The sequence below is a fragment of the Molossus molossus genome, unplaced genomic scaffold (assembly GCF_014108415.1).
Source record: "Molossus molossus isolate mMolMol1 unplaced genomic scaffold, mMolMol1.p scaffold_m16_p_5, whole genome shotgun sequence".
Classification (NCBI taxonomy): domain Eukaryota; kingdom Metazoa; phylum Chordata; class Mammalia; order Chiroptera; family Molossidae; genus Molossus; species Molossus molossus.
In genome coordinates this window covers 26,860,443-27,148,800 of record NW_023425388.1, presented here as the reverse complement: position 1 = coordinate 27,148,800, position 288,358 = coordinate 26,860,443, and the positions used below count along the sequence as shown (strand labels likewise).

Below are 288,358 nucleotides of genomic sequence, written 5' to 3'. Positions count from 1 at the left end.
TGACTGGTCTGACAAAGGCTAACTCTTACCCAGATGTCCAATAAAAACACTTAGCGAGTATCATTTCCATAAGGCTTTGTCTACTCGAAACACAAGCCAATTGTTTGGGTCCAATTTATGAAACAAGGTCTTACGAAGGTTATAGGGTGAGGAGGCTTGATGACAACTAAATTGCCTTAAATGGAGCTCAAAATACCACCTTAAACATTCTCCTCTCCCAAGAAATGCTTAATCATAAATCAAGGGGCTCAAAATGTATTAAAAATGACGAATAGAGCAAGCACTTACATCTCATTTTTTCCTTTTAATTCACCAATGCATCAAAGATTTCTGAGGGATATTATTCCACACAAAAAAGATAAAGTGCACCAGGAATGCAAGATTCCAGGGATAAAAGAGGAGATTAAAAATCAAATGGTGGACCAGACTTAATGCTGAAACTTATTTTGAAAATAGACATACTCATTTTAAGACAAGGAGATGAGGACTGTCTGTTCTGAACTTGTAAGGAATGGTGAATCTCACAATAATTGGACACATGGTTTTCATCTTAGAAAAACTTATGAATCCATTTTAATGTATTAAAGTTCATGGGTACTATTTGTCCACAAGTAAGCTTTCATCCCCTTTTCCCAGCCATGCATACTTAATGGGGATTTAATTCAATGGGGAAAAAGACCTTCCAAACTTACTAATGTTTCCTGAATTGCCATTAGACTAGCTTTAGACGGAGTTTTAAAGCATGTGCTAAATGAAACTGTGTGTGCAAGAATTTTTAATGTTCTAGTACTTTTGAATAACAAGTTATTTTTATGTGTTCCTTCTATATGAAGAAATTAATTCTCAGCCATAAGGATTATTAAGTGGCTAACACAAGGTGCCTGTTTGTCTTGACCTGAAGTAGATCAAAAAGGGAACCAGGTAGAAAAGCCCAGCCCGGCAAATCGTAACCCACCTCCTCAGAAGGCACGGGTTGGAGCACTTGGGGGGCTCAGCGTAGAAGGAAGAAACATCAAACTGGGAACAACTCTTACTTCTCCTGCCTTCTGTTGATTACAAATACCTAGAAAATTCAACCGGTTCTGAAGGCAGTGAACCTGATTTTTCCTTCACAACCTTTTCCAGTCTACGTGGAAACATCTGTTTTTAATTGCATTTGGATTTGAAAACTAATTTTGAGTGAGACTGGGTTCAGGCCCCAATCAAGTTGGAACTGAGAGATTATTGCTTATCCACACACACCCAGATTCAGGGAGGCTGGAGGCCAAGGATACTACGCTTTCGGTATGTATGCACGAGGCACATGCATTTCGATGTAAAGAAGGGAATGGCCTAATTCTCTCAGGGAAACTTCCTTAAGGCCACGATTTGGGTTTTAGGTTACAGCTTTTCGACTCAGGATTCCATTCTAGGGAAGGTCAGCTGGAGGACAAGAGCCTCCTGTGCATTCTAATATGTGGAACAGGAGATGAGGCATTCATATGATCAAATCAAAATAAAAACAGTTTTTGGGGGTTGTTCATTGAAGAGATCATAAATCCACCTGATTCCCTACATTTGAAAGAAATTGAAACAAATATGCTGTCACTCAACCACAATTTCCCTGCTATGGTCTCGCAGTGGCAGGGGCTCCAGAATGACTCATGAGTCCCCGTCCGATGGGCTCTGGGGCTGCCTTTTCCTCTGGGACTAACCTTGTCTTTCACTCACAACGTATTCCTAGGCTTCCTTCCGCCTTGAAGTAGCCAACGTTAAAGGAGGCTCTTATTTTTCTACTTCACAAAAACATTTGGGAGGACTCATTAGTGAGAAAAGTACTAAAAATCATGAAGAGCTGCTAAAGTGCAAGAGGCTATTTTGACTTTAATAGCTGAGTCCAAAAAAAATAAAAGTAAAATTCAGGCTAAGAACTTCTAAGTGATTATTCGATGTTCTGTTTGACAATCCAGAACAGGAGGCTTGGGTCCCCCACTCTGCAATTCCAAATGACAACCAGTGCCCGTTTCATCTAGCTGATCTACAATAAACACACCTGTGTTTCGTGAAACTCAAAGGAACAGTGAATAAAGAAACACAGAAATACAATATTTGAATTTGGCTGCATAACTATTACACATTTTAGTAAGCTAAGATAGTTAGACAAAGACTACCCTCATATTTGTTCCCTACACTCAAAAGATGTCGGTTTAAACACTATTGCTAATTTCCATTAAATTCATTAGCTAATTATTCCAGATGTTTTATTCACCATAAACTATTAATTTATAAGGTTCACTTTATTGACGGAAGGCAGAGCACCAGTTAACATTTATTAACTCTAAGTGTTCTCTGTTGCGATTTTCAGAGGTGGCATGGCTCACTTCTTACTACCTGCCATTATAATCTAACTAGAATTTAATATCTAAAATACCTAAAGGAACCTTCATTTATATGAAATTTATCACCTGCTAAAATTCTAATAACCTAGGGGATCTTGGAAAGGAGAAAGCGCTCCTTAAAAATGAAGATCTCCAATATAATAAGCACCCCTGTGAATATTAGGGGCATATAATATTTTATCCTGCCCATTTCTCCACTATTATATACATTGTAAAAGTTTTTTCATGTCATAAAAATTTTTTTCATCAGAATTTAAACATTGTTTCAGAATATTTCACTGTATTGGATTTAAGTTGCCCCCAAACGTATGTTATGTTGGCTGCAGAGTGCAAGGGAATAGCGACATCTCCACAAGTTGAGACAACCACCCTCTCCTGGCAAAATGCTCTGTATAATTTACTGTGACTTCATTATATTGGTGTTAATATGCAAGCCCAGCAAGACAGATTTAGACAACAATTCTGTCTAATCTGAAAAAAGCTTAATAAACAGCAACCAAAAAAAAAAAAAATCTGACAAGAATCAACAGAACACTGTGACTTCCATGCTGGGGATCCTGAAAGCACCCCTCAGAATTCCAAGGCACAGCTTCCAAAGGTAGACAGAAAGACGTCAGAAGCACTCTTGTCCGATCAGAGCACACAGAGCAAATATGTAGTTACATTACTACATAGCTGGGGGACATGAGATCCCAAGTAGAATATACAAGATATAAAGCCACAAACAAAGCTTGACATTTGAATTCTGCCAAGAGTATCCTAAAATCAGGAACACAGAAAGAATTAATAGCATTAAAGGGCAATCTAAACATACATTAGGATCTAAATATTTTAAGGGAGTCATTAGAGAAAACTGGGATGGAGCCCCCCCCCCCCCCCCGTGTCCTTGTTATGTTGGAGACCAATGAATATTAAGCTTCTCTTTCTGGGATGAGTAGTATTCCCTCATCAGGTAGCAAAATCACTGATTTACCTACTTGGATATGCTACACTGTTTTGATAATGGCGATATAATTTTTCTCTAGACAACTTCAGTATAGGTTTAGTTACCTGGTTTCCTCCTGGGATTCTGGTTCAGTCCCACAGAACCTCTTCTCTGACCAGTATAAAGTTATCTGCTTGTGGGAGGGGCCAACGGGTAGGTTCACAAGCAGTGGGTCAGCTTACTTTGGGTCAGGCCTTCCTTCCCTCCGGCCTCTGTCCCAGAGGTGTTCTCCAGATTTTCATATATCTGGTTCCAACCAAGCCCTGATCAATTCTGGGACACCAAAGTTCACTACCTGTGAAATCCCGAAGACTTGAAGTTTCTTAGATGTATTTCAAAAAGTTAATAAATTTCTTCCTGATTTTTTTTTGGGGGGGGGGGGATCATGGAGGGAGTGGAGATTGCTTCCCAGCACACTCTCATTTCTTTTTGAAATAAAATATTTCCTAGATGAACTTCAGTACAGCCACAACATTTTTGTAAAGGTTATAAGATTAACAACAGTGAAAAATTGCAAAAATATTTCTAAAGTGACCCCAAAAATAGATCTAAACGAAAGAGTTTATTGCTCTCAAATGAAGATTACCATTTTTGCTTCTGTGGAAATCCTCCGTCAACTCCTCATCAGTAATAATAGACTTGGTGCCATCACTGACAGCGCAATGAACACCAGTCCTGCAGGCTTCTGCTCCCTGGTGCTTAGAAACAGGCCGGGCAGCGGTGAGCAAGGCCACCCGCTGCAGCCGCACCTGCAAGAGCTCACTGCCGCCAAGAGCACGTGCCTGCTATGCAACCTCCACAATACTTGAGTATACGGAATGGCTCCACAAGAAAAGCTATCTAAGTAAGGATATCTTTACTTAGAACTCAGTACCACTAAGTGCATCTGAGAAGAGGATAGTCACAGGCAGTGCCTGATGGGCTGTGATTGGCTGGGTCCATTACAGGAAAGGGAAGTACTGTTTTAATTGCTATGCACATTGATAAGCTCCGTGCTTCCATCCTGGGGGTGGGGGCAGCCTTGGGAGGGGACATCAGACAAGAAAGGAGAATACTACAGAGGCGAAGTTGTATAATAGCATAGGCAAGGGTAGAGGGGATTAAAGGGGTGTTCGTGGCAGCAGTAGCGGATAAAAATGAAAAGCAGTAACAAGGAGCGTGATCCAGGCCTCACAGAAGGAGAGAGGCAACAAAAAGGCCTGCACTCGAGGTAGATAAAAAGCAAAGTGACCAAGAGAAACCCAGAAGCATGTCAAGAAGGCTCCCATGATGCAGGAAAGAGGAATCATTTAATCAACAAATTCCTAGTAAACACCTACATTTCCCAGGACCAGGAACGCAAAAGTGAATAATTCATCTTGGTGCTCCAAGATGCTATAAATCATTGCATCCTAAGGACCACGTCGCCTAGATCTGCATCTAGATCATTCACAGTTAAATCAGTAGCGCCAATGAAGACTCTCTGAGAGGAAAACAAAAAGCAGCTGGTCCATTAACTGTTAACTATACGGAACAGAAGGGCTCCTTCTCCATGGGCACTGGCTGGCTGTGTGCTTACTCCATCAGATAACAGTAAAAGCATGAGAACTTCTAGGAGTGATGATCAAATTGAATACCCTTATTTAGGGAGCTAGGAACTACTGGGATGTAGAACTTAACTAATGTGGAAGGCAAAGCCAAGAAACAAACAAAAATTACTCAAAAAAACCCTTATGTTTAAGTAAAAACTTGGTCTGTTATAAATCACACCAGCATCCACCGTGAGGCGATAGAGGCAGAGTAAGTTCATACAGTTTTTTAACCTCTGTATTCTATTTTCAATTTTTTAAGTTATGTTGCATCTGTATTAGGGAGACATCAGGAGACACCAGACACACAGACATCTGAATGCAAGATTCAGGATAAATCATTTCCACTTGTTCAACATCAAACTGATGAAGCATTTATTTAAAAACATTCATGGAGTTATAACAGCAGAGGGGGAACCCACAGTTTCTTTCCTATTACACCCACATGTTAAGACAATAGACTTCAATAAAGAAAAATTACTTTCAAACACACTTTGTATGTGGGAGATTTGCTTTATCCCTTAACACTCCAGGTTGGAGAGACCATTGAGCACACATTCCTTTGCAAAACTTAATTTTCTTTTGAACCCTGCACTGACCCTACGTTTAACATTGTTCCAAATGCAGTCTGCTTTGCCCACACAAGATATTGCAGCTAAGCAAAACTGTTCTGGAAACCTCATAAATTGTATGAGCTGCTCAATTTAGGCCTGAGGGAATATATTGAAGAGAGCCAGCCTGTCATACCGTTTTAGACTGTTTGCCAGAGAAATTGAGGATTAGTTCTAGATTGATTGAACCAGTTATGGTGGTGACTATACATACACACACACACACACACCCTGCTATTTTAGTGACCTTTTACCAAGTAGTCCTTTTTTCCTTGGTTCTTAATGCCGTGCTTTATTTAATGTACTTGAAGTGGCTTTGGTGTTGGGGGTGAAGATGGGTACAAGAGAGGAAACTGGCTGGTGCCCTCTGAGAACCCAGAGCTTCACTAAAGACTTCCATGTATGTTATAATTCATTCCATTTTTTTTTTTTTTTTATCCTCACCAGAGGACATTTTTCCATTTTTTGTTCAGGTAGAGTGGGAGGAAGAGAGAGGAACAGACAGAGAGAGAGAGAAACATCGATGTGAAAGGAACACATCGAGTGGCTGCCACCCACACAACTGACCAGGGCCGGGGACAAACTGCAACCGAGGTACACGCCCCTAGCGGGAACCGAACCCAGGTCTCTCAGGACCGCAGGCCGATGCTCTAACCGCTGAACCAAACCAGCCAGGGCATAATTCATTCCATTTTTACACCTCTCTTCACTAAATGCCTGCTGTGTGCTAGCTGCTGGGTACCACAGACAGAGGCAGACCCTCTTCTTATGAAGGTTATGGCTCACGTGACATCATTTAAACTGTGAATCAGGCAGATAAATTTCTGACATTACCTTATGTTGATTTAGGAATCAAATGCCTTGACTTACGGGCTGTGTGACTTTGGTCCAGTTTATCGATGCCTCAATTTCCATATCTATGAAATGGAGCTGCTGTGAGGAATGAATGAGAACAAAGAGCACATGTGAAAGGTCTAGCACAGTGCTTGGTACACAACCTGAGAGGTGTCCCCCTGCCTTCCTCAAAATAGTACCCAGTAGGAGGTGGAATCAATTTTGCAGATTTGAGTAGTTGTTCTTATCTTTATTATAGTTACAGCCACCAGGGGGCAGTAGGAAACGTGCCCTGTCAGTCCCAAGGAGAGAAATGGAGCCGCTTTCATGATACAAAGCTACAAACACATTGCGTAAATAAACAAATGAAGGGACAAACAAAAAAAATTGAAGTCATTTTAAAAAACCGTAATCAAAGCATAAGTAAAAACAATGTTGAGTTATTCAACAAATCTATGTTGAATGCCTAATCTGTGCCAGCTTCTAAAGATAAAAACAGTCCCTGCCTCCGGAGTGGCATAAGGGGTGAGAGAGTTACAGCATCACTGACAGACCCTAAACAGGAACTATGTGCAGTTATTATTTGGGGGAGGACGTGTTTTCAGAGTGGCCAGGAGAGAAAAAGTGACAGTTTATCACCGACAGAAATCTCTGAGTATTTGACTTTTCCCACCAATCTTTCTTCTTCTTTTTCTTTCTTTAACTCTTTTTTATTGATTTTTTGTTGTTGTTGTCATTGTTTTTTTGAGAGCGAATGGGAAAAACATGGATGCGAAAGCAAAACCTTGATTGGCAGCCTCCCACATGGGTCCTGACCTGGAATCGAACTGACAACCCTTCAGTGCACGGGACCACGCCCAACCAACTGAGCCACACTGGCCAGAGCTTGAAATTTTTTTCTTACTAGAGAGACCACAGTTTTTCTGATTTATCATTTGTTAATTTTTCAGTCACACAGACCAATTGAAATAAAAGGTAATAAAAGTGAATCTAAATGTACCACATCCAAAAATTCTCAAGACCCATTGGGGTGATAAAGAGAAATGTTATGTCTGATCAAAGTATGCTTTATCTCATTGGAAATAACTCCAACCTGTTCTACTGTTATTTTTTAAATTTTTTTTTTCCTTTACTGATTTTAGAGAGAGAGAAGGGAGAGGGAGAGAGAGATGGAATCATCGATAAGAGAGAACATCAATTGGCCGCCTCCTGCATGCCCCCCGCTGGGGATTGGGCCTACAACCTGGGCATGTGCCCTGACCAGGGATCAAACCGGCAACCTCTTAGTGCATGAGTTGATGCTCAACCACTGAGCCACACCAGCCAGGCTGTTCTACTGGTTTTTAAGTGATGAAATGTCAATTACAAATAGAAGTGTTAGAATAAACTGTTACTGATCCTACATTTTTTCCTTCCAATTCTTTAACTTCTAGTAAGTGAATTATGAAAGCATGGTTGCATCCCTCTTTGTGCAGAAGACAGCTGTAAAAATCTGGAGTGGTAAATACGCATGGACATTTGTGAATGTAAAATCCAAAGTCACCCTTATCCAACATCTATAATTTGGTATATGAAGGTGACAAAGTCATTTACATGATTAAATACATTAACAAGGTATTTTGAAAGCTTAGGAATCTTCCACTTTAATTTTTTCCCCATTTGAATACTGTCACAGAGATGTTTGCCTATAGCCACTGACTGTGTTTTTAATGATTACTCTCATTGTGGAGTACCTGTCAGCATCGGTGGATCATTGCTCAGCCTTAGCATAGAAGAGTAAGATATTCCCTAACGGCAACATATCACGTTCAGCCACCTTGAGGCAAGAAAATATTAAAACTGGATGAAGGCAAGAAATTAAAACTGGATATAGTTTTATGGTTTTTATTTTTTTTTAAAGTACATCTGAAAACAGACTGGCTTCTATTCTACTCTAAATACATTGTAACATTAAGAGGGTTATCAGATAAAATACAGGATTTTTGTAAAATATTTAAGGCATACTTATACTAAGAAGGTTATTCTTGTTTATCTGAAAGTCACATTTAACTGGGTGTCCTGTATTTTTATTTGCTAAATTGGGCAAGCCTATATGTAAGACACACACTTAACACAGAATCCTCACTCTTCGAAGATGAATACTGAGGAAATGTTACCGAATAGGCAGCTGGTTAGGCAGACAGCAGCTTATGAAATGTGTCAGGTCCGCAGCATAGCAGGAAGCCACAGAAAGTGCCTCACCTACTTCTCCATCTCTGTGGGCCACATGGAGCTGGCTGAAAAGTAACAAGTGATAAACACTCGAAGCACAGAACTTAATGAGGCAGCTCAGTACCAATTACAAATAAAACTAATGATGTACAGCAATGAAACATCCCATCCACTCCCAGTCAAAGCTCTGGACTGTTCTCTAACCTGTCCTCATTTACAGCAAGCAGCAGACATATTTATGATCTAAAAGAAACACAGCGGCAATCCTCAAAAGTTAATCTGCCTCTTCTCTCTGCTTTTCTTTGCCGTCTGTATGGACATTCATATTCATGTCCCAAGCACGCGCTTTGCTTTCTTGGCCCCGTAATGGACAAAGGTACTAATTAAGTCAGGTAGTTAGAGAGACTAGACATATCACTAAAACAGAAATAAGACCACAGTTTCAAAATTTCTATTAGTGGTTAGGTTTTAAACCAGTATCTTTTTAAAACAAAATCACTCATGCCCAGCTGGTGTGACTCAGCTGGTTGAGCATCGTCCCACGGACTGAGAGGTCCAGGTTTGATTCCTGATCAGGGCAAATGCCTGGGTTTGAGGCTCCATCCCCAGTAGGGGGCATGCAGGTGGCAGCTGATTGATGTTTCTCTCTCACATTAATGTTTCTATCTTTCTCTCCCTTCAATATTTCTAAAAAAAAAAAAAAAAATCAATATTTTAAAAAAATTACTTCTAATCAAATTGTTTATGTACAGTATACTAATGAAATGAATGTGAAAATCTATCTGGCTCTTGTGTGGAATAGTAAAAAAAAAAGCTTGAACTTTGAGGTCCAAAAGACCAGAAGCCTTGACTTGTGACCTGTGAGAAATCATATGATTATAAACCTCTCAGAACCTCAGTTCCTGTATCTATAAAGTGAGAGCATATGATGATAATCACAAGGTAGTGGTAGAAGATGATCAACCTGAGTCTCCTGACTCCAAGTGCATCTTTCAGTACCACATACACTACTGGAGAGTTAATATTCCCAGTACTCAGATCTGAGACCTCAGCAACCTCAGTGCTAGGTCATTCTTCCAGCAAGTGGTGGTGAATGGTATGCCCATGTGATTTTCAAATGCATTTCCTTATGTTTCAGATTTCCAATGTGTCTGAGGAATGACTGTATTCTGTACCTTTCTACAATATTTTAAGATGGATGACATATTTAGGCATATAACATTTTACAGTTTCCCATGAAGTAGCTCTTTCTTACTTAAAATTATTTCCATAGTAGATATGGTTGGTGTCTGACTTCTAATTATAAACAAACTCAGCAAAGGTGGACAATTTGTTCAGCAAAATTAAGTTTCTTAGACTCTTTTGAAAACCATTCCCTGTCTACTGGAAAATAATAGCATAATGCAATATGTGACCAAAGATTTATATATCTTAATGAAAAAAAAGCAGTAAGTGCAATATATCAACATTGTAATACTGATATTCCAAATAATGTAATATTCCAAAATGTTTTAGAATGATGCCTCTATATATATTCAAACTGTGCAACACAAATAGAACATCTGTTAAATAGCCCAATTAGCTTTAAAATATTTAACATATTTAAAATAAGAATATTTAAAACTAAAATAGTATTGACAAGAGCATTAAATCATGGATTTGAAATCCAAGTTTCTTTACTTACAGTAGAGTAGCACATAGAAAACAGACAATGGCAACCAGTCCTATAAACATGCTCCTGTATCCCCATGAGTTGGACACACAATCTTGTAGGAGATGCCAAGTCCATGATGTCTCATTCATACAAGCCTTCCTGTCTTCTACTGCAGAGATGCGGGCAGCAAGTAAACACACCTGCAATCCCATTATTAAGCTTGGATAATCAATGGTGCTGATTCCCAAGAAAATACAATTTAATATCAGAATGAGGTTTTCCTCTTTAAAGATTGTCTTGACTCAGACTAATGTTTGGCTACAAATTGTTTCCAAATCTGTAAAGATTAAATATAAAAATTGAATAGTGTGTAGAAATATTTTTCTTACAAACACTATTAAAAGAAATTAAAGATTGAAATAAATGAAAAGTCATCCTATGATCATAGATTGGAAGACTTAACACTGTTAACATAGCAATTCTACTCAAAGAAATCAGTAGATTCAATAAAATCCTCATCGAAATGCCAACTGCTTTTCTTTCAGAAATGGAAAAGTTGATCCTAACATTCATATGGAATCACAAAGGGAAATAAACCAGTGTTAAAAGACTTACATTCCTTGATTTCAAAACTTATGACAAAGCTACAGTAATCAAAACAGTATGATACTTGCAAAGAGTAAACATGCAGATTAATGGAAAAGAATTAAGAATCTATAAATAGCCCAGCCAGTTTCTGGTTGGGGTGCAGGCCCCGGTAGTGGGCTCGATCCCCAGAGAGGGGCATGCAGGAGGCAGCCAGTCAATGTTTCTCTCACATTAATGTTTCTACCTTTCTCTCCCTAAAAAAATAAAATAAAATACACACACACACACACACATATAAAAAAATCTATAAATAAACCCATAACTTTATGGGTAATTGATATTTGACAAATGTGCCAACACCATTCAATGGGGACAAATAGTCTTTTCAACAAATGGTACTGAGACAACTGTACATCCACATACAAAAGATGAAGTTGAACCCTTACGTCACACCATTTACAAAATTTAATTCAAAAAAGATCAATGGCTTATATATAGGAGCTAAAACTGTAAAATTCTTCAAAGAAAACAGGAATAATTTTACATGGCCATAGATTTCACAATGGATTTTTAAATATGACACCAAAACCTCAAATAATGATAAAACATACAAATAGATCAAACTTCATCAAAATTAAAAATGTTGTGCATGAAAGGACATTATAATGGAAGTGAAAAGACAGTCTACAGTAAAGAAGAAAATATTAATAGCAGCAATTTATATACCTAATAAAGGTCTAGTATCAGAATATATATTCTTTCAACTCAATAACAAAAAGACAAGCAACTCAATTAAAAAGGCAAATGATTTAAATAGATATTTCTCCAAAGAAGATCTACTAATAGCCAATAAGTACATAAATAGATTCTTTTTTTCTTTTGTTTTTTTTGTGTGGTACGTGCCCCTAGTGGGAACAGAACCCGGGACTCTCTGGTCCGCAGGCCGACGCTCAACCGCTGAGCCAAACTGGCCAGGGCCATAAATAGATTCTTGACATCATTAGTTTTGCAAATCAAAGCCACAGTGAAATACTTCATACCTATTAAGATGGCTATAAAAAGTGGAAAACAGCAAGTGTTGGCAAAAATGTGGATAAATGGGAACCCTTGTACATTGCTGGTGGGAATGTAAGATGGTCCAGTTGCTTTAAAAAACAGTTTAGCAATTCCTCAAAAGTTACCATATGGAATTACCATATGACTCAGAAATTCCATTCCTAGGTATATACCCAAGAGAATTGAAAACAAGTGTTCAATAAAAGTTTGTACACAAATATGCATAGCAGCATTATTTATAATAGCTAAAGGTGGAAACAACCCAAAGGTCTGTTAATGATGAATGGATAAACAAAACATGATATATCCAGGGGACTCTAGAACACTGCTGGTGGGAATGCAGACTGGTGCAGCCACTATAGAAAACATTATGGTGTTACCTCAAAAAATTAAAAATTGAACTGCCATTTGACCCAGTGATCCTACTTCTAGGAATATACCCTAAGAAGCCCGAAAGACCAATCAGAAAGAATGTATGTACCCCTATGTTCATAGCAGCACTATTTACAACAGCTAAGATCTGGAAACACCCCAAGTGTCCATCAGTAGATAAGTGGATAAAAAAGCTGTAGTACATATACACAATGGAGTACTATGCAGCTGTAAGAAAGAAAGAGCTCTTACTTTTGAAACAACATGGAGGGACCTGGAGAGTATTATCCTAAGCGAAACAAGCCAAGCAGAGAAAGACAAATATCACATGATCTCACTTATTTGTGGTATATAATGAACTAAACAAACTGATGAACAAAACAGACCCAGAGACATAGAAGTAGGGTATAGACTGATAAACCTCAGAAGAGGGGGTGGGGGGAAGGAGAGAGAAAATACAGAACTTATATGCATGTATGGATAACCAATGAACATAGACAACAAAGCTGGGGACGGAGTGGGGGTGGGTGGGGAGGAAGGTGTCAATGGGGGAAAAAGGAGAAACATCTGTAACAAAAATTAATAAAAATAATTTTTAAAAATGATATATCCATACAATAGAATATTATTCAGCCATAAAAATAAAGAGAATACTATATTTATCTTCCTGCTGGATGATGTGCAGAAACAAAGGCAGCACCATCTTTGATCACAAGATGAATGTATGTGTTGAAGGTGTCAGCAAAATTGAAATAGAGATGCCAGGGTCCTCTTATGGGTCTAACACATCTAACTGTCTATGTTCACATTGTGACAGAAGAGAAAAATAAACTTTCATTTTGTTGTACCAATTGTTAGGTCTTTGATATAGCAACTGAGCTTTTATTCTAAATAATACAGCAATCTCTAGTTTGCTTATGTGGATGCTTTTAGCAATATGTCATCCATGAATGTTTATATTACAGAATGATTCAGGATGACTTGGAGAAGCCAATCATTATTTTGTGTTAATTAACTACAAATAGTGGAGTAAGTGTAAATTAAACAGCCAATCTTTGCTAATATCCAGTAACAAAGGAGAATGAAGCAAGTGCAAACGAAAAATTCAATGTAAAATCGACAAGTGCTGGATGTCTGTGGTCTTCTAGGCATGCAGGTCTTCATGACAGGAATGGAGTGGTGGGCTAGAGTGACAGAGTCCGGCCTCCACAGCACGTGTAGTCTGGCTGGGAAAGTGGACAAGGGCTATGACGGGGTGCTATAGGAGCACTCAGTATGAGAACTTGACCTATTCTGGGCCCAAGGAGTGAGACAGAGGGAGAGAGATGTGTGTGTAGGATGATACAGTGCTTAGAAAAGTCTCCTCAATTTTTGCCTTCAAACTATACAACTTTAACAAGTTGAGTGTAACTACAGAAACTTTACCTAAGTTTCTACTATGCGCAAAACTCTGTGCTAAGTACAATGAGGGATACAAAGATACATTGTATGGCCCTGGCTGATTTTGTTCAGTGGTTAGTGCATCAGCTTACAGACCGAAGGGTTTGGGGTTCAGTTCCCGCTAAGGGCACGCACCTCAGATGCAGTTTGTCCAGGCCCTGGTTGGGGTTGTGTGGGTGGCGACCACTTGATGTGTCTCTCTCACATTGATGCTTTCTTCCCTATCTCCCTCCTGCTCTATCTGAAGATAAATATAAAAATGTCCTCTGGTGAAGATAAAAACAAAAAACAAAGATATACCATATGCATAAATAGGTTTTTTCTTTTTATTCATTTTTTAGAGAGGAAGGGAGAGGGAGAGAGAGATAGAAACCTCTATGAGAGAGAACATCAATTGGCTGCCTCCTGCATGCCCCCCACTAGGGATCAGGCCCGCAACCTGGACATGTGTCCTGACCAGGGATCGAACCAGCAACCTCTTGGTGCATGGGTTGATGCTCAACCACTGAACCACATGGCTGGGCATAAATTGCAATTTAAATGCAATAAAGGATAGACTATGGTTAAGCCTCTTAATGGGACACATAAAATATTATGGGAATGAGGAAATTGATCATAGTTTAGAGTTCCAAAGAGGAAAAAGCGATGAGAGAAAGAGCTCCAGAAATCTGTACATGGGTCACCTTGAGACTTTGGTTGAATATTAATCCAAAGTAGGATAAGACTCCATGAGGCCAGGCAAAGAATAACTACCAGGGAAAGAAAAACTACCTGGGAACTAGTAACTGAGAATCGATTGGAGCTCACATAGTACTATTAGACATGTGAATTCTGACCAGGCAGGGCAGAAAGACCTTGCTGCACACCAGGATTATTCAGTAGATTCCAAAAAGGCCACGCTTTGGGAGTAGGAATAAAGTAGCCTCAAGGGATGTCTAAAATTAAAACGACTAACTATACCAAGTCTTAGTGAAGATGTGGAGCAACATACATTGCTGATGGGAGTGTAAGGTGTTTCAAATACTCAGGAAGAGGTTTGGCTTTTTTTTTTTTAAAGGTAATAAAGTTAAACGCACATTTACTGGTTAAGTATTTATCCAAGAGAAATGAAAACTTGCCCACACAAAGAACTGTACACAAATGTTTAGAGGAGCCTTATTAATAATTGCCAAAATTGGAAACAAATGTTTATCAGTGGATGACTGGATAAAAATGTGCGGTTTAGATACAATGAAATCTACCCAGAATTAAATAAGAATGAGTCACTTATACACTAACAAAATAGGAAAATCTCAAAAATATACTGAGCAAAAGAAGCTAGCCCCAAAAGAGTAGACATACTGTATTTGTAAATTCAAAAATGGTAATACTAATCCATGGTATGAGAAAACAGATTAGTGGTTGCCTGGGCTGGGCATACAAGGTAGTGTTATGATTGGAAAGGGGCAAAGGAGAACTTTTTGGATGATGGAAATAATGGATATCTTGATTGAGGTGGTACTTATATAGTTCTGTATATATCTCAAAATTCATGAAATATCTAATTGGGTTCATTTTATTGCATGGATATCATATCTCAATATAGCAGTTTTATTGAGATGAAATCCATATATAATGAAATTAATCATCTTAAAGTATAAAACCCAGTAGATTCACAATGTTTGGAAATCACCACCACCATCTAGTTCCAAAACATTTTCATTATCTCCAAAAGAATCATTATACCCCATTTCTGCCTCATCCTGGCCCCTAGCGACCACTAATCTGTTTTCTGTCTCTATGGATTTACTTATTCTGGATTTCATACAAATGAAATCATACAATATGTGACTTTTTGTCTGGCTTCTTCACTTAGCAAAATGTTTTTGAGGACTGTTCATACTGTAGCATGTATCAATACTTCTTTCCTTTTATGACTTAATAATATTCCATTGCATGTATATACCACAATTCATTGATCCATTTATCTGTTGATGGACATTTGGGTTGTTTCCAACGTTTAGCTATTATGAACAGTGCTGCTGTGAACATGAATGTGTATGTATTTGTTTGAATACATTCTGTGTTTAACTTTTTGAGGAAATGCCAAGCTATTTTCCAAAGCAACTGAACAATTTTACATTCTCCTCTGCAATATGCAAGTCCTCTCATTGTTTCATTTCCTCACTAACACTTGTTATTATTATATATTATTTTTAATCATAGTCATACTAATGGGTGTAAAGTGGTATCTCATTGTGGTTTTAATTTGCAGTCCCCTAATGACTAAATGATGTTGAGTGTCTCTTTATGTGCTTGTAGGCTATATTTGTAGCTTCTTTTGATAAATGTTTATTTAAGTCATACACACATTTTGAAATCAGGTTGTTTGTCTTCTTGTCGTGTTGTGAGAGTTCTTAATATTCTCTGGATTCTAGATCCTTATGAGGTAGTATATGATTTGCAAATATTTTCTCCCATTCTGTGGGTTGTCTTTTTACTTTATGGTGTCCTTTGATTCTCATTTCTATTCCCTATGTCTGTCCTTATGCCAGTATCACATGGTTTTGATTATTGTACTTTGTCATAAGTTTTGAAATCAGGACGTGTGAGTCTTTAAACTTTTTTCTTCTTTTTCAATATTGTCTTGGCTACCCTTGAGTGTTCTTATACATTTGGTAATTATCTTTCCCATTTCTGTAAATCAGACTGTAGGAATTTTGAAAGGGATTTAATTGACTCTGTAGAACACTTTGGGTGGTATTGCCATCTTAATATTAGATCTTCCAATCCATGAACATGGATGTTTTAACATTTATTTAGGTCTACTTCAATTTCTCATAGCAATGTTTTATAGTGTTCAGTGTACAAGTCTTTCATGTTCTTGGTTAAATTTATTTCCGGGTATTTTATTCTTTGGATGCTATTGTAAATGGAATTGTTTTCTTAATTTCCTTTCTGAGTAGTACATTGCTGGTGTATAAGAAACACAACTGATTTTGTATGTTAATTTAGTATGCTGCAACTTTGCTGAATTCATTTATTAGCTCTAGTAGTTATTTTGTGTGCGCAGATTCTTTGAGATTTTTCCATATACAGACCCACGTCATCTGTGAATACAGATAGTTTACTTCTTCCTTTCCAATTCAAATGTCTTTTATTTCTTTTTCTTACCTAATTGCACGAGCTGAAGTTTCCGGTACAATATTGAATAGCAGTGGTGAAAACGGGCACTACAGTGTTATTCCTCATCTAAGGGAGAAAGCTTACAGTCTTCCACAACGAGTGTGTTAGCTGTGGGTTTGTAATGAATGTTGAGAAAGTTCCCTTCAATTTCTAGTTTTCTGAGTGTTTTTATTATGAAAGGGTGCTGGATTTTGTCAAATACATTTTCTGTGTCAATTGAGAGGAAGGTGTTTTTATTTCCCCTTCGTTGTATTAATGTGGTGTATTAAATTACATTGATTGATTTTCTTATTTTTACCCTCTCTTGAATTCCTGTGTTAAATCCCAACTGGCCATGGTATATAATCTTTAATATGCTGTTAAATTCAGTTTGCTAGTGTTTTGTTGTTGATTTTTACATCTACATTCACAAGGGCTATTGTCTACAGTTTTCTTTTCTTATGGAGTCTTTATATGATCTTGGTTTCAGGGTAGAATTTGCAAGTGTTTCCTCCTCTTTGATTTTTTTGGAAGAGTTTGAGTAAGATCGATATTAATTCTTCCTTACATGTTTGGTAGAATTGACCAATGAAGCCACCTGGTTCTAGGTGTTTCTTTGTTGGGAGCTTTGATTACTAATTCAATCTCTTGTTATAGATCTGTTCAGATTTTTATTTTTTCTGGGTCTCTTTTCGTTATTTATGTGTTTTTAGGAATTTGTCTATTTCATCTAGGCTATTTAATTTTCTGGCTTCCAATTGATCATTCTGTTCTCTTTTAATTCATTTTATTTTCTGTAAGTTTGATTAACAATTTACTTTCATTTCTGATTTTAGTTTTTTTGTGTCTTCTTTTTTTTCTTCGTCAATCTAGCTAAAGGTTTGTCAATTTTGTTGATCTTTTCAAAGAATCAGCATTTGGTTTGTTAATTATCTCTATTTGTTTTTCCATTCTCTAATAGAATGATTTTTTAAAATGGTATAAAGAGCATAGAAGACAGATAAACCAGTCCTTATTAAGAACTCTTGGGAAGGTATCTTTGAAGGAGTAGATAGAATTTGGCTTTTAAGTTCCTAAAAAGCAAAGTTTGATTTCACAACTCCTAAATTGGTGAAAAGGCCTGGACAAGTTTGCCACTTTTGAAGAGCTGCTAGTTTAGAGACAGAGATGCATTTGGAGAACCTTGTGTGTTTATTTGACCTCTTATATGGGGCTTTTGGGGTGATGGTTAGCTCCTAAAGTGCTAATACTGAGGGAAAAACTCATGCAAGCAAATCAGCTTACTTTTCTGTTTCCTGCTTCTCCCAACTTCCTCGACAGTGCAGAGTATGATTGTGGGTTTGGAATCTGAAATAGTACAGAGGCCTATCTTATTTATCAAAGTGCTACCTGCTTAGGTCCTGAAGGATGGGTTTGGAAAATGAGTGTGATCAAAAGAAATGGTATTAAAAATAGAGCCTAAAGGTAGAGCCATTCAGGCTCTTTCCGACCGAAGGAGGGAAACACTCCTACATGAGTATCTTGGAAGCTTGTTTTAGAATTTGAAGATTGAAACCTCTTATTTTTTTTTTTTAACCTTTCCCAAACATGACAGTTCTTTTAACATATATATTAAAGAAAAGAACAGAGCAGATCAAGGTGGGAAAACAAATTTTCTAAAAGTTTTAGACCCTGTTTCATCACTGTATTTCTCATGAAATTCACTCTCCCACACATGAAATGCAGCAATAAGCTATTAATCACCTTAAGAGATGCTATCAACGTTATTGGCATGAAAATTCAGGTCCTATCTATAAAATCCTTTAAGGTTTTGTTTGCAGCTAGTAATCAAAAGGTGTATTGTTCTTTTTGAAATTACATTTAGCTTTCACACACACACACACACACACACACACACACACACACATTTTACTCTCCATTTTCAACTTCTCAGTAAGATTTTATTTGTGAAAACAAAACTATTAGAAAATAGAAATTTTTAGCTTAATCGTTTGTAAACTCCTGGCTTGTCGTCTTAGTAGAAAAGGAGAAAGCTCACCCATCTCACGCAACTCAGACATCAGTATCAGTCCATCACAGTCAGTAATGTAGTCAAACGAGGCAAATAACGCCATCGGTAGGCTCTTACTAATGGTTCAAATGTGTGGTTCTAGCGTGATTCTGTTGTGCTCAGAAATAAATTCAAGATGTATATTATGCATCAAAGAATATACTTGCATTTATGTCAGTCCAGCTTTCTGACTGACCAGCTTTCTGACTGACCACTTATAAGTTAAATAGCTGCCATGTAGGGTGGCCCAATAGATTTTGCTATTGTTGTTAGTGCTTTATATAATTTTAAAAACCTGCTAGGGGTAGAAGTGTACACATATCTCCGTAGCACTCTCCGCACAGCGATGTGGCCCTGTGACATTAGTATTTTCCCAGAGATTTATTTTTTTTTCTAAATAAAACCCAATCTCAGCAGATTGTAATCAAGATATGAATGATCAAAGCTATCCAAACATCAAAAAGAGTAAATATATACTCACTAGAAATTCTGTACTGATCCTCTTACTTGCTTGAAGAACACACTTTCACAATTTCCTCAGCCTACACAAGAACAATGAACTAAAGTCAGTTGAATGGAAGACACCAATTAGGACAAAGTTAAAAATATCAAATAAAAAGTTTCCATAGCAAATATTTCATATCTTGTTCTTCATCTGAGTGATGCTGATCAAATACCTTATAATACACTCTGTCTGCCTTCTCTCACAGAGTCTGAAATTCATAACAGGTACAGGAATGAGACCTGGCGGTGTCTGAGTGCCATGTACAAATTGCCAAGCGCACACTTACCAATGAGGGACAGTGCGGGACGGGCGTCGTAAACATTTCTACTCCAGCAGTTAGCCATGCCAAGTCTAGGGCCACAGTCTGGCATAAAGGACTTATCCAGACAGCTTTCCCCTTTCCCTCATTCCAAGGTGCACAGGTACATGTCTCACGACCACCACACAGGTTCTGAGCTAGCGATTCCAGTTCTCGAAGAAGACATACACACACAACACAGAGAACTGTCCGCTGGCTTGTTGCTCTAGGTCTTTATCTGAAGCCATACAAGTTGGGCAGCTTCCCTGGGGCTCCCCTGGGGTAGGAGAGGTGCTAGGGACCAGGATCTGGGGTAAAGGTGCCCCTGGCAATCCAGAAACAGGCACTGATGGGGCCAAGAATCTCAGGCCACATCACCAAGGCAGTGAGTCCAGCTCATACCTCCACCTTCTTCAGCTTTCTCTGCTGCCAGCTTCAATGTCTATCCTTCTCTCCTGAGATCTATTTCCAGTCACAATACCAGAGAGCTGTGGTCAAATGTACCCTGGGAGATGGGTCATTTTTTGCCTCTGGTTGTAAAAAATTTTTAAGTTGTTGCCAGCATTGAAAAACAAAGAAATTTTACATAAAAATAGACAATTTGGGCTTCTTTTGGAAACGGGAACCTTTGGCAATTAGAGCAGCTTTCTCCAGGACAATGGCTGAGGAGCAGCTGGGAATTTCTAAGACAGGAAGGCACCCTGTGGGGATGTTGGCGTTTGAGTCTGCAACTCTGGATTTAAGAAAAGTGGTCACAGACTGCAGTGAGTGCAGAGGAATCCGGAGGGAAGGCACTGCTCTCTGAAAGGGAGGTGTCGGTTCATCCTGTCTTAGTAGAACTAGCCCATTATGACTCCCGTCTCCTATTCATTTGTTTACTCAAACTTAGCAAAAATTTTATATCTGCTACTTGTTTGAGGAGCACTTAACTTGCTTGAACTTTTTGTTCCTCACCTCATAAAAGCCATTTGCTAAACGACTGCAAACAGTTTTTCTGCTTTTCTTTTTAAAATCCTCACCTGAGGATCTGTTTTTATTGATTTGAGAGAAAGAGAAAGGGAGAGAGAGAAAGGGAGAGAGAGAGAAACATTGATGTGAGAGAGAAACATCAGTCGGTTGCCTCCCGTACATGTCCCGACCAGAGATTGAACCCACAACCTAGGTATGTGCCCTGACTGGGAATCAAACCCACAACCTTTTTGGTGTAGGAGACGATGCTCTAACCAACTGAGCCACCTGGCCAAGGCCCTTTTCTGCTTTGCTAATTTCTCCCTTTTCCCTAGAAGCTTTTATACTACTCACCCCTGAGGGAGGCCTGCTTGCTTTCGCCCGCCTTTAGGTTCTCAGTTCCTTGTCCAGTGTGAGGATGAGGGAAGCAGCGGGTTCAGAGTCTTCAAAGTCGGACACCACCCCTTACCCGACCCCACTCGGCCCCACCTCTATGATCTGCTGTGCAGTCTGCGTGGCTCAGCAGAATAAGAAGGGGTGGGAGCGTGATGCTACTTTGAATAAGTCACCTGACCATACTTAGCTGCTTAAATGTCATAAGAAAAATATTTCTCCAAAAGGGCAAATGATATAACAATAAGGTATAGAAGGCAGAGCACGGATGTGGGAATAGGATATAGATCTGGTTTAAATCCTGGCTCTGCCATTTTGTAGCCATATGATTTTAATAAGTTTAACTCCCGATTCTCAGTTCACATATTTATAAAGTGAGGTGTAATTATGAATATACATGTAAAGCAACATGCACCGTGCTGTGCCTGACACACCGCAGGGGCTCAATGAGGCTGGTCCCTTCTGCAGTGTCGTGTCCTAGAGCCAGCAGGAGACAAGGCTCAGAAGTTCCACCAGTCTCAGTGACATGGAGAGAGCACCTGGGAACTCTGTAAAGGGAATGCTGAGAACAACTCTAACTACAACATGAACCCAAGTCAACTGAAGGGAAAGAAAACCATCAGCTTGAAATGGAGAACTCGAGTGAAATTCCATTTAAAAGATAGAAATAAAAAATTCTACACATGAAAAAATTGTCCTATTCCTTGATCTCCCCATAACAGAAACTCAATCCTCTCCAAAGGGGCTTCTTGGCCAAACCTCTCAGCACCCATCACCTGTGCCTTGGTATTTACCAGAGTCTAGTTCCTTGGTACTGAATTGTGCAGATGAGTAGCATCAACCTCATCTGGGAGCTTGTTAGAAATGCAGAATGTCAGTCTCCAACCAGACCTACAGAATCAAAAACTGCAATTCAGCAAGATTTCCAGATAATTCCTATCATGCTTACATGCGAGAAGCACTGCTGTAGTTCGTACACGATGCCAATTGGGCACTTTCTTGCTTATCTCCATTTAGACTATTCATTGAGCAACTATTATATGCCGGACACTGTTGGATACTTTGTATCTATATTCTTTAACCTTCACAAAGTACAAATTATTATTGCTAATTTATATATGATCCAATTGAGGCTCTGAGATTTTGACTTTCTCTCTTAAGCAGTCAAGAGGGATCTCAGAGCCTCTTAAACAGGCCTTTACTAGAGTTAGGCTCTCAAACAGGTTTGGGAAGCAGAGCCCCTACGTCATGGTAGTCTCTCTGAAGAACATCATGAAATATAAGATGTATCATTTTATCACATGAATGAGGAGTATGTTAACTAGCAGGATATAGGACTAAATCATGTATTTACAATATAAAAAGTGCATGCTAGACATGTAAAAAACTCAAGCCGTCACAGCTTACAGTTAGCTGCTTCTGAATTTTGCCATTAACATTTGTTGTTCCTTGATCAATCACTTGGCCTTCTGCTCACACACACAAACCAACAAGTTATAACAGGCACCAAAGCTTTAGGAAACGTGAGTGAGGAAATACCTAAAGGTAGGACAATTGTGTTCATTTAATCCCCCCTCCTGTGGATGAGAACACACCTGGCCCATTCTGGCGGTGAGATATCACTGGGTGCAGCTCCCAGTATTTTGACAGAGGGAAGTTTGAGACGTTTGCTACTTTATTTGGGCAGTTTCTAATGCGGAGAAGCAGCCACGCAGCCTCTTGGTGCTGGAAAGCCTTCCTGCCTAAATAGCTCAATACAAAAATCACATACTTCCTATATGTCTCCATTCCCTGAAAGTACCCACAGCCATCCATAGACCATTAATGGCAACCAGGTGAGACACTCCACTCTCTCAGCTGCTATAGCTGTTAAGTACCTACAGGCCAGGAATGAGGTCTAAAGTATGGCATCTCCGCCTCTTTCTCCATCTCCCACCTTTCAATGAGGATGTTATAAATAAGATAACTTGATAATACTATTACCATTCATGAAGTGTCTCCTACCATGTGCTAGACACTGCTCCAGGGGCTGGGTTAAATGAGACACCTGTATGTAGGTACAGAGCATAACAGAAACTCTTAGAACCATGCCTGTCTGGTACACAGATGTTGCAATCATCATCATCAGAGTCCAGACACCAAGTCTCACTTTATTGGGAGTTCACAACAGCACTTTATGAAGAGAGAATCTAAAAGGAATGGCAATAAAAAAAAAATTTAAAAAGTGAGAGAGACTTCTTACTCTCAGAACACAATAACTCTTCTCCCCACCCTCCTAAATCCCTTTCACTTTCCACTTTTCCCTCCGGCTATGCGGCACATGCTTCCATTCAAGACTGAAACATCCAGAGAGCAGTGTCTGTGACTGACTCCCTTGCCTCGCATTGCTGAATGAGGTTCCCTTTCATCCCTTACCACCACCGCAGGTCCTGTACCCACATAGAGCTAATCCCTCCCGAGTGGACGATCTTTTCTCTTCTTCCTGTTCGACTCCAAATGGTCATCCCATCTCTTACTTGAGCTACTTTCATAACCCAAATCCCTCTAAACTACCTTGTCAATGGCAGGATAGCTCAGGCAGAAAGAAACCTTCCGTCCCCAGAATCTCTGCTCCATCTAAAACACTCTAGTAGCTCATTCCCAGCACACATCTTTCCTCCACACTGACATGTCCCCCCACAGAAGGAACAGCCTCAGTTTACTGTCACACAGGAGCACTACTGGCTTTTTGAATGAGACAGTTCTTCATAGTGTCAAGCAACCTTGGCCTTGACCATTAAATTTGAGTAGCACTCCAGTGCTTGTGACAATCAAAACCGACTACTGCCCTGGCCGGTTTGGCTCAGCGGTTAGAGCGTCGGCCTGCGGTCCTGAGAGACCCGGGTTCGGTTCCCGCTAAGGGCGCGTACCTCGGTTGCAGTTTGTCCCCGGCCCTGGTCGGTTGGGCGGGTGGCAGCCACTCGATGTGTCCCTTTCACGTCGATGTTTCTCTCTCTCTCTCTGTTCCTCTCTCTCCCTCCCACTCTACCTGAACAAAAAATGGAAAAATGTCCTCGGGTGAGGATAAAAAAAAAAAAAAACCAAAAAAAAAAAACCGACTACTTATTTCCAGAGAGAGTTGGGGGATGTGAGGCTACATGAGTGGGCAGTTCTCATTAAGTTTTATTTTTCAGTTGAATTTGACTGCCATATTTCCCTCTCACTACACTACACTTCATAGTGCCTAATTTAGCAATAGGTATCAATAATTATAAATAAAGCTAATACCCAAGAATATGCAGTAATTTTTAAGACACAATGTTTCTAAGGAGTACAATGCACTCCAGCACTGTGATCTCAGGCAGATTGCCCCGCCTCTCTCTGCATCAGTTTCCTCAGAAGCAAAATGGAGACAAAAGGGTACTCAAGGGCAGACACTTCTTGTTCCCTTTCCTTAGTGTAGAATTGTTCTGGGAAGTGCCTCTCTGGCCAGGAAATATATTTTCTTCACCCCCTTTACATGTAGGTGGGTCTAGGTGGTTAGTTCAATAAAAGGTAAGCAGAAGTGATATGCGTTGCTTTCTGTTAATGTGGTTTGGAAACAGGTGCATCTTCTGTACCTGTTTTCTCACTTGCCAGCTAGGTGTCAGTGTCCAGAACATTCTAGGAAGCCACACATTGGAAATGAAGGAGCAACAATGTGGAAAGAACCTGGGACCTCTGGATCTCTATTTGGAAGAGAAATGCCTGCTAACCAGAAATACTCATACTGAATTTAAACAGATAAGAAATCTTCTATTGTGTTTGAGCCATTGTATATTTTGGAGTTTGTTAGAGCAGGTAGCATTGCCTTAACTAATATAATTATTTACCTCTTGTGATAAATTAAATGATGAAAAGCACCAAAGAATGATCTTAGTACATAATAAACATTCAACAAATGCTAGTAATTATTATTATCATTATCATTATTATTATTACTATTATTATTATTATCTCAATATATTTTTATAGGGATCAAAGTCTCTTCCATTGTTTGGTGAAAATTAAGTGTGTAGGATGATTTTAGATGCCCTGTTTTACCTGGGAATCGGGGGTTTCCTGAGATGTAGAACTTCTAATGTAAAAACTGGGGATGAGTTGACCACCCTATCTAGGCCCTCTGTAATTGTTTCCACCTCACCTTTCCCTCATGGGTTTATGGGTGGGAAAGATATGTTTTCTGTGCAGAATATAAGGTTTTGTATCCTGGTTTGGTAAAGGCCCCTGATTTCACTTGAATAAAAATATTCATGTTTCTGCTATTATGGCCATTGTGCCATTTGTGGAAGGGTCACGGATAGACAGTCGAAAGAGCCACTCTCTTGGCCAGGACCAGAATACATGGACATCTCTGAATGGCTGGCAGAGATGTGGAGGCTGTTCTGATACATACGGCTGGGGCTCTGGCTGGGTCTCAGGGGACTGCATATGCTTGCCCTCTGGGTCTGCAGTGTTAGTAACTTGTGATTTGTGTAAACCCTGAGAGTACACTTAATAGAATAAAACCAAAAACTAATACTTTATATGGGCCCAACTGTATGTGCCTCTCCTATTGCATTTGCTTTTATTTTTGTTTGAATTTCATACTTTGCCAATTTCTTTTGTGAATTTCATCTGATCTTGGTGTACTGAAACAGACAAGGGGTTTTGCTTATACTTGGACTAGCATTTTAAATCCTTGGGGCATTTTATGGCCAAAAGACAATAATAATCTACATAAAGGAATTCTGATGGGAAGGTAAAACACCTTGGGAGAGGTCAGAACTTCTTGGCCACCCACCTCCTCACATCTTCCAGGTCTAAATCTTGATGAGGTTTGAATTTTGTTTTAATAACTTACTGCTTAAGAGCATGGACTGTGGAACCAGATTGCATAAATTCTGACTTAGTCAGCTTGGGCTGCCATGAAATACTGAAGATTGGATGGCTTAATCAACACAAGTTTATTTCTCACAGTTCTGGAGGTTGGGAAGTCCAGACCAGGTTTCTAACAGTGTTTGGTTTCTGGTGGGCGCTCACTTCTTTGCTTGCATATGGCTACCTTCTCACTATGGCTTCACATAGTCTTCCTCTGTGGTGAGTGCAGAGAGAGAGAGACAAAGAGGGAGGGAGGGAGGGACAGGGAGACAGAGAGAACAGGATCTCTTTTGTCTCTTCTTTTAAGGGCACTAATCCCACCATGAGGGCCCTACCCTCATGACCTTATCTAAACCTAATTATCTCCCAAAGGCCCCATCTCCAACTATCACAACATTGGGGGTTAGGGCTCTACCACAGGATTCTGGAGAGACACAAGCATTCAACTCATAACAAAATCAGCTCTGGTTCTGCCACTTACAAGCTAAGTGATCTTGGATGAGTTACTTAAGTTCTCTCTACCTCATTTTCCTCATGTATAAAATAGGAATAATTTAAAAAACAACCTCATAAAGTTATTGCAAGGGTTAAATGATTTAATAGATGTAAAGTGCTTAGAAAAGTGTTAGTTATTGTTAACATTATTTCCCAAAAGAATGCTTTATACTTTCAATATGAGAATATTTTATTCATCTTGCAATATTCTTTATTCACGTCTACTTCAATGTCTTTGTTCAAGTCGGTTGTGTTCCCTGGAATGCCCTCTGTTCTTGTAATCATTATTCAAGTGTCTGCTGAAGTTTTATTTCTTCTATGTAGCATTCTCTGAGCCGGACCTTCCTTTTCTTGGAGCTCCTGTAGTTCTTATGGTCAGTATCCCGTTTTGGTAGTTATTATATATAGTACATCACTCATTTCTTAATTGTTTGATGTATGCAGACTAACTTTATTAAAAAATGAGCACCCACTATATACCAGGCACTAGGAAAACATTAGTGAGCATAGCATGGTCCGTTCCCCTAAGTTCCTTACAACAATAGAAAATTCTATTCCTCAAAACTCTCCAGGGTCTTCCATGCTGATCAGCCCAGAGCCAAGCATAAGGTGAACATTTAAAAATGTACCTGTAACAGTACACCCAGGGATATATTTGCAAAACAAGGAATCACCACCCCACAAAACCAATTTGTACAGTGTTCACCCATTATTGTACCTGAGAATTGTACAATAACCGAAATAACCCCAAGTGGAAACCTCATCATTACAACTGCACCAGGGATTTAAAAAGGGCAGTTTCTCAGCAGGTCGAGGGACTCTCAATCAATGTGAATATCATAGTTAATCATGTGTTTCCTTCCCCAGAAGAATGTGTCACCATTTGTCTCTTCTCTGCAAAGATATCCAGGGCATTAAATCACAAAGGAGAGAAAAGACAAGAGAAGGATGGATTTAGGATTGCTTAGTAATTGCCTTAGGACTTGCACATAGAATATACAAGATGAAAGAAAGTGAAGACACAATCACTTTTAATAGTCCCTTGGAAAAACTCCATCCCCAAATGTCCTTCATTCTTATTGCTATTTGTTGAAGGTTTGCAAAGCTGACTAAGAGTGTTTTATGCTAATTGGCTTTATCTGACATCCCTTTATCATTTGAAATTAATAGACAGCCTAGTAGATACAAGGTTAATGGAATATCTTCTCCACCTCAGATTTGCAACTTGGCGTTTTCCCCAAAACACTACTTTCATCTTTATATAAGCGGTAGTGTCTATAAAGTCTTCTAAGAAAGGCATGCTGTCTAATCCCATCAACCCACTTGTGAGCCATTCCAGAGGGAAATTGTAGAAGCTGTTCTGCTCTTGGCATGCTCCTAAATGCCCAACAGATTTGACGTCCTTTTAGCATGGTGGGGAGAGAGGAGCCTGAGGTGCCAAGCACCAAGCAACAGCTGGCCCCACAGCAAAGCCTCTTCTTCTTTAACTCTTTGGAGTGATGCCACCCGAGAGAAGAAAAACTTAGTGTGAAGTAAAACCAAACTCCACCCGAGGTGCAGAGATGGTAGAGGTTGTTTCCCCTTCTAGGAACACAAGCTGAGCGAACACTTGCAAAGGAAGGATGGAAATGTTGTAAGACTGGAAAGAGTCTTGGCCAGAGGAAGGCTTCTCTGAGTATGTGAGGGGCGAGAGGAGAGGAGAGGAGAGGAGAGGAGAGGAGAGGAGAGGAGAGGAGAGGAGAGGAGAGGAGAGGAGAGGAGAGGAGAGGAGAGGAGAGGAGAGGAGAGGAGAGGAGAGGAGAGGAGAGGAGAGGAAGTAGATAGGGTAGACTGTTTTGACCTTTAAGGGAAAGAGTCAAGAGAACCAGCAGGTTGATTTCTGTTTGTCCAGCTCAGGTCACGGAAAAGACAGGAGAATTGAGGGAGGCAGATTGAATGAGAGCCATCATGGTAATTCCATATACTCTAGGCTCCAAGAGCTCCAAAGTCTTAAATGGTATTATTCCAGAACTTAAGACATACGCCAGGTATAAAGAATCAAACAGAGCAAAACAAAACTCAATACACGGTGTATATACCCACCTTCCATTTCCTCCCCCTGCATCCCACCCCAAAACTAGTCACTCTCCTGCATTCGTTTACCACTGCATGCTTTTCTATGCTTTTGTTACATGCCAATTGCTTTGCATGTTTTTGAACCTTATTTACATCTGTATCAGATATAAATAGATGTAACAGGAAAAAAATAAATAAAAGCAGCTTAAACAAAATAAAATGTATTCCTCTATCACATAAAAGAAATGGAAGTAGGCCAATCTAGGGGCTGATATAGTGGTTCCCGAGAATGTTTCATCCTAGCTCATGGCCTCCATTTCCAGTGTCACCTAAAGTTTGTTGCCTGAGTGTCATCCATTATGTGCACACTGCTGGCTGGAAGAAAGGGAAAGGCAGAAGGGGACAAAGGATTGATTAGTAGCTGCGCAGAACGCTTTTAAGAGGTTTCTGGAGTCCTACTCATCACTTCCACTTACAACTCATTGGGCAGAACTAAATCGCATGACCACACAAAGGTGCAAGGTTCCCTTTGTTCTGGGAAGCAATTTGCTGAGTAATATAGGTGTTCTATTACAAAGAAGAAAGTAAACGGCTTGAGCCACTGTAGTCTCTGCAAAGATTCATGATTTATATATGTTTCATTTTGCTTAATTTCAGTTCTGAGATTCATCCAGGTTAACAGTTATACCTCTGGTTCATTAACTTCACTACTATTTCCTTGCTCGCTCCTCCTGAATCTTCAGTTCAGTGATCAGTCCTGAACACAAGTGGTAACAGTAAGTCTTCTACTCTCATTTCTGATTTCAAAGACAACTTTTGGAGCATTTCAGAGCATTTGAAGTTTGCTATTAGTTTTCATAAGTTTCTGTATTCAGCCGCTTTATTTCCTCTCAGCACAAATATGTATTTAATATTTGCAACAGGAAAGGCGCTGGGTGCTATGGAGTAGATAAAGGTGCACCAGACGTGATTCCTGCCTCAGAAACTGCCTCAAGATCTTAGAGATATGAAATACATACAAATAACTGTAATACACAACAGATTGGACGGTGACAAATGAAAGACACAAATCCAGAGTTTAGATGTTGCATCATTTCTTTGAAGGATTCAACTCAGTAGATATTAAGTACCTACTCTGTGCAAGGATTAGGGAAGGCAGGATAAGAGGTTGTTTGAATCTCAGAAATGTTTCTAAAAATTAAATGAATAAACTCTTAGGTTAGTAGTAGTATGTTTGTGTTTAGTACTTTGATTATTAATCATTTAGCTCTAAAACCCCCACGGTTTTAAGAAGAGGGAAAGGCCAATTTTATCCCCATGATAGAGCTAAACTCTAAAATGTACAGTACAAAAAAAGGGATATTTTATATGTCAGTATTATGGAAAATAATGTTTCAGCTACAAAGAGCCACTGTAGACATAAATTTAAGATGTAAGAATTGTAATGCTATCTTTACAGACATGGGGACCCAAAAAGTACTGCCCATAAATAATTGCTTTTAGTGCCTTTAGAACTTGATTTTTTTTTTTCCATAATTTTGTAGTTAAATCAATTTAGTAAGCTGCAAGGAAAAAATAATCATCCTCTAGGGCTTGGATAAAACCATTTTTGGTATGTTTTTCTCATTATGAGTAATTACAGGTAAAACTTGATTGTGCTCTCTTCTCTCATTAAAACAAGTAAACATACACTTTCCTAAATCATTGTGCTTGGCCACGTTACATATATATTACCCCACAGGAAAAATAAAAAGACTTCCAACATTTTCCTATACAAAACATCTATCAATCTTATTATTGTTAATATTTTGGAGCTAAAATCTTGTCTGGTTCAGTTGTGTGGGAAAAGTGAGAGAAAGCAGAACCTGTTTCTCTGGGCTAAAGTGTAATAATACTAGAGAAAAAAACAAAACAAAACAAAACAAAAGAGCGATGGAATGATCAACAGTTTCCCATGGCTCTGAGATGAACAGAGATGTCTGAGAAGTGTCCATTCCACTGGGTCAGCAGGAAGTCACTGGTCACCTTACTGAGACCACTTCTGGTGAAGTGATGGGAAAAAGAAGGAGCCCTTCCTGTGAAAGATGGAGACGGTGAATACAGACAACTCTTTCCAGCTGCGAGTCAGCTGCTGTATCCCAGAAATCAGTGGTTCCCTAGTACCAGTTGTTGATCCCATACAGATGCATAAAAGAATTTTCACTGCTCCAAATCAAAATGAGAAAGGTATGGATTTGTAGGAAGTTGTTCATGAAACTACATTCGTTCAGTTTAAAGAACTGGCTCTTACTCTGAAATAATGATCCTCCATCTCTTGGAGGAGGTGGGGTGGGAGTGGAGGGAGAGGGAGGAGAGGGGAGGGGGGAGAGGAGAGAAAACACCCTTTCCTTATGAATGATGAGGAAAGTAAAAATATTTCAGTTATGCCTTTTTTTTGGTAAAAATGTTCAAATTTAGTAAAATTTTAATAGTTGGAGTTGTATTTTGGTTTTCTTTCATTTCTCTTGTTGCTTTGGTTTTCTACTTGCCTAGGATTCCAAAAGTCTTAGAATCGGATTTCTTTACCCAGAAGAGAAACTGCCTTGGACAGACCATTGGCACAGCACACCCACCTGGGATACCGCACTTCCTCTCGGGCCTGTCTTCTTCTCCCCAGATCTGCGTCCTCCGCTGCCCTGCCCTGGGGAACATGCAGAGCCCCACAGGAGGGCCACCCCCTTTCCTTCGCCCAGCAGCACAGCATTACCTCTTTAGCTGTAGGCTTCTAACCACCAGCTCCGGGCTGCTCAGAACCCTGCACAGCCCCGTTGGGCATCTGTCCTATAGCAGCTCTGCCAGGTTTTGGGGGGTTGTGGTGGAAAAACAATTGTTCTATTTGGACTTGTTCAGTTTGACATGGCAAGAAGCCGCCCACATGGCATGGCTGGGGAGACACGTAGATATGAGTCAGGGCTTCCGAGGAGGGGTCTGGAGAGAGAAGTTTGAGAGTCATCTCCCTCCAAATGGTCATCAAAGTGACGGAGATGGATGGGATAGCTTAAGGAAGAGTGTGATGGAGAAGAGAAGAGGGTCTGGGACTGAACTGGATCCCAGCACTTCGAGGTCTGGTGGGTAGGGAGGACACGGTCAGCTTGACTTTAGAGTGAGAAGTGTGTTTCCACTTCTTTACTCTGGTGATCGCTCTGCTTGTGGAGTGGCTGGCAGGGACCAGCAGGAGCCGGCCCGTTCCCCGTTCTGCTGCCTCCTAAGGCGCGAGTGAGTCTCCTCTGGTCACAGTGTCCTCCGCTACACAGAATGGCCCTGGGGTAGCAGCCACTACCTTCCTTACAAGCTTTGGTGAGAAGTGTCAAGATGAAATTAAACTCAGGTATAAAGATTTACATTCAAATGCCGGCCTTTTCCTCAGTCTTTAAGAATAGTCCAGACGTTGTACTTTAGGCCTTTAGAAATACTAATAATGCAAACGGAATCAAAATCATCATTCATATTATTAACAAGCCATTTTTGAGTAATGTTTTGAGTAAGTGCCTAATAAAGTTTAAGAAATAAAAGTAACTCATGTTTATTAAAGAGGAATTACTAGGTCTCCATTCATAAGCTTCAATATCCTGCTTAATGGATTCCATACAACATAACACAGAAATCCAGTGAATGAATTATGGAGAAACAGTCCACAAAAATTATATGGTTTCCTCTTTTACTGTTGGTCCCCCTTCATGAAACAACAATGAGGAGTGTAGCTTGAATAAAGCCATTTCTTGTAACAGAATGAACGCATTAGGGTGACACTGGTTGTATTTTAGCGGATTGGCAAGAACATCAAAAGCTTTATGGTTAGAATGTGCCCCCTTGTGGAAGATGTGAGTAAGACAGGGTGCAGAGGAACCAATATTGAGCTGGATCCTGTGGGAGAACCAAGGGCGAGGCAATGAATAAAAAGCTTGTTGACCACATTTTGCAAAGAGCTGTGTAAGGAAGCAGGCACTTCATCAAAGAAGGAAATGAGTGTAGCAGGGTGGAAAGGAGAGCCTGGGGCAATTAAGCTTGCAGTCTTAGGTTCTAGAAAACTTGAATCATTTATGATGAATTATATATGAAAAAGCCACCGAATAAATTGTAAAGTGGTAAAGAAGCGTGTTGTCTCTGAACTCAGACTGCCTGGGTGCAGATCTCGGCTCTGTTAGTAGCTGTGGGACGTTAGAGAGTCATTTTGTTGTTCTCTAAGCTTCTGTCACCGCATCTGTGAAACAGAATAAAAACAGTGCTCTATGAGATGTTGGCTGTATTTGCAGAGAAGGGTTGTTGTGAGAAGCAAATGCAATAATGTATAGACAGTATTTTCAGGACAGTGACTGCGATGCTAAAATAGCTATCACTGTTGCCTGCCAGTGTGTGCATGCAAAACCAGGGAGAGACATTTGCATGTCTATTTTTAAAAGTGGCTTCCAGGTGCAGACAATCACTGACTGCAGACTTTGGAGGCACTATGGCTCAGTGAGACTTGTGAGGTTGAAGATTGTTTAACTTTTCTGCCAGAGATGCCAGAGATGGTCGATCAGCTCCTACTTGCTCATCTGCCATGTGTGCCACCAAAGGTGTCCAGATACAAATGAGCAGTGTGGCCAGCTTGTTTCCACTGCAGTTGAGGCGAGGTCGGTCGGGGCTGGCTGGGTGGGTGATGTTAGGAAGGGATCAATGTGCTATGAATGACAGGTGACGGCAGAAACGGGAAATCCAGCGCGGCCTCAGGAAGAGCACGGTTGACTGGAGCCCAGAGAGCTACACTCTAGGACACAGGAGAACATTCTCGGGGCAGGAACCATTTCCACTCGAGCAGTGATGTGGTGCCAGTGGACAAACAGAAGAACAGCAGTGTAATTATAGGAAGTTTCCTGAAAGTTGTTTTAAACAAACCAGAAAAAATTGTCTTTTAATTCCCTCAAATGTGCTGCCAAAAATTCAAGTATTTGAAAATGTCAAGAAGCACTAAGAATCTCAAGCTGGAACGAGGGAGGGTGGGCGGTGTGGGCTGCAGGCTGTCCTTTAGAAGGGGCCTCAGGGACACCTGCTGAGCGACACCCATCCATCTCTCACCTTCAGTGAGGGAGCCCACAATCTGGATTATTAAATGCAACTTTTGTGAAATAGTTATCAGAAGGGAATTCCATTTTAATTAACTAACATTTGGAAGTTACCTGCCTTTTTCCTCTCTTTAATCACTGGAAGGGGTAAGTGTCTCTTGTTTTTTCATATCACAAAATGATAGTTCAATATGCTTTGGAAATTAATGAATTCTAATGAATGTTATAAAAGGCGAAAGATTTATGCGATCTGAAGAGAAACCAGAGTATTCTAATGAATGTTATAAAATGGAACAAAACCAGCTTGATGATTCTAATCACTGATACTGGGCGTCCACGACTTTCTCTGCAGCCATGCCATCCTTTTGGCTTCGCACGGCTGGCTCCAGGGCCTGGGCCATCCTCGTACTACCCCACAGCTCTCTCGAGTACCTACCATCCCTCTCCTCACTGGCTTCCTGCGATTCCCCTCTAGCCTGCTCACCTCTGAGTGACTCACACTTTCTCTTTTGTCTTTTCTTGATCTGGGCTGACAAGTGTTACTTGGGAGGAAAGTCCTCAAATAGTACTATTAGAACCCATCATGTATTTGTACTCTCAAAATCTGATCTGAGACCTCAGGGCCTCTTGCAAATCTTTCATCCATTTCTTCTTGTTCCCTCACATTCCCCTGGTACCTGGGGCAGACCTTTTCCTCTGCCCTCAGCTCTCTACCGCCTCACTGGCAGGGCTCCCTGAGCACCCACTCTGCCCAGAAGAGTCATTTGGAAGTAAGTGGCTTGGAGTCAGAGACATCAAGGTTGGAATATTTATTTTCAAAAAGCATAGAGCCAAGTCTAAGCCCTGAACATTGACAGGATCCAGTAAATATAGCTAAGAACTATTGTTTTCCTTCTGTTCGAACCTGTCTAGAATTACCCCCTGACTTCTTTGTTTATCTCCTTTGTGCCGTGTGACCAAAACCTGAAAATGAGAAAGTGCTTTAAGATCTAACAAATGCTACTGTAGTAAACATTGGTTTTGATACCACCTGAGCCCTGAGGTACAAAATACGAAAATTCCAAATGGTTATTATTCAGATCAATCAGTAAAGAGCACATCAGGGCCTCCGTGGAGCTTCGCAGTTCAATTAGCACACACAGCATCCACTCCCCGCGTTCCTGATGCAGCTCACATCACCCAAGACCCTGCGCGAGCAGCGCTCTGGTTAAGGATATGTCACGGTGAATCAACAAAATATGCGGTTTGATCAGCACGTTCTGAGAGCAGATCATTAAAATATGCAACCAGATCCCTCAAGTGCATGAAAAATTAACTAACAAGTTTTGTATCTTGATCAGTTTAATGAGTGAGAAGTCGCTGAACAAGAGTGTCAAATTGTACAGTCTGGCAAGGGGGCAGACTGCCTGAGAGGAGCTGGGAGGGCCAGAGCTAATAGTGTTGGTTTTCAAAATACCAGTCCTTAGAATTCGATGTCGGAGAGAGCTGATTAGTATTAAGATGTTGTCCAGCCTCTTTCCAGCAGGATGTGATGAGATGTCGAGCCTTCTGATGTAAATGAAACATTGATTCTCCCTTTCAGGCTTCACTAAGTCTTAATGGACTCAGCCATGCGCCTGGAAGCCCCTGCCAATGGCATCTTACACACATGTGTGCAACTAAGAGGCAGTGGCAGCCTTCTGGAAATATCTAAACCATCTGACCTTGAAGAGCAGCTAAAAGAAAAAGGGAAAAAAAGTTTTTTAATCAAATTGTATCAGAGATGCCCCATGCCACCGAGGAAAAAAGCAAGGCTTAATAAACCAAGAATGCCCAGCTAGAGAGTTGGTGGGGAATTTGAGCAAATTAAATCCGAGTGGTTGATGATCACCGAGGAGATATTTGAATTGGATTGTCACCGGAGACTACAGGGTGTGCTGTCACCCGGCCATTGGCAGGATGCTGATGGGGAGGTTGACAACCCACTTTTACCAGCCACACATGCCCCCGGAGACTTGGCCCATGCATAGACGAGGACTTGAGCACCAGTCTGTTAATTCTGCTTCTCTACATTATGGTGGCCGACTGGCTGGCACTGCAGCTGCGGGAGTGTCAGTTTCCCAGGGCATAAATTTACCCCCTCCTATAATGAGGTGGGCAACAGAAATAGGGCAAATAAAAGGCTGAACGCAAATCCAAATGGGGAACGTTCTGCAGACAAAGGAGGAGATCCGCCGTCTGGCAAATGCTGAGGCCGGAGCTGCCGGGAGCTGCCAGCAGCTGCCCTTCTGCTGAACGTCTCCTGCGGGGGCAAAGGACGTGGGAGAGGGGGGGACTTTTTTTTTTTTTTTTTTATCTTCACCTTAGGACATTTTTGCATTTAACTTCAGATAGAATGAGAGGGAGGAAGAGAGGAAAAGAGAGAGAGAAACATTGACATGAGAGAGAGAGACACACCGGGGCCAGGGATGAACTGCAATCGAGGTACGTGCCCTTAGCGGGAACCGGACCGGGACTCCCCAGTCCACGGGCCAGCGCTCCAACTCCTGAGCCTAACCAGCCAGGGCGAGAGGGGGACTTTTACTTTGTCTTTCTCAGTCTGATTAGACTTTTCCAAAATGTAGCAGGTGGACATATCCAGAATGATTTTTGGTCAAATGTGGCATATGGACAAACTTTTCAAAATGGTTATATTTCCATGGATATTAGATAAAATAGAAATAGCACATCAAATTCATGATTCAACTAACATTATTTCTTAGAGTGAGGTAAAGATAGCAAAAGTGAGTTTAAAGTAAATTTAAAGACAAATTCTACATATATAATAAGGTATGCCAAAAATCATAAAGGGATTTTTCAAATGGCTGAAGCTTCCGAAAATCTTAGAATATTTTCCTTGAGTAAGAAAGTTTCATGCAATTCAGCCTATAGAACAGCCTTGTGTATCTGTTGAAAAATGTAGGAAGAATGGAGAATAGGAGTAAACCACAGAAATAATAGAAGAACCTCAAAATTTGTCACGTATCCCATTTTCATTTGTTGGATGGACTAAGGAAAGTTCTTCAGCTATAAGCGTGGGAAGAGAAAAAAGTGAAGGGTCGACAAGTAATTTTTCCACACTTACTTTCAGTGATACACATCGTATAGTGTCCAACCTGCATGGGGGCCGGAGCCAGGTCTGCATGAGGACTCTCTTTCTTAGATCAATCAGAAAATGTGAATTTCAAAATTTTATAATATGCAGGTGAAGGCATCTCAAAGCACATTACTGGAATTAGCTTCTTACCGCACTATATACACAGATGCAAAGTAAGAAGCTCAGACCCAGAACACACTGTTGGTCATTAACACCTTAATCAACTGTCATAAAATCATAAAAGTTATTAAAAGTTTAAATTACATTTTAATATTTTATTATAAAGTATAGCATGCATCAAAAGCATTTATACTATTGATGTATGATGACATGTATACACAGATATGTATATTTTTAAAAGAAGAAGACACACCTGTACCCCCTCCAGCTACCTTAAGAAACAGAAAATGACTAGTATTTTGAAGCTGCCATTATGCTCCCCCAATAGCAACCTCATTCCCTTCCTTTCCCAGGTACCTATTTTACTGAGTTTAAGGTCGATCATTTCCTTGTCTTTCTTTATAATCTTACTATGTGTGCATGTACCTCTAAGCAATATATTATCTAATATTTCCTATCCTTCAATTTTATACTAAAAGACACACTATAGGGATTATTCTTAACTTCCTTTTTTATTCAATATTATAATTTTAATATTGACATGTTAATATGTATAAATTTAGTTTGTTCATTTTCATTTTAGTGACTATTCTACTGACTATATCACAATAATTTATCCACTATACTGTTTATTTTTTTATCATTGTGAACAATGCCATTGTTACAGGTCTCCAGGTGTTCCTGGGAAAGAGATTCCCTTGGGTATATATTTAGAAATGGAGTTGCTAGGTCCAAGGTATGTGTTTCTTCCACTTTATAAGGTAGTGCTGTATTGTTTTCCAAAATAATTTTACTGATTTACACTCTCACTATTGACAAAAGCAACAAAAAATTACTAGATCTTTATCTTACACTATATACACAAATCAACTCAAAATATATTAAAGACTTAAATGTAAGACCTGGAGCTGTAAAACTTCTAGAAGAACACGTAGGGAAAGTTGCTCAACATTGGTCTTAGCAAGGATTTTTAAGGAATGACATCAATAACACAGGCAGTAAAAGCAAAAATTAGTAAGGGAGACTACATCAAATTTAAAAGCTTCAGCACAGCAAAGAAAGCAATAGAATAGAATAAAAAGGCAACATATGGAATGGGAGAAAGTATTTGCAAACCATATATCCAATATGTAGTTAATATCCAAAATATGTAAGAAACTCCAACAACTCAATATAAAGAAACAACCTGAGTAACCCAATTTTAAAAAGGACAAAGAACTTGAATTATTTCTCAAAAATAAAAAGACATACAAATGGCCACCAGGTATATGGAAAGATGTTTAACATCATTAATCATCAGATAAATTTAAATCAAAACCACAGTAAGATGTCACCACACACCTGTTAGGATTGCTATTCTCAAGAAAAAAAAAAAGGAAGAAGAAGACAACTAATGTTGGCAAACATGTGGGTCAATGGGTCAACTGAAACCCTTGTACATTGTTGGTGGGAATGTAAACTAGTGCAGCCACTATGAAAAATAGTATGGAGTGTCCTCAAAATTAAAAATAGAACTACCATGAGATCCAGCAATTCCACTTCTGGGCATATATATATCCAAGAGTTGAAATCAGGATGGCAAAAGATATCTATACTCCCACATTTACTGCAGCATTATTCACAATAACCACTGATGGATGAATGAATGAAGGAAATGTGGTATATACATATAATGAAATATTATTCAGTCTTAAAAAAGAAAGAAGTTCTGCCATATGTGACAAATGGATGAACCTGAAGGATACTGAACTAAATGAAATAAACCCGTTACAGAACGAAAAATATGCATGATTCCATTTATATAAAATACCTAAAATAGTCAAGCTCATAGAATCAGAGAATAGAATGGTGGTGCAGGGACTGGAGTAGAGACAGTGGGGAGTTGTTTAATGGGTACAAAGTTTCAGTAGTGCAAGGTAAATAATTCTAGAGATATGTGGTACAATGTAGTTCTTATAGCCAATAATACTATATTGTGCACTTAAATATTTTGTTAGGAGGGGAGATCTCACGTTAAGTATTCTTCCATAAAAACAAGACCTAAAGCAAAGGGACACAAGGAAACTTTTGGAGGTGATGGATATATCTATTACTTTGTGGTGACAGTTTCATGAAAAGGTGTATGCATATGTCCAAACTCATCAAAATGGGTAAATTAAATATGAGCAGTTTTCTGTATATCAATTATAGCCCAATGCTATTTTTAAAGTGTTTAACGTGTTTAAAAAGTGCACAACTTATTTATTTATTGAATTAATTTATTGAAAAAACATCCAAGAAGATCTAAATAATTTTGAAATTAAAGCATGCACTGAATAGGAAAATGTACTGTTATATAAATATTAACTCTACTCAAATTAATTGCAAGTTTTATATTCCAATCAAAATTTAGATAAAGTTTTACATGAAAGTTATGATTCTGAAATCAGATGGAAATTCAAAGGGCTAAAAATAGCCAGAATAATTTTGAAAAAGATGAGGCATTTTGCTCTACCAAACATGGTAATCAAGACAGACTGTATTCTAAAGCAAAACATAGAACCCAGAAACAGAACATCCCCAGAAGGGAATGGTACAGATGGAGATGGCAGTGTAGGACACTAGAGAGGGGTAGGTAAATGGTCTTAAGTGACTAGTCCTCTTGACTATTAGTTGACTATACCAGGAAAAGTAAAACAGAGCCCTACGTACCACCACACACAACAGTTAATTACTTGTGAATTAAGATTTAAGTGTGGCCTTGGCCAATTTGGCTCAGTGGTAGAGTGTCAGCCTGCGGACCAATGAGTCACGGTTCGATTCCGGCCAAGGGCACGTACTTCGGTTGTGGTTGTCCCCGGCCCTGGTGGGGTTGTGGGGGAGACAACCAGTCGATGTGTCTCTCTCTCGTCGATGTTTCTCTCTCCCTCTCTCTTCCTCCCACTCTATCTGAAAATAAATAGAAAAAAAATATATCCTTGGCTGAGGATTAAAATAATAATAATAATATTTAAGTATGAAATGCAAAACTAAAAAAAACTTTTAGAAGACAGTAAAGAAGAATAGATTTATAATCTCTGTGTAGGAAAGGATTTCTTTCTTTTTTTTTTTTTTTTATTCTCACCCGAGGACATTTTCCCATTTTTTTGTTCAGGTAGAGTGGGAGGGAGAGAGAGGAACAGAGAGAGAGAGAGAAACATCGACATGAAAGGAACACATCGAGTGGCTGCCACCCGCACGACCGACCAGGGCCGGGGACAAACTGCAACCGAGGTACGTGCCCTTAGCGGGAACCGAACCCGGGTCTCTCAGGACCGCAGGCTGACGCTCTAACCTCTGAGCCAAACCGGCCAGGGCGGAAAGGATTTCTTAAACAAGACACAGTAAGTATAAGGTATAAAGAAAAGAATTGTAATTTTGACTACACTAAAATCAAGATATCAAAAAGCATTTAAAAATATCATAAAGAGAGTGAAATGCAAACCATAGACTGGAGATCATACTTGAAATATATATATGTGGAAAACAACCCTTATCAAAAATACATACAAAGAACTTTTATGAATCATTAAGAAAAAGATAAATAACCAAATAGAAAAATAGGTAAACTACTGAATAGGCATTTCACAAAAGAAAATATGAATGGCAAACAAAAAATAAAAGATGCTCAAACTCATTGGTTAACAATAAATTACTATTTTAAACCAGGGTAAGATACAATTTACAAGTGAAACAATATTATCTATTGATGATAAGGTACAACTAAGAACTCTCCCCATTGCAGATGAGAATGTAAATCAGGACACCTACTTTGGCAAATAAACATTTTCCAGTAAGGTGGAGGATTCACATGGTCTATGACTTAAAAGTTCTATTTCTAAGTATATACCCAAGAGAAACACTTGCATATTTGTGCCAGGAGACATGTATAAGAATGTCCAGAGCAGACTCTCCATAACAGTAAAAAACAGAAAAAGCCAGATGCTCATTAACAAAGAAAGGATAAAGTGACACAAAGGCATAGAGTGGAATACTATGCAACTATAAAAAGTAAATTAACCACACCTCTATGAGTGAATCACAAAAACAAACAAACAAAAAAACAGAATGTTGAGTAAAATACACTGAGGCACAGAAGAATATACACTATACTATCCAATCATATATTTCTAAAATAAAATGCTTAGATAAATACATAGCTTATAAAACTATAAAGAAAAGCAACATAATGATGGTATACAATTCAAATAGGGCCTTATTTCTGGATTGGGAATGGGAGAAAAAATTGGGGAGGTGCACATATTTTAACTCCAGTTAATGTTTATTTCTGGAGCTGGGTGGTGAGTATGAGTACTGATTTCTTCAGCCCTTAAATTGTATATATAAAAATTTACAGTATATACACTCATTTTTATATATTGTAGAACTTAACATTTAAAAAAGACAAAATCAATTATACAGTCACCAAATATGGCAGAAATTAGGAAGGTGTCACTTGATTGGCCAAGGGTCATTCTATTGCAGAGAGAAAAAGGACCTGTGATGGCAGCATACACGCTGTCAATGGTCCTATTAATTCATTTGGGACAACAGTGAACATGTGAGTATTTGGTACCTGGTTCATGATAGATACTTGATACAACTGGTGAAAGAAAGGAGAAAAGGAAGGAAAGGAAAGAGAAAGAAAGGGCGAGAGAGATGGAGTTAGGGAGAGAGGGAAGGCAAAAGGTAAAGAAGGGTTTGGGGAGGGAAGAAGACTGGCTGCCCTAGATTTGTGAATAATTTTATTATACACAATAAAAAGATTCCCTGCTGTCTGGAAAGAGTTCAGTCTTATCTTGACTGAGGGAGAGCTCTATTCTCTTGCAGAATTTAGCCCATTGTGTCTTGTGTTACTAATGGTTACACTGACAGCTATAATACACCACTGAGACTTGCTTGTCAAACATTAACTTCTATGCCATGTTATAGATTTTTTTTCTGATAGAGTAATCACTGCTACTTATGCGGAATGACAGAAGCTGCCTGATAGTATTTAATCTAATCCGAAAACACAAGAAATAACCCAGCTATGTAAGACAGAGAAAAACCCGAAGGGAATTTTCTTTCTGAAGTCAGGACAGGAAGGAAGCATTAAGCCTATAACTAAACTCTGACTGAATGTACCTTTTGCCTTAGTTTCATATGTGACTTCATGCTTAAATCTGTATTTTAAAATTAAAAGTTTAAGGTTAACTGAATACAAAATAATATTCATAACACATTTTCAAAGTATAAAATAATAAAGAAAACAAAACTTGTGTATACAACACACAGCTTTCAAAAATAAAAATATTAATGCCATCTTAGAAGTGATTCCCATATCCCCTCCCTCCTGTTTTCCCACTCAAAATAATGCCTCTCCTGAATTGTATTTATATCATCTCATTGTTTTTGTTTATAGTGTGCATATTTGTATAAATTCCTGAACACTAAATTCTTTGTTTTTACAGATTTTTAAGCTTCATCAAAATACAATAATATTGCATTTTTTCCTGCTATGACTTGTTTTATTTTCCATTTGGCACTCATTTTTTGAGACTTGCCCCTGATATAATGTACACGCCTATAATGTATTCACTTCCATTGCTCTTTACAATCACATTGTATGAATATCACAAGGGGCTTATCAATTTCTCCTATTGACTGATATTTAAGTTGTTTTCAGTTTTTTTGGTTACTACATAATGATGGACATTCTTGTACGTGTCTCCTGGTTCAAGTGAGCAAGTTTCTCTGGGTGAGATTACTGGGTTAGAAGGCATGCACATTGAAACTGCTAGATCATAATTGTTTTCTACAGCAGTTTACTAATTTGCACTCCAGCAGCATTGATTGAAAATTTCTGTTGCCCACATCTTCACCTGTCATCTTTGCCACTCTTATGAGTTAGTATTCATCAAGACTCTGGTGTGCTGACTTGTGTCATACTCTTAAGTAACCGCAGATGTGATTCAGTCAGTATACAATCTACACTTAGATCTATGCCCCTGATTTGAAGTTAGTGGCCCATGTTGAATTGGGCCATAGCCTCATTTGTGCATTTATCAAAAAGCAGTGCTTAAAAAAGGAGAATAAGTCTGCTGTTTTCTCAGTAAAGTGCTGATTGACAAATGTGAGGAAAAAAATCATGATGTTAGTAGTAGAAATGAAATATTGTATTTGGCACTGTTGGGAAATCACCCAAGTTTTGTGGGTTTCTGACTTCATAACTACAAGATATTTGGATCAAAGTATACTTACTTTAGGTGACATATGAATTCATAATCCAAGGAAAAAAGCCTCATAAAAATAACTTAACATTAAATATATCTTGCAAAAGGACCATTTAACTTGGCAAAATATTAATGAAATAAAACACATGGGTTAGATTTCCCTTATAATACACACAGGAATAAAACGTGCTCAACAAAATATGCTTTGGCTTTTGCTAAACTAGAAACATCTGAAAATAACCTAAGAGATTTCCTTAAACTATAGCATGTTTCTGGCTTTGTCCACCACTTAATTAAGTGTTGTTTTAATAATGAAGCACATTAAGGATGGGGGTTGTGTCCAGCCTACAAACCATTCTTTATGAGGTAGTAAAGATAAAGACAATAGTACTGACATAAAAAATATATATATTTAATTTCACGCTCTTACCTTCTTAACATATGTTTTATATCAGCCTTACTAGTTATTTTCTGAAATCCCTTTTAGTTAAGAAAGTTAGCCATTGTTTTGTCCTTGAAAATTTAGGTGGAAATCTGTCCTGAGGCTCAAGGATAAAGGAGATAGGTAAGATGTTTCCTGGCAACTGTAATGCCATTACTTATGAAGAACCAAGTTGTGTGCGCTGGGAAAGCGGAATTAGAGAGGCAAGTTATTGCTTTATTCCTTGTCTTCACAAAGTGAACTCTTGAACCTTTAAAACTAAGGCGGTAGAAATGATACAAGCATAACCATAATGACAGTCCAGTGCAATCTCTGTGCATCTGTAGACTCATTTTTTAATACTATGAAAAAATGCTTTTTAGACTAAATACCTAACTGTTTTAGACTTCGACCACCAATAAAGATGGTATAGATACATCTAACCAATCCACTGGCTGAGGACAATACAACCTGGACAAGACAATTTTTTAAGTGTTTGAGAGGGAAGATGTGTTTCAAGGCACTGAAAAGACAGAAAGAGTAAAGTACTGGTCAGCCGAGATGTGGAGGAGGATGGAAGCTGAAGGATATAAACCTGACTTCGGGGGCATTTCTTCCCCAGTGGGCTTTTGCTGATTTAAAAAGGATCCTGAACATTTAAGGGGGTGAGAAGCTGGGCATTACTTTTCACAGCTTCACAGAGAAAAGGGAATAGACATTGGAGTCTAGGAGCTATCAAGAAGGGAAGGGGATTTGTAGAAACCACTGCAGAAATCCTGAAGGGCTGGACCCTAGGAACAGAACAGGGTAAACTGGAAATAGAGAAAATGAAGCTCTGTTTCGATTTACCTCAATATCTAAAAATGGATTGAAGTGATGTCAATGCCAATGCATGAACAAATGTGAATGTTCTTCCTAAAACCAAGACATGCTGAGCCTCAAATCATTTCTACAATCAACTTTCCAAATACAGTGCCTCTTCTTTCTCTCTCTCACACATACACATACATACTCATATACACACAAATAAACAAGCATCCAAGGAGCCAACAGAATATATATATAAACAAGATAAAAAATATTAAATGATATATCATTTCCAGGCTTATTGGGAAAAAAGAGAAATTTTAAATGCTCAATCAAAACCAAAGCAAAAAAGGAGAGAAATGAATCATAAAACAAACAGAACAAATAGAAAACAAATACTAAGATGATAGATTAAACTCCAATATATAAGTATTTAGATTTAATGAAAGTGGTCTAAATGTTCTAATTTGAAGACAAAGGTGATCAGATTGAGGGGGGGAAAAGATATAAAAAAGAGACAGGTACAAAATAGAGGATAAAGAGAGGTTGAAATTAAGAGGCAAAGCATGCAAATATTAACCAAAAGAAAAATTGAGTAGTTACATTATTATTAGACAAAGGTAACTTTAGAAGAAAAAGCATTAACATAGGTAAGAAATGCTTCATAATAATAAAACTTTCTATCCACCAAAAATATTATGACAATTCTAAATTTTCATCCAAGTAAACAGAGCCTCACAATAGTTATAATTATAAAATAGAACTTTAAAATAGACAAGAGGGGAAATGCATAATTCTGAAATATATTGGAAAAGTGTAACATACCTAGAAATATCTAATTTAAAATGCCATATAAAAATAATATGATAACATTTAGAAAACTAATTTGCAAAGTTGATTTAATGTATATAAACAGAACAATGAATCCAACACATAGGTATTATTTAAAAACATGGAATGCTTCACGTATTTACGTTTTATCCTGGTGCAGGGGCCATGCTAATATTCTCTGTATCATTCCATCATTCCAATCTTAGTATATGTACTGCAGAGAGAGCACTACACACAGACACTTTTTTTGTTGTTGCAATTTTTATTAATTTATTTTTGTTACAGATGTTTCTCCTTTTTCCCTCCCAGCCACCCTTCTTCCATTTCCACCCCTCCTCCCCCTGCAGCATTGTTGTCTATGTCCATTGCTTATGTATACATGCATGTAAGTTCTTTGATTTATCAAATTTCTCTCCCCCAACCCCCTCCTCTGAGGTTTCTTAGTCTGACTGCACTGTTTTCTATGTCTCTGGGTCTATTTTGTTCATTATATTCCACACATAAGTGAGATCATATGGTATTTATCTTTCTCTGACTGGCTTATTTCACTTAGCATAATACTCTCCAGATCTCTCCATGTTGTCTCAAAAGATAAGAGATCTCTCTTTCTTACAGCTGCATAGTATTCCATTGTGTATATGTACCAAAGCTTTTTTATCCACTTATCTACTGATGGACACTTGGGTTGTTTCCAGATCTTAGCAATTGTAAATAGTGCTGCTATGAAGATAGGGGTACATATATTCTTTCTGCTTGGTGTTTCAGGCTTCTTAGGATATATTGTTAGAAGTGGGGTCACTGGGTCAAATGGCAGATCAATTTTAAACTTTTGAGGAAACACCATACTGTTTTCCATAGTGGCTGCACCAGTCTGCATTCCCACCAGTAGTGTACTAGAGTCTCCTTTTCTCCACACCCTCACCAGCACTTGTTGTTGGATGATTTGTTGATGGTAGACATTCTGGCAGGTGTAAGGTGATACCTCATAGTTGTTTTAATTTGCATCTCTCTGATGATTAGTGACATTGAGCATTTTTTCATATGTCTCTTGGCCATTTGTATGTCCTTTTTGGAGAGGTGTCTACTTAGGTCCTCTGTCCATTTTTAATTGGGTTCTTTGTCTTCATTTTGTTGAGTTGTATGAGCACTTGATGTATTTTGGAAATTAACCCCTTATCTAATGGACAGTTGGCAATTATGCTCTCCCATATAGTGGGCTCCCTTTCCATTTTGATGGCTGTTTCTTTTGCTGTGCAGAAGCTTTTTAGTTTGATATAGTCCCATGTGTTCATTTTTTTCCTTTGTTTCTGTTGCCTTAGGTGATGTATCACTGAAAATTCTGCTTCGTATGATGTCTGAAATTTTGTTGCCTACATTTTTTTCTAGGATTTTTATGGATTCACAAGTCACATTTGTCTTTTATCTATTTTGAGTTTATTCTTGTGTATGGTGTAAGTTGGTGGTCTAGTTTAATTTTTTTCCCATATAGCTGTCCAATTTTCCCAACAATATTTATTAAAGAGGCTGTCTTTTCTCCATTGTATGCTCTTGCCCCCTTTGTCAAATATTAGTTGAGCATAATGTTTTGGGTCAATTTTTGTGTTCTCTGTTCTGTTCCATTGATTTATATGCCTCTTCTTGTGCTAGTTCCAGGCTGTTTTGATTACAATAGCTTTGTAGTATAACCTGATATCTGGTATTGTGATCCCTCTTTGTCCTTCTTTTCAAGATTGCTGTGGCTATTTGGAGTCTTTTTAGTTTTGTACAAATTTTTGAAGTATTTGTTCTAGTTCTGTGAAATATGTCATTGGTATTTTAATAGGGATTGCATTGAATATACAGATTGCTTTGGGTATATGGACATTGTAATGATGTTAATTCTTTCAATCCATGAACAAGGTATATGCTTCCACTTTTTTATATTTTCTTCTATTTTTTTTTTCAATGTTCAGTAGTGTTCTACAAATAGGTCCTTTATTTCTTTGATTAAGTTTATTTCTAGGTATCTTAATTTTTTTTTTTTCTGCAATGGTAAATGGATTGTTTTTTCAGTTTCTCTGTCTGTGAGTTCATTATTGGTGTATAATAATGCCATCAGTTTCTTGATGTTAATTTGTATCCTGCTACTTTGCCAAATTCATTTATTAAGTCTCATAGATTTTTGATGGATTCTTTAGGGTTTTCTATGTACAATATCATGTCATCTGCGAATAACAACAGTTTCACTTCCTCCTTTCCAATTTGGATCCCTTCTATTTTTTCTTCATGGCTAATTGCTGTGGGTAAGACTTTCAGTACTATGTTAAATAAGAGTGGCAAAGTGGGCATCCCTGTCTTGTTCTTGTTCTTAAGGGAATGTTTTAAGTTTTAGCCCATTGAGTATGATGTTGGCTGTGGGTTTTCACATATGGCCTTTATTATGTTGAGATATGATTCCTATATTCCCACATTCCTGAGCATTTTTAACAGAAATGGGTGCTGAATTTTGTTAAATGCTTTTTTTTCAGTGTCTATTGATATGATCATATAGATTTTATCTTTTGTTTTATTTATGTAGTGTATCACATTTATTCATTTGTTACTATTGTACCAACCTTGCATTCCTGGGATGAATCCCACTTGGTAATGGTGAATAATTTTTTAATGTATTGCTGGATTTTATTTATTAATATTTTGTTAAGGATTTGAGCATCTATGTTCATCAGGAATATTGGCTTGTAGTTTTCTTTCTTTGTACTGTCTTTATCTGGTTTTGAAATTAGAATTATACTGGCCTCATAAAATGAGTTTGGAAGTCTTCCTTGTTCTTGAATTTTTTGGAATATTTTGAGGAAAATGGGTGTTAATTCTTTGAATGTTTGGTAAAATTCCCCCATGAAGCCGTCCAGGCCTGGGCTTTTGTTTGCTTGGAGATTCTTGATTACATCTTCAATTTCCTTAGTTGTTATTGGTCTGTTCAAGATTTCTACCTCTTTCTGGTTCAGTTTTGGGAGACTATGAGTTTCTAGAAATTTTTCCATTTCACCCAGATTGTCCAATTTGTTGGCATATAATTGTTCATAGTATGTTTTAATGATCCTTTGTATCTCTGTGGTGGTGTCAGTTGTTAGTTCTCTTTATTTTAGTTGTAATTCCAGTTTGGTTTGGTCCTGGGAGATTGTCTGTGTAGCTTTCATTCACTCTGCCACCATTTTGGAATCTCCACACAGGCACTTTTGATTTTATTTTTAGGTTTTATTTTAAGAGTACATTTATTAAACCTGGGGACAGTGAAACAAGGGAGTGCTTCGAATAAAAGAAGGAACAGGACAGAGCCTAGGCAGGGCTGCTCTGGCTCTCTAGAAATGCCGCAGGAGAGACGTGAGCCTGGGCGGGGCTGCTCTGGCTCTAGAAATGCGGTAGGAGAGACGTGAGCCTGGGCGGGGCTGCTCTGGCTCTCTAGAAATGCCGCAGGAGAGACGTGAGCCTGGGCGGGCTGCTCTGGCTCTCTAGAAATGCCGCAGGAGAGACGTGAGCCTGGGCGGGGGGTGCTATGCATATATGGCTGCTCCTAGAAAATGCCGCAGGAGAGACTTGAGTCTATGGGGGCTGCTCTGGCTCTCTAGAAATATGCCGGCAGGAGAGACTGAAGTTCTAGGGGGGGCTGCCTACTGGCTCTCTAGAAATGCCGCAGGAGAGACGTGAGCCTGGGCGGGGCGGCTCTGGCTCTAGAAATGCCGTAGGAGAGAGACGTGAGCCTGGGCGGGGCTGCTGTGGCTCTCTAGAAATGCCGCAGGAGAGACGTGAGCCTGGGCGGGGCTGCTGTGGCACTCTAGAAATGCAGCAGGAGAGACGTGAGCCTGGGCAGGGCGGCTCTGGCTCTCTAGAAATGCCTAGGAGAGACATGAGCCTAGGCGGGGCTGCTTTGGCTCACTGAGAAGCCAGAGGAAATGAGGCCTTGGAGATAGGTTCAGAGAGTCAGCCCAGGATGAGCTGTCACTGCCCATTGCTCCCCTGGTTGCAAGTCTTGTGAGGACCCTTGTAGTTTAAGAGAAACACTCCTGAGAGGGAAGAAAGATGTGCACCAGGGAGGGATAGTACCCATAGGCATTTTTTAAATGACCATGTGCTAAGTCATAAAACAAGTTTCAAAATTAATATATTAAAGTATTGAACAGAGTGGATTATCAGCCCACAGTGGGGGAATAAAAGGGCAACCAGAAAATCTCTAGATGTTTGAAAATTAAACAATAGACTTCTAAATAATTCATAAGTCAAAGAAGTCCTGATAACAATTAAAAATATTTTAACTCAATGATAGCAATAATACAATGTATCAAAACTTATGAATGATAGCCAAAACCATGCTTAAAAGAATATTTACAATTTTAAAAGTAAATATGAAGAAAGAAGGCTGAAAATCAATAACCTCAAGTATAAACTCAGGAAAATAGAAAAAGAACAGCAAAATAAACCTATGGAAAGTATAAGAAAGAAAGTAGTAAAATAATAGTATAAACAATTTAAAATATATTTTAAAGAAAACGGAACATAATATGAATAAGCTAAATAGTCATCCAAGAGGCTAAGGGGAAAAGGTAAACCCATTATAATTTATAGAAAAGAAACAATGGAAATGAAAGCAGAAGTTAATGTAACAGAAATTTCCAAATAACTAATGGCAAGACAGGTTTTAAAAAATAAACCAGAAGACACTGCCCTGTCTGGTTTGGCTTTGTGGTGAGAGCCTCAGCCCAAGGACCAATGAGTCGTAGGTTCGATTCCAGTCAAGGGCACGTACCTCAGTTGCGGTTTGGTCCCTGGCTCTGGTCTGGGTCATGTGGGAGGCAACAAATCGATGTGTCTCTCTCACATCGATGTTTCTCTCTCTCTCTCTCCCTCCTCCCCCCAGCCCTCCCACTCTATCTGAAGATAAATGGAAAAATATTCTCGGGTGAGGATAAAAAAAAATCAGGAGATACCAATGAAGAAAAATGTCAGTTAGAATGGATAAAACTATTCTTATTTAGAGATGATAAGATTGTCTACAGACAAACCTTTAAAATTAATAATAGGATTCAACAAGGCTATGGATGCAAGATCAATATACAAAAATCATTAAGGTTCCCCCTCACTAGGAATAATAAAATAGAAAATGTAATAGAAAAAAGAATCACAAAGAAAGATACAATAGCAACTAAACTATAAAGCACCTTGGGAAAAAAACCCTACAAGTATGTGCATGAACTTCATGAAAAAATATGTAATCGTTTATTGAAGAACATAAAAGAGGACTAGAATAAGTAGAAATTTTACCTTGTTCACAAATTAAATATATCAACATGAAAAAAATATTAGTATTTCCCAAATAATCTATATACAGTATAATTCATTACAATCCATACAAATCTAATTATAATCCTACTCAAGATCTCAAGTTGATTTCTATGAAATGATTAATTGAATCCAAAATGTATGTGGTCAAAGGGTTGTAAAAGTCAAAGAATTGCTAAGACAATTTTTAAAAGAAAGAACAAAGAAAGGTGGCTTTTTTCATACAATAAAAAGCTAAGAGAATCAAAACAGTGTAATATTGACACAGAAGAAAACAGACCAATGGGACATAATAGGGACTCTTGAAATAGACCCAAACATACATATAAGCTTGGAATATAATAGGCCATATTGGTATGATAACTCTTAAATTGCTGGTATTATAAATTGATGGGTTAAAAGCAGACTAAAAAATTATGTTAGAAATTTGCTATATATATATGTATATATTTGGTACATACATATAAAACCAGATTTTTATCTCATATTATAAACAATATCATTTTTGCATTAAAACTTATTATGAAAAAAATCTACCTATTTTAGAAAAAATATAGAATTATCTATCTTTATGCACTCAGGGTAGAGAAGGCTTTCTGAAATAAGAAATAAAAAGTATAAACCATAAAAGAAAAAGTGAATATTTTAAAAGCTAAAAACTTCAGTTTTAACTTACTGCTTTATTTTTAAAGATGAAGAAAGGTTGAATTACCCAATACCAATTACTAAATAAATTATGGTGTATCCATACAGTAGAATAATACGCAGCTTTAAAAAAATGAGTAAGCTCTCTACATGCCGACATGGAAAAAACAACAAGATATTAAGTGATTAAAGCAATATACAAAATTGAGTATATATAGCCAATTTCCATTTGTGTAAAATTGGGGAAATAAAATATATATTTATATTTGAATTAAGGAATTTTGAAAGGATATATGTCATCTTTTGTAACAGAAGCTCAAGCGGAACTAAGTAGACTGGGGTCAGGGATTTGAGGGTATCTTTTCTCTGTACACCTTTTAATCTATATATATATTTAAAATTTTGAACTATGTGAGTGTAGCAGGTTTTTGAATTTTAAATGAAAACAAAAGTTTTCTATAGCAAATACCCTCCCCAAAACAAAGGTGAAACATAAGTTAAACTCAATTGCAATATACATAATCAACAAAGCTTTAGTATCTACAATACATAAAACACTTATTCAAATCAGTAAGAAAAAGATACTCCATACAAATCCACGGAAAGAATATGAGTCTAAACAGACATTTAAAAGAAGAGGAATTATGAATATATTCAGAACTTAAAATGTGTTTAATTTTATCACTTACCTGCAAAAGCAACTTTATAAAGCAAAAAAGATAGCATTTTCATTTAAAAAGGTCAAATTAAAGTCTTTGTTGAGTGGTGTCAGGCATGACAAAAATGTGCCCTTCTTATGGGCGTATTGGTTGGTACTGACAGTTTGGAATGTAAATTGGCAGTGTTTAGTAAAATAAAAAACACGCATACCCTACAACCCAGTAATTTCGCTTTTGGTGTGTATCCTAGACAAATTTCTGCACCTGTGCACCAGGAAACACTTACAAGGATGTTCCTTTTAGTGTGTATTCAACAAATACTCATGTAGCACTTAATACATTCCAGGCTGGTTCTAAGTACTTTACAAATATTAACCCAGATAATCCTCATAACAATTCTAGAATGAAGGTGCAATTAATATTCTTGCCTTATAAAAAAGAAAAAAAAAAAGAATCCTGACATAAAAAAAAAAAAGGTTAGGATTATGGCACAAAGTCATGGCTGATGTGAAGCCAGGCAGCCAGCCTAGCTCAGATGTGGTCTTTCAATCCCAGCAACATAGTGTCTCTTCGTAAAACCCTGCGCACTACTGACAAGTTCTCAGTAGAGAAATGGATCAACAAAATGTGCTATATTCATAGGCTGAAATGCTGTCAACCACTGTATACATCTATAGATATTTATTTATAATTCATAGATGAACAGTTCTCAAAGCATCTTATTGTGAAGTAAAATAAAAATTCTAAAAGAATTTGTATATAGTGTGTATTATTTATCTCTTAAGTGTTGTGTAGAATGTACCAGTGAAGCTATCTGGGCCTCAAGTTTTCCAGGAAGGGGAGTTCCTGGACACGCCCGGGTTTTTCTGTGCCCTGTAAGGGATCTTGCAAAGCTGGGGGGCTGAACACAGAAATGGTGTACCTGAAGGCTGTCGCAGGTTTCAGATAAGAAAAGTTACTTATAGGAATTCTCAGTGTTCACATGTAATTTACCCAGTTAAAGTTGCTTTAGAATTTATATAATTGCCATAAAGGAAGCATCTTAGTTTGAGTTTATGGTTAAAAAATAACTGTTCTTTATTCCAAATTTACCAATGATGGGGAGGAGGCAGGAGCAGAGAGGGGAAAAAATAAAAATAGAGCAATAGTCTGTGAAACTACCCAGAGGAGTTTGTGAAAATTGTGCATGCATGACTGGCTTCCATGATCAGGTTTATTGAGGTCAAAAGGCATGTGGCTAGGAGCCGCCACACAAGTCCAGGTGGTTAAAGGAAGGAGTTGAGGAGCTGGATGTGTAGTTAAGAAGAATTAATTTGGAGAGTTCCATGTTCAGGTACACGGAATGACTACATTCTTTCCAGGACTTTCTGGCCTCTACTGGTTATCTGTGGAAGCCTGTGGTTGTCATTAAAGGGACTTGTTTGTCACAGTTGGTTCCTAATGAGGCTCCTGGCTCATTTCCTTTGCAAGCAGCTGCCCTGTGGGGACCCAGAAGAGCCCTCCCAGAAACCTGGGTTTCCCTGATTCTGTCAGGTAGAACATTTTTAATGGCAAATGGCAGAAAGCTCAACTGAAAATAACTTGAACTAGTAAAGAACTGGCTTACAGTAAAGGGTAGATCTTGTCCACTTCAGAGGTAGCTGGTTTAAGGGGCCCAGATGAAGTCACTAAGATTTGGTTTCTTGGTGTCATCAAGTCCAGCAGAAATGACTCTGTCCCACCAAAGCCCAACATTGGTATTTGTCATGATTCTCATTGGGCTGGGTCACACATTCACCCTAGACCAGCGGTTCTTAACCTGTGGGTCACGATCCCTTTGAGGGTCGAATGACCCTTTCACAGGGGTCACCTAAGACCATCGGAAGACACATATTTCCGATGGTCTTAGGAACCGAGACACCGCTCCTCTATCCGTCTCCAGGTGGGTCTGCCCACATGCAGATACGCCCACACGCAACGTGAGGAACTGTATTAAAGGGTCAGGGCATTAGGAAGGTTGAGAACCACTGCAGACTGATCACTATGGTCAGGGGAATGTACTGCCTCTGACTGGCTAAGACCCAACTTGTCTATGCGAGTCAAATCTGCCTAAACATTGTTTCCCAAGAGAAATTTGGTACTGTTTTTTTACCAGAAGTAGGACAAGTGGATGTTGGGTGTTAAACACAAAAGAAAGCCCTCTTTACCCATGAATACTTCTTTTAATGGAGCCAGTAATCTATTTACATGTCTGTGCCGCCAATGGCACAGAAATATTGATATTTCCAGTTGTACACCTTACTCTCCCCACCTCGAGCACACACTTAGTTTGGCTGAAAGCTGGTTAGAAGTGGCTCCGAAATACTCGATCCCTCTATGTATAGGCAAAGCATCCGATCAATAAGGGGACAAAGCCCTTGTCATACACTTAAAAGGGGGAGAGAAAGCCTCCAGATATAACAGTCCACAGGGTACCACCAATTAATTTATGCATTAGAGATATGAAGAGCATTCTTCTTAACGGAGAGAGAGAGATGTAAGGAGATGTAGGACCCCTTGTAAGGGGTCCCTCGTGTGTTAAGCCAGGAAGAAGGAGTTCTATATTTGGATGGTAAAAGGAAGCGAATTAGCAATTTGGATGGGTGTGAGAAGAGACAGTGCTGGCGTGGAAAAATCCCTAGTGCTTCATTTAGTTGTTCAGTGTTTCATCAGCAATATCAATAGCATACTTAGACTTTTTTCTTCCTTTGGCCATTTTACTTCTTTTGTGGTGTTTTATTTCTGTCATGTTTCGATTAAACACTATCTCACTTCCCTACTTCCCTCTCTCCATCCCTCCCCAAACCTTTTTCCTGATGCCTGCCTGATAAAAGGCCCCACATCTGATATTAACCTAAAACTTCCTTGATTACTTAAAGTGGGTTATTCATTAACAGAAGTTAAATTACTGGTTGTTAGGCAAATCCTCTAATTCTTTCAAACTACCGATTTGCTCGGAGAAGCGTCTGTAAAGCCCCTGTAGAAATAAGCAGAGCTTTGTGCCAATCGTTAGCTCTAAGCAGAGGTTTGAGAGAGGGAGGAGAAGTTACTCATTTGCCCGATTCCACCCGGTGAGTCCAGGGGAGGGAGTCAAGTGCACCGCAGTTGACAAGCAGTGGAGGGGAGCTCGGCGGCTGCTGCCAACAGGGCAGGACAGGAAAGGACTGGACAGGACAGGGGCCACCCGGCTGCCTCTGAGCATGGTCCTGGGTTCCAGACGAATTGCTCTGCAGATCCAGCATTTTGCCTTCTCTTTCCTATGATGGCCAGAGTTTCCTGTGCTGAGAGGTATGGCTATCCTCTTTCCTGTCCTTTTGTTCAGCAAAAACAAGAGCTAATTAAAGTCAATGTCAGAAACTGCAGTGGGACAAGGAGGGAGCTGCGGGAGCTGGGTAGAGAAACTTCCAGGGGCTGGCTGATCACGCAGATAAAGCGCCTTTGGGAGCTGTGTGCCTAGCCATGTTTGCATGCTTCCCAGTTATTAGAGGGAAAAAGCCACTTCTCTGTGGGTGACTAAAACATGTCTCTAGGCCTCAGGAGCTGAAAACTATGCTTCTATGTGCATTTTTGGTTTTACTCTGTAATAGTCTAGGCTCATTTTTATTTCATACTTTTGTTTAGCTCAAGAAACATTTGCAACCAATGAAGAAACTGACCCTGCTCATGGTTTTCAAAGAAAATGCAACAGTATCTTTATAGTCACTGAGCAGGACAGTCATCATTACTATTTGTTGTTGCTATCATTCTTTCCATTGGTATTTTGGATATTTTAGAAATCATAATTGAATCTAACCACTATTTTGTTCTTTCAAATATGTTTTTTATTCTTTCAAATTGCTATAGTAATCGATCATTGAGTTTCATAACATTTATATATGTTTCCAATTTAAAGAATACAATATATACTTAAGGTATTATTGGAATTGGTCGTGCAGTTTTCTGATTTATGGAATTTAAGTGTAAATAAAGATACATTTAACACAGATTTTTTTTTCCTTGTAATTTGAGAGTTTGGGTATGCTTTCTGGAAAAAAAAACAAACCTACAAAATTTGAATTAGAATTTTTAGCAAGATCTACATCCTGAGCAAATATAACCTGCAAAGTCCAACTTCACAGGGGAAAGTAGATGTACTTTGAAATTATTGTGACAGGTCACAAATTCTCAGTTTAGAAAATTGGTTAACCTTGAAGATGTTTCCCTCATTCCCCAGGAAGAAAAATGTTTCCTATCTATTTTTGTTTCAATAAGATACAATACACATTCGAATTTAAATATGGTTTTTGAGCCCTTGCCTAAATAGGGCACCAAACCTATTTTTTGTGAGCTTATGGTGACAAGCCTGCTACAAGCTTAGACTATGAGTCCTAGCAAAGAGCCCAGAGGCTGAGTTCTTTAGCATCATTTGGAATCCCCGGCCACGGAGGCTTAGTGGAAGCGAAGTGTAGCAACATGTGGCAGAGGAAACCAAGAGCCGCCCAGGGAACAATAGACATCTTGTGGAAAGGGCTGAAATGAATGCGGCCAATTCCCATGGGAACGCCTGTAGTTCTTTCACACTGTGTGAAAAAGATGCTCCTTGAAAAGAATCTGTAATCCTTTCTTTCAAGGGAAAAATCTATCTGAGAACTTTATCAAAAGTTTCTAGAACCCAAGTGGGTCTATGTTAGTCAGTGGGCTTCTTTTTTTTATTTTTTATCCTCACCCGAGGATATTTTTCCATTTTTTGTACAGATAGAGTGGGAGGGAGAGAGAGGAAGGGAGAGAGAGAAAGAAACATCGACGTGAAGGGACACATCGAGTAGCTGCCACCCGCACGACCAACCAGGGCCGGGGACAAACTGCAACTGAAGTACATGCCCTTAGCAGGAACTGAACCCGGGTCTCTCCAGACCGCAGGCCGATGCTCTAACCGCTGAGCCAAACCGGCCAGGGCAGTGGACATTTTTAATATAGGTGATAAGATGAGAATGTTTATTGCACTGTGGAAGTGAAGTGTAGTGTTGTCCAAAGCACAATGGGAATGAATATTGTTATTCTAGAAGTGAAGAAACCAGAGAACATCTGAACCTGGAGATGGGAGCGAGAGGATAATTTCCTCAGAATAAATCGGCTTCCTGAGTTTTCCTGTATTTTCATGTAGCAGAATATACTGATGCATAATAGTGTAACCCAATAATGTTCTATTGGCATCCACTGAAGTCACCTTGAAGTCGTAAAGACATTCTTTCAAGTGTCCTGAAGGGAATTATATACTCCCTCCTCACTGTTACTGTTTGGCCATGGTGTGGGTAGCATCAAGTAAGGCTTTCTCTCCAGGGAACAAGATAAATTTGCCACAAAAAAAAAAACAAAAAACAGGGACACATTTAAGATAGTTCATGAAGTACCCCGACTAAAGATTGAGGGAAAGTACAAGTAAGATATAAATATGACCCCAATGGAGGACAACCTAGGCATCTTTAATGCTGTGCGCTCAATGTTAGGTCACGGTACAGTAGTGCATTTGTTTTTAAAAGGGATGGCGTGGGGACATGTTGACAGGTGAATGGCCTGTAAGAATGATATTATTAAACATGTGATTGCTGTCACTTCTTGTATGGTTGCTATCTGCCAAGGTCTGTGTTAAATGCTTTACATAACCTCATCAAACCTCCCAACAACCCATGTTACAATCCCCAGGTCAAAGAAGAAACCTGAGGCTCAGGGAGATTAATTAATCTGCCCAGGTTTACACTACAGGCAATGGCATAGCTGAACCCAACTGTGTCTAGGTTCCCACTTCTTACTGAAGTCCCATAGTGGACAAGTCTGAACCCTACACTCCTTTTTTTTTTTTTGGTTAATGCTCACCCAAGGATATTTTTGTATTGATTTTCAGAGAGAGTGGAAGGGAGGGAGGGAGAGAGAGAAACATCGATGTGAGAGAGACACATTGCTTGGTTGTCTCCCACACAACCCTGACGGGAGCCAGGGATAAAAGCTACAACCCAGGTGAGTGCTCTTGACTAGAATCAAACCCAAGACCCATCAGTCCACAGGCTGACACTATCACCACTGAGCCAAATCGGCCAGGGCATTAACCCTACGCTCTTTTAAAAATGTAAGAAAATTGTATATAATCGAGTGATAAGAACCATTAAGAATAAATAGAGGATGAAAAAGAAGGAATGCTAAAGAAATATAAACTACTGTATCTATTAAAAGAAGAGTTGTTATCACTATCTGTAAGCCAGAAAAATTACTAATAAAAGAATACACATACTCACAGATGAACAGATTCTCTATTTTTGTAAAAGAAACTCTTCAAGGGGACATTTCTCCATGTGTTGATGGCATAAAAATATGATTGATCACCAAATGTCTAGAAAGATTTATGAGGTCATTCTCCTGGAGCCTATGATCTGGTTCAATGGCAGGTGTGTAGCTACCTGACCACACACTTTTGTGGGGCAGCGTTCTGGGAAGACAGGCCCACTGTCCACATCTCAGTGATCACACAGATAGATTTATCTTCAGCACAGCTTCCCGTGCACTTTGCCGACAGATCGGTGGTTTGATGGGTAATAAACCTACTACAGGAACAGGCAAAATAGGGATAATTATACAATTTAAAAACATGTTTGTTTGTTTTTTTTAAAAAATTACTGTGTTAACTGTTGAAACAATAAAAAAGTGTTTCAGTATCTTTTTCTCCTCTGGAGTGTCAATAGATCAAGCAGGATAAACATTTCTCTGCAATATTTAAAGTACAAATTTACATATCAAGTGGATTTTTATGAAAAAACTTCCAGCAAATAAAGTGGGAAAAAAAAGAGGGTACAGTAAATCCTCACTTAACATCACTGATAGGTTCTTGGAAACAGCAATTTTAAGCAAGACAAGGTATAACAAAACCCATCTCCCCTTCGGCTAATTGTTATAAACAAGAGTTAAGTTCCTATGTCATATTTCTGGTCACAAAAACAGACCAAGCTTTTAAATAAAGACCCAAAGAATCCAATAATAAACACTGAGATAGATGTGAGCTACATTTATTACTACATTTTAGAAAGATTAATAAAAACGAGTGGGATCATTCTTTTCCAACCCGTTTCCTCCGGTTCCAGGTCTCCAGGGGCAGGAGCCTCTCCTTGCAGATGAGGACGCCAGGTGGGACCCGCCCTGGGCAGGGTGCCCTTCCACTGGGGGGCGCACTCGCACACTCAGTCTGGGACAATTTAGAGAAGCCCATTCACCTTAGGTACACGTCTTTGGGATGTGAGAGAAAAGGGAAGCACCAGAGAAAACCCTCCCAGATGTGGGGAGAACTTGCATACTCCACACAGACAGGGGCTGCTGGCTGGGACTCCTTTTTCTTCTAATCAATGTTAGAACCAAAACGATGTTCAATTAAAGGACATTATTCGAGAACCTGCTGTATGCATTTTTTAAGTAAGTTTGTTCCATGTATTAGCAACTTCCTGCATTCTTAATAAATACTATCAGTAGTATTTATCTAGAGCCGCGATTTTCAACCAGAATGCTGCAAGAATTGTTGAAACATGCAAATACCTGACTATTAAGTCAGGGGCACTGACCTCTTTTCTCTTAGGTTGTCAAATTAAAAAATGACAACAGCCAACACACCAATAGCCATCCTGTGAGAATGAATCAAAATTATACCTATTTTTTTTTTTTTTGTTATGTTAGATTGGCAAAAAAATATAAGCTGCTGCCTGGCGTGCCTCAGAATTTCAGGGATTAGCCTATGTGCCATGAGGTGAGAAGGGCTGAAAAGTGCTGAGAACAAGAGGACCACTTCTTCGGGCTGTGGGCCCGGCAGGACAAACGCAGTGTTTTGAGCTGTGCGTGTGGAGCGGGGGAGGGAAGTGTTAATTAAGTTACAGTTCTCTCTTCCCCAGGCTTTGTGAAATGGCTCCCAGTGGCCATTCCAGTCACCTGCTTGAGTTCCTGTTGAAACTGTGTTTCCTGCGTGGCTCCCCCACCCCCATTCTTCCCGGGGAAAGTATAGATTTTCACGAACACAGGGAGTTTTGTTTTCTCTGTTAAAAACAACTCTACTTTACTGGAGCAGGCTTTATGTTTCGCCCCAGGAAACAGAGCATTTCACTCAGAGGTAGCTCTCTGTCCACCGGGTGAGGTGCAGCCTGTCACCTGACCAGCTCTGAGCTGCCGGTGGCATCGGGCTGCATTCCTGGAATTCCTTCCCGGGCACTGCACTGCGGTGACCGACTTCGGGTTCACAGTGCTCGCTGTCCCCTGGAGTCCGCTGCCGCGTCCCTGCCCAGCTAAGTGACAGCAAGTGAGCCTTTGAGGAGTAGCACGCAGGTAAACTGAGTTTGCCCGGAGAGTTGTGACTCCCTGAAATGTGTCACGCTGGGTGCAGAATTCTTTATCTTTTTGTGGTGTCCATTTCTCCTTACTTGTCAACCCAAACTGGCTCTAAAAATATATACGAAGTCATGAGAATGTGGACTTCAGATGAGGCTCCTTTAAACATGAGGAAAGGACATTATGAGCGTGAAAGTTGGGAGTAAGAAGGAATTTTATACACCAGATTGTTTTGTAATTCAAAAAGTCCGAGATTGGGAGGCTGACCTACTTGGATGCGAACCTTGCCTCTGTGTGTAACCTTGGACAGGATGTTTTCATCTCACCAGCCCTGTTTCCTCTTTGGTGATAATATCTGCCTGCAGGGTTGATGAGAGAACTAAGAGAAGAAAGAGTCTAGCAAAGAGCTTGGTGTATAGGAAATCTCTGGGTGTGTGCACATAATTGCAGATGTGTGCATATGTGTGTGCTTGTGTGTGTACAGTGGGTGCATCTGTGTACATGCATGTAGGCCACAGGTCGATGCCATTCAGAAGGATAGCAGCTTTCCCAGGAGATGAGATTGAATTTGATCTGGCTCTGATCTTCTCTGCTGTTGCAAAGAGATCAGACACTTGAGCAAAACATTGGCCTGAGCTGCTGAAAAATAAATAACGTGTCTTGCTGATCCTTATCCGGGAAAGGATGGTATAGTGTAGCACGTGGGGTGCTCTTTAAATGAGGACTCGTGGGAAGGGAGGAAGCTCAATAAGTATCACACACAGTCATGTATACAACTGTACACAGCCCTGAGAGGGCTTTGTCGTGAGAGGCCAAGTGCCTTGGATCCTGACTCTGCAGCTTACTCTCCATGTGCCTCTGGGGTGGTTATTTTCCTCTCTGAAGGTCAGTTTCTCATCACATGGAATTATAAGAATTAAGTTACTCAATACTTGGGAAGTGCTTGGAGTGGTACCTGACACACGGTTAACATCACCTGTTGGTGTCATTATTTTACAAAGAGCTCGATAACGTGTTAGCAGCTTTGATCTTCAAAATAATCTAATGAGATAGACTAGCAGGTATTAGCCCCATTTTGCAGATCAAGAAACTGAGGCTTAGGGAAGGGAAAGGCATGAACCAAAAGTCCGATAACCACTAAGGGGCCAGTCTGGGACTTGAGCCTCAGTCCCAACTAGAAGCTCAGGATATGTGCATTGAATGAAAAATATTCTAAAAGTTTGGCTCAAACATCCTTTCCTCCACAAAGCGATGCCTTATCATCTTTTCCTAGGAAAGCTCTGTCTCTCCCTTGTACTTCCCCAAACTTTCTTTTACAATAAACAGAAAACTTCTTCTGGGTCAGCCCTGTATTGTAGAATGTTTGGTATAAGTCTCACCCCTCCCTCTCCCACCCTTAGATGTGTGAGAGTTTTCATGTATAGTTGTGCATTGAAGAATAACGTTTTGCACATGATGAACATTCAAGAGTAACAGATGCAGGTGGGAGCGTGGATGTGGGAGCGTGGATGTGGGAGCATGGATGTGGGGCTCCACACCAGCTGTCACTATGTGTAGAAAGAAGCCGCCCAGGAAAAGCCTGTGGGTGCTCCTCTCCCCCTGCCTGCATTCCTGCTCCTTCCCAGAGCTCTGGCTTTGATATGTATGGGGCAGCTGAATCTGATTCAGGAAATGCCAGATACTGACCAACAAGCTGACTGGTCAAAGTAAAGACATTTCCACCCAATGTCTTATTTTCCTGAATAGTATTTCACTGAGACTCTGTCACTGTAAATGTCTGGGACGAGGTGGGGAGGATGTGTTAAGGAGAAAATTCAGGGGGGAAAATGTCCTAATTTTTCTTGTAGATATTATAATTCACTCTTCCACATTTGCCATGGTGCAAGCAGTTTCCCTACCCACTGAAACCTTCCCTACCACTCTCCTTCATTTCTCTTCCTCTGCGCTTCTCTTCCTTGCGACTCCTGCTCTTGGTTGGCCAAATCCCAGGGCACAGGTGGGCAGGGATGCAGGGGCAGTGTAGGAGGGAAGAAGAGTTCATTTTCTTAAGACTCGACCCATCTCTTCATCCTCAAATGTTACTTAATGCTCTGAGGGCCTTTATTGCTAATAGTAGCCTCACGTGGAATCAATATACCACAATGGCTGTGAACTTGGAGCTTAGCACTCTGGATCCAAACTCTAGTTCTCCAGTTTACTAGCTGTGTGGACTGGACAAGTTATTTAATGCCTTGGGTTACTCACCTGTCAAATGGGGACGAAATGTCCTCATATAGGTATTATTGGGGTTAAATGAATTAATGTTTTCAAAGCATCTAGAACAGTACCTGGCACATAGACAAGCGTATATACATATTGGCTGTCATTTTTCTGAAGCTGGTAGGCAATGTGAAAGTGACCCGCAGGCAATATTGCCCTTGAAGTCTCTTCATTGGCCTATGAATTGCATCTTTTGGACTATTACCGAGAGCTGATTTCATTGAGTGTCTGGTGAAAGATTTGGCTTGTATTTAGAGACCATGTCTCATAGAGAGTATGTATCTTTAAACTTTAAAATTGCATTCCGCACAGATAGGTGCTCCCACAGTGATAGCTCAGAATGGATGTCTGAGACGGCCCAGAAGCAGCAGACTCCCCTAACCCTTTCGCACTCGTTCTGTGGAACACAGACAGTGGAATGCTGGGCGGGATTGCCTACTGCTTGTATTAAATAAATCATCTCGGCTCTCACTCTGTGCACACGTGGCTGCATTTGTAAGTTACTTGCATGTAAGAGATGACTCCACTGTAAATTGTGGGGAAAGCCCACTAGCCTGAAATTCAAAGAACAGCACTGCCACTGTTACCATGGGGCCTTGATGATGTCATTAAACCTCCCTGGCCATTAAACCTCCCTGCAGTACAAATGGTCTGTGATTTTATTAGGTCCAGAAGGGAGCTGATGAGAATAATCAGATATTTAATTTGAGCCATTTCCCGACTCTATTTGGACTGTTAATTGAGTGAGAAGTACAGTGGGACTTTATTATTTCAGCTGTGGGAATAGAGGGAGGATTGCCCGATCCCAAAGCCCTTCTCCTTTAGCCTGCACTGAAATGTTATCTTCAAGTTCAATGTTCAAGTTCATGTTCACATTCTGTCACGATTATCCGCACGCTCCTAGACAGAGTCTTCTATTTCATGGCTACTTGTTTGGAGAGTGTGAAAGAATAGGGCAAGTACGGAGGTCGTCTTCTGGACGTGGCTTGGGCAGCTTCTTTGGTGAATATAGCAAAGAAGCCCGACCAAGAGGGTAGCGTTGGTTTCCATGTCCAGGGAGAGATGAAACCAGGCGGTGGGTCTAAAGGATGCTTCCTGTGTCCTCTTTTTCCTTCTGTTGCCCTTTTCTGTTTGGTTTCCATAGGAATCTGTTGGGAAAATCTGGCAACTGTTGGGCTTATTTGTTGCTTGTCCTGGTGGCATGGGGAAAAGGAGAAGAATATAGAAAAGGGAAAAAGTGAGATTTACACTCCTTTTTAAGGCTCAAACTAGGTTTCTAGAGAAACCTAATAATTTCTTACAGGACTTTTTGAGACAAAAATAAGGAAGGATCTCATATGCAGATATCAAGCCAGAGTCTGTTCTCCGTGCCAGCGATTTTCAACTGGCATGCCATAAGAATTTTCAAAACAAGCAATATATGAGTATTTAGTGAGGGGTGCTAACCTCTTTTCCCGTAGATTGTCAAAAAAAAAAAAAAAATGACAACAGCTGACACAACAATAACCGCCCAGTGTGAATGAATCAAAATTATACCTATTTTTTTTGTCAGATCAGAAAAAAAAATATTGTGTTGGTGTGCCACAGAATTTTAGTAATTAGTTTATGTGTGCTGTGCAATGGAAAAGGTTGAAAATCACTGCTCTATAAACATCTCCAAAGGTATTTTTTTTCTCTCTGCTGGGCACCAAGTTCACATTCTGAGGTCATGTTTTTCTACTAATGGCTACATTGTGTCATTTGTTTCTCTTGCAGAGAGTGTCAAAGAAGACCTCCAAGTCTGGGGGGCAATGACCTTCCAAGGAATACGGAGCATACCTCCTGCTACATGTTTCTGTCTTACTAACCTCTCATAACTGGGACACATGGCCCTGGGCCTTCAAAAGGTCAATTGACTCTCGGACTCCTCGCCATGCATCACCTGTTCAGACTGGTCTTGGGACAGAAAGACCTTTCTCGGGCCGGGGACCTCTTCTCCTTAGATGACTCTGAGATTGAAGACAGTCTGACAGAAGCTTTGGAGCAAATTAAAATAATAAGTTCATCTTCAGTAAGTAAACTAATTTTCAGACTACACCCCTGAGATGATCTATTCTAAAGCCAAATAACTGTACCTATCCTGGGGGAAAGGATCTTTGCAGGGAAAAGAGGAAGGATCACTAATATCGGTCTCTCTTGACTCTGCCCTGTGGTTTAGTTGGCATCTAAGGAACAACATCACCGACGTAGGGGGCAGCCAGGCCACCTTTTGCCCACTCACAGCGACCAGAAGTCTGGAAATTGCAGAGCAGAGTGGAATTCTCACAAAAGGCTTTTCTAAGGGTTATTTCTAAATCCTTGGAATGACATGGAGAGGAGAGGGGAGCAAATCCGGGAGAAAGCAGACCCGCCAAGCTGCACACCAGATCAGTAAACAAAGCAGGGTGTGCGGTGGAGGCTGAATAATGAAAGAAGGCAGGATGACACCTCCTGCCATGCACGTAACACGAGACAAGGACAACCATCACGCTGCTGCCAGAAGTGACAGTTGCCCAGGGCTTGATAACACCGATTCTCTTTGCTTCTATATCGTCTCTGTTTTTGTTTTTTTCCCTCTTTCCTTTGCTCTTTTTTCTATATCCCCCTCCCCCACCACTTAATTAACCTCCCTAATTGTTAGCCCGCAGTGTGATCAGACAAATTCAAAATTTCCATCAACTCTCCCATTTCTTTGCGTCTCCTCAATGTCAAGATTATATATTCTGAAAGCACTTCCCGAAGGGTGGATGTGGAGTGCCTGGTATGCTTTGATGGTGACCTTCCTGATCATGCTTGGACCCTTCAGGAGACTGGTCCCATTTCAAGGCCACCAAGTGTCGTCTTGCATCCTCCCAGCTCAACAGCATTTGCCAGCACATGGCATGAACACCCTCGGGGCAGAGGAAAAAGACAGGACTCGAGCCATAAAATAACGAATTAGCAAATGTGTACACACTTCAGAAATAACAGCTTTCCCCCACGTTAGAAAGAAGAAATGCTTAAAAGACATGCTAGCAACCAGTGCCGTTTCCTCCTCAAGCCTGTCAGCATGTTCTCTTGCTGGTGGCCATTAACATGCCACATCCCCCCAGTGACCAGTGAAGTCACTGCCCAAACACTCTTCTTTTCTCAGGTAATGCCTTTGACAGCAATTATGTGTCCACATTTTTTCCCAGAACATTAATCAACTTAGTCTGGCTCAAAACACAAAATATTCCTGGTACATTTTCACATTCTGGGTAAGATTTATGAGCTATTTCCAGCAGCCCCATTCATCACACTCCTCTGGAAATAAATTGGGTGAATATGCCACTGATTTTCATCTAATCCAATAGTATATATATATTCACACCTATGTATGATTTTAATAAATATTATCTTATTGACAATATTTATTAGATATAATAAATACATTGTATTTATGCTAATAATATATTAGTGTATAGATCGACATTCCCTGAAACCTATTTCCACTAGAGGTCACTAGTGTCAGAGATTTTGTTGTTTCCTTCATCAATTGCTTTGTTTCGTAGATGTTAGATTCGGAATTTTAGGACCGGTGAGTTCGTTCTGTTGTGGGCCCCACTGTTGACCATCAGGGCTGGCAGGTCCCTTGTCATCAGAGCATTGTCCATCCTGTAGGCCCTGCAGTCAGCTTTCCGCAAGACCAGCAGGTCCACAACTCAGGACTCTCCTGTGCTCTTCATCTGCTAACTGCTCTCACATCTCGCTTCTTCCACTCCTCGATCTGCAGCCACGGCATAGAGCAGATGGGTGGCAGAATAATCATCATTGTTTTGTTCTTTTAGAGGAATCATGGAGATCAATCCCATTTTCAAACGAAGTGATCATTCAGATCAACCCAATATTTAAATTTCTTAATCCTAGCTATAAATATATCCATTTGTGGAATTCCTTCTCCCTTTCTATTCCTTTGAAAGCCAGTTTTAGTTCCATTTTTCCTTTAATGATTTCTAGTGATTCTAGTTCTTAGCGATTACTTCTTTCTAAAAAGACATAATTGCCTTTCACATTATATTTTGTCCTTACAGAAAATCATCTATTCATATAACCACCAATGCAATCTCTGCATAAAGTAATCCCAAATCTATGGTTTTAGGCTCAACATCTCTCCCTAAGCTTCAAGCTCATAGTAGTTTGAGGTGTTCCCAGCTAAACACCTCAAAACTAATATGTATTAAATAGAGATTACCATCTTTCTTTCAGTTATACTATCATTTTCCTAGATCTCCAAGCCTGGAGTCACCAGTGAGCTCTTTCTCCCACTCTCCCCCTGCCCTGTGAGTTCTATAAACAGTGCCAGAGAAATACCTTCTCATCTGCTCCTTCTTTTCCCACCCTGGCTCGGGCCCTCAAAGCAATTCATCCTCCTGCCTTTGGTCCTGCATTTCTCTAGTTCATTTTACCAACAGTTTCCAGATTAAAGCACCTAAGCCATACTTTATTACATTTCTCTCTGTTGTTCAAAACCTATTCATGAGGCCTCAGTGCCCATGACATTCAGTGACCAAAGCTAGTGATCAGTCCACTGAACCACCCTACCTGCTCTGTGGCTTACTTCACTGTTAGCTGCGTCCCATCATTCCCTTGTGATCAATTCTTTCCTAATGACCCCAGATCTCAGAAATAAATAAATTTCATGTCTAGAAACACAGAACTAGAAGGAATCTTCTAAACCATCTTTTCCAACTTTTTTTCCAGTGCAGAAATGTCTTCTTTAAGATTCCTAACAAATAGGTGACCTTCCCATCTGCACTACATCAATTGCTTTGTTTCATAGATGTTAGATTCAGAATTTTAGGACTGGTGAGTTCGTTCTGTTGTGTGCCCCACTGTTGACCACTAGGGCTGACGATGATGAGGGCATAGTAATAAGTTTCTGATGATTTTCTGCTTCTCAATTTTCCTTCTGTAAATTTCCTCTTTCCATTGCATGAAGCCTTGATCTGGCCTTTGGTCAACATCCCTACCTTGCCTTTGCCTGGGGACATCTGACTCCAGCTATAGCAATCAGAATTTCTTTCCCAGTAATTCTAGAGAAACAATCAGCACAGAGGATTGATCATGATGATGGTGCCCCAAGGAACAGTCCTTTGGTTCCTGCCTCTTTATCGCCGTATCTGCTTTGGTCACCGCCCTTCTAAGGCCTGGTAGTGCAGCTTTTTCTTCAAATCTGTGAGCCACCTTATACCTTTATTATTAATTTATTGCAGTTATCTAGACTTTTTCTGTTGCTTATGACCAGTGAATCCTAACTGACAAAAAGATAGCTGTTCCACTGTTCAAATTGTTAGTATGTTCCTCCTTTCAGCCAAATGAAATCTTACTCTGTGTTTTCAATTCATTGTGCTTTGTGGGTCCCCCTCCCCCGCCCCACCAACAATCTGCTCCTACAAGAAAAACTTCAAATATATGAGTATGGGTATCAGTCACACCTCTGGCTTCTCTCTTCCCAGCTAAACATCCTTAGCGCCCTCATGTTCACCTCACATTTCCAGTCTCAGGTCTGGAAACTCAATTTTGTCAGTACACGAGAAATGCTATCTAAATCATGCTATCCGCATGCAAGTCTCAGAAGTATACATTAGAATGCTGGCTTTTGGATTTACAATGTAAAATAAAACTCATATCAGTTAGAATTCTTGTGTGCTTCGTGCTGTTCTCTCCAAGTCTATTTACCCAATCTTTCACTGGACAAAGAATATTATTGATTAGATTTTTCCTCCTCTGTTATAATCACATTTCAGTTCTACATCCCTGATATTATATTTCACTCACCTGTGAAGTCACCCATGCACATATAGCATCTTGGGTTAGCCCCCGTCACTGGCTAATTCCACTGAAACACATGGATTTTCCTATTGTTGTTGTTGAATCCTCAAAAGATAATCTTGTTTTCAAGTTCTTGGGGCATGTCTCATGGTAGCTCCCAAGCAGTGCCTGCATTCTCAACGTTCTGGTCACCTTCCCCTGGAATCTTCCCGGTTTATTATTGTAATGCATCATTGCCAGTGCTTAGAACAGCTGCTAATACTAGTCAGATTGTCTGTTTCTAAAATTTATTTTCAATAATATCATCACACAGTTGGCCACATTTATACTATGAAGTGCCAAGATCTTCAGGTTGAATCAAAACTTATAACTGAATAACTTGAAAAAAATTTAAGTAAATTATGTTACATTTTAAACCATTGCAATAATATTCTTGTTTTTAGGCCCTTCTTCCAGGGTATCCACACCTTTTAAGAAATTATGATTCTATCCAATATATTAGTTATCATTCCTAGCTTTGTAGATTTGAAAATTCAGTAAAAAAGTCTCCAATCTTCCTTCTAACGTCACTCCAAAGATAATTGAAACTTACTAGATTCCACTCTGCAGTTCACACCCTCTTTTTCTACCAGTTAGAACAAAACACTGCTGGAAAATATTTTGTCATTATTCTTGCTTTGAGAGTGTGACTTTGCACTAAAAATTCTCTCCAAGTTCTCCAGTGTGACTTTAAGTGTTGTCTTTTCATTCCACGACTTTTCTGCAATACCTTTACCTAATAATCACTTCTTCTACGACCTTGGCTTTCCTCCCCGACTATGACAGGTGAGATCGTCTCCTTGTGTACCCACCCTCTCCTCCCACTCCCAACCCACCTTTCCTGTGATGTTTGCCCCTGCCCAATTGTTCCACCATCTTCCAGTTCTCTTAAACTTTTTTATAACGATAATCAGGCTTTCAAAAATCAGCTGGTGTAAGCAGTTAGATAAAATTAAAATCACTTGCTTGTCAATCTGTAATCCATTTCTCCTCCCTTTTCTCCCAAAGGTAACCAATATCCTGATTGTGGTATTTATGCATGTTTTTATTTCTTTGCTACATGATCATAATTCAAAATTACTTATAGTTATATTTCATGTTTTTGAACTTTATATAAATGCAATTATAAGCTCAATATTATGTTTTTGAGGTTTAGCTATCTTGGTACATGCAGTTCTAATTCATTTCTTTTCAGTGGGATAGAGTGTCCCATTGCATCACTGTGCCACAGTTTGTTTATCCATTCTTTGCCTGATGGACATTGACTATTCAAAAAGAGCGTCAGTGAACATTCTTATAAATTAGCAGTTTTGGCAAATACGCTAGTATTCCTAGTGTACACAACTCGGAATGAAACAACCAGTTTAGGGGTTTTGTATGTTTTCGACGTTCTGAAATGCTACCAAATTGCTCTCCAATGTAGTTGTACCAATTTACGCATCAACCATGAACAAGAAGTGGCCTTACCTCATCAATGCTTGCTTTGATTAGATTTTGAAAGTTTTTGTCATATTAAGTGAAATAGTATCTGATTGTAATTAAAAGTTGCGATCCCCTCATTTACTAAGGGGCTGACTATTTTGAAAAGAAGTTCATTTGCTATTGGCCATTTGGCTTTCCTTCTCATTAAAGGAGTTGTTTATGGTTGGGTTTGGTTTTTCTTTTCACTTTTCTATTGATATTTTAAAATATATATATTTTCTTATTAATTTGAAGGAGTTTTTTTGTATATTCTTATACAAATCCTTTGTCATTTATGCATCTCTTACTCCAAGTGTAGGTTGCATTTCACCTTTATCATGATAAGTATTGATATCTAGTGGAACAAGTACTCCTAATTCCTTCTTTAAAATTGCTTTGATTTGTTTTGTTCTTTAACAATTTTGTATTAAGCTTCTCAAGTTTTATGAATAATTCTGTCAGTATCTTGATTGGAATTTCATTATGTCTATAGATTAATTTGAAAAAGATGAACATCTTTATGATACAGCCCTCTTATCGGTAGATCTTGTATATCTATTCATTTATTTAGCTTTTATTAAATATATTTCAATAAAGTTTTATAATTTTTTTCTTAGGGATCTTAAGAGTCTTACACATCTTTTTTCAATTTATAAGTAGTTTGTATTTTTAACTGAGGTTATAAATGGCATCCTTTTAAAAAACTGTATTTCACAACTATTTTTTAAGGTTATTATAACAAAAGTGACATTTGTGTAATGGCCCTTTATCCAATAGACTCATTCAACTCTCTTATTTACCCTAATAATTTGACTATAATTTTTCCGTTTATCCAACAATACATTAGGTACCGACAATGTTGCAGACCCTGGCCTGGATGCTAAGGATACAGGGCAAACTAGACCGAAAAATTATAATAATGTTTGCCATCATCCACTTAATTAGATGAAACAAAATAAACAAAAATAAGGAAAACATCTAGTGTATTAGAAGAGAATAAGTAAGTGCTATGTAGGAAAATAAAGCAGAGAAGGACAAGGGATTAGAAGTTTGAATTTTTAAGTGAGGCAGAGATGGTAGGACGTACTGAGAAGTTGACATTTAAGCAAAACTTGAAGGAGATGAGGGAGCAATACCTGTGGATACCTGGAGGAAATCATTTCAAGTAAAAGAAACATCTAGTGCAGAGTCTGAAGTTGAGGCAGCCCCGTGTGTTTGGGAGGCCAATGTGCCTGTAGCACAGGGAGCACACTGGGAGGTCCCAGGACAACGGGACAGAAGGGAAGCGGAGGCTGGATCACATAGGCCTTGGGCAGCCACCGGAGACCTCTGGCCAGAGAAGTAAGACACCTGACTTCCTTTTTCTTTTTTTGAGAAGAGTCCGTGGAAAGGCAAATGTGGAATTATGGATGCCAGTTATAATCTGCAATAATCCAGATTAAAATTGTAGAGATTGACCATCATGGAGCAATGGAGGTGGTGAGAAGGGTTCAGATTCTGGATATATTTATAAAGGTGGAACCAACAGAAGTTATTGTTGTGGATGAGAGAGAGAGAGCGAGCATGAATTTCTAAGATTTTTGACCTGAAAAACTAGAATGATGAAGTTGTCATTAAGATGGGGTAGACTGAGGGAGGAACAGATTAAAGGAGGAAGGTATGAAGGAATCAAGAGTTATGTTGTAGCCCTGGCTGGTTTGGCTCAGCTGTTAGAGTGTTGGTCTGCCAACTAAAGAGTCTTGGGTTCAATTCCAGTCAAGAGGATGTACCTCAGTTGCAGTTTGATCCCTGGCCTGGTTGAGGTCATGTAGGAGGCAACCAATCGATGTATCTCTCTCACATCGGTGTTTTTCTCTCTCCTTCCCTCCCTCCTAACCACTCTATCCGAAAATCAATGGGAAAATATCAAGTGAGGATTTTTAAAAAAGGGTTATGTTGTAGGCATGTAAAGTATGGCTATCAGATGTCTGAGTGGAGATGCCATGTAGATAATTGGATATAGGAGTCTGGAGGTGATGACAGGAGTCTGGGCTGGACATTATCATTTTGGAACTGATCAGCCTTGAGACTGAATAAGATCATCAAGGAAATGAGTATAGAAAGAAAATAAGAAAACCCAAATACTGAACCCAGTTCTTAGAATTCACAGAGATGATGAAGGAGCAGTAAAGAGCTGAGAGAAAGCCTAGAGAAAGAGGAAGAAAGTTTGAAGAGCATGATGTCCTGAAAGCCAAGCAAAGAAACTATATCAAGGCTAGAGTGATAGGTCTAGTGAGATGAGGATTGAGAATGACCTTTGAGCCCTGCCAATGTGGCTCAGTGGTTGAGCATCCACCCCTGCACCAAGAGGTCACCGGTTCAATTCCCAGTCAGGGTACATGCCCAGGTTGTGGGCCAGATCCCCAGTGGGGGGCATGCAAGAGGCAGCCAATCCATGTTCTCTTGTATCAATTTTTTTTTCTCTCTCTCTCTCTCCTTCTTCCTTCTTCTCTCTTTAAAATTAATAAAGAAAAGAAATTTTTTTAAAAAGATGTTTGGCTCAGCAGTTAGAGCATTGGCCTGCAGTCCAGAGAGACCTGAAATTGGTTCCCGCTAAGGGCATGTACCTCAGTTGCAGTTTGTCCACCTGGGTGGTCATGCAGGTGGCAGCCACTCAATGTGTCCCTTTCACATCGATGTTTCTCTCTCTCTCTCTCTCTCTTCCTCACTCTCCCTCCCACTCTATCTGAACAGAAAAATGGAAAAAAATGTCCTCGGGTGAGGATTAAAAAAAAAAGAGAATGACTTTTAATTCAGGCACATGGAGGTCATGTGACTTGACAAAAGCAGTATCCTTGTGCAGGTAGGGGGGAAAGTTGGATTGAAGTTAAAGATAGAAGGAGAGAAAAAGATTTGAAAAGAATGAGTAGTGACAACTTATTTCCTTAAAAAGAGGAGCAGAGAAATGGGGTGGTAATTAGACAGCATTAGGGAGTCAAGAAAGAATTTTTTTTTAAGATGAGGGAAACACATTCTTTGGAATTATTTATGTATTATATATAATCACTATCTTAAAATAATGATGGGTTCATTTCTCTCTTTCTAACTTTTCTGCCTTTTATTTGCTATCTCTGTCTCATTGTCCTGTCACTCCAGAACAATGTTGAATAGGCCGGGGATAGCAGAAATCATTTTCTCATTTTTTAAAGAAAGTTTTTTTTAACTTTTCAATGTAACTATGATGTTTGCCCCAGCCTTTTAGTTAATACCTTTTATCAGACTAAGGAGATTCTCTTCTATTCCTGTTTTTTGTTGTCTTAAAGAATTATTTAATTTTATCAACTACTTTTTCTGCTCTTTAGAGATAATATTTTTTCCCTTTAAATTGGCTAATGCGGTGAATAGCAGTAATAGATTTTTAAAATATAAAAACATTATTGCATTCCTGAAATAAAATAAAATTTGACATTTATTTTAATACATTTCCTGATTTGGCTTGCTATTTTTTTTCTCTTTTATTAATTAACTTTTGTTACAGATGTTTCTCTTTTTTCCCCCACTGATTCCCCCTCCTGCTCCCTCCCCACCCTGTCCCCAGTTTGTTGTCCATGTCCACTGTTCATGCATACATGCATATAAGGTCTGTGGTTTATCTGTCCCCACTCTTCTGGGGATTGTCAGTCTGTACCCCACCTCCACGTCCCTGGGACTACCCCATTCCTCAGATTGTTATGTTCATTATGTTCCACAAATAAGTGAGCATATGATACTTGTCCTTCTCTGTTTGGCTTGCCTTACTCAGGATGATACTCTCCAGGTCCCTCCATGTAGTCTCAAAGGATAAGAGATCTTTCTTTCTTACAGGTGCACAGTACTCCATTGTGTATATGTACCACTGCTTTTTTATCCATTCGTCTACTGATGGACACTTGGGCTGTTTCCAGATCTCAGCTATTGTAAATAGTGCTGCTACAAACATGGGGGTACATATATTCTTTCTGATTGGTGTTTCAGGCTTCTTAGGGTATATTCCTAGAAGTGGGATCACTGGGTCAAATGGGAGTTCAATTTTTAATTTTTTGAGGTGACACCATATTGTTTTCTACAGTGGCTACACCAGTCTGCATTCCCCACAGCAGTGTACTAGAGTCCCCTTTTCTCCACACCCTCGCCAACACTTGTTGTGTGATGATTTGTTGATGGCGGCCATTCTGACAGGTGTGAGGTGATACCTCATTGTTGTTTTAATTTGCATCTCTCTGATGATTAGTGATGATGAGCATTTCTTCATACGTCTCTTAGCCATTTGTATGTCCTGTTTGGAGAGGTGTGTATTTAGTTCCTCTGCCCATTTTTTAATTGGGTTCTTTGTCTTCTTTTTGTTGAGTTGTATGAGCACTCTATATATATTGGAAATTAACCCCTTATCTGATATATCATTGGCAATTATGCTCTCCCATACAGTGGGTAGCCTTTTCGTTTTGATGATTGTATCTTTCGCTGTGCAGAAGCTTTTGAGTTTGATGTAGTCCCATGTGTTCATTTTCTCCTTTGTTTCTCTTGCCTTAGGTGATGTATCAGTGAAAATTCTGCTGCGTATGATATCTGAAATTTTGTTGCCTACAGTTTCTTCTAGGATTTTTATGGATTCATGAGTCACATTTAAGTCTTTTATCCATTTAGAGTTTATTCTTGTGTAGGGTGTAAGTTGATGGTCTAGTTTTATTTTTCTGCATGTAGCTGTCCAATTTTCCCAGCACCATTTATTAAAGAGGCTGTCCTTACTCCACTGTATGCTCTTGCCACCCTAGATAGTCTATTAGAGATTTTTCTTGTTTTTTGAGGTAGTCCTGTAGTGCTATGAGCTTCCCTCTCAGAACAGCTTTTGCTGCATCCCATAGATTTTGTGTTGTTGTGTCTTTATTTTCATTGGTTTCCAGGAAGTTTTTGATTTCTTCCTTGATATCCTTGGTGACCCATTCATTATTTAATAACATGCTATTTAGCTTCCATGTGTTCAAATGACTTTGTATGTTCCTCTTCCAATTGATTTCTAGTTTCATGCCTTTGTGATCTGAGAAGATGCTTGATATGATTTCAGTCTTCTTGAACTTGTAGAGACTTAGTTTGTGCCCTAACATGTGGTCTATCTTTGAGAATGTCCCATGTGCACTTGAGAAGAATGTGAATTCTGTAGTTTTGGGGTGTAATTCTCTGTAGATGTCTATTAAATCCATTTGATCTAGTGCATCATTTAGAGTCTCTGTTTCCTTGCTAATTTTTTGTCTAGAGGATCTATCCAGTGATGTCAGCAGGGTGTTGAAGTTCCCTGCTATGATTGTATTGCTATTAATTTCTCCTTTGAAATCCTCCAGAAGATTTTTAATATATGTTGGTGCTCCTATATTGGGTGCATATATGTTTATCAAGGTTATATCTTCCTGTTGGATAGATCCTTTCAATATTATGTAGTGGCCTCTTTGTCTGTAGTTATGGCCTTCATTTTGAAGTCTATTTTAACAGATATGAGTATTGCTACCCCAGCTTTTTTTTTTTTCCGTTTGCTTGGAAGAGTTTTTTCCATGCCTTCACTTTCAATCTACGTGAGTCTTTTGTTGTGAGGTGGGTCTCTTGTAAACAACATATAGATGAGTCATGCTTTCTTATCCAGTCAGCTACTCTGTGTCTTTTTATAGGAGTATTCCATCTATTTACATTTAAGGTGATTATTGATATGTCCTTATTTATTGCCATTTTTGTTTAGTGTGGTTCTATTTTTCTTCCCATTTCTCCTGCTAATTACAGCAGTTCTTTTAACATTTCTTGCAGTGCTGGTTTGGTGCTAATGTATTCCCTTAGCCTTTGTTTTTTTTTTTTTTTGTCTGGAAAGCTCTTTATTTGACCTTCCATTTTGAATGATAGCCTTGCTGGGTAGAGTAGTCTTGGATTCAGATCCTTGTTTTTCATGACTTTGATTACTTCATGCCATTCTCTTCTGGCCTGTAGTGTTTCTTGTGAGAAGCCAGCTGAGAGCCTTATGGGGTTTCCTTTGTAGGTAACCTGTTGCTTATCTCTTGCTGCCTTTAGGATTCTCTCTTTGTCTTTAATTTTTGGCAGTTTGATTACTATGTGTCTTGGTGTGTGTCTGTTTGGGTTCTTCTTACTTGAGGTTCTCTGTGCTTCTTGAACTTGAATGCCTTCTTCCTTCACCAAATTAGGAAAGTTTTCTGTCACTATTTCTTTGAATATATTCTCTAACCCTTGCTCATTTTCTTCTTCTTCGGGGACTCCTATGATGTGAATATTATTACGTTTCCAGTTGTCCCACAGTTCTCTTAAGCTGTCTTCCTGTTTTTTCATCGTTTTTTCCTTTTGGTTTTCTGATTGGTTGATTTTTTCTTTTTTTTTTTTTATTGATTAATTTTTTTACAAATGATTCTCCTTTTTTCCCCCAGTGATTCCCCCCTCCCCCTTCTCTCCCTGCCCCTTTCCCCGATTGTTGTCCATGTCCACTGCTCATGCCTACATGCATATAAAGTCTGTTGTTCATCCCTCTCTCAGCTCCCCACTCCTTAGGGGATTGTCCTCAAACTGTTATGTTCATTATATTCCAGAAATCAGTGAGATCATATGAAATTTGTCTTTCTCTGCTTGGCTTGTTTCACTTAGGATGATACTTTCCAGGTCCCTCCATGTAGTCTCAGAGGATAAGAGATCTTTCTTTCTTACCGCTGCGTAGTACTCCATTGTGTATATGTACCACAGCTTTTTAATCCATTCGTCTACTGATGGGCACTTGGGCTGTTTCCAGATCTTAGCGATTGTAAATAGTGCTGCTACAAACATGGGGGTACATATATTCTTTCTGATTGGTGTTTCAGGCTTCTTAGGGTATATTCCTAGAAGTGGGATCACTGGGTCAAATGGGAGTTCAATTTTTAATTTTTTGAGGTGACACCATATTGTTTTCCATAGTGGCTGCACCAGTCTGCATTCCCACCAACAGTGTACTAGAGTCCCCTTTTCTCCACACCCTCGCCAACACTTGTTGTGTGATGATTTGTTGATGGCAGCCATTCTGACAGGTGTGAGGTGATACCTCATTGTTGTTTTGATTTGCATCTCTCTGATGATTAGTGATGATGAACATTTCTTCATATGTCTCTTAGCCATTTGTATGTCCTGTTTGGAGAGGTGTCTATTTAGTTCCTCTGCCCATTTTTTAATTGGATTCTTTGTCTTCCTTTTGTGGAGTTGTATGAGCACTCTATATGTATTGGAAATTAACCCCTTATCTGATATATCATTGGCAATTATGCTCTCCCATACAGTGGGTAGCCTTTCCGTTTTGATGATTGTATCTTTCGCTGTGCAGAAGCTTTTGAGTTTGATGTAGTCCCATGTGTTCATTTTCTCCTTTGTTTCTATTGCCTTAGGTGATGTGTCAGTAAAAATTCTGCTGCGTATGATGTCTGAGATTTTGTTGCCCACAGTCTCCTCTAGGATTTTTATGGATTCATGAGTTACATTTAAGTCTTTTATCCATTTTGAGTTTATTTTGGTGTAGGGTGTAAGTTGATGGTCTAGTTTCATTTTTCGGCAAGTAGCTGTCCAATTTTCCCAGCACCATTTATTAAAGAGGCTGTCCTTACTCCACTGTATGCTCTTGCCACCTTTGTCAAATATTAATTGTGCATATTGCCTAGGGTCCATTTCTGGGTTCTCTATTCTGTTCCACTGGTCTATATACCTGTTTTTGTGCCAGTACCAGGCTGTTTTGATTATGGTGGCTTTGTAGTATAACCTGAAATCTGGTATTGTGATCCCTCCAACTTTGTTCTTCTTTTTCAAGATTGCTGTGGCTATTCGAGGCCTTTTTTGGTTCCATATGAACTTTTGAAGTAATTGTTCTAATTCTTTGAAGTATGCCGTTGGTATTTTGATGGGGATTGCGTTGAATCTATAGATTGCTTTGGGTAATATGGACATTTTAATGATGTTAATTCTCCCTATCCATGAACAGGGTATGTTCTTCCACTTTTTTACATCTTGCTCTATTTCTTTTTTCAAAGACCTGTAGTTTTCTGCGAATAGGTCCTTTATCTCTTTGGTTAAGTTTATTCCTAGGTGTCTTAATTTTTTTGCCGCAATGGTAAATGGGATTGTTTGTCTAGTTTCTCTTTCTGTGAGTTCATCATTGGTGTATAAGAATGCCATCGATTTCTTGACGTTAATTTTGTATCCTGCTACTTTGCCAAATTCATTTATTAAGTCTAGTAAGCTTTTGGTGGAGTCTTTGGGATTTTCTGTGTACAGTATCATGTCATCTGCAAATAATGACAATTTCACTTCCTCCTTTCCATTTTGGATCCCTTTTATTTTTTCTTCCTGTCTGATTGCTGTGGCTAAGACTTCCAGTACTATGTTAAATAGGAGTGGCGAAAGTGGGCATCCTTGCCTTGTTCCTGTTCTTAAGGGAAATGCTTTTAGTTTTTGCCCATTGAGTATGATGTTGGCTGTAGGTCTTTCATATATGGCCTTTATTATGTCTAGGTATGATCCCTCAATTCCCACACTGCTGAGCGTTTTTATCAGAAATGGATGCTGGATTTTGTCAAAGGCTTTTTCAGCATCTATTGATATGATCATGTGGTTTTTATTCTTCAATTTATTTATGTGGTGTATCACATTTATGGATTTGCGAATATTGTACCAGCCTTGCATCCCTGTTGCATCCCTGGGATGAATCCCACCTGGTCATGGTGGATAATTTTTCTGGTGTATTGCTGGATTCGATTTGCTAGTATTTTGTTCAGGATTTTGGCATCTATGTTCATCAGGGATATTGGCCTGTAGTTTTCTTTCTTTGTTGTGTCTTTTTCTGGTTTTGGAATTAGAGTTATGCTGGATTCATAAAACGAGTTTGGAAGTCTTCCTTCTTCTTGAATTTTTTTAAATAGTTTGAGGAGAATGGGTATTAGTTCTTCTTTGAATGTTCGGTAAAACTCCCCTGTGAAGCCATCTGGGCCTGGGCTTTTGTTTGCTGGAAGAGTCTTGATTACATCTTCATTTTCTTCTGTTGTTATTGGTCTGTTCAAGTTTTCAATCTCTATCTGATCCAATTTTGGGAGACTATGTGTTTCTAAAAATTTGTCCATTTCGCTTAGATTTTCGAATTTGTTGCCGTATAATTTTTCATAGTAGTTGTTAACGATCTTTTGTATTTCTGTGGGGTCAGTTGTTATCTCTCCTGTTTCATTTCTGATTTTATGTATTTGGGTTCTCTCTCTTTGTTTCTTGGTGAGTCTAGCTAAGGGTCCATCAATCTTGTTTATCTTTTCGAAAAACCAGCTCTTTGTTTTATTGATCCTCTGGATTGTTTTTTTGGTCTCTATGTCGTTTATTTCTGCTCTGATCCTTACTATTTCTTTTCTTCTACTTGCTCTGGGGTTTTCTTTTTGTTTACTCTCTAGTTCTTTAAGTTGTGAGGTTAGGTAGTCTATTAGAGATTTTTCTTCTTTTTTGAGGTAGGCCTGTAGTGCTATAAACTTCCCTCTCAGAACTGCTTTTGCTGCATCCCATAGATTTTGTATTGTTGTGTCCTCATTTTCATTGGTTTCCAGGAAGTTTTTTATTTCTTCCTTGATTTCCTCGGTGACCCATTCATTGTTTAATAACATTCTATTTAGCTTCCATGTGTTAAAATGTCTTTGTATGTTCTTCTTGCAATTGATTTCTAGTTTCATACCATTGTGGTCTGAGAAGATGCTTGTTATAATTTCAATCTTCTTGAACTTGTAGAGACTTAGTTTGTGCCCTAACATGTGGTCTATCTTTGAGAATGTTCCATGTGCACTTGAGAAGAATGTAAATTCTGTAGTTTTGGGGTGTAGTTCTCTGTAGATGTCTATTAAATCCATTTGGTCTAGTGCTTCATTTAGAGTCTCTGTTTCCTTGCTAATTTTTTGTCTAGAGGATCTATCCAGTGATGTGAGCGGGGTGTTGAAGTCCCCTGTTATGATTGTATTGCTATCGATTTCTCCTTTGAAGTCCTCCAGAAGATTTTTAATATATGTTGGTGCTCCTATATTGGGTGCATATATGTTTATCAAGGTTATATCTTCCTGTTGGATAGATCATTTCAATATTATGTAGTGGGCTTCTTTGTCTCTAGTTATGGCCTTTAATCTGAAGTCTATTTTATCAGATATCAGTATTGCTACCCCAGCTTTTTTTTCTTTTCCATTTGCTTGAAAGATTTTTTTCCATCCCTTCACTTTCAATCTATGTGAGTCTTTTGTTGTGAGGTGGGTTTCTTGTAAACAGCATATAGATGAGTCTTGCTTTCTTATCCAGTCAGCTACTCTGTGTCTTTTTATGGGAGCATTCAGTCCATTTACATTTAAGGTGGTTATTGATATGTACTTATTTATTGCCATTTTTGTTTAGTGCAGTTCTATTTTTCTTCCCATTTCTCCTGGTAATTACAGCAGTCCTTTTAACATTTCTTGCAGTGCTGGTTTGGTGCTAATGTACTCCCTTAGCCTTATTTTGTCTGGGAAGCTCTTTATTTGACCTTCTATTTTGAACGATAGCCTTGCTGGGTAGAGTAGTCTTGGATTCAGATCCTTGTTTTTCATGACCTTGATTACTTCATGCCATTCCCTCGAGCCTGTAATGTTTCTTGTGAGAAGTCAGCTGAGAGCCTTATGGGGGTTCCTTTGTAGGTAACCTGTTGCTTATCTCTTGCTGCTTTTAGGATTCTCTCTTTGTCTTGAATTTTTGGCAGTTTGATTACTATGTGTCTTGGTGTGGGCCTGTTTGGGTTCTTCTTACTTGGGGCTCTCTGAGCTTCTTGAACTTGAATGCCTTCTTCCTTCACCAAATTAGGGAAGTTTTCTGTCACTATTTCTTTGAATATATTCTCTAGCCCTCGCTTACTTTCTTCTTCTTCAGGGACTCCTATGATACGAGTATTATTACGTTTCCAGTTGTCCCACAATTCTCTTAAGCTCTCTTCTTGTTTTTTAATCTTTTTTTCTTTTGGTTTTCTGATTGGTTGATTTCTTCTAGCCTGTCTTCTAATTCACTGATCCGGTCCTCAGCTTCCCCTACTCTGCTTTTTAGACCTTCCAGTGTGTTTTTCATTTCTGATATGTCATTCTTCATTTCTTCCTGTTGGTTTTTCATTTCCAGATGGTTTATTTTCAACATTTCTATGTTTTTACTAATGTTGCTCATGTCCTTACACATGCTGTTGAGCTTCCGCAACATCATAGCTCTAAATTCTAGTTCTGTTAACTTGCTTAACTGCACCTCATTTATTTCATCTTCTGTAGAGGTCTCTTGATCTTTCATTTGGCTTTTGTTTCTGTTTCTCACCATTTTCGTTATCACAGTGGGCTTTGGAGTCTGCCAAGTTTTCCCAGTGGGTGTTGGTGTTTTGCTGTTTGTGGCTCCCTCTCCTGGGTTTGGATGCACCAGGGAGGACCCACTTTAATCCCGCCAAGTCCCCTGTTCTCCGGGAGTCTGTGTGGCTCCAGCGGAGAGTTTAGCAGGCTATAGCGTTAGGAGGACCCATGCAGGGTGGCAAGGGAGGCGGTGGGAATAATTTCCCGCCGAGTTCCCTGGTTCCGCCCAGTTCCCTGGGGGCCGTGAGTCTGTGGGGCTTCAGTGGCTACAGAGGTTCCAGGGCCCTGCAAGGCGGGGAGGGAGGCGGTAGAATGAACTTTCCGCCACGTTCCCCGGTCCCGCCGAGTTCCCTGGGGTCTGCGAGTCTGTGGCTTCAGCGGCTACAGAGTTTCCAGGACCGTGCACGGCGGGGAGGGAGGCGGTAGAATGAACTTTCCGCCGCGTTCCCCGGTCCCACCGAGTTGCCTGGGGTCTGGGAGTCTGTGCGGCTTCAGCGGCTACAGAGTTTCCAGGGCCGTGCACGGCGGGGAGGGAGGCGGTAGAATTAACTTTCCACCGCGTTCCCCGGTCCCACCGAGTTGCCTGGGGTCTGCGAGTCTGTGCGGCTTCAGTGGCTACAGGGTTTCCAGGGCCCTGCACGGCGGGGAGGGAGGCGGTAGAATTAATTTTCCGCCGCGTTCCCCGGTCCCACCGAGTTCCCTGGGGTCTGCGAGTCTGTGCGGCTTCAGCGGCTACAGGGTTTCCAGGGCCGTGCACGGCGGGGAGGGAGGCGGTAGAATTAACTTTCCGCCGCGTTCCCCGGTCCCACCGAGTTGCCTGGGGTCTGCGAGTCTGTGCGGCTTCAGCGGCTACAGGGTTTCCAGGGCCGTGCACGGCGGGGAGGGAGGCGGTAGAATTAATTTTCCTCCGCGTTTCCCGGTCCCGCCGGGTTCCCTGGGGGCCAGGAGTCTGTGCGGCTTCAGCGGCTACAGGGCCTTGCACGGCGGGAGGGGAGGCAGTAGAATTAACTTTCCGCCTAGTTCCCCGGTCCCTCCGAGTTCCCTGGTCCCGCCCAGTTCCCTGGGGGCCAGGAGTCTGTGGCTTCAGCAGAGAGCCTAGCCCAGCCGGCTACAGAGTTCCCAGGGCCGTGCACGGTGGGAAGAAAGACGGTAGCGTTAACTTGCCCTCTAGTTCCCTGGCCCCTGCCCAGGCCGCTGCGGACCCTGGGCTCTCGGTCCCCTCTCCCGTCCTCGCAAGCCTACCAGGACTGAGTGGGTGTTTCTGGTTAAGTGGTCCTCCAAGGTGTCCTTCGGCTGCCCTTTCCTGACGGTTTGCCTTTGTTTTCATTGTAAATCCAGTTTGGTCTTGGGAGACGGTCTGGGTCCCTCCATTCACTTCGCCGCCATTTTTCTCCCTTGATTGGTTGATTTTTTCTACCCTGTCTTCTAATTCACCGATCTGGTCCTCAACTTCCTCTACTCTGCTTTTTAGACCTTCCAATGTGTTTTTCATTTCTGATATGTCATTCTTCATTTCTTCTTGGTGGTTTTTAATTTCCACCTGGTTGATTTTCAACATTTCTATGCCTTTACTCATGGTGCTCATGTTCTTACACATGCTGTTGAGCTTCCTCAAGATCATGGCTCTGAATTCTAGTTCTGTTAACTTGCTTAACTGTACCTCATTTATCTCATCTTTGGTAGAGGTCTCTTGTTCTTTTATTTGGCTTTTGTTTCTGTTTTTCACCATTTTGGCTATCACAGTGGGCTTTGGAGTCTGCCAAATTTTACCTGTGGGTGTTGGTGTTCTGCTGTTTGTGGCTTCCTCTCCTGGGTTTGGATGAGGCAGGAAGGACCCACTTTAAACACCACTGTCAAGTCTTAACTTTCCTCTAGCTTTTTTTTGCCTGGGGGCTATTAGTAGAGGTCACCTGAAGAACCTTGGTTTCCGAGTTGCCTGAAAAACTCCCTCAGGTGCTCAGTGTAAGAGGATTTCCTGTGGGTAGGGCAGATGCTGGTTGTAAATGGGCCTCAATTAGCATTTCAATGGCCGCCAGGTGGGGCTGAATCTCCGAGGGAGGGGCTGTTGCCTCTCCCCAGGGCCCTGGGAAGGAGTAAAATGACCACAGTCCTGAGTGGCTGCTCTCAGCAAAAGCTCTGAGCACCCTCCAAATCTTGCTTGTCCCCACACAGTTCCAGTCCAGTCTGCCTTCCCTCTGCCGAAGCCCAAGGTGAGTGGCTGCTGTAAATATAGCCTCTGTCCAGACTCTTCATCGTGGAGCTGCCTGGGACTTTTAACCCAATGGCTGCTCCCAGCTAAGGGCGGCTGAGTCTGCGGCACCAGCCGAGGGCGTAGCCCTCAGTGGAGTTCGCAGGACTTAGCCGCAGTCGCAGCTGAGGCGGCAGCAGCTTCCCGCCAAGTCCTCTGGTCCCAGCCGAGTCTGTGCAGCACCAGCCGAGGGCTTAGCACGCAGCCGAGTTGGCAGCAGCTTCCCACCGAGCCCCCTGGTCCCAGCCGAGTTCGCTGGTCGCAGCCCAGGCCGCTGCAGACGGTGGGCTCCCGGCCCCCTCTCGCGTCCTCGCAAGCCTACCGGGATTGAGTCAGTGTCCCTGGTTATGTGGTCCTCCAGGCTGCCTTTCGGTTGCTCCTTCCTGACGATTTGTCTTTATTTCCTTTGTAAATCCAGTTTGGTCCTGGAAGATGGTCTGTGTAGCTCCATTCACTCCGCTGCCATTTTTTTCTCCTTGGTTTGCTATTTTTAAAGGAGTTTTGGAACTATGAGTTTAGCCTATGATTGTCCTTCCTTCCACTGTCTTTACCTGGCTTGGTATCAGATTATACATACTAGTTTTATAAAATGAATTGGGAAATGTTTCCATATTTTTATTATCTACAAGAGTTTTACATGATTTTGATGATCTATTCCTTGATTTCATAGAAAGTTGTAAAACCCTCTGAGTACCATGAGATTTGCCTTGTTTGGGGTTTGTTTAAGTAGATTTTTAAACTACTGATTCAATTTATTTAAATAAAATTGAACTGATTAATTTTTGAAGAAAATTGGGAGGAGGTTGCTTTAGTCACTTTTGTTAAAAAGTATTTTCTAGGATTTGTATGTTTTATCTGAGTTTTCAAATTTATTGGCATATAATTATTTGTATTATTCTTATTTCTCGTGCTCTGCTGCATCTGTATTTAAATCTTTTTTACTAACATTTTCTTTCTTCAATATATTAGAACTTTGCCTTTTTAAAAAAGCTTTTAGTTTATTGATCATCTTCATGGGACTTTTTTAATCTCATTAATTTCTTTATTTAATATTTACTATTAATATTTGCTATTTTCCTCTTTGTTCTTTCTCCAGTTATATTTTGTATTCTTTTTCTAATTCCTTCAGTTGCATGATTAGCATATTGATTTTTTTTTTTACTTTCTTATTTTCTAATAAAACCATTTAATACCATAAGTATAAGCATAAGACCATTTAGCTTAACTCCACAAGTTTTAAACATATAGTATTTTCATACACATAACCAATGGATATGGATAACAAAGCCGGGGACAGGGTGGGGGGTATGGGGAGGAAGGTATCAATGGGGTAAAAAAGGAGAAACATGTGTAACAAAAATAAAATAAAATAAAATAAATAATAATAAAAATAAATAAACAAAAATAAAATAAAATAAAATATAGTATTTTCATTATGAATTCTAAATATTTTCTTATTTTGATTGTGATTTCCTCTTTGACCCATAAGTGATTTAAAAGTTTGTGTTTTATTTTCTCAAAGAATTTTTATAATCTTTTTTTGGTTAAGTTAAAATTTTACTGTGTTGTAGTCAGAGAATGATACTGGTTATTTGGAAGTGGTCGAGACTTGCTTTGTAACATAGTTTAAGGCTCATCTAAGTAAGTAATACTAGCTAATACTTATGTAGCTTCACGATGTGCCAGGAGCTATTCTAAGAGCTTATCACATGTTAATATATTTATTTTTTTTAATAAGCTGTTACAGTAAAGATACTAATATTATCCCTATTTTATAGATGAGAAAACTGAGGCACAATTTAACTTGTCCAAGATTTTATAGCTAGTAAGTAAAGAGCCAAGAATCAAGCCCAGAGAGTTTGGCTTCAGAAATTGTTCCTAGTCACCATAAGCTACTACCTCTTTAGATGTTTCATATATGCTCAAGAGGAATATATATTCCCTAATTATTGGGTAGAGGACATTAAGAATCTTGATTTCTTTTTAATTTTTGTTAATTTTATTGGTCAAATTTACTATATCCTCAATAGATTTATGTTTGCTTGAAATGTCAATTACTAAGAGATGTTTTAGAATTTCCCACTGTAATATTAGATTTGTCAATTTCTCCTTGTAATTTTGACAAGATTGCTTTATGAATTTTGGAGCTTTTTTGTTGTTAATCCTCACCTGAGGATATTTTTTCCATTGATTTTTAGTTAGAGTGGAAAGGAGGGAGGGAGAGAGAGAGAAACACTGATGTAAAAGACATATCAATTGGTCACCTCCTGCATGACCCCAGCCAGGTCCAGGGATCAAATCTGCAACCGAGGTACGTGCCTTTGACCAGAATTGACCCCAAGACTCACTGGTTCGTGGGCTGATGCTCCAACTGCTGAACCAAACTGGCCAGGGCAAGAGGGCATTTAAAAAAATTAAAACAACTATATAAAATCTGAAAATAGAAAGCGATTCACCTATATAATATAAAACATTTATAGTATTTTCTTGCTTTCGACCATAAAATTTTACATCAAATATAAGGAACTAAGTCCAGAAACTAAACCAGTATCTTTGCTCTTATCACTTTTACGTGAAATAGTTTAGGAAATTGTACTGACACAATAAGTCATGAGGAATATATAATGCATAGATATAATACAGAAACATTTCCAGAAAACCCATGAAAATGATCTGAAAAATTATCAAAATTAGGAAGAATGGAGCAAAATATGTGGGTACAAAAAAAATAAATAAATAACCTAATTGTAGGTTGTCTTAATCAGCAATAACTATAAGTTCTAATGAGGAAAAAACAAAGATATTGCAAACAGCAACAACAATACATAATATACACCAGTAAATACTTAAAAATTTGTGAAGCTTAGATGAAGAAAATGGCTAAATTAATATTGTAAAAGAATTGAGAAATGGAACAAGTAAAAAGAAATGACAGCCTTTCTATACCTGATGTATAGAAAACAATGACTAAGAAGTGAATTATTCAGTAAATAGTGGTGGGAGAATTGGATTAGCTGTTCAGGATACAATGCACATATTTACTTAGATCCATAAATATCAGATAGATTTAAAAGTTAAGTGAATAGTTAAGAGATTAATTTCTAAAATACCAAATGTGAAATGTTTTGACATATTTTTTAATCTAGAAAGAATGGTGGTGAAATTTTATTGAATCTTTGATAAGGAAAACTTGAAGTGAAAAGAAAAGCTGCTATAGGAGTTACTGAGAAAGAAAGGCATTTAGAAATAAACATTTGCATATGTCTGGAGGGTTTCCCTTGTGCAAGGGAACTGGGATGAGAGGGAGACTAACCTTTCACTGTGAACTTCTTCCTTGTATCTTTTGAATTTTTGTACCATGTGCATGAATTTCATTTTCAAAACAATAATAATTTAAACAATGTAAATTTCCAATTTAGAAAAGGAAAATCAGTAAAATCCCAAAAGATGGACAGATTTGATGACCTAAAAACTTAGCATGTCAATAAATAGCAAAATAAAAATAAATCTAAAAATACTGAACCATGGAGACACATGCATAAACAATATGCCAAAGGTTGACTTAATGTCCTTAATAGGAAAAGATACTGCAGCAAGGGACGACCACAAAAAACGAAGTCATCTAAGGAAAAATAGACATAGGATACAGTGGGCAATTCCCAAAAGAGGAAATACAAATGGCCAACAAACATGACAAAATACTGAATCTCCCTTCTGATCAAGGAAATTCTAAGTAAAACAGCAATGACGTACTGTTTTTCACTGATCACATTAGCAAAACTTAAAAAGACTTTGCTTTTGCAAAGACACAATAGGCTGAGCGTGTTCTCACCCAGCTGATGGGCGTATAAACCAGTAAGACATTTCTGAAAAATAATTCGGCAGAATGTAATGCGAGCCCTAAAAATATTCCTGTCCTTTGCCTCAGAAATGTCCACTTCTGGAGAATCTAGGCTCGAAGTAATCTACAGTGTGGAGAGGACTTCATTCTGGCTGGGTCGCTCACTTGGTTAGAGCATCGTCCCAATGTGCCAAGGTTGTGGGTTCAATCCCCAGTCAGGGCACATATAAGAATCAACCAATAAATGCATAAAATAAGTGGAACAACAAATCAATGTTTCTCTCTCTTTTCCTCCTTTCCCTCTCTCTCTCTAAAACCTACAACTATGTACATATAGTCTTTATATTAAAAAAGAGAGAGAGCTTTGTGCGTGAGATGGTTACAGCAGCATTAGTTACAACAGCATAAAGAGGTTGTTAGAGCTGGGACTTGCAGAGGGACAGAAGCCCCATCATGTCCTTTCTGAGGGCAATGCTGGTGTAGGGCCACCACGTGGAGTTCACAGGCGGACCGATTTCCAAGTTAAGGCAGTGGGCCTATTTTTCACGTTTAGATGTTTTGAAGGGTCATACCATGTCTCAATAAAGATGATTAAGTGTTTGAGGGAGAATTAAAATAGAGCAACAGAGGGAAATTGGGTTGGGAAACATTGAAATGGATTTACAGCTATTTGAATTGAAAAAGAAAGATGGAATGATGTGTTCTAGTGCGTAGAGAGAGAAAGCTCATGAGGAGAAGTTGGAAGGTAACTTGAAACATTTCACAAAAGTTACTGAAATGTCAGAGCACAACAGAATGGACTTAGAAGCAGCCTGAAATAGCCTGAAAATTAAAACCATTTGTAACCGAATCAGTAAGCTCCCCTGACTCTCACTGCTCCCCGCCTGAGTCTGTGAGACATGGACCTGCTCCATCAGAGCCCGTGTCCAACTCTGCCTCTTTCTCAAGATTCCCGTCTGGAAAGAAGAAGGCCCTGTGCGTGTTGGGCTTTACAACCTCACCCCGGAGCACACAGTGTGGCTCCCATGTGCTAAATGACTCAGTTTGTATTTTGTCGGGCCTTTGAAGGATGACTTTCCAGAGTATTATTTAACTTAAAGGTCTTCTTCCAAATAGGATTACCACACCAATAACAATGACCAGGCAGTGGTCGAAATCTGCATCACAAGAATCACAACAGCCATCAGGGAGACGGAGTCCATCGAGAAGCACGCGGAGGCCCTCGTGGGGCTCTGGGACTCCTGCTTGGAGCGCAACCTGAGACCCTCGGGGAAAGACGAAGACACTCCCCATGCAAAAATCGCCTCCGACATCATGAGCTGCATTTTACAGGTATGTCGGTGTTCTACATCACGTTATCTGATACTGGCTTGGCAGTGTAGGTGAACATGTGATGTCTCTGAACCAACAGCCAATGTTCTGTAGTGTTTGGATACTGTAAAAAGGTACCACAAACCATCTATAGCTAAGCCAGACAGGCTGGTCATTAATAAACCAACAAGGTTCTATCAACCCCTGCTATATGCAAGGTGTACTGTGAGGCGTTCAAAGGAAAACCACAGCAAGCGCTAATTTGTTTGGACAGATAAGATACATACATATAAAAAGCTATTAATACAGCAATGTGTGCCAAGACTTAAATGAGGAATATTGGAAAAATGCAGAAAAGAAGACCTTTTCATCCAAGAAGACCAAAGAGGGAGTGGAGTCTGAACTGGGGGGCAATGAGCTTGGAATATGTGGAAAGAATGAACTCAGTCACGTTGAAGTGTATTTCTACATGTATTGTGAATTCTCCATAATAATGTTTGCCTGTTTTGATCATGTCTAAATTCTTTCCTCTGGCATAAACCTCAATTTGGAATTTTGGCTCCACCACAGAACAACTATATAAGATTGCAATGTTGGGCAAGACACTTAACTTCCTAAGCCACAGTTTCCTCCCTGTAAAACGCAGATGAAGCAACATTGTCTGTGACAAATCTTACCAACCAGTGATGTTGATAGGAATTTCTCAAAAAAGGATTCTGTGATCAAATAAGTTGGTAAACACTGAATTTGTTATTTCCCTTTTGACTACCACATGCTTCATACTATATTAAAGTCTCTGGAAAGTCCTACAATGAAGAAACCTGGTTAACTGTTTAGTGTGGCATTTTCCACTCTAATTTGACCATGAACCTTTCTCCCCATTATTGATGGAAGTGGTGTTCTTGGTATGCCAAAGGAAATTAATTTCAGGCCCCCATGGCGTTTCATGGAAAGCTTTGTTGATGATGTAAAATTAAGGGGTTGCCCCTCCAAAGTCCCATCTCTGTCCATGTCATCATGGAAGAAGTCCAATTTTGTCTTCAGCAGGGCCAGAATAAAGGCCACTGTCCGTAGTTTCTGCTCCTTGTTAAAGTCCAGTCCAGTCCAACATCCTGCCTGTGGGCTTTGCGTGACCATAGACTATGTGGCTGCTAAGGCCACAGGCTATGGAGAGTGAACAGGTGAGTGCAAGGTCAAGTGTGGGTCACGAGCAAGAGAAAACAAGAGAGGGAACTCTTTGGGGATTTTTAACCAGGAGCTGCTTCAAACCAACCAATTAACTTTCCAAGAGTTTTTAGGCTTCTGATGGGGTCCACGCCCTAGCCAGTCCACCGTTCCCCAGGCTAGACTGACGGGCAAGCCCCTCCCCTGCACCACCTCAGTTCTGTTACATCATCTGGTTTCTACTGCACATGTGCCTGTTTCCCCTCTTTTTTTTTTTCTATTTCCCTCTTATCCCCCCAAAATCCAGTACTGGGTGGGGGAAGGGAGGGGTGTTAATCCCCTTGGAGGAACAATGCTGTGTGAAGCTATAGCTTCCCGGTGAAGCTTCCCAGGTGACCACGCTTACAATGTCTGACTTCCCTTTGCTTTTTTTCCTTTATTAATATTAACTAGTTAATCATGATGACAACGCCCCCACCCCACCCCCAACATATCACATATAAATAGTCCTCAGAACTATGGTTTCACTAAACACAGTTCAGGAAATTCTTGTTATGTTAAAGCATCTAGCACTGTGTGCGGCAGCTAATACTAGTTTTATTTCTTCTTCTTTAACTTTTTCTTCCAGTTGTCTATGCTTAACTGGAGCCTATTTCATATTCAGTCCAGGGGCTGGTCAACTGGACACACTATCACTCTGGTTTTTCTGCTTTGTTTTGGTTTTCACCCTTAGGGTTAGGGGTGGGAGGGGAGAAAATGGAGATGTCAACAAAATTAATGAGAGAATAATGCTACTTGGATATAACAACAAAGACCGAATATATCTGTTCTTCATTGGTTATCTTGACTATATTGTTGGCATACATCAGAAACAGGTTAATTTACTCCAAAGTGCCACTCACAGACTTTTGGGCAGAAACTCACAAATCAGCTGCACTCTTCAGCTCCCACTGTCATTTCAAAACCATGGGTCTAGATGCTAGAACAGCGTCACCCAACAGAAACAACACAGGCCGCAAATACGAGCCACGGATATCACTGGAAATTTTCTAGTGGCCACATTAAAAAGAAGTACAAAGAAACACATGAAATTGATTTGATGTTTTCCTTAACTCAATACGTCCAAAATATTATTATTCTAGCATGTAATCAATATGAAAATTAATGAGATATTTTACTTTTTTTATACTAAGTTTTATAAATCTGGTGTGTGTGTGTTAGTATGTTTTACTTTACTCACCTTTCAGGTGCTCAGCAGTGTCACATGGGTAATGGCTCCTGCGGTAGCCAGTTCCAGAGAGTCAGGAAGATTTTCTGCATGGAGATCACTTTGGGAAAGGGTTATGGACAATAAGCAGGAATTTCACCAAATAAGAAAGGTGGAGCGAGCGGACATTCCAAGCAGGAAAAAAAGCTTGTGCAGAAGCCCAGATTTGTGAAATACGACCAAGGTCCGAAGAGCAGGCTGCCCTTCCAAATGCCCTAAATTCTAAAACCAAGGGGTGTTTCCTGCTGGGTAAGGGGTCATGTCTCCTACTTGCAAGTTGGGGGTGGGGTGGGAAAGAAGGAAGCAAATGCTTTTGAGAAAGAGAAATGCTAAACTTACAGCTGGTCAATGACTCAGTGACTCAGTGCAAATTAGTTTGGAAGATTGTTGAGAGTAGGGCCCCAAGGAAAGCACTGATATTTTTTCGGGGGAGAGAAAGAAGGCCAAAGGGATAGGCCTCTCGGCTGAGAGGGACAGGGACACCAGCCTAGAGAGCCGGCGTGGGTACAGGGTGTCCGTAGTGTGCTCTCCAAGGAGGCAGACAGCTTTCTAATGGAGGGCGGAAGCCCTAACCGCAAACTTGCCTTTCAGCAAAGCTCAGTGATTGGTCCAGGCCACTCCTGGGGTTGTGATCCCAGAAAGGCAGCCCCAGGAACCAAGGCTGAGGTTGCAGCACGGGCATTTCGTGTTCATCAGATTTTAAGGAGAACTATTTGGCCTGCAGTAAATACCGAAAAGATCATTTTTGTCCTACTTGTAATTTGGGTTCCTGTGGGAACCATGTTTAAATCCAAATGACTCATACTCTGTTCTGGTGTTTCAGTAAAATATAAGAGTAGATCTTTCAAAAGAAGCTTTAGCATTTTTAGCTTGCACAACAACAAAAGAAGAGTAATTTCCTCTCCATTCAGCCATCTCCCCAGATAACCAATCCCGGCGTCAGGCAAGGGCTCACCAGTTCTTTCCATGCCCTTGGCCACTACACTCGATGCCTTTTTTTCTGGCCATTTTACTGTTATTGCAAACTTAAATGTGTTCACTTACACAAAAACAAAGTCTTATTTTCCTCAAAATTCCCTTTTGCAACCTATACTCTAACCTACCCCAAGGGACTATTTTTATTCCTCTTTTAATGAGTAATTCTATGGGGTGGGCAAAAGTAGGTTTACAGTTGTACAAATAAATAATACAATAATTAATAAATAATAATACAAGAATAAACTCTGTGTCATGTGTTCACAACTGTAACCTTACTGTTGCCCACCCCTGTATTGAATCCTTTCTTTTCTTGGTCATTACATTTATGAATTTGCCACATTAACATTAAAATGATATACAATTTCAGAATTCACCTCAACATTCCCCAATATAAAATCAGTACTGTTGTGCAACCTGTACTTCTGGTTCTGCTATCTCTTGCCTTGGATGATATGCTTTTACCATCTCATGCTGAGTCCTTAGACAAGTCTCTCAAACTGTCATCTAAAAAACAAATAATGAAGCAGATCACCTTTCAGTTTCAAATTCTGATTCCCAGGAGATGCTGAGAGGTAGAATAGCAAAGAACTTTAGACCTTGAAGGCCTTAGAGTCAGATGAACTTGGTCTTACATAAATGAGAGGTAATTTATTCTATCTCTCTAAGGCTCTGTTCTGCCAACAGTAAAATGGGTATAACAAACTTGTGGCTCATGAAGAATATCTTTTATTATAAAAGCAATCTCCCTGAGTGGTCTAACCACTATCCAGAAGTACCTATTTCAAACCACAGTTTCCTAGGACCAGGTTTTTATATGGAGTTGGCCAATGTCTATTTCTTTGTCCCTGGAAAATTCATGAAGGGGAAGATACCGTCTACATGGCACATTAGATTTGAGGATAAATCCAAACCTGGAGAGGGTTGAAAAAAATTAAAATGCTCCTCAATGTGGTTGTAATCAGGGACATATCTGATGTGCTAGAATGAAATTCTAGAGCAGTTACCGACTCTTCTACAGCCAAATCACTTCTCAGAGCTCTTCTCAGACTAGCTCTGCATCTCATCTCTCTCTCGTCTTTGCTTATACTGTTGATGACTCCTATGAAGAGAAAGATTGCCCAAGGGGGTTATCTGGATGGGGGTATAAATATAATCCCAAAATCTACTGTTGGAAAATCAGAAAGTATCTGTTTTTCCTCTTTTAGAAGGACCCCACTGTCCATTCCCTTTGACTCCACACTTCAATTTTCTTATTTCTTCTTCCTCAGTTGATGTATGAAGATTCAAAATCTGTCCCTGATTGGCATTGCATACACAGTGCTTTAGACAGTTTGAGAGCATTTTTAATGCAACTCTTAGAGGCAGAACTGGTTATGTTGGTTTAGAAATTTACTCAATGGGCAACCCAGCTCTCTCATTATTTGCAGTGCAATCTTGAGCACATTAATCTTCTTGTACCTTCATTTTTGTCATGTGTAAAATGCAAGTGACAAGAGCAGGTGCCTCATAAGTTAGTTGTGCAAATTAAGTGAATAAACATTTTAAAAACAGACATAAAATCTTTAGGACACAGAAAGTGCTGCATGAGTATTGACTCTGGTACCATCATTAGCATCATCCACAGAAGACTCTAAAATAGCACTCAACACTTTCTAAGAGGCGGTTAACTTAATTATTTGTTATAGCCATTATTCATTGCCTATCTCCCCCTCCCCAAAATATAAGCTCTGTTTCATCCATTAACATAATCTCAGCACCTAAAACAAGTGAATGGCACACAACCAGTGCTCAAAATAAGATTTATTGAATGAATGAATGTGTGAGTGAACAAACAAATAGTTTAAGGGATGTGACTGTTTTCTGGCTTCCACACTAACGACCCTTCTTCCAGAGTGGGCTAAAGTACTTATTTCTCAGTTAATGCCACACGAGACAGTGGCATAAAATGAAAGGAGACCGGGACACCTTCCCAGGTTCCTGAGACCCAGTCTCTTATTACATGTCAGAAAATATACTGGGAAAACTTAGGAGTATGTACCATATAGATTATACATACAGCCATGCTACTAAGAGCCAAGCATTCATATGTAAATCCAAATTTGGCTTGATTATCTAATCAATGAAGCCGGATGAATAACCATAAAATAACTATTGCAACAAATGATGTTTACTATTTCTTGAGACTACTCTTTTACGGCTCTTACTTGAATTCAAGGCCAAAGAGCTCTTTAGTTGCTATCACCTCAGATAAATATCTCTTCTACTTAGCTTTATTCTTTTCAATTTTAAAACACTGGGAAATGTTCCCAAAGTACATTTTCAAAAGGAAAATCTCCACCAAAAGCTCAAATTGGTGCTAATCTAGTTAAGAAATATAATTCTTGGCATCTGTAGAACAAAGTCCCCTTGTTTTACTTCTCCAACTAGATATAACTGTCTCCATGAACACGTCTTTATTTCTACCCTGTGCTTCACTGAATTTGTTCCCTGAGTACTGGGCACTGAGTTGCATGTAAGATGATACACATACCAACATGCTCACGTCTGCACTGAGGGGCAAGATCTATCACAGGCTCTGGCATTAACAGCTGCTGCTAAAGTGGTTTATTTGTACGAGCCTTTCTTGGCATGGGTGCCATTAGCATTCCTGTGATCCAAAGAATCCTAGTGACAAAACAATTTCATGGGCCCGAGATCTGTTGCATTAGCAACTCCTTTTACTTCACTTGAGAGCAAAGCTCAGCCATCAGAAGGAGGTTGTATAGTACCTGTCAGATGCTAGGGCGTGTGTCTGTCCAGCCTTATCTTGACCTCCCAGCTCCTCACTAATATCTGTTTGCTGTCAGCACTGCCCCTGGCTTCTTGATACACTAGGAACTGTCTGGACACTGTTCGGAGACTGTGAGCCTTTGGTTCCAATTCCTCAGTGTTTATACAAACTACTTGCTCTTTGCCTAATGTTTCACTTCTCCTGCTATTTGAGAGATTTCTAGATGACCTATGTGGGAGAAAAACAGACAAATTTAGTGTGCTAAAATGTGTGTGTGTGTGTGTGTGTGTGTGTATTTTTAAATAATGACATTATATATTTTTAGGGGGGGGTTATGCATTTCCCATGGAACCACACTTTAAAGACTTTAATAGCTGCCCACTATTTCTCTCAAAAACATCTAGAATTGTGATAAAAGGAATATGATCAAATTGGCTAAGACGCCTGTTATTTCATTGTTGCTGGCAAGTGTTAGTTCATGTCCGAGGTACAAAAACATTGGGAATACTGATTTCCAGGGACCTTTCACTGTGCTTGTCTATGTTCACAATTAGTTGGAAACACCTGAGTTGTATTTTCCAATGTCACTGTCTATGGTTTCTCAGAAAGTTACAGGTAAATGTGCTTGGAGACGTAACCTCTAATGGAAAACGTGTACCTCTAGCTGCAAGATGTCCTTGGCGAAGGACTCAGAGTGGATAAAGTAGACGTGGGCCTGCAGTTCATTGTAGGAAAGCTCTGAGAAGTATTGTTTGATTGTGTTTCTGTGAAGGCTTTGACCTGCCATCCCAGGGACAAAGATGTCACCTAAAAGTTAAATTAGTAAAAGTCTACACAGAATGGAGAAATTGGTTGTCTATGGGGACAACCCAAGAAATTGTATAGGTAAGATTGAGAGGTTTGGAAAGCATCCAATGCTCTAATTGAGGTAATATGACTATAACCTCAAGGGAACAGGAATAGACTACGATTATTATTAGAAAGTGGACACATGAATTGGCCTTCCTAAACACTACATGTCTGAAGAGTAAGTCAACAAAAGAGGATGCTCAGCTTGGGGTCATTGTTTTGGCACATTTACCCAGCTCTGCCTAGGGTGTAGAGATTGAATCTGATGAACAGGAAAGTTCTTGCCGCTAGAGATGGCGATTTGGTTGTAGTGTAGGAGTGTTATTTTAGTTAGGTTTCACACAGCCTAGATGAAATATCCCTCAGGATCTTTCCTTGTTCCTCTCTGATCGTGTGCTCATGAGTGAAAAGTCTGGTTAGTATTCTGGTTTCTGATATCCTAATAATGTGAAAGGGATACCCTAGATGTGCCCTGGGAGACACCCTCACTGTGGATGAGTCAACCGGCCTGACTGAGATTACACACCAGGCTTTTGGAAATCCCTTGGTGTAAGTTAGCCTCAGTGGATCCAAGAATTCTGCGTGACTCAACACGCACAGGCCTAGACTTCCAAAGCTGACGTGAGGGGAGCAGCCAGCCTCTCGGGAAGTCTTCGTAGTTCATCATAGCAGTAATGGCCTACTCCCATCAGTCCCAATGAAATTCACCAAGAGAGGAGACACTCATTAAAGGCAAAGCCTAGAATCAGAGAGGTAAAGCCACAGATTATGGTCTTGATAGTTACATAGTGTTAGGAACTCTAAGAAATTAGGACAGAGACCCGGTAAGTGAAACTGCTGTATAAGCATGACTTGTCACCAAGGAATAGGGTCAGAGCTTTTATTATGGCTTGCTTAATGGTGGGAAGGCAGATTAGGTTGTTGAGTATATATTTTCCCTGCTCAGAAGTCAGATGGACCCTTGGGTCTGGAAAATGGGTGAAATTGGAATTGATTAAAGGCTTATCAGGTCCATTTTTGTTTTTAGGGACTGGGAGGAAAAAAAATCTTAAGCACAAGAGCCTTAACTGGCTCGCTTAAAAAAACTTATGGGAAGAACTGGCCTAAGGCACAGCCTAATGCAGGTGGCTCAAATGATATCACCAGGACCTTGTTTTTCTCAACTTGTCTCCCAGATAGATCCATCTGGCCTTGAAAGTCAGACAAATCCTCTTCGTCTGAGGTCAAAAGATGATGGCAGTTACTCGATCTTTCATTCTCAATACTTTGAGTCCATCAGAAAATAGAATTTCTTACACAGAGCCTTTTAATGGCTCCTTAGCTATAATGGAATAACTTGCCCGTCCCTGAACCCATCACTTGGACCAGGGAAATGTGCTTTTCTGGCCAATGTCTGAGTCATTTGACCACCCTTGAAATCAAGGGTGGAAATGTCTTTGAGAGCAGTACCTGAGATGAGGGCTATGGAAGTTGGAATCTGCTAAGGAGTGTGTAATAACTCGCCTACCCAATCAACTAGCCCTGAAAGTGAATGGAGCGGATCGTTGGGCTCATACTGAGCCATCGCTATCAGTGGGTGATACCAGCGAGAGGAAGAGGAGTAAGTGGATCCTCCACCCCACTCCTCCTTTCCTATCACATTACGTGTCATTTCCTACCCAATGACAACTATAACAACAGATTTACATGTTTTTCATTTGTTATTCAATTTGACAAATGTTTACTGGGCACCTACCATAAGCCTAGAATTGTGGGAAGTATTAGAGGGAATAATTCACTGTGGAAATATATAAGCACTTTTCATGTGAACAGTTACAGAAAACAACCACTTTTTGATTCTATTATTATATGAATTCAGATTCCCAAACATATTGTGCACTGTGTATGTTTTGCTTGATATTTAGTCTAAGGGGTGGAGTTGATGGTCAGAATTTATTGATGGTAGTGAAGACATATCATTCACTTTTAAGAAAACATTTTGTAATTTTAAAATATTATTCCCAAATTAGGTAACTGAATGCTAATGGCATTATTTTATAGGTAAGATATTAATGTTAAGTCACATAATAAATCAAGAAGATAATTATTTTAGGATCCAAAATTCCTTTACTTTTTAGTCTTATATTCAGTCTTTTTTTTTTCTTCTGAATCTCATTAGCTGAAAATTTTGCTTTTAAAATATAGTCAGAAAGAAATTTCTTCAACGTTCCTTAGGTTGTTTTCTCAAGAATAAATCTGATGTTAGTCTTCTTATAATGACTCATGATCAACCTAATGACCAATTCCAAACTCCTTAACACACATGCCAGACCTTTCATAATTATACCCTTGTTTACCTCTCCAGTCCCCTCTCTTACCTCCCCACTCCAATGTTTCCACATGTGCCACACTCCAGCCATATTGAATGACTTACAGTTCCCCAAATGCACAGTCTCTCTCACCTCAGTGCCTCCACGCATGCTTTTCCCTCTGTTCACTCTTTTTCTTGCCATCTCCTATTCATCCACTGAGTCCCAACTAAGACATCACCTCCTCCATGAAGTCTTTCTTGACACTCCCTGCAACACTGGATTAGGCGCTCCTTCTTTGCTCCATCAGTACCCTGCACTTTGCCCATCATGGCCCTCATTAGCCTATGCCATTAACTGCCTGTTTGCCCTTAGGTCTCCCTAATAAGAACAAGAGTTTCCAAATTCAATGAAAACAGGGTGGGACCATTGTTTTCATGCCTGCACTTTGAGAGCTTAGCTCAAAAAATACTTTGTGGATGAATAAATAAATGAATGAATAGTGAGCCCCTTATTGTATGTTGTTTTCTTGCACTTCCTCAGAACTACAACCGGCCTCCTGTGATGGCGTTAGCCATCCCCATTGCAGTGAAATTCCTCCACAGAGGCAACAAGGAACTGTGCAGGAATATGTCCAACTACCTGTCCCTGGCTGCAATCACCGAGGCAGATCTCCTGGCTGATCACACAGAAGTTATAGTAAAGAGCATACTCCAAGGTATGGTGTGAAGGCTGAGCTTGGGGACATGTTGTAGGAGTCGTTTATAGGTATTTTCAGTTTCTGGAAAGTGAGACCTAGAGTACTGAGAGGCACCTTAGATTCTCACTGCTTTGCAATTTATGGACTTGTGAACATAGGTCAGGTTACTTGGGCTGGCTGAGTCTGTGTCTCTTCGCTGGGCAGATGAATTATTTGAGCTCATTGGAGAAGTTGCCAGCTCTCTTCCAACTCCACAGCTCTCCGTCTGGAGAACTGTGTCTTCCATGCTTCTGGTCAGCTTGTCCATAAACTGGCTATGATAAGTCTGTCTGTCTGTACTGAGTGAAACATATCCCACTGCTCTCAGGGGCAGATGAACAGCCTCATCTTCTTTTGGTTTCCAAAAGCAAGAAATGTTCGATAAAATACTTGAGAAAATGTCTAAAGACTTCTTGAATGTGAACATTATTGGGGACTGACTGTGTCAAATACTACCTTAAAAACTGAAATCAGGACACCTCTGTTAACTGTTTTACATTTGAATGAAAGAGATCAAGTTTGTCCACTCAAAATATTTTCTTCGTCTTGTGTTTTGTTTTGTTTTTTCCCCTTTGGTTTCAGATCTATCAGAAACTAAATATTGTTTTGGTTTGGCATAAGAGAAGAATATATGGTATTATATGATATGCACCGAAATGTCTGTTGTGCTCATTAATAAAACTGTCTTATGTCCATGAGTAACTTGACCTACATTTTACTGACACCTCCCCACCCCCTGCTCGAGTTGAACATCAACACCCCTGTAAAGGTGCTCCCTAAGTATTTCTTAGAGTCCCCAAGGGGGTCCTCCATGTGCTCTCTTTCTGGGGTTTCCAGACCAGTCCACCAGCCTGTGAAGCTCTTCTCTCCATGCTTCCTGACATGGCCTGCTGTGGTGGTGTCCACCTCCACCTCTGTGATTCCTTAGAGCAGATGCCATGGCCGCTACCATCAAGGTCCCAGGAACAGACTCTATTCCATACTGCCCTGCCTGTCTGTCCTTTTGTGCTGCTCTGCTGGAAGTTCAGGAGCCACCAGTCCTCAGTCCCCTAATTCCATGTGGCAGGATCAGGGAGAACACTTGTCTTTCTCTTTGGCGTTACATTTTGGTGGAGGCTCCAGAACAGGGTTGCTTGGCTCTCAGTGCCAAACTGTGTTACCAAGTTTGTGGTCCTCAGTCAGTTCTGTTTTATCTAAAACTGTCTCTTCCCTGGGCTCCACTATTGACCCAAGAGTTGGGCTAGCAAGAAATTAGTTCTCCAGTTCTCAAAATTTGTATGGCCCACCAAGGACTGAGGTTCTGTTTGTTGTACCAAACACTCCCAAGAAAAGTTCTGAGCACCTGCACCTCCAGCCCCCAGACACCTGACCAGCTACCCCAATGGTCTACCAGATGCCTGGATAAGTCTGAATCCCAGCCATAGCAGTGGAAGCTTATTGTTCTCCCTGTGCTCCCCTCTAAAGATTTGTCATTGATGTTTCTAGTCAGTCTCATTCTCTTGGCAGCAGGATTGAATTGCTAATTTCACTTTATACATATTAAATTTGCTAAAAGTCCAGAAAAGCAATTATGTGTTTTTCACCACCTTGGTTACATATTTGGAACAGATTTTATAGGAATCACAAAATTACTTATAGAAATTACTTATACACACCACACATTTTAAATCCATGATAGTTAGACTTGTAAGTAACTGATATGTTGGATGGGGGCGGGGGTGGGGGTGGGGGGGGAGTGATTGAGTTGTCTCTTGGTAGCTGCCAAGAACTTAGGTCATGTATTTGGGTGAGGTTTTTGTGTGTTTTTTTGAAATGCACTTTCAATGACAAAGAAATCTTTTGAAATGCAAAATGCACTTTCTTAATTCACTGCAAGCATTTGAAATAAACAAATGCCTTGGTTTATTTGATCTGGCACAACAAAAATTACCCTAAAATAAATGATAATTTGACCTAAAAGGTTGAGGCTACATACTTCTTCAGGGCTTGGATTTTTAGGACAGAGAAGTCTGTAAAACTCCACAATCACCCCATGAGCATATCAAACTTTGCACTTCAAAGCAGAAGAGACCTTGCTGTCTCAGAACAGTAAGTTTTCTGCTCTGCAAATCTTTGTTGGATATATACCCTGCCAAACAGCCTTAGGAGACATCAAAAAGATTTCTTTTTTCTTTACCTATAGTTTCCTTCCCTTTATAGCTTCCTTTTTGACTTATATTACACAAATCCTCATTCTTCCATATTTCTACTTCTACAGAAAACTTCAAGTTTACAGTTGTTTGATTTGATCTAAGTTTTTACAAGACTAGAATAATAAAAGTATAGAATCTTAAGTTGGGACATTAAATATAATTTAGCTTAGTCACCCAAGCAATGCTTGAATGCTCACCAAGTGGTCATCCATTCAGTTATAACAATAATAATTACAATAACCATAACTACACTGGCTGAAGTTTATGTCATGCTATCTTTAAGCCAAATATCGTATTAAACATTTTTTTTAATCCTCACCTGAGGACATTTTTCCATTTTTTGTTCAGATAGAGTGGGAGGGAGAGAGAGGAAGAGAAAGAGAGAGAAACAACGACGTGAAAGGGACACATCGAGTGGCTGCCACCTGCACAACCCAACCAGGGCTGGGGACAAACTGCAACCGAGGTATGTACCCTTTGTGGGAACCGAACCCGGGTCTCTCCGAACCGCAGGCCGATGCTCTAACCGCTGAGCCAAACTGGCCAGGGCTGTATTAAACATTTTATATTGATTATGTCATTTAATCTCCACAATAATTTCATAACAGAAGTTCATTACTATCCTATCTTACCAATTAGTAGTATTTTAGTTAAAGAGACCCCAGGTATAAATGCTTTAGTGATGATGATGACAAAAGGATGATAATGAAGAGGAGAGAGAAGGAGGAAGAGGAAGAGGAGGAGGAGGAGGGAGAGGGAGAGAAGGAAGAGGAGGAGGAGAGGAAAATTAGAAGTAGGATATACTCCTCACTGGAACACACAACTGAAAAGTGCGTGAATATAGCAGACCTCTCATGTGACTTGATTCAGATCTCCATGGGGGTCCTAAATGGCATTACTTAGCTCTGCTTCCTGTAGAGTGGTCTCTCATGCTCCACATTTGGGTCTCTGCAGCATCCTACTCACACAGCACAAATACCGATTAAGCACAAGAAACTCCATATCTACTCTCATTGTCTCTAGTTGACCCAACATGGGTCACATGCCTATTTACAGCCTTATGTAAGTATTTACCTTTATTGCTTTACACTTCCTTCTTAAGACATTCAGCTCATTGCTTTGGTATGTCAAGATATTGGATAATGATTCTTTTATCTCAGTATATCTGTAGTTCTTCCAAGGTTCTTGCCATCTGTAAATTCTATGAAAAGAACCATGCTACCTTTATTCTTAAATGCTGATTTTAAAAAGTAGACCAGATGGGGCCAGGCAAGCTCTGTGGTGTACCAGTGGTGACTGTTCCTTGTACTTGGTTAATATTATTCTATTGATCATATTTTTTCAATTACATTATATGTTTTTGTCCCTGATTCCAAACAAAATGCCTCCTTTATGCTAAGTCAATCATGACAGACTTTCAAATAATGAGCTTGTCTATTTATCCCTGAAGGCAAATATTTCAATAGTCCCAAGCCATTTTTGGTACTTTTTATTAATGATTATATATAAGTAATATTATTTACTTTTAAATTTAATATAAATACACATATATTCTATTCATTTTGCTTAGACTTTATTTTTCTGTCTTGTATTCTCTGAATTCTCCCAGTAAGAAGGAGATTGTTCAAGGTTCTAACTTTTGGGGAAAAAATTAAAAGCATTAGCAGAGTGGTGTCTTGATTTATACTTGAGAGCTAAGGAGAGAGAAAACCTGAGTACCCCTATATCAAATAAGACCATTAAATCAGTATTTTTAAATCAACCCATCAAATAAAAGCAAAAACATAAACTGTCCCATTTAGTTTCATAGGCAAATTAGAACAAATATAGGAGTAATTACAATCCCATCTAAACTTTTTCAGATAATTAAAAAGAAGTACATTCTCCAACTAATTCTATAAGGCTAGTATAGCCATGATATCAACACCAGACAAGAACAATATAAGAAAGGAAAATACAGGCCAGTCTCAATTACAAACATAGATACACAAATCACAAATAAAAGATTTAGGAAAATAACTCTAGCAATGCTTAAAGAAAAAAGAAAAATAGTATACATTTGTTGAGTGCTTTCACTATACCAGGTAGTAGTATTTTAATTCATGTAATTCTCCTAATGCCTTATGAGAAACAAACTGTTATTATTCTCATTTTATAAAATTCATAATGACTAAGTTGAATGAATTCCAAGAATGCAAGGATGGATTAATATTCAAGATGTAATTCCCCACAGTAAAAGACTAAGGGGGTGGGGGTGGGGCAGTTATACGATCAGTAAGAATCTCATTAAATTCAGTACCAATTCATGAAAAAAATTTGTAAACTAGAAATTTTGGAAGACATCTTGAACTGATAAAAAAGTATACTTCTAATGTTTCACCACTATACATGTATATGAAACATTAGACACACTCCTTTAAAGTTGGGAATGAGACAAGGATGCTACTAAATCTACTTCTATTTATTATGACACTGTATGATCCTGATTATGAGAATTAGAAAGAAAGTCACAACAATTATTATTTCTAAAAAATATGATTACTTATAGCAGAAAATCCAGAAACTTTCTTGTCAATTCTTGGACAGAATAGAAAGATTTCAGTCAAGTTGTTGAAAGTGAGATGAAATTATTCAAACAAATTGTCTTTCTATACACTGGTAATAACAAATTTAAAATGTAATATTAAAAATATTAAAGTAACAAAATAAAAGATACCTAGAGAAAAAGATGTGTGTGACTTTTGAAAATAAAGTAATAAAACTTCATTGAAAATCATTACATAAAAGATAAGCAAATAGGGCAATAAACCATGTTCACGGATGGGAAAACTTGATGTAGCAAGCATGTCAATTTTCTTTACATTAATCCAGAAACAGAATGGAATTTTAATAAAATCCCCTCAAATATTTCCATGAACGATGACAAGCTGATTTTAAAACCACAAGTATGATGCACTAGAACAGGTAGCCAAAACAAGTTTGCAGACGATGAGGAGGTTAGGGGAGGAGGGGAGGGCAGTAACTTCCAGATATCAAGACGTTGTAAAATCATGGTACAGACAGTCCCTGACTTAGGATGGTTCAACTCTACCTTAGCGTGAAAGTGGTATACATTTGGTAGAAACCAAACTTTGATTTTTTGAACTTAGAACTTTCCCTGGGCTAGCCTTATGCAGTAAAATACTCTCCTGGTGCTGGGCAGTGGCAGTGAGCCCCAGCTCCAAGTCAGCCACGAGATCGTGAGGGTAAACAATTGATACTGCACAGGGGGTTGCGTTGCCTGGGTGTTTTGGATATTGTGTTCTGTGTTTTCACATCCCATCATGTCTACGAAATTCCCATCTACTGCTTCTGGTGAGAAGAGAAAGGCAATTACTTTTGAGATGAAATTCAACATAATTGCCCAACTGTAGGCTAATGTAAATATTCTGATCACGCTTAAGGTAGGCTAGTATAAACTATGGTGTTCAGTATGTAGGTGTATTAAATGCATTTTTGACTTACAATATTTTCAATCTATGATGAGTTTATCAAGACAAAACCCTTCCTAAGTCAAAGAGCATCTATAATTAAAATGGTGTGCTACAGGTGCAAGGACAGGCAAATAGCCCATGGAACAGAATAAAGAGGCAAGAAACACATCTTGCATACATGGAAATTTCAGATGGTGGGGGAGTCTTCATAATTGATAAGAACACACTATTCAATAAATGATTTGGGGCAACTGTCAATATCACAAGATGCATAGATTAATTTTATGTGAAATAAAGACCTAAATATAAAAAGCAAAATTTTAATCTGTCCTTTTGTAAAATGCAACGTCTGTTCATGATATAAAAAAAAAAAAACATTTAGCAAAGTAGCAATAGAAGGAAACATTCTTATCTAATAAGGATATCTAAAAAAAAAAAGAAAGAAAAAAACACCTATAACTGAAATTATTCTTAGTGGAAAAATATTGAATGTTTCCCCCTTGAATTAAAAAATAAGATAAAGATGGCACCCGGGTAATGAATTCATTTTCTGCTTAAGTTATATCAGAAGAGTTTTCATATTTTGTAACATCAGAACCTTTTCAGAGTAGGAGAGTTGTTTTCCAGTGGTCCTGAGTAATTCTCCAAACTTGTCCTTTGCCATGTGAAAGTGCTCTGTAGAACCTGTCCAGTATTGGACTAGAAAAGCATAACTAATGTTTATCTTTCACCCAAGAAGATGACAATATTATTGGAAACCACTAAAATTAGAGTCTCTCCAATACTAAGGGGTTACTTGAAGGCTTGTAGAGAACCCTTTTCAAGGTCTGATTTGGGACACTGTGATGCAATGCACACCACTGGTATCAAAACTAAAGCAGCGATGTCCCCTCCTTTGCTTTTCTGAATCCATGGCCATAATAAGGAAATACTATGTCTCTCTGTCAATATGCCCTTTACGGGGTCATCTGGCACAAGTAACAAGATGACCTCAAATGATTTGAAATTTAAGTAGAAAGTCTTTGGAAAGAAAATGTAATATTGTCTCAGCAAGTGTCCAAATTCCTTTCCTATTCGCAATAGCCTAAAAAAGACTGTCTAGTTAATTATGATGAATTCACCTCATTTCTTTCTCAATGTGAGACAAAATTCAAACCACTGATTAGTGAGCTGTCTCAGAAGAAATGGAGATAGCAAATTGACCCCTTGCCCCATTTATAATGGTGGTAATAATATGTACCACACAGGGTAGATGTGAGGCTTAAATAGATAAAGCAGATATATTTTGCAAAATGCCAGATCATAGATCATCATGGTTACTATGATTCCTCTTAATATCACCACCATCATCATGTCATCATTAATTATCATATGCCATGTGCCAGGCCCATATTCAAATACTGAAGGCAGAATCATATTCGTTTGTGGAGTTTCATAATCCCTAGGAGATACTTAGCCATTAAAAATTGATGATACAATTGTTCTGAAAGGAAAAGGTTTTAAGTTCACCATATTACAGGTTGTTGGGAAAGAATTTATTAATTGAATAGTCTAGGAAATGGGTGATTAAACAATCTTTTTAAAAATATTCAACCTGAATATTTATATACATAGGAAATATGAAATATGATGTTGTAAAAAGTCAACCTAAATGGGGATTAAGAAACGAAGACAGCCCTGGAGGGTTTGGCTTGGTGGTTAGAGTGTCGGCCCTGGAACCAAAGGGTCTCGAGGTCGATTCCGGTCAAGGGCATGTATCTCCTTGCAGTTTGTCCCTGGCCCTGGTTGGGGTCATGTGGGAGGCAACCAATTGATGTGTCTCTCTCAAGTGGATATTTCTCTCTCTCTATCCCCCCTCTTCCCACTCTATCTGAACATAAATGGAAAAATATCCTCAGGTGAACATTTAAAAAGAGAGAGAGAGAGAGAGAGAGAGAGAGAGAGAGAGAGAGAGAGAGAGAGAAAGAAAGAAAGAAAGAAAGAAAGAAAGAAAGAAAGAAAGAAAGAAAGAAAGAAAGAAAGAAAGAAAGAAAGAAAGAAAGAAAGAAAGAAAGAAAGAAGGAAGGAAAGAAGGGAAGAAGGAAGGAAAAAGGAAGGAAGGAAAGAAAGACACATTTTGGAACAGAAAAAGATCTGAGTTGTTAACCAAATTTTGGGTCAGGTGCTGGCCAGAGTTTGCACCTTTTCGACTCCACCAGCAGATGGTGCTGTGAAGTAGAATAAGGCCTGCCCAGAGAAGAGCATCCTTGTGCTGAGCTCAGAATGACTTAACCACAATATAAGGGAATCTTTATATTTGTTTGTATTGTTGTTGGTTTACTTATTTTCTATTTGATCCACTGGGAATGACTTGGGAAAACATTTTTTTAAATAATTATTTTATTTCAAATATTATTTTATGGTTCATAAAGTACTTTTAGATAACATCTGTTTCTATGTCATTTTCATAATAACACTTCAGCAAGGTAGGCAAGTCCTGGCATCCCTAATTTCTTGACTAATTTGAGACTCATAAAGATTATTCGAAAGGCTCAGCTTCTTATAGTTAGTAGGTAATGGTGGTAAGAATTGAATGCTGTATTTCTGACCCCAAGCCCAGCAAACTTCTTTTACACTTTTACATTACACTTCATTTTACCTTTATAAAATGAAATGCAAGTGTCAGCAATATGAGTTTTTAAGTTCACTGAATTTAGAAATATTTGAATGAACATTACTTAGAGCAAGATTTTTAACTTCATGGGTACGATGTCTTAAGTGGCTAAGAGAGTTCTGAAAACATTTCGCCTTAGTAAGCATCTCAAAGAAGAGCTTCATAATATAAACTTTAACAAGATGAAATAAAATGCAGTTATAATTTTTTCTTTGTTTACAAATCTAATTCTTTGTAAGTAATTGTAAATACCAAGCTCTAAAAGTCTTAGCAATCAAAGGTTCTGAACGTATTTTAAAAGAATTAATACTTAATTTAAAAAACAGTTTATATTGTAATAGACAAGAAAAATATATTGATTCTGTTTTGTTCATATATTTTCACTGTGAAAAAGTTGTTCTAGTAACTTACATGTGTATCCACTAGAGAGACAAGCTGTCACAATTTCTGTGGAGCTGAAGGGTGTCTTGAGCCTCGGGACTTTAAGCACTAAAGCTGGGTCAGTCCTCGGCAAACCAGGACAGTTGGTCACACTAGCACACACATATAATATTTTATTCTTTATATATATGTATAATTTATTAGTTTTTTTTTTCCTAATAACTTGAATCATTTTGCACAATGTTGCCTATAGCAACCTTTTTTTTTTATCCTCACCCGAGGACATTTTTCTATTTTTTGTTCAGATAGTGTGGGAGGGAGAGAGAAACATTGATGCGAAAGGCACTCATCCAGTGGTTGCCACCTGCATGACCCAACAAGGGCCAGGGACAAACCACAACCAAGGTACGTGCCCTTCGCGGGAACCGAACCCTGGTCTTTCTAGACTGCAGGCCAACGCTTTAATTGCTGAGCCAAACCAGCCAGGGCATAGCGACCATTTTTGATGAATGAATGTGCTAAACTAAGCCAGCATACTAATATATATTTTAAATATTTAATCTCAGTTTTACACATTTCTTACTGTCTCATTTTGTTGTCACTGTGTATTCTAAAACCCTTTAAGTACTATTAGTAAAAAAGAAAATATCAGTCAACCAACTTCCTGAGAATTTCTAAAATGTATTTCCTAAGTATAGTCTAGTTTAAAAAAAATTTTTTAAATTATAGTCAGCATGCAATATTGTGTTAGTTTTAGGTATATCACATAGTAATTAGACACTTATATACCTTATGAAGTGATCACATTAAGTCTAGTACCCATCTGGCATCATATGTAGTTATTACAATATTATTGGCTATATTCCCTATGCTGTACATTTTACCCCTGTGACTAATTTTATAACTGGCAGTTTATAAGACTTCTTAATCTCTTTATTTTTTTTTTTTGTCCATTCCCCCACCCCCACATCTGGCAATCATCATTTTGTTTCTATTTTGTTTTGATTATTATTTTGTTTTGTTTTTTAGATTTCACATATTAATGAAATCATCTGGTATTTGTCTTTCTCTGTCTCATACTTCATTTAGCATAATACCTTCTAGGTCCATCCATGTTGTTTCAAACGGTGAGATTTTCATCCTTTTTATGGCTGAGTAATATTCCATTGTAAGTATATGCAACATCTTTTTGATCCATTTGTCTCTCAATGGACACCTGAGTTGTTTCAAAATCTTGGCGATTGTAAGTAATACTGCAGTGAACATTTGGAGGAATAAAGTACATGGTCTTTTAAATTTAAGCAGAAGTGCCCTGGCCTGTTTGGCTCAGCCCATGGACCAGAGAGACCCGGGTTCGGTTCCTGCTAAGGGCATGGTTGAGTTTGTCCCTGGCCCCGGTTGGGATCGTGTGGGTGGCAACCAGTCAATGTGTCTCTCTTATGTCGATGTTTCTCTCTCTGTCTCTTTCTCCCCCTCCCCCTCCCCCTCCCACTCTATCTGAAGATAAATGCAAAAATGTCCTCTGGTAAGGATAAAAAAATAAATAAACAGAAGTACTCTACTGGATAAGGATTAGATTAGGTGATCAATCAATAATGGATTAAAGAAGATAGAAGTGCATTTTTCTCTCATGTACAAGTCCTGGGAAGACAGCGCAGGGCTGGCAAGGGAACCTGACGCCATCGGAGACCCAGGCCTCTTCCCCACTGTTACCCTGGATGTCATGTCTGAGATGGTTACTGAGATTCCAGCCATCACTGCCACATTCCGGTCGGTGAGAAGGGGAAAGGGAAAGAGAATCGCGTTCAACATTTCAGTGTCAGCCAGAATTTAGTCATATGGCCACATCCAAATGCAATTAATGCTGCAAAATATAGAGTTTATTCTGAGTGACCCTGTGTGTCATTAAAACCAGAATTCTATTACTTAAAAAAAGAGGAAAAATGGATATCAGGGGATAATTAAAAGTCCTTTAAGCACCTATCCAGACTTACTACTATAGCATATTAAATTACTACTTTTGTAACCCAAACATACTTTATTTTCTTCTGTTTGTTTATTCTCTGCCTTCAACATATGATTCTTGTAAAAAAATGTAAAGTTCACTTATATTTAACTTGTCAGCATATGTATTTGCATATATCTTGGCTTGCATCATCTTGATTCCCTTGAACAGACATAATTCATGCTGAAATGTGGAAAAGAATTGAGAGCATTCTTAACTCTCTGCTTAAGGCTGAGTCCAATATTTCTTCTTCCAGCTAAGCATTCAAGTCATATAGATGATAGCTAAACAGGGGTTTGCATGTGACCACTGTGCCTACAATCTTGAATTATGTCATCTCCAAGGGTCTGAGACTGTCCTATGACCTCATAACTGAAACTTCCTTTGAGAGACATCAGCCTGGTTTTGTGAGTCTCACAAGTAGGATGAAGCTATACTGATACCATGAGTATCCTCAAAGATTCCTAGCTTCATAGAATTTTATTGCTAAAAAGTATGGAGTCCAACTCCCTCCTTTTCCTGAGAAGACCCAGAGGAGTTAAGTAACTTGTCTAAGGACATCAAGCTATTTAGTTGCAAAAAGGAACCTTGATAATTACTCCTGGCCCAATTCTCCAAATGTCATGAACAAGATGTGACCTCTGCTTGTTCAGGCCCTATCTTTAGGTGGACACATAATCACAGTGATTCCACCAGATTTCCCATTGACATTCAGAAGCAGCTTTGTGATGTTCTAGCAGCCCTGCATAACCTCTGCAGGAGAACAGTGATGGGGTAGTGGGTTACCACCCCATCTGCCAGGTAAAGGAGCTTGACTGTCCCCTCCTCCCTGTGTAGTAAGAGAATGGGATGTTTGTTAAAGGCAAGAATCATTGTTTCTTTTCAAGATTTGTAGATCTTCCAAATAACAGTCCTAAGCCATTTCTTTCTTCCTTTTTTTTTTTGTTTATCCTCACCTGAGGACATTTTTCCATTTTTTATTCAGATACAGCAGGAAGGAGAGAGAGGAAGAGAGAGAAAGAGAGAGAAACATCGATGTGAAAGGGACACATCGAGTGGCTGCCACCCACACAACCCAACCAGGGCCGGGGACAAACTGCAGCCAAGGTACATGCCCTTAGCGGGAACTGAACCCGGGTCTCTGTGGACTGCAGGCTGACGCTCTAACTGCTGAGTCAAACTGGCCAGGGCCTAAGCCGTTTCTTTAGGTGTCATATGTATCTGGAGAACTCAGATAATTCTTTTTTTTCTTTTTTCACATTACATAGGACAGACAGATGTATGCACTCATAGAATCATCAAATTGGAAGGGACCTAGAGATCATTATTTTCTCAATTTCTTGATTTCTCAGTTGCAAAAACTTACCCCAGAGAGATGGACTGACTTAGCCAAGATCATATTTCTTCCTTATGATTTATTGAAAGCCAAAGCTTAAAATAATTCCATAGTTTGTTTCTGATATTAACTCTTTTATTTAAATAATAGACTATGATCTGAAAATTAATTGCCTGCTTTACATGAGAATAGAAAAGTGTGGAGTTGCTCCAAAACCTTTTTAGATTTAAAATCACATGACATGGGCTAGGTTTATAAAATATTTTATTTACAAAAATAGTCAATAAAATTAATACAAAACCATTTTACAATATAACTTATATAACTATCTTCTCAAAAAAGTGACATTTGATTATAACACATAAACTACATTTATATTTGTTAAGTCACATTGTAGTATAAATACATTTCATCATCATTTTTTTATAATAAGGTACATGCCAATAACAATGAACAATGGACAACAAACGTTATTTCATTATTCTTCCAATGTAAAAGTCATCTCTGGCCAAAACAAAATTAACCATAGAAAAGTAAAACAATTGTCCTTCTGTTCAACAACACAGTCCTTTTTAATTATTTGAGAGTTTATCTGACAAAGACACAACATTAATTTGAAAGCACCATGGCATCGAGTCTAGTAACAATATCCCAAAAGCCTTCTCCAATGTCTTCGCTCAACTGTTTATTCAGTATTTTGCCAAGATAAATAAAGACTGATCTCACTCTCTCCTTCATTAGTCTCAAGTGTTCTTAGTATGCATTGAGGGTTTTAGACCTTCCCAACTGACGTATGTTTAAAATGTGAGTTTCTTTCTTTGGCTTCAAGTAGAGTTTCACAACACTTAGGAAACGTACTGAGCTCCTCCATGTGGCTGAATCTCTGTGACTCCCCATCCAACAACATTTCCCCGGATGTGACAAGAGTCTGCTCCGCCGGTCTCTCTTATCTCTTCATTGCTGAGAACACGATCCCAGATATTGAAGCCTGTGAGTCTTCCAGAAAAGGCTAACGTTTCATCAAAGCCACCGCCCACACAGCAGTCATTCTTTTCTTGGCCAATCTGCAGTATTCCACCCTCGGGAACAACATGACCTGTGGCCATCCCAGCAGTGGTAGCCACCAGGTCACCGTTTACCCACAAGGCCGTTTGCCCTCTCTCTGACTTCCAGGTGCTGCACAGATGGCTCCACCTTCCCAGGGAAGTCACAGTATCGGCAACCAGTCTGTTCTCCTCTCCACCCACCACGAACACCATGGACTGATAGCTGAGGTACAGCTGGATCTCATATGGATTCCTCTTCGTGCCATAGGAAAACAGGATGGTTTTGTTTAATACATCTGTGGCTTTGACCCAAATGCAGGCACTAAAAGATTCAAGCTTCACTGGTGTCGCCGGATGCACACTTCCAAAAATCTTCTTGGAACGCATTGGGAATAAAATCGCTGTTTCACAACCTAGAGTGGCAAGAGAAGAAGAAAAGTATGAAAGAAAAATATAAAGTCATTGAGAAATGATTCCAGTATTTTGATATTTTAGCATGGGCATTTTAATGACTACACATGAAAATTATCTGCAGTATCACATTATGACCTGAGGGGCCTCAAGTATATTCTCTGTAGAGCAAAGAAAATGGAAATAAGAATAGCCAATAGTCTCATTCAATGACGCATCTAAATGGAGAAGAAGGCGTGCAGAGAAATGGTCCAAACCCACAACATAATGAAAATCATGTTTTAATAACTATTTCCCTTCCTGATTAGCTTTCTGTTACAACTATTTTTAAAAAATTGTTGAATCACTATGCATTAACTTTAAACAATGACACTATAATTTCTAAGAACTCAGAGTCAAACTCATTCCCCTCTCCTTGACTTCACCAAGCTCCTAGAACAAAAACATGGGAAATTCAGTGGATCTAGCTCACCCTGTTTAGCCATTGTTAATATGCATTTTTAAACAAAAACTCGACGACATTTTGTTGCTGAATACATTTTAATATACTACATGTTCTCAGATATTTGTAAACTGTGAGAAGTTTGTAGAAAACTACCTTTGAAAAGCAACAATGTATAATAATGATGACTAATTTTTATTGGGTATTCACTATATACCAGATACTGTTCTTAACACTTTATATGTCTTTTTTTTTTTTTTAATCTTTACCTGAGGATATTTTTTTTTCCATATATCTCCAGATAGACTGGGAGGGGGGGGAGAGAGAGAGAGAGAGAGAGAGAGAGAGAGAGAGAGAGAGAGAGAGAAACATTGATGTGAGAGAGACACATCGACTGGCTATCTCCTGTATGACCCTGACCAGGCCGGGGATAAACCACAACTGAGGTACATGCCCTTGATTGGAATCAAACCCGAGACTCATTGGTCCGCAAGCTGAAGCTCTAACCACTGAGCCAAACCAGCCAGGGCGTTATATATTATTTTAGTCTTCATATCAACCCTAAGAGATAGTCTTAATATTCCCATTTGGCAGATGAGAAACTGAGTCACGGAGCGCTAAGTAACTGAGATATATTTACATAGATTATAAGTGGTAAAACTGGGATTTGGACCTGGGCACTCTGGCTGCAGAGGCCACACCCTTAACTTGCACACTGCATTGCCGTCTAATGGGAGAAGAGCCCCTGGATTTGGCTAGGACAGCTGGAATGCAGTTTGTGGTTGTACTACTAGTAAGCTGTGCAGCTTGTGATGAGCCCTCTAATCTCTTCAGGCTTTACTGTTTTCCATAAAAGGCTCTTCCTTCCATTCTCCTTCCAATATTCTGCAAGTCAGTAAGCAACAACTATGTGGCACTCAGGAAGAGCTGTGTATTCAAAGGATATGCTTTAAAAACTCTTATTTTGGCCCTGGCCAGTTTTGCTCAGCAGTTAGAGCATTGGCCTGTGGACCAGAGAGTCCCAGGTTCGGTTGTGTTAAGGACATGTACCTTGGTTACAGTTTGTCCCTGCTCTGGTTGGGGTCGTATGGGTGGCAACTACTTGGTGTTTTCTCTCACGTCAATATGTCTCTCTCACATTGATGTTTCTCTCTCTCTCCTCCTCCCTCTTTCCTTCCCACTCTACCTGAAGATAAATGCAAAAAATGTCCTTGGATGAGTTTAAAAAACAAAACAAAACAAAAAAACTCTTACTTTGTCCTCATGCTTATAAATACTATTTAAGCAGTAAAAGAAAACTTTAAGGAAGAGTGAATTCTTCCAAGGGATTGGTGGAGAGCATAATTCTGCTAAAGGGTACTTAGAAGGAGACTTCAAAGTTGAGGGTTGGGAGCTCAGTGAACTCCCCACTCTGTCCCTCTCCAGGCCACATGACTGGTAAGTCAGCTGGAAACACTGAACTTAAGACCTCTGAGGTGTCTCTGGGAAACTCTGTGCTAAAAGCTTTATCAGGTGAGCTCTACTTTATGCTGACCTCATATATGTATAAAAGAACATATATGAGAACTAAATTAGGACTAGGCATTCCCTTTCTAACAACCTAAAAACGATCTGCCATAAAATAGCTTTGAAAAGTAAAGTTGCAGAGCATTTATAGACTAACTGGTGAATAGACCGAACATGGAGGAATCAAAGGTCCGTGCGAAGTGTGGTCTGCTAAGTTAAATGCTGCAAGTAAGTGGCTAAGGGCTAGGCTCTGTACTAAAAAAATCAAACAGATATAAATAGTCAAAGAAAATACTGAGATCATAAAATCCTATAAAAGTAACTACACTACTAAAGCACAAGATTGGTTCTGTCACACTTTGGTATTAACTTTTTCACTGAATTATTTGAATTTTTGAAGATTTTGAAAAAGTAATTTTTAATGAGACATTGATTTTTTTTCCCCAAATGAAATTGGTAGGTGCATTTTTTTTTTTTTTCTAGCTGTGTTAAATAAATCAAACAAAGATCATGCGGGGGGGGGGGGGGGGGGGGAGATCACATTATGCCTGGGCATTTAAGATATTTCCTGTAATGTTTCAGAAAAGTAGTGTTCAAGAGGGTGCCCACTGCAACCTAATTAACTGATTTCCTGTTTAAATACGCCCAGAGAGTCTGGGTTGCATTCCAAAGCATCCCTTCATTGCCTCTCAAAGACCTAGCTTCCCCTGAAGGTTGCCTGGCTATTTGAGTTCAGGGAATAGAACTGCATGTTGGCAGTTTTTTGTTTTTGTTTTTGTTTTTTCTGGTTTCTTTTGGGAACCAGTGATTGAGGCTCTTGATATCTCTTTAAAATGTCAGAAACTCTCTCCTGAAATGGCTTTTAACTAATAGGTTTTCCTGATTATGTTATCAAAGACCAAACAAAATTAAAACCAGGTTCTTCAGAGACCAACAACAGAATGATTAGAAATCCCTTAGAAGCCAAGCTGGCAGGAAACCAAGAGAGGGGAAATCAAAGCATGTGGGTAAATGTGTTATTGGATTTCATAAAAATTAACATTTTAGAATTCAGAACTACATCCCTCTTCTGTTCTAATGTGCAGAGGTTAAGATGAAAATTAGTGCAATTCTTTAGTTTTTCAGGTACATTATATGTACAACGACTTTACCTGGATTGCAAAAGACAAGAAATTTTACTCATTGATATAGCCACAGAATTATAATTTGTCTCCTTGTCACTTACATTGAGAATCTATTGTATATTTGTTATTATGATCCCCCCAAGCCTTACTTAATATTTAAGAAAATATGTTCTGTACTGGTAAACAATCTTCAAATATTTAGGAAAGACTGATATTCTGGTATGGTTTCTGTAATTTTAAGTGAAATGTGCTCTCACACATGCTTATGATTTTTCCTTATACTCCATCAAATCAGAGTTGTTCTAGTGGAAATATAGGGAAAGATGGCATTGTTTGTAATTGTTTCCAGTTTCTGAGATTCTCGGGAAAAGTGCAATTATAGAACACTAATTTTCTAATATAGCCCACAAATAATTGTTGCATCACCATTTCCTAGAAATTTTGACTTATGAAGGAATGTTACTTGGCTCCCAATCTTCTCTTTATTTCTTTCAACCATCTTTAAAATGTATTATTTAGGCCCACATGCGTTTGGAGGTTCATGGAATATCACACAGGACTTTGACAAATTGCGGCTTGTTTGAACCACCTCTCCCTTGTTTGGCCCTGACGCCCCCTCCCACTTAAATCCCAGGGATGGCACAGAGGTACCAATTGGCTCTTACATTGATGGTTCCATTTTGGCTCCTCAGCGGCCAGTTTATTCTAAAACGCACACCCTGGGACCTCCAGTAGCCAGAGAATTCCACAGACCCCCGGGGCTTGGGCCCCCTCAGAAATTCCACTAACCCCTCACGAGATCAGATTCAGCCTCAAGTCTCTTGCTCAGAACCAGCAGGGGGGGAAAGGCCGGCCCAGGGATTGAAAAACGTCCCTAAAAATTAGGCTGGGCCCTGAAATAGCACGGGGAACCAGAGCTCCCCTAAAGAGAGAGGCAGGCTAAAGTTAGAAGAAGTGGAAATCCCTAACGGAGGGAAAGGAGACCGCTGGAGAGGTCACGGTTATAACTGGCCAATAGCGCCCCTGCGAAGCCTGGTGGATCGGGTGTCAGTTAGGGGCCCTTGTCTATTTCAAGACGATGATGGTCACGTCCACAACTATCTTAGGGGATCCTCGGGACTGGAGAATATGTTTTAAAGCCAGTTTTCCCACCTCGTGTAGTATGCCAGAGCTCTATGGCCATGCGTGGAGAAACAGGGGTGTGTGTGTGTGTGTGTGTGTGTGTGTGTGTGTGTGTCCCACATTAAAGCGTCCCCTGGAGGATGGCCTGGCTTGGCTTCCCTAAACGCTCGGAGAACAAAGCCGCAGGGGTGTCCCTGCGTGGCCTGCACCCTTACCTGCGGGCAGCCAGTGGCGGGCCGCCCAGCCCTGCACCATGCGGAGGTCCGCTCGCGTCCGCTGCAGCTCCTCCAGCACTGCGCCCAGGGCGCGCCCCGCCTCCTCCTCCGGGCGCTGCGCCTCGGCGCCCTCCAGTCGTGCCAGCCTGCGGCCCGCATCGCGGCTCGCCTGCAGCAGCTCATCCAGCGCCGGGGCCAGCCTGGCCTCCGCGGGGGCCGCCGGTGCGCACGGCCTCGCCAGGCTGCCGCTGAGCCGGCCCAGCTCTGCCCGCAGCCCCCGCAGCTCGCCCCGGAGGACGTCGTCGGTGGCCTGCAGCAGCATGCCCTCCCTCATCTGCGAGTCCTCCAGCATGATGAAGAGTTTGTCCCACTCGGAATGCTCCCGACGGCAATCACACGGCGTGGCTAGGGCGCGGGAGACACACACATTACCAACCCGCCCAGACCCTCCTTGAGTGTGCCTTGTAAAAGCTGACCTCCCTGGCTGGTTCCCAAATTACTGCCCATCCCAGCACCCCGTTAACTTTTAAAGGACACCTCGAAGAAACAGCGTGTAAATATCTCGAAGAGGACAGGAACCATTCATGCAGACACATATTAAGTTGAACTCTATGAAATTGCCGTTCGTGTAGCTCAAAACAGGCAAATGCCGGCGATTTCATACGGCTCAACTCATTATGTATGTGTCAGAGACAACTTTTTGAAACCTTTCCTAAAGTGCTGCTCTCTTTTGCAAAACAAACTGCACTATTCATCTCGTTTCATTAGCTACAAAGTATACGTATAATTTTTACACCCAAAGAAGTGGATATGTAGTTAGGAGTAGCAGAGAGAGAGTTAAAAAGAACTTACGGTCCTCAGTGGGATGGAGTCCATTGTCTATTTCGTTGTCCAAATTCACATACATGAGCTCATAATCATCGGAGTTGTCGGCACACACTGCAGACCAGAGAACACAAACTACGATCGCGTAGAGATGCATTGCTGAGAGAGACAAAGTTCTTCCGAGACTTCCCACAGCTGGCGGGAGGGGACCAGGGAGAGCCTCTCCAGTGATCGGTGTTTGAGCAGAAGAGTGAGAGTGAAAGGCAGGAGCCCGGAGCCCTTAATAAATGCTGGGGAAGCCTGAATGAGGATGAATGAGTAATGCCGGTGGCACTGCATAACGGGAGTTCCCCTGAATTTGAGGGGGAGGGGGCTGGGTGGGAGGGCGAGGGCGACTTGGAGGTTGCACAAGAGTAAACCACAAAGGTTTGCACTGCAGTCAGATTAATTGGAGGAGGGTCAGAGGGGAAAGGGAGTGGGGGCGGTCCTGGGCTAAGACTGTGCCCCTGAGGATTAGCTGTTGTAACTTGAATTGGTAGCACTGAGGGATGCAAAGGAGGGGGGCGGGGAGGGGGAGAAATGATTCAGTGGGCATAGAGGTATGAGAGCAAGATCTGGATTTCAGCGTTTTGTGTGCGCTTTTATTATTTCACAACTTTTTATGTGTAGAAAACTCTTTTCACTTTTTCTTTGTAACCAGTTTTACAGGTCCAAACTGTGAAAAGTTACTCTCTGATTCCAAAGTAAACCAACTCAGTAAGAATCTGTGTGGCTCTAGAAGCCAAGTCTGTTCCTAGTTATTCCGTCTTTAATTCTTCTGAAGTTGCAACTATACTTTTAGAAACACACGTTTTAAATGACAATGCAGAAAAACTGATAAACCTAAAATGAGAAATAGCTGGTGAAAAGGAATAAACTGGTTTCAGGTATGTTTTTCATAACCTGATATTATGTGTAAATTAGATTATTCCACTAGGCTTAGAGTCAAAGATCATGTTTTTAAAGTTAATTTAGTGATTCCTGCTTCTGCCGGTATATGGAGGTCTATATAAACTGAAAACTTTCCTGCACAAAACACCTAGAAATGTGTTTAAATTATAATAAACATTTTAAAAGTACAAATAAGTCTCCACCCCCCCCCCCCCCAAGGAATAAGAGAAATATCCAGGGTCCAAAGATAGAGAAGGAACCAAAGCCAACAAGGTAAGCCCAAGAGCTGATGCTGGAGACCCCCTGGAGGAAGGGTTGTCAGTTTTGTAATAACCAAGTGTTAGTGACCATGTGGGAGCAAAGCTTAGGCCAAGGTGGGGAGTTAGAAGTGAGACCTTCACCTAAAGCCAGACTTTCAGGTAGGTATAGCTCCATTCTCTGCCCTAGCATCAGAAAATGAAAAGTAAACATGTCTCGCCCTGGCCAGTTTGGCTCAGCGGTTAGAGCGTCGGCCCGCGGTCCCGAGAGACCCGGGTTCGGTTCCCGCTAAGGGCACGTACTTCGGTTGCAGTTTGTCCCCGGCCCTGGTTGGTCGTGTGGGTGGCAGCCGCTCGGTGTGTCCCTTCACGTCGATGTTTCTCTCTCTCTCTCTCCCTCCCACTCTATCTGTACAAAAGATGGAAAAATATCCTCGGGTGAGGATAAAAAAAAAAAAAAAAAAAAAAAAAAGTAAACATGTCTCTCTTTGATGGAACGCTACAGAGTCCCTAAGAAATTGAGATTTGGGGCCTGCCTTCACATGCGTTCCAGATTTAAATATATGCTATCTGCCACTGTAAAAATAAATTCACAATGAAAAATATTTCAACATATTAGGAAACAATCCACTATAAATGACAATCAGCGGAAACCTAAAAAGATTGGACACCCCTTACCCAAGAACTTCATTTAAAAATATATATCTACCAGCTAGAAACTAGAAAATAAGTGTGTTTAAATTATTTAAGATGTACAAGAAGAAATTGGAAACCTGACAAAAGAAAAAGACATTAAAAGAAAAAGGCTAGGTAAATTATTTTAGAGAACCAAATATAACTTCTAGAATTTAAAAAAATAATTGAATTAAAAAACTGAAGAAATTGGATTAAATGGCAAATTAGGCAAAGCTAAAGAGAATATTAAGGAACTGGAAGCAAAAGCTAAGAAAATAATACAAAATGTATTCTTAAATCCTTCATTGTTCAGGAGGAGGATAAAGAGAAATGAATTTTACTTTTTCAATTAAAGAATGTTTCTCTTTAAACATGACCACCAAAATAAAAAAGAAATAGAATGTCCAAATAGAAGGAATAGAAAGAATTAAAACAATAAAACTTGATCTATTCAATAGAAAGCAGTGAAGGAAGAAAAACAGACAAAGCAAGGTAAATTAAAAGCACAACAGAATGTAGTAAAAATAAATCCAAATTTATCAATAATCACTAAAAATATTACTGAAACAACTTTCTAGCTAAAAAACTAGGGTTATCAGATAAGTGTGTTTTTTCTACTCCTCAGCTATATGTTACTTACATAAGGCATTCGTGAAACATTCTAATCTGAAAATGTTGAAAGTAACAAATTAAAGGGTGGTGGATTGGGGGGTTGGGGGGGAGGCAGGGAAAATATACCAAACATGTGCTATTCAAAAAAGCTAGTATGGCTATATTATCAGTCAAAAATAGACTTTAAGACAAAAGAGAATAATTAAAGATGATGAAAAAAATTTCAACTTAATGAAATATATAGAGCATCACCCAGGATTTATAAGCAAGTTTAATCAAACACTCAAGGAACTCATCATTGCAATCTTATTCAAGCTTCTTCTGCGAGTAGAGTGTGCAGGAATGCACTAAATTCTTCTTATATGTCTAGTAAGTATGATGTCAAGGACAGTTTAAGAAAGAAAAATGACAGGCCAGTCTCCTTTAAGAACATAGATGCAAAAACTCTAAATAAAATATTAGCCAAACAAACCCAGCAACATATGCATAAAAATAAATCATAACCAAGTTGAGTTTATTCTAAGACCTCAAGATTGATTAAATGTTAGAAGATCTATTAATTTATTGCAGTATTAATTTAAAGGAGAAATCATATAATCATGTCAACAGATACAGAAGAATTATTTAATAAAAGTTATTTAATAAAATGTATGTTCAAACTAGGAAACAGGAACTTAAACTGATAAAATGTAAATACCACCCTGGCTGGTTTGGCTCAGCAGTTAGAGCATAGGCCTGCGGTCCAGAGAGACCCAGGTTTGGTTCCCACTAAGGGCGTGTACCTTTGTTGCAGTTTGTCCCCGGCCCTGGTTGGGTTATGCGGGAGGCAGCCACTAGATGTGTCCCTTTCACATCTATGTTTCTCTTCCTCTCTCTCCCACCCACTCTATCTGAATAAAAAGTGGAAAAATGTCCTCGGGTGAGGATTAAAAACAAAAAAAAGTAAATACCAAAAATCTATAAAAAACATATACATACCTAATGGTGAATCCTTAGAAACACACTCATAATAACAAAAGGATACTCAAGGACACTAGTTCTATTCATCAAAGAGTTGAACGTCCCAACCAGTCAAGTAAGACAAAAATAAACCACATAAGGAATAAGGTTGGAAGAAAAACAAACTTATCATCAATTATTCTGAGTTGATTATCCATATGCAAAAAACTCAAGAGACTCTAAAGACAGATTATTAATAAAAGAATTGAACAAGTTTTGTTGGGTGGAAGGTCAACACACAAAAATCAGTTGCTTTCTTAATACCAGGAGACAACTGAAAATACATTTCTGAAAAAAGCTTCTGTTTATGATAGCAACAACAAATATGGGATACTTAGAAATCAATTTAATAAAAGATACGTAAAGTAAAACTAATATTACAAAACTTTATTGAAAGATGTAAAAAAATATAGTCTACATGAATGGAAGAGTATATCATGTTCTTTAGTGAGAAGACTCAGTTTCGCAAAGTCAATTGTCCCAAATTAGTCTATGCATTCAATGTGGCAAAAATAAAATTCCAACCTAGTTTTTCAATGAAGTTGACAAACTAATGGTAAATTTTATGTAAAAGGACCAAGAAAAATTTGAAGTAGAAGGTAAAGAGATTTGTCCTGTGAGATATAATGATTTATTATAAAGTCAATTGTAATTAAGAAAATATGTAATTCGTGAAGGTATGATAAATACCCAGAAACAGACCCAGACACATGGGAAACCTTATTTTGGAAAGAGATATTACAAATCAGAAGGGAAGCAATTGATGACTACTTAACAAATGGATCTGGGACCATTGTTTATAATAAGCACCACAAAAATATATAAAACTAGATCCCTTTCTCATATGTACAAAAGTAAATCCCAGATGGATTAAAGAGAAATATGAAAACAAAATCATAATGCTTTTAGGAGAACATATAGAAAAAAACTTTTTATGGACTTAGGGTACAGAAACATTTCTCAATAGCAACAAAAAATAAACCATAAAGTAAGGAAATTTTAAAAATCAACTAGATTAAGAATGCAACTTTAAAACTGATAAAAAATTAGTGTCTAGATTAAATAAGGAACTTCTACAATTCAGTAAGAAAACATAAACATCCCAATCAAAAATATACAAAGGATATGAATGGCTAAATCCTGAGAGAGGAAATGACCTGTGAACATATAAAAGGGGTGCTCAGCTTCATGAATAATTAAGGAAATGAAAATTAAACCAAAAAAAGAGATATCATCTCACACCCCATCAGAGTGGACAAAAATGATGTCTGTCAAGACCAAATGTTGGCAAGGATGTGAGGCAACAGAAACATGCTGCTGGTGGGTGTGTGAATTGCTATAATCATGGTGGTCAGTAGAATAATGTCCCTCCAAAGGTGTCAGCATCTTAATCCTCATAACCAGTGAATACGAAATGTTTCATTGCACTGAAGATGGAATTAAGGTTGTTACATAAGATAGGGAAAAAATCCTAGATTATCCAGACAGGCCCAATGTAATCACAAGAATGCTTAAAAGTGGAAGAGCGAGGCAGAAGAGAGAATCAGAGAAAGGTGTGATAAGGGAAGCAGGGTCAGAGAGATGCTATGTTGATGATTTTGAACATGGAGGAAGGGGACCCCAAACCAAAGAATGCCAGTTGTCTCCGGAAGCTAGAAAAGCCAAGGAAACAGATTTCCTCCAACAACCTCCAGGATTCTTCCAACATCTGAATTTTAGCCCAGTGAGACTCATGTCAGCCTTCAGCACTATAGAAATGTCTGATAATAAATTTGTGTTATTTTGGACTACAAAGTTTTTAGTCATTTCTTGTGGCAGCAATAGAAAACTATTACAATCACTTTGCAAAGAAATTTTAGAAAATCTAGAAATTTTCTCAGGGACACTGCTTTGCTACTTAATTATATGGTCTAGGGACCATCAACATCACCTTAGAAATTGGTAGAAATTCAGATTCTCACGCCCTACCCTCAACCTGCTGAATCAGTATCTGTGTTTTAACGAGTTTTCCAGGTGATTTCTAAGTGCATTGAGCTCAGACACAATCCCCTGAGCAGTCTGTCTTCTATTTATACACAAAGAAATAGGTATAAAAATTACAGCACTATTGGTAAAAGCAGGTATTAATAATAATGTATCTTTCAACCTTAGAGTGTATTAAAAACTGCTACCTATTTATACAATGAAATATTACACAGCAGTGAAAATAAATGGAGAGCTTCTTGGAGATAAAGCTTCAAAATAACGTCAAAAATGCGTTGCAAAGAGATATGTTCAATATGATACTATTGATAAAAAACTTAAAGCATACAAAACAATATAATAAAATGCTTATTGATACATACACATGCAATTAAAGTATAAAAACATTCATGAAGATGATAAACACCAACTTCAGAATGGTGGTTACTTCTGGGGAGAAACATAAATAAATGGAATGGGAAGCAGTTATGGCATAAGGTTAAGTTTTGACAAACTAATTCATAGGTACACCAGTGTTTCTTACATTATTGTCTGCATTTGTCTAATGACTTAGTATATTTCATAATTACAAAGATCATGCTAACTTACTAATGGAATTTATAAAATTTCTACACCAAAGTGTCTTCATCAGTTTCTAACTCAGAAAACGTTCTTACGCATTCATTTTTGTATTATTTGATCAAAATTTAAGTCAGTTGAAAAATGACTAATCTGGAATTTTCCCCTTCAAGGCTCCCAAGGCATTGAGGGAGTATTGTACCAAAAAGCTTTGCACCAATTTCCTGTCTTGAATTCCAACAACAGTCCCATTCAGCATGACCTTTTTCAAAGTTGATCAGTTTGTCTATATAACTGAGCTCTATGATCCAATGTGCTCTCTATGGATTGGGCATTGCATTTAAAGTTTAGGGAAAAACTCTTACTAAAAATTAACAAAATAAAACAATACTTTCCAATGCACACAACATTTTTTAAAGAAAACCCTGAATATTGTCAACACCTTGTACGCTATGGGCATCTGACTAAAATCTGTTGGAAACTAATTTTATGAACCACATGTGGAAAGCAATTCTCATTATTTATAGCTACTCAAATACATTCAGTTTGATCCAGAATCAGCTTTTTATTAAATGTAATCATTGACATTCTAAAAATGCTGGCCTTCTTTCCTTTATTCTCAATCGAAATGTCCTTTTATCTGAACTTGTCCCCACCATTTAATAAAGGTCTAAATATGTGTAATCACGGCTTATTTGACTCTGTATATATATTCTATACACAAAGCCGAATTTAAAGTAAATAGGGGCAAGAACATTCTTGTTCAAGAAATCCATAGGAACCAGTTCTCCTGAGACAGTTAAGTACTTGAGAGGATTTTGAGAAAAAATCCATACCATAAAGTGATAGGCAGATGTTTCCCATATGTTGTTTGCAGATAAATCCCTGTAGTTTATGTAATATTTTTTCTTGAGATTTTGCCATTTTAAATCCAGTTGTTCATACATGTCTTTGAAGCAAATCACATGTGACAAACAAACTGACTCTCGGCTTCCCTTGAAACAGTGCAGAAATTAGGGATTTAAATGTGCATTGCTACTTTTCTAACTATTCAGAAGAGGAAGGCATAGTTTCCATATGTCACTTGTGTAAATCATATGCCTGGTATTTCTCAGGAATGTGAATACATTCCTTTGCACTTATTCTTTTGTTGTTCAGTTTCATTTAAGTTCATCCTTGTGACACTGCATAGTTTTCACTTAAACAGCAACCAAATGCTCTCAGCAGGAATTCTTTATCGGAACTGTTTCCTTCTCAAGGGTGTGGCCTGGTTACTGTCAAAATTTCCTCTTTCCCCATGGTGCATTACTCAGGAAAATTTGTCATTAGATAATAATACTGATCATATCATAAAATGTTCCCTTTTATAGATCAGTTTCAATTATGCTTTTGCGGGTTTTTTTGAAATAAGCAGCATAAGGTACTCTGTTATTTTCAGCAGAAGACTAGGACATCAAGCTCGTGCTCTTCAATGTGTAAGTGCAAAAGTTACTGCTTTGACAGTAATGTTATTTCTAGTGCTCATGGATAAAATCATCATTCCCTTTATTGTTTTCTCAACAGGTAACACCATGTTGTTGAGGGTGTTACCTGCTGTGTATGAAAAGCAGCCTCGGCCAATTAACAGACACCTGACAGAACTCCTGGCCTTGATGCTTCAGCTGGAACAACCAGAACAGTACCATCTCCTACGGCTTTTGCACGTAGCGGCAAAGAGAAAGCAACCAGAGGTAAAGTGTATGTTATGTACTTGATGGTCCACACAACCAGGCATGCTTTGGGGCATGTGAACAGGATGTGTACTTTAGGTTAACTCTCTCATATGTCTGTACACACTCATCTGTAAATGAAAGCACTCATCCACTTTTTTTTAGAATCATGAAAGTCAGGAGGTGATGGTGGAAATTGGGTACTGTCTTGGGGTTCTCCTGAGAAACAAAATCAATAGGATTTATGTGTGTGTATTTATGATTTACTATGAGGAATTAGCTTATGCTGTTATAGAAGCTGATAAGTGCCACAATCTACCATCTGCAAGCTGAGGACCTGGAAGGGAAGTGTTGTAGTTCAAGTTCAAGTCTGAAGACCTTAGGAACAAGAGAACTGATGGTGTGAGTTGTAGTCCAAGTCCAAAAGCCTGAGAACCTGAGGGCTGATGGTCTAAGTCCCAGACTGAGGACAGGAGAGGACCAATGTTCTAGGCCAAACAGTCATATTCAGGCCCTTGGAGAATTGGATGCTGCCCACTCACACTGGGAGGGCAATCTGCTTTACCCCTTCTACTGATTTAAATGCCATTCTCATCTGGAAACACTCTCACGACAACCGGAGTAATGTCTGGGTATCCACTGACCCAGTGAAGTTGATACACAAAAGTAAGTACAGTAATAAAACACAATAAATATGCAAATCTGTAGCCATAGAAGGATAGCTTTAATGAAAGTTCAGTGTGGCTGTGCAGTCCTAGGAATCTAGAGAGCCAAGGAAGACCTTTTCATGCCTTAATTTATGAAGATATCAGCCTATATTGACAGCAAGGCTCATTTTCCAAATAACAAATTGGTTGTTGCTTTCTGGATTCAAGTAAAATATTGTAATAATTAGGATGCTTGTGATTATTGGTAACAGAACACCCAACCCACAGTGGTGTAACAAATAAAAGGAATTTATTAGTTAATGTGATGAGAAAAAAATCCTTCAGATGAGGCTCTAGGGGTTCAAATAATATGAACATAATAGTTTCTCGATCTCTGTTTCTCAGATTTGATTCTTAGGTTTTAGCTTCCCCTTTCTGGAGGCTTCCTCTTGGTGAGTTTAAGATGTGAGGGGTTTGCTAGGCACTTTCGTTCTCCTACTTTCACTATCATCAAAACATCCAAGCAAAAGTCCTGATATTCTCTGTCTAGGACACATACTCTACCTCTGGAACTTCTTCTGAACCCTGAGGAGCCTCAGGTAGAATCGTGAGGCTGCCAGGAAGGGGGAAGTAGAAATGGATTCTGGAGGGTACCAATATGTGCACGGTGAAGACAAGTGGTCAACCCAAGGTTGTGTCCGTTTAGTTGCATCTATGCTCCATTTCCTGGTAATGTCAGTATCTACCACTTGAAAAACCAAGCAACACTAAGGTGAAAGCTGGAGCGTTTATATTCAACATTCAAATTGTCCAAAGAAGGGCAGGCAAGAAAGGTCATATGCATAATTAACCACAATAGACTACAAGCTCTTTGTGGTAAGAAACGATTTCTTCTGTATCCCAGACTTTAACGTAGTATCTGATGGCACTCAATAAACATTCATAAAATCAAACTGAATTAAACAGGGTGATAGGTTTTCTGCAAATGGAATAAATAGAGAGAGGGCGGAAACTGAATTCTGCCTTAGAGAGAAAGAGGTCATATGTGCCATACGGACCCACCAAGAGAGTGGCCTCAGGGCCAGATCTGGATGAATGCGTAGTTGTGTTCAAGGTGGAGCAGAGATGCAAAGGGCCTTCAGGAAGCAGACAAGACTGGCAGTCCTGGAGAACAGGCTTGAACCCCACCCCCAGAGATTGCAGTTTGCTAGATCTGGAATGGGGCCACCAGTTCAGCTTTTTAAAAAAGTTTTCAGGTGACACTACTCCCGCTGCTTCAGGGCCACACTTTGAGTTGCAAGGCCAGAGGTCAGGCAGAGAACTAGGAACATCCATGCTACCTGGTGTTCATGTTCACTCTTGCCCTTTGAACAATACATTGTCATTATTATTGCAGGTCTGTCCCTTCCAGTGCACTGTAAACTCTGAGGAGCACAGAATCTGTGTCCGTATATTTGTATGTACTCTCTAGCATAGTGCTGAGCACATAGTAGGGTGTCAATAAAAGTTGTTACATTCAGAAATGAGTAAATAAATTTAAAAAGACCAAAGGAAGTAGAGACCATGAAGAGTCAGGAAAAAATGTGTTGTAGTCTCAAAAGGGGGGAAGCGGCTCAGAGAATCAAGATCTAGAGACGTCAAGGAGACCTGAGATGACAATTGACCTTGGTCTCACCAGTGACCCACAAGGGGAGTGTCTGGGGGTGGGGTGTGAACTGGTAGTCATCAATTGTGGATTAGGTATGGACGGGAAGAGTAGGAAATGATCGCTTGAGCATGGGAATTTAGAAGAAATAAGGAAGGCTAAAAAAAAAATCCAATATGAATAAAGAGATTGAAGATGTGAAAGAACATATTAGATGAGAACAAGGTGCTAGAGGAAGTTAGAGAACAAATTCCAGAGCACAAGTGTAGGAATTAATTTCAGAAAGGATTGAGGACAGCAAGGATGAGCAAAGCTACAGTACAATCTGGATGAGGAGTGGATTTGAGGGCTCGTCAGATCACCTAAAAGGAGGCTCAGAGTGAGGAGGGACAGATGGGGTGGTGTATTCATGTTCTATTCAGCTGTAACAAATTACTGCATACTTAATGATCTAAACAACCCACACTTGTTATCTTACAGTTATGGGGGTCAGAAGCCCAAAATGTGTCAGCAGGGCTGCATTCTGTCTATAGGAGAATGTTCCCCTGTCTTTTCTAGCTTCCAGAGGCTATCTCCTCCCCTGGCTCACATCCTCTCACCTCTGCTTCTCTCATCCCATCTCCTCTGATCCCGACCCTCCTCCGTCCCTCTCCTAAGGATCCCTGTGATTGCATTGAGGCCACCCAGATAATCCAGGGTTATCGCACCATCTCAGTACCCTTAACTAAATTACATCTACGGAGTCCCTTTGGCCACATAAGGGGACATAGTCGCCGGTTTTGAGGATGAGGATGTGGACGTCTTTGGGGAAATGACATTCTGCCTACCACAGGTAAAGTCTGGGGACCAGGTGTTATGAGGAATAGGGAGGCGTGACTAAAAAAACCAAACTTGATTTCATAAAAGAGGCAGTCGGCATGCCATTTTATCTGCAGCCTGAGAGCAAGGGCAACACAAAAACAGTCTGTGGAAAGATGGGTTTAATAACCGTTCCCGGGGGGATCCGGGGAGAGAGCTTGGCTGCACTTATTTCCCGTGGAGTAAAGGCTGGGCACGAAGGGGAGCGAGGCCAGGAGGAGGCTCACTTACGGGAAGGAGGGAAAGGACTCTGGTCACCCACCCAAAAAGGTGGGGTCCAAGTGTGAAGGTGAAAACAGGTAGAACGTTGCAAGAGATTCCATCATACCCCTGGTTACAGCGCTCCCGTGGCTTCCCAGAGACTCGGGAAAGGACATATGAGTCATTTCAAACCAGGCCCTGATTGGACAACTATCAGCCCCGGGGTCCCATGCCGAGCATTTACATATATGTGCATTCTCTACCCGGAATGTGCTATCCGTGCTCACTGCTGCCATCCTCTCTGGGCTGACTGTTCCTCTTCCTCAGACAGCTGCTTAGATGTGGCTTTCTTGCCAGGGATCTTCTCTGACTCCTTCCTTCCCCCAGTCCCCGCCATAGCAAGTCTCACACCTTCCCCACGTGTCTTCTTCTTTCGGAACCACCTGGGCTGTAATGCGAATGCTTGTCCACATGTGTCCCTGACTCCTAGCATGGTACCTGGCACACAGAGGTCACTTCATGAATATTTCTTAACATGGATGAATTAGTACTAGTGCCTGAATCTACAGAGGACTTTATTATTTAAAAAGGACACTTTTTAACATCCACTATTTCATTGAAACCCACTGACAATGCATTCTTTTTCTCAAGTTTACACCAGTCAAATGGATTCTCTGCGAGGTTCATTTGCTCCCAATACACAAATAATAAGAGGTAAGTAACAGGCCCAGGACTCTGACTCCCAACTCCCTCCTCCCTCCTCCCTCCTCCCTTGGCCTGGAGAAGTAACCGAGCAGCCTCGACTTGAAAAGGCAGCTGTGTTCACAGCTGATCACAGAGGGCAGGGAGGTGCACATGGGTCACTAACAGTGGCCAAGCTCATTCCAGGTACCAGGCAATGTGCAGGCATTTTACAGATAGTATTTCACTTACTCTCCACAACAAGCTTTTTATCTTGTAAACAGAGAAGTCAACGTTTGGAGAGGTTAACCCCCCAGCATTATCAGTCCCTCCAATTTTCATCTGAGCAATGACCATGTCGCCCACTGGCCCTTAGAGTCACACTGCCTTTTCTAAAAATGCCACTTATGGAAAGAGATGTTGCCTGGGATGATGAGTGCACGATGCAGTGTGCAGATGAAGCTTTATTGAGTTGTATACTTGAAACCTGTATGGTTTTGTGAACCAATGTCACCCCAATAAATTCAATTAAAAATAAATAACAAACAAACCAAAAACTTGGGCCTGACACTCACTAGATAACAAGCCCCAAACCATACAGGTCAGGCCACTCTACATCGTAATCTTGGTCTAAATCTAGCCAATGAGATCTCTGGACCTCAATACACTAAAACATTGAGGCTGCAAGGCTACGGCTGGTAAAGCAAATGGCGGTTCCACAGGCCACGGCAGATGTCAGTCAGAAAGGTGGGCTAGACACAAAGAGGAGAGCTGAACTGAACAAGGAGGAGAGGGTGAAAACAATTCCAGTAGGTACTGTGGGTGCTGAGGTGGATCCCAGAAAGAAGAAGCAAGGGTTTAAGAGGCACCACCCCAGTGGTGTGAACAGGCCCATCTGAGCCAGGATCCAAACTGGTGGGAAGAGGTTGTGATGGGGAACTGTCCAACCCATTGCCTTCCATCAACTCCCCTCTGTAACACAGCCACTCCGTGCCTCCTCCAGCTCTGCGTTAGCTCAGCCCTGACTGCTGAGGTGCAGAGTCAGAGGACTAGAGAAGTTCCTGCTTCACACCCTCTCTCAGGTTGTTCCTTAGTCAGACAGTGGCAAAGGGAACGGGAGGGAAATAGCGAAGGGCTTTCTGAGGGAGAAACATGAAATACGTGGCCACAGTCAGAAAGGAGGACTGAGGCTTTCAACGACAGTCAAGTTCATTTCATTTCAGATGAACAGGAAGCTAATTGAAGAGGACTTTGACCTTATGAAATTTGGATTAAAGTGGAGCTTTCCTTTCTGTGTGAAGCTGCGCAGTGCTCTGTAACTGGAGGCGAAGTGCTTGGGTTCTTCAGGGAGGGCAAGTGCAGGACTGGGTTACACTGTCGTGGGTGCCTTCCTCACTGTACACCTTCTGTGCCTGGGGACAACCCGGCTTCCCAGGGCTGGGAGACCGATTGTGGGCCCCTGAAAGAACATCTTCTCTATGGATAGCTGAGTAGTCCATGAGACCGCAAACATGGCATAGCTTTAATGACAACCGTCACATCTGTGAGCTCCCAGGTAACTGGCGGAGCAGGTGCGTTCCCTTCCTCCATCACTGCCCTCTGGGTATCCCTCTCTCGGGAACTCATCCTTCCTAGGTACAGACAGGCTGTTCCTGGTTAGTGATTCATGGGTGGAAGCTCCAGAGAACCCTGAGTCCATTCCTAGAAAGAAGCTAGTGGTCAGTGTTCCAAGTGGCCTTCTGGAACTAAGTCTGTATTCTTGGCTGTCACAAATTATGCTGTAGTCTAGCCAATGAAAGGAACAATTTAGTAACACATATGCACGTGTCTGTTATTATGCCCAGAAGATGGGCTTCTAGCCCTAACCATACAGAGATGAGTGGCAGCAAGTGACAAGTCCAGCCTGACAAGTCCTGCTGATTGATGACCAGAGAAACCACTTTTGTAGTCTGGTCCCTAGAGAAGAGTCGTTTTCTGGGATTTTTCTCTCAGCAGTGTAGAATGTTTCCATTTACATACCTAGTCCAGCAGCACCAAACACAGCATCCCCAAGCAGACATGACTCAGAGGTCACTTTCAGTATTTAAAATAAGATTTCGGTTGCAGAACCTTAAGAAGATAGTGTTAAGAGGGCATGCATGCACACACATGTACACACATCAGACAAACGCACATTAGCTCTACCTTTTATTCTATACATTTAAGTTATGATGTTATGTTTCCAGATGACCCTACACACAAGGTGCCCATAGCCTGGGTGATGAGATGTATCTACAACATTATCTCAGTTCATTGACAAGATACTAAACTTGTGCTTGTCAGCAGATTGCTATGGAAGCAAAAACAAGGGGGGGGGGGGGCAGTGACTAATTCTTCTCAGGAAGGACAAAAGACCAGAGCATCAAGGGATAAGACCCTTCCCTAGGTCACTTGCTCTAGAGGGTTCTGGTCTAGACCTGTGCCCCGAGTTTCCATCCACTCTCCCATCTACTAAACACAGTGCAGGTAATGTGTGATCCCTTTTCTTTTCTATTTTATTTTTTTAATTTAATTAATTTATTTTTGTTACAGATGTGTCTCCTTTTTCCCCCATTGATACACCTCTCCTCCTCCCTCCCCACCCTGTCCCCAGCTTTGTTGTGCATGTCCATTGTTCATGCATATATGTATATAAGTTCTGCGGTTTATCTCTCCCCCCAGCCCCTCTTCTGGGGTTTGTCGTTCTGTACCCCACTTCCACGTCTCTGGGACTACCCCATTCCTCAGACTGTTATGCTCACAAATAAGTGAGATCATGTGATATTTGTCTTTCTCTGGTTGGCTTGTTTCGCTTAGGATAATACATTCCAGGTTCCTCTGTGTCGTCTCAAAGGATAAGAGATCTTTCTTTCTTACAGCTGCATAGTATTCCATTGTGTACATGTACCACAGCTCTTTTATCCATTCGTTTACTGGTGGACATTTGGGCTATTTCCAGATCTTAGCTATTGTAAATAGTGCTGCTATGAACATGGGGGTACATATATTCTTTCTCATTGGTGTTTCAGGCTTTTTAGGGTATATTCCTAGAAGTGGGATCACTGGGTCAATGGAAGTTCAATTTTAATTTTTTGAGGTAATACCATAGTGTTTTCCACAGTGGCTGCACCAGTCTGCATTCCCACCAGCAGTGTACTAGAGTCCCCATTTCTCCACACCCTCGCCAACACTTGTTTGATGATTTGTTGATGGCGGCCATTCTGACAGGTGTGAGGTGATACCTCATTGTTGTTTTAATTTGCATCTCTCTGATGATTAGTGAGGTTGAGCATTTATTCATATGTCTCTTAGACATTTGTATGTCCTGTTTGGAGAGGTGTCTATTTAGTTCCTCTGCCCATTTTCTTATTGGGTTCTTTGTCTTCCTTTTGTTGAGTTGTATGAGCACTCTATATATATGGGAAATTAACCCCTTATCTGATATATCATTGGCAATTATGCTCTTCCATAGAGTGGATTGCCTTTAAATTTTGATGGTTGTTTCTTTTGCTGTGCAGAAGCTTTTGAGTTTGATGTAGTCCCATGTGTTCATTTTTTCCTTTGTTTCTATTGCCTTAGGGGATGTATCAGTGAAAATTCTGCTGTGTATGATGTCTGAAATTTTGTTGCCTACATTTTCTTTTCTTTTTTTTTTTTTTATTATTATTATTATTTTTTTTATCCTTACCCAAGGACATTTTTTCATTTTTTATTCAAATAGAGTGGGGAGGGAGGGAGAGAGAGAGAAAGAAACATCAATGTGAAAGGGACACATCGAGTGGCTGCCACCCGCACGACCCAACCAGGGCCGGGGACAAACTTCAACCAAGGTACATGCCCTTAGCGGGAACCGAACCCGGGTCTCTCTGGACCGAAGGCTGACGCTCTAACAGCTGAGCCAAACCGGCCAGGGCTGTTGCCTACATTTTCTTCTAGGATTTTTATGGATTCATGAGTCACATTTCAGTCTTTTATCTATTTTGAGTTTATTCTTGTGTGTGGTGTAAGTTGATGGTCTAGTTTCATTTTTTTGCATGTAGCTGTCCGATTTTCCCAACACCATTTATTAAAGAGGCTGTCTTTACTCCACTGTATTCTCTTGCCACCTTTGTCAAATATTAATTGAGCATATTGTCTTCGACTCACTTCTGGGCTCTCTATTCTGAGAACCATTGATCTATGCGCCTGTTCTTGAGCCAGTACCAGGCTGTTTTGATTACAGTGGCTTTGTAATATAACTTGAAATCTGGTAATGTGATCCCTCCAACTTTGTTCTTTTTTTTTCAAGATTGCTGTGGCTATTCAAGATCTTTTTTGGTTTCATATGAACTTTTGAAGTATTTGTTCTAGTTCTGTGAAGTATGCCGTTGGTATTTTGATGGAGATTGCATTGAATCTATAGATTGCTTTGGGTAGTATGGACATTTTAATGATGTTAATTATTCTAATCCATGAACAAGTTATGTGCTTCCACTTTTTTATAACTTCCTCTATTTCTTTTTTCAATGACCTGTAGTTTTCTGCAAATAGGTCCTTTATTTCTTTGGTTAAGTTTATTCCTAGGTATCTTAATTTTTTTTGCTGCAATGGTAATTGGGATTGTTTTTTTAGTTTCTCTTTCTGTGACTTCATCATTGTTGTATAAGAATGCCGTCGATTTCTTGATGTTAATTTTGTATCCTGCTACTTTGCCAAATTCATTTATTAAGTCTAGTAAATTTTTGATGGAGTCTTTGGGGTTTTCTACGTATAGTATCATGTCATCTGTGAATAATGACAGTTTCACTTTCTCCTTTCCAATTTGGATCCCTTTTATTTTTTCTTCCTGTCTGATTGCTGTGGCTAAGACTTCCAGTACTATGTTAAATAAGAATGGCAAAAGTGGGCATCCTTGTCTTGTTCCTGTTCTTAAGGGAAATGTTTTAAGTTTTTGTCCATTGAGTATGATGTTGGCTGTAGGTCTTTCATATATGGCCTTTATTATGTCGAGATATGATCCCTCTATTCTCAGATTGCTGAGAGTTTTTATCAGAAATGGGTACTAGATTTTGTCAAATGCTTTTTCAGCATCTATTGATATGATCATATGATTTTTATCTTTCATTTTGTTTATGTGGTGTATCACATTTATTGACTTGTGAATATTGTACCAGCCTTGCATCCTTGCGATGAATCCCACTTGGTTATGGTGAATGATTTTTTTTTTATGTATAGTTGGATTTGATTCGCTAGTATTTTGTTCAGGATTTTAGCATCTATGTTCATCAGGGATATTGGCCTGTAGTTTTCTTTCTTTGTAGTGTCTTTTTCTGGTTTTGGAATTAGAATTATGCTGGCTTCATAAAACAAGTTTGGAAGTCTTCCTTCTTCTTGAATTTTTTGAAATAGTTTGAGAATGGGTATTAGTTCTTCTTTAAAAGTTCGGTAAAATTCCCCCGTGAAGCCGTCTGGGCCTGGGCTTGTATTTGCTGGGAGAGTCTTGATTACATCTTCATTTTCTTTTGCTGTTATTGGTCTGTTCAAGTTTTCTATCTCTTCCTGGTCCAGTTTTGGGGTACTATGTATTTCTAGAAATTTGTCCATTTCACTTAGATTGTCAAATTTGTTGCTGTATACTTATTCGTAATATTTGTTCACAATCCTTTGTATTTCTGTGGAGTCAGTTATTATTTCTCCTCTTTCATTTCTGATTTTCTGTATTTGGGTTCTCTCTCTTTGTTTCTTGGTGAGTCTAGCTCAGGGTCCATCAATCTTGTTTATCCTTCCAAAGAACTAGCTCTTTGTTTCATTGATCCTTTGAACTGTTTTTTTTTTTTTTGGTGTCCATGTCATTTATTTCTGCTCTGATCTTTACTATTTCCTTCCTTCTACTTGCTCTGAGGTTTTTTGTGTTGTTTTTTTTTTTTGTTGTTGTTTGTCTGTTTGTTTTGCTTGCTTTCTAGTTCTTTAGTTGTGTAGTTAGATAGTCTATTAGAAATTTTTCTTGTTTCTTGAGGTAGGCCTATAGTGCTATGAACTTCCCTCTCAGAACTGTTTCGCTGAATCCCATAGATTTTGTGTTGTTGTGTGTTCATTTTCATTGGTTTCCAGGAGGTTTTCAATTTCTTCCTTGATCTCAATGGTATTGTTCAGTAACATGCTATTTAGCCTCCATGTTTTCAAATGTCTTTGTGTGTTCTTGTTGCAATTGATTTCTATCTCTTGATTTCAGTCTCTTGTAAACAACATATATGTGAGTCTTGCTTTCTTATCTAGTCAGCTATTCTGTGTCTTTTTATTGGAGCATTCAAACCATTTACATTTAAGGTGATAATTGATATGTACTTACTTATTACAATTTTTGTTTAGTGTGGTTCTATTTTTCTTCTTATTTTTTCTACTAATTACAGTAGACGTTTCAGCATATCTTGCAGTGCTGGTTGGTGTTAATATATTTCCTTAGCCTTTTTTTGTCTGGAAAGCTCTTTATTTGACCTTCTAGTTTGAATGATAGCCTTGCTGGGTAGAGTAGTCTTGGATTCAGGTCCTTGTTTTTTATGACCTTGATTACTTCATGCCACTCTCTTCTGGCCTGTAGTGTTTCTGTTGAGAAGTCAGCTGAGAGCCTTATGGGGTTTCCTTTTTAGGTAACCTGTTGCTTATCTCTTCTTACTGCCTTTAGGATTCTCTCTTTGTCTTTAATTTTTGGCATTTTAATTACTATGTGTCTTGATGTGGGCCTGTTTGAGTTCTTCTTACTTGGGGCTCTCTGTGCTTCTTGAACTTGAATGCCTTCTTCCTTCACCAAATTAGGAAAGTTTTCTGTCACTATTTCTTCAAATATATTCTCTAACCTTTGCTTATTTTCTTCTTCTTCGGGGACTCCTGGTGCGAATGTTATTACGTTTCCATTCATTCAACTCTGGTCAGTATTTGCCTTGGACCTTCTTTTTTTCTCTCTCTCCCTTTTCTTCTCTTGTACTCCCCCCAGCCCCCATTTTATTTTTCTTTATGGGGCAGCAGACATAATATACTCATGCATGCCTTGGGGTGTAGGAGTGGAATTAAAATGAAATTGGCATGACTGGAAGCACTGTCACAGGGAGCTTGGTGTTCCAGAAATAGGACCTGAAATTAAGGACCGGGAAGTGGGATGTTATAGAATGGGGCAGGAAATGTGCAAGCACTTTCCATTCCTAAAAGCCCAGGGGTAAGTGTGCTGCCCTGACCTGGAGCAGCTGGCTGACCTTTCTGCCATATGTGCCAGGGACCCCTGGTGGCTTCTCCTGAAGGGCACAGAATGGCTCCCAACACACAGGCAGCATATACTGTTCACACATCTGCGCCATTTACCAGAACCTGGCCCAGTCCTTCCCTCCACAAGTACTAGAAGTGAATATGAAGTTTAAATTTATATTTACATGTAGGACAATTGTACTTATCTCAAAATTGTCTTATGTCTCTGTTAGTTATGTTGTATACGGTACATGACAGTATATATGTTTAAACATCATCTACACCTATTCAAGTGTATGGGGGTGGTTAGCTGAATGTTACACTGTAAAATCATGTAGACTTGCCTTTCTTGATTGTGTTCCTCCAACTCACCTCTGGCTAGGCTCTGTGCCAGGTATTGAGTATGAAATGGTATACAAAATAGGAATGATTCCTGACTGTAGAGTTTTTAATCCAGCCTGCAAAACAGACATCTAGACCAGCAATAAGAAAAAAATGTGAGAAGGAATTGCTGAGACATTTAGGGTATGATCGGACCTTCCGCAGGGGCACTAGAGCGAGGAGGAAAGTTGAGGGAGGCTTTTCAAGGAAAGAACAGCTAATCTGAGACCTCCGGAATGACCAGCAGTTTTCCAGCAAAACTGGGGCAAAGTGAATCACATGCAAGAATCGGATGCAAGAGAAAATTTAGCAGGTCAAGAAACCTTGTAAAAATTCAACGTGATTGAAGTGTGTGATGTATGATGAGAGCTGGATGGGGAGAGAGTAGAGGAGATAAGCCTAGAGAGATGAATCAAAGTCGGTTCAGAAAAGGTATGAAAAGCCCCTATCTTGAGAGCAATGGCAAATTAAAGTGAAGTATTGAAAGCAGGAAAAGGTCACCAATGTAGCCACATGTGGAGAAGGGATTGGATAGGCAAGACTGGAGTCAGGGAGAACAGTTAAGAAGCTGTTGGAATAACCCCAATGCAGGACGATCGGATCAGCAGTCTCAGCTTAAATGTCTTTGCTGAGAGAGGACTTCCCTGACCCCCGGCCTAAATTAGGAGCTTGGGACAACTCACAGCACCTCACATGGAATTTATTAATAAATTTGTTGTATGCATTTCTGTTGCAATTTTTGTTTTGCTAAATGTCTCCTTTATTTGGTAGTGAATTATTATGTGAAGGCAGAAACCTGTTACACTTGTAAGAAATGTAACTCCAGCACCTAGAACAGTACCTTGCAAATAAGAAGGATTCAGTAAATATTTGTGAATGAGTAAGTGGATAGATGAGTAGAAATGAGAGAAGCGAACAGATCTGTGGGATCCTTAGGGGGTGGAATCCATAGGGCTCGATGGTTGAGGCTGCTGATAGGGGAAAAACAGTCTGTTGTCAAGAATGAGTCTTAGATTTCTGGCTTGAGTTTCAAGCAGACAACAGTGTCACTTATGGAGAAAAGAGACACCTGTGGCTAAGGAGGTGGGAAAAGCAAATTTGAGGCAGGGGGCGGATCATGAGGTCAGCAGGTTGACTTGTGCATTGGATTGGATTTTAATACTGGAAGCTGCATTTTAAGTCTATTTTACCAGAAAAGTAACAAACCAAAAAGGCAAACCAACAAACAAAAGAAATAAGTATGTAGAAATATGCATGAAAAAAGAGTTTTTACTTTACTTGTTCTGTAGGTTGTCCTTTCTAATTCTTTTATTCTAGCAGACAAAGCAATGTGTTAAATGATCAGTGCACAACATGTTTATGTATTAAGATAGTGACTTTATTCCACAAAAGAATTTACATTTTCCTTGCTATGAATTATTGCATCTTTATATTTGTTAAAGCATTGAAATACAGAAGTAAATATTAGAGTATTAAGAATATAGTAGAAATTATTTTACTTTAATAATTTTTTGTCTTATTACTTACTTTTCTGTGATCAAAATGAAAAACTGAAATAAAAAGTCAGAGCTCTTTTCTTTATTTTTATTATTAAATGTTTCCAAACCATATTTTTCCAAGGTGAAGGCTTTAATTAAAGTCATCAAGGATCTCTTACATACTTTGTCCTTTAAATTATAGCTCTCCTCATGGTTTGAAGGAAATATAACACTTCTGATGAGGACATAACACATCAAAACTTGATTTGTGAATAGCAGCTTCTAAGCACTTGTAAACTTTACTCTTCAAGAGCGGAGAACAGATCAAAAGAGAAAAAAGCTGAAGTCTCTGTAATTTTATTGTAAATTTTAAATTCTAGACTTGGGAGATCAGCTTCAGTTCCAACAAGGGTGATAACCTCAGATTATGTTGAGTTCAGATTTAACACGAAAAAATTAGGTTGATTCTGATTTAATTAATTTTTCTTCTTATTTCTCCTCTCCTTTCATTTTTTAGGTCGTTCAGAAGTGTATTCCTTTCTTAATTGAGCATTTGAAGGACGCTACCCATAGTGATGTCATCTTAAACATCCTCATAGAGATAGCAGGCTACGACCCAGTGGCTTTGAACAGCTTTCTTCCGATGCTGAGAGAGATCGGTGAGAGATTCCCCTACCTCATTGGACAGATGGCGAGGATTTATGGAGCTGTTGGGCATGTGGATGAAGTAAGTTTGGCTCTTTCTCTCCATTTCCCTAAATACCACTGGCACCCAATCAATTGATGCTCTGAGATCTGCACATTTTTCCTGGGACCTGTATGTAAGGTGCCATTTCTCTTTCGAACCATTCGCATGGACGATGGCCTCTGGGTCAAGAACACGTTATAGCAGGGCTGTGTGGAGGGTTCAGGAAGTGAGGATTTCCCTGCTGGAGTGTCAACTGAGGAAGGGAAAGGATTAAAATGGAGAGAGCACTATGACAGATTCAAGACCACTTTACAACAGCAACAACCAATTAAAGAGTTTTGTCTCCTCTCGGAGGGATGGTCGGTGGCAGTTCTGCTTAACCGAGGAAGCTGTTAATTGTTAATTGTTATTATTAATGAGAGCCCATAGCTTTCCTGTCAATAGGGGCTTGGGTGCAGTATGTTTTGCACGCTCTGGATGATGTTACTTGGGAGACTGAAATAAACGTTTGTGGATGTTTAAAAGTCCTAGCCTAAATATTTGCATAATGGAATCTTTCAGCAGAGTCAACAGGATGCCATCAGAGCTTGTGGGGGTTAGGCGAGTAAGAATTTCCAGAAGTTCAAGTTCTGAAGGGTGTGTGCATGTGTGAACACACACATGCATATATATGTCTGATGATTTTATATTGGGATTTAGGATTTTTATCTTTTAAAAATAAAGGCTAATAAGTAATTGATAGAGGGAAGCTTTCACTTTTACCCACAGATATATAATATCATTTCCTATAAGATAAATATAAAATTGCACAACTCTTAAAAGGGAGTTCATACTTCATCAACTCAATCCCTTAATTCTACATAGGAGAAAATGAAAAACTGGAAAAATGAAGTGTGTTACTCAGACCCAGACCACGTTACTTGGTGGCTTAGTTAGAATTAGATCTTTGGTGTTCTTGACACTCTTTTCAAATGTGTGTTCAAATGGGTCTTTGGTTGTGCCGAGACTTGTAGAGAGCCCGGTGATGCGAGGCTTCCTTGGTGGAGGCCCTTCCCCTCTCGCTTCCCCAAAGAAGGTGGGACAGCTGAGCTCCAAAGCAGCCTGCATATGTCACCGTGAGGGTGTATCTTGTAAAAGGATTACTTTGGTAGGGACATGCTGCTTACTCTAATCCCTTTCCACCCATTAGTGCTGAGAATGTCTCACACCTGCCACAGGCTGCCTTCTGGTAATACTTTCCCATGCCATCGTCACCTTTGCTGCCAGGGGAACCTGCTCACGTGCCCAAGTGCTTTCAGGCCAACTTCAGCTGACAGCTGTTTGACTGAATCTGCTGACCTTGCAGATTTTTTCATGGACCAAAAAATTCAACCTCTGATGTGGGAGGTCCTGGAATCTTTAAAAACTGTACTCTTCCTGTACTTTAATGGTGTTCTTTTTGTCCCAAATGCATTCATAATTCATTAAAGTGTAGTAATGCATATTGGAAGTAACTACACTTCCCACAAAAAAACATGTAATCTATTAAAAAAAAAAAACACTAAAACACTGACCACATAACAATTATGTCACTGTACATTTTTCTGAACTAAGGCAAACCTAAGAGAGAATGGTCTATTAGGTGACATTTGTGTGACTCCACATGGGAGCAGGGAGAAGGGATCGAAATAGCATTAGGAATCACTTATTTCAGATTTCAGAATATCAAAATATTCTCTCCTCTCTCCCCCTCCCCACCCTCATCCCTCCACTCAGCCTCTCATTCTCATGTGCCCGTGGATGCATTTATGTTTGAGGGAGGAAATATTTTTTTCTGGTGGTTCTGATTCAGCTTCCCAGCAGAGAACCAGTTCTAGAGCAAATACTTCCAAATGTATCTGGATATCAGGATTACATGGAAAACTTTTTTAGTAATATAAGTTCTTGGACCCCATACAACACCTACTAAACCAAAATCTTCAGGAAAAGGACCAAGGACTCTAGATCTATGTGACCCTCTGCCAGGGTAATTCTGATGCAGTTTTTTGTAGAGCAGTATTTGAAATCCTTTGACATAAAGTATTTAAAAATTTTACTCTTTGAAACTTAGAATCAGGCCTTGTCCATCACCCATCCTGCCCTCTTCCATCAAGCCATGCTAATCAGTTAAATTTTTTCCAGACAACTGGAAACTATAGCAGTATAGATTTCATGTAGCTGAGAGTAACACAAAAATTCAAAGCAACAGTGGCTTAAACAAAGATAAACATCTATTTCTCTTGCACATAAAGATGTCTAGAAGGCAGTCAGTCTAGAACTTCATGTGGCAGAAACCCAGGGTTTTCTCTGTTGCTCTATCTTCCTTGAGCACACAGAGAGCACATGGCTTCCATCTCATGGAAGATGGCTACTCATCTTTACCTATCAAGTCAGTTCATCCAGCAGGAAGGGGAAAAGGGAGAAAGACTTTTCCAGACAGTCAAACACAACTTATTGTTTATTTCACGTTGACTAAATAGAACTAAGCTGCACATGACCATCTCTAGCTGCAAGGGAGGCTGGAACATGTAGTCTGGATTCAGATGGCCACATACTCAGCTAATTATGAGAGAAGGGCAGAAAGAATGGTGGAGGACAGAGAATGTCTCTGTTGCAGATCGTTGAGTCATTTTATTTCTCTGGGTCTTTGTTATCTAAAAAATAGTTTTACATTGGTTTACCTTCCTTCTGGCTCTGATATTCTTTGATTCCTTTATTCCACTTCATTTCAAATCAGCCCCACAACATTACCTATAATTCTCAGTCAGGCTCCTTTACTTAGAAATAATTTCTTTTGTTATTTCTTTGAAATACCTAAATATCTCCTTTAGAAAGTCCTTCTTTTAACTTTAAAGAATGCTAAAGCTCAGCCCTGGATGGTTTGGCTTAGCAGTTATAGAGTGTCAGCCTGCAAACTTAAGAGAGTCTCAGGTTTGATTCCAGGTCAAGGGCATGTACCAGGTTGTAGGTTCAATCCCCAGCCTCAGTCAAGGTCACATGAGAGGCAACCAATCCATGTGTCTCTCTCACATCTTTCTCCCTTCCTCTCCCTCTCTCTTCCTCTCCCTCTCCCTCTTTCTATCTCTCTATCTTGTTCTCCCTCCTTCCTCTCCATTCCACCTAAAAATCAATGGCAAAATATTCTCAGGTGAAGATTAACTTAGAATGCTAAAGCTCAGATGTTCCAAGAATAAGTATAGTAATCTAAACAGCTGTTAACTGTTTAACTTGAGTGAACCAGTTCAGCTCTCTAAAAATCTTATGGAGCTATATTCCTGAAGACCAAAACCAACAGGCAAGTTATATATGTATGTGTATTTCTACCTATCCTCTTTCCAAAAGGAAACAGGAAATTACTAAAGTGCATTGCCAGGAGGGCATGAAGGCAGAAGTTGAGAATGGGGTTCTGGACACCCATGGAGGAGAAACTACAATAAAAGGGAGCAGCAAGAACTTTGCCCTGAAAGGGCTCCATCACTTTCTGTGTAGAGAGCCTGGTCTATGGTGAGATAAAAAGACGAGAGAATATATGAGAGATGGAAATGTTTAGACTGTTAATCATAGGACAATCATAGTGATGCCGGAGGGCTCACAGGGAAGCCAAGGGAGCCTCAACCCAGTGGTTGTGTCCAGGTTCTTGTCACTGTGCAGGAAAGAAGTTAAGAGTGAGACAGAGAGGTTGAGCAAAGCAGAGCAGATTTATTAAAGTGACATTACCCACTTAAGAAAGAGGTGCAGTCAAACTCCGACAGTCAGTCATGCTGAGGGGGTCTGGGCAGAGGTTCTTTTATCAACTGTGGTCAAGGGGAGGGAAGGCGGTGGTTGGTGGTCTCTGACACTGTGTGTGTGGTGGCGGGGGAGCTGTCAATGCACCCTTCTGAGTCCCTCCTCTCTGGATGATGGCATGGTGACCTGGAGAGCGGGGAGGCTTCAAAACTGTGATGTAGGTCAACATGGCTGCTGACTGTGGCTGAAAATAGTTTTGTTTTTCTTGACTGTTTCTTACCCTAGGAGATTGGGAGGGTGGCAGTGGGGAGGAAGGTGTCTAGCCACAAGTCTTAGCCACAGTGCTCTAACTTAGAAAGGGAAGGGCGGGGTAGAGCCTGGGGGTTTGTCCCCTAGCTTTCCTGCCTCAATAGGACACTAGTGGCTTCAGGCCCTAAGATCCTCTCCTCATACTGTCCTGAACTCACCTAAAAATTGACTTAATTTGAAATTTTTCTCTATGACACCAAAGTAAAAATTTCAGATATATTCAGGGGTTCCAAGTATCAAATGATTTTGTTGCTAACAGAGAAAAGATTTTGGAAATATAGAAAAGCTAATCCATCTTTGAGTATCTTGCTCCAACTTTTGAAATGCATTTGGAGGCTACTGTTCCGTCCCCCTCACTGCCTGGTTCTGGCAGACTGCATTATTTGATCCTTAAGAGGGAAAAGGGAGGCTTCTGGGAGCATGCAGGCTAGAGATAGTCTCAGGGGTAGAAGCAGATCAGGACCAATCAGGCAAGTTATTAACTGACTTATGTTTCACCTTCTGTGCTTGTGTGAAGTCAGGTGTAAGAACTCCAGGGCCAGCTATGGGGAACCAGATGGGTGCATCTGTCAAATCAGGACCCATCTGGGTGGGCAACAGCTTGGTATCTACATCACAGTTTTTTTTAATCTGCATTATACCCAGCAGAAGGAAGTTGTATAAAACAAAAATTAATCCTATATATCTTTATTTCTTGTATCTCCCAAATTACCTCAAGAACCTTTTTTTTTTTTTTTTTTTTTTTTTTTTTTGCCCAAATTTACATGAAAACATGTTTAGTAGCCATAAAGTTCTTGTGTTGGTATAGGAAGCTATCCGGTGACTCACAGGCCATTTTCAGATACCTGCTGATATCCAATGCATGTCTGTTGGATGGAGAGTGATACTGGAAGGGCCAAAGGGCAGAGACATTTTCTTGTAGGACCACTGATGAGTTGTTGCCCTGAGGTGCAACCTTCCTTGGTGCTGTCCGTGGAAGGACACAGCTGGTTCTTCCTCATGCCAAGATTCACCTCACTTGTGCAGAATGCTCAGTTGAACAAATGTCTAAATAAGAAATATTATTTTATTAGCTGTGTCCTCAGCATGGCAAAATAACACAGGTCATTTTGTCTTTCTCAAATGAGAAGATTGCCATGGAGACCTCTCACAACAGCAGAAATGACTTCTTGGCAGCAACTAAGGGTCCATCCCCAGACATACACCCAGATAATCCATATAAAGCCTTAGCTCAGTGCCTGGCATATCATAAGAGCTTAATACATTTTAAGTAGTAATAATAACAACAGCAACAGAAGTATAATAAAAACTTGTCTAGCTATAGAAGGCTAATGAGAGAGGAATGTGCTTCTTCCCACACTTGCATTTTTTGGAGTTACCAGTTTTCTTCCTAAAAATACAACCGTGATCCCACTCCCTTGCACAATCTTCTGTTGGCTCAACCACTGCCTATGGGAGACTAACTAAACTCCTCACTTGGCCCCAACATCCCCTTTTAGCTTTAGCTCTTACCTCTCTGTGCTACTCTATCCCCCTATGTTCTGTCTACTAGCATTTAACATCCCCCACCGAGCACACCTTGCCCTTATATGCCCTGATCTTCACAGCCCATCCTTCTGCCTGGATCGTCCCCACCCCCTTCTACTACCTGTCTTTTCAGACCTGGATCAAAAGTAGCCTCCCAAGTTTCCTTAGGCAGGTAGTCACCACCCCCACTCCCACCACACTTTGGTTGTACCTCAGATGCATACTGACTGTGCCATGTTGTTTGCCTGTTCATGTCTATTTCTTCTCTGTGAGTCTCTGAGCTCCCAGAAGAAAGGAATTAGACCTTATGGATCTGAATTCACCTTGGCCCAAAGAATAAATGAATAATTGAGAGTACTGTTAATTAATAACCACTTTTACTCAATTAAGTTTCTATAACTTAGAGAAAAGAGAAAAAATATTAAGAGGGAGAGGACTGTTGATACTTCAGAGCCTACACACTTTATCTCTGTTATCGCTGTAGACTGAGCAGCAGTTACCACCTAGGATGTGTCTGTAAGAATCCATTGCATGAATGACCTTGCTTACTGTGGGGATTCCCATACAGTACGACAGAGTGACTAGGAGGGTGAGTTCAAGAGTCAGGCTGCCTTGGTTTGAATCCTGACTCAGCCACTTACCAGCTGTGTGGCCTTGGGCAAGTTCCATCACTTCTCTTGATTCAGTTTCTTCACCTGTAAAATGGGAATAGCAATATTAGTCACCTCAGAGGTTTGTTGTGAGGATTTAATGAGTTAAACCATGTAGAACAGTGTCTGGCAAATGGTAAACATTTGATAAATGTCAGCACTTCACTTTTTCACTTCCTTTATCAGTGTTGCCCAAGGCTTGCTCATTGCATGTATGTGGATACAGATGGAAACTTCAGCCTAACCTACAAATTAGGGATGACAGCAACCAGGTAAATGGCTTGCTTTTCCCTGCTTCTCCAAGGAAAGAGGCTGATGAGCGGGATATGCACGGGACAAGTCAAAATAAGGCCAGACAGAAAAAGAAGTGAGGTACCATAGGTAACTGCATGTATTGTTAAAGGTGTAAAGCAGAGCTGGTTATAATCCTTCTCCTTTTTAGGAAATAACTGGTATGTATAAGTTTTTCTTCCCTCAGAGTGGAATGTGTATCTGCTTTATATTTATATGGCAGAGCATTTTCCCAAAGGGGAATAGAAGTAACAAAAAACAATAATAAAGCCCCATTTTGTAAAAATTGTATAATTTAAAATAGGCCTATTTTCTTGGGTGCACTGGAAGTGTGTTGCTTTTCAAAAAGGGCAGGTGGTCCCCAGCTCCCCTCCTACAAAAACAGCTCAAATAAGTTTGTAGCAGATGTTTTTATGTTGTTTGTTTTAACTCTTATTAACTAAATCCGAAGTGGTTTAAATTAAATGTAGACCAGACTGACTTTTTTTTGTCCCTGGAGAACTAAAATAGAATCTTTCAATTCTAAAGGCTTTTATTTTTTTCACTATTTTCTTCACTCAGACTCTCTCAGTTGTGCGAGTGGTCTCGGCACATTGTTTGGGGACCAGAGTCATTATAGCTCTTTCCTAACGTAGGTCAACACGGCCAAGAGACTGCTCTAGAAATGGCTTTGAATTTTTGAGAGGCTGATTGAATTCATGTGTTCTGTCTACTTAAGTCTCAAATGAATTGAAACAATTTTTAGTTGAAGAGTCAAATCCTCACTAGGAACGAGCCTCAGTGAAAGGCACACTGGTTCATTGCATGTTCTCCAGAGCCATGCCCACTCGCCCCCACCCGCCCCCAGTGCCAGACCTATAAGGCAGCAGACCTGTGTGGTGGGAACAGAAAGGAAATGCTTTAAAATGCTCTTCACATGATCTCATGGCACGTGGAAGGATGCTGTGGCCCGTTGTTTCCCTGAGCTGGAGACCAGCCGTCTGCACCTGTGAAGAATCAAATGCTGTGTCCTCTGAGTGCAGCCGCTGCCAGGTGGCTGTGAAATCCTGTGCCCTCTGCCTTGTTTTTCTAACTGGCTGGGATGCCCTGGCCAAGCACCAGGGCGTGTTTATTACATCCTCTCTGGGCTCAGAGTCATGAACACTTTTCAAGTAAAGAAGTGACACACATCTTGCCCAGGTCGTGTTTCTGTGACATCTGGCAGGCCTTCCACAAAAACACTTTCAGGAGGAAAAGGAAGAGAATGACAAAGACAACTGAAACCATATTACCATCCTCATCCTGGCTGTGGAAAAACATCCTGCAAAATAGAAGCTGGATAGCTGAGTTATGCCTTTAACTTGCAAATCAAGACTAAAAAATTTGGGGCTCATTTTACAAGAGGAAGGACCTGTGACTTAAAATCACAAATTCCCCAAAGAGAGTGAAGGTAGATAAAACTTTGGTAGGTTCAATGTCTTTGAGGATTTATTTTCTCAAGTATTGGTTGATGCCAGGCCGCTCCTGCTTAGTACTATAGAACTGTCATCAGTTAGAGATGATTTTTTTTATCCCAAAATGAAAATAGCTTTATTTTTTAAAAATATATTGTAAGAAGGTTACATGCTAATTGTAAATAATATGAATAATAAGCTTCTAGCATGGTATAAAGAAAAAAAATTTGTATATATAAAATATACTTTCAAATAACTGCTGATATTCCATACCCTCCCTTCTTCAATGGTAGAGGGTTGAGCTGCTGATTCTTTCTGGGTGCAAGACCCAGTGCTGGTGGTGGGGACACAGAGAGCAGAGACACGGTCCCTGCCTCAAGGAACGCACAGTGAACAGGGATGAGGGAGACGTACAGGTGATTCCATTTTCATTTGGTGCCCGTTGCTCTGACTTCTGAACTGGATCAAAAAGGAAGCAAATGACCCCGCACAAGGGAGTTTGGGAATATGTTATAACCTGGGCTGGTGGGATAGTGGGGTTATGTCAGGGGCGGAGGAAGAGGATATCCACAGAAGCAAGGGCAGGACGTCGGAAAGCCCTGTTGTCTTCTGGAAACAGCGTCTGGAGCCCTGAATGCAGAGGGACAGGGATGAGGCTGGAGGACAGACTGGGCCAGATCATGAAAACTCCTCATCGATTTGCAGACAGTTCCTGTCTTCTACCTTCTCTCTCCAAGAGTATTCATTACTGGTACCCAGATGACCTAGGAACAGTATTTTGTTTCCCTTCATGGTACAGACAAGTAAGTGAATACTGTGTACCTCAGTTCCTAGGAAACCAAAGAGCCGGGTAAAAGGACAAAAAGTCCCACAACTAGTTGCAAACCTAGAGGAGTAAATAATGGTTACAGAAGGTACATGTTGCAACAATTCTCAACAATGTCTTTAATTACTAGCTGGAATTGAGACCAACTAACCAAATCCGCTGAGGGCTTGCAGGTCCTAGGAGAGCCAGCAGCTTGGCAAACCCCACGACGCCGCAGCAGTGCCCAGAAGGAGCCTCTGCCCGGCCAGCTGCCCCTTAGGACTCACGCCAGGAATGGGCAGCCTGGTTCTCACCCATCGGATCTTCCTGTCCGCAGAGGGACACAGTCTGACTTCCTCTCGCCAGGGCCTGTGAAGGAAGTAGGCCTGTGCTTGCCCCCAGCAAAGCAGAAGGTTTCCACCCAGTGACAGCCCCTTCTAGCCCTGAGTCAGTGAATGAACCCTGGAAGGACCACCAGCCATTGGCCACAGAGGGGTTGAGAGGATAAGGTACTTGCTAATTCCAGCTCAAATCCTGCTGCTCTTCTCAGATGGCAGCACAGTCTTTGCCCCCTGCCCGCGCACCCCCTCAGATTTAAGTCACTTGGTACCAGTCTGCTATTTCCAACTGCCACCATCTGCATTTCTTTGCCTGCGGCTTTCAACTTCACAAGCCACTTGCTAGCATACAGGATAGATGTGTGAGACACTAGCGCTGTCCCCAGCAGCCTTCAGCCAATGAGGGGTACTTGTACCTCAACGCCCTCACACCCACCCCTGCAAGTGAGAGAGCTTTTCCTCAAAATTCCCAAGCGCCCTTTCTGAGCTACTTCCCTTCTCCGCCTCACCCTTTCCTCCCCTACTGGTCTCCTGCAGTTTCCAAATAAATTATTTGCACTCAGATCATCTCAGGGTCTGTCTGTTCCTGGAGAGTCTAATTCAAGGAGGCATTTCCATACTCTCCCAGGGAATTGCAATTTTTCCCTTGCTCTGAGCCCTTGGGAGTATACATCTGCAACACGGAGGTCAGCACCTGACTTTCTTCTGGTCACATTTGCTTTCCATTCATTCAGTGTATGAACACACACACTCCCAACCCACCGTAAGCACTGGGACAGAAAGAACTGTCCATGTAAGACAAGTCCAACCTGCCCTGGCCAGTTTGGCTCAGCGGTTAGAGCGTCAGCCCAAGGGCCAAAAATTCTCGGGTTTGATTCCGGTCAAGAGCCTGTAACTTTGTTGCGGTTCGGACCCCAGCCCTGGTCAGGGTCCTGAGGGAGGCAACCAATCAATGTGTCTCTTTCACATTCATTCTCTCTCTCTCTCTCTCTCTCTCTCTCTCCCCCCCCCCACTCTGACGGAAAATAAATGGAAAAACTATCCTTGGGTGAGGATTTAAAAAAAAGAAAGAAAAGTCCAACCTGTAGAGAATTTTTATGAGTTATTTTGGGCCAAATACAACAATTTCCAGGAAGCAAAATCTCAGTAAGTTGAGAACATGCTCCAGAGAATGGCAGTTTTGCAGCTCATTTTATACATCACCATCAAAGGAAAACACATAAGGAGGGTTACATGAAATGCATTGGTGGTAGATCCAGGGGGCAGGAGAAAGCAAAGCAGGGAAATCTCTGAGATTGGATAAAGAGTAAAATGGATACTTGTATTAGTAAATGGCAGCTGGTAACATGGCAGGTTGTGTTTTAGGAGGGCCAGGAAAGCGATAGGCATTGTGTTCCAGCCACGGGTAGTGGCTACTGGTTTTCAGGATATGTCAGTCTGCTTCCTGACAAATGTGTGTGGTCCTCAGACCAGCAGCACTGGGCATTACCTGGGAACTTGAATCCAAATCTATAGTTTTTTGTTTGTTTTATTAATTAATTTATTTTTGTTACAGATGTTTCTTTTTTTTCCCAGCAGACACCCTCCTCCCTACCCCCCCGCCCAAGCATTGTTGTCCATGTCCATTGGTTATACATATATGCATATAAGTTCTTTGGTTTATCTCATCCCTCCCCCCACCACCCCCCTTCTCTGAGATTTGTCATTCTGAACTGTACTCCTTTCTATGTCTCTGGGTCTGTTTTGTTCATCAGCTTTTTTTTTGTCATCCTTGGGTGATATGTAGGCACATGAAAGTGTAAGAGGCAAGGGTCCAAGCCCTACAGGGTTTACCTGCTCTAGAATCCCCCAGGGCTTTATCAAAAAGTTTAAGTTTGAATTGATTTCATAGTGAATAGGAGTTGGGAACTTGATACCAGTTCACATGGACCAAGCTAAATCCCCTAAAGTATATCTGACAGTTGGCTAATCAGCAATGAACTGTCTCATTGAAATAGTAATGTTAGAAATAGTAATAGTAATAGAAGTTCTTAGTATTAACCATGAATATGTGTAGATAACACACACAAAATTACACTGAGAGGTTATCTTGACATCAGTGTATTTCTTGTTAAGTAACAAATAAATTTAAAGTCGATAGAGGTATTTAAGATTAATCAATTTGAGATGACTGGAAAATACATGTTCCCAAAGCATGAGTAAATAGAAACAATCTAGGTCATGTTTCCCAACTTCAGTGGATACAGAGCCTATCGTTTTCACATATCTGGCACTTCACCCAGAGAAGTCAAAAACAAACTTTCCTAACTAGCCCACATCATTAAATCTGGATTTGCTAAGTGTGGTTGATTTCAGAACTCCCTGGGTTATGCTAAATCCTGCTGCTCTCTTCCTTCTCCCTGGCTCTTCCTTCTTGTGCTGCGGAGGGCAAGGTTCCTTCAGCTCCAGGATGGCATTCCCCCTGTGATCCTTCTCTCATGCAAAAGTCCGTTAGTCCCTTTCCTCACTCAGAACTGGACTGGGAGTTGAAAGAAGTGTTTTCAAGTCCCTGGTTCATCTTACCCTGGTGACCTTGACAAGGGTGACCTTGAGGGAGAGGGGTCAGAGTGCTGTCAGAGCCTCAGATTGCCCAGAATAAAGGATGAGCAGGGCCCAAGGTCCTTTCCAGCTCTGACATGCTTTCATTCTTTAATTATATTATATACACATTTTTTTTCCCTGTTTGTTCCTTTAAGAATTAATCCTACTCAAGAATATTTTCTTTAGCTAGCTGGAGATAAAAAGAAATATTTTATTTAATAAACAAACACGTGGCCAAATGCAATGCTGAGGAGATAATCATTCATCACGTATCTTCATAATTTCCCCCCCTTCCTCTGAGTGTCATTCAACAATGACAATCGGCTTATTCTGTTGGGGTTCTGCTTTCGGGTATGGTTTGATAGCTTTGGTTTGTTGTGGGGAGGAGACATTCTCCTGCAGCTACCTTCATGTAAGTGAACTAGATAAAGCAAGACTGCCTTTCAATAAATAGTGTTGCCCATCCCCCACCACCACCCAAAAAAAACAAACAAATCACTTCCCAGAGCCCATCTTCTTTATGAGAGTTCCACATTCCCAAAGCACTATTTGGTCACCAACTCCTTCTCCTTGTGACCGGTAGGTACAAATTAAATTGGCAAAGAAAGAGAAAACAGGCTCCCTTAGAGAGTGAGAATGGCCTTAAAGTCAACATGCACAGATTTTTTTAAACCTGTCCTGTAGATACAATGGAAATAGTAGATATAATGGCCTGACTCCTCTATTGAGAAATGGCAAGATTAAACCATGCTATGTTAGGAATGTGCCCCCTTGCCATGCATATGTTGAAAGCTAACCCCAAGGTGAGATATTGGGTGGTGGGGTCTTTGGGAGGTAATTAGGTCATGAGAGTGGAGCCCCCATGAGCAGAATTAGTGCCCTTATAATAGGGCCCCACGAAATCTCCCATGCCCCTTTTCTCCAGGGACCCAAGCACCAAATCTGCCAGCACTATGCTCTTAGACTTCCCAACCTCCAGGCTGTGAGAAATACACGTTTGTTGTTTATAAGGGACCCGGTATGTGATATTTTGTTATAGCAGCCTGAAAGGACTAAGACAAACCATAAGTCCATTCAAGATCTCAACATAACCCTATCTAGAAATCCTAAAAGGTTGTTTTATTTATTCTCATAGTTTATATAAAAGTGAGCTCACAAATAAGTGGAAAGCAATTTGGAAGGTAATTAATCTTTTTCCAGGCTAGTATATTTCAAATTTCTTCATTTGAGCACACCCTGGCTAAGCATACCTTCAAAATCCTATCCTATTCGTTGCAATTTGTTTGCATAGTTTTATTTACTTATTTATGTATGACCTACTTACTTCCAGAAAGCAGTTAAGGCAGTTCAAAATGAAAACATAGTTGATCTATGACCAAAAACAAACAAACAAACAAAAAAACACTTGTCCAAAGCAAAATCCAGGAACGTTGAAATGGAGCATTGGAGGGATGGGGAGAGAGGTACAACCCAACCAAATAAACAAAAACACCTACATCAAACTCTCCTAAAGAAATTGCCAATCTTGGGCAAGGTGTATGCTTTTGCAAACTGTATTTTTTCCATTTAATTCTCCCTTATAAGTAATAAAATAATAATACCCTTCCAAATATTTCTGTCTAACATATTTGGGGAGTTACATCTCAGCTACCATGAACAAATCTGGCTATTTCTTTTGAAAATAAGTAGATGCAAAGAAAGATAGACATCTTGTATTTAATTATATAATGAGTAAATTATGTCATGTAATGAGTAAGTTATGGAAAGTTCAATTGTAACTGATGTATAGTTCCACTGAGTTAAATCTTACCATATTGTTAATGAGCACAAAGTACTTTTTTTTTTTTCCTGGCAAAAGGTTCAAACACAATTTATTTTTCTTCCTTTCTTTTTTTCTTTCTTTCTATTTCTTTTCTTTCTTTTTGGTCCCATAATCAGCATCTTTCTTCAAAATCATTTCCATGATTGGGCCAGAAGCTCTGTGGTTGCTTTTTTTCTGTTATTCTGTGATTACACCACATTTGCTAAACAGATATTATGTGATTTAAGATGGGCTGCTTCTCTGAGTTCTCTAAGAATGTTTCAATGTTAGAGTCCCCAATGGTCTTTCAAAAGTTGGCTTAATTGAAGCAAAAGAAATAGTGGAACCATTGTTTGTTGTAATCAATGAAACATCATTTACATGAGGAGGCCACGGTGTGATGGGAGAAGAAATTCTGGCTCAGTATTATTTATTCTGGGTCCCTTGAGCCCACACAAAAGATTTACCTTTAAGGGGCTAAGTTCCCAAGCCCCCAGTTTTTAGAGAGTAAATCTGAACTGTAGGACTTCTAAATCTTTTATCAAATCACAAAGTAATATTATGTTCAAAGGTCAAATTAGTTGGACTTCAAGCTTTAAGGGCTGTAAGCATTTGTGGGGGGTGGTCAATGCAAAGAAAAGATGCTGGGAAATAAACTCTCAGCACAAACAGAGAAAGATGTGGGGTTTCAAACATAAATATGACCACACTAAATGCTATTTTGGGGAAAATAACCTTAAATCAGAAAATTTTATTTGACGACAGACCATGTCCGGTTTTCTGCCTTTTAAAAAAATAAATCATACTACAAGCATAATTTATTTGGTGATATTATTGTCTCTAATAGCAAGGCATAAAGATAAGCTACCTTTCACATTCTCTGATTTCTGTTTTGAATCCCAAGTCCATTTTATTCAAACATCTTTTTGAGGAAGACATAGTAAGACCCGTGTTCAAACAAAAGCCATTATTGCTTCATAAATACAAAAAAATTATACCTGTATTGTTGTTTTTTACAAGGGTGGGGTTGACTTGAGCATCCTGTGCCCAATGCATAGTTGAACTGAATCCAGCTGATTCTTAATTTTTACCATGTTACAAAATTTGAGGCTCATTCAAAACAAAGGATACATCTGTTTTCATCCATGTTTTTTTTTTATTTTTCTTACTGGGACTTATTTTAAAAATTGTTTTACCTAGACAGTATTGTTCTACTAGGCATGATTTATTACTTTCCTATGTGCCCACAGAAACTATGAGTTCCTGAAATTATGCCAACTGAATCAACAATAATAAGAAAAGAATGGAAACTTATTCCATTTACACTGATGAATTAATCATTTAGAATATGTAAATATGTTTAAATTCTGATCGCATTTTTATTTATCAATGGAAAGAAAAATATGTTTAATTACTGGAGCTGATAAATTTTAAAAACTGAGGCATGATCAGAGAATAAGAGAAAGAATTGAGGAATGTGACCTTTTGGAATGCTATTTTAAAAATCAGCTCAAAATTGGAAATTTATCTGCCTAAGAGAGACTTTAACAATGTTTTTTTGTTTGTTTATTCTCTATTCCACACAAATAGAGGATCTCAGGGAGCTTGCCCTCTCAGTGTCTGTTAAAGAATTACGGAATATAATGAACATAACAGTCTGAGGAATACGGTAGACCCAGAAACATGGAAGTAGGGCACAGACTGACATCCCTCAGAAGAGGGGCTGGGGGGTGGGAAGAGATAAACCACAGAACTGATATGCATGTATGCATGACCAATGGACATGGACAACTAATCCGGGGAAAGGGCGGGGGTGGGGTGGGGAGGGGGGGTGCCAATGGGGTAAAAAAGGTGAAATATCTGTAACAAAAAAATAAATACAAAATTAAAAAAAAAAAAAGAATTATGAAATCTGAACTTTTAAACATGATAAACTAACATTTGATGACTACTTACTTTGCAAGTATTTTGCATATATTTTTATGCTAACATTTTAAGGCTAGAAGTGCATTTCCTTGTCTGGGTAGCATACATTTTAAATAATAAAATTTATTAACTGTATAATTATTTTAGAATTTATATGTTACTGGATAGCTTGACCATCACGGCCTTGCCTACTCCATTAGCATTTTGTGGAATTGAAAATGTTAGAATATTTTTACTTCAGACACAAGAAAAGATTGAAAAAGCTTGGAAAATAATTGCAAAGGGAAAAAGAGCTAGCTAGCTACAGGTAGTAAGTAAAATTGGGTTCAGGTCACTAAGAAAATCTTAAGTTATATAGTGTCTTGACTTAATAATGTTCCATTTTTAAAAAAGGAAACAGGTTTTCTCAGTAAAGTGAGCATATTTCACCTTTAGGTAAACTTTTTTGGCAGGTTACCAAAATACTGGTCCCTATTTGCTTACACTGAACCAGTTGTGGAGTTTTGGATATTTCCAGAACCTTTGAACTTTTATCAGTTCACAAAATATGTTAACTGGGAAAAGTTGAGACTAGATTGCGTCTGAGACAGCCTGGTTTTAGTTTTTGTGATAATTCAAATATGCCTTCTTTGGCATTTGGTATTTTTGACCCTCAAGTAAAGAACAGCTAACGCCGTTTAGCATTCCCATGTGCCAGGCGTTGTTCCAAATGCTGTTTCTGACCTGTGGGATCCTCACAACCGCTACAAGGCAGGCACTACTCTTAACCTGTTTTGTAAAGTGAGCCGTGGAGGTAAGTGACTTGCCCACGGTCCGGGACTGGCTAGTCTCAGTGCCAGGATTCACACCTCTGAAGAAGGTTCTGAGCACACCCTGTAAGCACCACACTACGGCCCGCAGGAAGAGGCTCAGCGGTGAGGGTTCACATGGTGTTGTCACATTTCTGTTTTCTGAGGGTGGGGTTTTCGCTGTGAATATTTATCCAAAGAAGATCTTTCACGTTTATTGACAACTTGAACACCCACCAGTCTCATTTGCCTAGCTAGTCTCTCACTTGCCAATTCTACTTTACCTGCCGCAAAGAAAGCCTCCGCAAAGCCAAACTCTTTACAGCTCCATTTTTCAAGGGGAGATTTGGGGCGGTGGAACAATTTAGGATGTTGCTAGGAGAAAGAGCTGTCAGTCTCTCGGTGGGGGCAGTGGAGGGAGGCCTGCGCAGTGACTGAGGCGGAGAGATGTCACGTTGCTCAGACGGACTGCAGAACCCACCCGAAAAGCAGTGCAGGCAGGTCTCTGGTGACTCTGGGATCTTCTAAAAAGAGTGACCAGCCCTGGCCGGTTTGGCTCAGTGGTCAGAGCCTCGGCCGGTGGACCGGAGAGTCCTGGGTTCGGTTTCCGCTAGGGGCACATAGCTTATTTGCTCCCAGCCCCAGTTGGGGTTGTGTGGGTGGTGACCACTCGATGTGTCTCACTCACATCAATGTTTCTCTCTCTCTCTTCCTCTCTCCCTCTCACTCTATCTGAAGATGAATGCAAAAATGTCCTCGGGTGAGGATAAAAATAATAATAATAATAAAATAAAAAGTAAATAAAAAGAGTGACTAAACTCTTCAGTCAGTAGAACATTTGAAATTTTATTTTAAAGATTAATATCTCAAACTCTGAACAGACAGAATAGTGGGTACCAAAAGCCTTCCAGTACAACAGGACAGGAATTCAGGGGCCTTCCAGGGAACGTGCCCAGAGCGAAGAGGGAGAAGCGCAGGGGAGGGGCGCGCAGAGGCCTTTATTGGTATTGCTAATGTTCTATTTCACTATTTAAACTATATTTATATATATATATTCTTCCACATGTAGCATATATCTCATAATGTCAAAAACAAACAAACCCCAAACCCTTAAACTGTGTGCCATAGTATGTGCCATATAGTATGTCCGGTACTGAGAACAGTAATATTTATAATATAATAAACACTGGAGCTCTACCAAGTAGCTTATTTTTTTAATTCATTGATATTTCTTATCTCATGAGATCTTATTCAAAATAATATGTATAATACCAATTGATTGCTGCTATTTAAAGAAACCATTTGCTCTATGCCAAGCCCTTTGTAGGTAATTACTTCATTATTCTTCAGAACAGTATTATGAAGTATTTGTGTCAGCTCAGATAAGTTTGGTAACAGCGTACTCGACTGAAGTTGATTTCAATAATAAGAATATTTATTATGTCATATAATAAGAAGTCTGGAAGACATGATGGGTTCAAGTTTCATTGAAAAGTTTTATAATGTCGACAAGAACCCTTGATAACAAGACTCTTTCCATCCTCTCTCCACTATGCTCAGTATATTGACTTGGCCCCAGAAACATGCTCCTTCATGTTTTCAAGGTGGCTGCCACAGACCCAGGCAGTATATGAGATACAGCAGTGTCTGGTTAAAGAATAGTCATATGTCCTTCCATATAACCCTCTTTATTTGGGAGGAAAATTTTTTCCATTAGTTTCTCACCACAGAAAACTTCACCTCAGGTCCAAATGTCAAGGATAAAGTTAAATGTCCATCCCCTAGTTACAAATGAGACTGAGAAATTGAATAGCTATCATTTTCACTCAGGGAAGGGTGGAGGTTCTACCCATAAGAAAGAAGGTGATTGGGTAAGGTATGACTGTTGATAGGCAATCAGAAGATCCTGCCCCTGGACTGCTAGCCCCAACTCACAGATGAAGATGCTGAGGCTCAGAGTAGTTAAATATTATTAAATGCTCAATATTACACAGCTAATAAAAACACAGCCAGAAATTATTTCAAGTTTTTCTTAATATAAAGCCAACCATACCAAATAAATTTATCAGTACAGCCATTCCCCCAAAGGAGGTAGGGAGATTAAACAATCCTATTTTGCTGAAAAGTATTAGGTTTCCCCACCTCATGGTTCCAGAGCTGTGTCCAGGAGTGGTGGGGTGTGATTTTCAACAATCCACAGTACTCCGTGCCAAGCAGCACACTAAACATGGAAGGTACAAAGATGAACATGACATGCCCAGCCTTTGAGGAGCACACCAGGGAGAGTGAGACAGATTGACACATAAATTGCAGACAAAGATGTCAGAGCTGTCGTGAAGATACATCAGAGGTCTGAGGAGCACAGAGGCAGGAGCAAGCAACTTTGGCTGGGAAGCTCGGGAAGGGTACAGAAGAGGTGCCATTCGAACTGGTTTAGAGATGTTCATAGGAGTGTTTGAGGAAGAGCAGGGGAGGACGAGCTCTCAGTAGCCAAAGGTTTGCTCTACTGGGAGACATCTGTTTCTAATAGAAGCTAGGTGTGAAGATTGGGAGAGAAAGAGAAAAAGACTTTAGGGGTGTTCTTTTAAAAAATTGTTAACAAGCACCTAGTCACAAAATCTCCCAAAAGAAGCAGATTTCAACATGTCCAGTAACAACACCACTTCATAAATGTTTTACCAAGCATATCAGGATCTATTTTAGAAGAATTTGCAGATAGGTTTCTCTTTGGCTTTCTCATGATTATAGTCCTCATTCAGGGAGCTTTCTAACCCAGTGTCCCAAACCAAATAGATCCCTTTAAAAAAAAAAAAAAGGCATTACTCTAACATCTCTGTTTTTAAAATTATTTATTTATTTTTAAATTAATTAATTTATTTTTGGCTTATGTGGAGAACAAAGAAAGGAAAAAAAACAGATTTCAAAATATTTCATGTTACTCCCATTTTTCATATTCCGCTGTAGACAATTGAGTTGTAAAAAGCAAATAGCTGTCACCAGTTGCCAGTCGCCAGTCTTCAATCTGTACACCCAAGTTGGGTCATGTATACAGAATAATGTATAATGAGAAGAAGAATTAATATGTGGATGAAAAGCAGTTAAAGCTCACATGCATTTGGATGTACAGTCATCCCCTTGTATCTGTGGGTTCAGCATCTTGAGCTTCAACTAACCAAGAATTAAAATAAAACTTTTTAAGTGTTCCTTTGTTGTTGACCTGCACTGTGCATTAGGCCTGTGATAGTTGCGTCTGTACTGAACACGTATAGACTATTTTTTCTCGTTATTATTCCCTAAATAATACAATATAACAACTATTTATATAGCATTTACATTGTATTAAGTCATGTAGAGATTATTTAAAGTGGTATCTCAGGCGGTCTTGGAACCAATCCCCCTCGAATACCAAGGAACAACTATATAGAAACGTGCTGAAGAAAGAAAATCTCTAAAGGCAGTAAGAGAATCTGCTCTTGGTGGAAAGTAGAGGGAAAGACCTACTGGAAGATGTGCTGGAGACTTAAACTCAAACCAAATTCCACCTGACCTTGGAAAAGTCGAATTTATACTCTCAACACGATAGTAATGGCTTAGTGGAGTCATGTCTTAACAGGATAGAATATCTATCAACTCTGTAGCTATAACTTTCCAGTTTGAAATGCCTTTCAACTCTGACCAAATAAAAGCAGATATTTCTCTTTTATAGGAAATCCATAAAGATCTGAGGTCAGTGGATTGACCTATCTATCTATCCATCTATCTATCCACCTCGCAGATTTTATATTTGCAAATTCACCTCCTCACTGACATGCTTGTGACCCCAAGTCAACACTTGAGGCTCTTCTGAGGTCAGTGAACAAGCTGAGTTGCCTGACACACAGGTTCCCAGCTGAGACTGAACAAGTCAATGCTCGGTCTTCTCATTTCAGCTTTCTTCTTGTAAACAAGTGTCTATTCTTTGGGGGTCCTATTTAGTGCCACACTTTTCTCTTTTTTATGCTTTTTTTTTTGGTGATTTCACTGTTTAAAATACCCCCAAAATGTAGTGTTGAACTACTCTCTGGTGTTGTTAAGTGCAAGGAGGCTGTGATGTGCCTTACGGAGAAAATCCATGTGATGCACAAGCTTCGTCCATGCATGAGCTAAAGCGCTGTTGGCTCTGAGTTCAATGTTAATGAATTAACAACATGTATTAATTAAGATGACTTTAAATAGAAACACATAAAACAAGGCTTTGTATTGATGAAAATGTGTGGTCAGAGACTTGCAGGAACACAAGTCTGGATTTCTCTTAGAAGCAATGTTTCAGTATCACTAATTCAGTGTTTGAAGTGACTTTTTAGAGCAGAGAGAGAGAGGGAAAGGGAGAGAGAGAGAGAGAGAGAGAGAGAGAAAATGATATATCATCATATACACCAGCAATGTGCGTCTACTAAGCAAGCCATCTAAGGTGAAATAATTTTCCACCTACTCACCAACTGTAGAGTGACCAATGGCCTCAATCTGCCTTTGACTGAGGGCTTTCCCAGGATGAGGGACTTTCAAATGGTAAAACTGGGGAAATTACAGGACAAGTTGAAGAAAATTAGTTTTCCTCCTCCAGAGTTTCTCAAAGCCAAAAAATTGGTGTGGGGGGATAGACCCATAAAAACCCATCAACTTTTTCTCTAGAGCTAGTAACCCACCATGTTAAGAAAGAGACTCATGGGATGAACACACCCCCAAGCAGTTAAGCACCACTGTTCCCACTCAGGCCCCTGAGGGCTCCTAAGCCTGCACCCCGCAAAGCCCCCTGGAGAAAGCGCTGAGGAGGAACATTTCTGGTGGCCCTCACAAGTATCCCCGGTGTGCAGAGACTTCAGAGTTGAGCTGTGAAGAAATGTAATGATTTTGTCATTACAAATTTTTTAAAAAGCAGTAAATAATAATAATAATAAAGAATAACACGTGTTGGATAAAATATTCTCATGCAGGCACCCAAATATGTTATTTTCTATTACTGGTTTGTAAATTGATAAAGGATAGAAGAGAAAAACATGTGGATTTTAGCAGCAAATCTACATTTCTTAAATCAGCAAATTCTCAAAATTTTAGAATTTTTGGGACTCTATACAGGGGTAGGCAAAAGTAGGTTAGTAATAATAATATATAATACAATAATAAGTAAATAATATTACAAGAATAAACTCCCTGTACCCACAACTGTAAACCTACTTTTGCCCTCCCCTGTATAGACTAGTGATTCTCAACCCTGGCTTCAAATTAAAATTATCTGGGAAGATTAAAAAATTCTTATGCCTGGACCACACCCAATTCAACGACATTATATAGGAATGGGGAGGGGAGGGCTTAGCAGACACTGGAATTGTTCTAAAAGCTTCCTAAGTGATTTTAATGCGCAGCCAGGCTTGGGAACCACTCACAAGAAGAATAGTGTTGAGGAAGGTCTCGGGAAAGGTCAGCAGAGAAGAAAGGGAACCATAATCAATTGGTGATGCCATGTGGGCGCAAGGAGAGGAGGGTTGCCGCACCGAGGCTGCACTGAGCGGGCTGTTTCAGCCCAGGCCAGGTGGAAACATTCAGACTGGAATCAGGCCGACCCTGATTCAGCCTCGCTCACTGTGACTCTCTCAGCTCTGTGACCCTGGTCAAGTGATTGGCCCTCCTGTCATCAGTACCCATTCTGATGCTCATTTTGCAAGGTCGTTGCAAGGATTAAGTGAGGAAGCATATGCCAAGTACCTGGCTCATAGCGGGTACTTTATAAAGGGAAATTATTGTCGTCATAACCAGGTACCCACACTTTCATTTTTGACCACTTTCTGAGTTATATTCTGTTATCCTAACAAAGAATAACAAAGGCGATGTATGAGATAAAAGTAGCAGTATTGTGAAAACAAAAACAAACAAATTGATAAAAAGGAATGGAATGGCCAAGGCAATTTTGCAAGCATGTAATCTAGTTCAGGGGTCGGCAAATTAGTGCCTGTGGGCAAATCCAGCCATACCCATTTAATGACTTATTGTCTGGAACTGTTTTCCCACAACTGAGACCATATAGCCAACCAAGCCGAAAGTATTCACTGTCTGGTCCTTTACAGAAAAAGTTTGCTGACCTTTGATTTTAGTGCATCAATTCTCAGTGTGATCCATGGCCCCCTGAGGTCCCTCCAGGGGACCTGTGAGGTCAAAGCTATTTTCACAATAATACGTATACATCACTGACCTTTTCCACTGTGTTAACATTTGCACCGAAGGGACGAAAGCAATGATGGGTCAAACTGCTGGTACCTTAGCACAAATCAAGACACCAAAATGTACACATAGCTATATTCCTCACCACCACACACTCGCAGGGAAAAGAGAAAAAAGCCAGTTTCACTTAACTTAGGGTTACTCAGCCTTGGTTGTAGGGGCATGTTTAGCAGCACCTCTGGCTTCTACCTACTAGATATCTACCAGCCCTTCCTCCCTTTCCCCAGCTGTTAAAACATATATATATTTAAATTTCTTGATTTTAACTTACTATATGGTAAATATCAATAGGTATAATTCAGATAAATAAAAACTCTTTGGGGGTCTTCTATAATTTTTAAGAGAGTAAAGGGATCCTGCGACCAAATAGTTTGAGAACTGCTGGTCTATTTTGTATTTCTAGAGTATTTACGATGTTTTGGTCACCAAATCAAAAATAATTAAATGAAATAACCATAAAACTGATAATGAACAAGATATAGAAAAAAGGAGTGGAACCCTGACCGGTTTGGTTCAGTGGTTAGAGCGTCGGCCTGCGGTCCGGAGAGACCCGGGTTCGGTTCCCGCTAAGGGCATGTACCTCAGTTGCAGTTTGTCCCCGGCCCTGGTTGAGTCGTGCGGGAGATAACTACTTGATGTGTCCCTTTCACGTCGATGTTTCTCTCTCTCTCTCTTCCTTTCTCTCCCTCCCACTCTATCTGAACAAAAAATGGAAAAATGTCCTCCGGTGAAGATAAAAAAATAAAGAAAAAGAGAGTGGAAAAACATGTGCATGGTTGGGTTTGGGATTTTTGACAAGAGGGGCTGGGGTATAGCCTGTGAGGACACAGCTGTAGAAACAGAGAGGGCACTGTGACCTTAAGCAAGTTAGTTTACTATCCATGCCTCAGTTTCCTCCTTGTGAAATGGCATTTGATCACAGTGGAACAGTGAGAATTATACCCCACCCCACCCATCATTTGACATTGTTTCTATAAATACTGACTATTCTCTAGTTTCAGGAATGGTTAAGCTGTTTGGAATGGATTAAGCTGTTCTGACATCATGGAGAGGTTTTCTTGGAGACCCTGGGAAACTGAGGAACATGTTACAAGAAGAGCAGGCCCAGGAGATAAGGCAGCCCAGAGCCTAGATCAAGGACAGAACCTATCTGAAGGGAGACAGCATTCTGGGATCAATCTTGGCAAGGACAATGGAAAAAAGGCAGACCCTGGGAACTCACTAACTTCTAATTTTCCCCACCCACTAGCCCTATATGAGAGTTTGTTTAAAATGAAGTGTCACCTCTCCAAACAGGACATACAAATGGCTAAGAGACATATGAAGAAATGCTCAACATCACTAATCATCAGAGAGATGCAAATTAAAACAACAATGAGGTATCACCTCATACCTGTCAGAATGGCCGCCATCAACAAATCATCAAACAACAAGTGTTGGCAAGGGTGTGGAGAAAAGGGGACTCTAGTGCACTGCTGGGGGGAATGCAGACTGCTGCAGCCACTATGGAAAACAATGTGGTGTTACCTCAAAAAATTAAAAATTGAACTTCCATTTGACCCAGTGATTGAAATATACCCTAAGAAGCCTGAAACACCAATGAGAAAGAATATATGTACCCCCATGTTTGTAGCAGCACTATTTACAATAGCTAAGATCTGGAAACAGCCCAAGTGTCCATCAGTAAACGAATGGATAAAAAAGCAGTGGTACACATACACAATGGAGTACTATGCAGCTGTGAGAAAGAAAGATCTCTTATTCTTTGAGACTACATGGAGGGACCTGGAAAGTATCATCCTAAGTGAAACAAGCCAAACAGAGAAAGACAAGCATCATATGATCTCACTTATTTGTGGAGTATAATGAACATAACAGTCTGAGGAATGGGGTAGTCCCAGAGACATGGAAGTGGGGTACAGACCGACAATCCCCAGAAGAGGGGGTGGTGGGGGAGAGATAAACCACAGAAGTTATATGCATAAACAATGGACATGGACAACAAAGCTGGGGACAGGGCAGGGAGGGAGGGGGAGAGGGGAATCAGTGGGGGGGGGGAGAAATATCTGTAAAAAAATTAATTAATAAAAAAATAAAAATAAAATGAAGTGTCAGAGCGGTCTTTTCAGGGTGCCACGCCTGCAGCTCTCTCAGATGGCCAGCTATTTGATTAATAAATGCTCATACAAGATTCAGCCTTGTCTCTGCTTATTGGCTTTGTGGTGACAGGCTGTAACAGGCCCCTTGTGTGTCCCATTTCAAAACTGACAACTCCACCAGGATGGTGAGTGGGATTTTTCCTGGGTAAGTACCAGGGATCCCGCTGGCTGCCTGAACTTGGGGTTCCCGGGGCTGCAACTGGGACTCTTCCTTGCAATGTTGCCAGGAAATTTCCTTTCGAGTCCTCTCTGGTTCTGGCAATCCTCCTCATTTTGCTTAAGTTGAGCTGAGCATTTTTGGGGGGTTGGTTGTTTGTCCTGTCCGTCTGGGTGAGCCTGATCAGCTCCCAGTTGCAAGAGACCCCGCCACTACCCAGTCCTTGCCTGGTCTCTGAATCCCACTGGCTCCAGGTCATAAAGACCCCGCTCTGTTTCAGTTGGATTCCAGGCATAAGGCATCTGTCTGGTATTCTGTCTGGTTTTACAGATAAAAGGGCACAGTAAGCCATCAAACTTTTATCTCTCTGTTGTGCATACCTGTAAATATTATATATAAGGATGTTTTTGTGGGTTATTATTTAGTGTTTTCATTGCTTGGTTTAATTCGTTTGATCTTTTAGGAACTTGCTTTGATCAATGCTGTTTTATAACTCATTTGCTTTCTTTTCTTTGCCTTAAATTTTGTTTTTATTTCCATGTTGAAACAAGCGTCTTGGTCCCAGTTCCATCAGAGTCCATTAGATCCTATTTTAGCTAACTGATCAATTTAAGTCAATGACTAATTAGAAATGTTTTGCAAAAGGTCTGGTAAATAGGAATAAGATCTCTTATGTACACGCTTTCATGTTGTTACATCATAAGGATTCTACTCAGAAAGAAAAATATGGGAAAATAAATCTTTTAAGTGCTCCAAGTCCGCCTCTTGAGGACCAGAGCTTCAGAGATGCCTCTGCAGGCTGCAGAAGGGGCGGGGAGCACTCCTCCTCTGCAAAGGAAAAATGGGACTTTTACATTCAAGCCCCTGGAGGCCCGGGAGCTGCTGTAGTCCTGGGAATAAACCCGAGGCCGATTATCTCCCCCACTTTTTACCCAGCCTCCTGAAAGTGGTCAAGGACACTAGATAATTAAATAGCTCACTTTTAAGCACACTGAATAAATGATTCATGTTATCTCTGTTATGCCTCCAAAAAATTGGATTATATTTGCCAATAAAATGTCCTGTTCTGAAAGTTATGAAATGTGTTCATAAATTTACCAATTTAAAAAATGTTGCCCTGTCCGGTTTGGCTCAGCAGTTAGAGCGTCGGCCTGCGGTCCAGAGAGACCCGGGTTCAGTTCCTGCTAAGGGCACGTACCTGGGTTGCAGTTTGTCCCTGGCCCTGGTTAGTCGTGCCGGTTAGTCGATGTGTCCCTTTCACGTCAATGTTTCTCTCTCTCTCTCTCTTCCTCTTTCTCCCTCCCACTCTATCTGAACAAAAAACAAAAAAAAATGTTCTCGGGTGTGGATAAAAAAATAAAGAATGTTAATTGCTTGCTTTAAGCATATGGTGTTGTTAATAAAAGGTGTTAAGTTATGGCAATATATTTTGAAGAAAATAGGGAGGATGTCGGTTGTTCTAAAGCTGCTTATTTCTGAATGAGTTAAGAAGAAACAAACTAAAGGAAGCTAAGAAAGTTGCAGAGGGTTTGTGTACATTGCAGAATAGCCATGTAAGTCACAAAGATCCTTGTAAGTAGCAGAGGGTCTGTACAAGTTGAAGAAGGATTGTTTAGAGGGACGGAGCAAAACAAGAAAGAACTGAGGAAGTAAAATGGTGAGAAAGGATATAAAGAAAGGAATGTGTATATTACAAAAAGAAAGGACCAAAGAGAGGGATATAACAGGAAGAAAGGATATTGAAGTAGTACTCAAGAGGGGAATAGAAATGGAAAAAAAAGAAATAAGAAAGAAAAAGAAAAGGCACATAGATAGATAGTAAAGTAGAGTAGTAATTTTAATGACAAATGAAAAGGCCAGGAAGCTCCCTTTAATTTTCTAAAACCAATTGTAATTTTCCCACAGGAACCCCAGGTACAATTGATAGTGGGGGAACAAATTAATTGATTTCTTAGTCTGATATACTTTCATTTGTAATTCTGTTCTCTTAAAATGTTATAAGTCTTGATTTGGCTCTTTGATAGAAATTGTGTTTCACTAGAAACTATAATACAGTTCTAGATATTAGACTTCAGTTAATTATCTGTAAAATTTTGTTTTTAACCTATGAACTAGATTGAATCCTGAATTTTTCTAGTTTTCTGAACTTATTTAGCTATAACCCCATAACTTCCATGGAAATGGAAGAAAACTTGACCATGGGGAAATGTAACAGTGGGAATTGTAACCCACCCACCAATCATTCGACACTGTTTCTGTAAATGCTGACTATTCTCCAGTTCTAGGAACCGGTTAAGCTGTTTGCAACAGGTTAAGCTGTTTTGACATCATGGAGAGATTTTCCTACAGACCCTGGGAAACTGAGGAACATGTTACAAGGAGAGCAGGCCCTGAAGATAAGGCCGCCCAGAGCTCAGATCAAGGACAGAACTTATCTGAAGTGAGATGGTGGTTCTGGAACTAATCTTTGCAAAGACAATGAAAAAAAGGGCGGACCCTGGGAACTCACTAGCTATAAACTTTTCCCCACCCACTAGCCCTACATAAGAGTTTGTTCAAAATGAAGTGTCAGAGCGGTCTTTTCAGGGTGCCATTCCTGCTGCTCTCTCAGATGGCCAGCTATCTGATTAATAAATGCTCATGAAAGATTCAGCCTGGTCTCTGCTTATTGGCTTAGTGGCGACAGACAGTAATGGATCCGTTTTGTGTCCAGTATTAGCAGGACTCACCTCATGGTAATATTAGGAGAAATACAGAAATAAATATATAAGAAAACATGTAGAATAGACTTGTCACCTACATTAAGTGTTCTCTGTGGGTCAGCAATTATTATTTTAATAATAAATAATTAACATGTCAGAAGGGATATGGTCAAGACTACAATTAAGGCATACAGGTGCTGTTGACCCTGTCCCCATAGTGGGGTGACTGAAAGCAGAAAAATGTAGTCACTGGGTCCAGAAACAAAGTATTATGGAGCCAAGAAAGAAATCAGAATCTCCTAACCCCCTTCTTACCCTAACATCACACTTTCTAATCCAAAATTATATCTGTAACCCCTGAGAGGGACGTGGACGTGTTCCAAGGTTTCAGAACAAACCATGAGAGGTTGGCTTGGTTTCATATGTTAGTTCCAGAGCGATAATTTTTCTTGTTCCTGTGCTGTGATTAATTTTTCCTTCAGCTCAATTTGGCTGCCAGGAGATCATCCAGAATTATGGCAAAAGCTGGATGTGGGGTCCTTCCCATGTGCCAGGCACTGTTGTAGAAGCTTTTGCAACTACCCACTCAGCCATCTTTGCCTTTAGGAAAATGAATTTTCTAAAGGAAAAGCTTGCTAATTTTATAATGAGAAGAATTCTTAATGAAACCATAGGAACACTTAGCTAAGCAAATGAAGTTTGTGACACGGCATTAAAAAAATCGCTAAAGAGGAATTTGAACCAGAAGCCAAGGAGATTCCTTGAAATTTGAAATTACATTCTCAGTAATAAAATGTCACACCTCCTGTGTCCCAGTTCTTACATCTTCCAGCCTCCCTGTATCAACGTTTACTGTAATTACTCTCTTTGGTTACTGGGAATTGTAAAGCTTGTTGAATTTAAGCGTCACCTTCTCTGTGAGATCTGAACTGACTACACTACTTGACACTGACGCCCTCCCTGGGATTCCCCATTCTGCTCTTTTTTTTTTTTTTTTTGAGGCACACTTCATCCAACACACTATATATTTCACATATGCATTTTGTTTATCATCTGTTGCCTCATTTTCATGACCGGTATTTTCATCCTTTTTCTTCAATGCTGTGTTCCTGTCTTCTACAACAGTGCCTGGCACGTGGGACGGACCCCCACATCCAGCTTTTGCCTTCAAATGAGGACTAGAAAATGTCCCTGTGATGCATTGTATACCATGAATTTGCATATGGAGCCCTTGCATGAATGGAAGCACCTATGTTGCAATATATGTGTGGGTATATCTATACAGTTATATACAGGTATATATAGATATAGATATATACAAATTAGACTCAAGAGCATCTAAGTGTCCTTCTGCAACTTAGCAACTGTATGAGCCAAAAATATAAAATGGGCTGTCAGGAACATGTTCCAATGGTCTTATTTTTCATTCATCTAATATTTTTATCTTTAATGAATAAATATATCTTCAATTAGCTGTCAGGCTGTGTATTCTACTTCTCTAGGGGATGTGTTCCAGCGCAATTGTACATGGAATCTTTAAAAATCAAGTTAAATATTAAAGAGTAGGGAACCTCACTTCTTAAATCTGTTCTGTAATAAGTATTTTTTGGTAAAGCACAGATTTATTTGCAACTACATGCTTTATTTGTCACATCACATTTTGGCATGTAAGGTTTCTTAAATCAATGAACTGAGGCAGACACACTGGATATAGACTCTAAAGGCTCAGTTCTGTGCCAGGCAGATGATTGATGAGAAGTGGCCCCTTTAGGAGACTTGCCTGGTACGTGTAACCACTAGAGAATTAAGATGAAAGGGAGATTGCAGGTCCCTTAAAAGCAGAGACCAATTCTCATTCACCTTTGTCATCTAGAGTCTAGCACAGGCATATTTTGGGCATGCAATACTTATTTATAACTGGATAAAAACAAGAGTAAACAAATGATCAGGTGCTAAACAAGATTTTTAAACAGTCTATAATGCAGTGAAAATTCAAACAAAAGAGGTCACTGGGGACAGCTTCATGGGGGAGACAGGACAGGAATTATATCTTGAAAGAAACTAAGGCTTCAAATGCTAGAAAAAGGAGTAAACAAGTTAGAGGAGTAATTTCAACCTGTACATTTATCACTTAAAAGGATTTTGAGCATCAATTTCCTACATATGTGTGTGTGTGTGTGTGTGTGTGTATATATATATATATATATACACACATATATATAATTATACATATTTTCTATTACACTAACATTATAAAAGACTCAAATACATAAAAATAAGATTTTAAAATAAGAATTAAAAATGAAGTCAAACATATTTTAAATTATCTTTTGTTTCTTAACAACATATGATTATTTATATTGAGCACACATCTACATTTCAAATAACCTTCTTGATAATTAAAAAAATTTTGGATACGTTCTAGTCATATTGAATTAAATGTAGGCACCTCCCAATATGGCTGATGAAGAGTTCTGATAGGTACAGGAAACATGTCAACTAAGCCATTTTCTTGTTATTCCCTCTTGCCTCCATTATTCATATTGTCGTTCATCTTCAGTTTCTTTTAAGTCACTGGTAAGAGTTAACTTCATTAAAACTAGGTAACACTGTCTACTTGTCTGACTAGGCACATTAGCTATGAAACACAATGAAAGATGCCCTGAGTAAGCAAACGAGGGAGAGTGTCTTACGGAGAGGAGGCACATTTTGGACACCAGTTTGATATGTGGCATCATCTGACGGACAGATTGAGGGTGCCATTGACCAGGCCTCTCCTGTGCAGGTAGAGTTCGTGAGTCACAGGCTTGGAGACTGGCCAGAGAAGGACACTAAGTTGGGAAGGGAAAATGTGTGGGATCAGATTATTAATGGTGGTTAAGAGGTTTGGACCTGGCAAGATAGGTTAATGAGACTATTTACATATTTATAAGAAAGAAGTAACAGGAAAAAAGTTTTACTTTAAAACGGTTTTCCTGGGCTGGCCAGTGTGGCTCAGTGGTTGAGCATTGACCCATGCACCAAGAGGTCGCTGGTTTGATTCCCAGTCAGGGCACATGCCCAGGTTGTGGGCCCGATCTCCAGTGGGGGGCATGCAGAAGACAGCCAATCGATGTTCTCTCTCATCGATGTTTCTATTTCTCTCTCCCTCTTCCTTCCTCTCTTTCTAAAATCAATAAAGAAAAATAAAATAAAATAAAAGGTTTTCCTGGAAAACAGGAAAAAATAAATAAAACCTCAAAGAAGAGGATTCAGAGGCACTATGAAGGAAACTGTTTAGCTTCAGCTAGCTCTCTAAGTAAACTCCCACAGAACTTCAGTCTGCAGATCACAGGACTCTCGTTTTCTTTTAAAATATAGAATTTTGCTCTTCATTGTTCTTTTTTCGCCCTAGATTTGTTGAGGCATAATTGACAAGTTAAATTATAAAATATTTAAAGTGTATACTGTGCCCTGGCTGGTTTGGCTCAGTGGCAGAGCATTGGCCCGCTGACCAATGAGTCGCAGGTTTGATGCCGGCCAAGGACATGTACCTCATTGCGGTTTGTCCCCGGCGCTGGTCAGGGTCATGTGGGACGCAACTAGTCAATGCATCCCTCTCACGTTGATGTTTTTCTCTCTCTCCCTTTCTCTCTCTCTCCCTCCCTCCCACTCTATCTGAACAAATAGAAAAATATCCTCGGGTAAGGATAAAAATAAATAAAAATAAAGTGTACAATGTGATGATTTGATATACGTATACATTGTGAAAGGATTCCCACATTGAGTTTGTTATTAACATATCCATCACCTCACATATTTTAGCAGACGTCAGTTACACAGTACAATGTTATTAACTATAGTTACCATGTTATACATTAGGTCCTCAGACCGTATCATCTTATTACTAAAAATGTATACCCTTTTATTCTCCCTATTTTCCCCTTCCCTCGGCAACCCCTTTTCTAGTCTCAGTTTGTATGAGTGTTTGTTTGTTTTAGATGTCACATATAAGTGATACCATGCAGTATTTGTCTTTCTCTGTCTGGCTTATTTCACTTAGCATAATGCCCTCCAGTTTCATCCATGTTAATGCAAATGACAGAATTTCCTTTTCTTTATGGCTGAATAATATTCCATTGAGAGTGTGTATGTGTGTGTGTGTGTGTGTGTGTGTGTGTGTGTGATATGTTACATTTTCTTTAACCATTTATTTGTCAATGGAAAGTTGTTTACATGTCTTGGATATTGTGAATAATGCTGCAATGAACATTGGAGTGCAGCTCTCTCTACAAGATACTGATTTTGTTTCTTTTGGGTATATTCCTAGAAGTGGGATTGCTGGACCATATGGTAGTTCTATTTGTAATTCCTTGAGGAGCGTTCATACTGTTTTTCATAGTGGCTTTCCTAGTTCAGATTCCCACCAACACTTGTACATGTTCTTGATTGTTCTTGGCAGGAGAGAGCCAGGAGCTGCCTGCCATTCCTGGTGAGTCAGCTGGCCAACATGGAGCATTCATTTCACCACATTCTCCTGCTGGAGATTAAGAGCATCACAGACACGTTCTCCTCCATCCTGGGCCCTCAGAGCAGAGACATCTTCCGCATGAGCAACAGCTTCACTGCCATTGCCAAGCTCCTTGCCCAACAACTGGAAACCACCAAGCCCAGAAGTGGCAGGTGAGCAGGAATTACTGTGGCCTCAGGAATCTGTCCAGAACCCAGAGAGTAATAGCACAGACAGCTACACTTTCTTTTGCAGGCATGAAACTTCCCAAAGAAAGCCAAACCCACTATCTCAACTGAGAGTAACTTCTAAATAAGTTATGACACTTGCCAGAACATTTTCTAACCATGGGGTACTCTCCAACACCATCCCTCAAGGTATTCACAGTCAGAGTATGTGACAGGGTTTTAGTAGAAGTGTATACAATGAGCTATGGAGCGTGAGAGACATACTGACCAACAGTCAGGCAATTACAGAGTGTTTCACAGAGAAGGTGAACTTTAAGTTCATTCCATATTTATTGAGTAACATCCATGTGCCAAGCATCTGTGTAGATACTAGAGTAAGTTGCACAGGATGAATGAGTAACCCAGGTAAGAGTAGAAAGGACACTGCAAATAGAACGGACACCCCTGGTGTACAAGGATAAAGAGTTCAAGAGTGTGTGACCAGGACTAAGGAAAAGCAGCTGGTTCAATGTAGCAGGTTCAAGGTCATCAGTGTAGGGTAGGAGAGGAAGCTGAAAAGTTAGGGCAGAGGCAGATTATCAGATGTCTTACACGCTGTGTCAGGAAGCAGGGGGCGTGACCTGTAAGCAGCATGGAAGCTTGGAAAGATTTTAATCCAGGAAATGATCATAGCTCCTAGCCCAGTAATTACCACATTGTAAGCACTCAAAAAATATTTTCTCACCAAAGGACTAGCTGAATGAAGAAGTAAGTGGCCAACATTGTGGAGCACTGAATGGATTTGGCAGGAGCAGCAGGCTGGCAAGAGAGTGTCCAGGATGGTAGTGCTGGAAACTTAACAATAGGCTCCTTCGATTGAGGTTGGTGGTGGGGAATGTAAGAAGCTGGGGCAGATCATTATAATGAAAGAGCTCGGGGTTGAGAGGAAGTGATCACTAGTAGGAGGTATGGTGAGGAGAAGGGGAGCAGAGTGGATGAAACCTCCAAAATATCTAGCTTGAACGACTGAATACACATGGAAGATGATGTTGATAGCCAATCAAAGAGGCAGCTGTGGAAAGAGGGCAGCCAATCTAGAAGGGTCTCAGCCCACTCTACAACAGTAAGTATTATCTGGCCAAGATGGTCAGCAGGGTGAGCAATAGCTCTTCATCTGAGGAAGACTAATTGCAAGTGCCCTTTTCCTCTACCCATAGTTTTGATTGAGCATGTAAAAACTTGTTGTTACCTGGTTCAATGTAGAGATGCCCATAAACTAGGGTTTCTAACTCTGGTACTATTAAAATTGGGGCTAGATAATTCTTGGCTGTGAAGCTGTCCTGTGCATTATGGAATATTTACCAGCATCGTTGGCCTCTACCCACTACATGCTAATAGCAACCCTCTCTTTCAGTTGTGACTACCACAAATGTCTCCAGACTTTACTAAATCTCTCTGAGTTGAAAACCACTGCTATCTATATATTCCATTAAAAAAAATAGCACTTTCACAGACCTATGACCTGCCTAGCAACAGCCCAAACACCACAGCATCCAAGAAATCTAGAGCCATCCATGAAGGGATGATTTGTCATTTATATGCAAGCCCAAAGTCACTGCTGGCCTATTTTCATGGTGTGGTTTTGGAAATTTGTTGAGAGTTTCTACAGCTGGTGCTTGGGGGAGCCATTTTGTATTCTGCCCACAGCCGGGCTGCTATTTCTTCTTCCAGTGATGACTAACATCTGGATCAGCTGTGAACGCTTAGGCACATGTTCTGGCCAGCCGCTCACTCATTCTCTGTTGCCTCTACAAATGCAAAGTTGCAAGAGGCCAACTGACATCTGTGAGATTATATGTGTGAAAAAGGTTTATATAAAGGGAAAACATGTTATACAAGGGTATTACATTAGGCATCCTAACAGGAAAATTGATCCCTAATAAGTAAGCCCAATCTAATAAGCAATAAATAATTTCCCCACGAAAATAAGAATTTAGCAGGTATGTAGATAGGAGGGAAAAAAAGTCTCACTATCAAAATATGAGTCCTCACATGTGAGAATGCATTCAAGTGTCTCCTCCCCTTATTATTTTTCTGAGAAAAAGAAAAGACACAGAGGAAAATTAAATGTGAAGAGATAAAAGGTCACCAGTCACCTCACGTACCACCACCACTGCCACCGTCACCAGCTCAGCCTCTTCAATTCAAAATACTTCACCCAGTTCAACCATCACTGTCAATCTCCTTCTCATCGAATATAATTATTCGGTGGGAACTTCAAAACGCTGGTGTGGACAGCCAGCCTTTTGTATGAACTACTCATCCTCTCTGGGATGGTTGCTAAGGCGTCTCTCCCAACATCTTTTCCCTGAATAGCCTTCATTGTGACCATTTAGCTTCAGTAATTTTAATCTGTGACCCCCAAAGCAAAAGGGTCGACACTTTTGTCTAAAGCATCCAGCAAAGTCTGATCCTTACAATCGAAGGGGAAATAAATAAGTGAAGAGAGCTTGAAAGAAAATTAAAGATGATAAAATTCAAAACAGATGTCATCTAATTTGCAAATCTGACACATAGCCCAGCAGGCCAGATTTTAGACTTTAGGCCAAACTACAAAATAATCAAAAGAAAAACAATTAGCATCCTAGAGAGAAGGAAAAACGAAAGCAGAGAGGAGCCTGCTTTGTGCACAGTGACTCTCAGTGAACTGGGTGTGCTTTATTAACCGCAGCAGGTAAACACACTTGCACCTTTCTTGTTCCTGTGTTTTAGAAAAAAAATGTTTATATCTAAATAATAAACCAACAGAGGCTAAAGCACAGGACAGCTAAGCAAAGCATCTAGATTTTGAAATTAATTCTGGAGAAGCAGAGGGAACAACAGGAGTTGTGGATTGAAAAAGAGAAGGTGTTAACATAGGAGGAATGGTTGATGCAATTGTGAGTCTTCAGTAGCCTTCTCGGCATCCACTATCCACTGAACCATTTGCCTGTGGGGCCCTGGGGGAAGCTGGGGAAGGACAAGGCGACTTCTGGCGACTGTGCGCTGGCTGAGCACCGTTGATCAGAAACTCGAAGGTGCCTTTGCCGAATGTGTGTGGTGCCGGGAAGGCTGCTCTAATCAGGCCCCATTGGAGTTGAGGACAATTTGTCACAGGTGGTCTTAGTAGGAGGTTCAGCTCAGGCCCCAGTTGGGGATGGAAACTTTGAGGGATGGAAATTGTAGAGAGAAAGCGGGGGGGGGGGGGAATAGGAGAAGAGAGACAAAGTAGGGAGAAAGGACAGCGATAGGACAGACACAGGGGAAGCCGCCGAGGGAAGGTGCAGCCCTGAGTCCCAGCAACGGTGGGGACTGGGGGCGGGGCTGACAGTGTCCTCAGACTCAGCTTTCGATCTCTAGCCAAAGCCACCAAAGTCATGGGGGGCCGGGGGGCGTTGCTTATAAGAACAGGTTTCAAACAAAGGGTGTGGTTAAAAGTTTCCCAAACCCCTGGCTTGGCTAGATGGGTGATATGTTCTTTTGCTGATTTGGTGATGATGGTGCTAGTAGTGGTGAGATGTTGTGTTTATTTTTTTGTTTTGAAGAATCAGGCCTCAAAAATTTTTTTAAAAGGAGAATGAAAGGTAAATGATAGTCAAAACCAATTGGGTAGGAATAAATCTGATTTAGGTACACAGAGACGACAGATGGAGGGAAAGAAATAAACATTGTGTGGCCCTGGCTGAGTGGCTCAGTTGTTTGGAGTGTCATCCTGTACACCAAAAAGTTTTCGGGTTTATTTCCAGTCGGGGCACACACCTAGATTGTGAGTTCCATGTCTGGTGGGGGTGCATATGGGAGGCAACTGATTGATGTTTCTCTCTCTCTCAAAAAGTCAATAAAAATATATCCTCAGGTAAGGATAAAAAAAAAATTGAGCCCTGGCTGGTTTTGCTCAGTGGTTAAAGTGTCAGCTCATGGACCAGAGTCTCAGGTTCGATTCCAGTCAAGGGCACATACTTTGGATAGAGTTTGGTCCCCGGCCCTCGTCGGGGTCATGCAGGAGGTAGCCAATCAATGTGTCTCTCTTACATCAATGCTTCTCCCCTCCGCCCCACTTTATCTGAAGATAAATGGAAAAATATCTTCGGGTGAAGTAAAAAAAACAATTAATTGTGTCAGGGAGAATGAATGAAAAACACAATAAGGAGATCATGTTCATAGGAGAATGGCTCCAGGAAATCTGCCCTCCTTGGAGCAGCCCCAGCGTTTTGGTTTATCCTAAATTTCATGCAACGAACATCAAAGAAATGGATGACAAGGGAGCCAGGGATTGAAGTGAACATACGGCCCTAATGTGCAGACCAACAGCGTGGCCTGCAAAGACCCTTTGCCACCTGTCATTCCAGAGTTCCGATCGTGAGGTCCTGGGAGTCACCTCAGAACCTAGCCCTGGGTCACGTACAAGCCGTGAGGGTGCCGCCCTGGCGAGTCCATGACAGGAACTGCGGAGAGCAGGGAGCGCGGTTCTCAGCAATTTTGCAAGGAAGACTGTGTTTTTAGATCTGATCAAGCTTTTAACTAGCTCCTACCACATGACAAATTCTGTGCTAGGGTCTTTTACTGTTCTATTGTTTAATCCTCACAGCAACAAAGTCCTTAAATATATGCAAGGGTTATACAAAGGCATAATGGAATAAATCTTGGAGACAGGCAAGAACAAAATAAAATTCTCTACCCAGTCCCACACCCTTCTAGGTCTATGATAGTACTCAGAGCAGGAGTGTGAATGCCCAGATACCAGCTCACGGAGTTTCCCTTGGTTTCTTCCTTCAGTGTAGTCCAGTGGATCGATCCCACATTTTAGTGGGGACGGGACTTACAGTGTTCACAGTACATCACACATAATTCAAAGGAACTCTAAAGGAATGTCTAGGTTGACTTTGCCTTTTCATTCCAAAAGTGATACCTCACTAATCCTTATCATTACCTTCTAGAATGCCCTTTATGTGCCTCCCTTCCCACTAAAGGGTGCCCTTCACCGAAATTCCACTTCCCCGTGAGGTCTTCCCCACTCACCTCTGCCCATGGAGACCTTCTGTCCTCGACTTAGTGCAGCTCAAACTGCTTCTCCACTTGTCCACACTCACAGTCCTCCTTGAGTGTCAGATATCTTTCCTCGTGCCCCTCCAGCCTTCCCCAGACTTGAAAGAGCTCATATTCACAAACTTTGTTCAATGGAAAGAAATTGTCTTAAAAGCGCATACAAGAACTCCCACCTTTTTAAGCAAGACATGTTTATACAAAGAGAAATTGATTCTTTGAGAGCAACTGTTGGCTCAGGGAATGAACATGAAGAGGTTCAGGGCCATAATTAAAAACATGCAATGTTCTGGTCAGCATTGCCTCCTGCTTAGAAAAAGCTAAATGGAATTTTGCCCCACCAAGGTAACCAGGGTCTTAATAAAAAATAAGTATATCTTTCCAATCGAGAGAGGTCTGTGCTGGCCACTTGTATAAAAGGAACATCATCACAGTCATTTGCGGCAGTCACTGCAGCTATTGTTATTCCTCCTTGCATAGTGAAGGGAGGCAGGCTTTCGGGTTTTTGCCCCTCTTCTTACTGAACAGGTTAAGTTTGACATATGGTACCATTTACGTTCCATCTGTTGTTCATTTACTCTGCCATTTGTCCTTCCTTAAAGCTGCATTTATGGTGATGTGAGGGTCCGTAAAGGTATTTTAGGAATTCGTTTATCGGCAAGAGATGTAGGTGGGAGACATCATTATCAGCTTTGGAGACAGCGGAGGAAGCCCGGGAAGTGTGAGGCCCCGAGGGGCTGACTCCGAAGCCGGACCGAGAGGGCTGGGGTGGGGGCAGGGCAGCCCGCCAGGAGAGAGCAGCACAACCACAGCTTTGCCAGGGGAGCCGGGCCCCTTTCCTGTAACACAGCGGCGTTCAAAACACAAGACACACCAACAAGGAAAGCGGCTTCTCACCAGGCTCTATGGCTCGCTTTCCCATCACAAACAAGACAGGAGCGCCAAGTCTTTCGCCAGGAAGAAAGGGAAAGTGAGTGCGCTGTGAGCAAAGAGGCGAGAGGGACCTGGCCCCCAAACCCACTGTTTGCTGTCTTGTTCCCCAGGTGCTCCTTGTTGGTATCAATCATAGACGAATGCTGAGGCTGCTATTTGCATGACATGTCCCGAGCTTTGAGCGCCTTTTCAGTTTCGGTTAAAGGGAATGCCGAAATTCACCTGTCACGTCACTGGGAAGGGTTGCTCAATGCTTAGGTGTCCGTGCTGTTCTGGTGTCTGTTCCTACAGGATGTTACTCAAAAATACGAGGGTACAATGATTCCTGTTGGTTACTGCACTGTCACCAGTCCCAGAATAAGTATTTCTTATCCCTGGGGTAGATTCAGATGCAACCAGAACCAAACACCTAGCGAGAGGCAGTGGGAGAGGGGCGTGAAGTGGGTGAACTCGAGGCAGAGTTCAATGCTGGGTTTACTAATTGACCTTCAGTAAGTTCTTCAACATCTCTGTGCCTCAGCTTCCCCCTCTGTAATTGGAGAGAGTAATAGGGCCTGCCCTGCTGGGTGATGAGGGAAGCAATACCTGTAGCAGACTAGCCCAGAGAGCACCTGTGCATAGAACACCCTCAGTAGATATTAGTAGCATCAGTGCTCTGTTCCAGGTGGCCATTAGAGTAGGTGATCTCTCTTAACATGTCCATTAGACCACAGCCACTCAAAGTGTAGCTCGGGAACTAGCCCCCATCTGCAAACTGCTCCTTACCAGCGGCACCAAGGGTATTGCAGAGCCTGGGACTGCTGTGGCCGTTTGACATGGCCGCGCGGGCTTACACCCTGTGTGTCTTTACTTTATTCATTTTACTTCTCTGGTCATTTGTTTTTACTGTATTTCACAAAGATATTTCTCTGTGACATATGAAAATTAAAACAAAAAACAAGAAATGGGTGTTTAAGAAACATTGCCTTAGCTCCTCGACACAGCTGAGCCTGGAAAAATCTCAGGGCTTTCTTTAATAACTAATATTTTGCTCCCCAAACTTTCCTTTGGGACCTAAAGGAAGAGACTTAAATAATGAAAGGTAATGAATATGCAACATGACAACCATGATTTAGATACAGCTGTTGTGGAATTAGCTCAGCCGGGGGGGGGGACGGTCCTAAATGGTTCACACTTCTCATCAGGCAAAAGGTGGACTTCGTGTTGGTTGGCGGACGGAAGGCTGTCAGCCAGACATTGCTGTGGGTGGGGGCTGAATTCTAGGTAGACTAGGAATTGTCTACATACACAGGGTTGTATGTAGAGTTCTAGCCACAGCTCAGCCATCAGTGTGTTTGACTATATTTTCCCATTTCTGGGTAGCTATTCTACCTATTAAAAACAGGGTAAGGTATCATATTTGGGGTGGAGACGTATGAAAGGTTGTACCAAAAAGGTAAAATTAACCATTTCCCTGCTCTTTCAGCCTCAGAAGCTGGAGAGTGACACATGAGAGCTTTTGTCCTCTCCAGGGCGGATACCCCCACCTTAATCCCCACAGTCAGCCCCTGTGACCTGCTCATGTTCCCAGACTATAAAGTTAGGCTAGAAAAAGAGGAGCGTATTATTTTCACAGTTCCCAGCCCTGATTCAAAGTGCTCTCGTGATATTAGCACTTTCCATTGTTACACCCTTTATAGCTAACAAGAGACTTGTGCCACACCCAGACGGCCATTCCTTAGGGTCCAGCAGCTTTCTGTTCCGGCTGCTGCCCATCCTGTCTGTCCATTCTAGTCTCAGGGATCTCGACTGAAGATCTGGGGGGGACTTCCGAACAGTATTGATCAGTGGCAAAATCTGACAAGGTACCTTTACCTCAAAATTGATAAAGACCTAAAAGTCTGAGGATGCCAAAACTATGGCACGGGCACTGCACACACCGTGCACCAACTGCAAAGATGGCACACGTTGTTGTAAGTCTCACTGCCCTGCAGAGTGAGTGAACCCTTAGCTCTGGTTTGATCGAGGGAAAGGGCCCCTGCCCTGGTCCACTTCAGATTCTGCTTCCTCATTGTCTGGGCTGGTGCTTCTCAAAGCTGCATGGGCCAGTGGGGCATCCGAGGGTGTGTTAAGATGCATATTCTAATTTGGTAAGTGTGGGCAGAGCCTGAGATCCTGCATCTCCAACAACCCCAAGGTGATGCTGATGTCCAGTGCTTCCACTTTGAATAGTGAGGGCAGGGACTTTGCACCTTTTGCTCATTCTTTTCTCATGTCTTATTCTCCCTCATGTTGGCTGAATGAAAAGTGAACAAATAACTGAGCATCTGCATTTGAGTGGTCATTTCCTCCTATCGGAGCTTTGAGACTTTTATTGTGATTGCAGGGGTCTCTCTCTCTCTCTCTCTCTCTCTCTCTCTCTCTCTCTCTCTCTCCTTGCTCAGAATTCATAGATGAAGTACAGAGATTTTTTTAATAAACTATTTCCACATCCTAGTTCTTGTTTGCTCACGCAGCAGAGAGGATCGCAGAGCTTTAGTGCATGCTCTGTGGGATGCTGTAGTGGCAGGAGGGACTAGGTTCAGTATCACAAGTTCAAGCTGCCATCTTTTAGTGTCAAATGTCCACACTGGGCAGCAGCCACCCTGGTTTTACCATTTGACTTTTCCATGCCTGTTCTGTATGGACTACAAAGTCAAACCCATTATCTTACATAATGCTTTCAACGATCTGGTAATGCAGTGTCATTAATCCCATTTTAAATGACAATAATGAGACATGGAGTCATAAAGGGTTTTGTCACATCCCTGATAAACAAGATGCTAGAGTCATGAACCTAGGCGTTTTCATGCTTCCCGGCAACCATCTCCCTTAGAAATCCCTTTTTAAAATCTTGTGTGAATGACACAGACCATAGTCACTTCATTTGAGCAAAGTTCTCTCACATTCTGGTCCCCATATCACTGGGCTCCTAATGGCCTCTGCTCTTACCCACCAAGCAGGGCTGAGGCAGAATTGAGTACCAAGAGCCCAGACTTACCATTGTCCTTTCCTTTAGTATTCGAGTGTAGTGGCCCAGCAGCATGGCTCACTGCAGTCCCCAAACACACGATAGCACTGTGGAGCTGGGGAGTCATCTCTCTTTCTTACGGTGAGTGATGACCTATGAATTTGCTGAAGAGTAAGGAGCATAGCATCCTGGGAATTTAGACCTCTTACGTGGATTTGATCCATTATGTTTACCTACTTCTCCTCTAACAAGCTTAACTCTGCAGGAATACATATCCTGGACATGGGACCATAAGCCAAGCTCTTGAAACATTAACTAATATTATTTTGCTTTGATTTAAGGAGCCAGGAAGAAGCTGCCAATCTCTCCACATCTGCCAGCTTTATAGTCTCATCTCCCAGCGTAGTGAGAGCAGAAAGCTGCCCAAGGGCCCAGGGGAGACCTGTTCGCACAGAGGGAGGTAATTAGGCTTCCCCTGGGCATCCCTAGAGGTATTTTTTAAAACTTTACTTTGGCAACAGAGACCAGAAATCGTACAGGCTGGAAATCATCTGAGTCTCTTGTAATGTGGCGTGTTGAGTTAAAGCCAAGTTAATATTTAGGGGATTATAGAACTCTGACAAAGATTTCCGTAAAATTACTTCTGGAGTTAAAAGTGACAAATGGAAAAGAAATAACAACCCCAGCCCACTGGCCCCACCCCCATCAGGACCAATGGCTCCACCAGCTCTCTCACATTTGGGATGCATTTCCTTGCTCTAGAAGGAATGTAGGGTTTGGACGAATTCTCCCCAATCTTTTAAAATATAAAAACCAAGAGGAAGAGAAGCGAAGAAGCAGTGAATGTTTACTATAAACTCAAACTTTTATCTAACAGTTGCTGACCTGCCAACCTACTGGAATCGTAATTTGCCCCAGGATAACTGTGTGGCAAGCCCAGGTGGAATGATGGCCAGGGGTAGAAAGTTCTCTTTGGCCAGTCTTGCAGCTTTGGTTGCCTCAGTGACTCCTCATCACTACCCCGTCCCCTGAGTCCCGTGTTATACACATTTCCAAATCATGAAAACAATGAAGATTGTGTATAACAAAACCTTTGTGGTGAGAATTCTACTCATCAGCCTTGTATCTAGAGGTCACTTTTCTGGTCCAGATATTTTATGGTTGCTTTTTCACTCTTCTTTGGCCCTTTGCAAATCTCGTTTTACTCCTATTCTTGCTCCTTGTTTATCTCCACATTTGATATTTATCTAATGACACCCCAGCCCCCATGGACCAGGAAAAGTAGCCAGCACCTCCGGGCATCCGGCAGAAGTCGAGAGGCTGGGGACAGAGGGGGAGAGACCCCATGGACCAGGAAAAGTAGCCAGCACCTCATGGCATCCAGCAGAAGTCAGGAGGCTGGGGGCAGAGGGGGAGCAAGCTGGCCTCAGAAATCCAGGTGGTCTCAGTCAGTTTCTTCCGCAGACACCTCAGGTGCCTGTGTGTACCAAGCACTGTGCGAGGCCCAGGGGAACGAGGACGAGCAGTACAGGTCCCTGTCCACCAAGCGGCAAGGGTTTACCAGGAACAAGGTTGCCACATTGAACAAATAGAAATACAGAACACCAGTTACATTTCAGACAAAGAGCAAATAATTTTTAGTATAAGTATAATCATTAGTAGAGTGTAATACATTTTTACATTGTCCATTAGGGATATACCAAATACTTTCAAAAATGTTGTTTAGATGAAGTTCAAGTTTGGCAGGGTGTCCTGTATTTTACCTGGCAACCCTACCCAGAGACACCTGCCCTGCCCCTCATGGTGCCGGTGGACATCCGGGATAGCTCATAACTTCTCTCGTGCCCACACTCCCCTCCAAGGGTGGCTCTAGGCACTGTGAGGGAGAAAGAAGTCATGGTCCCAGCTAGGAGAGGTCTGCCCCACTCAGGCCATGGTGCTCACTAACCAACACCTGGTACCCGAAGACGGGGCAGAGAAAGGGGGCTGAGCGACTGTCCTTCCCTAAAGTCTGATGGGACTGCATTCTCCGGGCCATATTTCCCCCTGGGATACGGAGTATTGACCAGCCTGTGTGCCAGCCACCGATGTTTCCTTTATACATTAACACAAGGTACAGACAGGGCAGATTCAATTCCAAAAGAACAACAGTAAGAAAAACAACGAATAGTAATGGTACACCACAACGCCCATTGACCGCCTGTCGTGTGCTGGGGACGGTGCCTCACCCCGGCTCTGGCATTTCATCTTCCCAACGGACATGAGTCAAGTACAGTATGGCCCCATTTTAGAGTGGGGAAAGAGTACGACAAACAAAAGAAAGATCTCCATAAGTAGGAAATTTTTATTTTTGAAAAATTAGAAACTGATCTAATAAATTATCTAGGAAGATTTATTATAAACACGTGAAACTTGACATTTTGGAGGTGGGAAATGTTTTTTGTTTTTTTTTCTTTTTTTCATTTAGCCCTAAAGGGACAAGAAGAGACTAATTAGGGGAAGTTAGATCAACCAGAATAAGAAAGGGGACGGGGACAGAGGGAGGGAAGGGTCAGAGCAGGGCGGAGCCAGCCGCGGAGCTCTGGGGACTCACCCCTCCCCCTCCAGCTCCAGCGGCCAGGACAGTGAGACGTGGTCCCTCTCAGCGGGAGGGCGGGAAGCAGCCCCTGGGGCCCCAGGTAGCCTGGATTTTGGGGTCCCAGTCCCTAGGCGTGGCCAGTGGCCTCAGTTCAGCCCTAGCCCCTGGTAGTGCTGGAGGAGCCCTCTTCAGGCAGAGCTCAGAAGGCTGGCAGAGGCCCCACCGCGTGCTTCTACTGGGCCCAGGGAGGCTGGGAACAAGCCGGCAACGGAGAGGAACTGGAGCCCGAAACCTCCCTCCCTCCCCACCTGGGGCAGGTGGGAAGAAACAGTAGCGGCTTCTGGCTCCAGGCCCACCCTGACCCACAGTGACCAATAAGGTACAGTCACTAGATCACTAGGACCACTCACAGACACTGGAGGTGGAGGTTGTTTGCTTTAAAAACAGGTTACATTCTCCTACAAGCAGGAACTGTGGCCTCAGTAGGGGAGCCTGTGCCCCGGCAGGGAGGGAGCCGGAGACCCACTGCCCTGAGCCAGCTTCTTCAGTCTAATACCCTGCTGACCTGCAGTGCTTGCCGTTGGCCAAACCCAACCTAATAAGTAAATAAATAAAAAGCTATTATGTACAAACAGAAAACTAGTAAATTCATGAGAAATTATTCCTTTGGTAATTCACATGGTTTGACATTTAAAAATTTACATAACCGTCAATATCTGATATGTGCATATAGGGGTGTACTTTGTACTTCACAAATTTTTAAGTTTTTATAATCCCAGCTATAGAATTTCCAAAATAAGTTTCTTGGAACCTACTCACATTTCAAAACCAGAGAAATAGAGAGAAAATAAATACTACACAAATTTCTCATCTTAAGAGGGTTTCTTGGATCTTTTAACATTAACCTTGGTAATCATCATAGTTTGTAAAATACTATCCAATGATAGCACTGTCTTGGTTTATTTGTAATAGGGAATGAAACCATTTCTGGCGAGGGGATATCCAGCCTCCCATCTGTTTGGGGGCAGCCAGTATCACACATGTGTCAGAAAAAGAAACATGTTCATGATTAGCCTTTATTCCCATGTACTGATTCTTGAAATCGACTCATGCATGTTTCAGTCAAACATGGCATGGATAATAAATTTTGCGTCATGTATGAAAAAACCATAGGAAGCCTATAAAAATTATATTAAAAATGTATTCATATTTTCTTAGCAATAGCTTACTAGACAATAAACAATGCCTGGTTACCTAATGGATGATCTGCTGTTCTTCCCAGCTTACACCATTAACATCTGTCCCTGGCTGGCCTACAAAAAGGATTTCAACCATTGAGGACCCCAAACTATGAACCCTCCCTTGAGGCCAGACCCCTCTCTCGGCCAACCACAAAAGCTGCAGGATCCAACCCTGCCAAGCAACCTTCCCCAGTGCTCACCAAAGACACGGCCCAACAGTGGGTGAAATGTAACTGGAAAAAAACCCAAAACTGTTGTCAGCCCTTTTGCTTTGGTTTTCCTTTAAAAACTCAGCACCAAAGAAACAAAATTGGTCCTGCCGATGTGGCTCAGTGGTTGAGCTTCGACCCATGCACCAAGAGGTTGCCAGTTTGATTCCCAGTCAGGGCATGTGCCCAGGTTGTGGGTCCGATCCCCAGTGGGGGGCATGCAGGAGGCAGCCAGTTGATGTTCTCTCTCATTGATGTTTCTCTCTCTCTCTCTCCTTCTCCCTTCTTCTCTCTCGCAAATCAATAAAGAAAAGAAAATTTATTTTTTAAATAAAAAGAAACAAAATTGCAATTTCTCACCCTCGCCTAACTACTCTCCCAGGTTTACTTAGAGAAAAATAGCCATGTGTTTGCAAAGGCCAGGATGTTTCTGTAAGTTTGAGGCCCTTTCCTCAACCTCTAGGAAAAAATGCTAAAAAAGCCAAGCAAATAAATACACACAGACAAAGCAACAGAATCATTAAGCCATCTCGATGAATGGACTTCTAGGGATTATTAACCCTTGTGTTTATAAGGAAAGAATTGATACTAACCCCACATGATATGATTGATAGTGATTGTTAAATTAAAATTAAAATAGCTCTAGGCTGGCTCATATTAGAAGGCAGGTTAGGAAAGATAAATGCAGACTCATTTCTGTAATCAGTCAGCACCTTAGTGAGCATCAGTGAGCTATTTCTGCAGCTTATCAGTAGCTCCTACTCTACCTAGGGCACTGTTTGCCCTTAGAGAGATTCCAGAGTTATTCCACAAACAGCTCCTGCCTTAGAGGAGGTAATTTTAATGACCCACAGAGTATTTTATAAATTCTGCTATAAAACATACTTGGAACTATTAATATCGTTCATGGAAAATCTCTTTTATCCAACATTAAAATTCAGTAAGATGTTTCTTGCTTTGTAAGATGAAAGAATCAAACTGATTTCCATAAAATTAACAAAACCATGAGTTTACATAATCCATTTGAAATGTTCTTATTCTGTCAATTTCAGTCCAAACAGATCAGCACATGTAAATTCTCTAGAAAATGTCTGGCATGAATTTCATATGACAGCCATGCTTTCAGAGAGCTGGATAAGAATATGGTAGATGACCATAAAAACTGCTTTCTGCTCAGAATCCTTCAAAGTATTTCTAATACAAAGTTGACATAAACATTAATGTTTCTAAAATTCTGGCGATTAAGCTATAGAAAAAATTTCAAAGACCGATGTTCATAGTTGTTACTCAATAAATATTTGTTAAATAACTAATAAAAATGTATCAGGTAAGGTTTTTAGTTTTGAATAAGAAGCAGTTTAGAGAGCAATGCTGTTCTGAAGGGGATGTGTGATCAGCATCTGCTGCAATGATTTTTATTCCTTTAGGGGGAAAACAAGCACTGAAGTCGAATTCCCTGAGAAGCTGGAAGGACCCCAGCTCACCGCAGCTGAAAATGAAGACCATGAAAAGCTCCAAGTTAAAATACAGGCGTTTGAAGACAAAATAAATGCTGAGAGCAATACCCCTGGATCTATCAGAAGATATAGTTTGGGCCAAGTTTCCAAGGAAGAAAAAAAAGACGTTAGATTTAGCAGGTATAAATTTTGCTTGGCTGGTTTTTTAAAGTATGTAATTTATGTTTGCTATTAGTTTTATTATCACACTGTTATGGGGTGGTTTTTAAGTATCTTTTACCTATAGTCACCCCAAATTCCATCCTTTCATAAATAAAATGTGCTTTACAGTGCTTTAATTATCCAAAGAAGCTCACTATTTATTTTCTTATTTATTTTTGTTCATCCTTACCCGAGGATATTTTTCCATTGATTTGTAGATAGAGTAGATGAGAGACGGGGGGGGGGGGGGGGGGGGGGGGGGCGGGGGGGGAGAGAGAGAGAGAGAGAGAGAGAGAGAGAGAGAGAGAGAGAAACATCAATGTGAGAGAGACACACTGATTGGTTGCCTTGTAGACATCCCTGGTCTGGGGATCGAATCGGCAGCCCTTCCATCTGAAGGCCAACGCTCCAACTGCTGAGACAAATCAGCCAAGGCAAAGCTCACGTTTTGTTCTGTTTTTGTTTTTTTAAGAGAGAGAATACAAATGGGAAACAAACCTATGACTTACTCTTTAAAAACACTTTTTAAATTCTATAGATGTTAAAAAATAAAAAATTATAGATGTGCTACTATTGAGAATGCCTTATCAAAAGCTTCTCTCAATTTCTGATGAAAAAGCTAAAGCAGAAGTAGAAAAAACAATATAAATATGTAAGTCCAGTTTTGCCATGAAGTTGATTTTTAAATCTTTGTTTTGAGAGGTGATCTAGATCTTCAAAAGTTTGGCTTATTACGTAGCTGGGTGATCTATGTTTTATCAAATCTGTTAATAGCACCGATTTTCAGTTTCATGCTCTGGAGGAAATAACTTATGCTGCACTGTTATTATTCTTTCGTTTCCTTGTCTGTGGATGGTAGCTCTTTATGACCGCAGCCTTCCCTTTGTTTGTATTGTAGGTCAAAGAGCCTGGCTTTGCACACTGTGCTCACAAAGGGCATGAGTTCGGATGATGGGGAAGTTGTTGAGAGTGGAGATTTGCCAGCCAGCATCTCTCTTTCAGAAATAGACTCACTTAGCCAAGGAAACAAGTCACCCTTCAAGGCAGACACTGATGGATCACAGCTGGGAAATTCTTCAGTTTCACACCCAAGTATTATACATGTAGAATCAGAGAACCTGCCAGAAACAGTAAGAAAAAACTACCAGGAAGAAGCTCCCGAGATGACTGTAAGTCCTGTGGAATACCAGGACAAGCTCTACTTGCACTTGAAGAAGAACCTCAGCAAAGTGAAAGCGTATGCTGTGGAAATCGGGAAGAAGATTCCCGTCCCTGATCAGTGCACCATTGAAGGTGAGTGTTCTGAACTCTCCAAAGTTGAGAAATTTGAGACATCACTGGGGAGAGGGGGGAAAAAAAAAAGGCTCAATATGACATAAATTGCATTTCCTGGATCTTTTGCAAAATAGATCATTTTGAAACACCACTACATTATTTTAATTCTCCGCCCCCTAATAAGGTCAATCATCTTTTTATTCTAATTTGAATCTATTAAGTGCCTTGATTTTTTTGAAACTCAAGCTACATTGTTTTTGGTTCCTGTCCTTAGTACTTAGAAAAATCCTACAAAGGGGTATGTAACCCCCAAAGCAGGCTCTAGGGTAGGGATCTGGCCAGAGGCATTTTTCCATCCACATAACATGCAAGGGAGCTACACTGAGCATTGGACTCCAATAGATATTTCTTCCATTCATTCAACAAGCACTTATGAAGCAGCTATTATGTGCCCGGTGCTGTGTTAAAGATTTAGCTTTGTGTGAGATTCACCTGTAACCCAGAGACACAATCCCTGACCTCTTGAAGATTAGAGAAAGAAAAGAACAAAATCACAGTAGGGGGTGGTGTAGGTCAGGAGCCAGAGGGAGTGTGAGCTAGTCAGAAAACAATGAACAATGTGAGAAAACCATGTCAGGGGTCAGGACCTCTTGGCTGCACATTTTAAAAAGGTGCCCAAAAAGCTCAGTAAAATGTTAACGACAGGATCAGTAACAATGTCTTGCCAAGCCTAATTGGAGACGAGGCAAGTCGTCACATTGATCATGTCTTTATTTACAGCTTTTGATATTTTGTTGACCATGGACATTTTTTTATTCATTTCCATTTTTTTTTTAATATTATTTATCCTGAGTATCAAATTTTCTGGTGCCTTCTTACATTTTGTGCCCTAACCCTGTCCATGGGAAAGATGATGGGTTTGAGACCCAGGTACTAAAACTGGCAGAGTGCCCGGGGCAGGCTCACCCTCTGGTCCTGTGTTAAACAGGTTTGGATGGCTGCAAGGCACTGTCCAGCCAATTAGATCCTTCCCACAATCATTCTTAGGCAGCAGGCATATTCTTCCCTTGAGATTCAGACAAAAGTCATAGCCCTCTCCTTGCATGTGACATTTTTTCACAGCCTACAGTCCTCACTGAAAAAAAGTCAGGCAGCCCATCTTCCAGAAAGAAATAAAGTTGACAGTGACTCCAGTTCATATTCACCCACCTATGACCATCATCCCCTTCCAGGTTTAGGAACCAGGAGAGTTTTTCCTATTCTACTTTATACCCCTTCTCCCACTCCAAATCAGAGGACAGAATATATTCGCACACCATCAAAGGGAAGGGGGTGGTTCAAGGGTTTGGTAATGATGAATATTATTATTTGACATGTCTGTCTAGAATCTGACATTTTCAAGTGTTTACATTCATTTATTGATTAGACTTCTTAAAACTTTTTTTAAATGGTGAAAATAAAAGTGATATTGCTCACAGTCAATATAAATATTGGATAATTAAGCATACCAAGACTTGAAAATAGCTAAAATCAATAAAACTCGACTAACACAAACTCTTTACAATTGCCCGTTTCACTAATAATCTATGTATCTGTTCACAAGTTGAAGAATTTAATATAAGAGAGGTTAAATGACTTCCCAGTTTGACAAAGAAGGTGTATCAAATATAAAGTTAGCCACATTTCCATCTATAAGAATAGTTTCTGTTTTGGGGGTTTCTTGTTTTGTTGTAAATTTAGCCTAAAACATTAAAGATACACTATACGATGAAGTCCTGCAGAGTTACTTCAAGCATCTAGTTGTCAAACACATGATATTTCTTATTGCCTTGAATTATTTTGGGAATCTGAGACTTACCTAGGTGACTTGGGTGTTTTGGGGTTTTTTGGTGGGTTTTTTTTTCTTCAAAATATTGAATAAATCCATCATCTTTACTTAAAAAAAGAAGAAAATACTTTTGATGTTTTCTGTCAGGAATGACCTAAAACTGAGTATGTATAGTTTTAGATTGACCCTTTGGAATTCATACACATTTTTGTAATTTCCTGGATGTTCTTGGGAAATTTCTTGCACAGATATATGTGTGAGGGAAGGAAGATTTATATGACTCACTGTAAATATATTCACTAAGAAAGGCCTCATGCTGACTGCAAGGGACACGTTGTTATTATTTCAGAGATTGTGTAAACCATTCAGCAAAATGCCAACAGTCATCTGGGTGACACAATTTTGCTTGTTCTCATGAGTCCACTTGGCTCAATAATATCATGCTTCTTTCCTTAAAACTTCATTGAAGAAAGATTTAGGCTTAGACAGTGCTGTGTTCAATGTGTTGTTGCTATTTGGTTTTTCTTGCTAAATTATGCAAAAGTAATCAAGAAACAAAGGGAAGAAGTATAAAAATCATTTCCACAACATTAAAGGTAAAAAGACAATTAGCCAGCAGGAAACAAGAACCACAAAGGGTTAAATATAATTTTAGACTAGGGTTACAAAGTCCATACTATAAAAATATGACAAAACAACCCTTTAAGGAAGCTCTTTTGATATTGGTTAGAATCATATGCCCAAACTGATATTTGACTTCCTATATATTGACCTACAAAAACATCACCTTCATGTGGTTCAACTTAACACTTCAGTAATAAAGTGGGTTGATAATTATGTTCTTCCATAGAGTGGGTTGCCTTTCCATTTTGATGATTGTATCTTTTGCGTGCAGAAGCTCTTGAGTTTGATGAAGTCCCATGTGTTCATTTTCTCCTTTGTTTCTGTTGCCTTAGGTGATGTATCAGTGAAAATTCTGCTGCATATGATTTATGAAATTTTGTTAACTACAGTTTCTTCTAGGATTTTTATGAATTCATGAGTCACATTTAAGTCTTTTATTCATTTTGAGTTTATTCTTATGTATGGTGTAAGTTGATGATGGTCTAGTTTCATTTTTTTTTTTTTTTTTTTTTCATGTAGCTGTCCAATTTTCCCAACACCATTTATTAAAGAGGCTGTCTTTACTCCACTGTATGTTCTTGCCACCTTTGTCAAATATTAATTAAGTATATTGCCTTGGGTCCATTTCTGGGTTCTCTATTCTGTTCCATTGATCTATGTGCCTGTTCTTGTGCCAGTACCAGGCTGTTTTGATTGCAGTGGCTTTGTAGTATAACCTGAAATCTGGTAATGTGATCCCTCCAACTTTGTTCTTCTTTTTTAAGATTTCTGTGGCTATTCAAGGCCCTTTTTGATTCCATATGAACTTTTGAAGTATTTGTTCTAGTTCTGTGAAGTATGTTGTTGGTATTTTGATGGGGATTGCATTGAATCTATAGATTGCTTTGGGTAGTATGGACATTTTAATGATGTTAATTCTTCCAATCCATAAACAAGGTATGAAACACCAATCAGAAAGAATATATGCACCCTCATGTTTGTAGCAGCACTATTTACAATAGCTGAGATCTGGAAACAGCCCAAGTGCCCATCAGTAGACCAGTGGATAAAAAAACTATATACACAATGGAGTACTATGTAGCTGTAAGAAAGAAAGATCTCTTATCCTTTGAGACGACATGGAAGGACCTGGAAAGTATTATCCTAAGCGAAACAAGCCAAGCAGAGAAAGACAAGTATCATATGATCTCACTTATTTATGGAATATAATGAACATAACAGTCTGAGGAATAGGGTAGTCCCAGAGACATGGAAGTGGGGTACAGACTGACAATCTCCAGAAGAGGGTGTGGTGGGGGAGAGATAAATCACAGAACTTATATGCATGTATGCATGAATAATGGACATGGACAACAAAGCTGGGGACAGGGCAGGGAGGGAGGAGGAGGTGAGAATCAGTGTGTGGGGGGGGGGAGAAACATCTGTAACAAAAATAAATTAATTAATTTAATAAATAAAATAAAATAAAGTGGGTTGAAATAATAGGTTCCTCACTCACTAGGTATAGTACAACAGAATTCATTATGTGGTACATCCAGGTCACAAACAGCTCTCTTAGCCCCAGTCAGCTGTCTTTTTGCACGATACTGATCACAGGGAGGACAGGTAATGGAGTATAAAGAGATCAGCACAAATCTATCAGCATGTCTGGGAAAACTGTCAAACCCCAGGTCTTACTGAGTTGGGTCAGCAATGTCACTTTGGTTATGAAAGAGCCTATTGTTCCCAAGTCAGTAATTCTCTCCTGGGCCTTAGCAGCCTCTGGCATGGGTGCAGGTTTGCCAACCTCTGCAAGTTATGTGTTCACACACAGTGATGGTCTGATATCACTGCCTGATTATATTTACGTACAAGACCAAAGGAATTCAGTTCATCTGCTAAAGCGCATGTTAAAATTCTGAACCACTGGTATTCATTTATGTGAACAAAAATGATTAGAGGTTAGAAAACACACATGATATTAAAATAAATCCTTGAAAATCTGGCTCATCACTGGAGTTCCATAAAGGATGATATAAAAGCTTACAAGAACCCATCAATGCTGCTTTGGTTAGCTTTGAAGTATTTCTCGATTGGGTGAAAATAAATCCCATCTGTAGAGCATATCAGCAAACCTGACTTACAGAAAGCTAATTTTAAAGCTAGTAATGTTGTCCTTTCTCTAATAGACCCACAAGAGCTGATTTTTCTTGACTTGAACAGATATAAGAATATATAAAAGTAAAAGAAAGGTCATTGCAAATACCAAATAGCAAAAGCTGTTTTCATAATTAATTACAAATAAAGTTTCCTTATTGAAATTTTGCATGTAGTCGAGTAAAACCTCATGTTGGGATGACAGAGGGGCCAAAGCCTAGACCAGTCCTGACCTATTCCTGCTCGGTTGTTCCAAAGTAGGGGATAATGATAACATTCATCCATTTAATGGTTCTGGGGAGGGCCTCTTTTTAAAAATTATTTAGTTTGCTCATGGGACAAGGATCATTTATCCATGGGGAGAATTGTAAGATTTGGAAGCAGAAAAAAATCCTAAAGCTTTTTCTCACAATTCGAGAAGGGAAAACAGCAAATAAGAAAATGTCACAAATTTCCTGAAGCTTCAATTGAAGTGATCCTTTGGCTCACTGGTTAGGGAAAACTTTTCTGGAGAATTTTTCTCGATGCTTTGAAATTTATCTTGGATTACCTTACCTTACATTAGTTCCTATTTCTCCAAAGTGGGGATTTTAGTCAAAAGCAGACAGAGATAATGGTGACTGGGTTCTCCCTTTTACTTTCTCCTGCCACACGTATCCTGATTCCAGTCATCGGCAATGGCTCACAATGAACATCCAAATAATAAGGAAGGCCTACAAATCCTTTTGAAAAGTTCCCCTCCAAATTACTCTGTTGCGTTAACTCCAGATAATCACATCACTTGTGAGGATGTTACACTCTTAAATACACAATGTAATATGTTGCAGAGTCTCACTAGAGGACATCAAATAACTTTACTTATCATTTACATGTTCAACGATGACTCCTTCTTAAAAACTAAAAATGTTTGATTTTCTTTGAACATTAAAATAAAGAAAGAAAAATGCCCTAACAATGCTATTGGACAAAAGGGTATGTTGTTTATCTGCATCTTGTTTACCGATATTTATCTACAAATAAGATGTATATTTATCCAAGCAGTTTAAAGTAAAATTGGTAAGCACATGTACATTCTTGGGCCATTTTGTGTGAAAAATCGGGAGAGAATATCTTCCTGTAAATGAAATGAGTCATCCAAGCCCTTAGAAATGGACAATTTACCTAATATAGTATCCACCTTGAATATGTCCCTAGTAAATTTAAAGTGACCTTGCTAATAAATACACAGAAGTAAAAGTATATACATAAACAGAGCAAAAATGCACAGAAGTGCATTTCAGTATACTTTACCCTAAAGGTAGCCACATTGGAAGATGAAAGAGAAGGAAAAAAGGAGGAAGTGGTTTTTAGGAGCAGAAGTAGTTTGCTGTGGCATATTTTATATTCTTTAATATTTCCTTCTAGATGTATTTTTAAAATAGAAGGCTATATGGCATTATACTCTTATATCTGCAGGAGTATGTTATCTTGTTTTAGGGAAGCTCCTATTCAGAGATTACTATCAGTCATTCATTATTATTCTTTGGAGACAGTCTCTGCTCCCATGTCCACACTGCTGTCCGAATGGTCCTGAGAAGAGTACACACTGATGGTCCCGGCAGAAGAATACATTCAGATCCAGTTTGCCACAAACCAAATTTCAAGAAAGTGGCTGTTATTTTTTTCACGCACTTTCTTTATGAAACTGGCACTATATGCCCTTTAAGGAAACAAAATAGTCCCTGGGTACTATCAAATCTCATTTAAAAAATGAGCAAATCCATATTTCTGAGCACTGTTGGTGATGAAAAGCTGGTAGCTGGGGAAGGAAAGAGAGATTATATGGCCAGGTAAAGGATTTCTATATGACAGGGAAAAAGAAAGAATATCATTTCCTCTTGTTAGTTTCACAACCATCAAACTTCAGATGATGGAGGATCTTTAAATGTTTTTCCAAAAACAGGCAATTACGTCGTTGGCAGTCAGAGGTCCAGGTATCTGGTAATTAGCAGACTTTACTTTGTGTTGTAGTCCATTTCCAGAGAGGCATGTTTACAAACTGCAGATGACTCTAAAGCAGACAGAGCCTTTTGTCACATGTTGGCGGGCTCACTTGGATGGGGACACCGAATTTCTGGATTTTGTTTGTCTATATTGCTGCCTGAGCACTTTAGAGATAAGAAAGAAATTATAAAATGCAACCCGAGGACATTTTTACATTTATCTTCAGATAGGGAGAGAGGGAGAAAGAGAGAGAGAAACATCGACACATGAGAGAGACACATGGAGTGGCTGCCACCCACACAACCCCAACCAGGGCCAGGGATTAACTGCAACCGAGGTACGTGCCCTTCGTGGGAACTGAACCGGGGACTCTCTGGTCTGTGGGCCAATGCTCTAACCGCTGAGCCAAACCGACTAGGGCAAAATGCAACTTTTTCTTTTCTTACAAAAAGATTCAGTGGACTTTTAAAAATAAATTGTTTTACAGAAAATAATCATTTTTCAGATGAAATATTCACATAAATTATCCAATAGTCATTAAAAGATCTTGCCACCATTAAAATGAGCCACTGATGCAGGAAACATACCATTATAGAAATTCTGAATATAATTCTGCTTCTCACATCAACCTTCCCGATTTCTAATCTCTAAGTAGCTTTTTCAGATTGGCTTCTTTCACTAGTAGTATGCATTTAAGGTTTCTTCATGGCTTGATAATTCATTTAGTTTTAGAGCTGAGTAACATTTCATTGTATGGATGTATCCACCATTGTAGTATCACACAGAATAGTTTTACTGCCACAAAAATTCTCTGTGCTCTGCTTATTCATCCTGACTATTAACTCTTCATTTATTCATTCATTCATTCATCTAATCATTCATTCATTCATTCATTCTACAACTATTTCTTAGTGTCTACTACTCACCAGCATCATTATAGGAACTTGGAAAACATTGGTGACGAAACAGGCAAATATCCTTGCCTTCACAGAGACTGTTTTAGTGGGAAAAGACATTCAATAAATAATAGAAATGATAAACAAGTGAACTATGTAGGGTGTTAGAAAGTGTTAAATGCTATGATAAAAGAACAAATAGAGCTGGCTAAGAAAAAACAGGACAAAGAAAAGGAAGGGGAGAGGAAACATCAAACCGTTACACTGATTTTCTCGGAAGAATCAGATTGGGGATGGGGACCGAGGAGAAGGGGAGAGGGAAATAGAAACTTGCTTATTTTAAAGATTTGGAGAGAGATGCTGGTAACTTTGACCCAGGTGAAAACTCCAGACCTCCTAGCATCCTGTCTAACCTGAGTCTATAGGGTTGGGGTTCAGTCCCAACTGTGTTGGGCAGTTTCAATTCCTCACACAGGTTCTTCATCTCTTTGTGCCACCACTTCCTCACCCTTATCCCAAGAGTGTGTTATACAGGGTCATGGGTTCCTGACCTGTGCTCCTCAAAGAGTTTTGGGGCCTCTTCAAAGGGCCTCAGACTCCCCTCTGTCCTTTCCCTGCCCTGCAAACAGAGCAGCTCTGAGTTAGCTGAGTTTATACACTGACTTTCCAGGTAGATGTTTAAACTAAGAATTCTACAGCTTAAAGAAACTTGAAAAACACTCAGCTGGGTCATTTTTAGGTCCTTTTTAAAAGGTCCTTTATGCTCCAAATTAATTATTTCTAAGTGCCTTATATCAAAGCTGGCAAAATGTAAAATGTTAGTTATTTTGCCAAGTTGTTCAATAGCCTCAACTTTATTGTTAATATCTCCATTACAAAGTTTAAAAAAATATTTTTTTTATTTCATGTTAATTTCCTGTTCTTTCTCCAGATATCTGTATTCAACAGTTTACTATGGTTTTGGGGGAGAAAATAGGCCAGATTGTGTAATACTTTTGAGGTGTGTTTTATTATCTGCTCAAATTTATTAATATCTATCAAACAGTAAGTGACCAATTATGATTAACAAATTAATGCATTGTGCCTATTCTGGCTCGTCTATTTCTATTCAAATTGTTTGGTTTACCTGACTTAGTAAAAATCAATCTTATTTCAAACTGTATATGAAATCCTATAAAAATATATAATAAAATAAAGAAAGGTGATTCACTGAATGTGAGGAAAGAAAACAAACATAGAGAAATAATATAAATTCAGTAGTTGAGTTATTTTTCAGAAATTTATATCTGAAAATTTTCACAGTTGCTAAATGTGGTTTGCAAATGTACTTCTGAGCACCTTAGTGGCCATAGTAAGGCAGGGAACAAAAATCAGTTAAAAATCCACAGTGTCCATAAATAAAAGTATGACAATTGCCCAGAAGAAAAAAGAAAGCTGCTTATTTGGTTGATGACTGCTATATTCACTAAAGCTGGTTCATCGAAAGAGGTGTTTATACTATGCAACAAACACGCAATCATTCAATATAACAGTAGAGCAGTTGTTCTCAACCAGTGGATGCTGCTAAACTGCTTACAATGAATAGAAGAGTCCCCAAAACAAAGACTTATCCAACCCAAAAGATAACTAGTGCTTGAGAAACCCTGAAACAGAGAACCTAAATTCTTAAAGTGTGGTTCATGGTCCAACGACATCAGCATCATCTGGGTACCTGTTAGAAATTCAGGCTCTAAGGCCTATCCTAGACCTACTGAATCAGCATCTCTTGTTCCACAAGATCCCACAGGTAATTCACCTGCACATTAAGGTTTGAGAAGCACACTCCTACAAAAATGAGACGTCTCAGCAAGTCCAAATAGTAAAGAATTTTCTTTCTTACACTGAATTTTTTATTTAATTAACTGACTCTGTTTAATCATCACCTCTCAATTGAAGAGATGCGGGTTCTTCTCACGGACACTCAAAAATACTGGAATGAGTCATCTGGACTTGTTCATGGCACTCGATTTGTGGTGCTCATTGTCCCTTGGTTCTTCTCACAGGGTATGGGTTTTAAGAAAGAATAAACTGACTTGGAAGACAGGAAATTGTACTCACTGTTTTGTGCTTGAATTTTTAGTGTGTGACCTTCTGACTTTTTATGTACCTGGCTTTTAGTTTCTCAAGGAAGGGAGTTTTAACAGTTTCAAAATACCTACAAGTATCAAATATGTTTCAATCGTGCTTAGCCATGTTGTGTAAATGAATTCAAAACATATGGATTACATTTCCCTTAAAACATGCAGAGAATTAAAATTAAGTGCAAAAAAAAAAAAAAGTAAGCTTCCCTAAACTCAAAACATTGAAAGGTAGTTTGAAACAAGTATTTATATGTGAATTCACCTCTCATTCATATTTAAAGATTAATCCAGTTGGCCCTCATTCCTTCTAAAAGGAATTGAATTTATAGTACTTTGGACCATCTTTTCTTTACTGAATCTAAATTTTTCTAAATTCTTTTTAAAAAAAACCTTATAAATATTTACATAATAGCTATTCTGTCCAGTAAATGTAGACAATTAAGACTATTCCTACATCCTTATGTCTTTCTACTGAATTTTTATTTTATAGTTATACCAGCTCAAATACAGTTACACCCTGAGGGTTTTTGTTCATTTGTTTTTAACAAAGCCTTTGAACTCTTATAAACAATTGAATTGACAGTAAAAGAATCAAGACAAACATAGACATCCTATGTTTTCTTACAACATTGATATTGTAACATCTTGCTGTAATGCCAATGTCAAATATACATTAAACACTTAAGATATTTGTTAATGTTTCCAGAAATTGTGTCATGTTAAATTTTGCATTCCCTAGACTACTGTATATTTTTTAACTTATGTGTAACAGCAGGAAGAATATTCTGTCTTCTTAAAGTTATTCAGTAACTACATAAAATTAAAGGGTTTATTTAATAATTTAAAAGTACTAAAATATGAGGGCGTTTCCAAAGAAAAGATTAAACAATAGCATATTGCCATCCTTGGTTTGTTTGTGTTATCTGTGAATACATTTAATATGAATTATATTGCTCTAATGGGGAAGGGAACCTATCTAAGTTCAAATTAGAAACTGGTTTTGCAAACACTTGAGATTTAAGAAATTCCCAAATGCTTTTCATCAAGGATTGCTATTGTTAACTTTTGAACTCATGCATATTTTAAGGAAATGTAATTAATGTGTTTCAAATTCACTTTCTTTCTTTTTTTTTTTTATCCTCACCAGAGGACATTTTTCCATTTTTTGTTCAGATAGAGCGGGAGGGAGAGAGAGGGAGGGAGAGAGAGAGAGAGAGAGAGAGAGAGAGAGAAACATCGATGTGAAGGGACACATCGAATGGCTGCCACCCGCACGACCAACCAGGGCCGAGGACAAACTGCAACCGAGGTACGCGCCCTTAGCGGGAACCGAACATGAGTCTCTCTGTACCGCAGGCCGAAGCTCCAAACACTGAGCCAAACTGGCCAGGGCTCAAATTTACTTTTATTTTATCCACTAAGATATGGTTTGGCAGAATCTTCTGACCTCTATGAGGTGTTTTACTGATAATAGAAATCCCATCAAGAAATGACCTTTGCTGGTATTAAAAAAGGCACCTGCATCAGATTGCTGTAATGATGACCCTACTGACTTTTGAAGAAGAAAAAAACATTTTTTTTTGTTTTTTGTCACAGTTCTTTCCTTCCATTTATGATACCGTTAAAAACAGAACAGAACAAAACTAACTTGACAATCATGGAATTAGCTGGTTGTGAGCAAGGTTTGTACAGGGAGATGTGGATAGACCGCTCTACTCAATCGTGTTAAGTAAGGCTGGGCTTGGAACTACCCATAATAAATAATGATGAGAGTTAGGGACCACAGAGTCTGAAAACTCCGCATCTCTTTTTTAATCCAAAGTCTACACCTTCTTGGGCAGAATTGAAAATAATTTCTATTAGCAGTATATTGTTTTGTAGCTCACCCCTTCTCCCTTTCCTCCAGATAGCAGGGGCTGGAGTTCTCCAGACAGATGAGGGTCTGGAGACACAGGAACTCAAAGGGAGAGTGTGGGGGTGGGATGTCCCCGGTTACTGGACCAGTATCGTAAGAGCAATCATAGCTCATAGCTACCTTTGTACCTGCTCTCCCAGTGCAGGGCCCAGTGTTTCACACCAGCCCAGGAGGAAGAGCAGGGCAGATTAACCTTTTTTAAATGTAATATGTTTAGAGTTGTCAGATTTCCCCCTATGAGTAATATTTATCTCACTGCTATATTGGATATAAGATACTGAATATGGATCACTATCTTTCTTTAAAAGGATATTCTTTTGCCATATCTTAGTAAAATATACTTTCTTTTTTTCCCATGGCATTCACTTTGACACCAAGATTAAATATAATAGTTCCAAAACTTTTAATATGTTTCCAACAAGTTTGAAATATAGAAAAATATTTACATCAAATCTTAAAATACTAATTATTGTGATCAGCTTGCATTTTAGACCAGAGGTTGGCAAACAGAGACAGGCCATGCAGCCTGTTACAACTACTTAACTGTCACTGTAGTACAAAAACATCCAGAGATAATACATAAATGGATGGACATGACTGTGTTCCAATAAAACTTTATTTATACAAACAAGCAGTAAGTCAGACTTGGCCCAGAGCCATAGTTTATCAAGCCCTGTTCTAGATAATCAGTTTTTATTGACTGCCACATTCACCCAGAGCCTTATGGTATAGATGGTGTTTAAAGATCTCTGACACCCCTCCTAATACTCATACACACACACGACTTTTGGTAACGTGGCTCGTTGAACACATGTTTACCTCCACTACCACTAAAATTCCACTTACATGATAACAAAATAATTAAGAGGCATTAACTTAGGGAAATAGAGGAGAAAACAGCAGACAAAGGATGTCAACAAAATGGCAGGGTAAAGAGATGCTAACTGAATAGTCAAACAGTGTCTGTACTGCGTTTGTGGTTCGAGAGAGTGCCACATGAGAATAATTGTGTACATTTCTACTGATATCCAGTGATCTAGTGTTGGAGAGGCGTGAACTCTTCTCAGGGAAGTCGGGTCCTACGCTGATGCAGTCACTGTCTGAGCTTATTTGTAAAACTCCAATGAGTGGATGGGAGTGAGGAGGGGGCGTGGCTCCACTGTAAACGTCTGATAGTCGGTGAGGGGCAGAATGAAGAACTAGCAGTTTCACATCCCTGCTGCTCTGCTATTTAGCTATTCTGAAACCCTTTCCTTCCAGCCTTCCTTCTAAGACCCAAGGGGGCATTTGCAGTGTCACCCTTGGTCCCCACTGATGAGATCCCATCATGTGAGGAAAGAAGGGGCACAAGACTGGAAGATAAGAAATGGCAGAAAGAAGGCTTCTGGGATGCTGACTTGCATGTCTGGGTCTCGGTCCACAGAAGAAAGTGGCGGACAGAAGAGGCTGGTCGCTATGGTGCCTGGTGGGCTATTTGGGTGTCTCACTCCACAACCCTGTGTGAGCCCGCAGACAAAGGCAGTGTGTTAGGAAGTGGGGTGCTCTGTTGTGACAGATGTGCGCTTTGAGGACCACTGGTGTCATGTAGAGCAGGCCCCTCTAACTCTGAGCCAATGACTCCCATCTCTTTTCCCAGCAGAATTTGAAAAATTGATGAGAAAAATAATATGCATAGTTGTTTGAGTGTTTTTGAGACAGACACTTTATCCTAAAGCAGACACTAGTTATAGTCATGTCCCTTTTAGTCTACTCAGGGAGAAAATAATTAGGCTACTCGGATTATTACCACCACCATCACATTATTGTCTTTCCTTTGATTTGATTTCCTTTCCTCATAATAAATCTTCCTATCTCCCCCCTTCTCTTTGATGTTCTATCTCCTGTCCTCAGATCATTGTATTTGCATTTCCTTACCCCGTGTACATTTCTTTCCATCTTTATGTTGCTCTGTTCTCTTTGAGAATGTCAAAGAACAAACACCGCCTAATATCCCATACTCACAGGCTTTGGGCTTTTAACAGCAGCTTCTCAGAGAGCATTTCATTGAGCATCGAGCATCATAACATCGAATGAGGTGATTAGGGGAGAGGGTGGTTACTGATTTTTAGTTTTGACAGAAGGTAAAATTAAAATCAAATCTAATTTGGCAGCTTTTCCTCCCCACATGGATCAGGAAAGGCATCAAATACAAGGAACCATAAGCATCTCCTGGACATGGAGCATTATCCCTGCCGTCGTTTCTCACTATCTAGTCTGCTCGTGGTGGCATCATCCAGCCTCCTGGGTTTTACATTAATGTGGGTTCCTGAGGCACCTGTGTGCCCAGGTCCAGCTGTAAGGACACCTGCAGACACCCTTGCCTACTCAGCAAGACCAGAGAGGTAAATAGTGGGCATTTGCCAGATTGGACCTGTCCGAGGAGCTTTAGCCCTCTCACTAGAGCAAGGTACATGGGAGGAGTTATCATCTTGAAAAGGAAATAAAATGAACCTTAGCACCTTTTGTTACACTCTTTATTACTATTTTATTCTCAGAGCACAGTATAATCACATCATTTTCTATATTTCACTGGGTCTGACGTGAGTTGCTTTGTGTGCATGTGATCTCTCTAAGCTGGGGGACCTTTCATAAGTCATCTTTCTGTGGATGCTTGGGAAGCAGACTACTGCTGCTGCCAGAAATAGTTTTCAAAGTCTCCCCCAAGACTTTCCAAAGGATCTTAGAGGTCATCTAGGCCAACTTGGCTTTGAAGTCATCTGTCAAGGTTTATACAAATTTAAAAGGTAAAAAAAAAGCAACCAGGTCTGGCGAGGTCTTTGAGGACTGTGCACACCAGCCCCATAGTCCAGGTTTGTTCCCACTCTAGGGCCCGGACCTGGACCACTCCATCCTCAGCCCTCAGCTCCTTGAAGTCTCAGCACAAAAGTTGCTTCCTCTGAGCAGCCCTGTCTGACATCCAGCCCTATCTAAATTAGCTGTTCCCATATAGTTCGGGGGGGGCGGCATTTTTCTTATTTATTTTTTCCTTCATAGCACTTATCATATTTGTATTTTTCTGTATTATTCTTTATTGTTTGTCTGCCCCACTAGACAAAACAGGTAACACAACTTTTATTTATTACTGCATATCCAGTGTCTATACTGCAGGAACTCAGCAACTGCATGTTGAATGAATGACCTTTTGAAAATTCCTATGTCTATACTATATTAACCCCCTTTCAATAATTGTTTTTTTCTAATGCTTAGAAAAAAACAAATCTTTAAAAGGAGCTCAATCACAGAAATAATATATATACCCCCATGTTTATAGCAGCATTATTTACAATAGCTGAGATCTGGAAACAGCCCAAGTGCCCATCAGTAGACGAGTGGATAAAAAAGCTGTGGTACATATACACAATGGAGTACTATGCAGCTGTAAGAAAGAAAGATCTCTTATCCTTTGAGACGACATGAAGGGACCTGGAAAGTATTATCCTAAGAAAAACAAGCCAAGCAGAGAAAGACAAGTATCATATGATCTCAGTTATTTGTGGAATATAATGAACATAACAGTCTGAGCAACGAGGTAGTCCTAGAGACGTGGAAGTGGGGTACAGACTGACAATCCCCAGAAGAGGGGGGGAGGGAAACCACAGAACTTATATGTATGTAGGCATAACCAGTGGACATGGACAACAAAGCTGGGGACAGGTTGGGGAGGAAAGGGGAGGAGGGTGTCAATGGGGGAAAAAGGAGAAACATCTGTAACAAAAAAAAATTTTTAAAAAAAGGATCTCAATCAGCCCAAACTAACCTTCATATGTTTGGATATTTCTGGATTTTAATTTTCAGCTTCTATTTGATTACCTTCTTCCCAGCTGACCCTTGCCCTTTAAAAACAAACAAACAAGAAAGTAGGGAATTACTTGTAAATTGTTAAACGAAGAAATGTATGTATCAGAAATAATAGAATAAACCACCATTTGGTCTCTGCTATTGTTCTGTCTGTGTATCAGTGCTGCCATTGAGGGCTGCGAACTGGGGGGATGTCCTGTGTTTGGGGGTTTATGCCTCTAGGTTCAGGCTCTGGTACTTTCTCACATGGACTTGCTCTTTCCAAATAGGTCAACTGATTTTTAAGAATAGCTTACTTTACGGAGACTCTTTATGGTGCTTAATAAATATTTATTGAATAAAAGTATATCTGAATTAATTCTTTTATTTAATCCCGAGGAGAAGCCAGCAGTCTAGTTATCGTTGTCCTGATTGCATGGATGAGAACAATTTAGGTCAAAGAGCCTGTCCAAGGTAGTATAAGCAATAGAGGGCAGAGTCAGGGCAGGACCTTGGGTTCATGGCCTTGTCGCTGCCAGTCCGTCCCTCACTGCCTTTATGGACGTGCCATTTTCATCCCCACTTCTGTGCCAAGAGGACCATGCCATGGCTCCTCTAGGTGCCCTCTGCTCCATTGATCCAGACCTGCCATTCAAGTCCAGACCCGATCTTACTTCCTCTGTCCTCAGTGATTCCAGTTACTACTGAGCTTGCCCTTTACCTTGGATTGCTATTTTTTATATTCATATATTCCTAATATGTTTTTTCAAATTTTAAGACTCTCAATGAGTCTTCTTATAGTTTCAGTACCCAGCCTAAAACCCCTTACTTGATAATCTCCAAAATACTTATTAATAATGATGATTATGTTAGACATTTCCCTGGTACGGGATAACAAGTGAAATCAACCTTCTTCAAGCTTAACAGGCACCCATATTGTTACAGCAACTGCATCAATGAAAAGTAATTTGTAACATCTTTCAGAATTTATGCTGTAAGAGTACGGTTCATATGAAAACAGCTTCCTCAAAGGCTTTCAGTCATACTCCTAAGCTGTAGTATTGAGTTTCCCTTAAGACTAGATTTATGTTCTAAAATTAGCTTCCAAATTCGTAGTATATATTCAGAACTGTGTGTACAACATTAGTTGCTTTCTATTCAGTGAAACCTTATTTAGCAGTAATGAATGAAACAAGATGTTCCCTAGTTTTTCTGTCAGACACACAATTATGAAATCAGCTTAGAACAGATCCCTAGAGGACACCCCAGGACAGCCAGACTTTGTTAGGAGTTGCTAAAGGCCACGTCTTGTAAGAGCTACAAAGAGTTTGGGACAGTTGATATATATACTGTGTGGAAGTCCCATGCATTTTGCATCAACCTATCTGACATAATCAAACTTCTTGGTAAATACACATCACTCTCCTAAGAGTGCTCTCTTGAGGCTGTTGGCTGGTGGCTAGGCCAGAGGTCTTAGTTCAAAACTGACAATTGAAGAGAGCAATGAAATAGATATTCACATATAGATAATCTTAGCCCTCTTCTTTCCTCAAAGGGAAGAAATGTAAACAGACCCATTTTAGTGGATTTTTATGATAAAATTTCCTAAAATATTCTGTGCCCTAAATCTGGTTGCTGTTATACATTTTGCAGAATTGTAAAGTAATTGGTAGCACATGGAATGGTACCTGAAGGGGATCATGACTTGCCTGCCTTGTTTGACTCTGCACTTTTGATAAATCTCTGATTGGTAGAGCCAACTGTTTATTTATAACACATGGGCTTCCATTGACTCAGTGTGACCACAAAGTGACTCTGTATCATTGCCAGAAATCAACTACATTAACATCATGCAAATATATATATATTTTATATATATACATGCACATATGTATGTATTTGATTTAAAATTAATATAAATTCCAAAATTACTTTTGCATCTGCAGATTGTTCTAGCTTCTATAAAAATATCCCAGATTTATTTCTAATCACATTGAGGTTGACTATTTTGTATGGACATGTAAGTTGTATTTGGTAATCATCAAGAGTGCATGGTAGGAAAAAGTTGACTTCTTCCAAATGAATGTATCCCGGATAAGTGATTGGATAAGTGCTCAGGTTCTGTTTTCTAGAGCTGAGTCAGATTAATCATTGCTGTTGGAGGGTGAATTCCTTCTACTGGTAACCTAAAATTCACTGAAAAAGTAATAAAAGTCGACTAACGAATCTCAGAAGGAAGCAATAATAAAAGTAGACTGACGAATCTCAGAAGGGGTGACGGGTAGAGATTAACCGAAGAATTTATATGCATATATGCATAACCCATGAACACAGACAATCGTTCAGTGAAGGCCTGGGGTGGGGAGTGAAGGGGTGGGAGAGGGGTGGAGGGGGTCAATGGGGAAAAAGAAGGGGATATCCATAATATTTTCAACAATAAAGATAATTTTTTAAAGTATCAATATAGTCATAAAAAATAAGTTCAATTTTAAATTAGTTTAATTACTTATGTTTTTATTATTTTTATTTTCAGAGGAATAATAACTAAATTCCTAGAAATATTAGAAAGGACGTTGGAATTAACACAAAAATATGAACACTGTTACTATAATAATCCTTCTCTATAATTATAAGAAGTCTGTTACCCAATCAGAAATGATCCTGATTTGAGCACTCTTTGGAATGGTTGCCACCCATCAGTCTATGCCATCAGAGGACCAGGAAGGTTACTACAGATGTCACTGTTCAGGTACATCTCCTTCACAATTAACACGATGGTTTTATTTATAAATTTGGACATTATGAGGACAAGGAAATAATTATCTATAACCATTTCTCAACAAGTCAAACAAAGAATTGCCTTTTAATCCCAGTAATTCCATTCCCAGGTATATACCCAAAAGAATTAAAAACGAGTGTTCAAACAATAACATGTACATACGTGTTCATAGCAGCTCTATTCACAATAACCTAAAGGTAAAAACAACCCAAATGTCCATCAATGAATAAATAAACAAAATATGGCCTACCCCACAATGGAATATGATGCAGCCGTCAAATGAAATGAAATAACAAAACATGCTACAGCATGGATGAAACTTGAAAACATTACGCTAAATGAAAGAAGATACAAAAAGGCCGCATATTATATGACTCCATGTATATGAAATATGCAGAATAGGCAAATGCATAGAAACAAAATACAAATTTGTGATTGTCAGGCACTGGAGAGAAGGGAATATAACTGCTTAATGGGTATGGGGTTTCCATTGGAACAAAACAGAGGTAATGGTTGAATAATACCATAAATGTACTTAATGCCACTGACTTGTATATGTAACATAGTTAAAATAATAAATTTTGTGTTATGTATTTTATAATAAAAAATATATGACTGCACATCCTGTGACAAACTCCATACATAATAAGCAGCAAGTACTATATAAGTAAGCATAATCACAGCATTGTTATGGTTAACCCCTTTGTGCTACTAGCAGCAACAAGCACTATATGCTAGCTATCACTTTAAATTATTTACCCTAATTAAAGTAGTATCATTCTTAAATTTAAAATGCAGAAACTGAAATATATTAAACAAAATTTGCTCCAGATTACTACATAAATGGCACATAGATGGTAGACCTGAGCTTTGATTCCCGGTTGTCTAGCAGCAGGATCTATACTGTTAGCCGCTGTGCTATAGGGTGAGCGGATCTCGTGATGTGATGATAAAGCTGATGTGGTTATGGCCACATGTACTCAAGTTCTGAGAAAAATGTTGATAAGTTTCAGTTCTTCTAGAACAGGCTATTTTTATTTAAATTTGTGTAGTAAAATTATATGTCTGTTGCCTTTATTATTTATTTGGCTAATTACCATTGAACATACACATGCCATACAGAACCACAGGAAGTCCAGTTCCCTTTCAGTGCAAATTTATCATGCTCTGTGATCAGGGGTATCCTGTGGCTATCTGCAGTCTCATTCTATTGGAACCCAGGCTACATGCAATTTCTCAAATGTCTTTCTCCCTCCCTGGCTTTCATTCCTGGAGGTAGACTTAGTTAGCTAAATGATGTTTGGTTGAGCCATAGAGTAGGGTCTTGACCATGAGGCATGCAGGAGGTTGAGACAAGTAAAGATTATCATAAGAACACAAAACAGGGGTAATAAATCATGGGTGAGAAAAAACTAACTAGAATAGAATGTACCCTCCTCCAGGTATCTTCATACAATCCCAAATCACACTGTCCAAGGAGTGTGTCTCACTTGCACTGGATGAGCAGGGCCTCTGCATTGGCTACTCAAGAAGGGCACCATTTATACTGTGGCCTGTGGGAATAATACCCCATGGACCACTGCAGTGAAAAGGCTGTGTGGCTGTAAGCAGTGGCCCTGCAGACAAGGTCTAAAAAGAATGATGTTTGCAGGGCAACCAGAGCTCATGGACAGATGCAGCTCTTGTCAGCAAATGAATGTCAAGGAAATGTTTCCAGCATAGTCCATTCAAGTGGACACAAGGTAATCACGAACAAGGCCAGTCTCCCGGTGGGAGGTCTCTGGCAGCAGCCAGGCAGGATTCAAAGCCAGCTTCCATTCCAGTGAAGAGATGGTTGGGTCCTACCATTGGACAGAAAGTGAAGGCCCATGGCTTACTGTTCCTGTGTCTCCATCTCTGTTGATCCCAACACTGACTATTTCCCGCCCACTAACATTAATGGTGACAGAGCTCCTGGTAAACCACCAGATCTGCCTCCCCTTGGTCTGGAAGAAGCTTAGTCAAAGCCTGCCAAAGGAGGTTGTTGCTCTTGATAGGTGTGCAGGGCTGGCTGGTGTAGGCAAAGCGGCTTCTGTGATATTTGTACTTGGAGCTCCTGGCCACTTCAGGTTCCTCGTAAGCACTTATGGAGACCTAGCACTTAAGCTACTTCTTGCACTTTTGCCAGCCAAATCCTGGGAAAGATTCCTTATCATCTATCTCACCCGCTCTTTTGCTGCCACTTCTTTCTATCCAAGAGACCAGCCAGGACTCGATAATAATGAAGTATTACCTTTTAGATTATTTTCATAGAGAATAATTCCAGATATGCTATGGTGGCTCAGATGATTGTGAATTTGTGAATATGGAAAGTCCTCTCCATTTTTTTTTTTTTTTTTTAATCCTCACCTGAGGACATTTTTCCATTTTTTGTACAGATAGAGTGGGAGGGAGAGAGAGGAAGAGAGAGAGAGAGGGAAACATCGATGTGAAAGGGACACATCGAGTGGCTGCCACCCGCATGACCAACCAGGGCCGGGGACAAACTGCAACCGAGGTACATGCCCTTAGCGGGAACCGAACCCGGGTCTCTCCAGACCGCAGGCGGACGCTCTAACTGCTGAGCCAAACCGGCCAGGGCTCCATTTTTTTTTTTGCTAAGAGATTTCCTTTGAGCAAGATGCTATTACAATATACAGATATTACAATATATCGATAGGTTTTAAATATCTCAAACATTGTCAAACAGGATCTGGGTCGTCAGTGACTCCCATCAGGACTTTCTGATTCTCAGGTTCCCCTTTCCAAGAGAAGGCTTTCGGTGAAACATAAAAAATGACAATACAGCCCTGGCCGGTTTGGCTCAGCGGTTAGAGCGTCGGCCTGAGGTCCTGAGAGACCCGGGTTCGGTTCCCGCTAAGGGCGCGTACCTTGGTTGCAGTTTGTCCCCGGCCCTGGTCGGTTGTGCGGGTGGCAGCCACTCGATGTGTTCCTTTCACGTCGATGTTTCTCTCTCTCTCTGTTCTTCTCTCTCCCTCCCACTCTACCTGAACAAAAAATGGAAAAATGTCCTCGGGTGAGGATAAAAAAAAAAAAATGACAATACAGGCCTTGCCTGTATAAAAATATTTTATTTAATTAAAAAATAAAGCCGCTATGATCTAAATACATCAGAAAATTAAACTGAGAGTTTACTCATGACTTCAAGTGCGTTTGAATCTCAAGATTTTAAGGAAAAGAATAGCTTTTTGAACTGGTCCCATTGCAATTCTGTCTTGTAAGAGATAGCCTACCACACAAAGTCCCTTTCAGCTCTGAGGCTTTATGATTTTGTTGTTGTTGTTGTTGTTAATCCTCACCCAAGGATATTTTTCTATTGATTTTTAGGTCAAGTGGAAAGGAGGGAAAGGTGGAGAGAGAAACATCAGTGTGAGAGAGACATATCGATTGGTTGCCTTCCGCACGGGGGTCAGTGCTGGTAACCCAGGTTTGTACCCTTGACTGGAAATTGAACCCACGACCCTTCGGTCCTCAGGCCAATGCTCTAATCGCTGAGCCTAACCAGCCAGGCAGGACTTTATGATTTTTAAATGACATCATATTTTTTACACAAGGCAAATATTAGAGATGCCAGAGTTTCTGGGAGCAGTAGGCCACTCTTGCAGCCTCTGTCGAATGAATGCTGGCTATATTCTTATCCTAAAGTACATGCTACTGCATGGACCACTGGGAAATAGACAGCTGAGGCAGGGATAATTCAGCTCTATAAACTCTCACGTTAGTTCTTTAATAGATCTTTCCGTCTTCCTCTATGGGGCAAAATATATAACCAGCTAATCAAAATCACACCTAGAAAGTTGAAGTTCTGAAAGCTGAATAGCATTGCTACTCTATTTTATGATATAACTTTGTTTCTAGGCACAAATAAGAGAATGAAGGCAGAAATAATTAACCAAAAACAGTAAAAACGTTGACTCTCTTTAATGTCAATACAACTTGAAAGAAGCAATGGATAAAACCAAGACTTTGAAAGATATATTGGTCTCTGTCATATGTAACATTAATTTATAGAAAAATAATTTTGTAGTTATGACATTTGTTTCCACTGTAGACTTTCTAGTTTCCAAAGCTAACTTGACAGAGGCAATTTATTTTCTTGACGTATTTCCCTGATTGCAGTGCTTCCTGTTCAGATGGTTCCCACTGGGGAACAGTAAGTAATACCTTGAGCTGGGATTTCATGGGTCAGTCACATGGGCTTCCCTCAAGACAGGTTTGAGCATGACTGGAAATGTACTACATAACTCATCCACTTGTACTCTGGAAATCAAAACCACAGTCAAAACCAAAACTGTCAACAAATCTCTAAATCCTGTGTAAAAATGAAAGTGGTACACAATTTATAATAGGATTTACATAATTAAAAATGCCTACATATAAATTTAATCCCTCTTTGACTTCAACTGTTGTTAATTGCTATTTAATTTAAGCATAATAAATTACTTAACATCTGAGATCTTCAACTTCTTCCTCTAAACTAGCAGCATCTATATCACAGGACTGCATGAGCATTAAGTGGCAGTACATACATAAAACTCTTAGAATAGTACCCAACATATAAAAACCAGGTAATGTTTGCTATTTTTTCCTTATTCTGCTACAAGAAATTCTTCCTATCACTTATAATGCTTTGAATACAGCAAAACATCATGTTTTTCCTTATAGCTTCCTAGTAGTATTCTTGCCACATTTCTGTGCTTCTGGACCTCAACATAACATTAGCGTCCACAGTCTCACTTGCTCCTGACTGGAGGGCAGAAACTTGGAAGGATTTGGAGAGACCAGGTGGACATCTTCAAGCATTGTTACTAGCTCTTCTTTCTTGCTACATCTTCTTCTGTCGTGTCCCCAGAGTAATTGATTTCCATTGTACAGAATTAAGTTGTTTTTTAAATATATAATTTGGTGAAAATTTCAGGACACTAAGAGACCCAGAGATCCCAAGGGTTACTTTGCAGCTCCTTTTCTCTACTTAAAGCAGAACTGCGGCGATGCTCAAGTGCTTCCACCTGGGTAAGAGATCGCTTCCGTTTCCATACACAGAAGTAGCAATTGTCAAAGTGATCATGGTAATGATAACAAACGTTACTAAGCATTTACTCTGTGCCCAGCACATTTCTGTCTGAGACGCTCACATTTGACACTCCCATTAACCAGGGTGACCAATTCCGATTCCCCTTGGTTTGCCTGGAACTTACTCAGTGTTATCACTGGAAGTCTCAAGTCCCAGGCAAGCTAGGAGGGTTGGTGACTCTAAACAACGCTTAGAAATAGAGGCTGTAATTATTATTCCCAGTTAAGTCTCAGAGAGTTTGTGTAACTTGCCCAAGGACACAAAGCTAGTAAGTAGGAGAGTCAAGTTCCAGAGTCCGTGCCCTTAACCACCACGTTGGAGCAAACTGGATGAGGTGTCAGAGCAATTGGCCTTCGAACGGCTGCTGAGGGGAGGGGCTTTTCTTCTCTGTGCCAGGGCAGCATCCAAGATTCTGAAGGTTAATGGGCAAGTCTCATTCTCTTCTTCAATAGCAACATAAACTCGCAAGCTGGCACCATTTCTGAACGTACCATAGATATGTGGTCAATCATATATGCACCAATAGACACAGCATCCCACTGCATGTGATGAGATGTCAGCCCTCCCGTGCAAAATGTCTGGTACCCTTCCGCAGCTGACTCCACATCCTCTGCCCTTCACCTCCTGACTCTTAATAAGGCTCTGACTTTTTATTAGCACAAGATTTCTTCCTCTAGCCGAGTCGTCTTATTCATTGAACTATCATGCTCTATCATTACTTCTTACTTATTGTAAGATTACAAAATTTCACATTACAACTCCGATGTGCAGAGAAAATATGCTATCATTTTGTCTAGAACTCATCATGAGCAACTAAGCACAGGGTTCGTAAGGATGCTGTTTCCTTACGTTGGTAGAAAAACATTGTGCCTAGGGGTGGATTCAAGGAGGGAGTGGCTTCTGATCCTGGGCTCGCATGAGCACCCTCTCGCAGCGGGCATTCGCCCCCTCCCAGCGGGCATTCGCCCTCTCCCAGCGGGCATTCACCCTAGTGGGCATTCACTCTCTCGCAGCGGGCATTCACCCTCTCCCAGCGGGCATTCGCCCTCTCCCAGCGGGCATTCACCCTAGTGGGCATTCACTCTCTCGCAGCGGGCATTCACCCTCTCCCAGCGGGCATTCGCCCTCTCCCAGCGGGCATTCGCCCTCTCCCAGCGGGCGATCACCCTCTCCCAGCGGGCGATCACCCTCTCCCAGCGGGCATTCACAGCTGAAGTCCAGCACTGTGCTCACGGGCAGGACCATAGCTCTACCTGGCCAGTCTGACCCCACCTCAGTACCCACTGTGGCGTCCTCTGAGACCTGACTTGGACTGTTCTCTCTGCAGTCCACTGTAAGATCTCTTTCCACCCCCAGTGATTTCTCTGAATATATGTCCTGCAAGAACCTCAGCTCCTTCCTCCTCTCCTCTTCATAACCAGGCAAGGGTGACTCATGAGAGCTGAACCCCAGATTCTTGCCTGACTCTGTGAACTGTACTTTTAACTAAGTTTGCTACCCTGTGCTGATACTGAGAACCACCTGGGAATGGATCTCTTTCCTAGGAGTCACCATTGCCTTCAGTGTCATTATAACGTATTGAATATATTCTCCTTTCATGAGTCCAAAGATGGGGAAGTCAGGACCTTCTTCTGACAAATGGCGTCACATTTGTCTCTCTTCTCTCCACAGTCACCCCTGCCAGAACTGAAGAGTCTTCTCTTTCACTTATTCTTTTATACTCTTCTCCCTACCAACCTTAAAACTGACCTGGCTGCCAACCCCCCCCCCCCCCCCACACACACACACACACACACATACACACACCACAGATCTATAATGTAAGTCCTCCATGCTCAGGGGTGATAGATTAAAGGAAAATAAAGAAATTTAGACTCTCCTTCCTAAAGACAAAAGCTTTGCACGCAAGGCTATTATCATGCTGCACAATCTAACTCTGACATTTGAAGTCTATCTTACCTTGGGCTTTCTCTTTTTACACCTAAAACTATCCAATGTTCAGCCCACCACCACGCTTGTGCCCACCTGACTGCCAGGTAGATGGAGGCTGAAGTGGAATAGGGCAAAGGTGGTGAACTCAGGAAGGCAAAGGAGAAAAATATATCTAAAACTATAAATATTAGCCCAAATTCCGTGGTAATTTAGTGAAGCATTATTTAATTTACCTGTTTTAACCAATAACAACTTTTTCATTGCATATGATTTTTTCTTTTTAAATGATACAGGTAACTTATGACTATAACCCCATAAGGAGAGCATTACAATAATGTAGAAGTATATAAAATAAAAAGTGCATATTCTCCATACCCCATCTCACTTCTCAACCTGGAATAATCACTGTTAATGGTTGGTCTATAGCCCTACATATACACATACTTACGCATGTGTGAGTGCGTGTTCATATATCAATATGTAATTTTGACTTGTTTTTTCAAAATCAGGGCCAAAGAATAGGATGTTGTACACCTCTGGTTTTCACATTTCTGAATGTGCAATTACCAAATTTCCCTTTGCTTCTCAGAATTTTATTTGTATTATTAAAGAAATCACTTTTAAAATTACTTCATTTCATTTTTCTGATGATTCAAAGCAAAAGAATCTGCATGATTATTTGACAACTGGCTGGAATGTCTGCCGTGAGTGGGGAAATGAGCACAGTACTTTGGCTCTGAGTGGGGTGTTGCACGCGTGCTCGTGACACGGCCAGAGGCCCGCCCGCTGCTGAGAAGGGACCATGTATTTCTCAACCAGTCACGTCATAAATAGTACTTAGTAAACACAAGACAAAGTCTTCCTTCTCATTGTTCTCCTTCCCTAATTTCTTCATCAAATGAGAAATTTGGTAGTTTTTTCTTAAGCACACATTCATTCAACAACTCACATGTCTAGAAACCTAATACAGAGCCAAGCCCTGGAAATATCAAGATGATGAAAGCAATGTCTGTTCTCGAAGACTTGTTTGATAGGTTTTCAAACAGTCATTTCAGAAAATCATCTTCACTTTTGAGAATCTAAAAATTTTTTTTTTACCTTGGAATATATTTTCTTCTGTTTCCTAAATCAAAGTTAATGAGATAATTGTTATTCTGTTTAAAACTTCTAAACTTTAATTTGGGAATGATGGTACAGTTTTAGTCTAAGACAAAGAGATATTTTACAAATCATATGGAATTAAAAGCTTGATAAGTGGATCACACTGGCTTGTGATGCCTTCCTCCATCTTTCAGGCAAAAATCAAAAGTATTTCACTCCAATTATGTTTTACAAGTAGTAAAATATTTTAAAGAAAAAAAGTATTTTAGAGTGATAAGCTTGTTCTACATTTTTCCCCAAATTGTAATTTATAGTTGACTTCAAAAATATGTTTTATTTTATCTACTTTGGACAAGATCTCATCAGACAAATTACCAGCTTCATTTCCTTCTACTTTTTTCTGTCCAATTTAGGATATTTATACAGTTAAATGACAGTATTATGTATTCATTCTGGGTCAGTATTTTGAATTCCATGTCTTTGAAATACATCAAAGAAGAATTAAATGGAAGATGGAATAAATGGCTTCAGTGGTTCCTGTCTGGTTAGTGTCAAGGAGAAGGAGGAAATCTCCTCTAACAGACTCTGCTGCCATCTGTCCTGGACTGAGAGCTGAGCGCAGTCCTGGTAGCCCCGGGCAAACATCCAACCCTGCTTCGAGCAGTCATCAGAGATACATTTCTTTGTGCGCCTCTACAGCCCCTCATCAAATCATTGAATTTCGGAGCTAAAAAGTACATTTTAGTGTGGCAGTTCCTCAATAACTTAAATATAGAATATGATCTGGCAACCCCAATTTTGGGAATATACCCAAAAGAACTGAAGTCAGAAACTAAAAGAGGTATGTGTACACCCATGTTCATAGCAGCATTATTCACAATAGCCAAAGATAGACACAACCCAAATGTCCTTCGACAAATGAATGAATAAACAAAATGTGGTATATGCATACAATAGAAAATTATTCCACCTTAAAAAGGAATACAATTCTGATATATCTTATAATATAAATGAACCTTGAAGACACTGCTGAGTGAAATAAGCCAGACACAAAAGTATAAACATTGTAGGATTCCACTTATCTGAGGTACTTAAGTGTTCAAATTCATGGACAGAAAATAGATTGGTGGTTACCAGGGGCTGGGGGAAGAGGGAATTGGAGACTTATAGTTTAATGGATACAGACTTTCAGTTGGGGAAGATGAAAAATGCCTGGAGATGGATGATGGTGATGACTGTGCAACAATGTGAATGTATTTAATACCACAGCACTGTACACCTAAAAATGGTTAAAATGGTAAATCTCATGTTATAGTTAATTCACCACACACACACACACAAATCCTTACCCTCTTGGAGCTTACAATCTAGAGAGAGAAAGATAATAAGTAAATAAAATTGTCAAATTTCATTTTTATTTTATTCTTTTTTATCCTCACCGGAGGACATTTTTCCATTTTTTGTTCAGATAGAGTGGGAGGGAAAGAGGGGGAGAGAGAGAGCGAGAGAGAGAAACATCAACGTAAAAGGGATGCATTGAGTGGCTGCCACCTGCACAACCCAACCAGGGCCGGGGACAAACTGCAACCGAGGCACGTGCCCTTAGCGGGAACTGAACCCGGGTCTCTCCGGACCGCAGGCCAACGCTCTAACTGCTGAGCCAAACCGGCCAGGGATAAAATTGTCAAATTTCAAAAAGTACTTTCTAGATCAGCTTTTAGCCTGCCCTATTATTTTACAGATAAGAAGCACGAGGACAGAGAAAAAAGGTAATGATAGTCTACCCACTAAGGCACTGATTGTCTGACTCCTGGCCCAAGAATTTCCCACTGAGCCATACTGCCTTTTCGAAGTACTTCTCTTACCTTTATGTTCTGATCCATTCAAAGGAGAATGAGCTCTGGAACCTGGACTCAAATTCCAGCTGATTTGCTTCCTGGAAGTTTGGTCTTGAATTGTCCTCTATAGGGGTAACAAGACCTACCTCATAAGGGTTCAGTGTGATTTGTTACACCTATACCTAGATACAAAGTAAGGAGTCCATGAAAATGAGTTCCCTTCCTTCTAAGTCCCTCCAAATGCCTTCTGTAACTTTGTTGCTTATTTATATGTTCAACGTGTGAATATCTTCAATCTAACAAATTCAGCTAAATATTCCTGTGTTTGAACATTATAAATCATTCTAGAAACATAGTTTGGATGTGGAGAAGAATGGCTCAGTTGTAAAGCCTGGGAAACAAGCCAGACACTTTTAGTTGACCCTTATTTAGCTGGAGGACAACTTTCACAATATACATTTGGTAAATAATTCAAAACAAGAGCTAACGTTCCTTTTTCCCAAAAATAAAGCCAACTCTTTGATATTTCTACTAGCTATAATAAAAACCAAAGCCATAGTCTATTTTTATTCTTAAAAGGCACTTATCTCTAAATAAAAAGTATATGATAGCATATATTATACATAACTGACCACCCTGTGAGATGAGTTATGTGTCTAGTCTCCCAGGAAGAACGGTGTGTTTCTCAGATGCAATATAGAGAAGTAGAAAAATAGGCACACTTCTCAGCTGCTAGCAGAACATCACAGGCCGTTAAAGTTAACACCACAGCCCTCCCTTTACCTAATTCCACAGCTTTCTTCACCTCTGATGAACTCTGAGCCTACTTCTTTTGATTATTTCCTCTGGGCTCAGAACCTTTCCCTACTTTATCCTATCATATTTAAGGATAAAAGAGACCAATTATTCCCACTTTACATAGGCCTGTAAAGAGCCTCTCTTTATGGATTTGCCATGGCTCCTCAGACTTATGAAAAGATTTGTCCTACTGCAAGGTTACTGAATTTTGTCGACTATATAAAAATTTATGACTTAGGTATCATTCTAGGGCCGGGCAACTTATGTAGTCTTGTTAAAGATAAAAAATGTATTTTGGATTGTCAATCCATCCTGTCCCCAAAGAAATTATAGATAGCTTTGCTGGGGAAGCAGGTTCAAGTCCATTAGATGATGTGACTGTGGAGAAGGTAGTATCATTTTGTGAACAAAACATAGGTCTTGCATTTTGATGAACTTGAGTCCAAATCTGGATTGTGAATCTTACTTGATGAAGTCACTTAACTCTCTGACCCTTTAACCTCAAGTGAAAATAGAGATGATAATAGATAACTATGAGGATGAAATGATAATTATATAAAACACGTAACAGAGTGATTGGTATAAAAGTAAACAATAATATAATATCCCACACATCAGCTTGCTCTAATAGTTTAAGTAATTCACACACACATATATAAACTAAAATCTCATTTTTGTTTTTGATTATGGCTTTGCTTGATTTAGAATTTCCACTAAACTTTTAAAATATTATTACAAAATTGTAACTTCTTTCTGAAACTTCATGATTTCATTTAAGACTATTTCTAATCGTAGAATGTTTTACAAAATATTAATTGGCATATTTTCTACATTTCTAATGTTTTGGGGTTTTTTTTGTTTTTTTTTTTTAGCATTTACAACCATGAAACAAATAGAGAAGTATTTTTTTTAACAAAGATCATAACATAACTGGCATCTGGAATACAGCTAAAATACAGGTGTCCAAACTAAGGAAGAATGTTCACATTAATAAATAGCTGTATTTCTCATGCTAGATATGACCATGTGAAGTGTGTAGTTAAAAGTGAGATAAAGTTTCAACATTCAAATTAATATTATATTATGATACTTTCTCAATTTCATGAGACTATCCTACTGTTTTTATCTTTGTTGGTCCAGAAGAAACCAGAAAAAGTATAATAAAATATTATTATTATTATTATGTTTTGAAGAAAGCACTCTGGCAGATGCTAATACACAAAAAAATTTAAGAAAGAGAGAGAAGAAAGAGGGAGAGAGTTAGGGAAGAAAAGGAGACAGAGGGAGGTTAGGAGAGAGAGGGTGAGAGAGAGAGAGAGAGAGAGATAGATAGAGAGAGAACTCTGCCTTCTATAGTGCACAGAGATAAAATACTAATAGAATGGGAGCCAGGCTTCTCACTTCTGATGTGGGGGTTACAGGTAAGCAAGACTAAAACTATCCAGGTGGTAAAGAATTAGAATTGAAGTCATCAGTACGATCCTATATTTAGCTTAATATGGGTAAAGACAGTTAGTTACATATGGAAAAATTTTGCATGTGTGTACATACAAGTATTTGTGTACACATACGATTCCCTTGCTCTTTTAGCTGAGAGGGCTAAGGAGTAATGACATCTCAGTAGCAACAAGCACCCAGCTCTTGGTTTCTAACACCATTTTCCAACAAAAGGACCCAGCACTCCTTGGAGAAACAGCTGGTTTCTAAGATAGGGGCAGGAAATATACAAGATGAGCCAAGAGCATCTTTTAATTCCAGAAAGTAAATAAGTACACACACACACACACACACACACACACACTGATGAGAGCACATCAAATGGGCACAGGAACCAGTGGAAAAAACTCCTAATGACCAAAGCTGGAACAATCAGAGCAAAGAAAATAAATAAAATAGTATTGAATTATGAAATAAATCTCTATAAGTGCATACTGATAGAATTGACTGAATAAAATAAGTGGAGGAGGAAGAGACAAATCTATGCAGAAGATTTACATGTAATTTATGTAGCTATTCTGCCCCCAAGGTGTTGAAGCCAACGCTCCACTCCTGAAGTGTGGGCTGTTCATGACAATGTTCTTTCAAAGAGTACAGTGTGGACAGTGGGGCACGGGGTCCAATAGAGAAACATGGTAAACACTGCCTCAGCCCGGTGATCAAGGTCAACATCAGTAGTCATAAGTCATGTTGATCAAATGTACTCTTGGTATGATATAATGAAAATGTCACTTTACCTCTGTGGTTTTCCTCCCGAAATTCCATTGTCTCATGGACTAAAGACAATATTATCTAGATGCTCTTTCTGATGGTTCTCCCTTTTGATCTCTCTCTTCATGTAAGTCTAGAAAAATAAACAATCCACCCGGCTGGTGTGGCTCAGTGGACTGAGCGACATCCCATGGACTGAGAGGTCCTAGTTCTATTCCTGGTCAGGGCACATGCCCGGGTTGTGGGCTCGATGTTTCTCTCTCTCTCTCTAAAAAAAAAAAAAAAAAAAAAAAAAAATCAATAAAAACTTATTTTTAAAAAGAAAAGTAAACAATCCTTTGGGCATCAATTGTATGAGTAAACAACATTTTAATGACCCCTGTATACTAGATTTACTACCTGGAATTACCTTGAGCATTCATGCCTTGCATAATTTTTTTTTTTTCAGGGTATTCCCTACACTTAGAATGCTTGTGTTCCTCACATTTTTTCTAAGTTCAAAATCATGATCCTCCTTCATGGTTCACCTCAAATATCTCCTCCTCAAAGAGAACAAGCTGCTTGTTTCTCTAAGTGGTCATAATAGTGTGTCCCTCCATTATCTCACGGGCTTAAAACATTGTTTTTATAAATGTTGTCTCTAGATGTTTATAAACAGTGCTGTTTATAGACATTTCTCCTATTGGGCTGTAAGCTTCTTAGAGTAGGGTTGACCTCATGGCCCTTCTTACCCTCACACAGTGTCTGACATTCATTCACGTATTCATTCATTCATTCATTCATTCATCCAGCAACCATTTATTGCATGCTTACCATTCAACACCACTGAATGAACAGGAGGGAGAACATTACAGAGAAACATGAACAACTAAATATTAATACTGTGGGGGAAGCTTTCCAAGCCAGGAAAGCTCTGAAGAAAAATATTGATACAGCTCAGCTTTAGTGGAAATATTAACAGAAACCTTCTATCACAGAACTGATTTATTTTTCCAGCCCGTGTATATGCTTCGAAGTTAAAGGTCTCTCCTCTACCACTTTGCCCCTTTCATGTGATCCGGGACCCCAGTGGTTTGTGTATAGAAAGCTAGTATAGAAAGACTCAGGGTAGGTAAATAAATCTAAGCAATGTTCACTTTCAAAAAAAAACATGAATGAGCAGTAAGAATCCAGTGAAGGAAACAGACAAAAACTTTTTCATGGCAGAGGTTCTGAAGTCCAACTTGCAACTGACATGCCACGACATGGGTTCTTAGAAAATGACTTTGTTTTTTGTGTTGCTCTTTATGATATACTTGGTTTCCTAGTTCTCTAGTATAGATTAATTTAAATTCCAGTTTTCAGAGCATCCGTACCAAAATACACTTTTCATTGCCCTTGTCAAACAATGTCTGCTGGGGCGATTTTAAGCTGATATTGTGCTCACGCTGTTCTGGGGTCTCTCCTAGAGCTAGGCCTCCGCGTCTTTCCCACTGAACCTGCGAACTCTCGCTACGCGTCCCCATCCACTCACCCACGAATGCAGGGATCGTTTCTGATTCTCAACAAGGATGCTGAATGCTCAACCCAACATTTTTCTACTTCCCCCAAATAATTCACTTCATGAAAATTCGTTCCTTCATGCCAATGTTTCAGAATCACAGAAAGCTGTTAATATTATTAAGATTTCAGTACTATATTTGTAAATTGCCTTGCGGGTTTGTTGTTTTGTTTCCAGTGCCTTCTTCTCTGATCTGCCATTAGCCACTCCCCCTGAAGGCTTCCTAACTCTCCCTGGAAAGCCTGTTATGCCTTCACACCTGACCCCTGAGTGTGCACAGGCAGAGACTGACTGCCATCTTATTAGGGTCCTCATCCACTTTTAATAAACTCTAATCTATTTTCATTTTTAATAGTAGGGAATACTGAATCTATCAGTTTTTGAAATGTTTCATGTAAAATGCCAGATTCATTCTGAAACAATGAATACCCCACAAACTGTTAATATGACTGCAGATTTTAAGGTCCCCAGTATGGTCGTGCCTAAAGCAATCCAACATGACATCAGCTCAGCTGAGTTCAAATCCTGGCTCTGCCACAAACTAGGCAGACTTCAGCACTTTATTCTGGATCCCTGAGCATCATTCGTCTGTCCAGATATTCTCTGTGGAGCATCTATTGTGTGTCACATACCAAGGTCATGGTGGTGAGTGAGGCCATCAGAGTGGTTTACAAAGTTGACCCTCAAATGGGCGAAGTTTCCTCATTTTTAAAATAGAAAAAATAACGCCCATCTTGTAGGATTGTAAAGATGAAGTGGCTCTTCCCACATACGACTCCTCACCACCCTGCTCGGCTTCACCACCACATCCCAGCCTCCCCCACTTTCTTGTCCCTAAAGGACGATCTCACTGAGCCTCCAGGCTGGAACTCTTCAAGATGAGCTGACCTTTGGAATCAGACCAGGCCAGTTCACAGGAAGCCACGCCTCTGGCCAGAGTTATTCTGCAGGCTGTCGGTATGGTCCCTGCACAACCAAGTGATCAGCACCCCTGCTTCATGACACCTCATCCACCCTCCAGAAAAAGCCTGGGTTTCCTCCATCTATTTGCTTATTCCTCCCAGGTTATCATTTCAAGGTGCCCAGTCAGAAGGAAATGACACAGTATCTCCCTTTATACTGAAGAGAAGTTTTTCTCTTCCATGTGAGTTGCTCAGAGATAACTCATGCAATGTTAATTAAAACCAGAGAAAGATGGATAGAATACAAAATTTTTTTTAAGCATCTGCATTTAAATCTACATTCCATGAAATGGATCCACTCCCAAATACACAGCTGTTTGAGGTTATTCGTTGACAGACTGAAAACTGAAGAACGTATTAGTAAAGGTGCTTGTTTGTTGAAGTATAAAGTGTAACTCTGAGACGAATTAAATGTTCAATGCCATGTGTATTTGTTTCTAGATTCTGTTAGAAGTTGTGTAGCCAAGTTGTTCTTCACCTGCTCCCTGAAAGGTCATTACTGCCTCTACAGTAAATCCAGTTTCATTCTCATCAGCCAAGAACCTCAGCCATGGATCCAGATCATGTTTCTATTTCAGCAGGTGCGTATAAGTTAAGTTCATCGTGGCCCCTTAATGAGCTGTGGGGATAAGAGTTTATAATCATTTTGCTGAATTATTCTTTGATGAAAGTTGATATGTAGTTAATTAACAGCACTACATAAGCATGTCATTGCTAATTTTTAATATGGATTTTTTAAATATTTTAGGATAATTTTCTCATAAAAAGCCTTGGATTACTAACCAGGAGTCCAACCCTATTAATATATATTAATAAAAAAAGAAGAATGAAAGGGAAAATACTTATCATTAAACAAACAATTAAAAAAATCAGCTTATTTGGGGGAATCGCTTTCCTTTTGCAAAGCTAACCTTTACTTATAACCTTCCAATCTCCAATTAATTTGTGTGTCAACACATCCTTTTTGACATTGTTAAAATACTGGAATGCTGCTTTTTCTACAAAGTATATGTATATAGGTAAAATGACATAATGAGGTACTTTTAACTTAACAATAAAGAATATGATGCAAATATTTTAGCATCAAAAGAGATTCTTATTTGGAAATATTTATCTTGAATGCATTAAATTTTTATGTAAAATTTGAATGTGATTAAAAAGTGTTAGTAATAGAAGTGATCTTAGACCTTGTTAGAGATAAGAAAAGTGAAGGGCAGAATTCAGACCACCTGACTCCTGATTCAGTGGTCTTTTCACTGTTGCACCTGTGTAAAAAAATAAACTGAGCGGATGCAGCTAGGTGGAGGAGGAAAGGGGTGGGAATGGGAAGAATTGGGGACACCTGTAATACCCTAAACAATCAAATAAAAATAAGCCAATGCATGCAGGTGTGAGGAAGAAGAAGAAAAAAAAAAACAGAATTCAAATGTTGTAAGATGATTAAAAATTAGGCCATGTGGTAAGATAGTTTATTTCTATTAATAAAAGATTTCTATAATAGCCCCTACAAAAGTCACCCACCAGATAGTTATATTTTTATATATTTTTAATTAATTTATTTATTTTTGTTGCAGATGTGTAACAAAACTTTTCCCCCCACTGATTCCGCCCTTCCTTTACCTCCCAGCCCTGTCCCCAGCTTTGTTGTCCATGTCCATTTTTCATGCACACATGCATATAAATTCTGTGGTTTATCTCTCCCCCACAATCCCCTCTTCTGGGGATTGTCAGTCTGTACCCCACTTCCACGTCTCTGGGACTACCCCATTCCTCAAACTGTTATGTTCATTATATTCCATAAATAAGTGAGATCATATGATACTAGTCTTTCTCTGTTTGGCTTGTTTCACTTAGGATAATACTTTTCAGGTCCCTCCATGTTGTCTCAAAGGATAAGAGATCTTTCTTTCTTACAGCTGCATAGTACTCCATTGTGTATATGTACCACTGCTTTTTTATTCATTCGTCTACTGATGGACATTTGGGCTGTTTCCAGATCTTAGCTATAGTAAATAGTACTACTATAAACATGGGGGTACATATATTCTTTCTGATTGGTGTTTCAGGCTTCTTAGGGTATATTCCTAGAAGTGGGATCACTGGGTCAAATGGAAGTTCAATTTTTAATTTTTTCAGGTAACACCATATTGTTTTCCACAGTGGCTGCACCAGTCTGCATTCCCACCAGCAGTGTACTAGAGTCCCCTTTTCTCCACACCCTCGCCAACACTTATTGTTTGATGATTTGTTGATGGCGGCCATTCTGACAGGTGTGAAGTGATACCTCATTGTTGTCTTAATTTGCATCTCTCTGATGATTAGTGATGTTGAGCTTTTCTTCATATGTCTCTTAGCCATTTGTATGTCCTGTTTGGAGAGGTGTCTATTCAGCTCCTCTGCCCTTTTTTAATTGGGTTCTTTGTCTTCCTTTTGTTGAGTTGTATGAGTACTCTATATATATTGGAAATTAACCCCTTATCTGATATATCATTGGCAATTATGCTCTCCCATACAGTGTGTTGCCTTTCCATTTTGATGATTGTATCTTTCGCTGTGCAGAAGCTTTTGAGTTTGATGTAGTCCCATGTGTTCATTTTCTCCTTTGTTTCTCTTGCCTTAGGTGATGTATCAGTGAAAATTCTGCTGCGTATGATGTCTAAAATTTTGTTGCCTACATTTTCTTCTAGGATTTTTATGGATTCATGAGCCACATTTAAGTCTTTTATTTATTTTGAGTTTATTCTTGTGTAGGGTGTAAGTTGATGGTCTAGTTTCATTTTTTTTTTTGCAGGTGGCTGTCCAATTTTCCCAACACCATTTATTAAAGAGGCTGTCTTGCCTCCACTGTATGCTCTTGCCCCCTTTGTCATATATTAATTGAGGATATTGCCTTGGGTCCATTTCTGGGTTCTCTGGTCTGTTCCACTGGTCTTTATGCCTGTTCTTGTGCCAGTACCAGGCTGTTTTGATTACAGTCACTTTGTAGTATAACCTGAAATCTGGTAATGTGATCCCTCCTACTTTGTTCTTCTTTTTCAAGAATGCTGTGGCTATTCAAGGTCTTTTTTGATTCCATATGAACTTTTGAAGTATTTGTTCTAGTTCTGTGAAGTATGTCATTGGTAGTTTGATGGGGATTGCATTGAATCTATAGATTGCTTTGGGTAGTATGGACATTTTAATGATGTTAATTTTTCCAATCCAAGAACAAGGTATGTGCTTCCACTTTTTTATATCTTCCTCTATTTCTTTTTTCAATGACCTGTAGTTTTCTGCAAATAGGTCCTTTATTTCTTTGGTTAAGTTTATTCCTAGGTATCTTAATTTTTTTGCCACAATGGTAAATGGGATTGTTTTTTTAGTTTCTCTTTCTGTGAGTTCACCATTGGTGTACATGAATGCCATCGATTTCTTGACATTAATTTTGTATCCTGATACTTTGCCAAATTCATTTATTAAGTCTAGTAAATTTTTGATGGAGTCTTTGAGGTTTTCTACATATAGTATCATGTCATCTGCGAATAATGACAGTTTCACTTCCTCCTTTCCAATTTGGATCCCTTTCATTTTTTCTTCCTGTCTGATTGCTGTGGCTAAGACTTCCAGGACTATGTTAAATAAGAGTGGTGAAAGTGGGCATTCTTGTCTTATTTCTGTTCTTAAGGAAAATGCTTTTAATTTTTGCCCATGAGTATGATGTTGGCTGTAGGTCTTTCATATATGACCTTTATTATGTCAAGATATGATCCCTCTATTCTCACATTGCTGAGCGTTTTTATCAGAAATGGGTGCTGGATTTTTTTAATACGTTTTCAGCATCTATTGATATGATCATATGATTTTTATCTTTCATTTTGTTTAAGTGGTGTATCACATTTATTGACTTGCAAATATTGTACCAGCCTTGTATCCCTGGAATGAATCACACTTGGTCATGGTGAATAATTTTTCTGATGTATAGCTGGAATTGATTTGCTAGTATTTTGTTCAGGATTTTGGCATCTAGGTTCATCAGGGATATTGGTCTGTAGTTTTCTTTCTTTGTAGTGTCTTTTTCTGGTTTTGGAATTAGAATTATGCTGGCCTCATAAAACAAGTTTGGAAGTCTTCATTCTTCTTGAATTTTTTGAAATAGTTTGAGGAGAATGGGTATTAGTTCTTCTTTGAATGTTCGGTAAAATTCCGCTGTGAAGCCGTCTGGGGCTGGGCTTTTGTTTGCTGAGAGTCTTGATTACATCTTCAATTTCTTTTGTTGTTATTGGTCTGTTCAAGGTTTCTACCTCTTCCTGGTTCAGTTTTGGGAGACTATGTGTTTCTAGAAATTTGTCCATTTCTCTTAGATTGTCGAATCTGTTGCCATATAATTGTTCATAATATTTGTTAACGATCCTTTGTATTTCTGTGGTGTCAGTTATTATTTCTCCTCTTCCATTTCTGATTTTGTGTATTTGGGTTCTCTCTCTTTGTTTCTTGGTGAGTCTAGCTAAGGGTCCATCAATCTTGTTTATCTTTTCGAAGAACCAGCTCTTTGTTTCATTGATCCTTTGAATTGTTTTTGTTTTTTTCTTTTTTGGTGTCCATGCCATTTATTTCTGCTCTGATCTTTACTATTTCCTTCCTTCTATTTGCTCTGGGGTTTTCTTTTTGTTTGCTTTCTAGTTCTATAAGTTGTGAGGTTAGATAGCCTATTAGAAATTTTTCTTGCTTCTTGAGGTAGGCCTGTAGTGCTATGAACTTCCCTCTCAGAACTGCTTTCGCTGCATCCCATCGATTTTGTGCTGTTGTGTCTTTATTTTCATTGGTTTCCAGGAGTTTTTTAATTTCTTCCTTGATCTCCATGGTAACCCATTCATTATTCAATAACATGCTATTTAGCCTCCATGTTTTCAAATGTCTTTGCATGTTCTTGTTGCAATTGATTTCTAGTTTCATGCCATTGTGATCTGAGAAGATGCTTGACATAATTTCAATGTTCTTGAACTTGTAGAGACTTAGTTTGTGCCATAACTTGTGTTCTATCTTTGAGAATGTCCCATGTGCACTTGAGAAGAATGTGAATTCTCTAGTTTTGGGGTGTAATTCTCTGTAGATATCTATTAAATCTACTTGATCTATCACTTCATTTAGAGTCTGTGTTTCCTTCTTATTTTTATGTCTAGAAGATCTATGCAGTGATGTCAGCGGGGTATTGAAGACCCCTACTATGATTGTATTGCTGTTTATTTCTCCTTTGTAGTCCTCCAGAAGATTTTTAATATATGCTGGTGCTCCTATTTTGGGTGCATATATGTTTCCCAAGGTTATATCTTCCTGTTGGATAGATCCTTTCAATATTATGTAGTAGCCTCTTTGTCTCTAGTTATGGTCTTCATTTTGAAATCTACTTTATCAGATATGAGTATTGCTACCCCAGCTTTTTTTTGCTTTTTGTTTGCTTGAAAGACTTTTTTTTCCATCCCTTCACTTTCAACCTACCTGAATCTTTTGTTGTGAGGTGGGTCTCTTGCAAACAACATATATGTGAGTCATGCTTTCTTATCCAGTCAGCTACTCTGTGTCTTTTTATTGGAGCATTCAAACCATTCACACTTAAGGTATAATTGATATGTACTTATTTATTGCCATTTTTGTTTAGTGTGGTTCTATTTTTCTTCCTGTTTCTTCTACTAATTACAGCAGTCCTTTTAGTATATCTTGCAGTGCTGGTTTGGCATTAATATATTCCCTTAGCCTTTTTTTGTCTGGGAAGCTCTTTATTTGACCTTCTATTTTGAATGATAGCCTTGCTGGATAGAGTAGTCTTGGATTCAGATCCTTGTTTTTCATGACCTTGATTACTTCATGCCACTCCTTTCTGTCTTGTAGCATTTCTGTTGAGAAGTCAGTTGAGAGCCTTATGGGGGTTCCTTTGTAGGTAACCTGTTTCTCATCTCTTGGTGCCTTTAGGATTCTCTCTTTGTCTTTAATTTTTGGCATTTTAATTACTATGGTCTTGGTGTGGGCCTGTTTGAGTTCTCCTTGCTTAGGGCTCTCTGTGTTTCTTGAACTTGAATGCCTTCTTCCTTCACCAAGTTAGGAAAGTTTCTGTCACTATTTCTTTAAATATATTCTCTAACCCGTGCCCATTTTCTTCCTCTTCGGGGACTCCTATGATGCAAATGTTACTACGTTTCCCTATGATGCAAATGTTATTACGTTTCCAGTTGTCCCTCAGTTCTCTTAAGCTGTCTTCCTCTTTTTTAATTGTTTTTTCCTTTTGGTTTTCTGATTGGGTGATTTTTTTCTACCCTGTCTTCTAATTCACTGATCTGGTCCTCAGCTTCCTCTACTCTGCTGGTTAGTCCTTCCAATATGTTCTAAATTTCTGCTATGTCATTCTTGGTTGGTTTTCAGTATTTCTATATCTTTACACATGGTGCTGGTGTCCTTACTCATGCTGTTGAGCTTCCTCAAGATCATGGCTCTGAACTCTACCTCTGATAATTTGCTTAACTGCATTTCATTTATCTCATCTTCGATAGAGCTCTCTTGTTCTTTCATTTGGGATTTGTTTCTTTGTTTCACCATTTTGGCTATCTCAGTGGGTTTTGGAGCCTGTCAAATTTTCCCTGTGGGTGTTGGTGTTCTGCTGTTTGTGGTTCCCTCTACTGAGTTTGGATGACCCTGGGTGGGCCCACGTTAAACACCACTGTCAAGTCTTACTTTTCTGGGTAGATTTGCAAGCCCAGGAAAGGTTCAGTTATCCTCTAGCTTTTTCCTGGTGGCTAGTAGTCTCAGTTACTCAGTGCCTTGTGATGTTCTGCATAAGAGGATTCCCAGAGGGTGGGGTAGATGCTGGTTGTTAGTGAGCATCAATCTGCATTTCTTTGCCTCACCTGGGAAAGGCTGAATCTCGGGGGGTGGGGTGCTGCTGCTTTTCCCCACAGCTCGGGGAAGGAGCACATTGGCCACCGTTCTATGTGGCCACAACTCAGCAAAAACTCTGAATGCCCTCCAAATCCCAGGTTTACCCACAGAGTTCCAGCCTAGTCTGCCCTCCCTCTGCTATAGCCCCCTGGTGAGTGGCTGTGGTTATTTTAGCACTCTGTCCCAGCTCTCTGAGCTGTGGAGTGGGCTTGGTCTTTATTCCCTAAGGGCACTGCTCACAGCTAAGACTGTTTCTGTTCATGGGCTCCCAGCCCGCCACCCTCTCATGCCTCTGCAGATCCTACCAGTGTCCCTGGTTATATGGTCCTGTCCTGCTGCTTTTCTGTTGCTTTTTTCTGAGGATTTGTCTTTAGTTTAGTTGTAATTCCCATTTGGTCCTGGGAGATCATCTGTTTAGCTTCTATTCACTCTTTCTCCATTTTCACATCTTCTAAGCCTATCTTGTGCACAGCTAGGATGCACAGGCCTTTCTGGTGCCCCTGCACCCTTCAGGTCCCATGGGTAACTGGACTGCACAATCCCTTTGGGGACCCAGCTCTATGCCTATGTTATGGGCTGCTGGGTTGCACAGGCCTCTCTGGTGCCCCTGCACCTTGCAGGTCTCGCGGGCTGGAAGCTGGATCGCACCAGTCTCTCCGGGGCTCTGGCTTCCCACTGCTCTTGTGGGCTACTGGACCGAACAGGCCTCTGTGGAGCCCCAGGTCCCGCCGCTGGGGTTGGGGAATGCTACTGCCCCATGGGGCTCAACTCCTGCTCAGCTTTTGCTTTAGTTTTACCGGATGGGTCTCAGCTGCTGGTCTATGCTTCTGTTGTCGGGGATGGATGTCTGCTCCCCAGCCTCTGTTGCTGGGGGTATATCTGAACTCTGATTGGGCTGCTACTATGGGGATGGTGCTGGACTCTGTGCTGTTGCTGCTTCTGCAACCGGCACTTGGGAGCTGCACTACTGTGCACCGGTCTGTGTTGACACAAAGTGTGCACTGGTCCGATGGTGCCAGGTGTGCTGGTGGGCTCAGGTTACTGGGCCCTAGCCACTCCCACAGCCTCTTCCCAGGGAAGACCCGGGATCTTCCAAAATGCTGGGACCTCCCCGCAGTGCAGGGAGAAGCGCCCTGAAGAGCCGCTCACCGCGGGAGCTGGCTACTCCATCCACAGCACAGGGACCTTCTGCTCCGCGGCTCTGCACTGCTCGGGTTTGGTCGTCCACCTTCACGTCCACTCACACTCTCACACACCCGATCACTCTCTCACACACTCACTCTCCCTCCGGTCCTGCCCGCCACCATCTTTTCTAGTTATATTTGTATAAATAAAATCAGCTGATTATGTCATAATCATAAAGTGGAACTATAGTTACTAAGAAAAGAGACAGCTTAGACGTGCCTTAAGACAACCATCTTTTCCTGTAAGACTTATACCATCTCATGGAGAAAAGCTCACATTTTGCTGCAAGTCAAATTGTATTGGAATACAAAAAAAAAAAAACAAAAAAAAACCAGCATTGACATTTTTCTTCCATTTTTGAAAAGAATCACCTTACTTTTCTTTTCTTACTTTACATACAGTTTTCAAATAGTTTTCATCAGTGATTTTGTACTTTGGTTTTGTTCTTAACAGTCATCAGTTTCCTGAAAACAAACCAAGAAAAGTTGCTTTTTTTTCTGTCCCTTTATCTTACGTTATTGACTTAGTCTGATTCTCTGCCTTTCTCTTTAAACAAAATCACCAAAAAGCCTGTGTGCACTGCTTTTCTTTGTTCATTTTACTGTAATGGTTCCTTTGTTTTTCCACACCTTTGATATCGTGTGGTCTGGATAAGCCTTGACTTCACAATATCAATAAAAGATTTCAATAAAAATCAAATCTTTGAGTTGGTCATTACAAACCTAGGCCAGACTCTTTCTCTTCTCTGAATTTAATACATTCCTGGAGCCCTTGAAGTCACTGATTCCAGTCTAAATGCTCCTCTTTGAGTGATGAGTAATTAAATCAGTCTCTGCTTTTCTTTAAATGAAAAATCATGTGCTGCGTAAGTTTCTGATAATAATCAAGAAATTCCCAGATGTGTCCACATTATGGTTGCATAATCAATTTAACTGTTACTGGCTCTTAGCCTCTTTTAAACTGCGGGCCACGTACAGTATAAAATTCTTCACCTTTTCCCACTCAGCACAAGAAACAGCTCATTGTGATCGATGGTAATGACATATTTCTGGAAAAAAGCTTATTAATTTTTATTTATGACATAGAAACTTTTTATGCACAAACTACCTAGAGAGTCTCATAAGTCAATGCTTGCATGTCATTGTCATTGAAAATAGGATTTTATAAGTAAATATCATAATTTTACCATACCTCAACAAAAAACATAATACATAGTTTTGTATGTATATAAATAATATTTTAGGCCCTTTGTTGATGTTATGTATGTTTTTATAAAATTGTTCCCTTGGCTTGAAATGCTCATAGGTATAATATCACAACCTGTAAATGACTATTAAATACATCATTGATGAGTAAATATAGAAACACAATTTGAATCTTGCTTTGAGAATTTTGTTTTCATTAGCTTGAATAAAATATACATAAATGTGATTTTCTATGCATTAGTAATCTTACTATCTAGAACTTAGAATATCTTAAAGTTCTAGGAGTATTCACCCATTATACATTCTAAGATTAAAAATGTTTTTGGCCCTGGCTGGTTTGGCTCAGCAGTCAGAGCGTCAGCCTGCGGTCCAGAGAGACCCAGGTTTGGTTCCCACTAAAGGCACGTACCTCTGTTGCAGTTTGGCCCCATTTGGGGTCGTGCAGGTGGCAGCCAGTCAATGTGTCTCTCTCGTGTCGATGTTTCTCTCTCTCTCTTCTTCCCTCTCTCTCTCTCCCACTCTACCTGAAGATGAATGCAAAAAAAAAATGTTTTCGTTTCTCACACATCCACTTCCACTGTGTCAGAGACCAGGGATTTTAAGGCGGGGTTCGGTGGTGAGATACCCAAAGAAAGCACACAGACCTGACATCAGGAGGGGTCAAGAAGTGGCAGCAGCTTTATTCAATACAGGTAGCGGCTCTTACACACTCATGTCGGGGATACTCGGCCGGGCGGTGCACGAGACAGGGCGTGGCGCAGGCGCCCTAAGCTTTGGCTGTGTCATGCTCATATAATGGTAATGGGTCTGCATTTCCGCAGCCAGTTCCAGGGTCATGTCCTGAACCAGGGCCTCTAGGAACAACAGGCCAGGTCCCCAGGCCGCAACACACTGTTCATATTTGAGTATGTGCAAATTGAACACTCAATTATTTAATTTCTAGTCTTCACGATCTACTCTGATATTTGTGCTTTAGGTTTAATTTTATACATTAATTCCCTGAGCTTTGAAAAATAAACATAAATATTTATATTAACCCTTTTCCAATTAGGTAACATGCTTAGGAAATGACTGAGGTAAATACTATGGTACCAAAAGGTTAGGCAGCCTGGCTGGTGTGGCTCAGTGGTTGAGCATCAACCTGTGCACCAAGAGGTCGCTGGTTTGATTCCCAGTCAGGTTGTGGGCCTGATACCCAGTGGGGGGCATATAGGAGGCAGCCAATTGATGTTTCTATCTCTCTCTAAAATCAATGAAGAAAAAAATTAAAAAAAAAAAGTTTAGGCATACTTTTAGAGATCAATATCAACTGCCTTGAAAATCCTATTCAATAATTTTAATTTTTCTGTTAAAAAGCCTAAAGTATACATATGTTTGATCTTCAAGATGGATTTCTTTGTTTTATTTAAATTTAAATCATATTAAAGTTCAAACTAAGCCCAAATAGTGCATTGCAACCAATCAAACAATCTTGTTGAGACAAGAGATAACACGTTTTCCTCATTAATGCCCTTTCAGAGCCTGTTTCCGGAGCCCCTGTCCATCCAGAGTCGGCCCGTGCGATTCCTCCGATCTCTGTGGGAGAAGACACAGCCAGAGGGTGCTCACAGCTTTGAAACAGCCATGATGGAGTCCACGTTTCCACAGCAGAAGGCAAGTGCTCCTTTCTCAGTATATGTTGTTTTAAACTAGGATTCAAGACTATCTTGAAACACTTTGCCTTTTTCTCAACAGTCCAATTTCTTCCTTCTTTCCTTCACCTTCTTTTATTGTTATATTTAAAAAGCACTTATTAAGTAATATATCACCAGATTTCATGTGGTGCTACAGTAGACTCGGTAGAGTGATATCAGTAAACAGACTGATTGCCTATTGTGACTTTGTTACATCAATCTTTGTTAAGTGTAGTACGGGGGCCAGATGGTGAGCCCCAAACAACAAAACACCATGAGAGAAACTGAACTGGATAAGTTTATTACTCACAGGTCCTGGAGCAAGTACACAAGAGGCCTTGAGGGGCTGCTTGAGGAGTTAAGGGAAGGTGCAGACGGAGGGAGAGAGGCAGGACCTGGGGCACATGCCTTTATGTGAGTTGGTGGTGAGAGTGCTTTGGGGTTCCTAGGCTCAGGCCGGATTGTCCAATTCAAACCAAAAAGAATGAGGGTTTGGTAAGCCCTGCGGAAGTGTTCTCCAAGAAGTACCGAAGAGGAAGGCCCTGGGAAGCAGGGAGAACTTGATCACAGGGCTGTTGGGAAAGTCATATCAGAAACTTACATTTGCCTGTGACCGTGTAGGCTGTTGTCTGGAAAAAACACAATGGATCCAAGGCAGCAACAGCATGGAGTAGCTTAGCTAAACTTAAACACGGCTGTTTGAGGCTCACAGACTGACACCGTACAGCCCACTCAAAGCCACTCAAAAATTATACATAACGATATAGAATAGGAAGCATTCTACAAAAGAAGTAGAATTGAAAGGGAGAGAGCATGAAGGGACTGGGCTTCAGGTTTTCAGTGCCTTTCATTTCTTCCCTCCATACTTCCTCTTATCCCCTTGTCCTCTGCAATCACGAAACAAAAAACGAAGACAAAGTGAACAGGAGAAGAAGGAGCATGGTCAGGGAGAAAGACCTCTGCGGAGGCAGACACATCTGATTTGAGACCCAGAGCGTTTTAGGAGTGTGGAAACAGGGACAGAGCTCTCAGGACACAGTGACCTGAGACCTCCTGAGCAGGCCCCCAAACTTGGAAAAGACAAGACTGTGAAACTACACCCATCAAGAAACAAAGGAAAAAATTAATACATGGGATTATATCAAGCTAAAAAGCTTCATAGTAAAAACAATAAGCATCAGCCCTGGCCGGTTTGGCTCAGTGATTAGAGCGTCGGCCTGCGGTCTGGAGAGACCCGGGTTTGGTTCCCGCTAAGGGCACGTACTTCGGTTGCAGTTTGTCCCAGGCCCTGGTTGGTCATGCGGGTGGCAGCCACTCGATGTGTCCCTTCACGTCGATGTTTCTCTCTCTCTCTCCCTTCCTCTCTCTCCCTCCCACTCTATCTGTACAAAAAATGGAAAAATATCCTCGGGTGAGGATAAAAAACAACAACAAACAAACAAACAATAAGCATCAAATTGGAAGGGGAACCCACTACATAGGAGAGCATAATTACCAATGACACATCAGACAGGGGGTTAATTTTCAAAATATATACTCATACAACTCAACAAAAGAACGACAAAGAATCCAATTTAAAAAATGGGCAGAGGACCTAGACATCTCTCCAAACAGGACATACAAATGGCCAAGAGACACATGAAAAAATGTTCATGTCATTAATCATCAGAGAGATGCAAATAAACAACTATGAAATATCACCTCACCTCACACCTGCCAGAATGGCTGCCATTAACAAATAATCAAACAACAAGTGTTGGTGAGGGTGTGGAGAAAAGGGGACTCTAGTACACTGCTGGTGGGAATGCAGCCACTATCGAAAGCACTATGGTGTTACTTCAAAAAGTTAAAAATTTAACTGCCATTTGACCCAGTGATCCCACTTCTAGGAATATACCCTAAGAAGCCTGAAACGCCTATCAGAAAGAATATATGCACCCCTATGTTCATAGCAGCACTATTTGCAATTGCTAAGATCTGGAAACAGCCCATGTGTCCTTCAGTAGATAACTGGAACACTATGCAGCTGTAAGAAAGAAAGATCTTGTATCCTTTGAGATGATATGGAGGGACATGGAGAGTATTGTGCTAAGTGAAATAAGCCACAGAAAGACAAGTACCACATGACCTCATTTATTTGTGGAATATAATGAACAAAATATGGTGATGAACGAAATAGACCCAGAGACATAGAAGTAGGGTTCAGACTGACTAACTTCAGAGGAGGGGGCATAACCAATGGACACAGACAATAATGCCAGGGGTGGGGGGATGGGGCAGGAATGAGAGGAGGGTGTCAATGAGGAAAAAAGAAGGAATATCTGTAGCAACAATTAAATAGAGAAATAAATAAATGTTTAGTGGGAAAAAAAACCAACAATAACCAAAAACAGTAAAAAAAAGAAAGAAAGAAAAAAAAAAACTACACCCATCCAGTCCATAGCGAGAAAGTGGATGTCGACGTACACTGACTGACATGGTCAGATTTGCATGTGAGAAAAGCCACAGGCCTGGGTACAGAGAAAATGATTGGAAAACCTGACTGGAGGTCGGAAGACTACTTAGGAAATTGTTACTGTAATCAGGGAGGAAATAAAGGCTTGAGCCAAAGCTGGAAGTTGTCGGAAGATGATGGATTCAAGAGTTATTAAAGAAGAATCAACAGACCTTGGTACCTGATAAGGAAATAGAAACACCAAGGATGACTCCAGGTGCGTCATATGGCCCAATGGCTGATGGTTTTAACCTGAAAATGAGAGACCACAAAGGAAACGGCTGTGGATAAAGAAGACAAAGCATTCTGGTGTACATATTTTGAGTCTGAGTTGTTTAGATAGGTAACCAGGTGGTGATGGTTGTTGAAATGGGCCTCAGGAAGACCAAGACTGGAGATACAGATTTGGAAGACATAAGGTAGCACTTGACATCATGGCAATAGATTGGATCACTCAGGGAAAATAGAATATGAATAATGAGAATAGAGAACGGTTATTGATCTCTCCTTAGTAAATATTACCAGCTTCTCTAAGCCCTTGCTATACTCAAAGATCTTGATTATTCTTATTTTACCTTTAAGAAACCCCACTCATAAGCATTAACTGCTTACTTAGCAAACTAGAGTTTATGGGAGTATATGATCATGATCTCATCTTTGTTTCACTATTGAGAATGGGAACAAACATACCAATATTAAATAAATTCAAAGTAATTTCCAATACATATAGAGTGCTCATACAACTCCACAAAAGGAAGACAAAGAACCCAATTAGAAAATGGGCAGAGGAACTAAATAGACACCTCTCCAAACAGGACATACAAATGGCTAAGAAACATATGAAAAAATGCTCATCATCACTAATCATCAGAGAGATGCAAATCAAAACAACAATGAGGTACCACCTCACACCTGTCAGAATGGCCGCCATCAACAAATCATCAAACAACAAGTGTTGGCGAGGGTGTGGAGAAAAGGGGACTCTAGTGCACTGCTGGTGGGAATGCAGACTGGTGCAGCCACTATGGAAAACAATATGGTGTCACCTCAAAAAATTAAAAATTGATCTTCCATTTGACCCAGTGATCCCACTTCTAGGAATATACCCTAAGAAGCCTGAAACACCAATCAGAAAGAATATATGTACCCCCATGTTTGTAGCAGCACTATTTACAATCGCTAAGATCTGGAAACAGCCCAAGTGTCCATCAGTAGACGAATGGATCAAAAAGCTGTGGTACATATACACAATGGAGTACTACGCAGCGGTAAGAAAGAAAGATCTTTTATTCTTTGAGACGACATGGAGGGACCTTGAAAGTATCATCCTAAGTGAAACAAGCCAAACAGAGAAAGACAAATTTCATATGATCTCACTTATTTGTGGAATATAATGAACATAACAGTTTGAGGAATGGGTAGTCCCAGAACACGGAAGCGGGGTACAGACTGACAATCCCCTAAAAAGTGGGGAGGTGGGCGAGGGATGAACCACAGAACTTATACGCATGTATGCATGAACAGTGGACATGGACAACAATCTGGGGAAGGGGCAGGGAGGGAGGGGGAGGGGGGAATCAGTGGGGGGAAAAAGGAGAAACATCTGTAACAAAAATTAATCAATAAAAAATAAAAATAAAAAATAATAAAAATAATAAATAAATAAATAAATAAAAGTGTCAAAACAGTTTACCCAGAAAAAATAAATAAATAAATAAATAAATAAATTCAAAGTACAAACAAGGAGCAAATTAATTTTTTAAAAATTGTTACATTGTAAAATTAATTCAGTGTCTCTTAAATGCTGAAGGATTATAAAAGGGTAAGAAATGGGTGTGATTAATCAGAAGATTATTTAGAGTAAAACACTGAAGACATGTTCAACTATTGCATCACTGGTTTTCTGGCTTTGGTTTAAGAATCAGATGTGCAGTATGAAACAACGAAGGAAATGCCACAATTGCACCAATGCAAAGTAGAATCCTTTGTACATTTCATTCAAATTTTAAACTGTTGCATCATGTTTAGAGACAATGCCTCAAATTCTTATAAATTTTTCACTGTGAGTTGTGTTTTAACTAGAAGCAACTAGTCAATTAGAACTTGGCAGGCTGCTCTGAGTCCTAAGAGCTTTTTAAAAACTTGGCAAATGAGTTTTGTACATGCTCGCAAGTACACTTATTCATATGTCTTCTATTTTATACTAATAAATAGTCCTCTAGAGAAAAACTAACTGCAAAGCAAAGTGTTTTCAAATTTTTCAGTTTTATCATTTGGTTTATTCATAAGTAATAGAAAAAAACCTTTACTACCTGGAATGTGTGTTATTTAGCAAAGTTATCTGCCTGGGTTTTTCTCAAACTGATGTTCTTCTATTTTTTTTATGAAGTGTTCTGCCCAGTAAATTCAAAATTGCTGTGAGAATGGTCCAAAGATAGCTTGATTTTTTACCATGTGTACAGTGTGTACATACACTAGGGATTGAAGATGAGTACTTGTGCACCTGCTGCTGTGCTCAATTTGACACTGTAGCTAAGTGGAGGCAGAAAGAAGAAGGAAAACCACTGAGAAAATGCCTGCGTCTCTGGAATATAATGCTAGAGGGCTTGTTACTGTGTTACCTTTTAATAAAATTCTGGAATTTTAGAACTAAAAATCAACAGTATGATATCTATTAACTTGCAAACTGCTTGAGCGCAGGGATTGCACCATGTCTACTGTTGTTTTTCCAGGGTCACACAGTGCCTGACACATGGTAGGAGCTCAATGTATAATGGGTACCAACTGAATAAATAAATTAATCTTGTCATTTTCTGGATGTTAAAATTGGAAGTCAAAGGAACTGTTGAAGGTCACATAGTTAGTCAATAGCATACCTAGAGCACAAAAGATTGTTTCTTCCCCATGCAAAGTATGTGGTGGGTCTGAATGGCTCTCAGAGCCCAGTCCTCCATGTGATGGCTTGGAATTCCATGTGTGTCTTCTGTTCTGCATTCATCTTGTGAGAACTCAATATCGACATTTGCATCTACAATCACCATGGTGGAGGAAGAGAGGCAACTCAGAGAATCACTGACTGGCTTTTAATCACTTCTGCCTGGAGTAACTTATCCTTTTTCATAGTTCATCAGCTGAAGGAAGTCAGAGGGCCAATCCTTACTTCCAGAGGCAGAGCAATGTAATCTATGTGCCCAGAGTAGCGAAGAGCCAGTTACATTGTTGACAGCACCAGGTCCTGCCTCCTTCCCTTAACCTCCCCAAGGCCTGCGGTGTACTTCCGCTAGGATCTGTGAGTAATAAACCTAAACATGAAGAACAACTATAGAGAATGCAACAAAAATGTATCATTTATTACAGCAACCAAATCCATAAGGGATCTAGGAACCATATAAAAAAAGATGTGAAACTTTCGCATGAAGAAAAAAAATTAAACATTAATAACATGTTTGTTTGTTTTTAACTGAATTGATGGAAAGATATACTCTACTCATAGCTAGGAATATTCATTGTCACACAAATAATGTTTTCCCAAATTAAAATATAAATACAATTTTATTTTCAGTAATAATAGCAACACAATTTCTTCATGGAGCTTGACAAACTAATCCTAAATATGAATAACCAAAACAATTTTGAAAAAGAACATAGAGGAAGAAATTTTTCTACTAGGAAAAGAAAACGTATTCTAAAGCTATGATAAGGTGAGAGCATGATTATTGCAGTAGGGGTTAATTAATGACAAAAAATAGAGTCCAGAGATAGCACCAAGCATATACAGACACTTGGTAGATAAAAAAGGAGGATTTCAAATCAATGAGGAGAAAATAAAATATTTTTAAAACACCATGAGGGCATGTGACTTTCCAGATTGAAAAGATAAAATTAGATCCCTCCCAGACACTATATAGATAAATCAACTCCAGATAGATTAGAGGCCTTAATGTAATCAATGAAACCTTAGAACTAGAAGAAAATACATAATAATTAAATTGGACTCAAATATAAAAATATATGTATAATAAAAATATATAATAATTAAATTAGACAGCTAGATGACAATCAACATGGGTGAATAACTAGCTTTCCAGAAGTCTATTTCATTTAAAGCTTATTTTTAAAAAAAAAAGACATTTAAACATCCCCCAAAGGATTCCCCTATCTAGTTAATTAACAGATTCATTATCTCACCCATTGCTCTCCCTGCCATGAGAACATTTAAGTTCTCTCTTAACAGAGTTTAAACATTTTATCAGAGATGCTCACTTCTTTCCACAAGGAAGTTTTGTATTATAACATATAAAAATGTTCTGTCCTAGAGAAGGTTTAAGACAAATTTTTCTTTACAACCTTTAAAAAGAGAAATCTAGCAATAGCTGGCAATATTACAAATTTGCTGTGCCCTATTACCTTGCAATTCCATTTCTAGGTAAAACTCGCACATACCTTCACTAGGAGACATGTACAGATGTTTGCACAAGAAAATCAGGAGCAATGACAATGTACATCAGTAGACGAAAGAAGAAAATGTTTTGGTATAGTCATGTTATACAGGTAGTAAAAGGGAATTAATTAGACCTATATGTGGTAACATGGGATAGATCTTGAAAACATATTGAATTTTAATAAGCAAGTTATAAGTATATGACATAAATAATATCCCAGTTTGCATAAATTTTTAAAACACACTAAGCAGCACTATGCATTATTTATGGGTACATATACTTGTGATCAAAATATAACACCGTGTCTAGATTCACACCAAATATGATAGCATTGTCTCTGGATAATGAGGAAGTGGAGGAAAGAGGAAGGGAAATGTTACTGGGAAAGAGATTAAGGAGATCTCAAATTCATCTGTTTGTTTGTTCGTTTGTTTGTTTTTAATCAGAAGCAAAATATGAGTATTTCTTGTTTGGCCAGCAAGTACATAGGTATTTGTCACATTATCCATTGTACATGTTTTTTTCTTTTTTTATTTAATTAAACTTATAAGTACTGTCTAAGAGTCAACCATTGACAGATTTGACTCTATAAAAATATAAAGTTCATAAAAACCAAAACCTGTCTTCATAATAACTTAAATGAAAATATGTGTAATAAGCATAAAAGACAAAGTTTAATATCCCTAAGATACTAAAGTTTATTCAAATTAATAATTGATGGGCCATCCGGCTGGTGTGGCTCAGTGGTTGAGCGTCGACCCATGTACTGAGAGGTCGCCAGTTCAATTCCTGGTCAGGACATACGCCCAGGATGTGGGCCTGCTCCCCAGAGGGGGACATGCAGGAGGCGGCCAAGCAATGTTCTCTCTCATGGATGTTTCTGTCTCTCTCTCCCTCCCACTTCCTCTCTCTCTAAAATCAATAAAGAAAAAATGTTTTTAAATAATAATAATCAGTGGACAAAGGATATGAGACTTGGAGTCCAGGAAAAGTATTCAGCCTCAGTCAAGATACAAAAACTGAAATTAAAATAACATGATCCTTTTTAACCCATTTTTTAAAAAGACAGTAATCAGTGCTGTCTAGATTAAGGGAGTTCAGACACTCTCACACATTTCTAGTTGAAGTGTAAATTATTTCAACATTCATAAAAAACAATTTAGCAATGTCGGTCAAGAGTCTTAAAAATATTCACATCCTTTAACACAGTGATTCCACTTCTAGGAACCTGTTCTGAAGACATTATCTGAAATGTGTACAGAACTTAAGATACACACACCATAAAAAGTATTGTGGAGTTAAAAATAAAAAAAAATAAAAAAGGCCCTGGCCAGTTTGGCTCAGCGGTTAGAGCGTTGGCCTGCGGTCCAGAGAGACCCGGGTTCGGTTCCCGCTAAGGGCACGTACTTCGGTTGCAGTTTGTCCCCGGCCCTGGTTGGTTGTGCGGGTGGCAGCCACTCGATGTGTCCCTTCACGTCGATGTTTCTCTCTCTCTCTCTCCCTTCCTCTCTCTCCCTCCCACTCTATCTGTACAAAAAATGGAAAAATATCCTCGGGTGAGGATAAAAAAAAAAAGTATTGTGGAGAGATTTATAAACAGCTTAAATGTCTACAGATGAGAGAATGAGAGTATTAGATATAAATAGATGAAAATATATAGAGAGAGTTATATCTAGAGATAGGAGAATTAAATGAATATATCCATCTATATGGAAGAATATTAAGGAACCATGAAAATCATGTTTATGGGAAATGTTTAATGACATGAAACAATACTTACATCAAATATCACATGACAATATACAAAATTATTTATATAAAGATTATTTGGAGGATTTTTCACTAAAACAAACAAAAGGAAATATACCCAGATGTTGGCAATGATTAGCTCTGGTTGAGCTAATTTCATTTTAAGATAATTCATTTCATTATAAAATAACGATTTTTGTAAAGGGTAGAGAATCCATTGATTTATTTAAGAAATGGTAGAATGGCCTCCATGGAGTAGCTAGAGATACAATGAATATTTCCAGCTTCAGAAGGTGAGGTGCTCTGATCCTCAGAGGACCAGACAGTTGACAAAGTTGACTGGGGAATTGCTAAAGGACTGGAATTCGAGAGACAAGTCTCCTTTATTGACACACATGTTCTGGTTCCCAAAGCCTGGAGAAATTCCATATGCCATAGAAATGAGGTCTCAAGGCTATGCCCATTATGGAAACAGGAAAAAAAAAAAAGAAGAAGAATTAAATTTGCTGCTTAAATAAAATGGGCCCCATCTGGCTAACATTTGGAGATTTGTTTTCAGTCCACATTGCCACAAACACACTTGACAGTTCCCAGGGTAACTGGCAGCTCTGTCACAGCATAAATAAAACGAAAGTGCCAGTTCTGTGTGGAACGAAAGGAGACTTGATGCCCCAAGGCTTAGATTTAGTGTTTGGAGATACACTGCTAATTCAGTGCTTTAATAAATAAATGCATAAGGAAGTAAATAAGGGGTAGGCTTATTATATAAAGGCTGTTAAGTATTCACATTCACAGGAGAAATCTAAGTCTGAAGGTGTGATGTGAGTGACAAGTAGGCCAGCCTCAAGGGAGGGCAGGTGAATCGTGGTGTTTGAGAGCAGTTAGCGATGTTGCAGCTCCCTGCCAGAGCAAGCTCCGTGGAAATAGGGTAGATGAGAATTAGGTTTGGGATTTCAGAAGCCTAGATGGGGGTGGGGACTCCTGGCTATGCGCCCAGAACCAGGAAAATCTGATAGGCAATATCTAAAAATCTAAGGGAGGCAAAGAGATTAAAAGAATGTTTGGCCCAGCCAGTGTGGCTCAGTGGTTGAGCATCGACCCATGCACCAAGAGGTTGCCAGTTCGATTCTCGGTCAGGACGCATGCCCAGGTTGTGGGCAAAATCCCTACTGGGGGCATGCAGGAGGCAGCCAATCGATGTTCTCTCTCATAGATGTTTCTATCTCTCCCTCTCCCTTCCTCTCTCTTTAAAATTAATAAAGAAAACAAAATGTTAAAGAATGTGTGAATAAGAGCCTATCCAAAGAAGCCAGGCCAAGGGTAAATCCAGTGATTAAGGGGTGAACTCCATGAGAATGATAGAAAACTGAAGGCAAGGGGGTTGGGAGGACAGGTTGAAGGTGGGATGTGGTGCAGATGCCAATACCTGGGACATTCTTTGTGGAGAGCGAGCTCCTTAGTATAGTGGGCATTAAAATACAGGGTCTGGGTTTTTTTTAAGAAAGAGGAAAATAGTTCCAAGCAAATGACATCAGCAATGACATGGAGGAGGCAAATCACAGCAAAGATATGGTAAATGTGACCCTATGTTCATTCATTCAGTTAAAAATATTTGGGGAGAATGACTGCTCTATGCCGAGCACTGTGCAGGGACCCAATATAAGTAATCATGCCCTGCCCAAGGGACACAGTAACACACAAGTAAATAATACACAGATTCCACCCTGACATATGCCTGAAAGAAAAGATGAAGGGAGCATTAGTTGGGTGGTCAAAGAAGGCTTCTCGGAGGTGGTGTCTGAAGAATTTTCCCGGCAAGGAGAATGTTTTGCACAAAGACCTTGAGATTAAATTCCAAAAAGAGAGAAAGAATAATAAAAGCAAGGCAAAACCTTGGCAGGTTAGAGCATTCTCCTCTGAATTTAAATCAGACTTCCTATCAGAAAAAAAATTCTGAGTGGGCACCTTCAATGTTTATATTTATTTACTTATAAATTGTATACATTGTATTATACATATAACATATTCAAAAATAGAAATGTTAAAGGATAAGATGAAAAATAAAGTGCAAGTTCTAATATGTTCTTCTTTCTACATCACTGTGGATGGTCATGCCCCCTGGGGGGACCTCGTTCCTCTTCCACAGCACTGGAAGAGGTAAAAGGATCCAGGTGGAGCCCAGTGACCAAAAGGGCGAGTGGGGACTTCATCCGGGCGAGTTGACCTCTGGCCATGGCAAGGAGCTTCTATTTTATTGCAGTCAATAGGAAGTCACTAAGAGTTGTGAGCAGCAGACATCACCCAGCTTGTTTTCAAAATATCACTCAGTCTGCAGTGCAGAGACTGGATCGGAAGGGGGCAAAAGCAGAATCAGGGATGACTAAGGAGACGATTACTGATCCAGATGAGAGCACAGAGCAGCTTAAACTGGAATGGTCCTCCTCGGGAGAGGGTAAATGACACATCCATACAAGTTTTGGAGATAAAAGAGACATAACAAGCTAATGCAGGGGGTGTGAGGGTGAGGGAGGCTTTCGAACGTCTTAAATTTAAAATGCTTATGTGGTGTTCCAGTAGAATTGTCTAGCAGGCAAATGTGAAGCCATTTAGGGCAGAAATATAAATAAGGGCATTTTGGCACAGAGGCGATGAAAGCCTTGGGGAGATTAAAGCGATCTGAAAGAGAGTATGGAGAGGAAAAGGACTCAGTTCAGGATTAAATCCAGCGAGCAGCCGAAGGGAAAAAAAAACCAGAAAGTGTAGAGGTCACAGAGAATGTCCAAAAAAGAGAAAGGGTGTGGAGAGGATTCGGCAGCCAGATCAAGGAACTTAAGTACAGAAAAGTGTCCTTCCCTTTGGGCAACTTGAAAAGAGCAGTTTTAATGGGGTTTTAAGGGCAAGGTGCAAACAGCAGTGGGTGGAGAAATGCACAGGAACGAGTGGGGAAGGCAACAGCATCTGCAGAGAGCTGTTGTAAACGTTTGGTGCTGAATGGGCTGGTCATGGAGGAAGTACGAAGATGGTTTCATATGGAAACCCCAGATCATGTTTGTAGATTCTTGGGATGATGCAACAGGCAGTGGAAATGGTAAGCAGATGAGAGGGGAAAGTCACTGCATGCAGATCCAGACCATGTCGTAGATTAGATAGTGGGAAGATGAGTTCTTTTGGATGACTTTTCATCTTTGTTGGTGAAATAAGAGGTCAGGCCATCAGCTAAAAGTGGGGTGGGGAAAGGAGAGGTAGAATGTGAGAGGTTTGAGGAAAGAGGTATTCTAAAAGGAACCATGAACTTACCAGAAAAAAATAGCAGGACCATCAGGCAATGAGGAAAATTCATTTGGGATCTGAGATGATAGATTTAAAGGCAAATGGATAAAATGGAAATAAGATTTCTCTCCAGCAGTGAAGTGATCTGCTTTTTTTTTTTTTTTTTTTTTTTTTTTTTTTTTTTTTTTGTTCAGTGGTAATAAAATGGTAAAAGATTTCTAGGAGGTAGGGGAGATCTGTGTTTGAGAAGATAGAGGGCAAAGATGCAGACCAAAAGGAAAGATTTAAAATGCTGAAGAAGAGTCTACATGTAGGAAACCTGATTTGAGAAACAGAAAGATGCTCTTTCAAGCCCAGAAAAAAAAAAAAAAAGTTATTTTCTGAATGAAGAAGATGATGGATCTGTGCATCTTTTCACAAGAACCTTCTGCTTTTCCTCCCAGCCTCAACAGATGCTCTGCTATTCCCCTTGGAAACAAGGACACAAGCTCATTTATCACAGGGCTGACCAAGGCCAAGGTCGAGGCTGTGACCGGGCCGTGTTTACACCGTGCTCCACACACAGGGCTTGCCACGCCAGGTAGCACTGGGAGAGTATCAACTTAAGCACGAGACGACGTTTTATCACAGTTTATGTTGTATCTGCGGACTCGCACTCCTCCGCCGTGGCCTTGTAATAGTTCATCTGGGATTAACGTCATTAACGTAAGAGGAGAGGCTCGAAGGTGAAAAGAGTCCTTGGGAACTGACACGTCTTCTGGAGACGTTTACAAGCATGACTGTTATTGATGCCTGGGGACCACTGAGTGTGGAAGTGCAGCCAGATTCTACACGTTGCCTCCCAAAATACTGTCTCTACCTTCCTTTGAATTCATTTTTCCCCCTTAAGAGCTATATATTATAACAATCTATAGGGCCCCTCATTGAAACAATTCCTTACACAACTCATTATATTAAGTGATGGCACATGATTTTGTAAACACATTGAACCTAAGCGACAGTTGCATTCACCATTGAAACATTAGAAAGTTATTACCCTTACACTTGGCTAATTAGTGGACACTATCAACATCTTCCTAACCACTCTCCATATGTACTGTACTTCTCTTGTACATAAGCTTTTTTAAAGAAGTTAAAATTGGCATAAGAACTACTTTCTCGGTTTATTTAAATCTTGGTTTATCACATGTATTGTACTTCCTTCATGTTGCACAAGCCAGACTGTCCTATAATGAAGCATATCAATTTTACTACTGTAGTGAACATTCCTTCACAGTCAGCCAGATGTTCTGCATCAGTCAGGGAAATTAAAAAAAAAAAAAAAAAAAACTTTAGAAAATAGTTGACGAAATAACTCTATTCCTGGGGGAACGGAGGTATGCAGTTCCTCTGAAATGTCTGTTCTAATTCAGTAGGGGTTTAGGTTCTTTTCTTAAATAATCAGTGCATGAGGGGATTTTTTTTCTTTTTCCCTTGATGCGATCATGGAGAGTGTGTGAACACTTAACAACACTGGGCACTAAACTATTAGAATAAATGGTACCTCTTTTCAATCAAAATGGAAGTATGGTAGTTAGAGTTCAGGGTCTTGGTTCAAATTCTGGCTCTACCGCTTACTAGTTCTTTTATTTAAGTCCTCTGTGTCTCATCTTCTTTACCTGCCAAGTGCAGAAAATATTAGTACCCAATTCACAGAGATTTTATGATATTTAGAAGATATAGCACATGTAAAATTCTTGGAACAGTGACTGGCACATAGCAAGTGTTCAATAAACAGTAACTGATATGGCATTTCCTCCACAAGACCCTCCCAAACAAAATGAACGGCAAAGGTCCCATCTCTTGAGAATGAGCTTTATTTTCCCAGTAGCCAAAAATGTATCCAGGCCCAGGTCTGTTACAATAGGAGACTACTCCAACTGAATAATAGTTTTCCAAGTTGAAAGCTGGGTTTCACTAAAATAATGAAACTTTTTCTTATGTGGCTCATGAATGTGTTCTAAAGACAACCCCCAAAAAACCTGCCAAAAGTGTTTTGAGCAGCGGCCATCGTAGAAGCGCCAGTGGTCAAAATGAAGTTTAATCCCCTCGTGACTTCCGACCGGAGCAAGAACTGTAAAAGGCAATTCAATGCACCTTCCCACATTCACAGGAAGATTATGTCTTCCCCTCTTTCCAAAGGGCTGAGACAGAAGTACCATGTTCGGTCCATGCCCATTCGAAAGGACCATGAAGTTCAGGTTGTCCGAGGACATTACAAAGGGCAGCAAACTGGCAAAGTAGTCCAGGTTTACAGGAAGGAATGTGTCGTCTACAGTGAGCGAGTGCAACGGGAGAGAGCTAGTGGTGCAACTGTTGCACACTCACCCAGCAAGGTGGTCACTAGACTAAAACTGGACAAAGACCGCAAAACAATCCTTGAACGTAAAGCCAAATCTCGCCAAGTAGGAAAGGAAAAGGGCAAATACAAGGAAGAAACTATTGAGAAGATGCAGGAATAAAGTAATCTTACATACAACTTTCATTAAAACTTAAAAGGAAAAAATTTTAAAAAATAAAATTAAAGTGTTTTGAGCAGAAGCTGTGTCACTGAAATGGGAGAAGTCATTCAAGTTTAGCACTCATTTCAAAATATAAATTCTGGGTTTTTAATCTAAAAGACCATAACAATTTAAATATCTCAATACTAGACATACCACAAAAAAGGAGAACAGTGGCACTATTGCTTTTATTTTTGGAACCCTGAAAGTTGCATCGAGATTAGCCAACTTTGGGTTCTAAGGACTCATTATCCTGTTTGAAGCCCTGAGCGATTACAAGACTATGGAGTGAGTTTCTTTCTTTCTTTCTTTCTTTCTTTCTTTCTTTCTTTCTTTCTTTCTTTCTTTCTTTCTTTCTTTCTTTCTTTCTTCTTTCTTTCTCTTTCTTTCTTTCTTTCTTTCTTTCTTTCTTTCTTTCTTTCTTTCTTTCTTTCTTTCTTTCTTTCTTAATTGAGCAAACAAACATTTCCTAGAGTCTATTTTCCGTACATTTTTGCATTTTATACTATTTTCTTTTTTTTTTTTTATTTTATTTTTTTTATTTTTTTATGAATTTTTATTTATTTTTTTGTTACAGATATTTTACCTTTTTACCCCATTGGCACCCCCCACCCCACCCCCTCCACCCTGTCCCCGGCTTAGTTGTCCATGTCCATTGGTCATGCATACATGCATATAAGTTCTGTGGTTTATCTCTTCCCACCCCCCCACCCCCCATCCCCTCTTCTGAGGGATGTCAGTCTGTGCCCTACTTCCATGTGTCTGGGTCTACTGTATTCCTCAGACTGTTATGTTCATTATATTCCGTATATAAGTGAGATCATGTGGTATTTGTCTTTTTCTGCTTGGCTTCTTTCACTTAGGATAATACTTTCCAGGTCCCTCCATGTCGTCTCAAAGGATAAGAGATCTTTCTTTCTTACCGCTGCATAGTACTCCATTGTGTATATGTACCACAGCTTTTTGATCCATTCGTCTACTGGTGGACACTTGGGCTGTTTCCAGATCTTAGCTATTGTAAATAGTGCTGCTATGAACATGGGGGTACATATATTCTTCCTGATTGGTGTTTCAGGCTTCTTAGGGTATATTCCCAGCAGTGGGATCACTGGGTCAAATGGAAGTTCAATTTTTAATTTTTTGAGGTAGCACCATATTGTTTTCCATAGCGGCTGCACCAGTCTGCATTCCCACCAGCAGTGTATTAGAGTTCCCTTTTCTCCACACCCTCGCCAACACTTGTTGTTTGATGATTTGTTGATGGCGGCCATTCTGACAGGTGTGAGGTGATACCTCATTGTTGTTTTAATTTGCATCTCTCGGATGATTAGTGATGTTGAGCATTTCTTCATATGTCTCTTGGCCATTTGTATGTCCTGTTTGGAGAGGTGTCTATTCAGCTCCTCTGCCCATTTTTTAATTGGGTTCTTTGTCTTCCTTTTGTGGAGTTGTGTGAGCTCTCTGTATATATTGGAAATTAACCCCTTATCTGATACATCATTGGCAATGATGTTCTCCCATACAGTGGGTTGCCTTTCCATTTTGATGATCGTTTCTTTTGCTGTGCAGAAGCTTTTTAGTTTGATGTAGTCCCATGTGTTCATTTTCTCCTTTATTTCTGTTGCCTTAGGTGATGTATCAGTGAAAATTCTGCTCCGTATGATGTCCGAAATTTTGTTGCCTACATTTTCTTCTAGAATTTTTATGGATTCACGGGTCACATTTAAGTCTTTTATCCATTTTGAGTTTATTTTTGTGTATGGTGTAAGTTGATGGTCGAGTTTCATTTTTTTGCATGTAGCTGTCCAATTTTCCCAACACCATTTATTAAAGAGGCTGTCTTTACTCCACTGTATGCTCTTGCCACCTTTGTCAAATATTAATTGAGCGTATTGCCTTGGGTCCATTTCTGGGTTTTCAGTTCTGTTCCACTGGTCTATATGCCTGTTCTTGTGCCAGTACCAGGCTGTTTTGGTTACAGTCGCTTTGTAGTATAACCTGATATCTGGTAATGTGATCCCTCCAACTTTGTTCTTCTTTTTCAAGATTGCTGTGGCTATTCGGGGTCTTTTTTGGTTCCATATGAACTTTTGAAGTATTTGTTCTAGTTCTATGAAATATGTCGTTGGTATTTTGATGGGGATTGCATTGAATCTATAGATTGCTTTGGGTAGTATGGACATTTTAATTATGTTAATTCTTCCAATCCATGAACAGGGTATGTTCTTCCACTTTTTTATATCTTCCTCTATTTCTTTTTTCAATGACCTGTAGTTTTCTGCAAATAGGTCCTTTACTTCTTTGGTTAAGTTTATTCCTAGGTATCGTAATTTTTTTGGAGCGATGGTAAATGGGATTGTTTTTTCAGTTTCTCTTTCTGTGAGTTCATCATTGATGTACAAGAATGCTGTCGATTTCTTGACGTTAATTTTGTATCCTGCTACTTTGCCAAATTCATTTATTAAGTCTAATAGATTTTTGATGGAGTCTTTAGGGTTTTCTATGTACAATATCATGTCATCTGCAAATAATGACAGTTTCACTTCCTCCTTTCCAATTTGGATCCCTTTTATTTTTTCTTCATGTCTGATTGCTGTGGCTAAGACTTCCAGTACAATGTTAAACAAGAGTGGCGAAAGTGGACATCCCTGTCTTGTTCCTGTTCTTAATGGAAATGTTTTTAGTTTCTGTCCATTGAGTATGATGTTGGCTGTAGGTCTTTCATATATGGCCTTTATTATGTCGAGATATGATCCCTCTATTCCTACATTGCTGAGCGTTTTTATCAGAAATGGATGCTGGATTTTGTCGAATGCTTTTTCAGCATCTATTGATATGATCATGTGGTTTTTATTCTTCATTTTGTTTATGTGGTGTATCACGTTTATTGATTTGCGAATATTGTACCAGCCTTGCATCCCTGGAATGAATCCCACTTGGTCATGGTGAATAATTTTTTTGATGTATTTCTGGATCCGATTTGCTAGTATTTTGTTCAGGATTTTGGCATCTATGTTCATCAGGGATATTGGCCTGTAGTTTTCTTTCTTCGTAGTGTCTTTTTCTGGTTTTGGAATTAGAATTATGCTGGCCTCATAGAATGTGTTTGGAAGTCTTCCTTCTTCTTGAATTTTTTGAAATAGTTTGAGGAGAATGGGTGTTAGTTCTTTTTTGAATGTTCGGTAAAACTCCCCCGTGAAACCATCTGGGCCTGGGCTTTTGTTTGCTGGGAGAGTCTTGATTACCTCTTCAATCTCCTTAGTTGTTATTGTTCTGTTCAAGTTTTCTATCTCTTCCGGGAATAGTTTTGGGAGACTGTGTGTTTCTAGAAATTTGTCCATTTCGCTGAGATTGTCGAATTTGTTGCCATATAGTTGTTCATAGTAGTTGTTAACGATCTTTTGTATTTCCGTGGTGTTGGTTGTTACTTCTCCTCTTTCATTTCTGATTTTGTGTATTTGGGTTCTCTCTCTTTGTTTCTTGGTGAGTCTAGCTAAGGGTCCATCAATCTTGTTTATCTTTTCGAAAAACCAGCTCTTTGTTTCATTGATCCTTTGAATTGTTTTTTTGGTCTCTATGTCATTTATTTCTGCTCTGATCTTTACTATTTCCTTCCTTCTACTTGCTCTGGGGTTTTCTTTTTGTTTGCTTTCTAATTCTTTAAGTTGTGAGGTTAGACAGTCAATTAGAAATTTTTCTTGTTTTTTGAGGTAGGCCTGTAGTGCTATGAACTTCCCTCTCAGAACTGCTTTCGCTGCATCCCATAGATTTTGTGTTGTTGTGTGTTCATTTTCATTGGTTTCCAGGAAGTTTTTGATTTCTTCCTTGATCTCCTCGGTGACCCATTCATTGTTTAATAACATGCTATTTAGCCTCCATGTGTTGAAATGTCTTTGCATGTTCTTGTTGCAGTTGATTTCTAGTTTCATGCCATTGTGATCTGAGAAGATGCTTGATATGATTTCAATCTTCTTGAACTTGTAGAGATTTAGTTTGTGTCCTATCATGTGGTCTATCTTTGAGAATGTCCCATGTGCACTTGAGAAGAATGTGTATTCTGTAGTTTTGGGGTGTAATTCTCTGTAGATATCTATTAAATCCATTTGGTCTAGTGCTTCATTTAGAGTCTCTGTTTCCTTGCTAATTTTTTGCCTAGAGGATCTATCCAGTGCTGTCAACGGGGTGTTGAAGTCCCCAGCTATGATTGTATTGTTGTCGATTTCTCCTTGGAAGTCCTCCAGAAGATTTTTAATATATTTTGGTGCTCCTATATTGGGTGCATATATGTTTATCAAGGTTATATCTTCCTGTTGGATAGATCCTTTCAATATTATGTAGTGGCCGTCTTTGTCTCTAGTTATGGTCTTCATTTTGAAATCTATTTTATCAGATATGAGAATTGCTACCCCAGCTTTTTTTTGCTTTCCATTTGCTTGGAAAATTTTTTTCCATCCCTTCACTTTCAACCTATGTGAGTCTTTTGTTGAGAGATGGGTCTCTTGTAAACAACATATAGATGAGTCATGCTTTCTTATCCAATCAGCTACTCTGTGTCTCTTTATGGGAGCATTCAGTCCATTTACGTTTAAGGTGATTATTGATATGTACTTATTTATTGCCAGTTTTGTTTAGTGTGGTTCTATTTTTCTTCCCATTTCTACTGCTAATTACAGCAGTCCTTTTAACATTTCTTGCAGTGCTGGTTTGGTGCTAATGTATTCCCTTAGCTTTTTTTTGTCTGGGAAGCTCTTTATTTGATCTTCTATTTTGAATGATAGCCTTGCTGGGTAGAGTAGTCTTGGATTCAGATTCTTGTTTTTCATGACTTTGATCACTTCATGCCATTCCCTTCTGGCCTGTAGTGTTTCTTGTGAGAAGTCAGCTGAGAGCCTTATGGGGTTCCCTTTGTAGGTAACCTGTTGCTTATCTCTTGCTGCTTTTAGGATTCTCTCTTTGTCTTTAATTTGTGGCATTTTAATTACTATGTGTCTTGGTGTGGGCCTGTTTGGGTTCTTCTTACCTGGGACTCTCTGTGCTTCTTGAACTTGAATGCCTTCTTCCTTCACCAAATTAGGGAAGTTTTCTCTCACTATTTTTTTGAATATATTCTCTATCCCTTGCTCCTTTTCTTCTTCTTCGGGGACTCCTATGATGCGAATATTATTACGTTTCCAGTTGTCCCATAGTTCTCTTAAGCTGTCTTCCTGTTTTTTAATAGTTTTTTCCTTTTGTTTTTCTGATTGGTTGATTTTTTCTACCCTGTCTTCTAATTCGCTGATCCGGTCCTCAGCTTCCCCTACTCTGCTTTTTAAACCTTCCAATGTGTTTTTCATTTCGGATATGTCATTTTTTATCTCTTCTTGTTGGTTTTTAATTTCCATTTGGCTTATTTTCAGTGTCTCTATGTCCTTACTCATGCTGTTCAGCTTCCTCAAGATCATGGCTCTGAATTCTAGCTCTGTTAACATGCCTAATTGCTCCACATTGATCTCATCTTCGGTGGAGGTGGTTTGCTCTTTCATTTGGCTTCTGTTTCTGTGTTTCACCATTTTAGCTATCACTCTGGGCTTTGGAGCCTGTCAAGTTCTCCCTGTGGGTGTTGGTGTTCTGCTGTTTGTGGCTCCCTCTCCTGTGTTTAGATGAGCGAGGGAGGACCCGCGTTGAACACCACTGTCAAGTCTTACTTTCCTGGTTAAAGCTGCCAGCCCAGGAAACGTACGGTTATCCTCTAGCTTTTTGCCTGGAAGCTAGCAGTCTAGGTTAATTGATGAGTTTTGGGTTGTCAGTTGATTGAAAAACTCCCTCTGGTGCTCAGCCAAGGGGCTTTCACGAGGGTGGGGCAGATGCTGGTCCTTAGTGAGCCTCAATTAACACTTCAATGGCCCACAGGGTGGGGTTGGATCTCCGAGGGAGGGGCTGCTGCCTCTCTCAGAGCCCTGGGAAGAAGCAATGTGGCCACCGTCCTGAGTGGCTGCACTCAGCCAAAGCTCCGAGAGCCCTCCAAACCCCGAGTGTCCCGACACAGTTCCAGTCCAGTCTGCCCTCCCTCTGCCGGAGCCCAAGGTGAGTGGCTGTGGCTGTTTTAGCCTCAGTCCCGGCTGCGCTGTGGGGCCGCCTGGGAGTGTAACCCGCGGGCGCCGCTTATAGCTAAGGCCGCTGCCGAGCTGCCGACCGTGGGCTCCCAGCCCCGTCTCGCGCCTTCGCAAGCCTACCGGGATGGAGTCAGTGTCCCTCGTTGTATGGTCCTCGCAAGCTGCTTTTCTGTTGGTTTTTCCCGTCGATTTGTCTGTGTTATAGTTGTAATTCCAGTTTGGTTCTGGGAGACGGTCTGTGTAGCTCCGTTCACTCCGCCGCCATTTTTCGGTCCTCCCTATACTATTTTCAATATCATTTGGAGTTCCTACCGAAGACCAATCTGAAGGGAAGGAGCCTTTTTAAAAAATCCTCTGTCAGATACAGTGCACAGACTCATTTGATGCCTCATGTCAGGGTCTGAGGAGTTCCTTCTGCAGTCTCCCTGCAGCCAGCCCAAGCTGCTCATGCTGAATGTATGCCCCTTGCTTCACATCTTCCACCAGAGCCAATGGGAAGCGTTAGAATACCCCCCACTAGTGCCAGTCTCTCTAAATAGTTCCCAGACCTTAGTGCATGCAGGACTCCCTGGAGAGTTCATTGAAATGCAAGTTTCCAGGGCCTCTGTGGATCTTGCAAATGGTACTCACTGGGGTAAGCCTGGGACTCTGCATCTTTGACAAAAGATCCAGGTGATTCTGAGGCAGAAGATGTCACAAGCTACTTTTACAGAAACACCAGAAGAGAAAAAAGGCAACAGGTATCCTGTGGACTTGGCTTGAGTCACATCACCACCACTGACATGCTCTGGGAATCTGGACAAGTTGGTTGACCTCGCTGTAGCTCCGTCTGCATCTATAAAGGAGGAACTGATCCAGCTGCCTCAGAGGATTGCTAGGAGGGAAAACGAGATGGTACATTTCATGAAACACACAGCAGAGCACCTGGCACAGAGTAAATGCCCCAAATAGCACCTACCAAACCATTGCTTCCTAAATTCTGATCCTGTGGTTAAATCACCTGTTTGGTTTTCTCTTTTCTGGATTTGTAACAACTTAGATATCTCTGAATATTTTTTTCATTTTCACCTCCTTTGTAAGAACTGAATACTGTGGTCTGTGTCTGATCAGAGCCTGGGTTCCTCATTATAATCCTCTGTATGTGTCTAATTATTCCCTAAATGGGCACACCTCATTGCACACTTTAATTTCAGCATCTCATTAGAGGGCTCCATTTACCCACCTTGTTATTCCCCATCCCTTCTCCAATGGCCCTGTTTTCCAGCTCCTCCTTTCAGCCCTCACATCTTTTTATGTCCATTTCTTTATTCAGAGTATTAAATCCTTCCTTTTATGCTTGCCATTATTCCCTCTTTCTGCACAGCTCATTACATCCCTCCATCTGCGAACTTCATTATGCCATTCCATTTTTATCTCATTACATCCTCGTCTTGCACATATTATTAGCTCCCCCATTCATGCATAGCACTGCATTCTTTCTCTCCGCTTATCACAACCTGCCCTTTCCACCCTCCCCATTTAATGCTTCCATTTATAAATCACATTACATCCCTTTAAATGCCTTTATCATTACACCCATCCATTTATGCATCTCATTACACCATTACCCATGCACATTTCTATGCGCATTTCTATTTGTACATCTCATTATGGCTCCATCAAACATGCACATGTCATTATTCCTCTTTCAAATGTTCACGTTGCATTACATCTTCTTATGTTTGCATCTCATTACATTCAATATCCCTAGGTTTGACAACACTAACAAAAACAGACAGATAAGCATGTAACTTGCTTTTAGAAAATGAAATATGTTCTCTGGCACCTAACATTAGTGTTTCTTAAACAAGTCATTCATTTCAGAAAGATTTACGTATATTTACCTAGCTGAGAGACCAAAAAGTACTATCTTTTATATGCATACAAAGGAGTTTCTTAGTTTGCTTTGTTCAGATCATCATTGTCACTACTTTGAATTATTTCTCTTCAGTTAGTGTAATTATCCATGAATCGATTTGGGGCAAAAACTCTCTGAGGGAGAAGCTGAGGGATCTGTCTTACAGATTGAAGAGTGCATGGAAAACACAGAGGAGTGAAGACATTTCCCAAGAACTGCTGGTGAATGATGGTGGCAGGGCACAAACTCAGGTCTTCTGGCTCTGAAACCTACCTTTTTACCTCCATACCACTCTGCAGGCAGAAAAAATCTTACTTCTAAGTGTTACTTCTGCCATGTACCCCATCCTGTAACACTTCCCTAAAATGGAACTGGATGTCAGCATGCTGTAGGTTTGATTTGTTTTCTAAAACAAAACAATAGAGCACTTTACCGTCCATGCTTATTTCTATGTCTCCCCGTTTGAAGAGGTGGATTAAAAGAGACCTTAATATGGCAGCCCCCCTAATAAGAATAAATGCAAAAGTCAGGAGAAAGACATGGTCCTTTAATGACTTTCACCTCAAGGCCAGCCTCTTACAGGCAAAATAAAGTGTCTCCTCTACAAGGGATGCGAGTGGTACCAAGGAAGCCCCACCCCCCACGTGAGGAACCTCTCTTCCTCACAGACTCTAACCCCTGCCAGTCTCTTTGCTTCACTGAACGCTGTTCTCTAGCTCACTTTTATTTTTATGAAATTTATAAATAACTGACGAATTCGGAAAAGGGACGAAAGATACCCGATCCCATCACAAGATAGAAGTGCTTACATTTCTTCCAGATTTACTTCAAATATTTCCCTTTACAAACAGAACAAAACTATTGCAAATACTCTCCCGAGGTTGGTGTATATTATTTCCATGAGTGTTTTTGTACTGTTGTTTTACAGTTTTACATGTGTGTGATCATATTTTGTGTATCTTTTGCAATATGCTTTCTGAGCTCAAGAATATGTTTTTTACAATACATTTGTTCATCCATGTAGAGTTAGCTCATTCATTTTAGCATCTATAAAATTTTCTATTGTGTAAATAGGCCATAGTTCACTTTATCCATTTCTCTACTTAGGGTAGTTCAACGTATTATGTCTGTCTTGATCACTATCACTTCACTAATACTTAGTGCTGTGCTCTATATGTTGAATGACTAAATGAGACATTTGAAGTTCCCACCTCATGGGAAGCAATGCCTTCTCTGTAAGTCCATGAGAGAGTCCTGGTAGTTTGGCCCTCTTTGTAACTGCTCCAAGTAGTAAATACATCAATAAAATAACAGTTCTTCAAGTAAAACTAGACCCTGGCCAAATGTTGGCATATAGTAGTGTATTCAAATAATTGTACCTAAAAAGGGTGGTCTGCTTCCCAGAACCTGGAATGCTTCTTATGTAAAGGCAATCAAAGTGGAGACAAATGCAATGCTTGCTAAGACGTGTAGGTGATTTTTCCCCAATGGTGTAAGAAGCAAAGCTTTAAAGAGTTACTAGAGACTGATAACTCTGGAGGCTTGCGAAAGCCCCTGATGCTATCAGACCAATACGTCTATGGTCACCTAAAAGATGGCCTGTTTCAGACAGGGAAAGGGGTTGTTGGATGGTAATTTTTCCAGAAACTTCAGAGCCGAGAAAGGCCTTCCATTAGGATGTGGAAAGGTAATTCTCCACGCTGTGCTGGTGGGAATGTAAATTGGACAGCCATTTGGAATGCAATGATCAGAACTAGTGAAGTTAAGGATATGCATAATGTTACATGTTTGATGTCTCATGCAAACAATGTTTCTGACGCAAAGCAGATTCTTATTTTTATAGCAAATCACCTCACCAGTTTCCCTTTGCCTCAGTTGCCCAGGGCAACGCGATGAGAACCAGATAGCATCGTACACGTTCGAAGGTCTGTACTGCAGTTAGGGAACCCTGAACATATAAATCTGGACATTTAAATAGGGGGTGAACAGCTGTTCCCACTCTTCTGAAAGAAGGGAAGAAAAATCCTTGCCCTTTGGGAAAGACTCTGCTTTCCTACTCTCAGCTTTGGGACAGACCTGAGTCTCTCCCAGGGGAGGATAAGATGATTGCCCCCAGCTTGACAACCAGGGATTTCTCCAAATCCTGAGTCTCATCCCCCCCTTGGAAGGTAAACTCATATCTCTCTGGGAAGAGAAACGTCTCTCGATGGTCTCTCACTTCCAATCAGTCATAAATTAACTTCTAAAGTTTGCTCTTTTAGCCCAGGTTCCAAGTTTCAGTAATATTTGCTCAGAAAACCCAAACTGTGAAGAAATGTTAAAATATTTCCTTTACAGCCTTACACCTACCTATGATCTAGCAATTCTACTCCTGAATGATTATTCCAAAAAAAAATTCTTGCGCACATCCACAAGGGGGCGTGTATGAGGGCATGGTTCACGTAAGTGCAAAGGCAGAGGCACCCTTGGGGCATGGCGGAGGCATTGCTGGGGCACCGTTAGATAAAATGTGGTGGGTGGGGGATGCACACTATGAAAGCACTTTGCAGCAGAGAGGCAACTAACTAGTTATACATGCAGGGATCTTGAGTGAAATAAGCAAGAGAGAGAATGTGGTCTATGGCATAATGTCATTTTGGAAAATGAAAAATACACTAAACATTGCTCATATTGGTCAAGATGTATATCTGTTCAAAGACATATCAAACTCAAAAGAGTGAGAACTTATATAAAGGGGAGGTAGGAGGAACAGTCTGGGAATAAGAATGGTATCAAGGATAAAGGGGGAAAAATAAGACAAGAGAGGAACTTTGTTCCCAACAGAATAACCTCATAGCTAGGAGCATGGTTATCTCTGATTTTCAAAGGAAGAAAAAGAAGGCTCCTCCAATGAGCTCTTCCACACCACACTCTCTGTGGTCTAGTACCAGATGCTAGTGCGTAGTTGTACCAGATGCTCAGTACATGGTTGCTAAGTACAGGTGGCCATCAATTAGGAAAAAAAAAAAAATCACTGCAATTCTTTGGTTTTGCATATGAAAGGAGATTATGTGGATGCTGGCTTTCATTGCCAACAGTTCTGGAGATTACATTTTACTGCTGTCACCACTATAGAAATGTCAACATTTTCTTGGGATTTTGATTATTAGTAATCTTTTATTCTTTCTTCCACTTTGACCAAAAAATAAATAAATAAATAGTTTGCTGGTTTCAGTTGGCTGAAATTTTTTTAATTGCACTCAGAGAAATTATCAAACATTTCTGCAACTTCACTCAATGTATCACCTTTATTTTCTACTCAATTTATATGTTTTTATTAGCTTTTCTATAAACTGGTTTATTTAAACTCTTGTCATGTTTACTGCCAACATTCTGTAGTCAGATTCTTTTTTCATGATCCTTAGATGAGTGTGAAAATTTGACTTTTTGAACCAAATCAAATATTCTATCACATTTGTTGGTTCTTAAATGAAAGTGTTCTTCAGAATTGCTCTCTAAAATGAATCAAATGAAGACTAGTGTTTTCTTCCAGCCACTCAGAGCCAGACCCATAGTCAGAATTGCAAGGACTTGCCAAGAAGCAATTCAGTTCTTGCCAACATACAGCGGCTCCTAAGATAGGAAGATAGTCAAGTCTATTTCATGATCTCCAGTGAAAGTAAGAAGCTTGCCACACTGACCTCACATATTCACGTGGGCCTAGAGTTCTTTTACCAATTTGGGGTAGAAAAGGGGAGACAGGGCAACCTAGCACATGTGTGGCACCGTGTTGAATCCTGAAGCACACCGAGTCCTTCCAGACCAGCACCCTGCTGCCTCTGCGTAGGGTCCGTGACCTGCCGCCGCCCCTCCCTCCACACAGCCCAGCCTTCTGCAAACTTCCAGAGAAGGCCCAACACGTTCGGTTTTGACACTCCACCTCTCCCTTCCATATGGCACTATCTGGAATAATAAGATCTCTGGTTTTTTAAGAATGAAATTTTTGCTCTTGAAACCAGATTATGTATTTTGTCATATGAAACCTGTTGTAGTAAAGTATAAACATAAGCCTGTGAGGACTAACAGATCCCTCAAACACCAATTAATGGAGACAGATCAGCCAGCCCACATCTGTTCCCAAGAGTGTAGGATTAATTTCCCAGTCAGAAAACCTGGGGGAGCTTGTTTATAAATGCAGGTTCCCAGGCCCAGACACAGGCATATTGGCGTAGGCTTCCAGGAGCAGGGCCTGTCTCTGTTGTTTACAACAAGTTGCCCCAGACGCCTGATGCCAGCACCTCCTGAGGATGGTCTGGAAAAGCTGAGAGTCTCAAGGACATGAAGTCAACATACTATGCTGATGAAGTCGAACATTCTCCTTCAGTTACCAACACTGCATTCTAAAAACCTGTTTTATAAAATTAAATAGAACTAATTCCTATAATACACACAGAGATGCATGTATCTATTTTTAAAAATAAATGTGTTCTGAAAGAGCTTTATGGTCATAGTTGAATAGACATGAAAATTGAAAAGCTAAATGCTACTATTAATAAAAATTAAAGATAGAGTCAATGTCTCAATTCACATAAATTTATAAAAATTGATTAAACATCTGCTATGGGCAGAGTGCTATACTAAGTGTTCTCAGAAGCTACAAAATAAATCAGCGTTTTTGCTAAATAGCTTTAATCTAGTTGAGGACCTAAAGAGTCACACCAGAAGAATGTGATATTGGTGTATTCCAATTTTCCTCTGTGAGGAGTACTGTAGACCCAGTGAATTACTTTCTTACTTTCTGGGAAGACAAGACTGTGTCTCGTTCATCTATTTGTCCTTGGTTCCTAACACCAGTTGCTCTAAAGACTAAGTGCTATGAATTAAATCCAATTATAATATTTTTCAGAAATTGAAATAAATTTAAAAATTGTAGCATAAATCTTCTTTAGAGTCCTTTTGTTAGTATACACACATACTTATAAGACATCATACCTATACAATACAAGATAAGACAATATAAATGATATAAAGATAAACAATATAAAGATGAATCATTGATTTTCTTCCTTAATAAATTTATTTTCCACTCTGGACTCCATATAGTCAGAATATGTGCACTATAAATAGCCATGAGGACATAAAGCCTTACTCTTATATAAAAATATTGGGGATTATTTCAAAAAACAAAACTCTTGATTACATTTCTTAAAACATACTTGAAGTATGTGCCCAGTGTTGATCCTATTAGCCATAGGCATACAGAGCACATGAGGCAATCCTATGTTTGTATCTGTGCAAAAATAACTTTAGAACAGAATTTAAATGTGCCAGAATTCAAACTTCTTCCAGATGTATGCTTTCACTGATTTCTGGAAAATTGCTTCTCAGGACCCTCTCACAGTACATCGACCACATTATGACATCCAGAGGCCACTTTGCACTTTTATGGAATCCATAGCGCTGACTCATGCTGTCACTGTCATCAAAACACTGTTGTAAATATCCTCTCATCTTTCCGTGCTGCCCGGCTTATTTTTCCCCTAAGAGGCTTCACACGGGACTTTTTATATCGTTTCCCAAACTCCTGCTCTCATTAATGATTTTCTTCTAAAACTGGAGGAACTCTCATATAATCAGCTGCTTAAAAACATCATTTTCCCTCCAAGGGCTTTTATCCCTCTTAAATTAGATGGTGTTTATTAGAAAAATCCTTCTTAATGCGTGCTTGCTATGATTATATATCTTTTTTCTTTAAGTCAGCAGAAATCATTTGGACTTCAATATTCTTTGAGTTTTATTGAGGCCTGATTTGGAGTGCACTTGGAAGAATGTGTCCCCTCTAAGCAGAATCATTATTTTCATTGAGAATCGGCCAACAGGGTGACCTTTCTTTCTAGTTCATGGCACAATCTCAGTATTGATTCTCAGTACTGTACAACAAATTATCACAAACCTAGCAGCTTAAAACAGCACATATTTGTTATCTCACAGTTTTTTGGGGTCAGAAGTCTGTTCGTCATTCAGCTGGGTCCTCTGCTTAAGGTTTCACAAGGCTACAAGATATTGTCTGGGCTGTGTTCTTATGTGGAGGTTTAGCCCTCGCTGGTTCAGCTCAGCAATTAGAGCGTCAGCCTGCGGACTGGAGAGTCCCAGGTTCGGTTTCCGCTAAGGGCACGTACCTCAGTTGCAGTTTGTCCCTGGCCCCAGTTGGGGTCATGTGGGTGGCAACCAGTCAATGTTTCTCTCTCATATCAATGTTTTTCTCTGTCTCTTCCTCCCTCTCTCCCTCCTGCTAGATGAACGCAAAAATGTCCTCGGGTGAGGATAAAAAAAATGGGGGAGGGTCTGCTTCAATCCTCACTCAGATTTTTGGAGAAACCATTTACCGGGGTTTGTAGGACTGAAGGACAGGATCTCTTAGTGGCTGTTGGCTAAAGACCACCTTTAGGTCCTAGAGGCCACCCACAGCTCCCTGTCATGTGGCCCTGTCCATGGGCAGTTCACAACATGGCAGCTTACATCTTCAAGTCCAGGAGAAGAGTCTCCCTTTGCATCTAGCAAGACAGGTCAGTGTGTGTGTGTGCACATTATGATAATCATGGGTTTGCTATCCTACTACTTTTGCCATATTCTTGGTTAGAAGCAAATCACAGATCCCTCCCACACTTAAGGGGTGGAAATTATCCAAAGGGATGAACAGCAGGAGATGGGAATTATTGGGGGGAGGGGTGTCACTCTAGGGCCTGTCCATTACAATTCCATTGACATGAAATACTCAGAGAGTGACTCTACTTAGATATGAGTGATTTTTATCTCTTTTGGAGTCTAGCTGTCTTAAAGGATATTTATAATTCTCTAAACAAGTCAGTCTTAGTTCTTTTGTCTTAAAAAAATAAAAGGAAGCCATATAGAAATTCTTGGGCCAGACCTGGGGAAGCTACAGGATCCAGAAGGGTAAAGAAGATTAAATGAGAGGAATAAAAACCTTAAGCATATGAAGAGGTCAAATTTTCAGAAAGTTAGGTATCACTAGTTGTTGGTTTGTGTTTGCTTTTGTGTGTGTGATTTATTTTGCTTTGATTTCCCACCAATATGTAGAACTCCATGTGTTTCATCTGTCTCTGTTCAAGTTGGCTGTGTTTGCCAACCTCAGCAGGTCACAGAACTGCGGTACCTCACTCAGTTCCCTCTGCACGACACCCACATCCTCGAAGGAGGATTTGTGACTGCCTGCTTTTGACTTCAGAAGTGAAGACCGGAGTGGCGCTTGCCCTCTGCCTCAAACTTATTCAGTCACTCTTTACCAAGACAAATGTGGATTTTAGGTAGCAACCTGGGACATTTCTGGTCTCAGAAGAGGAAACATAAAGGGACCCTTAAGTATTATTTTAAGTACTTTGTTTGCTAGCAGTGTTTGTGGTAAATGAAAAATTGAACTTTAATTGTGTGGAAATAGGGAAGTGATTTGCATGCCAATGGCCGAGTAGGACTTCAGAGACTTAGCCGTTTTGAAACTGATATTTATGAACATCTGTTTCTCCCCCATAAATTTTAATACGGATTTCATCCTTTGAAACCTACAAAACTCCCAGGTGCTTCTTCAGTCTTTATCTTAGGAACATGCTTTTTAAAAAAATATTTAAGTCTCCTTTTTTTCATTAAACACTTTTGAAATCGCTTTTGTTGAAGCAACATTCTGTATAGACAGTGCCTGTTGGGGTGCCTACGGTGTGGTATTAAATGTTAGCGACTCAAAATGCTGTGTACAGCCTGTGGAGCCCCCAAAGTGTCCAGTCCAGGAACACAAGCCATCATCGTCTGAATAAAGGGCATTTGAAAAGTATTCATTTCTAGTCCCGGTTTATGTCTTTCCTTATTCCACATATATTTATCTAATGCTTGTTTATGTGACAGGCACTTTTAGGTGCTGAGGTTGCAACAGACAAAACCCCTGCCCACATTGTGCTTATGTTCCAGTGAGTGTACATTATTCTCTAAAAAAGAAGTCCCTTTAAAATCCTCATAATACCATTTGTATAGTCCATCAGGCAACTTTGCCCTGGCCTTCAAACGTACCATGTTAACCCATCCCTGATGTTGGACTAGACTCAGAGACACAACTGTGAACAAGGTGGATACATGTCTGCCCTCAAAGAGCTTAGAGTCTAGCACATTCTCTCTTCTGTCAGGACATGTAGACCTGGGAAACCAGAGCTGTGGGGTAGAATGTGTGTAACCCCTGGGCCATCCTGGTTGAGCTCCACCAGAAGCAGTCCGTCCCTCAGCTCTTGGACATCCTGGGAGCTCTTACTCTGGGTAGATGGTAAGAGTGTGTGGGCCAGAGGACAGCAAGTAAAATCACAGCTCAACACAGGACAAACAATAAGTTGGCTGAGCGTGTGCAAGGCTAGCAAGGAGATTAAATCCCTCTTAGGAAAGCGACCTTTTAGGAGCGCGGTTCTGGCCACCCTGGAGCACAGGATACAATCATTTACATAATAGGAAGGCCTCGGGAGGACAGTAGTGCTATTTAATTTGGTTAGGCTAATAGTTTTCCATCCATTTACAGTGTAATGGAACCTGTCTCCTCTGCCTCTTAAATAGGAACGCACTGGCACAGTGCCACAGGGCACATAAAACACGGGCGGTCTTTTTGGTGTCAATTCTACTCAAATATTTGGAGGGGGGAAGGTTAACTAATTTACTGATAAGTAATTTAAGACATTATTTTCCATTAAAACCAATACATCCATATTAGGGAATAGAATGTAAAATTTGCATACACTTTTAAGGCAAAGCATCAAACTAAAATAATACTGGAGCCAAGGGCTGAAGGATTAAGCCCTTCTCCATATTTTCCACCAGCCCCCTGCAAAACCTACCTAATAAAAATTATTTGTTTGTGATGGTTAATCTTCACTCAAGGATATTTTTTTCCATTGATTTTTAGAGAGAGTAGAAGGGAGGGAGAGAGGGGGAGATTGAGAGAGAGAAAGAAAAACATCCATCTGAGACACACGATTGGTTGCCTCCTGCACACACCCCGACCAGGGCCAGGGATCGAACCTGCAACCAAGGTACATTCCCTTGACTGGAAATCAAACCCTTGACTGGCAATCAAACCCTCAACCCTCCCGTGCAGGGGTCGATGCTCTAACCACTGGACCACACTGGCCAGGGCTAAAAATAAATTTTTGATATAGATAGCTGATTCTCAAGTTCATGTCATGTAAACGGTACCTAAAAAAAAAAAAAAAACCCAATAGCATCCCTTTCAACCATGCTGCCACTTGGATATCTCTTCTTTTTACAAATTCTGGCACTGTGACTAGATGCAAGAAAATTCTGGGCTCCCTCGGGCTCTGACCCCTCACCACCTACCCTGGCACCCAGCCCTGGGGCCAGTGCTCACTACCCTCTGCATGAAGACTCTCCCTTGGAAGAGCTGGAGGTGCTGCCTTTCCACAGTGGGGCAAGAGGGCTCTTCTCAACACCCCCTCCTCGTCCTTGACGCTGAGGCTGGGCACTGGCCATCTTGCTTTGGGGACCCCCTTTCCAGTCCCAGACTGCCGCGCAGCCGGCAGGTCAGCTTATGTTCCCTGTGCTTTGTGTCCCTGAAACAGGATCTGGACCAGGTACAGCTCCATCTGGAAGAAGTGAGGTTCTTTGACGTGTTTGGCTTCAGCGAAGCAGCAGGAGCATGGCAATGCTTCATGTGCAACAACCCTGAGAAAGCAACGGGTGAGAGACACCCCCTTACTGCCACACAGCACACGTGCCTCTGGGACTGACAGGGATCTGTGTGCCCCGCTATTCTAGGTGGCCCTCCTCTTGCACAAACATCCCCAGTTGCACTGACGCACAGAGATGCGCCTGGTCGCCTGTGCCTCATGCTGAGCAAGGTATCTCACCAGAGTGGGAGTGAGAAACAGAGATGTCGAAAGGGACAGACACATAAACCAGAAACGAGCAAGAGAAACAATACCGTACACATACAGGTGCCAAGAAAGCAGTACTGGCCACTTTGCCCTGGAACCATCCTTCATTTCCACCCCAGTGGCCTTGAGGGTTAGAGAAGAAGAGCACTCTGTGGAGAGCCGCGCAGGAATGGGAGCGCACTTGCCGCATGGGTGAGCACACGGGCGTGCCATCCCCTAAGCATCCCTCACACTTGTGCTTTATGACTGAACTGTGTAAAAAAATGAAACACTAAAACAGCAAGGAATTATTTGAGGGATAACTTCAAAGCTGGGTAGTCATCCTTTCCCTTCCTTTCCGCTGCCCAAGGAACTTAGTCTACTTTCCCTCCCTAAAAATAATAACTGCTAGTGAATATGAACCAGGCTCTGTGCTAATCATGTCAAATACCTCATTTAATCTTCACAGTAATTTTGTCAGGTTAGCGCTAATGTTACCTCTGTTTTTACCGATGGAAAAACTGAGGCACAGAGCGATTTGGTAACTGCCCCAAATCACACAGATAATGAGTTAACAATGGAAGGATGGGAACTCAACCTGCCCCCAGAGTCCCGCTCTTAACCACTTCACCCTTCTGCCTCCTGGTTACACGGACCAGTGGGAATTTGTTGGTTATAAGCCTATTTCAGTAGTTATTCTGTCCTTGGCTATGTCCTTTGTGATTTGCCCTCAGAGAGAACACAGAGTTCTCAACACCAATACAGCACAGGAACAGCAGTGCAGACCCAGAGAGCAGGATTAAAATGCTCTCGAGTCCAGCCAGTGTGGCTCAGTGGTTGAGCATTGACTCATGAACCCATAGGTCACCAGTTCAATTCCCAGCCCAGGTTGTGGGCCCGATCCCCAGTGGGGGGCATGCAGGAGGCGGCCAATCCATGTTCTCTCTCATCGATGTTTCTAGCTCTCTCCCTCTCCCTTCCTCTCTCTAAAATCAATAAAGAAGGGGAAAAAATTTTAAATGCTGTCGAGCCCAGAGCCGCTTTGTAGATGAGCCATTCTTCAGAGAGCCATTGATTATACCACCTGTACCTGTGCCCTTAATTTTAGAAGTTTTTGCAGCTCCGAGATTATCCATTGTGACAAGTCTATCCTCTTGCTAATTGCCAAATGTTGAGGCTGAATAGAAAAATAAAAAGTGTTTATTTGGCCAGATGGAGATGTGAGGGAACCGCGGAGAAGCACCAATTAAAATGTATCGCCCACAGGAAAGGCATGGATGGGAGAGGCCAGCAGTCAGGACGCAGCCTTTGTGAAGCCCAGATTGTTGGCCGGTTAGAGTCAGCAATGAGCTGATCCAGACCAAACACCCCAATTTTTAAAATTTAATTCTAGCAAATTAGGAATTGGGGAATTGAATGTCTCCATTATAAGCATTTCTAATTTCATCTATGAAAAGAGCTTAAAAGAAATTTTGAGAGCCTGGCAAAGTAAGGTGCTTATATCTTAGGTAGCTCTGAGAGGCCCTTCAGAATTTTCTTTCCAAGTAAGCTGAGTCCTTAGTTCAATAAACAGTTCATTGTATCTGGCCAAGGGAGGCCCCAGGAAAGAGCCTGAAGTTAAAAATACAAAGTGTTCCTTTAATATATGTTTTCTCAAATTCACTGCCATGCACTTGAAAAGAATATTTTGCACATTCACTCTTTCTTATTTGTGTTTCTCACAGTTAAATATAGACTGAGAACATATAGCAATAAAAATTCAAACAAGGCCAAATATTTTACAGCAGAACATATTGAATCAAAATGTTTGGCCCTGAAAACTTCAGTGTGCTTGGATTTCTTTGCTCATTTCCTTTTGCTACATGAAAGGGAATTTGAGAGAAATCTTATTTTAAACTAGTATTTTCACCAAAAGTTCTTGAGTCCCTGAAAAGTTTACATGGTTGTTGATCTTCTTATTTTTATATAAGCCTATAAATTATATATTTAATATAAGTGAAAGGTCTAACAAAATGCTGATGGCACATATATTATTCATGGAGGTAAAATTTGCATTTAAGTCCTGCTTAAATTGTAAGTTTAAAGATGATCAAGACATAGGAATAAATATCTTGTGATTTGGTGATGCATGGCTGGCACAGTAGTTGCATCTCATTTTTCATTTACGTAATGCTCATTTACTGAGTTGGTTGAATGTCTCCTACAGGCCAAGTGTTGAATAATGAATAAGGTACAATATCTTTTTCCAAAGGATTCATAATCCAGTTAGGGCCAGAAGGCATATATGGAAAAATCTAGCGTACTTCCTTGTATATTTTTAGCATGCAATAAATGCTTCTTAAGTAAATGAATGAAAAAAATGAATGAATGAATAAATGAATGAATATTTAGAAATGGCAAGGCCAAAGCCTTGAATATTAAAACATGATGTTTCAAGATTGTAATTATGTGTTAAGCATGTCAAATACATCACTATTCCACACCCAGTACATTTGGAATCTGGTAAATAGAGGTTGGTCCTTGTTTCCTCCTTGAGAAAAGTCCCCACATATAAAACAAAGGGTCCACTTCCCTTCCTGTCTAGTGCTGGACACACTGTGTCAAGGCCTGTTACTGCTCTGAGTTTCATCAGTGGCCACACAGGGTCCAGATGTCCTGTTGGCCTCAGGGAGAGGGTCTAAAGAAGTAGGATTGGAGTCTAAGACAGAAGGCTGAAGAAACTGGATTTGGCTTTGTTTGTTTTTTAAGGTAAAACAAATGATACAGTAACTACTATCAAGTATTCATTTTTCCAATATTTTTTAAAAATATTTGCAGAATTTCCATAAATGAGGAACAATACACGAGGCAACTAGAACTTTAATTAGACATCCTAAAATATAAATACTCCTTAGCAGTGTGAAGACTAAACTGTGGGAATCCAGAATTGACAGCCAATAAGCTAGTTTACATGGTCACCTTGAGTACATTCCCCTCTTCGGATAAGTCTCATCATTCCACCAACTACCATTCATCTTCCCACCAACTCTACCATCAATGCACAGAAATATCTGTGTTTAATGTCTGATAGCCAATTATCTCTCTCTCTCTAATTAGATGCAGGTGAAGTCAGAGGAAACTGAATGTTAGAATAGTGTAAAAGTCCTAAAATGGTTGTAATTGCTGGCATTTATCATGCCAACCATGTGCTAAACTTTACATGCATTTTTCTTATTTTCTCATTATTTGCAGATGAGGAAACTGAAACACAGAGAGGTTAAGTAATTTTCCCAAGGTAACACAGCTACTATGCAGTAGAACTAGGATTTTAATCCAGGTTAATTCCTGAACCTGAAACTTTAATCTCTAAACCAAATCCAAGTTAAGGACATGGAATATTGGAAATTCCAAGAACAATTATTCCATTTTCTTATCATGGAAAGACCAACAAGTGATCTACCTCCCCAGTGATTTATTCTGCTTAAAGAAGAGCTGGGATTTTGAATGATAATGTCATGATTCTATGCGGGAAATGATTACATTAGAAGTTATTTCCAGACCCTCCAATTGCTGATTCAGTTTTTGACAATCATTTTATAAAAGTCCAGAGTAGATTAGAAAATTACTGAAATAACTCAAGACTTCTGGGAGACTTGCCTGGTGGTGTTTATTGCCAATTTCTTTACTCCACACGAATGGGAGAATGGAGATTGAGCAAGTAGATTTTGCAGAACAGAACCTATTTCTGGAAAACCAAATGAATCTCTTTTATCAGCCAACCTCATGTCTTGGAATTGCTGGTTCATGTTAACGGTAAGAGTTAGTCAGCTGGCCACCCTAGAACACATCTGGCTTTCTGCTCAGTCACATTTTTTAAAGGATGAGGAGAAGTAGGTCATAACTTTCAGACTTTCATTCATGTTCCTTGAGACACGTGGGATGCCTTTGTTCCTACGCCCTACAAAAACCAACTTTGAGTCGCTTGCTTTTGGCATTGTCTTCCTCCACGAATCTGAGCGTTCCCCAGTGTGATTACTGTCTGAGTCATTAAAATATTTGGGTACTGAATGTGATTGTCAGCAGGAGGCCTCCCTAGGTTATAAAATGAAAGAATTGCTTTTCAGACACCTGTTATCGTGGCTCCTCTTTAGAACTTGATGCCAAATATTCGTGCTATCAGAGTATTCTGTGCATTGTATCCCATGGCAGGTAGAGACAGTTTCAAAATTATATCAGGATAAGAAAAACTTTTGTAAGATTTGAGGCTGTCCTTTGCTGGACACCTTCAGCGTGGGCCAGGTTACCTTCCTTCCAGACACCAGTGTGAAAACGGGCTAACAGACCTCTGAGGACCTGAGCGTAGGACACATAGCCTTGTGAGTCCATTCATATGGAAGTTTTCCACTTAATTTCAGCATCAGTGTTCACGGAACTTTAAAGGTGGCAAAAGAAAACCCATTTTGGATGTATACAGTAGCTGGGTTCGTGTTAAAATGCCTTTGCTCCTACCACACATCAGAATATGGTATACGCTAAATGTTGTTAGAGTACCAAAAACAGTGAGTGCTCATGTAGGACCTTCTCACTTCTATATACTGCCAGTGACTCCTGAATATACTTTGATTACGTAAAACCTCAGATTGTTGTTCAAAGATACTTTGAATTTCTTTATGATAAAACAAATATACATTTATCAACTGAAATAAGTTATTATCCAGGAATCTTCTTCCTTTTCCCCTCTTCCCATTTTCATGACCTGTGCCTCTCTGGGCATTCCTCTCTGTTATATCTCCCCACCTGCTCAGAAACTCTGTGGTATAGATGAATGTTTCTCTCTTCTCTGTCCAATTTATCCATACCAGCTGAATCCTTCCATTGGCATTTAAACACACTCAACTGGCTTCATCTCCTTTCTCGTACCTACTGCCTCTCTCTCTCACCTCCTCTTTAAAGCCAAATGAGTTGTCAGTGCTCAATCTCTGCATGTCCTTGCCTCCTTCCACTTCTGACTCAATTCCTCTGTATCTGGCTTCAAAGCTCATTATCTCAATGGCCATTACTGTCCTGCAAATCACCCATGCACTGGCTATGTGTTTCGGTCCTTGTGTTACTTGCCTTGTAGCAGCATTCAACTCTGTTGACCATTTCTTTCTTCTTCAAACATTTTCTTCCTTTAACTTCTGGGACACACACTCCTCTCCTCTCCCTCCAATTCTAGACCCTTCTCAGCCTCCTTTCCAGGCCTGCCTTCCTCTATCCAGCTACTCACTTTTAGAGCATCTCTCTTCTCCTCGCCGTACACGCTCTCCACAGTCAATCCCTGCTGCTTCTGCGCCCTAGGAAATACTTCCATGAGACAACTCCCAGATGGGTGTCTGCAGCCCAGGCCTCTCCTCCAAACTCCGGATTAAATCTACCACTGCCTACTGGACTGCTTCCAAGACACCTCAAACTCAGCTCATTAAATTAAAACTTATGATTACCTCACCCTTGTCCTAAAGACCACTTGGTCTTCTTCCTGAATTTTCTAGCTCAGTAAACACAACATCACTTATTCTGTTGCCAGAGACTCACTGTTCTCTCCCTCACCCCCATCCAATCCTTTACTCAATATTGTGGACTTGACTTTTTTAATTGCTCTCAACTCTCTCTGCCTCTCTCCATCACCCTAGAGCAAGATACCATCACCTCTTACCTAAAATAAAGGTGATAGCCTCCTGACCTAATCTGATCTCCCTCTCATACTCAGCCAGAATTATGTCTTCAAAGCAAAAGTCTGATGGTGCCAGCCCCTACATAAAACCTTACAATAGCCCGGCCAGTGTGACTCAGTGGTTGAGCATCGACCCATGCACCAAGAGGTCGCCATTTCAATTCCCAGTCAGGACACATGCTCAGGTTGTGGGCCCGATCCCCATTGGGGAGCATGTAAGAGGCAGCCAAACGATGTTCTCTCTCATCAATGTTTCTCTCTCTCCCTCTCCCTTCCTCTTTCTCTAAAATCAAAACAAAAAAAAACCTTACAATAGCTTCCCACAGCTCTAATTTTGAAGACCAAACTGCATAACATCCCCCCTCACAGCCTCAAAGGCAGTAGTCTCTCCCAGCCCTCCAGCCTCGCCTTGTCCCATGCACTGTCTGCTCCTCTCTGCTCTGGTGAGAAGAACCTTCACTCCGTTGCCCATATACACCACACTTCTTCCTGACATCAGGCTTTTGTATGTGCTGTTTTTCTACCCAGAGTGCTCTTTGTCCCATATTCACCTAATTAACATAGATTTTAGTCTTCCCATTATAGCTCAGATTCACTGCCACAAGGTAGCCTTCCCCAACTAATAACTAAGATCCTCAAAGCGCCTCAGACCTCTCCTCATAACACTTGTTTCAGATGCCATCTTATTTTTTTTACATGTGTTTGGTGAATATGTGTTTCCTTGAGCAAATAGTAAGTTCTATGAAGGAAACACCCCTCATCCATCCATCCTCAGTCCCTGGCACACAATAGATGCTCAATAAATATTTACCAAATAAGTGAACATCCAAAGTTTATATCTTCTCAGAGAATTTTTAGTAAAATTTTTCTCAGACAAGTGGTGACAAAATACAAACTAATAAATTCACAGTGATACATTTTAAAATAAAAGATGCATAAGATGACATTTTCAGTGTACTTTGTATGCCAAATGTATTCTTCATATAAACAATATCTTCTTAAGTTATTTTCAAAAATATTATTGAAAATCATTTTATTTCACAGAGAGTGAAATAAAGATATTGTGTGTTTGTGTGTGTGTGTGTGTGTGTGTGTGTAATCAAATATGCACAGAGTGTAATGGTGTATATGTTATATATAAACTTTCCAATGCAGACATCATTGTAAAACTTTTATTTATTGCCAAATGGTTTGAGACCAAGTTTTGAACCACAACAGATAGAACTTGTGTTAAATACTTCCACAAACTCATTGTAGACAACACCTTAGAATGTTCTAAAACACCAAGAATGTACAGGCAGATGGGACGATGGCCAGGATGTTCTCAACTTGTACAAGCCAAACAAGGTGGCCCTCCTCGTCACAGACCGTGCATGAGCATACCGGGTCTGTGTTTCCCCGTGCCAGGAGAGCTCTGCAATGCTGGCCAGTGTGAAAGCACTCAACATTTAAAACTTCCTAAAATCTCATGGCCAGATGTTGCCCGTAATACCTATTCATGAGATCACATCAATGGGATGACAAGGTGGGACCAACAAGGCAAACGTGTGTGCAATCTTTTCTTATTCCAAGGTCAATTCTAAGATTTAACAATTATCTCCATTCATTTCCACCATTTCTGATTTCACATGGATCCCTATCAGGCATTACTTGGCAAGTCTGGGTCAATCTTCCTTGATAGCTCCTGGTAAAAACACAAAGGTGACCATACTTACTGCTCAGGACTACTGAACAGGTTACCTTCTTGGCAAGTAACTTTAGAATTTTTGTTTTACTGACAAATGACACAATGAAGAAGCCAAATTCCATATACATTGATTCTGAGCATTTTTTTTTTCCAGTAACCCTGTTGACTTAAACCAAGGACATGTATATGATCTCATATAGCTATTTTATATTTTAATTTTATGCAAACCTCATAACAATTTTCTTCCCACTGTTAGTTTTGCATTTTTACCATTTTACATATTATATGATCTATTACTGTGATTTATCATGAAGCTACTATCATTTCCTAGAAGTTCTTTAGCTTTAATAGAATCTCCTGGGGATCTTGTTAAAAATGGTGGGACCCTCACCCTACCCAAAAATTGTGATTCAGTAGGTTTGGAGTAGTGCTTTGAATGTGCATTTTAATAAGCCAGCAGGGAATTCCAATGTAGGTGGCCCTCAGAACACAATTTGGGGACCATTGCTCTATAGGTTTATAAAATAGTAGTTCTGCGGCTTTTTAGATCAATACTTCAGTGATTGATAGAGAAGCCTAGAAAGCATATTACTTTTTGATGGGTTTGAAATTATTAAGAAAGGAAGCCATTCAGTCACATGTAAAAGTGCCCTCAAAAGTCTGCTGTCAGATTGAGTTGGTCTGTGCTATGTTGGACCCACAGCATCTTGTAGGATGTTACAAAATCTACGCTGGATTTTGCCGCCTCATTCATTCACTACTGACAAGGTATAGCATTCTAAAGCACCGATGGATATTAGTAACAAACATGCCATTCATTACAATCCTTAGTGATTTCAAAAACCACAGACGCTCAGTCTGCTAAATGCGGCTCCCATGACCTGCTCATTTAACAATGCTTCTATCCTGCGTTAAGCATATTCTCTGTAATCAGAGTTGGCTTTATTACAACTGGCACACACACACACAAATCAGTAAAACCATGGAAGGAAATTAAAGTAAATTTGAGACTTTTGGTACATACAAAGAAATTCCCCACAGACTATATAGGAATTGTAAGTCCCAGAAGCAGGAATTTCAAGTGAAAAAAAATTTTTTTAAGACATATTTTCTTTCAATTTCTACTAAAAAAAATATGTATTAGAAATGTATAACTTTTCCCTGAGAATGTCTTCTTTGGGAAGTATTTATCTTCAACAATCAGTAAAGAATATCTGAGAACTCAAATATCATAAATTAGATGCATGACAGAGTCAATTATGGGGTATTTGTGCACAGTGAAATACTTTCGAGCAAAAGTTGCATAAGCCAGAAAGTATAAGAATAAGGAATTTCTGAGTCTGGAATTTCTGAGTCTGGCTAGTAGTTGTGTGGAAGTTACCATCTACTGGCATAAGAACATCAGGAAGTCTGGAGGAAAAGGGAGACACCACAGGTAGAGTGGGGAGCTTTTCCAGTGCAGCCCAATCCATTATCTGATTGGCTTGAAAATGGAAGTCTTGGTGAATAAATGGATCAATTACTCAAAAACAGGAGTTTATCTCCCTTTTGGGACCCTGAATTTTCTGTCACACCTTAAGTTAAAAGCCTGCAGTCCTTGAATCTTGAAAGGTTTCCTGTCTCACTCTGAATTCTCACTGTTCCTAACACTTTCATGTATGTTTCATTACATTCTAGATTGGAGGAGAGAGATGGGTCTTATCCTAGAGCCATGAAGATATAGTATTTATAACAACGAACTGTTCATCATTACAATAAAAGGACGAGGATGATCATTTTATGGTGATCATGATCATGATCATGATGATAGTAACTATTCATCAGCCCCTTGCTATGTAACAGGCACCTAGCTAAGTGAGGCCACTGTTAAACTTTCTGGCACTTTTTGTGCCTTCATTTATGGTGGTTGTAGTCCACGTGGAGGTGCATGGCTTCAACAGCAAAATTCAGACTGAACTTCAGCCCCTACTCACCACCTTGGCTGAGTGCTCTGGTGCAGTGAACACCTGCACAGCCGTTTTTGGCGGCCCTGTTGTTAGGATGACAACTCTACAGAAGAGGAAACTGGAGCTCAGTGAAGTCAAATAACTTGCACAAAACCAGTCAGCTGTTAGGTAGCAGACTCTGGATTTCAACTGAGGTCTGGCTCCAAAATTATAGGCCTTACCCCATAAACTAGAGGCTCTTACCCCATAAACTCTAGGCCTATACCAGAGAAAGATTTTGGTACAGCCCTAAATGACTTATAATAAGGACTAAGCATGAATTAAAACACACCATGTTTAAATAAAGTATAATTAGCTAAAGACATATTAGGAATTGTAATAAATCTTAGAACAAGATGGAAACCTTGAATTCTTAAGCTTGAGATAAAGGGGGTATATAACTACAGAAATTATTATTTTTTATTATGCTACATTACAGAGTTTTGGGTCCCAATTTGCATGATGTCCCAAGATCATTAGGATTGGTCTCTCCTGATTCTCATGCTTCATCCCTTGCTCTCCAAGTCCCACCAGGCTCCATCGCACAGAATGAGTCACAGCTCCTAAAATGCATTTGATGTCCCTCCCTAAGGCTTGGCTCTTTGCCTATATTTTTCCCCCAGAATACCCTTCCTCCCTTTACCTTCAAAACTGTCACTTGTCCCTCAGAATTCAGCTCAGTCAACATCAGCCCCAGAAGGTTTTCTTGCTTCCTATACCCCAGTTTAGAGTAGGAGCCCCTCCTGTGTGTTCCAATCTCCCTTGCCTCTGGCTTTCGGTTATATGTGACCACTGGGGATGCTGGCAGGAGGTAAGGGAGAGGGAGAAAAGTGAGGTCAGGTTATTTACTCCCAGCTTCCTCTCTGCTCGGTCACTGCAGGTTGACTGCATCCTCTACCCATGGCCACGGCTGCTGGCAGGCAGCACTCTCCACGCGGGTCTGCCGCTGGTGCTCAGTGTTCTCTCCCTTTTCCTCTTCAGGCACAGAGGGGGGTTGATATGCCTCCTCATAGCTTCTCGCCCCAGAGTAGCATGGTGCTTTTACACCTTGCCCACATCTGTGTGAATAGTCCCTTTATTAACCCATTTCAATAACCCAGCCTGAGGTACCATCGTTTCCTGCCAGGACCCTGCGTGAAGCACAGCTGATGCCATCTGGGGTCTTGAGACCTCAGAGCTGTGCTGGCTGAACCTTCCCAGGTCCTAGGCCCCTCAGCTCTTAAGAAAACCAGGGTCCTCCCTAAGGGAGCTTCAGAAGAACTTTCAAATAAAGTTCAATATGACCTCCCCATGACCACTGTATAGCCAATCTCTTTCGTGGACCTTACACCTAGGAAATCATGAATCACCCTTATACTCAGCCTTCAGATCATCATTGTGTCCCAACACAACTGCTGCACGAACTTGCTTCTGAGTTCATTGATTCTTCCAGCTTCTTTAGGTATTTTTCTTTTCACGTGCTTTCTGCCTCTTCCTAGAATAGTCTTTCTCCCTTTTCCAGCAGGGGCCCAGCTCTCATGCTACCTCCTCACAGCTAGGAGTAGAATGTCCTTGCTTTAACTGTTATAATGCTTGGCTTTTACTTCTCCAGTGGCATTCTCCAAACTCTACAGTGAGCTGTAGAATTCGTAAATGCTTTCTCTCTCCACAATCAATTCAAGCTCCCTCTGAGCTGGGCTTTATAACTCCTCAGATCTAAACACAGCGCCTTACGGCTTATCTGTGCCCAGAAGTATGTGTAAGATGGCTGGATGGTTGATAGATGAATGAAGAAATATTCTTTATTGCTTCCCTCCTCCTGCTGTGGGGTTTCTGAGCTTCAAGGTATCTGTCTGGTATTATTTCATTCTTATTCACCAACTTCATGTTGAGTTAGATTAACCCCTTCAGAATTCATCTTTTATCAACATACATATTTTCAATGCTTGGTGCACAAAAGAAATGCAATTATTGTATAAACATTTGCATTAGCATTCTAAAAGACTTTTATGTTGATAAACGCGGTAATAGTTTGGGTTCCAACTGCACGAAAGAATCCAGTAATATTCCATCGCTTTTTCAGCCAACTGATAATTAAAGAAAGGAACAGATCCAGAGAATGTCTTAGCCAAATTGTGGTGCTCTAAATGAAATAATGTGCTAATTGGCAAGTGAGAAAATATTAAATATCCTGTATGCATTCCGTGCAAACAAGGTAGTGTTAGACACATGCTCACTTTCTCATAGTCTCATTCCACATCATATTTTTCAAATGAAATATGATTATCCTCAGAAAGAATTAGTTCCATGTTTTAACCATGAAGAGACTGTAATATCATATGGAATTACTGCTTACAAGGACGTGCTATGGGCAACAGACCTATTAAAATGACACGAGGTCAGTCATGCATATGCCAGACACAATGCCAAAAAAAAAAATTGAACACATGAGATAGCAGCTGGAAACAATTTTAAGTCTTTCTTTTTTTACCTTTTGAAACTATTTTTAAATTAATCCTACAGCTACAAATAACCTGGCTTTTATAGAAGTATCTAGAGCTAACTCCGATGCCTAAATTAGGGCCCTCACATGTAGCTATGTTAAAGTTCTGCTAACATTTCCTTCCTAAAATCCTTCCCATGAACTCTCTCCTGGGATTAATTTTCACTAGGCTGTAGTGAAAAGTCTTTGCTTAGCAGCATTTCTCTACAGTCCTTTTCCCTTTGTTCTCAAGTTAGACTGTCGTTCCGTCTTGAGTCCCTCGCTGTCATTATGGGCGTGTGGGTATGAAATCCCATCCCCGCCTTGTCTCGGTTTCTTCGGTTTCTTCGATACTCTGCCAAGTGCTACTCGCAAACCTTTGACACATACTCTTCAAGGGAAACATTTGGATCTGCCTTGAGGAGAAATACTTGTAGCTGATCTCCTATGTACTTAAATATTACTTAAATCAATCATGATTTCAAAGCAACTCAGATCTCATGGTTATTTTAAATACTTCTTGGTGTAAATGTGGAAAAACCAAGACAAAACAAAATGTACTGTTAGTAAATAGCATTTTATTAAATCATCTTTCCATTAAAATCATGGAAGAAAGCAATGTGATTACAAACTGTGAAGTCTTTAATAAAAGTGGTGGAGGGGGAGTGTTTTGCCACTTACTTAGTATCCTCACATAAATTTTTTTATTTTGGTTTTTGATCTCTCAACATCCTTGTTAAGCAGAAGAGAGCTATTATTATTATCATTATTATTATTATTTTATATCCTCACCCGAGGACATTTTTCCATTCGTGGTCAGATAAAGTGGGAGGGAGAGAGGAAGAGAGAAAAAGAGAGAGAAACATCAATGTGAAAGGGACACATCGAGTGGCTGCCTCCTGCACGACCCCAACCAGGGTTGGGATGAATTGCAACCAAGGTATGTGCTCTTGACCAGAATCGAACCCGCAACTCATTGGTCCACGGGCCAACGCTTTAACGGCTGAGCCAAACCGGCCAGGGAGAGAGCTATTATTATTTTATCATTGCTGATCAGAAAACTGTAGTTGACTCAAATCTAATTCTTCTAAAATTATATCTAAAAATCCTTAAATATAACAGATTACCAATTTTTTTTCTAATTTGAAAGCATAGGAAATTGGTGTTTACATTTTGTTAAATCTAGTTTTGGCTTGCATTTTTGTTGTTGCTGGGTGTTTCCTTTTTACTCCTCTTGGATCTCCTCTTGGACGTTTCCTTCCTCTTCCCAGACCGGCTGCTGTGCCCTTCATTCACGACTCAACGGCAGCCTGTTAGTAAACACTCGTTGAACACAGCCCAGGTGACACTGCGACGCTGCTCCTGCTCCAGGAGAGCACAGCACCTGGAGAACACACGGTGTCCCGCCTACGTGCTCTACCCAAGATAACCGCAGAGTGAGAGGCTGCACAAAGGAAGCTTCTTGGTTATGGAAATTTTAAATTCGCAGAGAACATTACTAGCTTCAAGAATGGTCTAAGTCAGATGATTCCTAGTAAAACAAAGAGAACACAAATCATTTTCTTGATTTGTCAATGCTTCTTGAGCTCCTGCTTTTCCTGCCTCGTCTTATGCACAGTACTAACGACCATGAAGTTTCTCAGAAGATGGAGATGCTTCTCAACACGCATGTCCCAGATCAAATGTCCAGGCTCTTTTCTGATGACGTCAATGCATGTGCACCAACCCCGAGTCACTCACTCCCTATTCTTTTTTTATCAAAACCCTATCACTATCTAACAATATATTTGATAGGTATTTTCAGTTTTTAGTCTTAATTTGGGATGCACAATGGGACATCCAATTGAATAATTATCAGGTAAGGGGGGGAAAAGCCAAATCAGCTTCATTAGAACTTTATGAAAACTATACAGTTCATTACTCTTATCTTGAAAACGCAGTCAAGGTGAGCAAATCCTCCGAGATATTTATTTGATGTACATTAGAAAAGAGAAATGGGAGGGTGGAAACGACAGGTTGTGCTCATATGGTCAAACAGGCACTGCCCAAATTTCCAAGTGATAGAAAAGAATGTCATTACTTTCTGCTGTGAAAATTGAACCCAAATCCATATAAGTAAATATTGTCATACTCCCCAGATATCAGATGCTTTCCTATAAATTTAAAGAGTAAATTTTACATAATTGGTTAAAGAAATTAAATTCTTCAATTCAACATCTAAACTTCTGACATGATAACAGATCTTCCAATTCTGTGACTGTGTGCAATCATCCACATTGTACTTCAACGTCAAATTAACCCATTCATTCAACACATGTTTATGGACTCCCTGTTATTTTCCAGGCATTCTGTTAGCTGCCTGGTGATACCACAGTGACCAAAGCAGAGACGCTGCCCTCATGGAGCTTTCCGTTGAATGGGGAAAAAAGACGTTAACCATGTAAACAATAACAATCTACAGATTCTAATGATGCCTGACATACAAGAACCATGCCAGGTGCTGAGGGAACATAGAACAGGCAAAGTCGTTCTGGCCTGTGTTTGGAAAAGATCTACCAAAGGAAGCAACATTGGAGTTGAAACATGCATGATTAGTTGTTAACTAGGCGGAGATGGGGATACGGAGAGTGAAGAGAGAGTATGTGTGTTGCAGAGAGTGGAAATACCATGTTCGAAAGAACAGAGTAAATTTGCCGTTGCAGCTGTTATGGGTTTAGGAAAACACATCTTTTGGAGCACCGTGTTGACTTTTGCTGCCAGATAGCTAAATATACTTGGTTTGTGATTATTTATGAAGTTACATTTCTAAGCAGTTCATGTGAACAGAATATCGTGAAACAAAGTAGTTATGAAGCACAGAAAAGCTGGCTATCTGGATGAACCTTAGAAACTGCTAACCAGATGCTCTTTTTGAACCATATTTCTTTTGAAAATCTCTATGAGGTCTTTCAACACTTTCCCATCATCTAAACTGTGCATTCTTTTAGAAACAAAGGGGGGAGAGGTTAACCAAATTCATAATTTATTAACCTACTTTCCAAATGTGTTTACTGGGTTCTGGTTCACTAGACAATTCTGACTTTTGATCACTTGCCAAATAAATAATGGAAAATAAATGGCTTGATCATTCTGTTAACTTCAACAGTTGTAAATCAAGATGGCCAGCCTCTCATAGAAGGAAAACTGAAAGAGAAGCAAGTCAGATGGAAGTTCATCAAAAGGTGGAAAACCCGTTATTTCACACTGGCTGGGAATCAACTTCTGTTTCAAAAAGGAAAGTCTGTAAGTTCCCCTGTTGTTTATTACATGTGCATTTTTAAGGTCTTTATTTCCACCAGCCACCTAAGGTAGGCATTTAGTCTTGAGTTAAAATACCAGTATTCTGCCCGGCTGGTGTGGCTCAGTGGTTGAGCATTGACCCATGCACCAAGAGGTCACCGGTTCAATTTCCGGTCAGGGCACATGCCCATTGTGGGTGCAATTTTCGCTGGGGGGCATTCAGGAGGCAGCCAATCTATGTTCTTTCTCATCAATGTTTCTATCTCTCCTTTTCCCTTCCTCTCTCTCTAAAATCAATGAAGACAAACATTTTTATGTAAATAAAATAACAATATTCTTTTTCCTTCTCCATTTTATAATTTTACAGTGTCATTTTATTACCCATGTCCCTTTCACTGTCTAGTCTGTTCATTTCTATGTTAATTGTTTCACTACCCCTCTTCAGTTTATAATGGGAGCTGTTTTTTGTTGACTTAAATTTTGAAAGATAAAATAGTCTTGACTGAACACTGTACTTTCTGTTTCCTTGTGGATCTCCTACATAAACTTATGGCTCATTATATTGACTTTTATAATTATAGGTCTTATTTAGAGGTAGGGGCCTAAAGAAGGAGGACCATAGGCAGGGAGGAAAAAATAAACAGTGGTTTATTTTAAGTAACTTTTGAAGTCACCAAAGTTCAATTTGATTAGGGAAAACAGATTACTGTCTTTCATTCAGTTAATGAATAAAATGGGATTCTAAAAGAATAAATATTCATTTAATAGAATTTTTTCAGTCTGAACTAGGATGCTTGGTAAATATCTGTGTTCCGAATTTTCAGTGGGAAACCTATCTCCCATTAACAATGTAAAGTTATCCCCTTCGTTTCAAATTAGTTTTATTTATCATTAAACTCTACTCATTCAGGGTCAAGGAAATAGAATCTTGACCTACTTATTGACTATTTTAAAATATAATAATAATAACTCATCAGTACTTATCACATGCCACACTGGATTGCCTCAAACAATCTTTTGAGATGAGCACTAATATTATTGCCATTTTACAGGTGGGGAAACAAGGCTCAAAGAGACTGATTGGTTTGACCAAAGATAGAGCCAGTAAGCTAAAGAAGAATAAAATTGGATTCAGGCCTGGGCAGTCAGTATGACACCAAACCATGTTCTTTTTTTTTCTTTATTGATATTAGAGAGAAGAAGGGAGAGGGAGAGAGAAATAGAAACATCAATGAGAGAGAACATCAACTACCACCTCCTGCATGCCCCCACTGGGGATCTGGCCCACAACCTGAGCCTGTGCCCTGACCAGGAATCACAACGGCGACCTCTTGGTGCATGGATCCATGCTCAACCACTGAGCCACACCTGTCGGGCCAAACCATGTTCTTTTTTTTTTTTATCCTCATCCGAAGACATTTTTCCATTTTTTGTACACACAGAGTGGGAGGGAGAGAGAGGAAGAGAGAGAGAGGGAAACATCGACGTGAAAGGGACACATCGAGTGGCTGCCACCCGCACGACCAACCAGGGCCGGGGACAAACTGCAACCGAGGTACGTGCCCTTAGCGGGAACCGAACCTGGGTCTCTCCGGACCGCAGGTGGATGCTCTAACCGCTGAGCCAAACCGGCCAGGGCTAAACCATGTTCTTAAGAGAGTGCACAGCTCTGCCTCCCATGTACACTTGAACATAGAGCCAGTGGCAAAGCAAACTGTCTTAATTAATTAATTAATTAATTAAGTTACTTAAAAATACGATGCACTGAGAACATATGCACTATATCTTTAGAGTGCTATCATAAAATTTATTTGAATTTATTACCCAGCTGGAATCAAGTATGGTATATCTGAATTTGACAAATTCTGATCAGTGCTCTTTTAATCAATTAAAACTTCATGTTAACTCTTTGAATTAAAAAAAAAAGACTTTGATGATACCTACTCTGAACTCATGTTACTGTCTTTATCTGTCTATATTAGAAAATATACAGGAAAAGTTCCTGTGGCTGAAGATCTTTTTAAAAGGAAGTACAATGGTGTGTTCAATTTAGACAGTTAATAGATATTTAAATAAACATTATTTTTAGCATAGGTTTACATCGAAGCATTTTTAAAGTGTTAAAAATGGCCATTTGAATTTCCTGTTTTCAGTAAAGAAATCAGGAATAGAAATTAAGATGTAGTGATTTCTCAGACCCCTTGAGACAAAGCAGAGTCAGTGCATACGAGTGTTTTTCCTGAACTCAAATAATGACCTTTACACTTCTTGACTCAGAGCTTTTTAATAAAGTTTAGAGAATAAGCTATTTTATAGTTGGCTAACTTGTTTGACATCTTTATCGGGAAATAATGGTTTGACTTTCCAGAAACTTGACAAAACATATGGCTCAAATATTGGGAAATAGTATAAATGAGTATGAGGACCACAGCACAATCTCCTTCATCCCCAGAGACACAGTAACCTAGCAGTGGTCAGCAGTCTAGCCAAAGCTTCAGCCACATCGTAAAGGGCCTTTCTTGTAAATGAGAAAAATGTGCATTTTAAAATAAAAACTGAAAGACTAGAGTGTTATTTTCTACTGTTAAGAATACTGTTGCATGCTAAAGGTCTCAATCTCTACCAACCAGCGAGGCAATGGCACCCTTTGACTTCCTGTTCGTTTCTCTCTTGGTTAATTCACTGTCCCTCTTTAGACAGCTACAACATTTCTTTCTTGATCAATTCTTTTATTTATCAATTTCTGTACTATAGACTAATCAAAAAAATACAGTTTTATTGCTATAAACTACAGTAAGCTGACAAAGTATTGTCTAGTGCAGATGTTTTCCAGCTTTATTCCATATGTCCCCTAAAAGAATTTGGGAAGATCTATATTACCTATAGCATTTTAAGTTGTATCAACACTTCTGTTATAAGTTTAAACAGTTGTACAAACTGTGATTTCTGTTTGAAATTGAACTATAAATACTGTCATTTTTAAATAAAAAGATTACACATTGAAATTAAACACCATAGCAATTTGACTCCTAACAATATCCATTTTGAAAAATTAAATAAATTAGTTCGTCTTTAATAGAAATGTTGCCATTGTTTCCTTTTTCTTTGAAATCATATTTTTGTTCTATCTCTCCCACAGAATTTTATTGTAATCATCCTACCATTTTTTATAATCCTCACCCAAGAATATATTTATTGATTTTAGAGAGGAAGGGGGAGAGAGAGAAAGAGAATCATCAATGTGAGAGAAAAAAAAACAGCAATTGGTTGCCTCCCACACACACCCTGAAGAGAGACTGAACCCACAACCTAGGAATGTGCCCTGACCAGGAATCAAACCCGCAGTCTTTTTGGTGTCTGGAACAATGCTCCAACCAACTGAGCCACCCAGCCACGGCTCTCCCTATCATTTTTCACTGCCATAAAACTATTTCTATGAACTAAAATTTAATTTTAATTTCCTGTTACCATCAGACTCTAAATATTAATTTTTTTTTTTTTTTTATCTTTAAAAAATTATATAATTTCACCCTGGCCGGTTTGGCTCAGCGGTTAGAGCGTCGGCCTGCGGTCCTGAGAGACCCGGGTTCGGTTCCCGCTAAGGGCATGTACTTCGGTTGCAGTTTGTCCCCGGCCCTGGTTGGTCGTGCGGGTGGCAGCCACTCAATATGTCCCTTCACGTCGATGTTTCTCTCACTCTCTCTCTCTTCCTCTCTCTCCCTCCCACTCTATCTGTACAAAAAATGGAAAAATATCCTTGGGTGAGGATAAAAAAAAAAATTATATAATTTATGAAAAGCCATAAGTCTAATGCCAAACATATTATTATATTACTAGTTATTCAACATTAAAAAGTGAAATGCTATTGGAAATGCATCTCTTAATGAAATAAATGGGGAGTGATTATGTTTCCTTGTTTGAAGAATGTGTCCCTGACATCAATATTCTGAATTGCTTTTTGTGTTTGTTTGATGCTCTTGAGATTTTTCCAAGTTGCACAATATACACCATAGAAAGTTTGGGATGCGTGAAAAGGGTGTCTTTTCATCGCAAAGTGAAAGAGGGTGGTTGTGCAGGAGGTGGGAAAGGGGACTTGACGAGATCCCCAACCACAGATACGTTCTCTGGTAGGCAACATGGATTTAGGGATGTTAAAGACCTGAAGTTGCTTTAAAGAAATATCTGACCCCTTAAACTAGTCATGTTAGCCCACCGTGATGGCCCTGTGTTGTAGAGATTTTCAAGCCTCTGTTTCGATGGCAGTAAAATGTAAGCCATTAAATATTCCTTCACTTAATGTTTGTAGACAAACCATGCTTCCAAAGCTCCAAAGAATTTCAAAAGCAGTTTGATCTACTTAAACATTAAAACTCTACATTTTCAATTAATACTCCTTTCTCAGAGAGCACAAAGTAAAATTCAACTTCATGCCTCACAAATCATCTCAAATTCTGAGCTAGTACTCAAAATTGTACTGTTGCATTTTGCTCTATTAATACAGTTTTAAATAAATAGAAAATGACATAAAATCAAAGAATATGAATTAAGCATTTTCCAATTCTCACTGTATACTTTCTATCAATTGGCTGTCTTGTGCCAATTTATGATACAATAACAAAGGGCCAATTGCTCACTCAGTTTTGTTCTAAGGACTCTTCGAGGCATTAGCACCCGAAATAGCAAAGATCTTGAGCCATAAGAAGGGAAAGGATTCTTATCCTCTTGAAAAATTCTCCAGTAGCCAGAGACCTTTCCACACTCTGGGAGCCAGCTCATGTTTTTTCCTTCCCATATGCATTTCAGAAAGATGATCCTGATGACTCACCAATAGAACTCAGCAAAGTACAGAGCGTGAAAGCTGTGGCCAGGAAACGCAGGGACCGCTCTCTCCCTCGGGCTTTCGAGATCTTCACAGACAGTAAAACCTATGTTTTCAAGGCCAAGGATGAGAAGAATGCAGAAGAGTGGCTCCAATGCATCAATGTGGCCGTTGCCCAAGCGAAAGAAAGGGAAAGTAGAGAAGTAACCACATATCTGTAGGGATCCGCAAGCCGACCGCACACCAGTTGTGTACAGTGGCAACCGTGTTATCACAGCCAGTGTCAACAGAGAGAGAAATTCACCAGGTCATGTTGTTTTTTCCTAAATACCAGTGGAACAGTTTTTCCTCAGAAGCAGGACCCAGAGGTAGCAGGATTCTTTGTACATTTCATATGCTAATGGCCTTTACATTAACTTCAGAACATCTGGGTGAGGCACACAGCAAGAAAAGGGAGCTATAGATAGGATGGGGCCAGAAAGGAGAGAGTCGAGATCGCAGAACTTTTGTACACATGTCATTGCACATTGTAAGAAAGCAACTTTAAAAGGTACCTGGACTGCATATCCTGAGGAAAGTTAGCCACTTTCCATGAAAACCACAGTCTGTCAAAAGTATTAAAAGAAAACAAATATTAGGAAAAGTCCAGTTAAGGACGCTGAGGAAAACCATATAAGTTACTTATAGACGTAATCACATTTATCCTAAGCAAGGGCAGCTTACATGTGGTAAAATGGTGCTGAAGTCAAGCCAGTCATGTAAGTAAATGTCTGTCTTTCAGAGCTACTTATCTGATTATTCCTTTTAGGTGTATATCATATGATCTAAAGTTTAGATACTTGGATATACCTCCCATCCCAGGTGTTAAGTGTAAGCTAGGATAAGCATAGGAAACCATTTTCTCCATCTAGATATGTGCCACTCGCACTGAAATTTTAAAGTTCTGTACTTTTTTTCTTTGTGTTCAACCTTTTACTACCTCCAAATTACAAACATTTACTGGTTTCTGCCATTACCCATAATTTTTTTTTAAGAATCAAGCTGTGGTAAGATGACTCCCGATGACCTACACCCTGGAGTAACCTTCTCCCCTTGAGTGTGATGGAACTTATAACTTGCTTCTAACTAATAGAATATGATAAAAGAGATAGACTGGTCTCTCTCATGAATAGGTTACATTATATGGCAAAGGTAAGAGATTTTGCAGATATAATTAAGGTCCTTAATCAGCTGACTTTGAGTTAATCCAAAGGATATGATCCTGGGTGAGCCTAACCTAATCAGATGAGCCCCTTAAAAGAGAGGAAACAAGTCAAAGACTCTTTCACTGGCCCTGAGTAAGCAAGCTGCTACAACTCCTACTGCTTCAAGGAAATGAATTTTTCCAGCAACCAGTGAGCTTGGAAGAGGATCCTAAGCCTCAAATAAGAGCCCAGACCCAGCCAACACCTTGACTGCAGCTTTGCGAAATGCTGAGCAGAGGATCAAGCCATGCTTGGACTCCTGACCCATGGAAACTTTGAGATAATAAATATATGCTTTATTAAGGTGTTGAGTATGTGGTGATTTGTTAGGTAGCAGTTTATAACTAACACAAAAGCAAACTTTGACTATACATAGCAGATAATTTGTTTCCTTTGAAATTTATTATCTATGTGATTTAGTATAGAAACCTAGAGAAAGATTACGAGTAGTCAATACCCTTAATTCTACCTTGACCACTGCTAACTCACTAGCATAGTAAATAGAAAAGAGGCCAATTGAGGAAGGAAATAATTCACTTTTAACATATAAAATTTGAAGGTATTGTGAGACACAGAAGTTATTACAAGTGGGAAATAGCATTTTGGAGGTTACAATTTGGGCTCGTTGGATATATAGATCGTCACTGAATATATGGAATTAGATAAAATTATTCAGCATGAATAAGACAAAAGCCTAATAAGGGCTACCTGAGACACCCAGCATTTAAGCAAAAGCATGCTTGATGGCTTATCAGTGTTCAGAGATGTCATAGTCCAGGAGAAAAAATGTCACAAAAGCCAAATAAATAAGGTTTTCAGAAAAAAAGAGAAAGATCAACAATGTGAAGTTGTCAAGAGTAATCACTTAATATAAAGAATGACTTTTGCAATTAGGAAACAATCAGTAAAACAATTTCTTTGGGGTGATGAGGTGGAGCCAACTGTCAGTGGGTTGAAAATCAGCAGGAGGTTAGGAGTTTAATGCAATAATTGGACTATTCTTTCAACAAAGTGGGGCTAAGATGGACAGAGTGTTTTGCCTTTTGTTTTAAAAACTTGACTCGAGACAGAAGTTTAAAATACAGAAAGAGAAAAAATAACTTTGCCTGAGCAGAGTTTTCAGAAGTGATGAAAAAGAGATTAAGCAATTTATGGAAGAGCTACCAAGCAACAGGTACCATGCTTGGGCTGGAGAGACAAAAATAAAAGTCCCAACTCCTCCACTCAAGGAATTTCCAGTGTAGTAGAGTAGACAGATGTGTCCAACAAATATTGAAATGCTATGTGGCAAGTACCTTGATGAAAGTTTGTGGAAACACAGAAGGTACCACTGCAATTAACTTTGAACTCAGCATGGACTCCTTCCCTGTTTCCCAGGATTGTCAGAAAATGAGCTTGAGCCCTGGCCGGTATGGCTCAGCCATTAGAGTGTCGGCCCTGGGACCAATGAGTCTTGGGTTTGATTCCAGTCAAGGGCACATACCTTGGTTGCAATTCATCCCTAGCCCTGGTTGGGTCATGTGGGAGGCAACCAGCGATGTGGCTCTATTACATCAATGCTACTCTCTGTCTGTCTCTCCCTCCCTCCCACTCTATCTCATGATAAATAGAAAAGTATCCTCGGATGAGAAATAAAAAAAATAAAAAAAGAGCTTACCTAAAGAACTTCTAGGAGTGTTGTGGGCAGACAAGGAGCAAATGGTCAGTAGAGGAAACCCTCTTACAAAGGCAAAGGAAAGGGGAGCAACATGGTCCATTTGCAAAACAGCGAGTGCTGATCCAGGACTGGAACATACGGAGCCTGGTAGGGAACGGTGCCGATGACGCTGGAAAGGCCTGCAGGGCCACACATAAAGGGTTTGGTTCCTTGCTAAGGATTTTGAACTTTTTCTTAGGATGGAAGCACCACTGAAAGGTTTTGAGAAAATTTGCATTTAGAGAAATAACTTTAATGGTATTGGGAATAGATTGTAGGGATATAAAATACCATAGCAGGGAGATGTTTGGGAGGTTCTAGGGAGACAGAGGGAAATGAAAGTGCAGGAAAAATACTGAATCAGTAAAATGAACAGGATACTGATGGATTGGATGGAGCTGGGGTGTAGGAATGGGGAGGAGTCTCTGATAATGCCTAATACTTTCGGGGAAAACTTAATGAATGATGGCAGCATTCACTGAGATAGAAAATGTCAAAGCAGCCCTGGCCGGTTTGGCTCAGCGGTTGGAGCGTCGGCCTGCGGTCCGGAGAGACCCGGGTTCGGTTCCCGCTAAGGACATGTGCCTCGGTTGCAGTTTGTCCCCAGCCCTGGTTGGTCGTGCGGGTGGCGGCCACTCGATGTGTCTCTCTCACGTCGATGTTTCTCTCTCTCTCTCTCCTCCTCTCTCCCTCCCACTCTATCTGTGCAAAAGATGGAGAAATGTCCTCGGGTGAGGATAAAAAAAAGAAAAAAGAAAATGTCAAAGCAATAGTTTGAAAGGTGGGGCAGATGGTAAATTTAATTTTGATATAAACATTCAGAGTGCAGATAAGTGACTCTCATTGGACTAGAGAGACACCTCCTCCTATGAAGTTGGGCAGGTAAAGGATGAGAACAGGTATAGTTATAAATAATCCTCTAAACATTATTTTTAAATCTACCAGCTCCTTCTAAAGAGTCAGCGAGTAACCCTAGCTGGTTTGATCGATTAGGAAAAACTGGTAACTGATGAATAGAAATAAAATATTAAGTGACATTGCATTAGTTATTAATAATTTAAATGCCAATTGTATTCTTGAACCTTTCACAGCAGACATTACTGTAAAACACTGGTTATGTACTGATTCTGTTTTCACTGATTCTCTTTTCTAAGAGAGAAGAGAATGGCCCACCAGCTCAGTTTAGAGGAAAAGAATTATCTTTGCTACTTGTTACAAAGTCCTTGTTATTTAATTAATGAAATGCCTCTACTTTATAACACAACTCTCAGGACCTTGGAACCAGACCTAAAAAGAAGTAAACGTATGAAGGGTAATGTTCTTTCTGGTTTCATTCCATTATGCAGTCATTCCAAATGCAGGCAAACTCTCCTGGGTTCCGAATGCACTAGGAATTTCAGAACCATCGGCTTCCCGCTGGTATTTTCGGCACGTCCCGTCCTGTTGCCAGCTAGCTCGCCACAGGCTGGCCTCTCCCAAGAGGGCTGCCACTCCTGATCCCGGTCTAAGAAGAAACCACTTTTCTAAACATATTTAAACCTTTTAAAATGCTGGTATGAATACAATTATAATCATGGAAAGAAATTCAAGTGGTTTTCATTTTTTATTTCCTTTTGACTCTTTATCCCACCCAGATAGACATGGAAATATAAATGTTTATGTGTGAGAATCTCATCTGATTATTTCTTGAGACCCTGGAGTTTGGTAAAAATAAATGCTCGATATTTTTTTAATACTTGGTTTTCTAGAA

The 288,358-nt window shown here is 40.0% G+C and overlaps 3 protein-coding genes and 1 non-coding gene across 4 annotated transcripts; 2 read left to right on the top strand and 2 right to left on the bottom strand.

Annotated features, from left to right (window-relative positions):
- Positions 1-45,186: 45,186 nt before the first annotated feature.
- Positions 45,187-45,288, bottom strand: LOC118617942. Its single transcript, XR_004956899.1, has one exon. It is a non-coding gene; the product is annotated as a U6 spliceosomal RNA (small nuclear RNA).
- Positions 45,289-54,866: 9,578 nt separating this feature from the next.
- VEPH1 (ventricular zone expressed PH domain containing 1) lies at positions 54,867-284,111 on the top strand. The gene is made up of 14 exons (XM_036242764.1): positions 54,867-54,994; positions 64,055-64,349; positions 88,206-88,421; positions 98,260-98,434; positions 124,764-124,930; positions 138,551-138,760; positions 170,628-170,848; positions 185,302-185,511; positions 186,431-186,825; positions 220,838-220,977; positions 231,211-231,345; positions 263,452-263,569; positions 278,716-278,852; positions 283,653-284,111. The coding sequence occupies exons 2-14, from the start codon at positions 64,212-64,214 to the stop codon at positions 283,887-283,889; spliced, it is 2,499 nt and encodes an 832-aa protein (XP_036098657.1). The 5' UTR covers positions 54,867-54,994; positions 64,055-64,211; the 3' UTR covers positions 283,890-284,111.
- On the bottom strand, positions 110,743-117,502 carry PTX3 (pentraxin 3). The gene is made up of 3 exons (XM_036242765.1): positions 117,214-117,502; positions 116,362-116,766; positions 110,743-111,954 (listed from the first exon to the last, which is right to left on the bottom strand). Exons 1-3 carry the CDS (start codon positions 117,341-117,343, stop codon positions 111,341-111,343), a joined length of 1,149 nt encoding a protein of 382 aa, XP_036098658.1. The 5' UTR covers positions 117,344-117,502; the 3' UTR covers positions 110,743-111,340.
- On the top strand, positions 245,393-245,821 carry LOC118617131 (60S ribosomal protein L26-like). Its single transcript, XM_036242766.1, has one exon. The coding sequence runs from the start codon at positions 245,393-245,395 to the stop codon at positions 245,819-245,821; it is 429 nt and encodes a 142-aa protein (XP_036098659.1).
- Positions 284,112-288,358: the final 4,247 nt, after the last annotated feature.

What these genes read in the sequence shown, in the direction of transcription:
- VEPH1 (XM_036242764.1), top strand. Translation starts at nt 64,212, where the DNA reads ATGCATCACCTGTTCAGACTGGTCTTGGGACAGAAAGACCTTTCTCGG. An exon ending in AGTAAAGAGCATACTCCAAG is followed by an intron (nt 98,435 to 124,763) that starts GTATGGTGTGAA and finishes TTTTCTCAACAG; the next exon opens with GTAACACCATGTTGTTGAGG. An exon ending in TCATGTTTCTATTTCAGCAG is followed by an intron (nt 220,978 to 231,210) that starts GTGCGTATAAGT and finishes ATGCCCTTTCAG; the next exon opens with AGCCTGTTTCCGGAGCCCCT.
- PTX3 (XM_036242765.1), bottom strand. Translation starts at nt 117,343, where the DNA reads ATGCATCTCTACGCGATCGTAGTTTGTGTTCTCTGGTCTGCAGTGTGT. An exon ending in ACTCCATCCCACTGAGGACC is followed by an intron (nt 116,767 to 117,213) that starts GTAAGTTCTTTT and finishes CCCGCGCCCTAG; the next exon opens with CCACGCCGTGTGATTGCCGT. An exon ending in CCGCCACTGGCTGCCCGCAG is followed by an intron (nt 111,955 to 116,361) that starts GTAAGGGTGCAG and finishes TTGCCACTCTAG; the next exon opens with GTTGTGAAACAGCGATTTTA.
- LOC118617131 (XM_036242766.1), top strand. Translation starts at nt 245,393, where the DNA reads ATGAAGTTTAATCCCCTCGTGACTTCCGACCGGAGCAAGAACTGTAAA.